The following is a 288,358-nucleotide window of genomic DNA, read 5'->3' as shown; positions in this document are numbered from 1 at the left end:
TCACTTGATGAAACAGCTTAGCTTTCCATACTCTACAGGAAAAGAAAGCCAGCCATATTAAACAGAACAATGACAGTTAAGAGGAATCTGACTTTAGCCCTGGAATATCACATTAAAGAAAATCTAATAAATATGAGAACAATGAGAGTTGAGTCCTGCAAAGAAATATTTCAGAAGTGTACTATTCAGTGTGAATGGAGACTCAACAATACGTCATATACATGTTGTGTATATTGGAGTTGAAATAATTTTCAACTATGGAATAATCTATGAAACAGTCCATAGATTTTTCTCAATATAATCTATGCAAGGCCTTGGTAAATATGTAGCACATATACCATTACCTTCATTACACAGATTTGGAGCCTGAGGCTCAGAGAGATAAGTAGTTTGACAACTGAGACCAGAGAAATTGAACCCATATTTTCAGACTTAACTGTAGTGCTACATCACCTCTTCACTGGGTAATGAACTAAAGAAGTATGTGTAGGCAAAGGGCTGTCATTGGAAGGGTTGATGGGAGTCAATTCCTTCTGTATTGCTTTGGAAAGCAGGACAAGGATCATTGGGTGAAAATTATAGGGAAGTTGATTTTGCTGCAATTTGAGGAGGAACTTTCCAATAATTAAAGCTGTCTAACCAAGGAGCAATCTACCTTGTCAAATAAATGAGCAGCCTGTCCTGAAAGGCATTTAAGCTTAAATCTGAAGACCACTTCTCAGGAATGTTGGAGGAAAGATCACTGCATGGGTGGCATGAATAACATCCAAGACTTTATCCAACTTATATTCTGTGATGAGACAGGATAACATTGAGGGAGATGATCCACATTCTTGATGTCATAGTCTTCAGGGTCAAATCTGGGCAACCCTGATGTGCTATGGAACCATGCAATTTTAGTTCAAGCCTGGTATTTCTTGCAGAAGTTCCCTTTTAACAGATTTTCAGTTCAATTGACACATAAGAGTGGTTGAACATGATGGCCTGGAGCTCTGCCTTCTAAAATGCTTAAGATCTCTACCATTGATGCTCCTAAAAATACTATCACTTCAGGAACCATTAGATGTGGATATTTCCTATACAGAAATAGCACCTCAAATTGTGCCTTTTCATTTATTTTAAAGGCTTAAGAGTTCTCATTATATACACTCAAATAACTGATATAGAGGGGAGTGGGAATTGGGCAATTTGTTTAATGTGAAGTGAAATCAAATTTAAGAATCTTAGCATGGAATTATACATGGCTGAAGGGGAATCCAGATCTCTATATGTCCATACATTCATTTCTCACCTTTCTTTTCTACCACAGTGAAGCACAAAAATTCCCTTATTCATCTTGTGCATTTCCAAGAGAATGATTCTCCCCCCAGGGAGAATTTTACACCCTGAAATATTGTATTCCATGTGTAAGAGTCAAAAACTTTGAAGCTTTTCATAGGAGAGCCCATGGTGGTGTCTAAGCAACTTGTGGAGTCCTCTAAAGTGCCAAGCAGATTTTATCCTGAACCTCACAAAAGGGCAAGGTCATAAAACACCCAGACTGAAGTCAACAAAAAAAACTTTAGATCATTCCCAGGGCTCATTCTCCACTTCATTTCCTCCTGTTTGAGGAAATAGAGAGTTACAGTTACGTTTGATTTTTGGCTGAGTATAAAAATGTATATAACAATGGCTAAATATCAATAATGGTTACATAGGGTTTCTAATCCCCTGAGGCATCTCTTAAAGTAGGTGTGGCAATCCTCATTTCATTAACTTAAGTAACTCTAAGCTTCCATTAATTACAAAAGATCAGTTCCCAACTGAATAATAAGAATTTTTCTGTTATTTTAAGTGGTAGGAACTTCACTTGGCACTTTTTAAAAAGAGACCTAAACTATGGGAAAGGCTGCAGGTAAGCATCAATCAGTTCAGGAGCTACGGACTTAACTGCTGCCAGCATGTCTCATTTCCTCTTCATCTCATCTTGTCATCTGTTTATTCATCACTGCCAAACTGGGGCTCTTACTCTCTTGACAGACAATATGACTTTTAAAATTTTAGCTCCAAATACCAGTCTTTTGTCATGTTTCCATATAGTTTAAGTTAAACAGGAATTTGTTATAATTTTCATAGGAAAATATTAGCTTAAATAGAATATTTCTAACTTAAGGTCTGTGTGTGTGTGTGTGTGTGTGTGTGTGTGTGTGTGTGTTGTATCATGTCAAATCTGGGCAACCCCGATGTGCTATGGAATTGTTTTAATTTGGCTAGAAAATAATTTCTTTTTACTCTTTATTTTCCAAAGTAGTTTCTAAATTTTAGGTTGCCTTTTTGTTTTTTATTCTAATGTTTTCCTTTTAATATTTTGCCATTTCCTGTATAGAGCAGGTGCTTTGTTTCTTAATTTAATCCTGATAAATTATTTGGTGCTTTTGGAAATAGAATGATCTTTATTTTCTAATTATATGCTGTTAGTATATAAAACTACAATTGATATTGTATATACAGTTGATATACAAAGGTATATTGACCTTTCCTGATGCAGCTAATGACTTATTCTTGTGGATCTTTTGTATGCTATTTGGGAGTCCTACATTGTCAGTCCTGCAAATAGGGACAACTTTACTTCTCAGTCTTTAAGACTTTTACTTTCTTGACTTATTACTCTGAGACTTACTGAATTTTATCAAGTGGTTTTTCTATATCTATTGAGATCATTACATAAATTTTCCCTATTCTGTAAATGTAATAAAATACATTGATTTTTTAAAAAAATCATTGACATATACTTGGTATACAATGTTATATTAATTTTAGGTGTACAGCATGGTGATCAATTCTATACATTACTCACTATTCATGACAGTAAGTATGGTTATCTGTTACCATGCAACATAATTACAAAATTATTGACTATATACCCTATGCCATACTTTTTATCTCTTTTTTTCTTAATTTATTTTAGAGAGAGAAAGGGAGAGAGCATGAGTGAGGAGAGGGAGAAGCAGACTCCCTGCTGAGCAGGGAGCCAGCACTTGGCTCCATCCCAGGACCCTGAGATTGTGACCCAAGTCAAAGGCAGATGCTTAACTAACTGAGCCATCAGGGCACCCCGGTGACTTATTTATGACTGGACATTTATACCTCATCATCCACTTCACCTATTTTGCCATCTCTATACTCCTCCCCTCTGGCAACCACCAATTTCTCTGTGTTTTTGGATCTGTTACTGTTTTTGTTTTGTTTTCCAGATTCAACATAAATTATATGTTATGTGTCTTTCTCTGACCTATTTCACTTAGCATAATATTGTTTAGGCTCATCCAGGTTGTCATGAATGGCAAGATCTTATTCTGTTTTATTGCTGAGTAATATTCTATTATTATACTCTATATATTATATGTATATATACTTACATGTATACACATGGGTATGTTTACATGTACGTACATATGTGTATATGTACACACACCACACACCAAACACTATTTGTCAACTCATTTATTGATGTACACAGTTTGCTTCCATATCTTGGCTATTGTAAAAAACATACTTCAGTAAACATGTGGTGCATTCATCTTTTCAAATTATTGTTTTCATTTTCTTTGAGTAAATCCTTAGTAGTGGAATTACTGGATCAGATGGTATTTCTATTTTTAATTTCTTGAGGAATCTCTGTAATGTTTTTAATAGTGGCTGCACCATTTATATTCCCACCAACAGAGCATGAATGTTCCCTTTCTTCATTCTTTTCAAAATTTGTTCTGTTTTTGACACTAGCCATTCTAAGTAGTATGAGATGATACTTAATCATTTTGATTTGCATTTTTCTGATGATTAGTGATTTTGAACATCTGTTCATGTGTCTTTTGGCCATTTGTATGTACTTTTTTGGAAAAATGTCTATTCAGGTCCTCTGTTCATTTGTTAATTGGATTTTTTGGTGTTGAGTGGTATGAGTTCTTTATATATTTTAGATATATCTTAGTGGATATATCAATAAAAATATTTTCTTCCATTCAATGGGTTGCTTTTTTGGTTGCTTCCTTTGCTGGCTAAAAACACTTTATTCTCATGTAGTCTCCATAGTTTACTTCGGCTTTTGTTATCCCTGCCCAAGGAGACGTATCCATAAATGTGTTGGTCAATGTCCAAGAAATTATTGCCTATGTTTTCTTTTAGGAGTTTTAGGATTTCAGGTCTCACATTTAGGTCTTTAATCCATTTTTAGTTTATTTTTGTGTATAAGAAAGTGGTCCTGTTTTATTCTTCTGTATGTAGCTATCCAGTTTTCTTTGCACCATTTATTGAAAAGAATGTCTTTTTCTCATTGCATATTGTCTCTTTTGTCATAGATTAAATGACCATATAAATGTAAGCTTATTTCTGGGCCCTCTGTCCTATTCTAGTGATCTATTTTTGTGTCTGTATCATACTGTTTTGATTACTATAGCTTTATAGTATATCTTGAAATCTGGGATTGTGATGCCTCTAGCTTCATTCTTTCTCAAAAATGCTTTTGCTATATGGAGTCTTTTGTGGTTCCATACAAATTTTAGGATTATTTGATTTAGTTCTGTGAAAAAAATATTGGTATTTTGATAGAGATTGCATCAAATCTGTAATTACTTTGGGTAGCATGGACATTTTAACTATCAATTTATCCAATCCAGGAGTATGAAATACATTTCCCTTTACGTCACCTTCAATTTCTTTCATCAGTGTCTTACAGTTCTGAGTGTAGGTCTTTTGCCAACATTGGTTAAGTTTATTTCTAGGTAGACTTTTCTTTTTGGTGCTGTTTCCTGTTGATTTTCTGTCCAGATGATTTATCCATTGTGGGGTATTAAAGTCCTCTACTATTATTGTATTGCTTGTCATTTTCTCTGTTTATCTGTTAACATTTGTTTTACATATTATTCTTTTCTTGAATTGGTCCTTTTATCATTATGTAATGGCCTTCTTACAATCTTCATGTTAATATTTATATCAGACAAAACATACTTTAACATGGAATATCTTTTTCCATCCCTTCACTTTCAGTCTGTATGTCTTTAAATCTGATGTTTCTTGTAGACAGTATATGGAGAGGTCTTTTTTGTAACCTCTTCAGCCACACTCTGTCTTTTGATTGGAGAATTTAGTCTATTTACATTTAAATTAATTATTGATGGGTACTTATTGCCAATTGTTTTATGGTTATTTCTGTCTTTCTTCTCTGTTCCCTTCTTCTTTTCTAGGTGGTTTGATGATTTTCTTTAGTGTTGTATTCCTCTCTCGCTCTCTCTCTTAAGTGTATCTATATAGGTTTTTTTTGGTTTGTGGTTACCATGATGTTCATTATCATTATAATATCATTGTAATAATCTCTATTTTAAGTTCATAGTCACTTATGTTTTTGATGTCATTTTACATCTTTTTATTTTGTGCACCCCTTACCTAATTACTGTGATAGTTGATTTTGCTATTTTTTGTCTTCTAACCTTCATATTAGCATTATAAGCATCTGATCCGCTGCCTTTACTATGTATTTGCCTTTATCATTTTTTTCCCTTTTATATATTTTCTTATATCTAGTTGTAGCCTTTTCCTTTTAGCTGAAAGAAGTCCCTTTAATAGTTCTTGTAACATTTTAGTGGTGATGAACTACCTTAGCCTTTGCTTATCTGGGAAGTTCTCTCTCCTTCAATTTTGACTGATAACCTTCTTGGATAGAGTATTCTTATGTCCCCTACTCTCACCCCCACCTCCCTCTTTCAGCACTTTAAATATATCCTGCCATTTTCTTCTAGACTACAAAATTTCTGCTATAAAATCAGCTGATAGTCTTATGGGATTTTCCATATACGTGAATATTTTTTTTTCTTTTGTTGCCTTTATGTTTAAAATTTGACATTTTAATTATGTCTTGGTGTAGATCTTGTTGGGCTCATTTTGTTTGGGACTCTTTGTGATTCCTGGACCTGGATGCTTGTTTCCTTCTCCAAGTTAGGTAAATTTCCAGCCATTATTTCTTCAATAAGTTTTCTCCTTTCTCTCTTCTCTTTCTGGGCCTTTATTATGTGAATGTGAGTTGATGTCTTAGAGTTTCCTTAAAATATCCTTAATTTTTAAAAGTTTTCTTTTTGCTGTTCTGTTTGGCTGTTTTCCACTACAGACAAGTCAGTGATCTATTCTTTTGTATAATCTAGTCTGATGTTGATACCCTTCTAGTGTATTTTTTATTTTAATTATTGTATTCTTCAGCTCTGTGGCTTATGGTTGTACTTTCTTTATACTTTCTCTTTGTTGAAGTTCTCACTGTATTTATCAATTTTCTCCTAAGTTCAGTTAGAGTTCCAAGTCATAAAGATGCTATCAGGTAAATTGCTTATCTTTATCTCTGTTTAAGTCCCACCCCCCCCTCAAGATTTTACCTTGTTCCTTTATTTAAAATATGTTCCTCTGTCTCCTGATTTTGCTTGATTCTGTGTTTGTTTCTATGTATTTTCCATAACAATTATCTATCCCTTTTTGAGAATAATTTTGTTTAGGACATAAACCTTAGTTTAACTCTGCCTTAGTAATGAGTTGTCTCCAGTACTGTCTTTTTGATGGTTTCAAACCTGTGGTGTTCTGAAACACAGTATCCCTGGACTCTTAAGCCTAATACTTAAGGTGTTCCTCCTCTATGGGCTAAGCAGGCCCATTGGCTATTGTGGGTTGGTGCAATGGGGTAAGTCTGCTTACTGGTTGCCTAGGCTATTCTGTGAGGGTGGAGAGTGGGGGCACCAGGGAAGTTTTTAAAAAGAAATAAATGAATAAGAGCTTCATAAGTTAAATCCATTGTTTTCAGAGAACCAACCCTGTAATATTACAGTCTCTTAAAATTGAGTTGTTCTATATAATCCAGGATATAATCTCTCAGTGCTGTTACATGTGCTCTAAAAAACCTGTATAATCCATACCTGTAGGTTTTGCTGTTCTATATCAATTTTGTCAGAGGTTTTGCTTATGTTATTCAAATTGTCTTAAACTGATTTTTCTTTTTGGTCTAGGTTTTATATAAATAGATCTGAAAGCCACATTAAAGTCGTCAGCTATGATTATGGATTGGTCTATTCTTTTATATTTGTCTGTTTTACTTTATGTTTTTTGAGTCCCTGTTATTAGACATATGCCTATTTATAATCATTATGCATTTTTAGCTAGTTGATTTTTATTTATTTTTAATTTTTTAAATTTTAATTCCCACATAATTAACATACATTAGTTTCAAGTATACAATACAGTGATTCAACAATTCTATATCTTACTCAGTGCTCCTCACAATAAGTGTGTTATTAAATCCCTTCACCTATTTCACCTACCTTCTCTCTGGTAACCATCAGTATATTCTCTATATTTGAATGAAATAATGTATCTTTATCTGATTGACTTGTTTCACTTAGCATTACACCCTCTAGATCCATTGGCTGAATGATTCTAACATTAAGAAATACTTTTCACCTTTGTCCACACACTTGCTCATATTTTCTGTTAGAAATATAGACATTCCACTTATGTCTTTATTTGTGTAGTACATAATTTGCCAATTTTTAAAAGTAATCTCTATACCCAACATGGGGCACAAATTTACAACCCCAAGACTGAGTTGTATGCTCTACTGACTGAGTTAGCCAGCACTCCTTAATGGACCTAATTTCTTGTTTGGAATTTGTCCATATTATTTTGCTTCCTGTATACTTTATTATACCTGTGACATATTAATTTTTTTCCTGTAACATATTTGTTCAAGTGTAATATGGATACAAAAAAATTATAATTCTTCAAGATGAACAAACTCATAAATAGCTCCCAGAGCAACAAAGTATTACCAGTGCCCTAAATCCCCCTCGAGCTTGTTTCAAGTTACTATCTCTTAGTGTAACCATTATCCTGACATTTTATACCACAAATTAGCTTTTTTTATTTGTTGTATTTCATGTAAAATGAATCATACCATACCTACTATTTGCGATGAGAGTCCTTTGTTAAACATTATGTTTGTGAGATTCATTTATGTAGTTCTTTGCAATTGTACATATGTATTTATTCTAGGATATTATTACATTGTATAAATATGCCAAAATAAACATATCCATTTTGCTGCTAAAGGCCATTTGGTAATTTCCAGATGCAGTAAAACTATTCACAAAGGAAGTTTTTGTTATAGACTATTGTGCAGATCTTTTGTTGAACAAATGTTCATTTTTATGTTAAACATATACCCAGAAGTTAAATTGTAGTGTCACAGAAAATGTGTGTATTTAGATGCTATGAATGAGTTTTCTAAAGTGGTTGTACTGATTTACCCTCCCACTAGCAGTGCATGAGATTTCGGGTACTCCTTCTCTTCTTCAACAACACTGAGAATTGCCCTTTCCAATTTGCATTGGATTTGCATTTTCCTGAAGACCAATGGAGTTCAACTTTTTACTTGTTGTTGGACACTCAAATGTCTTCTTTTGTGAAGAATCTGTTTAAGAACTTTTCCCCATTAGTTTATTTGGTTGTCTTTTTCTTATTGATAAGTAGAATCTCTTTATGTACTCTAAGCTCAAATCCTTTACTGAATATACATTTGAGTATCTTCTTCTACTCTGTAGCTTCTTCTGTTACAATCATGTATTTTGATACATTTACAATTTTAATATAGCACAATCTTTATTTTTCATTATTGAGAGCATACTGTGTGTTCAAGGAAAACTTCTTAATCTAACATTAAAATGTTTTCCTATGTTTTATTCTAAAAAATTCTTGATATAACTCATAATTTGAAATTGAACTACAAGGAATTTGAGTAAAGGCAGAGATCAAGATACATTTTTTTCCTTATACTCAATTAAACCAATGCTGTTTATTAGAAGACCAATACTAATTTGTGGAAGTTAGTATAGTTTTATAATAGATCTTGCTATGTATTTGTATTTAATTCACCCAGTTTTGTTTTTTTAAGATTGCTTCATCAAATATTTGCCTTTGCATTTCCATATGCATTTTTAAAACACATTGTTAATGTCCCTCCAAGTTTTCTCTTCCTCTCACTCTATGTTGAGATTGTGCGAAAGCTATAGATAAATTGGCTGAGATTGACAACTTTACCATACTGAATCATCTAACAAGTGAACATACTATTCATCTAAGTCTTTGCTTATTCATATTGTAGTCTTCTTAACAGGAATGTTGATTTTTCTATAATTATAAATTGTATCATTTTTAATTTGGTTTTATTTTTGTTGCTGATATAAATACAATTATTTGAATTTATCAAGGTTGCTATATCTAATCATTAATTCTAATAGTATTTTTTTAAATAAATTAATTTTTATTGGTGTTCAATTTACCAACGTACAGAAAAACACCCAGTGCTCATCCCGTCAAGTGTCCCCCTCAGTGCCCGTCACCCATTCACCCCCACCCCCCGCCCTCCTCCCCTTCCACCACCCCTAGTTCGTTTCCCAGAGTTAGGAGTCTTTATGGTCTGTCTCCCTTCCTGATATTTCCCACACATTTCTTCTCCCTTCCCTTATATTCCCTTTCACTATTTATATTCCCCAAATGAGTGAGAACATACACTGTTTGTCCTTCTCCGATTGACTTATTTCACTCAGCATAATACCCTCCAGTTCCATCCATGTCGAAGCAAATGGTGGGTATTTGTCGTTTCTAATGGCTGAGTAATATTCCATTGTATACATAAACCACATCTTCTTTATCCATTCATCTTTCGATGGACACCGAGGCTCCTTCCACAGTTTGGCTATTGTGGACATTGCTGCTATAAACATCGGGGGTGGTACTGGCACAAAAACAGACACATAGATCAATGGAACAGAATAGAGAGCCCAGAAGTGGACCCTGAACTGTATGGTCAACTAATATTCGATAAAGGAGGAAAGACTATCCATTGGAAGAAAGACAGTCTCTTCAGTAAATGGTGTTGGGAAAATTGGACATCCACATGCAGAAGAATGAAACTGGACCACTCTCTTTCACCATACACAAAGATAAACTCAAAATGGATGAGAGATCTAAATGTGAGACAAGATTCCATCAAAATCCTATAGGAGAACACAGGCAACACCCTTTTTGAACTTGGCCACAGTAACTTCTTGCAAGATACATCCACAAAGGCAAAAGAAACAAAAGCAAAAATGAACTATTGGGACTTCATCAAGATAAGAAGTTTTTGCACAGCAAAGGATACAATCAACAAAACTAAAAGACAACCTACAGAATGGGAGAAGATATTTGCAAATGACATATCAGATAAAGAGCTAGTTTCCAAAATCTATAAAGAATTTATTAAACTCAACACCAAAGAAACAAACAATCCAATCATGAAATGGGCAAAAGACATGAAGAGAAATCTCACAGAGGAAGACATAGACATGGCCAACAAGCACATGAGAAAATGCTCTGCATCACTTGCCATCAGGGAAATACAAATCAAAACCACAATAAGATACCACCTCACACCAGTGAGAATGGGGAAAATTAACAAGGCAGGAAGCCACAAATGTTGGAGAGGATGCGGAGAAAGGGGAACCCTCTTGCACTGTTGGTGGGAATGTGAACTGGTGCAGCCACTCTGGAAAACTGTGTGGAGGTTCCTCAAAGAGTTAAAAATAGACCTGCCCTACGACCCAGCAATTGCACTGTTGGGGATTTACCCCAAAGATTCAGATGCAGTGAAACACCGGGACACCTGCACCCCGATGTTTATAGCAGCAATATCCACAATTCTAATAGTATTTTGTAGATTCTTGAATATTTTACATATGCAGTTACCTTGTCCAAATTATTGACTTTTTCTTTCCAATCATTATGACTTTCATTTGTTTTTATCACTCTGTTACAAAGTCCTAAAAATTGAGAAGGAATGACTTGCATTCATATATTATTTCCAATTTCAGGAGGAAATATATTAATATTTTATCATTAAATATATCTACCATAATTTATTATATTCTTCGTCAGTTAATTAAGTCCCTCTCCTTTTAGTTTAGTAAGGTTTTTAAAATCGTGAAAATGGGGATCCCTGGGTGGCGCAGCGGTTTAGCGCCTGCCTTTGGCCCAGGGCGCGATCTGGAGACCTGGGATCAAAACCCACGTCGGGCTCCCGGTGCATGGAGCCTGCTTCTCCCTCTGCCTATGTCTCTGCCTCTCTCTCTCTCTGTGTGTGTGACTATCATAAATAAATAAAAATTTTAAAAAAATCATGAAAATGTCTTTCTTATGAATCTACAGAGATAACCATATAATTCTCTATTTTTATATTAATGTCTGAATTACTTTCATTTTTAATTCTACGGTACACTTTAATTTCTTGAATAAAGTTTAATTAATGTTTAATATAGTTCTGCATTTGTTTTGTTTATATTATTTTTAGAGCATTTGAATCTCTGATTAGAAGACTGTTCGTAATTTTCCTTTCTTTTAGTGTTTCTCTCTGGTTTAATATCAGGGTTATGCTTATCATATAAAAAGTTATGATGTAGTCCTCTTCACTCTGGAAGAACTTATGAGCATTATTTTTTTCTTAAAATGTTAGAATTCATCATTAAATTATCTGACCCTGGGATTTTTTTTTGCAAAGTTTTAAATAATGGTTTTAGTTTCTTTGAAGAATATTGGACTATCAAATTTTTAATTTTTTTCTATGATAATTAAGTGGCTATTTAATTGAGCAATTTGCTGATTTCATCCGAAGTATCAAATTTATTGGCATAAAGATGCTCATCATAACCCCTTATTTTTAAGGTGTGTAGAATCAGTTATATTTTTTAGGTAACCTGCAAATAGTTTTTAATTTTGTTAATCATTTTGAAAAACCAACATTTGACTCTTGATTCTGTTTACACATCTGATTTCTATTTCACTATCAATTTAATTTCTTCCAATTTCTTTTTAATTTTCTGCTATTTCATGTTGATATTCAGCCTTCTTTCTCTTATTTTGCAGTATTTTCATTTAAAACAGGGTTTCTCAGCCCTGGCACTATTACTATTTTGACACAAATAATTTTGTTGGAGGGAGTTGTCCTGTGCATTGCATTGTAGGATATTTAACAGCAGCCCTATTCTCAATCTGTACATGCTAGTATTACCCCTCCAGCGTGACAACTAAAAATCACTTCTGCTTGAGAATCACTGAATTAAGGCAATACATTTCCCTTTAAACACAAATTTTGATATATCTTCAAAAATTTTGCAATTAATGTTAAATAATTTCTAGTTTGATTTTTTTTTCTTCATTCCATGTATTATTTAGACACACATTTTCAGTTGTTGAGAATTTTCAACTTAATTTTATGGCAGTCAGAAAACACAATTGATTGAAATCTTTTGAAATTTCTGAGGCTTTCTTCATGGTACAGCATCTAGTTGACTTTGTATGTGTGAAAAAGAATGTAGACTCTTTTTGTTATGTGTAGTATTTTAACATGCCAGTGAGATCAAATTTATTGTGTTTTTCAAACCTTGTATTTTCGAGTCTCCCTAATGATTGTGATTTCTGGTATATGCAACTTTGAGTCTCTTTTAATGTGTTCCTATGGATTTGAAATATTCCTACATTAATCTCTAGAATTAAGAGATATCCATCAATTTCTAACAACACCTCTTGCATTAAAAAGTTCACTTTGTCTTATATTGTAAATATTTAATGTCCCATTTTCTCAACATTTCCCTAAATTTTCTGTCAATGTATTTAAATTTTTACACAGTCTTTAATCAGTATTTAATTGGAATATTCAGTTGATTTATATAGTTACTGATAGACTTGTTTACATTTACCATTTAACAAGTGTTTTAAACGTAACTTTTCTTCTTTTAGGGCTTTTTGTTTGTTGGAATTATTCAGAGGTTTTTTGTTTTTTCTTTGTAACCTATCAGTTATACATTTTACTCTTGTTGATTAACCTCAAAATGAAAACATGTTCTTTTAACTTTTTATGCCTAATAATTATTTTTACTGCTTTTTAAATACTAAAATTTATGAAAGTTTTAATCTCATATACTCAAATTTATTTGAATTTGGTTTTATGTAATTAATATTTTTAACCGATGTGTTTACTTTTATGTTTTCTATTTTGTACATCCAGGTTTCTGCCTAGGATCCCTTGCCTTCTGTTTGATAAACTCATTTTAGTATTATCTATATTTCTGGTCTATTAAAAATTTTCATTTGTTTATCTTTATTATTTTAAAGTACATTTTTGCTAAATATAGAAGTGTAAGTTACCAGGTTTTATTCCCACTTAGCCTTATTAAAGATGCTAAACCACTTTCTTCTACTTTCAATGATTTCTTTTAGTAAGGTAATTCTCTTATTGCAGCTTAACAGCTTTATTGCAGTTCCATGAAAGTTAGTACCTTTTTTTTTTCCTCTAGATGCTTTTGTGATTTTTTTTTCCTTTGGGTTCCATCAGTTTTACCAAGGAGTGTGTATGTGCGTACACCGATGCTGCCTTTCTTTATATTCTGTTTGGGGGATGGGATTTCAACAAGACTCAAAAATTGTAAAACTTATCAGCTTTGGAAAATTTTGTCGTTTTCTGTCTTGATTACTACTTCTGCATATTTTTCCCTAACTTATATTATTCTAACTTTATATATTTATTTACCTTTTTAATGTGTTAAATACCTCCATTTTTTTCTCCTTCTCTTTCTGTCTGTTCTTCAGTTTAGGTGTTTTTAACTGACCTACCTTTCAAATGCCCACTATGTCTAATATGCCACAAGACACATCTGGGAGAGTTTTTAATCTCATATTCTTCACTTATAAAATATCTATTATTTAAAATCTATTTCTTTTAACCCATTTTCTATAGTTTGAACATATTAAAGTCCTCTTCTAATAACCATTAAAGTTTTGTGTTGTTTTGCTAACCTAGTCTATCTTGACTATTACACAGTTAATCATTTCCTTACACACTTTTTAAGTTTGCTTTGGAGATGTATTTCCTTTTGTAACAGATTGTGAGATTCAAGTTTAATCATGGAGTTTTTAATATTTAATAAACTTTATTTTTTATATTTTTAGTTTATATTAATAAACTTTGTCTTAGAATAGATTTGCAGAAAAGTTGCAAGAATATTGTAGAATTTTCATATACTCCACAGCCAGTCTAATAGTTAATGTTTTTCAAAATGTTTGAAGATCAGATGATTCTGTAGAAGTCTATGAAGAAAATATATTAATGACATCCACTGTACTGAGAGAAGTGTCTGGCATAAATTAGATCCTCAGTAAGTATTTCTTATGTTCACAAATGAAATGCAGATTGTACTTAAATATTACAAGACCTTTGATGCAGGTAAAGTAAGATGTTTGTAATAAATTCTGTAGGCAATGGGAACCTTCTTTTTTTTTCCTTCTTTTTTTTTTTTTTAAAGATTATTTGATACCCTGAAGAATAGTCAGTTTTTTTTTAAATTAAAGAGATTATTCATATTTATCTTGGAAAACAACAACAAAAATAAACTCAAAAATTCAATACTGAGTTCCTCTCCTGAGACTTAAAATAACAAAAATTTCATGAGTCAATGTCATAATATCTATAATCACAAATGTCAAACCCAGTTAATCTCAAATAGGGATAAAATGTGATTTAAATTTATTTTCTATTGGTTTCATAGTTTGGATGAGAAGTGTACTTCCTCCAGTTTATTTTCAGGTCATTAATGAAATGGCCATTTGAAATTTTTGTTTTAAGAAGAAGTAGCATTCCACATGGTATAGTTTTAGTGTCATTCAAAGGTCTTCCTAGCCATTAAATTTCCTCCCAACCAGTATATAAAGTTAAACAAAGGGTGTGGTTTTGATAAAGGTAAGAAACTTATCCTCTCATTACTTGTCCACATTTTAGGTACTGACCTAGTTAGTGGGTATAAAAAACTTTGTAGAGTCTATTGATAGTGAGTTGATTAGGTCCTGTATCAGGTCAGGCTAACCACATAGAAACAGGAAACAGAAATCTTGCATCTAAGACCTGGATTATATTAGGCTCCCCTTTGCTGGGGAAAAAAATGAGACTGGCTAGCTGCCAGAACTATTTTCCTTCATGGTTCCCAAGAAAGATGTGCACAAAGAAGAAAAGGCCAGGCAAATCCTATACCATTTGTTGCTATAAGTCTTTGCCCCCAGTCAATGTAGGCTCCTGGTGAGAAGTGTTTGGCCATGTGGAACTTGCAAGAATTTTTCTAATGAGACTAAGGCACTTCCTTTCCCATGGGAGTTGGCCTGGTTTCTGATAGCAATGGTTGTCTACATCTTCCAAGAAATTAAGCATTAATGCCAGAACAAAGCAGGTCAGGCAGCCTCTATGGTTGCAGACCTACCTAATCAAACACCTCTATGGAAGAATAACAAAAAAAGGGAAATCCTAAAAGAGAAAATTTCCATCAAACATTCTATCCCTAGTACCATGGCCTAAACCTAATTCGGCAGTACTCGTCCTCTTCCTATACAAACTTCCCACCATTTGCTTCAACGTGGATGGAACTGGAGGGTATTTTGCTGAGTGAAATAAGTCAATCGGAGAAGGACAAACATTATATGGTCTCATTCATTTGGGGAATATAAAAAATAGTGAAAGAGAATAAAGGGGAAAGGAGAAGAAATGAGTGGGAAATATCAGAAAGGGAGACAGAACATGAAAGACTCCTAACTCTGGGAAACGAACTAGGCGTGGTGGAAGGGGAGGTGGGCGGGGGGTGGAGGTGACTGGGTGACAGGCACTGAGGTGGGCACTTGATGGGATTAGCACTGGGTGCTATTCTGTATGTTGGCAAATTGGACACCAATAAAAAATAAATTTATAAAAAAATAAAGAAGAAATTTTAAAAAACTTCCAGTAAATTCCTCTTACTGCCCCTCCTCCTATTAATGACACCCTAAATCAGTGTTTTGGGTAATACTTGGTCTTTTGCTTTCATGTTCAATCAAGCACAATTTCTCCAACATTTATTAATCTAACTCTCGCTTTTTATTTACATAACAATCATGTTAGTTTGGCATTCGAGTAATGGCTTCCTCACCTCATCATTTCAAAGTATCCCTAGAGCTCAGAATAGTGCTTTACATGTAGTATATTCCCAATCAATATTTATTATATGACTGAATGAATGGATATCCCTCTCCCCATCCTAATCACAATTATTTTCCCCTGTCTGTATAATATACTAAAAGGATAGCTTTAATCTCTCAAACTCAGAAATATTTGGTTTCTCATCCTATTTCCTCTCCTTTAATCATATTTTTGAAACAAAGTCTTATTACATTTTCCCAAATATCCTAATTCCACTACATTAACAAGCCCTGAATTCTTCTGCTTTTGTTTTTCCTCTAAAGTTAAATACAGGACAATATTTTTTATTCTTATTTGTATTCATTCCTCTTAACAGCATGGTGCCTTACACATTTATTAGCCACATAGTAAATGGCATATAGTAAATCTATTCATTTAATCAACATCAATTTTAAAGACCACAGTCGGAATCTAGGTGCACACATAGAACAATAAAGGACAAATCAAGGCATATTTTCAGTGATTTTCAGGGGGTTGATAGAAAAAGTGACATTGTTAGGGACTGAAGTCACATACAAGACGCCTAGAAGAGGTGGTTCTTGAAATGACCCTTGAAGGTAACATTCTATGTAATATGCCAGAAAAATCACTAATCTACCTCATAAATTAGACTGTGCAGCATAGGAAGATTCCAAACTGAGAAGATCCACAGGTATTTTTGAGAATATGGGCAGAAAATGAAGGAAAGAAGTCAGCACTATAGCAAGATCCAGGGAGGTAGAATCCCAGGTGTCCAGAAAGAGTCCTGGACAGAATTTGAGACTGTGCCACTTCATTAAATCATGCCATTACCTGGGCTTTGCTTTTCTCCCCTGTGCAACAAATTATTTTTAACTATGCGATCCTTTGGTCTTTCAGCTATAAGATTGTTGGGATTTCCTGATGCCAACACAGGCAAATAGCATAAGAGATAACCAACCCAGGTTTCTTCTTGTAGAAGGGCCAATTAGAAACAAATCATTTGAGTTGTAGAAAGCCTTTCACCCCTTCTGAAGTACTCTGAATGTTTCCACACTCTTGAGACTCTTGATGTATACAGTATGGAAGTGAGTGAAGGTTTAAACTGTTATTTGCTGTTAACACATACTGCCTAAGAAATAAAACGATCCCTAAGTATGATTTCTGTGTATAAACTCCTTGTAGCTATTATTGAGCTTGCAATAGGCTCTCCAAACTTCTATTAAAATATCAATAGTATTTTTCAGAGCTTAAATTGAGCAGTGATTTTATTTCAGGCTGATCCTATAAACCACTTTTCTTCGAAGATTCTCTTGTTGTTGCTAAAAATGAAAGCCATTCAAACGAGCAGTGATTGAAACAGTGAGAAAGGAGGGGAAAAAATCAATATCGCATTTTCCACGGCACTATCTCTGCTTTTGAAAAGAGACCATTAATAACGTGCTTATGGGAGAAGCAGCCAGTTGCTCAAAGTGCATTCAGGGGTGAGCTGAACGGATAGATTTCTGGGAAGCCTCTCGAGAGAGATTGCTGAGAAGTCAAAGCTCACTGGTGGAATCTGCAGCAAGCTGACTCAAGGCTCTCTCAGGACCTGGAGCTAAATGCACTGCTTTGCAACCTTGAAGGCATTCTCTTCCATACCTCGTCTGAGCAATGAGACAGAATAGCATGGGGGCAAAGGGGGAAGAATAACCATCAATTACCTAGTGATTCATGGGCTTGTTGTGTTCCTAATCTGGTCCATTAGATCAAGATCAAACTCATCAGTTGAGAATCCAAACTTTTAGTGATGGGTTATGGCCTTGTCTACATTTAACTTCCATTTCTCTTCAGTGTTCCACCTCTGCTCCAGGCTGTTTTCTAGGCACAAGAAAAAAGTGCAAAGGCAGAAAAAAAGTCTATGGTAATGCTTGAAATCTAAGAGATCTAGGGATAAAACATGTTTTGTAACTGTCAACTGATAGCTCCCCTCAAATGAAGAAATTTGAGAGCTATTTTTAAATATTCTGGCTTATTAAGAAGAAGGAAGGATTCTAATGTATAAAAGAATGTCAAGAGTGATAAAAAGAGTATTTTGAGAGAGGGAGATCAAAGCCAACATCAAAAAGGATGAAAACCCATCATGGGAGAATGAGTAGTACAAATTCATAGCCAGAGGAGATATAACACAGACCTATGGCTGAAGAGAATGAAATGTTCTATGTTCCAAAGAATAATAGAATTTAAATATATCAAAGAATAACAGAGTCATTATTACTGACCCAGAAGGAAGAGATGTGCAATGAGTGTGGTCATTTCCTCCTCAGATTTAGAAATGCTTCTGACATGGGTAATTGAGAGGTAAGTGCACTATCAAGCCCACCAAGGCTGTATACCTAATCTGTTTTGATTGCAAGGAACCTGAAATATCTCCTAGTTGACAATAATAAGTAGTAGTCATTATTATGGACAGGTAATTTTGTGAGCTCTTTACCTGGGCTTGAGAAGTGTTCATGAGTGCAAATCCCAGTTCAATACTTGTTTAGCCAATTGAGTGACCATGTATCAATTTTGTGACCTATTTATGTCTTAGTTTTTACAAATGCAAAAGGGGAATAATATTAATATCTATCTTATCAAGTTGTTAAGCAGAATAAATGAGATAATGTAGGATCATATGTGCAGCCACTTATTAACTTGTTTATAAACTGTGCTCCTGGGAGGTTGCCCAAGATGTCAGCATAGGAAAAACCTTAAATCACCTTTTCCATGGACACACTGAATCTAAACCTTTGTATACAGCAATTTCTTATGAATAGCTGAGAGCTGAATAGCTAGCTTTAGCACAACAAACAATAAAGAGACCACATAAAGAAGGGTAGGAGAGAAAAAGACATAGAGATGATGGCAACACCCCTAGAGATGTGACACTTTGCTCATCCTGGGGAACACTCAGAAAAAAAGTAGTAGTTTAAAGGATGAAAACTATAAGTGATGGATATTCATCCACTAATCATCCACCAGGTGGAAAACCATCTCAACTCTTTCTAAAGGCATAGAGAAAGGCTTTTTTATTAAATTTATTTTCCTCCTCCACTTTGACAATATGGGTAGGAAGCAGGATCTAAGTGCTGTAGCTGGAATGCTAGGGCCATCCCCATGAACACGAGGCCCATAGACCACACCTCCAGCCAACCTGCTGGGGCCATCAGAGTACTTCATTGGACTAGCCCTGGCCCATACTTATTCCAGGTCCAGCTAGCCAGTCAAATCTTTCAGACTCACACAGTGCACAGATTCTCCTAAGTTCATTTCTTAAAGATTAGGAGAAGTATATGTTCTTCCTAATTCATGGAAACATAGAAATTCAAAGAAAATGAGGATAGAGTGGAATATGTTCAAAATTAAAGATAAGATTTTTAAAAAGCCTAATGAAACAGAGATAAATAACTCACCTAATAAGGAATTTAAGTTAATGGTTATACTTATACTATTAAACCATAAAAATCCAAGAAAACACAGACAGTAATGTCACTGACATCAGTCATAGCAACATGTCCTCCGACAAGGGGAGTAAAAGCAAAAATAAACCTATTGGGACTACATCAAAATATATGCAAAAGATATATCTGATAAGGGGTAATGCCCCCAAAATATATAAAGAACTAATACAACCCAACACCAAAAAATCTGATTAGAAAACGGGCAGAAAACCTGAACATTTTTTTCAAAGAAGATATATGGATGGACCCCTCATTCATTGTTGGTGGGAATGTAAGTTGGTACACCTCCTGTAGAAAAGAGTATGGAGGTTCCTCAAAAAATTAGAAATTAGCATATGATGCAATAATTCCACTACTGGGTATAGACCCAAGAAAAACAAAACACTAACTCAAAATATACATGCATCCCTATGTTTATTGCAGCATCATTTATAATAGTTAAGAAATGAAAGCAATTTAAATGTCCATCAATAGGAAGATGAATAGGGAAATTTTATATACATACATAAAATGGAATATTACACAGCCATAAAAATGGATGGCACCATGCCATTTGAGACAACATAGTTGGAACTAGGAATATTATGCTAACTGAAATAAGTCCAACTGAGATACCATGAGAGTCCACTAATAAACAAAATCTTAAAAAAAAAAAGCAGAATCAGAACTATAAATACTGAGGACAAACTGATGTTGCTAGAGGGGAAGAGGTTGGAGATTGGGCAAAATAAGTGAAAGGGAGGGAGACACAGGCCTCCAGTTATTGACTATGTCATGAGATAAAAAAAGGATAAGAAATACATACATGGTCAATTATATTGTAATGATGTAATAGGACAGATGGTAGCTATAGTTGTGTGGAGCATAGCATAATGTATAAACTTGTCAAATCATTAAGTTGTACACCTGAAACTAATGAAACAGTGTCAATCATACTCGAATTAAAAAAATAGTCATAAAGGTGCTTACTGAACTTGGGAAAAAATTGATAAACCCACTGAGAACTTCAATAAAGAGTTAAAAATTTAAGAAAGAATTAATCAGAGTTGAATACAATAAATGAGAAGAAAATACACTTGAGGGAATCAATAAAAATAGATAAAATATGACTTAAAAGTGCACATTAGGGAGAATTAAAATGTAGTGCTTTTAGAATGCAGTCAAACTTAAGCAATTATCAGCTTAAAATATACCACTACATATAAAGGTCAATATACATGAAGCTAATGATAACCACAGCCAAATCTACAATATTTAAAAAATAAAAAGACAAATATAACACCCAAGAAAACAGCAACTCACAAGGGAAGAGTCTAAGAGAAAAAGAATGGACAATAGAAGAAGAACTACAAAAACAACTCAAAAATGATAAAATGTCAATAGGTAGATATGTGAGAATAATTACTTTAAATGTAAATGGACTAAATGTTTCAATCAAATGACAGAGTGGCTAAATGGATAAAAACAGGGCCCATCCATTTGCTATCTAAGAGATTTTATATTTAAAAAACAGACTGAAAGTGAAAAGATAGAAAAGGATATTCCATGCAAATTAGGATAAAAAGAAAGCTGGGGTAGAAATACTTATATCAGAAAAAATAGACTATACAACAAAAACTATAACAAAAAGGAAACTCAGTCCAAGAAGAGGACAAAACATGTAAATATTTATGCACCTAAAATAAAACCTAATTGTATAGAACAAATGTTAATAAAGAGAGAAAATGATGGTAATACAGTACAAGTAAGAGATGGACTATAATACCGCACTTAGATCAATGGGATAGATCATCCACAGCAAAAATTGCTAAGGGTGGCATAGCCTTAAATGACACATTAGACCAGGTAGACTTAATTTATAGAATATTTTCTCCCCAAACTGCAAAATATACATTCTTTACAATGCATATGTAACATTCTGCAAGATTGAGCACGTTAGCACACAAAACAAGTCTCAATAAATTAAAAAAGACTGAAATCATATCCAGCATCTTTTCCAACAGCAACAGTATGAAACAATTATAAGGAAACTGGGAAAAACACAAGAACATGGTCTGTAAATAACATTACTACTAAACAATCAGTATTTAACAAAAAAAAAAATCAAAGGAGGAAACTTAAAAAAAATGTTTTGAGACAAATGAAAATGGAAAGACTATGGAGTGCACTACAAGCCTAATTGAAGAAATAATAAATATCTGAAAAAAAATTCAACTTTGACCTTTTTATTTTACTAGTTCCTTGAGGTATAAAGTTAGAAGGAGGAAATAAAAAAGTTCAGAGCAGAAACAAATGAAATACAGATTAACATAGCAATAGAAAAGATCCATAAAACTAAAAGCTGGTTCTTTGAAAAAAGAAAATTGGCAAACCTTTTGCCAGACACATTAAATGGGGAAAGGGGGCTGAAATGAATATAATATGAAATGAAAGAATTTTCAACTGTTATCACAGAAATACAAAGGATCATGAGAGACTACTGTAATTATATGCCAACAAATTGGTAATCTAGAAGAGACGGACAAATTTCTAGAATCACATACTCTTCCAAGACTGAATTATAAATAGAAAATTTGGATAAATTACAAGTAATGAAATTAAATTAGTAATTTAAGACCTCTGTCCAAAATAAAAGTCCAAATTGAAATCATATCAAAGAACTTTTTTGACCATAGTGTTAAGAAACTAGAAAAAAATTACAAGAAAAAAATCTGGAAATTATACAAATAAATGAAACATAAGCAACATGTTACTAAATAATGAAATGATCAACCAAGAAATCAAAGAGAAAATTTAAAATGCACACAAATGAAAATGAAAACACAGAGGTCCAAAATCTACAGAATGCAGCAAATATAGTCCTAAGAGAAAAGTTTATAGCAAGACAGGCCTACCTCAAAAAAGCAAGAAATTTTGGAGATAAACAACTTAACTTGTACCTAAAAGAGCAAGAAATAAAAAAGAATGAATAAAGTATAAAGGTACTGGAAGGAAGAAAATAAAAATTAGAGTGAAAATAAGTGAAAGAGGCTAAAAAAATAGAAAAGATCAATGAAACCAGGAGTTGGTTCTTTGAAAACGTCAAAATTGATAAACCTTTAGCCAGACTCAAGGAAAAAAAAAATAGGATCCAAATAAATAAAATCAGAAGGAGGAGAAATAACAACTGATGTTACATAAATACGAAGGATTATAAGAAAATCTTATGAAAAAATAGATGTCAGCAAATTGGAAAACCAAGGAGAAATGAACAAATTCCTAGAAACATAATCTACCCAAATTGAAGAAATAGAATATTTGAGCAGACTGCTTGCTAGCAATAATCAGTAATCAAAAAACTTCCAACAAACACAAGTCCATGACCAGATGCCTTCAAAGGGGCATTTTACCATACTTTTAAAGAAAAACTAATATGTATTCTTCTCAATTTATTCCAAAAGATAAAAGAGGAAGGAAAGTTTTCAAATTTATTCTATGAAACTATCATTATCCTGATACCAAAAACAAATAGACACTACAAAAAAGAAAACTGCATGTCAAAATCTCTGATAAACATAGATGCAAAAATCTTCAAAAAAATATTAACAAACCAAATGCAATGTTATGTTTTTAAAATATCATTCACCATGGTCAAGTTTATTTTATTTATTTATTTATTTTTATTTTATTTATTCCCAGGATGCAAGTGTGGTTTAATATTTGCAAATCAATCAACATGATAAATTATATTAACAAGAGAATAGAATAAAAACAAAAACCACACGATCATCTCAATAGATTCAGAAAAGAGTATTTGACAAAGTACAATATCCATTAAGGATGAAAATTTTCAATAAAGTAGGTTTCGAAGGAACATACCTCAGCATTTCATTATACTGAGGAAAAATCCACAGTTAACATTACACTCGATGGTGAAAAACAGTTTTTCCTCTCAGATGAGGAACAAGACAAGAATGTGCACTCTCACCACTTTATTCAACATAATATTGTAAGTCTTAGCCACAGTAATTAGACAAGAAAAATAAAAGTTACCTAAACTGGTAAAGAGCTAAAACTGGTGCTATTTGCAAATAACATGATACTAAAACCATAAAATTTTTAGAACTGATAAATGAATGTAGTAAAGTTGCAGAATACAAAAATCAATGTATAGAAATCTGTTGCATTTCTATACACAAATAATGAAGTTGCAGAAAGAAAATTTAAAAAGAAAACCAATAAAATAGCTGGGTATAAACTTAATCAAGGTGAAAGACCTATATTCTGAAAACAGTAAGACATTGTTTAAAGAAATTGAAGATGACACAAATAAATGGAAAGTTATACTGTGCTCATGGATTGGAGTTCATATTATTAAATGTTCATACAACCAAAGCAATCTACAAATTTAATGCAGCCCCTATCAGAATGCCAATGGTATTCATATAATTAGAACATATAATCCTAAAATTTATACAGACCCATAAAATACCCCAAATAGGTGAATCAAATCTTGGTAAAAAAAAGAAAAAAAAAGCTGAGTTAACATGTATACTGATTTTCGTATTGTTCAACAAAGCTATAGTATTCAAAACAGTTGATTCTTGTATGAAACCCAACACACAGATATATGGAACAGAATAAAAATCCTAGAAAGAAATACACACATATTTGATCAACATTTGATAAATCAGACAAGAATATACAATGGGGAAAAGACAGTCTCTTCATTAAGTGTTATTGGGAAAACTGGATAGCTACATGTGAAAGAATGTAAACGGATTACTATCTTTTACCACATATAAAAAAGTAAGTCAAAATTATTTAAATACCTAAACGTAAGACCTGAAACCATAAAATAAACAAATGAGATTACATCAAAATTGAAAAGCTTTGCACAGTGAAGTAAACCATAAACAAAACAAAAAGGCAGTGTACTGAATGGGGGAAGATATTTGCAACTCATACATCAGATAAGGGGTTAACATCCAAAATAAAGAACATATACAATGTAATATTAAAAAAAAAACATTAAAAATGGGCAGAGGATTTGAGTAGATATTTTTCCAAATAAGACATATAGATATCAAACAGACATTTTAAAAATGCTCAATATCACTAGTCATAAAAGTACAAATCAAAACCATAATGAGATGTCAACTCACGCCTGTCAGATTGGTTTTTATCAAAAAGACAAAATATAACTGTTGGCTAGGGTATAGAGAAAAGGAAAACCTCATGCACCTTTAATGGGAATGTAAATTGGTGCAACCACTATGGAAAGCAATATGGAGATTCTCTCAAAAATTAAAAATGGCATTATCATACCATCCAGCAATTTCACTTCTAGGCATTTATCTGAAGAAAACAAAAACACTTATCAAAGAGATGTATGAACCCTTTTGTTCATTGTAGCCTTATTTACAGTAGCTAAGTGTCTACTGATAGATTATTGAATAAAGATGTTTTATTTACACAAAATGGAATACTACTCAGCCATAAAAAGAGTGAAATTTTACTATTTGTGATAATATGGATGAACCCAGATATTAAGCCCAGTGAAATAAATACTGTATGATTTCACTTATATGTAGAATCTGAAAAAAAGAAAACAAAACAGAAAGGGACTCATAGATATTGGAAACAAACTGTTGGTTTACCAGAGGGGAAGGGATTGGAGAGTGGTTGAAATAGGTAAAGGAGATTATGAGGTACAAACTTCCAGTTATAAAATAATTAAGTCATAGGGATGTAATATATAAGGAAGAGTAAATAATATTGTAATAAATTTGTATGGTGACAAATGGTAAGCAGACATACCTTAGGAATATTTTGTAACATATAAAAATAACATATCACTATGATGCACACTTTAAAATAGTGTGATATCTCATGTCAATTAGACTTCATGAAAAAAATCATGAATGGGAGGCGGGGCAAGACGGCAGAGGAGTCGGCTCCCTAAGTCACCCGGCCCCACCAACTTACCCAGGTAACCTTCAAAACACCCTGAACACCTACGGATTCGACCTGAGATTTAAAGCGAGAACAGCCGGACCCTACAGAGAGAAGGGTTTTCGCTTCTAACAAGGTGGGAAGGTGGGGAGAAATAAAGAAGAGTCAGGTGGGGGAGGGCCCGCGAGGAGCCGGGCTGAGGCCGCGGCCAGAGCCTCCAGCTCGGGAGAGCCCAGCCCGGAGATGCGGGAACTTTAAAGATCCGCCCGGATTCTCCCCGGACCGAAAGGCGCTCGCAGGGAGCTCGGGCGGGATCCCAGGAGGGGCAGCGGAGCCCCCAGCCTCCCGGGGTCACTAACAGGAGGTGCGCCCGGGGGACAGCGCCCCACACCCCGCGGCCGAGCTCGGGAAAGGGCTGGAGCGCCCCGGCGGGGCCTCGGGAGAAGCTCCGGGGGAGGGGGGGCTCCGGGGGAGGGGGCTGCGCCCTGCTGCCTTCGGGAGCCGAGGCCCGGGAGCGTGAGTCCAGTGGCGCAGGCCCCAGACCCAGGGCGCAGGGGACACAGCCCAGGGTCCTGCGCTCCCCCCGGGACAGGCGGAGGCGGGGAGGGCCCAGGACAGCGAGGACGCTCCTGCCAGGGGCCCCGAGCTGTGCAGATCGGCGCCCCCGCCCCGGGAGCATCCAGGCCGGTGCGGACTAGGACTAGGAGCTGCGGGAGTTACTGCGGGAGCTGACTCCAGGGCTGGGGAGCTGGCCACCGCCAGTGTGGTCGTTCCTCCTGGTGTCACCTTGTGCCTGGGATGGGGCAGGGCCCCAGGGAACAAGGGCCTCACGGGGTCAGCAGCTCCCCCAGGTGCACACACCTGAGAATCAGCACAGCAGGCCATTCCCCCAGAAGACCAGCTGGAAGGACAGGGGAAGAGAAAGTTCTGGACCCAGCAGCGCTGGAAAAGCTCCAGGGAAAGTCGAGGGATTTACAGTAGTCGAGCTAGAGGGTACTCATCCTTTTTTTTTTTTTCTTTTTCCAATACAACTCGTTTTTTATATCAGACTATAAATTTCCAATATTTTTTTCTCTTTGCCCACCTTAACTACAATATTTTACCACCTCTTCACTTTTAAGTTTCTTCTTTTTGACTTCCATATTTCTACAATTACATGTCTTAGATGTATTTCTCACTTCTGGATTCCCTTCAACATACTCAATTTAATTTTGGGAGATTTATGAGATATGAGTTGTTTTGTGTTTTTTGTTTTCTCTGCCTCATATTGTTCTACAGTGGTGGAAGTTAATACCTTCTAAAACATGACCAGCGTGCACCCAGAACCAAGTAGAATACCATGCTGGCTCATTCTGTGAGATTATATTCTCTCTTCATTCCCATTCTGCCCCCTGCTTTATCTCGTTTATGTTTTGGTGGTCAATGGTGGGGCCCTCTACAAGTATTGTTGGTTTATATAAATTTGGGATTGATTATCTTCTAACATACAAAACTTAATTCACTCAGAACAAAGAGGATTACCCTCTAGGACTCCACAGGTAGACTACATTCTCCTTCCACTACAACTGTTTCACTACCACCGTCTCCCAGTCCCATCTTCCCTTTTTTACACTTTTTTTCTTTTTCCTCTATTTTTTTCACTTCTTTTTTCCTTTTTTTGTTTCTTCTTCTTTAGGATTTCTGGCCTTTTATTTTTTACTACTTTGTTTTAAAATTTGACTTTCACTTTAGTGGTCCTTTTGTTTTATTTCATTCTGATCTTTGTTTTCATTTTCTGGTCTCTGACCTTGTCAGAATCATGTAGGGTGAAATTTACTTAGGCCGTGGTTGATATTCTTGACTCAGCCCACTCATACAGCCACTCTGCACTGAGCAAAATGACTAGAAAAAAGAACTCACCACAAAAGAAAGAATCAGAAACAGTATTCTGCCATAGAGTTACAGAATTTGGACTACAGGTCGATGTCAGAAAGTAAATTCAGAAGCAAAATTATAAATTACTGGTGGCTCTGGAGAAAGGCATAAAGGATTCAAGAGACTTCATGACTACAGAATTTAGATCTAATCAGGCCAAAATTAAAAATCAACTAAATAAGATGCAATCCAAACTGGAGGTCCTAATGATGAGGGTTAATGAGGTGGAAGAAAGAGTGAGCAACATAGAAGACAAGTTGATGGCAAGGAAGGAAGCTGAGGAAAAAAGAAAAACAATTCAGATACCATGAGGAAAGGGTAAGGGAAATAAATGATAACCTCAGAAGGAAGAATTTACGTATAATTGGGGTTCCAGAGGGCTCCGAGATGGCCAGAGGGCCAGAAAGTGTACTTGAACAAATCATAGCTGAGAAGTTCCCTAATTTGGGGAGGGAAACAGGCATTCAGACCCAGGAGATAGAGAGGTCTCCCCCAAACAATCAGTAAAAACCGTTCAACACCTTGACATTTAATAGCGAAACTTGCAAATTCCAAAGATAAAGAGAAAATCCTTAAAGCAGTGGGAGACAAGAGATTCCTAACTTATACAGGGAGAAATATTATATTTGATTGACATCAGATCTCTCCACAGAGACCTGGCAGTCCAGAAAGGGCTGGCAGGATATATTCAGGGTACTAAATGAGAAGAAAATGCAGCCAAGAATACTCTATCCAGCAAGGCTCTCATTCAGGATAGAAGGAGACATAAAGAGCTTCCAAGATAGGCAGAAACTGAAAGAATATGTGACCACCAAACCAGCTCTTGTCAAGATATATTACAGGGACCCTGTTAAAGAAAGAGTAAGCCCAAAGAAATAATTCACAAAAACAGGGACTGAATAGGTATTATGATGATACTAAATTCATATCTTTGAATAGTAACTCTGAACGTGATGGGCTTAATGATCCCATCAAAAGACACAGGGTTTTGGACTGGATTAAAAAACCAAGACCCATCTATTTGCTGTGTACAGGAGACTCCCTTTAGACCTAAGGACACCTCCAGCCTGAAAATGAAAGGGTGGAGAACTATTTGCCATTCAAATGGTCCTCAAAAGAAAGCAGGGGTGCAATGCTCTTATAAGATAAATTAAAGTTTATCCTCAAGACTGTAGTAAGAGATGAAAAGGGACACTATATCATACTTAAAGGGTCTATCCAACAAGAGGACCTAAAAATCATGAATAATTATGCCCCTAATATGGGAGCTGCCAAGTATATCAATTAATAACCAAACTAAAGACATACTTAGATATTAATACACTACTAGTATGAGACTTCAACATGGCACTTTCTGCACGTGACAGATTTTCTAAGCACAACATCACCAAAGAATCAAGGGTCTTAAATGATACACAGGACCAGATGGATTTCAGAGATATATGCAGGACTTTCCATCTGAATGCAACTGAATACACATTCTTCTCAAGTGCACATGGACCTTTCTCTAGAATAGACCACATACTGGGTCACAAAACAGGTACCAACCAATAGCAAAAGATTGGTACTGTTCCCTGCATAATTTCAGATCACAATGCTTTGAACTAGAACTTAATCAAGAAGAAATTTGGAAGAAACTAAGACACATGGAGCTTAAAGAGCATCCTACTAAAAGATGAATGGGTCAATTAGGAAATTAGAGAATTAAAAGGTTTCATGGAAACTAATGAAAATGAAGATACAAATGTTCAAAATCTTTGGGATACAGCAAAAACAGACCTAAGAGGGAAATACATCACAATACAAGCATCCCTCAAAAAATTGGAAAAAACTCAAATACACAAGCTAACTTTCTACCTAAAGAAACTAGAGAAAGAAGAGCAAGTAAAACCTACTTGGTTTTAGAAGCAGAAGAGGAGGGATCCCTGGGTGGCGCAGCGGTTTGGCGCCTGCCTTTGGCCCAGGGCGCGATCCTGGAGACCTGGGATCGGGTCCCACATTGGGCTCCCGGTGCATGGAGCCTGCTTCTCCCTCTGCCTGTGTCTCTGCCTCTCTCTCTCTCTCTGTGACTATCATAAATAAATAAAGATTAAAAAAATGTTTAAAAAAAGAAGTAGAAGAGGAGATATAATAAAGATTCGAGCAGAACTCAATGAAATAGAGACCTGAAGAACTGTAGAATAGATCATCAATACCAGGAGCTGGTTCTTTGAGAGAATTAATAAGAAAGATAAACCATTAGCCAACTTTATTAAAAAGAAAAAAGACTCAAATTAATAAAATCATGAAAGAGGAGAGATCACAACCAATACCAAGGAAATACAAACAGTTTTAAAAACATATTATGAGCTGCTATATGCCAATAAATTAGGCAAACCAGAAGAAATTGATGCATTTCTGGAAAACCATAAATTACCAGAACTGGAACAGGAAGAAATAGAAAACCTGAACGGCTGATAACCAGTGAGGAAACTGAAGCAGTCATCAAAAACCTCCCAACACACAAAAGTCCAGGGCCAGATGGCTTCCCAGGGGAATTCTACAAAACATTTAAAGAAGAAATAATACCTATTCTACTAAAGCTGTTCCAAAGGATAGAAAGGGAGGGAATACTTCCAAACTCATTTTATGAGGCCAGCATCACCTCATTTCCAAAACCAAAGACCTTACCAAAATGTAGAATTAGAGACCAATATCCCTGATGAGCACAGATGCAGAAATTCTCAGCAAGATACTAACCAATAAGATCCAACATGACATTAAGAAGATTATTCACCATGACCAAGTGGGATTTATCCCTGGGATGCAAAGTGGTTCAACAGTCAGTGAAATAGATCATATCAACAAGAAAAAAAATAATCATATGATCCCATCAGTAGATGAGGAGAAAGCATTTGACAAAATACATCATCCATTCCTTATCAAAACTCTTCAGGGCAGCCCAGGAGTTTCAGCAGTTTAGCACTGCCTGCAGCCCAGGGCCTGATCCTGGATATCTGGGATGGAGTCCCACATCAGGCTCCCTACATGGAGCCTGCTTCCCCCTCTGGCTGTGTCTGCCTCTCTCTCTCTCTAACTCTCTCTGTGTCTTTCTCATGAACAAATAAAATCTTTTTTTTTTTTTTAAAAAAAAAAAACCTCTTCAGAGTGTAGGGATAGAGGGTAATTCCTCAGTATCTTAAAAACCATTTACAAAATCCCACAGCAAATATCACTCTCAATGGGGAAACACTGAGAGCCTTTCCCCTAAGATCAGGAACAAGACAGGGATGTCCACTCTCACCACTGCTATTCAACATAGTATTAGAAGTCCTAGCCTCAGCAATCAGACAACAAGAAAAAGCCATTCAAATTGGCAAAGAAGAAGTCAAATTCTCCCTCTTTGCAGATGACATAATACTGTATGTAGAAAACCTGAAAGACCCCACCCCCAAATTGCTAAAACTCATACAGCAATTTGGCAGTGTGGCAGAATACAAAATCAATGCCCAAAATCAGTGGCGTTTCTATACACTAACAATGAGACTGAAGAAAGAGAAATTAAGGAGTCAATCCCACTTACAATTGCACCAACATAAGAAAACTAGGAATAAACTTAACCAAAGAGTAAAGAATTTATACCCTAAAAACAACAGAACACTTCTGAAAGAAATTAAGAAAGACAGAAACAGATGGAAAAATATTCCATGCCCATGGATTGGAAGAATTATTATTGTGAAAATGTCAATGCTACCCAGGGCAACTTACACATTTAATGCAATCCCTATCAAAATACCATGGACTTTCTTCAGAGAGTTGGAACAAATCATCTTAAGATTTGTGTAGAAACAGAAAAGACCCCAAATAGCCAGGGGAATATTAAAAAAGAAAACCATAGCTGGGAGCATCACAATGCCAGATTTCAGGTTGTACTACAAAGCTGTGATCAAGACACTGTGGTATTGGCACAAAAACAGACACAAAGATCAATGGAACATAATAGAGAACCCAGAAATGGGCCCTCAAGTCTATGGTCAACTACTATTTGACAAAGCAGGAAAGACTATCCACTGGAAAAAGGACAGTCTCTTCAGTAAATGGTGCTGGAAAATTGGACAGCCACGTGAAGAATGGAACTAGATCATTCTCTTACACCATACACAAAGATACACTCAAAATGGATGAAAGATCTAAATGTGAGACAAGAATCCATCCAAATCCCAGAGGAGAACACAGGCAACACCCTTTTTGAACTTGGCCAAAGCAACTTCTTGCAAGATACATCTATGAAGACAAGGGAAACAAAAGGAAAAATGAACTATTGGGACTTAATCAAGATAAAAAGCTTCTGCACAGCAAAGAAACAGTCAAAAAAACCTAAAAGACAACCTACAGAATGGGAGAAGATATTTGCAAATGACCTATCAGATAAAGGGCTAGTATCCAAGATCTATAAAGAACTTATTAAACTCAACAGCAAAGAAACAAACAATCCAATCATGAAATGGGCAAAAGACATGAACAGGAATTTCACAGAGAAAGACAGAGACATGGCCAACAAGCAGATGAGCAAATGCTCCCCATCACTTGCCATCAGGGAAATACAAATCAAAACCACAATGAGATACCACCTCACACCAGTCAGAATGGTGAAAATTAACAAGACAGGAAACAACAAATGTTAGAGAGGATGTGGAGAAAGGGGAACCCTCTTGCACTGCTGGTTGGAATGTGAACTGGTGCAGCCACTCTGGAAAACTGTGTGGCGGTTCCTCAAAGAGTTAAAAATAGACCTGCCCTATGACCCAGCAATTGCACTACTGAGGTTTTACCCCAAAGATAAAGTGAAACGGCAGGACACCTGCACCTCCAATGTTTCAGCAGCAATATCCACAATAGCCAAACTGTTCAGCCAAACTGAAGGAACCTCAGTGTCCATGGAAAGATAAACGGAAAAAAAAAGGAAGATGAATCGATAAAGAAGATGTGGTCTATATATAGAATGGAATATTAGCCATTAGAAATGATGAATAGTCACCATTTTTTTTGATGTGGACAGAACTGGAGAATATTATGCTGAGTAAGTAAGTCAATCAGAGAAGGAAAATCATTATATGGTTTCACTCATATGGGAAATATAAAAAATAGTGAAAGAGATTTTAGGGAAAAGGAGGGAAAATGAGTGGGAAAATTTAGAGAGTGATAAAACATGAGAGACTCCTAACTCTGGAAAACAAACAAGGGGTAGTGGAAGGGGAGACGGGTAGGGGGATAGGGTGACTGGATGATGGGCACTCAGGGGAACACTTGATGGGATGAACACTGGGTGTTATACTATATGTTGGCAAATCAAACTTCAATAAAAACATATTAAAAAATAAAAAATAAAAAAAATTGCTCTTGATATCCTCTATCTCTGCCCCAGGAAACCAGTTTCTCCTATAGTCTTGCTTATCACTCTTAATAGCAACTCCTCCCTAGCTAGTCAGGAGAAAGCCCACAAAATTAGCAGGAGCAACAACCACCAGAGCAAAGCAAGAATGGAATTGTAGGTCTACCTTCAAAACATAAATAGAATTTAACCTATGGTATGGTTCTGGTCCAAACCATTATAATACTCTCTCCCCAGCTTTTCTGCAAATCTCCACATTTCCTTGCTTATGCTCTTGCACGCACATTATTTGACTTTAACACAGTAGCCAAAATGATTCTTTAAAACGTGTCAAAGCATGTTACTATATTCAGCCCCCTCCGGTTGTTTGCCATATTTAATTCAAAAAGGGTAAGTTCTTGTTACCACTCCACCTTTGTTTCCTGGTATTCTCTCCTCTAGCTTTTCTTCTCCAGCCACTCTGGCCTTCTCTGCTGTCCATTGAATAAGCTATACACATTCTTGCCTCTTAGTCTTCTTTTTTAAAAGATTTTATTTATTTATGAGAGAGAGAGAGAGAGAGAGAGAGAGAGAGGCAGAAGCAGGCTCCATGCAGGAAATCTGATGTGGGACTTGATCCTGGGACTCCGGGATCACGCCCTGAGCCAAAGGTAGATGTTCAACCTCTGAGCCACCCAGGCGTCCCCACCTCTTGGTCTTTAATACAGAAGTCCTCGTGCCAAGAATTTTCTTTCCCAACTATCTGTAAGGGTAACTCCCTCACTACTTTTAGTAGTTACTCAGTAGTTACTTTCTAGGTGAGGTTTCCCTGTCTATCTAAAATGTAAAGCTTGCACCCCCCATTATTAAATGATATAAATCCTGCTCTTGCTTAACTTTTCTTCCTTGTTACTTATAATACTAATAATAACACTATGTATTTAACTTACTATCTCTTCTCTACAAAAAATAATGGCAGGTAATTTTACTTTTTTGCTTCCACCACTATATTCTCTGACAAGAAGGGTTCTGACAGATATTAAATTTTCAATAAATATTTGTTGAATTGGCTGGAAAGATGGCAGAGTAGTTGGACTTTAAGCTCACCTCACTCCATGGAGTGATATAAGTTATATGCCTGATAGAGAATCTAAAGTGATGATGATAAAGATATTCACTGGATTTGAGAAAGAATGGAAGACATCAGTGAGACTCTTAAAAAGAGATAAAGAACCAGAGATGAAGAACACAATACGTGAAATTAAATATACAATAAATAAAATAAATTACAGGCTAGAGGAGTAAATTACAGGAAGCAGATCAATTAATTAATAACCCGGGGGATAGAGTAAAGGAAAGTAATCATGCTGAGCAGGTGAGAGAGAAAAAATATGAAATGAGAATAGACTTAGGGAACTCAGTGACTCCATCAAGTGAAATAACATTTGCATTATAGGGATACCAGAAGAAGAAGAAAGAAGAAAGAAGAAAAAGAAAGGATGAAAGAAAGAGATAAAGAAAGAGAAGAAAAAGAGAAGAAAGAAAAAGAGAAGAAAGAAAGAAAGAAAGAAAGAAAGAAAGAAAGAAAGAAAGAAAGAAAGAAAAGGGGGCAGAACATTTATTGAAGAAATAATACTTGAAAACTTGTCTAATCTGGAGAAGGAAATGGATATCCAGATTCAGGAAGAACAGAAATCCCCCAACAAAATCAACTCAGGGAGGTCCACACCAATATACATAGTAAATAAAATATAAAGATTAGTGATAGAGAAATTTAAAAGCAGCAAAAGATAATTACACACAAGGGAACCCCATGAAGCTTACAGAAAATTTTTCAGCAGAGACTTTGTAGGCCGGAAGAGAGTGACATGATATATTCAAAGTGCTAAAAGGAAAAGATATCTGTATTCATGAATACTCTTTCCAGCAAGGTATCATTCAGAATAGAAGCAGTTATAAATAGTTTTTTTTTTAAACAAAAGCTAAAGGAATACATGACCACTAAAACATCCCTACAAGAAATGTTAAAAGGGACTCTTTGAGTGGAAAGTAAAGACCATGTAAAAGTATGAAAAGTAGGAAGCACAAGAATAGTAAAAAACAAGTCTATTAATAAAAATGAGTGAAGGGGCTCATAAAATGATGTAAAGTATGATACTATATATCTAAAATATGGGGTAGGTGATGAGGAGTAGAGAATGGGTTCAAACTTATGTGGCCATAAACTTAATAGAGACTGCTGTATGCAGAAAACATTCTATGAAAACCTAATGTTAGCCACAAATCAAAAACCAATAACAGATACACAAAAAATAAAGAGAAAGGAATCCAAGTATATTACTAATGAAAGCCAGCAAACTATTAAAGAAGAGAGCAAGGAAAGATCAGAGAAGATCCACAAAAATAACTACAAAACAAGTAATGAAATGGCTATTAATATCAATCACTTTGTTTTTTTTTAAAGATTTTATTTATTTATTCATGAGAGACTCACACAGAGAAAGAGAGAGAGAGGCAGATACACAGGCAGAGGGAGAAGCAGGCTCCATGCAAGGACCCCAATGTGGGACTTGATCCCGGGTCTCCAGGATAGCAATATTAATATCAGACAAAACAGGATTTAAGCAAAAACTGTAATGAGAGACAAAGGACACTATATAATAAAAAAGGGGACAATACAACAAGATACAATAATTATAAATATTATACACCCAATATGGGAACACCCAAATACATAAAACATTTAATAACAAACTAAAGGAACTAATTGATAGTAATATAATAATAGCTGGGGACTTTAATGCCCCTATTTAAATCAATGAATAGATCACCCAAAAAGAAAATCAACAAGGAAACGATGGCATTGAATGACATACTGCACCAAATGTATTTATCATATATATTCAGAAAATTCCTTTCTAAAACAGAATACACATTCTTTTCAAGTGCACATGGAATATTCTCTAAGGATGGATCACACAGTAGGCCACAAAACAAGTCTCAACATATTTAAAAATATTAAAGTCATACCATGCATCTTTTCTGGCCACATTATGAAACTAGAAATCAACCACAAGAAAAAAATATGGAAAGAGCACAAATACATGAACTTTAAATTACATGCTACTATGAATGGGTCAAATAAGAAATCAAAGAGGAAATTAAAAATTACATGGAGAGAACAAAAATGAAAACACAATGATCCCACATCTTTGGGATGCAGCAATAGCTCTTTTAAGAGGGAACTTTATAGCAATAGAGGGCCTACCTATAAAAACAAGAAAAATCACAAATATACAAATAACCTTATACCTATGGGAGCTAGAAAAATAAGAACAAAACACAAAACCAGTAGAAGGAAGGAAATAATAAAGATTAGAGCAGAAATATGGTAAACTAAACACACACACACACACGCACACAAAAGAATGGATCAGTGAACCAGGAGCTGGTTCTTTAAAAATGATCAACAAAATTGATAGGCCAGACTCATCAAATGAGAGGGAGTGAGATACAAAGAAAATCACAAATGAAAGAGAAGTAACAATGGACATCATAGAAATACAAAGGATTATATAAGAGAATATTATAAACAGTTATATGCCAACAAATTGGAAAGCTTAGAAGAAATGGATAAATTCCTAGAAATAAAATAACCTACCCAAACGGAAAAAAGAAGAAATTAAAAAAAAATGAACAGACTGATTACCAGCAATGAAATTGAATTAGTGATCAAAAAATTCCCAACAAACAAAATTCCAGGACCAAATCGCTTCACAGGTGAAATCTACCACACATTTAAAGAATTAATGCCTATTCCTAAACTATTGCAAAAAATAGAAGAGGAAGAAAAACTTTCAAATTCATTCTACAAGGCCAGTATTACCCTGATAACAAAACCAGATAGGCATCACACACACACACACACACACACACACACACACACACACACACGAACTACAGGCAAATATCTCTAATAAATATAGATGCAAAAATCCTCAACAAGGGGATCCCTGGGCCGCTCAGTGGTTTAGTGCCTGGCTTCGGCCCAGGGCATGATCCTGGAGTCCTGGGATCAAGTCCCACATCGGGCTCCCTGCATGGAGTCTGCTTCTCCCTCTGCCTGTGTCTCTGCCTCTCTCTCTCTCTCTCTCTCTCTCTCTCTCTCTCTCTCTCCCTGTCTCTGTCTCTGTCTCTCTCTCTCTCTGTATCATGAATAAATAAATAAAATCTTTAAAAAAAAAACCTCAATAAAATATTAGTAAACTGAATCAAAAATACATTTAAAAATTATTCACCATGGTCAAGAGGGATTTATTCCTAGGATGCAATGATAGTTCAATATTTGCAAATCAATCAATATGATACATCACATCGTAAGAGGATAAAAACCATATGGTCATTTCAATAGATTCAGAAAAGGCATTCAACAAATAAAAGCATACAACATCTGTTCATGGCAAAACACACACACATACACACACACACAAGCAAACAAACAAAAACAAACAAACCTTAACAAAGTAGGCGTAGAGAGAACATACCTTAACATAATAAAGGCCTTATTGAAAAACCAACATCTAACATCATACTCAAAGGGGGACAATTAAGGGCTTTACCTCTGAGGTCAGGAATAAGAAAAAGATGCCTACTCTCACCACTTTTATTCAACATACTACTGCAAGTCCTAGCCACAACAATCAGACAACAAAAAGAAATAAAAGCTATCCAAATTGGTAATGAAGAAATAAAACTTTCACTATTTGCAGATGACATGATACTATATTCAGAAAACTGAAGACTATACCAAAAAAATGTACTAGGACTGACCATGAATGCAGTAAGGTTGTAAGATATAAAATCAACATACAAAAGTCTACTGCATTTCTATACACTAATAATGAAGAAGCAGAAAGAGAATTTAAGAAAAAATTACATTTATAATTATACAAAAAATAATAAGGTACCTAGGAATAAATCTAACCACATAGATGAAAGGTCTGTACTCTGAAAACTATAACACACTAATGAAAGAAATTGAAGATGACACAAAGAAATGGAAAGACATTCCATGCTCATGGGTTGGAACAACAAATATTGTTAGAATGTCTGTACTACCGGAAGCTATCTACAGATTTAATGGCATCCCTGTTAAAATAGCAACAGAATTTTTCACAGAAATAGAACAAATGATCTATTTGTGTGGAATTACAAAATCCCTGAATAGCCAAAACAATCTTGATAAAGAAAAACAAAACTGGAGGTATCACTTCAGGTTTATTACAAAGCAGTAGTAATTACAATAGCATGGCAGTTGCATAAAAGTGACACATGGATCAAGGAATGAACATACAATGGGAAAAATACAATTTCTTCAACAATAATATTGGGAAAACTGGACCACTAGATGCAAAAGATGAAACTGGACCACTTTCTTTCACCATATTAAAAAATAAATGCAAAATGGATTAAAGACCTAAATGTAGACCTGATTCCATTAAAATCCTTGAAGAGAGCACAAGCAGTAATTTCTCTGACATTGGTCATAGTAGCATTTTTTGAGATAGGTCTCCTGAGATAGGGAAAATACAAGCAAAAATGAACTATTGGGACTACATCCAAAAAAAGTTTCTGCATGGTGAAGAAAGCAATCAACAAAACTAAGACAACTTACAAAATGGGGGAGGATATTTGCAAATGACATATCTGATAAAGAATTCGTATCCAAAATATATAAATAACTTCTACAACTCAACACCCAAAACTCCCCGAATAATCCAATTAAAAAATGGGCAGAAGACATGAACAGACATTTCTACAAAGAAGACATCCAGATGGACAACTGACATAAGGAAAGATACTCAACATCACTCAACATCAGGGAAATGCAAATAAAAACTACAATGAGTTATCACCTCATACCTGTTAGAATGGCTAAAGTCAAAAACAAGAAATAGGTATTTGCAAGGATGGGGAGAAAATGAACCCTAATACACATTGTTGTTGGGAATGTAGATTGGTGTAAACACTGTGGAAGACAGATCAGAGGTTCTTCAAAAAAATTAAAAAATAGAATAACTATAGTCCAAGAAATACACTACTGGTTATTTACCCAAAGATTATGAAAACATTAATTTCAAGAGATATATGTACCCCTATATTTATTGCAGCATTATTTACAGTAGCTCTTCTTTATTCATCAATCAATGGATAATTGGGCTGGTTCCATAATTTGGCTACTATAAATAGCTATACATTATTCAGTGTTCATCCTGATAACCTCTAATCTGTCTTCCACAAAATGGAATATTATCCAGCCATAAAAAATAATGGAATCTTGTTATTTGCATTGACACAGATGGATTTAGAGAGCATAATTCTAAGCAAAATAAACCGGAGAAAGACAAATACTGTGTAAGTTCATTCATATGTGGAATTTAAGAAACAATAGAAATGAATAAAGAAAAAAAAAGAGACAAACCAAAGAAACAGACTCAACTATAGAGTACAAACAAATGGTTACCAGAGGGGACATGGGTCGGAGGATGGGCAAAATAGGTGAAGGGCATTAAGAGTATACTTATCAGGATGAACACTGAGTAATGTATAGAATTTCTGAATGACTATGTTGTACAACTGAAACTAATAGAACACTGTGTTAACTACACTGGGATTAAAATTTCTTTTAAATGTCAAAAAAAAGGTTGCATAAGACCTAATTTCTGAGTACTGCTTTTCATGATATTTGTAATCCACTGATTATACTCTGAAATGCTAGTCTAGCAACTTTGGAGTTATAAATAAGAAACAAATTTCTTTTTTATTGGTGCTCAATTTAAAAAAAAAAAACAGAAATACATATAACATTTTTTTTTCCACTTACAGGTCATTGTTTATAAAGAGAAGGAACTTAGGGTAAATTGCTACAAAGAAGTAATTCTGGATTATTTATGAAATGAGAAAAAATGGACATATGAAAAAGAGTAGAAGGCAATTTATGAAGATTAAAAAGGTGAGTTTGGCAGAAAGCCATTTTTTTTTTTTATCAGCAACTGAGGATGAAGTTGCAGGAAGAAAAGTACAGAGTATAGTATATCTCTGTACATACTATATGGATACTACCTAGAGGAGCAGGAATTACCAAGAATAACAAGCATAATATTGTAGATGATCAATAGTATTAAAAACACAGATTAGGTAGACTCCATTCTTTCCATAAATGTGGACAGAGTGTGGGTAATAAACTAGTGTGGAAATAGTTAATAACTTCCATTCATAAACCTGTTAGCAAAAGGAAGAAAAGTCAATCTCATGAACTTTTTAAAATTAGGTAGTATTTGTGGGTGGGCCTAAAATATGGAAAAGAAACAAGCTTAACAAAAATAGAGTGGGATAATTAAGGTGAATGTGTAAATAGAAAATTAATTTTTTTTCTTAGAGGAGAGGATCAAGATAGTGTGAAAGAAGAGAATACAAATAACTACACTCTAGAAGTAGACTCCATGCCACTAAGGCAGTAGGTCATCAGTTCTGAAAAGACGTGTGGTACAGGACAGATAACAGTAGTGAGTGGCAGTAGGGGACTTACTTATCCCAAGGACTGTTGGTATTCTCTGCTAAAAGAAAAATCTGATACATTCTAGACTTTCCTTCCTGACAATTTCAGCAATCAGGAGGCTAAAGAGTCAGTGAGAACAATCGCTACTCTGAAATTAATTTTCACTAGTGAGGAAGAAATGGTTGATGAAACAGAAGCGACAGGCACCCAGGGAGAAAGTGCCCATGTCATCTCAGAGTTTATAATAATCTAGGAAGTATAGTCTGATTATAGAAAACCTAAATCATAGACACTAGTCAAAGAGATTTCCAAGTATTTCAGAAAGCATGGTCTCTGAAAGACGGTATAAAAGGAGGAAACTGACAACATGATTTCAATTTAATAATTAGTATGTTATTAAATATAAATTATTCTTATAAAGTATGCACAATTTATATATTATACACACTATATGTTGTATTAGCATATATAGTGTATGATGGTTTACATTACATATAGATTTGTTCATTAAATGATGCTGACATTTGACATATATTTAAAATTCACTACTAATCAATTAAGTAATTGAGTCTCAAGGAAATTAAGGGATTAAATCAAGGTCATTGAGTTGCAAAGCCAAGTCTCCTAACTATACCTCTTGCTCTTGAAAAAGCTTTTTTCTTTTTATAAACACTATTGCCTCTTACATACAATTTTATGATCACCTAGAGGTATCTTAAAAATAAAAGCAACATATACAAAAGACACAAAAGAATGACATAAAATGGTAGTAAATTGTCATAAAGATAAAAAACTGAAATGAATTTGGGCTTCTAAAAATACCAAGGGTAATTTTTTTTAAAAGCACTCAAATTTCTAAATAGAATAAAGACCACATAAAAGAGAAAGTCTACTGCTTAGCAAGAGATGGTGTCATGATAATAAATACCAGAATAATTATCATCTTTCAACTTTATCTGTTTCTGTAGTCTCACTCAAGGAAGAAGCTCTTTTAATTAGATAAAGTAAAATAAAGATGTTAACTGACTTAAAAATCAAGAAGAGTAAGTTACTTAGTAATATCAGATAATTTCTGTTTTCCAGAACAAATGAGTTAAATTATAATGTACAAAAATAATTCAAAATTTCAGTTATAAAAATATGATTAAAGATCCCTAATTAATGATAGAAATTAAAATTGGTATCAGAAAATGATATAGGGGCCAAAATATCCATATACCAAAAATGTACGCAGGACAAATTACTGGACTCTGTAAATACAAACTGTAGAACAACAAGGAACAGATAAATAAAAGTCCTGGCCTAACATAGGGCTAAATTTCTTAACAGATTCATGTTAGGAAGGTTAGTTAGGAAAGGAGTAGTGATTAGTATGAGTTTTTCTATCCCAAACTTGTTTTGTTACTAGTTAAAACAGTTGGATAGAATTTTTTGATTGGTAGATCAGGTAATGCTATAACAGTATGAATTTAAGTTTCTGGACATTTAATAGGGGTGGAAGAAAAAAAATATCACACACATGCCCAGGAGAGAGAGGGAGGGAGGGAGGGGGAGAGAGAGAGAGAGATGATAAATAATACAGCAAATTGATTAAATGATTAAAATTAATTTGTTTAAAATTCTGTATAAATTATTTTCCTAGGCCATCCCAGTCAATGTATACAATGAGTTCATGTTCTGTAATTATGAACACTGGGAGTTCTTCCTCAATCATACTCTCAACTTTTATTCAGCAACTTTTTGGAATGCCTGAAAGGTCTCTCATACACACATGGAAATAAGCTTTTTAAAAATATATTTTACAGGGGCACCTGGGTGGCTCAGTGGTTGAGCATCTGCCTTCAGTTCAGGTTGTGATCCTGGAGTCCTGGCATCGAGTCCCACATCAGGTTCCCTGGAAGAAGACTGCTTTTTCCTCTGCTTATGTCTCTACCTCTCTCTGTGTGTCTCTCATGAATAAATAAATAAAATTTTTAAAATATATATATTTTACAATTATTAAAAACTAAATTATATAGAGGTGATTTCTCAAAGTGTAAATTAAATGATTTTCAAAAATTGAGGACATTTCTGTAACCAGAAAACAGATGAAGAAATATAGTACTAGATCCCAGAAGCATTCTTTATGCCCTCTCACAGTCAATTCCTTCCCCAGAAAAATATCCTGATATTTAACAGCATAAATTAGTGTTGTCAGTTTTAAACCTAATATAAATAGAATAATGCAGATATACTCTTCTGTGTTTGTCTTTTAGTCAGTGTTATGTTTGGGATATTCAGACATGTTGCTTCTATGGCAATAGCATATTTGTTCTATCATATAGTATCCCTTCATATGATTATGACACAACTTATGTACCCATATTACTTCTGATGGATATTTGAGTTTTCTTTAGTTTTTGGACTATTACAAACTGCCCTACTATGAAAATGTTTGCACAATCACTGCTTATACTAGATGAAATATATAACTTCAACAATCTGATATCAAATAAGAAAATTGGATTCATAGTTTAAAATTTAAAATAATTTTTAAAAAACACTCAAACTCTACTGAACAAACAATGAGTCAACAAAGAAATCAAAGAAGGAATTTAAAAATAAAACATGGAGATGAATGCAAATGAGAACATAATGGTCCAAACTTTGGGGGATGTAGCAAAAGAATTTCTAATAGGAAAATTTATATCAATATATAAATTAGAAATAAGAAATATCTCAAATAAATATTCTAACTTTATACCTAAAGGAACTAGACAAAAGAAGAACAAAGTCCAAGGTAAGTAGGAGGAAGGAAATAAATAGTAAGTAATGATACTATTAAATGAAATAGAGATAATAAAAACAACAGAAAAGGTCAGTGAAACCAAGAGCTAGTTCTTTGAAAAAGTAAACAAAATTAATAAAATTTTAGCTTGACTCAGGAAAAAAGGAGGAATCAAAACCAGAAATAAAAGAGAAAAATTTAACTTATAAAACAGAAATATATAGATTATAAAACACTATTATGAAAAATTAAATGCCAACAAATTGGAAAAACTAGAAGTAATGGATGATATCCTAGAAACATACCATCCTCTAAAATGGAATCAGAAATAGAACATCTGAACAGACTAATTACTAACAAAATTGAATTAGTAATAAAAGAACTTCCAATAAACAAAAGTCCAGAACCCGATGGTTTCATAGATGAATTCTACCAAACATTTTAAGAAGACTCAATACCTATTTTTCTCAAACTATAAAAGAAGCAGCAGCAGCAAAGCTTCCCAATATATTCTAAGAGGCTAGCATTACTCTGATATCAAAACCAGATAATGGCACCACAGAAAAAGAAACTACAGATCAATTTCTCTGATAGGTACAAAAATCCTCAACAAATTATTAGGATACCAAATCCAACAATACATTAAAACGATTATTCCATGAGCCAGTGGGACTTACCCAGAGATGGAAGGATGATTTAATATTTGAAAATCAATCCATGTGATACACCACATTAAAAGAGGGAAGGATAAAAATTATATGATCATCTCAGTAGATGCAGAAAAAGCATCTGACAAAATTAAAAATTTGTTCATGATAAGAACTCCCAACATAGTGGGTTTAGCAGGAATATACTTCAATATAATAAAGGACATACATGAAAAACCCACAACTAACATCATATTCAATGGTGAAAAGCTGAAAGCTTTTTCTCTAAAATCAGGAACAAAACAAGGATGTCTAATCTCACCACTTGTATTCAACACAGTACTAGAAGTTCTAGCTATAGCAATTAGACAAGAAAAAGAAATAAAAGTCATCCATATTGGTAAGGAAAAAACAAAACTGTTGCTATTCATAGATATATATACTATACATATAAAAACCCAAAGATGCGACAAAAAATACTAGAAATAATTCAGTACAGTCGGAAGATACAGAATTAACACAGAGTTTGATTGTGTTTCCATACAGTAATAAGTAGCAGAAAGAGAAATTAAGAAAAACAATCCTATTTACAATTGCACCAAAAAGTAGAGTGTTTTATGCTAAATGAAATAAATCAGTCAGCTAAAGCCAATTGTCATATGATTTCACTCATATGTGGGATTTAAGAAACAAAACACATGAATATAGGGGAAGGGAAGGAAAAATAAGTTAAAAACAGAGGGAGGTATATCATAAGAGACTCTTTTAACTATAGAGAAAAACAGGCTTGCTGGATGGGACATAGACTAAAATAATAGGTGATGAGGATTAAGGAGAGCATTTGTTGGGATGAGCACTGGGCAATAAATTTAAGTGATGAACCACTAAATTCTACTCATGAAACCAATATCATACTATATGCCAACTAACTTGAATTTAAATAAAAAGAAAAAGAAGAGAAAAGCAATACCATTTATAATTGCACCAAAAAGAATAAAATATCTAGGAATAAACTTAACCAAGGAGATTAAAGACCTAAATGGTAAAAACTATGAAACACTGATGAAAGAAATTGAAGATGATACAAATGGAAAGATATTCTATGCTTATGGATTGGATGAATTTATATGTATATATATATATATATATATATATATATATATATACATATATATATATATATTCTAAATCTCTATATGACCCAAAACAGTCTATATGTTCCATGTAATCCTTATTAAAATGCCAGCATCATTTTTCACAGAACTAGAAGAAATCATAAAATTTGTATTGAACCATGGAAGACCCTGAATAGTCAAAGCAATCTTAAAGAAGAACAAAACCAGCACTATCACAATTCCAGATTTCAAGTTATACTACAAAGCTGTAGTAGCCAAACAGTATAGTACTGATCAAAAATAGACAGATAAATAGAACAGGATAAAGAGCCCAGCAATAAACCCATGAATATATAGTCAATTAATCTATAATAAAGAAGGCAAGAATGTACAATAGGGAAAAGACTGTATTTTCAGTAAATGGTTCTGCGAAAATTGACAGCTACATGCAAAAGAATGAAACTGGACCACTTTCTTACACCATACACTAAATAAACTCAAAATAGATTTGGCGGTATTTTTTTTACTTCAACATTAGTAACATTTTTTCTAGATATATCTCCTCAGACAAGGGAAACAAAAGCAAAAATAATTTATTGTGACTATAGTAAAATAGTAAATAGTAAAATTTGCACAGCAAAGAAAACCATCAAAAAAACTGAAAAGGCAACCTGAATAGAAGAAGATAGTTTCAAACAATACATCCAAAGGGTTACTACCCAAAATATATGAAGAACATGTACAACTCAGCATCCCTAAACCACAACTAATCCAAAGAAAAAATGGGCAGAGGACCTATAAGAGCATTGTTTTTCTAAAGATAGCATACAGATGACCAATACACATGTGAAACATATTCATTAGAGAAATGCAGATCAAGACCACAGTGATATTTTACCTGACACCGGTCAAATAACTAGAATAAAAAAGACAAGGAGTAACAGTTATTGGTGTGGATGTGGAGAAAAAGGAACCCTCATGCAGCATAGGTGGAGGCATAAATTTGTGCAGCCATTGTGGAAAATAGTATGGAGGTACACCTGAAATTAATATTACACTGTATGTTAGCTAACTATAATTTAAATAAAAACTTAAAAAAATTAAAAATTGAAATAGCACACGATCTAGTAATTCCACTATTGGGTATTTACCCATAGAAAATGAAAACACTAATTTGAGAATATGTATGTTCCTCTATGCTTATTGTAGCATTATTTACAACAGGCAAGATATGGAAACAATCCAAGTGTCCATTGACAGATAAATGAGTAAGGAAGATGGAAGACATATATATTTATCTATATTTATAAATTAATATTCCTGTGGGTGTATATATATATTTTTTTCTCAGCTATAAAAAGAATGAGATCTTGCCACTTAATGACAACATGGATGGACCTAGAGGATGTTATGCTAAGTAAAATAAATCAAAGACAAATAACATATGATTTCACTTACGTGGAATCTAAAAAAGTAAAAACAAACAACATGCAAAAACAGAGCCATAAAGTCAGAGAACAAACTGGTGGCTACCAGAGGGGAGGAGGGTGAGGGGATGGGGGAATGAATGGGTTCAGGGGAGTGGGAGATACTGGCTTCTAGTTATGAAATGAATAAGCCATAGGGTAAAGGCACAGCATAGGGAATATAATAGCATCATAAGATGACAGATGGTCGCTGCATCATGGTGAGCATAGCATAATACATAAACTTGAGTCACTGTATTGTACACCTGAACTAATGTAACATTGTATGTCAGCTATACTTCAATTTAAAGAGAAAGAGAGAAAGGATGAGCAGGAAGAGGAGGAGAGCAAGAGGAAGAAGGATAGGAAGAAGGTAAAGAAATAAAAAAAGACCATTCAAGGTCCAGATGGCTTTCTTGGTAAATTGGACTAGATATTTAAAGATGGAACAATGTTAATTCTACATAAACTTTCACAAATTAGAAGAGGAGGGAATACATGCCAACTCATCTTAGGAGGAAAGTATTCCATTGTTATCAAAACTATAAAAATATATAAGAAATTTAGGGGCACCTGGGTGGCAGAGTTGGTTGAATATCTGCCTTTGGCTCAGGTCATAATCCCAGGGCCCTGGGATCGAGTCCTGTATCAAGCTCCCTGCTCGGTGGGAGCCTGCTACTCCCTCTGCATGTGCTCTTGTTCTCTCGCTCGCTCTCTCAAATAAATAATAAATAAAATCTTTAAAAAAAAGAAAAATTTAAACTAGAATTCAATATTCCTCGAGAACACAGATTCTAACAACTTCAACTTGATATTAATATTATATAAATTATTTAATACATAAAAGTAAAAATATAGGACTCAGTGCGATTTTATCTAGGAATGTAAGGTTGAACTAATATTTTTAAAATAATTCAATGTATCAGTAAACTAAAGAAGACATGATTATTTCAATAGATGCAGAATAAAACTTTTGAAAAAATTCAACATCTATTCATCATAAAAACTCTCAGAATACTAGGAATTGAAAAATTCTGAAGTGAATAGAGGTCATCCATCAAAAACCTACAGCTAACTTCAAACTTGATGAGGGGGGCCTGAGTTCCATCTAAGTCTGGTAAAAGGCAAGGCATTCTACCCTCACTACAACTATTGAGAATTGCACAAGAAACCTTAGCCAATTGAATAAAGCAAACAATAAAAGGCATACATATTTAAAGAGAAAAAATAAAATTATATGTACAGATTAACTAATAAGTGTAAAAATGAGTAAAGAAAAACTCATTTAAAATGGAGTCAGAAAGCCTTGAAGGGGGGAGCTCTCACCCATTACCATGCATCTCCACTTGCAACCCTAGTAGGAAGAAGTATACCTTGCCTCTCTAACAGGAAGAAGCTTTCTTTTCTGAACTCCAATAGGAAGAAGGAAGATTATGTCCTTACCCAGCAACAACCCAAGCAATGAGAACTGCCACAGTTCACCCAATGAGAAGCTGCCTGTCATCACCCAGAACCTCTTTCGAACTTTCATTCATCACCTCTTTCAATGAACTTTCAACTTTCACCTTTTCAACTTTCATCACCTCTTTCAATGAACTTTCCTTCCAAAAAAGCCTCTTTCGAAAACTTGCTCCTTTCCTCTATAGAAGCAAGCCCCCTCCTCTTGTGTTCCAGGCTTGTCTGTGATTCACCATAGTTTTCATTTCCTGAATTTCAAAACTTCTGTGGTTCCTAAATGAAATCCTTTTGTTAGTAAGCTAACTGGGTATTGTTAAGCTTGATATTACATGGTGTTGTAAATGAGATCCAAAGTCCACAAACCCCTGAGAACCCAGCCACCCCTGGAATCCTCAACCCCCTGTGTTCTCCACTTCTGTGCGTCATCTTTCAGTTTGGTAAATCTCCTCTCAGATTCAAGAGGTTGAGGATTCCTTCCTTTGGTTGAACTCTAACTTTATTTATTTATTTTTTTGTTGGAGTTCAATTTGCCAACATATAACATATCACCCAGTGCTCACCCCGTCAAGTGCCCCCCTCAGTGCCCGTCACCCAGTCACCCCAACCCCCCCACCCACCTCCCTTTCCACTACCCCTTGTTCATTTCCCAGAGTTAGGAGTCTCTCATGTTCTGTCTCCATCACTGATATTTCCCCATTCATTTTTCTCTCCTTTCCCCTTTAATCCCTTTCACTATTTTTTATATTCTCTAAATGAATGAGACCATATAATGTTTGTCCTTCTCCAACTGATTTATTTCACTCAGCAGAATACCCTCCAGTTCCATCCACAGTGAAGCAAATGGTATTTGTCGTTTCTGATGGCTGAGTAATATTCCATTGTATACATAGACCACATCTTCTTTACCCATTCATCTTTCAATGGACACCAAGGTTCCTTCCACAGTTTGGCTATTGTGGACATTGCTCCTATAAACATTGGGGTACAGGTGTTCCGGCATTTCACTGCATCTGTACCTTTGGGGTAAATCCCCAGCAGTGTGATTGCTGGCTCATAGGGCAGGTCTATTTTTGACTCTTTGAGGAACCTCTACACAGTTTTCCAGAGTGACTGTACCAGTTCACATTCCCACCAACAGTGCAAGAGGGTTCCCCTTTCTCCACATCCTCTCCAACATTTATTATTTCCTGTCTTGTTAATTTCACCATTCTCACTGGGGTGAGGTGGTATCTCATTGTGGTTTTGATTTGTATTTCCCTGATGGCAAGTGATACAGAGCATTTGCTCAACTGCTTGTTGGCCATGTCTATGTCTTCCTCTGAAAATTCTGTTCACGTCTTTTGCCCATTTCATGATTGGATTATTTGTTTCTTGGATGTTGAGTTTAATAAGTTCTTTATAGATCTTGGATACTAGCCCTTTATCTGATAGGTCATTTGCAAATATCTTCTCCCATTCTGTAGGTTGTCCTTTAGTTTAGTTGACTGTTTCTTTTGATATGCAGAAGCTTTTTATCTTGATTAAGATAGATCAATATCAACAAGAGAAAAAAAACAAGAACCACATGATCCTCTCAATAGATGCATTTCGAGAAAGCATTTGACAAAATACAGCATCCATTCCTGATCAAAACTCTTCAGAGTGTAGGGATAGAGGGAACATTCGTCAGCATCTTAAAAGCCATCTACGAAAAGCCCACAGCAAATATCATTCTCAATGGGGAAACACTGAGAGCCTTTCCCCTAAGATCAGGAACATGACAGGGATGTCCACTCTCACCACTGCTCTTCAACACAGTACTAGAAGTCCTAGCCTCAGCAATCAGACAACAAGAAAAAGCCATTCAAATTGGCAAAGAAGAAGTCAAACTCTCCCTCTTCGCCAATGACATGATACTGTACATAGAAAACCCAAAAGCCTCCACCCCAAGATTGCTAGAACTCATACAGCAATTCAGCAGTGTGGCAGGATACAAAATCAATGCCCAGAAATCAATGGCATTTCTATACACTAACAATGAGACTGAAGAAAGAGAAATTAAGGAGTCAATCCCATTTACAATTGCACCCAAAATCATAAGAAACCTAGGAATAAACTTAACCAAAGAGGTAAAGGATCTATACCCTAAAAACAACAGAACACTTCTGAAAGCAATTGAGGAAGACACAAACAGATGGAAAAATATTCCATGCGCATGGATTAGAAGAATTATTGTGAAAATGTCAATGCTACTCAGGGCAACTTAACACATTTAATGCAATCCCTATCAAAATACCATGGACTTTCTTCAGAGAGTTGAAACAAATCATCTTAAGATTTGTGTGGAATGAGAAAAGACCCCGAATAGCCAGAGGAATATTAAAAAAGAAAACCATAGCTGGGGGTATCACAATGCCAGATTTCAGGTTGTACTACAAAGCTGTGATCATCAAGACAGTGCGGTATTGGCACAAAAACAGACACAAAGATCAATGGAACATAATAGAGAACCCAGAAATGGGCCCTCAAGTCTATGGTCAACTAATATTTGACAAAGCAGGAAAGACTCTCCACTGGAAAAAGGACAGTCTCTTCAGTAAATGGTGCTGGGAAAATTGGACATCCACATTCAGAAGAATGAAACTAGACCATTCTTTTACACCATACACAAAGATACACTCAAAATGGATGAAAGATCTAAATGTGAGACAAGATTCCATCAAAATCCCAGAGGAGAACACAGGCAACACCCTTTTTGAACTTGGCCACAGCAACTTCTTGCAAGATGCATCTATGAAGACAAGGGGAACAAAAGCAAAAATGAATTATTGGGATCTGTTTTTATTTTTTGTGAAGGCATCATCCTTTGGCAAGAAGTCATTTGTTTTTCTGAGCTGTAAACTAAGTTTATAGAATCCTAATCCTCTAAATTCTCTCAGGAGTGCCCTCCTTCCAGAATTCTGGTTACTCTTGTTTTTAAAAACTGTGTTCCCTCCTCATGCATATTTTTAACTAAGTAGACCAACTCAATAAAAAATAATTTAGAATTCCAATTGTCATTATGGGGAATTTTAACCTCACTTGCCCTTCTCAGAACTATATTAGAAAGCTGCTGCTCTAAAATTTAATTCTAAAACTACCTCTTTACAAAAATGCCATTTCTAAGTTAACCAAAGTAAACAATTGAAAGAAAATTATAAAGCTGCTAAGCCCCCTTTCTTCTCTCCTCTATGCTCTTTGCCTCAGATGCTATCTTGCTATTTTTTTCTGTCTGCTTTGTCTTCACTTCTCCAGATGTGTGGCAACCATCTAGTGCCAATGCTTCACCCAGGCACCATCTTCCTCTTTGTCTTCTGTCCTGACCCAATTCCTCTATACCCTCTGCTTCCTCATTTTAACTTTCACTAAACTCCCCCTTTCCCTGAATTTCTCCCTACTTTCTCCTCCTGTGTACTTCTTAAAACCTGCCACTTTCAAGTCTGCCCCTTTGAGGATCCAAATATTAATCCCCTAATTTTTTATACATCCTGGACTAAAGCTGAACAAGGAGCCATAGATAACTATTTCCCCCAAATAATCAAAGATTCCTACAGATTTGCTGAGAAATTTAATATAGTCATTAACCTTTCTCTGACAGATCAGCTACAGCTAGTTCACATACTTATCAGTGAAGATCATCAAAGGCAGCACTGAATGCAGACTGCCAGTTGGGATAATCCTGAAAAATCTCTAGAGCTATGTTTAGACCCAGATAGGCTCCATGGCATTCTCCACTTCCCCAAACCCAAACTAAGTGTCAATTACAAGCTTTTCTCAGGCTAGCAGCTACTGCTGAAATTGGATTCCAAATGTCTCTTATGGCCCAACCCCTATATATTTACTTAAAACACAAGAAACCTGACTTTATATTTGGGAAGACCAGGATAACTTAGCCTTTGTGGCCTTTTTTAAAAAAATATTTTATTTATTTATTCATGACACACACACACACACACACACACACACACACACAGAGAGAGAGAGAGAGAAGCAGAGACACAGGCAGAGGGAGAAACAGGCTCCATGCAGGGAGCCCGACGTGGGACTCGATCCCGGGTCTCTGGGATCACGCCTTGGGCTGAAGGCAGAGCAAAACCACTGAGCCACCCGGGCTGCCCACTGTTTGTGGCCTTAAAGGAATATTAAGAAATCCCTCTGCCCTTGGAAATCCCAATGATCAACTTCCCATTTTCCTTTTTGTATGTGAAAAAGAAGGAAATGCCCCTGAAGTACTCATCCAAAAACATCAGGACTATCATTAATCCATAGGGTATTATAGCCAATACCTAGACCTGTGGCAAAAGGATACCCTTTCCCCCTTGCCTTAGAGCCCTTCTTTCCACTGTCAATTGGTTAAGGTCACCAATAAATGAGTCATGGCGTCTTCTTTAACCATCTTTGTCTCCTGTGCAGAAGCTTTACTGAATTCTTTCATACTCAACACCTTTTAACCAGCCACCTTACCTTCTATGAGCTCCTCCAGCTAACTGCCCCTCATATTAACTCTTTTTCACTGTGATAACAACAACCCTGTCACCTTCTTCCCTACTTTGTGGATGATGCTCCTTATACCTGTTGGCTTGGACAGATCACCTTTTGACTGACTCCTCATGATGACATACAGGAAACTTATTTGGATAACACCACCTTACCATGGCTTATTAATGGTTCCTATTTAAGGAGTGAAATTTGCAGATATTATGCTGGGTATGCTTTGTAACTTCTTATGACATTGTTGAGGTTGCACCTTTGCCTTTTGTTACCTCATCCCAACAGGCTTATATATGCTCTCACTCAGGCTTGTACTCCAGATAAGAACAAAACCATAAATGTTTATACTGAGAGTAAGACTTTGAAGTAACTTATGATTTTGGATTGCTCTGTAAATAGCAAGACTTGCTTATTTCCAGTGAAAAACAAAAACAAAACAAAAAATGGCTCTTATGTCCAAAATCTGTTAGATGCCATATATCCTATCAGCCACTTTAGCTGTTACTAAGGTCTCTGGATATTCCAAACTTGACACCATAAAGACTCAAGGTATCCAAACTTAGTGATATTTTTGCCAAGAATGATGCTTTGAAAGGAACCAAGACCAAATCTCTGTCATGGTCCAAAGGGATGTTCCTCCAAATGATAATCTAGAAAACCTGACTAGAGATGCCCAACAATTGGCCCCAGAAAAGGAAAAACAACATTAAAATCTAATAGTTGTCAGTTTGATATAAAGAAAGTACTCATTTCTTCTCCCTTCCCTTATATTCCCAAATGAATGAGAACATACACTGTTTGTCCTTCTTCGATTGACTTACTTCACTCAGCATAATACCCTCCAGTTCCATCCACGTTGAAGCAAATGGTGGGTATTTGCCATTTCTAATGGCTGAGTAATATTCCATAGTATACATAAACCACATCTTCTTTATCCACTCATCTTTCGGTGGACACCGAGGCTCCTTCCACAGTTTGGCTATTGTGGACATTGCTGCTATAAACATCGGGGTGCAGGTGTCCCGGTGTTTCACTGCATCTGAATCTTTGGGGTAAATCCCCAACAGTGCAATTGCTGGGTCGTAGGGCAGGTCTATTTTTAACTCTTTGAGGAACCTCCACACAGTTTTCCAGAGTGGCTGCACCAGTTCACATTCCCACCAACAGTGCAAGAGGGTTCCCCTTTCTCCGCATCCTCTCCAACATTTGTGGTTTCCTGCCTTGTTAATTTTCCCCATTCTCACTGGTGTGAGGTGGTATCTCATTGTGGTTTGGATTTGTATTTCCCTGATGGCAAGTGATACAGAGCATTTTCTCATGTGCATGTTGGCCATGTCTATGTCTTCCTCTGTGAGATTTCTCTTCATGTCTTTTGCCCATTTCATGATTGGATTGTTTGTTTCTTTGGTGTTGACTTTAAGAAGTTCTTTATAGATCTTGGAAACTAGCCCTTTATCTGATACGTCATTTGCAAATATCTTCTCCCATTCTGTAGCTTGTCTTTTAGTTTTGTTGACTGTATCCTTTGCTGTGCAAAAGCTTCTTATCTTGATGAAGTCCCAATAGTGCATTTTTGCTTTTGTTTCTTTTGCCTTCGTGGATGTATCTTGCAAGAAGTTACTGTGGCCAAGTTCAAAAAGGGTGTTGCCTGTGTTCTCCTCTAGGATTTTGATGAAATGTGTGGGAAATATCAGAAAGGAAGACAGAACATAAAGACTCCTAACTCTGGGAAACGAACTAGGGGTGGTGGAAGGGGAGGAGGGCGGGGGGTGGGGGTGAATGGGTGATGGGCACTGAGGGGCGCACTTGATGGGATGAGCACTGGGGGTTATTCTGTATGTTGGTAAATTGAACACCAATAAAAAATTAATTTATTAAAAAAAAAGTACTCTGGTTTGGGCCAAATAACAATCCAGCCCTGCCAGATATTTTGAAATTTCCATTAATGATTACTATAAATGCATTGAATCACTGGTCTACACATAAAATAATCTTTGTGAATGAGTATTGGTAGAGAAATATCAATATGACCACAAAAAGTGTCTACTTTCTTGCTGCATCTACCCAAAATAAAATACAGGAAAACTTGTCTGCTCTGCTCCAAGTCACGTTGAATTGCCTGATGGACCACTTGAGTTTGAGAAATGGATTCCATACATCTACTTTCAGCTCATGGATATAAATATGTTTTGGTGATGGTTTTCAGGTTTCCCCTAAGTGGACTGAAGCTTTCCCTAGTAGGAAAGGTACTGCCTCTTCTGTAGAAAAAATCCAGTAGAAAAAATTATCCCTTAAACTTAATGGTGACTGGGAAATTCACTGCTCCACAAGTTGAAGCAGACAACAGCTGGAGAAGACAGATTTCCCAGGATGACTGGACAAGATATATATGCCTTTTTCTTGCTGCTGATTTTTACCTTTTTTTCTCCTTCTTTTTCCTTGGAAAGACAATGTTCTTATCCACATTTTACAGTTTATTGCAAGCAAAGGAAGCATTTCTGACTGCTGGGCCTGCCATCAGAAACTCTGATCTATTTACAATGTTGGAGACCTCTTGGTTTTACCTGTAACCAATTTCTCCTTAATCCTAAATGTCACTGTTGATTATACCTGTAAGTTGATGGATGTAACCTACTGCATTAGGATATTATGGCCAGATGTCCCTCTACTATGTTTTAACCTTTCCTCAATCATAACCATATCAAATCAGCTAAATATTTCCAACTTTGCTAATCATACAATTTTTGCTCCTGTGTTTTTTCCCCCCTTCTCTAAGTGTAATCTGTCTCCCTACACTCAGGGACAATACAAAAAGGATAACACCTCTCTGTAAGACTTTTGCAAAAAGCTCCTTTAGAATAAGAGGGTCTCTCACAGAATGTCACCCCAACTCGTCTGATCTCTGGCTTGAAAGGGTCAATTGGGAAATTCCAGTTAACCAATCTATCAATAACCAGACCTTAGCTAGCATCCTCTGCTGTTCATCTAGTTTCATTTTCATCTGCAGCAGACAACATTTCCCATGGGCATATAAATGTTAAAATAGCTGATGAATTGGAGGTTAATGTTTATTGGGAAATTTAACTGTCACTGTTAACATCCATAACAAATCAGAAGCCTCCCATTGGTCCATACTGTTAGACTTCCACATCCACCTTAAATAGGAACTTACAGAGGTGTCCATGACTTCAGGTTTGCCTCCATTGAAACTTTCTCTCTTGGGTTGGTGTGAATGCCAATAAATGTATGGTCAGAAATTTATCTCAACATTAGGAAAGCTAGATGATTTCACAGTCAATCCAACAACAATCATTTGACTCACTGATTACAGTAGTTTTGAACAATTGCATGGCCCTTGATTACCTACTTCCTGAATAAGGAGGAATTTATGCAATAGACAATGCCACCTTTTGCACATAGATAAATTCCTCTAGTGAAGTAGGAACCCAATTACATAAGATTAGGGAACAAGCACATTGGCTACAACAAATTTAACAATCCATGGTCCTTTGATGTCTTTAGCTGGTTACTTTCAGGTGTAGGCTCCTAGTTGAGAACCATTGTACAAGCAGTATTTTCATATTGCTTTTGATTCTGTTTTGCATAATTATTTTTAAGTGTTGTAGCTATTGCCTGTCAAATCTCTGCATAAATGATATGCCTAATAGGGTGATGTTAACTCATTGCTTCAAAATCTCCGATATTTACAACTCTGATAGATATGGACTATAGGTGGGAAGCACCTGAGAAGTCTCCCTCCTATATTTCCTTGTTATTCAAATGGCCTCCAATCTGCACATTTTCCCTTTGACCTGGGACACAACAACCAGGAAAAGTCCTTCCTAGCATCAAGGGATGAAACCACTAAATGTAGAAAACTTGGCTTTTGATCAGTGGTACTTTTGAGTAAGACCTTGATCAAAAAGGGGAAATGTGAAAATGAATAAAAGAAACCTCCTTTAAGATGGATTCAGGCATTAAGGAGGGCCCTTGCTGTAATAAGCCCTGGGTGTTACATGCAACAGATGAATGAATCACTAAACTCTACTTCTTAAACAAATGAATAAATAAATAAATAAATAAGATTATAGTGTTGGTTGTACCACCCTGTGAAGATGATAAAGTTTAATTGTATACCTTTTTAAATTGTATACCTTAAATGGGTGAACTGTGTGAAACATATGTTATATATCAATAAAGCTGTTTAAAAATAAAGTGGAATCAGAAAGCTCTGAAGGGCTCTGAAAGCTCTGAAGAGCTCTTACACACAACCACTCACTGCCATATGCAGCAGTAGGAAGAAGTATATCATGCATTTCCCAACAGAAAGTAGTTTAATTTGGGGGATATGGTTTTTTCACCCCAGCAGGAAGGTTTTTTTTTCCCTTGCTCAGTGACAACACAATAAGAACCACTGAAACTCAGACAATGAGAAGTTACCACAGCTCTGAACTCTTGCTCCCCTCCAAAGGACTTTCATTTCCAACGGTCACTCCAAATTTCCCCCTTCCCTCTCTTACACCATAGTTTACATATTCCAAATTGCAATTCCTTTGCTATTCCCAAATAAAGTCATTTTGCTGGTAAGCTAACTGGCTATATTCTTTTGAAAGTTGGCAGAAACTTTGAAGGTTGTGGAATACAAGGTAAATACACAAAAATCAACATTGTTTTCATATATTAGTTTGAATGATTGGAAATTGAAATTAAATAATCAGCAGCACTTATAAAAACAACAATACTTGAAATGCTTGGGTAAAAATATAATAAAATGTGTTCAAGTTCTCTATATTGAAAACTATAGAACAATGAGAAAACAAAGAGGGTAAAAATAAATGGAAAGATACACCCTGTTTGTATATTGGAAGACTCAGTATTATTAATTGTCCCAGTTTTTCTATAGATTCAATACAATTCTAATCAAAATCTCAGCATTTTTTATGGATGTCAATAAGCTAGTTCTAAAATTTACATGGGGAAATAGAACTATAATAGCCAAAACAATTCTAAAGAAGCAAAATGTTGGAGAAGTCACAGTCGCAAATTTCAAGATTACTATAAATTTGTAATAATCAAGATGGTATGAGATTGCTGAAAGGTTAGAAACATAGAATAGAGAATTGCGGAAGTAGACCCATACAAATGTATTTAATTTCTGATAAAGAAGAGGCAATGCAATCTAGAAATAATCTTTTTTCAATAAACAGTGCTAAAACAATTGCATATCTATATGTAAAAACAAAACACCTTCATAAAAATAACTAAGAAGAAGATCTGAAGTAAATTTTTTTTTTTTGTTTTTAATTCCAGTATAGTTAACAGTGTTATATTAGTGTCAGGTGTACAACAAAGTGATTCAATTCTATACATTACTCAATGCTCATCATGATAAGTGCATTCTTTAATCCTATCACCTATTTCACCCACCCACCCCCATCTCCCCTCAGGTAACCATCAGTTTGTTCTCTATAGTTAAGAATCTGTTTCATGGTTTGTCTCTCTCCTTTCCCTTTGTTCATTTGTTTTGTTTCTTAAATTCCACATATGAGTGAAATCATAGGACATATTTCTTTTCTGATTTAGTATTATATTCTCTAGCTCCATCCACGTTGTGCAAATGGCAAGATTTCATTCTTTTTGATGGGTGAATAATATTCATACACACAGATTTTCTTTATTTATTCATCTGTCAATGGACACTTGATCTGCTTCCATAATTTGGCTGTTGTTAATGCTGCTATAAACATAGGGGTGCATTTACCCCTTGGAATTGGTGTTTTTGTATTCTTTGTAAATAGTAGTGTGATTCCTGAATTATAGGGTAGTTCTAATTTTAATTTTTTGAGGAACTTCCATACTGTGTTCCACAGTAGCTGCACCAGTTTGCATTTCTACCAGCAGTGTACAAGGGTTACTTAATTTAAAAACCATAAGACTTCTAGAAGAAAATATAAGAGATCTGTATGACTTTGAGCTTGGTAATGAATTTTTAAATAGGACATCAAAACACAACTGTTAAAGTAAAAATAATAATTATAGATTAAACTTTTTCAAAATTAAAAGGTTTTGATCTGCAAAACACACTGTTAAGAGAATAACAAACAAACTGCATGCTGGGCAAAATATTAAGAATTTCCCTCTAGAATACACAAGGAATAATCAAATTTCTATAACAAAATTTTAAAAAGGAGGAAGATCTGAGCAGATACTTCAAGAAATATATATGGTTGGGAAAGAAACATAAAAGGATGCTCAGTATTTAGTCATTAGGCAAATTCAAATTAATACTACAATACTACAATTTTTTTTTTACTCCAGACCATTCACAGAGTTTTATTCAGGGTAACTTCCTGACAGGGAGCATTGGGCAGACAGACAATCCAGGTGGTACCCAGCCATTCTCTGCCCCATTCAGACCTTAATCCCCAGATTTTATGGAGCAGGGGGTATAATGGTCTGTGCACCAGTCAGCTCTACCAGTTACCAAAAGAGAAGCCTTCTGTGTGCCACCTTAGAAAGATCAAAACAAGCCTTCCCTCATTCTGATCAGGCCACACGTTAACCCCCACGGGGTCTGGAACACATAACCCTCAGGGAAGTCATCTCATTGGCATAAACAAGATGGAGGGCTAAAGATGGAGTCCGCGTTGCCAGCCCTCCTAGACAATGAGAAACCACTATGTATCTGTTAAAGTAAAAACTAACAAAAACTGACAATACCAAATGATAAAGATACAGAGCAACAGGAACTTTTTTCATTGCTAGTGCCAATATGAAATGGTGGAACATTTTGGAAAACCTTTTGGCAGTTTCTTACAAAGTTAAACATACACTTACATAGGACTCAGCAGTACTATCCATAGGTGTTTACCCAAGGGAATCAAATAATTGTGTTCACATAAAAACTTGTATGTAAATGTCAAAAGCACCTTAATTTATAAATTCCCCAAACTAGAACCTGCCAAGATGTTCTTCAAACGTGAGCGGATAAACTGTGGCATATCCATAGTATAGAATACTATTTAACAACAAACAATTATGGATTTTAAACACACTTTACTAACTAAAAAAGACTCAAAAGCATACATTTTATATGATTCCGCCCATATGATAATCTAAAAAAGGGGGAAATTATTGAGATAGAAAACAAATGAGTGGCAAAATGTTGAGAAAAGGTGACTACAAAGAGGCCACACAGGAAACGGTTTTAGCAATAAAAATAGGCTATATGTTAATATGATTTGAACACTTGATTCTATATGTTTATGAAACCCACATATCTTCTACACCACATTGACCAAACTTTACTGTTAGGCAACAGTAATCCCTAGAATGCTATAGAAATTCCAGAATGGATATGCACACTGTGATAAAAACCATCTGTTATCAATGGATGACATAGTCTAACTGAAAGTGTAAATAAAAAGGGAGCTAACCGACACATGAAAAATTGTTCAGTAGCACTCAGCATCAGGGAAATACAAATCAAAACCACAATGAGATACCACCTCACATCAGTCAGAATGGCTAAAATTAACAATTCAAGAAACAACAGATGTTGGCAAGGATGCAGGGGAAATGGAAACCCTCTTACGCTGCTGGTGGGAATGCAAACTGGGGCAGCCACTCTGGAGAACAGTTTGGAAGTTCCTAAAAAAGGTAAAGCTAGGACTATCCAATGGTCCAGAAATTTCACTACTAGGTATTTACCCAAAGGATGCAAAAATACAGATTGGAAGGGGCATATGCCCCTCAATGTTTATAAGCAGCATCATCAACAATAACCAAACTGTAGAGAGCCCAAATGTCCATCCACTGATGTATATATGTATATATATTGTGTGTGTATATATATATACACACACACACACACCATTTCTTATTTATCTTTTAATATCTATATTTATATATATATGATGGAATATTACTCAGCCATCAAAAGGAATTAAATCTTGCCTTTTGCAATGATGCGGATGGAACTATAGGATATTATGCTAAGTGAAGTAAGTCAGAGAAAGATACCATATTATTTCACTCATATGTGGAACTTAAGAAGCAAAACATATGAACACAGGGGAAGGAAAGGAAAAATAAAATAAAACAGAGGGAGGCAAGCCAGAAGAGACTCTTAACTATAGTAAACAAACTGAGGGTTACTGGAGGGGAGGTTGGAGGGGGGATAGGGTAATCAGGTGATGGGCATTAAGAGAATACTTGATGCAATGATCACTGGGTGTTATAGGCATCTGATGAATTCCACTCCTGAAACTAATAATACACTATGTTAACAAAATTGAATTTAAATTAAAAGTTAAAAAAAGAACTATATGAACAAACAGAAAATAAAAGGAGCTAATGTTTTACTGGAAACTGGTTAGAGACCAAAACAATTGTACATATGAACATTATATCCTATTGGTAAATGTGTTCTCACTAGGGTACAGATTAAAATTTCTAAAACTACATATATACTAGTGTTGAATAATTACAAGTAATGAGAGTCAGGGTTCTGTCAGAGAAAGAAGTTACAAATAAGCAAGGGGTAAAAAAAGCAGAATAAAGCCTGAAGTGGTGGAATGGAATCAAAAATATCAGCGTAAATGCATGACCACAGTTACCTAGACATACACACACCTGCAAACACACACAGATACATACATCCAGGAAGCTGAATAAATAGTATAGGGACACTGTACTATCTCTGCAATTCTATCTCTGTAATTCTTTTGTCAATCTAAGTCTGACAAAGGGAAAATTAAAAGAGATAACAATTGCAAATGACTTCAACAAGAAAAAATAATACACTCCAATATCTTTTTCCTTGGGAGAGTTTTTGGCAATAAGTGCTTGTTTCTCTTTTGGTGTGTCCTTGAATCTTCAGGGTGCCAGCTCTACACTCGGGTCTGTGACACAGTGCATATGTTTGAGTGGCAGAGATATGTGTTAGAATGTCCTCTCTTAAAGTCTGTGTTCAAACTTACTGGGTCCCTACAGGGGCACTGCTTGTGGCAGAGTCTTATGATCTTTTATGAACATGGCTTCTGCTATGATCCTTCTTGCCATAAGAACACAAAGTCACTCAGACTGAGAAGAGGAACAGATGCCATGTGCTCCCTGCCATTCTCTTTATCGTTCTCGCTCTCTTCCAAAGGAGTCAATGCACTCAGGCCCTTTCATCTCCAGCCAGCAGAGGAAAAGTATCCATTTGCTTAAACTGTAAATAAGTCCCCAGAAGATGCCACAAGTTCCAGAACCATCTAGACTATAATATCTATTTCGGTTTGGCTAAAGCTTTTTTGCAAGAATATATAAGAATAGGGACACTTAATTAGTTAGTCCATTACTTATATTATTATAGGCATGTAACTAGTTCAATATTTTCAGTTAAAAAGAAATTCCTATGTCAAACATTAAAGAATTCCAGGAGATGAAGCAGCCTCTAGTAGCATGAACAGATGAGGAATGAAGAGAAGTTTGGGAAGTTAATGCTGATTTCTCAGGACAGAAAGGAAACCCAAGGCTAAGACTGGCCACATCTGAAGAGATAGCTTTCCAGTTAGCATGCTTTCATGAAAAATCTTAGAGAAGGATTAGTTGAACTAGTTTTGAAGGAACCATGACGATATAACAAAACTTCCTTTGTGAATACTCACCCATTTTACAACTACAAATGGCCCCCTGCAGTTAGGAAGACTGTAAAATTGAGTGTGAAATATTGTTCAAAGTGCTTTATGTATCTCTCCAGTTATTCTATGATTGTACTATTGAGGAAATGGAGGCCTTCAGAAGATGTACAACTGGTTAGTGGCTAAACCAGAATTTGAACCCAAATGGTGATACTCAGGATCCATTCCCTAATTCTCCATGTGATCTACTTTCCAAATAGACTTTTATTTCTCCCTCACAGTCATATACCGAAGGCATTTTCTATTCTGAATCAATATTGTTCATACAAGGGCCTCAATTTTCAAATTGGTCTTTGCCTCAGTAGCCTATTGAGAAAGATGCTTTTCCTGTAATAGATACTTGCTTTGTATCATAGGGTTGGAGAATATTAAGAGAATAATATTGAGACAAGATATATCAAAGTGCTTTGTAAATTCTAAAGTACCAAGAACTGTTAAGATGTCATTTTGGTCTAACAAGTGAGCTACCTTGAACATTGAGTGGGACTGGTTCATTGTGAGTAATCAGGTTCCTGAGAATAAGCCAATCTTTTAAAAGAAGGGCAGAGACCTTTAGAGTAAGGGAATCACAATTAGTTAATAAGTGAAATAAATAGGAATCTCATGGCACTGGAGGTTGCTCCTGATACATATTGAGAGGAACTTATTCATCTGAAAAATCTAATCTACTAGGGAAAATTACTTTGCTTCTCTTACAAAAAAAAGTGAGGATGCTATATAATACAGAGGTTGATTTTTATTTCTACTGCATGTGGTATTAGAAATTTGAATTCTTTTATCAGCTAGAGAAACTTTAAAACCTTGCATTAGTACCAACTAATTAAAATATACAGCTAAATCTAACTCATATGAGCAGAGATGAATTGGAATCAACGTCTTTTTTGATTAATCAGAGCTGCTCAAGAACAATCTAATGAATACACTGACTGTAGAGTGTCACTAACAGATGATTATAGTGATGATTTTGCAATTTAGCACTCAAAGACCTGGAATCTCAATATCCATGGGGCCAATAATTTTTATCATTTAGAAGAGTTTCTGGTCTATCTTTCTGGAGGAAATGCTTTGGAGATATAAGGTTGATAGGCAAATAAATTTCATCCCATCAGCACATCTTATTAAGCCACAAAAGGAAGAAGGAAGGTTAAAAGCCTGTCATCATTGATGCCACATTTTGAGGCAGAGTAAAGAGAAAAAAATGCCTTAAGAGATCTTTGAATTGTTTCCTTAAAATACCCACTTGCAAATGTATTAAAATGCATGAGAGCAGCTATTTCATGAATCAACCAATCAAATGAATGGGCTTTAGTTCACTGAGAGTGGATTTCTCTCCTAAGTTGTAACAACTGTTAATTTCTAAACATAGACTCCAACCTCTTCAAGTCCATTTTCACTCTTGGTTTCTGTATCCAGGCAATTACTGAACCTTATTAAATCTACTCCTGAAATAGCTCTAAAGTATTACCTTTGATCTCCTGTTACTGCCACTACTGCAGATAAGGGGCCTACCATCTTTTACCAGTCATTTACCACTAGCCTGATCTCTTTACCACCTTGTGCCCTGAAACCCTCCCCCCAGGCCCCCAGTCTATGCTCTACTCTAAAACATTCAATGGCTCCCATCACTGATAAAATACACACTCTTTTGGGAGGATATAAAGTACCTTGCTGAGTGTGGTCCTGGCCTCTCCAGAACCATGCAATACCTGACCCTTTTCCATACTTGGAATCCATTGCATTCTTCACCATCCTTCAATCCTCAAATATGCAGTGGTAATATTTTTGTATTTTATACCTCTGGTTCTTACTAATTGGATTCCTTTAATCCATTTGCTTAATGTTTCAGGACTCAGATTCCATAATTTCAACTAATCAGTCCTTTGATTTTCATCTCTAGCCACTCTCTAATAATACATACCATTAGTCAATCACTGATTCCTATGTGACACTGATATCCACTTTCCCATTTATGCAACTAGAAGTGATCTTTTTGCTCCTTCCTATTCACAACATTTTGCATCTCATATACTTGATGCATCTCTTTTCCCATTTATATTTTGTACAAGTTTCATCTCAGTTGTAAAATATTGAGAGGAACTGTGGCTCATCACTCATTGCATCTATAAAGTGACCATTCATGTCTTACAAATAGAAGATGCTCTGTAAATATGCATTGAATTGAAATGACTTCAATTGAGGGGAAAAAAGGATGCTATCCTTTTGGCATCATTTCTTATGCTATAATAAGGATTCCTTCTGTTTACACATAAAATAGAAGACTTTAATCACCCCAGTAATCTTTAACTTGGTAATGAAGGCTGTAAATTAATTTTTAAACAAAATTAAAGAAGATGGGATGAAATATAAAATAAAAGCATCATCAGAATCTTCCCAGGAAACAATATTCTTGACACCAAATCATGACATTATTGGGCTCAGTTGTTTATTTCTTTCTAGGGCAGCCCCTTGTTTTATGTCCCGAATAGCATTTCCCTAAATAAAACTGCATGAAACAAAATGCCATTATGATTTCTAACATTCATTTCCAGTGAAGTTCCTGTTAGGCTGCAGCTATAACTATGATGGAAGGGGTGTGAGTAAAGCCCGCTGCAGTAATAACTGTGTCTTCATACATCAAACCAAAGGATTATAGGAGAAACATCTACATAGAACAGGAAACTAACTGGAGGGGTAATGCCAGGCTGGCTTTAAAATGTGACAGAAAATAATCAGAATAGGCCAGTATTAAGATTTGGAAAGTTAAGGTAAAGGCAGAAACCTTTCTATACATGTAAGCAAGCATTCTAACTTTTTTCTTCTGTATAACTGCTTCTGATAGGTACAACAGTCTTCACTCTATGTTAGCTCTGATGAACCCGAGGGACAGGAATTTACTCTATAAGAATGCAAAAATCATTAGTCTCTTAAATGCACATAAATCTTGAAGCTCAAGAGTAAAGAGATGTCAGAAGAGACACCTCTAAGGTAACTCCTACATGGAATTCCATTTTCCCCCCCTCTTCAACTCTTTTATTCGATGGCCCTGATTCTTCTTTCACATTGCTGCTCCTTTAACTCATTTAGTCCCTTGTCATTTTTCTAGATTACAACATTCACTTTCTAACTGATCTCTTCCTCTCTGATATTGATACATCCCACATAAAGATGTCACCATCATGTTTCAAAGTGTCCATAAAAGCATATCATATCCTAACTTAAAAATCTGAATGTGATCGCCACTGTTTAAGGAAGTCCAAATTCTGCATCAGAATACCCAAGATTCATCAAGATCAAGACTTTCAATGGTTATTCTTCCCTCTTTGCCTTTGTCACAAGAATTTTTAGGTTCTAGAAATATTGACCTACTTGTGTTTTTTCAGACACACAATGCTCTGTTGTATTTCCTTGACTAACTGAACTCATACTTTTACCTCTGTCACAGACTCAACTTAAATTAACAATAAGAGAGATCAGTTTAAATATAATTTATGGCATGTCCTTCATCTGCCTAAATCTTACATTTTCCCATTTATCTCACCATAGAGCAAGACCTCTTACCAAGGTTTAAACTGTACTATAAGAACTTGCTCCTAGCTACCATCCTTACCTTATCTCTAACCACTCTCTCCTGCTCAGTTTCTGTTCCTTGAAAATGACTATAGGGAGGTGGATTAAAATGGCAGAGTTGGAAGATCCTGAGTTTAGCTCCTCCCATAGACACAACAAAATCTACAACTACACATGGAATAACTGCCTCTGATCCATTGACTGATGAATGGATAAAGAAAATGTATTCCATTATATATATATATATGTACTATATATCCATCAGAAAAAATAATGAAATCTTGTTATTCACAATGATGTGGATGGAGCTAGAGTGTATTATGCTGAGCAAAATAAGTTAGTCAGATAAAGACAAATACCATATGATTTCACTCATATGTAGAATTTGAGAAACAAAACAAAACAGATGAACATAGGGGAAAGGGAAAAAAGAGTGAGAGGGAAGTAAATCATAAGAGACTCTTAACTATAGAGAATAAACTGAGGGTTGATGGAAGTTGGTGGGGAATGGGGTAAATGGGTGATGGGCATTTAGGAAGGCACTTGTTGTGATGAGCACTGGGTGTTGGTATGTAAGTGATGAATCACTAAATTCTACTCCTGAAACCATCACTACACTATATGTTAACTAACTAGAATTTAAGTAAAAATTTGAAGAAAAAAAATAGCCTCTGACAATGAACTGAAAATTTAGCAGAACCAATCTTATACAACTGAGGATATATATATATATATATATATATATATATATATATATATATTTAAAAAGCCACATCAAGACAATTATTAGGAGAGGCAAACAGTCTAGTCAGGACTCACATCCACTGTGGCAACCCAAGTTAGAAGACATTTACAAACAGGGAGGTCTTCTCTGAGGGGCAGAGTTCAAGTCTCACCTTGGTCACACCTACCCTGGGGACCTACACTGAGAAGATAAGGCTCCATAACACTTGGTTTAAAAATCAGTGGGGCTTAACTACAGAAGATCCAGAGGGCTATAGGAAACTAAGAATCTACTCTTAAAGATATTACACACAAACCCACCTGCTCTGAGACCCAACAAAGATAACAGTGATAGAAGTTTGAAAAGTGCTTGGGCCATACATGAAGGAGATTTATTGACTAATTTTAGGGCCAGAGGGGCAGAGATCTGTAGAAATTTTCTTAGGGAACAGAGATGCAGACTGTGCAATTTTTCTTATTCTTTCTATCTAGCTGGCTGGTGCTGGTAGGAGCCATTTCTGACAGTCATCATCTACTTTTCTAGCACCACTCACATTGCCAAGTGTTCCCCTGTGGAATAACCCCACCCAACCCACCTGCCCCATTGAGGTATCCTTCCCAGGTAGCACCCTGCCCTGCCACACCCATTGGGCAGCCTCAGGTGGCACCAGTATCCCACAAAGAAACCCCCACTATAGGGAGCAGTCTCAAATACTAAAGTACCTACAACAGTCATAGGAGACCTCACAGCCAGCCACACTAGAGGCCTGCCCCTGCTCCACCCACCAGCATGTTTATAGCTATGATACACAGGCTTCTCATCCAGATAGGATGGCAACCAGCCCCACTCACCGTGCACCCATAGTAGTCATGGCCAGTCCTGATAGCCACATTGGAGAAGCTCTGCACACCAGTGAGTCTGCATTCATGATGGCCCAGACATAATGGAAGGTTGCACCTGTCCTACAGGGGAGACCCATAAGGCACCTGGCTCAGGTTACGAGGGAAGTTTACACTACTGGCCCCAGAGAATACCTTCTGCATAAGGAACTCCTTCAAGACCAGGAGACAAAACTGATTGACATAACACAAACAAAAAAGTTAATACCTATCATTCTCAAATATTCCAAGAAAAAACAGAAGAGGAAGGAGTGCTTCCAAACTTGTTTTATGAGGCCCAAGTTACCCTGATGCCAAAACCAGAAAAAGACACTATGCATACATAAAAACTACAGGCCAATATTCCTCATAAACATAGATGAAAAAATTATCAACAAAATGTTTGCAAACTAAATTCAACAATGCTTTAAAAAGATCATACATCATAATTGAATGGGATTCATTGGGATGCAGGGATAATTCAATACCTGTAAATCAATACAATGATGTGAAAGAAGAATAAAAATCATATGATCATCTCAATAGATGCAGAATAATCATATGATAAAATTCAACCTCCAGTTATGATAAAAACTCTTAATGAGGTGACTATAGAGGAAAGAAAGCTCAACATAATTAAGACCATGTGTGAAAAACCCTAGCTAACATCACACTCATTGGTGAAAATCTGACAGCTTCTCCTCTCATATTAGAAACAGGGTTGCCTATTCTCACCAATCCTATTCAAGATAGTATTAGATGTCATAGCTACAACAATAAGAAAAAAAATGCAAATTGGAAAATAAGAAAAACTCTATTTGCAGATGACATGATATTATATATAGAAAAACCTAAATAAGCCACCAAAAATATTAGAATAAAGTAATTCAGTAAATTTGCAGGATATAAAATTAACATATATAAATATGTTGCATTTTCATACACAAATAATGAACTATCAGAGAAATTAAGACAATCCCATCTACAACTGCATCAAAGAAAATAAAATACTTAGGAATAAATTTAACCAAGGAAGTAAAATACTTGTACTCTGAAATCTATAAAACACTAATGAAAGAAATTGAAGATAATACAAATAATTGGAAAGGTATAACATGCTCATGCATTGGAAATATTAATATTGTTAAATCATCCATAGTGCCCAAAACAATATACGTATTCAATTCAATCCCTGTCAAAATAGCATTTTTCAAAAAACTAAAAAAATAATCCTATAATTTGTATAGAACCACCAAGACCCTGAATAGCCAAAGCAATCTTAAAGAATAAAGCTAGAAATATCATGCTACTTGATTTCAAACTATACTATGAAGCTATAATAATAAAAACAGTATGTTTCAGACACAAAAATACACATATAGATCAATGGAACTGAGTTCAGAAAAAACTCACACTTATTTGATCAATTAATCTTAAACAAAGGAAACAAAACTATACAATGAGGAAAAGATAGTCTCTTTAATAAATGGTGTTGGAAAAACTAGACAACCATACACAAAAGAATGAAACTGGATTACTTTCTTACATCATCTACAAGAATAAACTCCAAATGAATTAGACTTAAGTGTAAGATCAGAAACCATAAAACTTGTAGAAGATAGGCAATAAGCTGAAGGTCATCAGTCTTAGCAATACTTTTTGGCTCTGTTTCCTCAGGCAAGGGCAACACAAGCAAAGGTAAACAAATAGGATTGCATGGAACTAAAAAGGCCTTTTTCATAGAGAAGGAAGCCATTATAAAAATGAAAAGGTAACTTATTGAAAGAAAATATTTACAAATTATACAACCAATAAGGAGTTACATTCAAAATATAAAGAACTCACATAATTCACATCAAGTGTCAAAAAATCTAATTTAAAAAAGGGAAGAAAATATGAATAAATATTTCTCCATAGAAAACATACAAATGGCCAATGGACCCATGAAAAGATGCTCAACATCACTAATCATCAGAGAAAGGCAAATCAAAACTACAAAGAGATTATTTCACACCAGTCAGAATGGCTAGTATTAAAAAGACAAGAAATAACAAATGCTGACAGGGAAATGATGAAAAAGGAACCTTCATGTACTGTTGCAGCGAATGTAAATTGGTGGAGCCACTGTGAAAAACAGTGTGGATATGTCTCAAAAAATTAAAAATAGAACTACCCAGCTTCTTTTTTTTTTTTTTATTATGAATAACTGAAACTGAAACTAATGTAACATTGTCAACTATACTCAAATAAAAAAACTTGTTGTATAAAAAAAATAAATAAATAAATAAATAAAAAATAAAACTCAGGCAGCAACCAGTCCTACCTCTGCCAAAAAAAAAAAAAAATAAAAAATAAAAAAAAAAAATAAAAATAGAACTACCATACAATCTAGCATTCCACTTCTGGATGTTTACTTAAGGAAAATAAAAACGTTAATTCAAAAAGATATATAAACTCCGATATTTATTGCAGCATTATTTAGAGTAAATGCAATATGGAGGCATCTTAAGTGTCCATCAATAGATGTATAAAGAAGATGTGGTGTGTATGTGAGTTTAAATAATAAATGACAAAACATTAGTTAACCATAAAAAAGAACAAAATCTTGCCAATTGCGACAACATGAATGGACCTAGGTGTTATTATGCTAAGTCTGACAGCAAAAGATAAACACCATATGATTTCACTTATATGGAATCTAAAAAACATAACAAATGAACAAACAAAACAAACCAGAAACAGACTCATAAATACAGAATATAATCTGGTGGTTACTAGAGGCAAGGTGGTGAGGGGATTAAAAGATACAAACTTCCAGTTATAAAATGTGACATGGGGATGCAAGGTACAGCATAAGGAATATAGTTAATAATATTGTAACAACTTTGTGTGGTGACAGATGGTAGCTACATTTATGATGGTGATCACTTGATAATGTATATAAAAGTTGAATCAGTATGTTGTACACCTGAAGCAAATATAATATTGTGTCAACTATACTTCAATAAAAAAGACATTACTGCATTGTTGTGTGTGTGCATCATTTCTAGTATTGCACATAAACACATCATTGATCTTACTATTTTTTTCTTTTATTTATTTTTTATTGGTGTTGAATTTGCCAACATATAGAATAACACACAGTGCTCATCCCATCAAGTGCCCCCCTCAGTGCCCGTCACCCAGTGATCTTACTATTTTTAATGGATTCAGTTTTGATTATTTTTCTATGCACAGATACACTGTAATATGTTTATTTGAATATTAATGAATATATATAAGTATCTCAAGGTAAATCATGTCTTCTCATTTTGTTTTTTTTTTATGTCTTCTCATTTTGTAAGTCATAATTATTAAGTTTAAATTTTTATTATTTAGTTACAACGTACTTATATTATTTTTCTGGTTAAAAAATATGAATGATTGATAGGTTACCTTTGGGCCTCTGCCTAGTAGGTTATTCTTCTATATACTCCAGCTGGCTTCCACTGCCCATTCTAAAGATGTTTTATCATAAATCTTTGCTGACACCACTGTTATCCCTGGCATAAATATATTTGTGTTTATTTTTTCTTTCTTTAACCAGAATGTATATTTCATGTAGTTGATGACCTTGTTTTGTTCACACTGTTACATCCCCCCAAAATGACAAGTTTCTGACATATAGTATGTGCTCTATAAAATTTTGTCAAACAAATGCTTGCTCTTTTGCATAATGTTTACCTTGTTACCTATTTATTCCACATAGCATAGTCTACACATAACTCCTATGTGTAACGTTTTCCAACGGTTAACTAGTCTTTCCTTGTGTCTTTCAATCCTTTCTTGCTATATCCATATCAACCTAAATCTCTGTGTGAGTGTGCATGTGCATCACTTTTAATTTATTATTTGCCTTTGGGCCTCCATTAAAAGCTGGAAATCCTTAGAGGATAGATGCTGTGCTTTATTTATCTCTTTCACCAGATTTTTTAATCACATAGAGCAATTTGTGGATATGATTAAACAGGAGTTAGATTATCTCAAATACCCAAGTGCATAGCTGTTGGGATTCCTTCCCTTTCTGTGAAGCAAATGAAATCCCAGAGCAGAAAAGAACATGGAAACCATTTTCTGCTAACAACTTGTATCCAATACTATCCTCTGACTGCCTTCTTAAGACTTCCAACACTATTGACTTCCAATAGTCAGAAAATAGTGCCTTACATGGGATGGTTAGGAACAAGGGATTTTGAGAATCTCTAAGGCAAATACCTGTCCTGCAAGGTGTTGCCCATATACATATCAACCCAAAGAAAAAAGCTTCCAGTCCTTAGGTTTAAGCTTCCTTCTTCAGTTGAATGGCTTCTTTAGCAGCCTCAATTTTTGTAGAACCTAAAGGGCTCAATGCCTGTGCCACTTGTTGATAAATATATTCAGTGTGTACTATGTCTGTAATGAGTGACCATAACAGAGTCTTATTTGTATAATCTCAAATTTAATGTATTCATGGAAGTCTTTGATTCTGTTTCTCCTCCCTATTCACAAATCCTATATTCCCATGCACATATAGGTTTGTTTTGGTTCAATGCAGACACACTCTTAGAACTCTGGTACAGATTTATGATGATGAAGGAAGTAAAATAGTATGTTATGTTAACCTTACTTATAATCTCACTCCAGAGCTGGGACAAATGCACAATGAGTAATGTAATGTGACACTGTTAGCAAGCTTGATACAAGATTTAAGTAAAAGAGTATTATATAATGCCCCGAATTTTAATGAAGTCTGTAGCGACCAGTAGAGTCTCAGTAGAAGAAACTGAAATTGCCATCAACCATGAGGAATGGGGGAAGATTTAGCTAAGCAGTTATAAAAGGTTAGGGCACTAGGTAAAATGAGGGGGAAAAACCTTGACAACAAGGATATATGAAAGAACTCTTTAGCATAAGGTATAGATAATACAAAAAAAGCAATATAAGTAACAATTTACTTATAATCTTCAAAGATTATATTCTCTCCATCACTATAACCTCTAAATCTGGTGGTAGGGACACAAATAAGTGCCTGTCACTCCCAAGGAACTACCATTTCACAAATGGAGGCAGTAATTTGACATGGATGACCTGGTCCTACACAGGAACTGCTGCCTTTTTCCTATTTTTGTTTTTCTTGCCCTGAAATCTAAAGATAAAAAGGTGTTTTCTAACTCTTCTGCTAAAAAGAATATTTCTGACCCCAGCACTTCATAACCTTGTCAATGCAAAGATAGCAATCCTGAGCAGTGCTGCTTCCTAAATTTTGTGAACATGTAAGGTGTAGCTAGAGCAGCCAGAAGAAAGGCAGCTTGGAGGCTACAGAAAACTGAGAATAGTGCACATCTAGATTTCTGAGACTGGAGAATATCTGATTATTACAAAAGTAAAGAGCCAGGCATGAGCACTCACTCCCAGATTCTTCAAAGCACCAAAGTGGACAACCTTGGGATTAAGGGCAAGAAACACACTTGAATTCTCTTTTTTTCCTCTCTCTCTTTCTCTGTCACACGCGCGCACGCACACAGACACACACAGACACACACACACACACACACACTGAATACCCTGCCTTTAAATAAAACATACTCATCCTAAGGTATATTTGGTACAAAATATATAAGGATTGTTCACTCAAGCATAGGAACATGTTTAAAAATTTAACACTATTGAAAACAGTAATATATACCTCTGACACCTTACATAGACAATATTAAGAACATTTAAGTTTCCATTGGTAACCTAGGATTATCCTCAGAAACCTTCGTGACTGCAATGAGAAGGACACTGAGCTGACCTTGGGTGATGCTGAGGCACAGGTGTCTGAACACCTCTTTAGTAAATGACCCAGACCAAAGACACAGTAGCAACGAGTGGCTACTTAAAATCATCTGCCTTTCTTCCATACCAGAGTGACTGTTAGCTGGTGGAGTGATGCAGGAGTGGCTTTGAAACTGGCTTAGTGAAGCATCACTGAAACATCATTCACCTTTGGGGCTCCTCTTGTAGACCATATCCAGTGTCAGGTAGTTTGTGTTTTGCATTCGAACCTCCACATGAGTGGAGACTGAGGCATAGTTTAATTACACGACAGGGAAAATACAAAAGGAGCTCCTAAGGAAGCATCAAGGCCACCCCCATGCTTAGGGACAGAAGAGCTCCTCAACCGTCCTGCAGTATGGGCACAGGAGGAATTGTTACCTTTATTTTCACAATTCCAATCATTACAAATCTGCAGGGTTAGGGAGTTCCTATTTTTGACCAACCTGTGTTTCTTACTGTCTTTTGGCCAAAACTTAAAGAGGCAAGAAAAGGAAAAAAATAAAGCCTAAACATTACAAAGTAATCTATCCTCATCTTTTATGCCATATTGACATCAGATGGTATCATGTTTTCTATTGTACAAACAGTTCAATGACAGCCAATGAGCAGTTAATTCATTCACATACTTAAGCACTCCATTAGAAATTAGTGCCTGGGAATAGGGCCAATCCCTATGTTACAGAATTTTCCCATTTTTGAATGTATTATGTCACCAAATTGAGGACTTGTGTTAGGATTTGGGGAACCATGAAAAACAAATGGAAGGTGGCTAGAAACTTTGGACTTGAAATAACTATGGATTTATGCGCACGTGCACACCCACACGTACAATTAAAGTGGCTGACTTTGTAGCCGGCATAGAGGACTTTCTAGAAATAAGAAGATTATCAATTAAGAAAGCATTAGAAAGCAGGTTTTCCTTAGAAAAGACAGATAAGAGAGTTATTTGTTTATGTAGTCAACACCCTTGCATGCTGCTATTGTAGAGACAGAACACAGCAAAATAACACATTTCAAAATATCTGAGTTTTAGTTGGGTGGAAGGGGACAAAAGAGGGAGAGGTCTCAAAGCAAAGAAAAAGAAGTTACATTTACAGTAATACCCTGTTCTGTTTCATTCTTGATAAAACAAATGCTAATTTTGTTTTTAAACTGCCAGTACACAGGCAAGTGATCCGAATCCTCTATACCTTTGAGAGATTTTCATCCTTTACATATTCCAATTCAACTTAAAATATTGTGCAATTGCCAAACCTCATATTTAAAATATGTGCTTATCATTCAACTCAGGGTAACATTAGCACACTGAAAACTGCATTCTAATTAATAAATCAGAACCTTAACCACGGAAACATCATTCACACATATGAGATGGCAATAGTGAGAGCCATTAAAAATAGTAGCATGCTGTCACCCTTCCAGGAAATATGGAAATATTCCTTTTTGGGGGTTATTGGCCTACATTATTTATCAATGTTTGGCTTTAATATATGGATCTACTCAACATTGAATGAATATCATATTTCTCCTAGAAGATACAGCATTAATTTGTGATCTTGGACAAACTGTCAATTGGATAACAAGCCCACTAGGGGGGCATGCAATCAATAATTTGTATACAGTGATTTCTTCCCTTAGGTTGTTTTAGGAAAATATTGCTTTTCTACTTTCACTCTCACTCATATGCACAAAACAAGTGAACACACAAATTACATTTAAAAACTCCACTTTTGAGAAAGGGGAACCATCTTGCGCTGTTGGTGGGAATGTGAACTGGTGCAGCCACTCTGGAAAACCGCGTGGAGATTCCTCAAAGAGTTAAAAATAGACCTGCCCTACGACCCAGCAATTGCACTGTTAGGGATTTACCCCAAAGATACAGATGCAGTGAAATGCCGGGACACCCGCACCCCGATGTTTATAGCAGCAATGTCCACAATAGCCAAACTGTGGAAGGAGCCTCAGTGTCCATCGAAAGTTGAATGGATAAAGAAGATGTGGTCTATGTATACAATGGAATATTACTCAGCCATCAGAAATGACAAATACCCACCATTTGCTTCGATGTGGATGGAACTGGAGGGTATTATGCTGAGTGAAATAAGTCCATCGGAGAAGGACAAACATTATATGGTCTCATTCATTTGGGAAATATAAAAAATAGTGAAAGTGAATAAAGGGGAAAGGAGAGAAAATGAGTGGGAAATATCAGAAAGGGAGACAGAACATGAGAGACTCCTAACTCTGGGAAATGAACAAGGGGTGGTGGAAAGGGAGGTGGGTGGGGCTGGGGGTGACTGTGTGATGAGCACTGAGGGGAGCACTTGATGTGATGAGCACTGGGTATTATGCTATATTTTGGCAAATTGAACTCCAATAAAAAAGAAAAACAAAACAAAACAAAAAACAAAAACAAAACAAAACAAAACCCTCTACTTTTGGTCTAGCTCTATGAGATTTTGGAAAACAAACAAGCAAACGACAACTTTCACCAATGTGTTAGAACCTGGCAGTCAACTCTTGCTCTATCTTAAAACAAACACTAAATAAAAATAAGTAAAATGAGGTGGGTGGGGGGATGGGGTGACTGGGTGATGGACACTGAGGTGGACACTTGACAGGATGAGCACTAGGTGTTATGCTACATGTTGGCAAATCGAACTCCAAAAAAAAATACCAAAAAAAGAGAGAAAATGAAAAGAGGACCCCAAAAATGGTGCTAATAAAGAGAAATCATTGAAAATATGAAGCCAAATTTAAGCCACTATGCAACAGTGAGAAAATAAATGGTCATGTCAACGTCAGTCTTAAATCTTGCCTCTTTTCCACCACCTTCCCTTGTTCCCCACACCTCTAGGCTGTCACTTAACATTTCTGCTGGCTTAAGCTTTAGCCTTAGCCACAATTCTTTTACCCCCTTTCAAAATTCATGTTTCTCAGACAGCTCATGCTCTTGCTGCCAGGACTGAGCGCCCACACTCTGAATACCAAGCCTGGATTTCCAATTCTGAGCCTGGTGCTACTCATATTATCTAACTTGTGCTTGTTCATTTTTCCTTATTTGAACCTATATGCTTGAACTCAAGCTACCTCTCAGCATGGCTTCCTTCTGGCTTAACTCTCAATATTTGCCAGCCCAAATTCCACCAGTGCAATAGTCTGCCCACATCTCTCAAATGGGGTTTTTAGTAAGATTATTCTTTCCATCTGTACCTAGAAGAAATTGAGACATATGCACCAGAAAAAAAGGTTACAGTGATTTAGAGTCTTTGCTTATAAAACCAGATTGCAGAGCTTGGTTTGAGCTGAGTCCACAACATGTGGGTGTCCTACTTTTTCCCACTCCATGCTTGAGGTATTAGGAATCACAGGAGGGAAAGCTGACTTTGCAGAGTCAGGCAGCTTCTTGCTGCTCCTGCCCCCAAACACAAGCAGAATGCAAAATCCACAACCTCTGAAAATTGATGCAGCTCAATGGAGAAACACAAAACATTGATGATGAGCCTCAAGCTGTCATTCCTGCAGTTCAAAATTTGACTCTTCTCATGTAAAGGAATGAGTAACAGCAGCATCTTTTCCCTAGACCTTACCTCAGAGGGTAGGAGGTATTCGGAGAAATTCCTACTTTATAGCCTTGGAGCTGAATGAAGACAGAGATTAAGAATGATTTTTCTCAAAACCTCCGGACAAATTTACTTGACCCCTCTGCCTTCTTACTGTCTTGACATAAATGTATTTGTTACTACTGAATTACTTCCAACTTGAATTTAATCCCACAGAGATTGGAGAAAACAGTCTCTCAAGGAGCAAGCAAAATTTCTTCCAAGATTAAAAATCTAAACAGGCTTGAGTAATAAGCTGCATAATCGTACATGTGAGTGCACACACACACACACACACACACACAACACACACACAATACACGGTAGGTATTTCCTAAGTGATGAAAAAAGAAAAGGAACTTGATATTTCTTGGCTTTTATTCAGTTTGGAGGGAAAAGCAACAGAGACTTACTGAAGTTTATTCTAGTGAAAAGCCATGTGAGAGTCCTAGGAAAAGCTAAATACCTGGACTAACAAAGAGCAGGAACCACCACACCAGAGCTACAGGAAAAGCAGAAAATATAACAGAAACAGGCTATGTGTCCTCACTCCAGCACAATGGTTTTTAGTGTATAGTTGCTACATCAGCAGCATTAGCATCGATCACCTGGGAACTTTCTGTACAAATGATACTGATGCCCTGCCCACTAAGGTTTGAAAATCACTACTCTGGTTTACCACCATTATTTAATACGATTTGGCTATTTTCTGTAAGTTTGCTTCTCTCCATTTTGATAGAGGTTATATTTTTATGATGATTGGGTCTATATAAGAATAGAAGGGAGATTAATATATTTTGGTCTATCTAAACCAGAGAGATTGGCATTTCCAAGATCACAAAGATGTAGTACAAATATTTTATTAAAAATGCTTTATCGGAAGTGATGCTTTTTGGACTATTCCTTTAGTGTCTCCTCTCTCCAAGTGGATCATTGCAACTGTACAATAATTGAACACTGTGAGCATTGCATCTTTGTAATGGAAGGTGTCCCTTCTCCCACTGCAGAGAGCTGTCTCTGGGAGAGGAGCTGCCTTTGATGTGTTGGGAGGACTATCCCTGGGGGGAAAGAATATTTGACAGGCACATATTTTAGAAATGTTTTACAGGTAAAATTTCATCCATAAAATTGCATTAACATTTCAAACATGCGACCCTCCAGAATTCAAAGACGCAGTCTCCAGAGAGATGCTCCCTCCTCCTAGGGAGCGATATTTTTCTAGGGCAGAGAGAACATGATTTTCTCCAAATGCTTTCACCATGCCCCTGACCTCCATTTCAAAAGAAAACCTTTAACAAGCTGAAGGGGCCAGATATAGGGTGATGATAAAGGAGGACAAAGATAGAAAAAAAATATGCCCTCAGAATTATGACTTCTGCTTGGATGACAAAAATAAAGTGCCTGCCCCAAGATCTGCATGGAATCATTCAGAAAGCTTGGAAACAAATCGTGATTATTATGAAGCAGGAGACCAGACTCCTAATAAACCTTCAGCCATACATAGGCTTGCTTTTGATGATCTTCAGCATTCAAAATTGCCCATTTCATTTCCTTTGAATGGCCTATAAATAACACATCCATCCAGGATAGGGCTGCTTTGTAATGGATGTGGAGCAACTGAAAAGAATGTGGCTACCAGCATCTAATACCCCCCCAAAATCAATGGAATAAGGAAGAGACAGTTCAGATATGGACAACCCAGGCCTCATGGTGGGCCCCAAGCACACAATATGAAAGGAGGCTGCTCTGCTCTTGTGACTTTGTTGTATATCTCAAAACCAGCTTTCATTAGTCTTAAGGTGGATTTTTTTCTTACTTAATATTTTTTATATCTATTATGATGAGCCTATGTTTTTGTTAGTCTGACTAAATTCAGGAGAAGAGTTTAAATAAATATGAAGTAATAAGATATTATAATTTTGCTATCAGTAGAAAACAACACCATCCCTTCCTGACCAAATGGTCCCTTTAAGTGACTGGTGTGGTGCTGTGTTGTCTCATTTATAAATACTGCTGAGAAGGCAAAACTATTCAGGTAGCACATGTTAGTAGAAATGATCATTTTGGCTTCCATTCACAAAGTGCCTAATATGTGCCAAATACTGCCAAGAAATCTGCATGTATTCCTACTAACCCTCATAAATGTGTAATGTAGGTATTACTACCTCTTATAATACCCTACTGATCTATGGGTTTAAATGTTTCCGGGCTTTACTGTTTCCAGCAGCACTCATTTACTGCATATTTACATTGAGCTCCTACCAGGTGTCAAACACTCTTTGAGGTCTTGTTGTCCTTCTGCTTATATTGTTACAAATATTAAACAAACAAGTAAAATAATATTTGCTAGCAATAATGGTATCTAGAAAATTATAGTAGGGTAATGAGCTTTCTACCAAACTGATTTTACCTTTGTCTTCACAACTCAGAGGCCCCATCAATTCTATATATTAAAGGCAGCTCCTCTCACAACTGCTCAAGAAACTAACAATTGTTACCTCTTTCCTCAGTTCCCATTGCTATTGCATTAGCAAGTCCTTTTGGGTAGAATTCTAAAACAAAGTTCACTTCTCTCCATTTACACTAAAGTACTATTACCTTGTCCATAATAGATTAAAATTGGAAACAATCTAGATGTCTTTCAGTAGATGATTTACTAAACAAACGTAGTTCATCCATGACATGGAATACTACTCAGCAATAAAAAGGAATAAACTATTGATACATGCAACGGCTTGGATGAATCACTACAAAATTATACTGAATGAAAAAAGCCAATCCCCAATGGTCACATACTATATAATTCTATTTATATAACCTTCTTTAAATAACAAAATTATGGAAATGTAAAACACATTAGTGATTGCCAGAAATTCAGAAATAGAGGCAGGAGGGAAGTATGTGAGGCTACAAAAAGGCAATAGGAGAGTTCACTGTGGTCATGGAAATTTTCTGTGTCTTGAACATATTAATGTCAATATCCTGAATATGACATTGTAATATAGCTTTTAGTTTCTTAGCATCAGAAGAAACTTGGTAGAAAGTACAAGATTTCTCTGTATATCATATAACTGATGTGAAATAAAAATCTCAAAATAAAGATAATTCTTTTTATCTTATATTAAAGTGTCATCTTTAACATCAATCAAATGACCATGTATTTATGGCTTTGTTTCCAGAATCTCTGTTCTGTATTATTAGTCTATCAGTCTTGTTCTAATACCAGGGTATTAATTAGTTTTTAAAAAGACCTATGTCTGACATATATCTTTCAATATCATTCTTCTTTAATATGGTGTTGGCTATCTTTGATCCTCTGTATTTTCCCATGTATGTTAGAATCAGCTATTAAATTTTCACCAAAAAAAAAAAAACGCATTTGGCACAATTTTGAGATTGTATTGTCTATAGATCATTTGAGATCATTGACAATATCAAGCCTCTTAAATCATAAGAATAAATGTTATTAATATAATTTTCCCTAAAAACACCATAAACATTTTCTATTAAATTCAATCCTACATATTCAATTTTTAAAAAAAATATTTATTTTTCATGAGAAACTCAGAGGCAGAGACATAGGCAGAAGGAGAAGCATACTTCCTGATGGGGAGCCTGATGCAGGACTCAATCCCAGGACCCTGGGATCATGATCTGAGACAAAGGCAGACACTCAATCACTGAGCCACCCAGATACTCCTCAAGTTTTATGGTATTATAAGTTGTATTAATTTTATTATAATTTGTTGCTGGTACGAAAGATGACTGATTTTATACAATGACCATGTATTGAGTGGATTTGCTAAATTGACATCCATGAACCAATAATTGTAGACTATTTAAAATTATCTACATATCAATAGTATTTTAGATGAATATAGTACTAGTTTTATTTATTTTTTCTAAATATGTTATGTTTCTTTTTCTTGCCCTATTGTTCTGTCTAGGAGATTTCATTTCTGCTACACTAACAATGAATAAACAGCCTGAAGATAATGATAGATCATTTCACTGCCTCTAGTAAGATAGATAGGATACCTGATGACTCTGCCAACTATGTCAGAGTACAGGCAGAAGATACAGTCCCCATATAAGAGGGTAAGAAAAAAAATGGTTAAAGTATTAATGAATTGCTTAAGATGAATGTGGAGATTTATATCCACTTACTGACTCTTTTCAAAAGAACCTCCACCTGTTATTTGTAAGAAAGACTCAAGGCACAGCAAGAGACCAGAGAAAGACTCCCTAAGTCATGCAGGTGTGAAGGAGAAAATTGGTTGCCACTGTGGAAAAGAGATGAAGGTCCATCACCTGATGTTTCTTTCAAAAGACTTAAGCTACTGTAGTCAAGGCAAAAAAACTCATTGCTCCTAGGCATAGGTGAAGACCCATTACTACTGGGGAAAGTAGAAGTAAGAAAAAGTGTCATTGAATCCAGCCCACATCCCAAATCCAAAGCATCTGTGGTGGAACTTGAAGCATGTCAGTGTAGGGGTATAAATAATATTTACCTCAATCTCTCCTGTTCTACACAAGATGTCTTACATTCAATTTTAAAATAGAAGCCACACAAATTAAGTGAAAACAAGTCATTATCAAGAGACAGGGCGCTCAATAAAACCAGAATCAGAGATGACTCATGTTGGAATTATAAAACAGGGACTTTAAAAATGCTATGACTAACATGTTAAAAGATCTAACTGAGGGGCACCTGGGTGGCTCAGATGGTTAAGCATCTGCCTTTTGCTCAGGTCGTGATCTCAGGGTCCTGGGATCAAGCCCTGCATCAGGTTCCCTGCTCAGTGGGGTGTCTGCTTCTCCTTCTGTGTCTGCCTCCCCACCACCCACCCATGCTCCCTCTCTCTTTCAGAGGAATAAATAACATGCTTAAAAAAAAAGATCGAGCCAAAAAGGTGGGTAAAATACATAAATAGATGAGAAATTTAGGTCAAAAGATAAAAATTGTAGTAATAAAGAGACAAAGAAAGATTCTTCAACTAGAAAATATTGTAGTAGAAATGAAGAATCATTCGATGAGTTTATCAGTAGACCCAGCCAAGCTGAAGAAAGAATTAGGTAACTTGAGCATATTTCAATACAAATTACACAAATTGAAAGAAAAATTTAAAAAATGGGACGGAACTGGAATGTCAGTGCTCAAAATCTCTCTACTCCATGTAAACTCTGTGAATTTCTCAGATAACAGTTTTGTTTCTTCTTCACCTAGGTGTTTGAAATTTCACTCTGTATATATGCAGCATAGTACCACACAAGGCACCCCCATGTAGCTTTCTGGACTTCTTTCTTTCCTACATATTTCCCTCCTCAAAACTCTGCTCTTCAACGTCCAGCTGCCCTAGCTTCCTTCATCATTGGTCTCCATCTCTTTAACTTCATGAGCTAATAGAGCTCTGTTCTGATTCCCAGGCCTTTCAGTGGGGCTTATATTGTTTCTCTTCTCTTGGGGCTTATGGTCCTTCCTGCACCACTGGCTGTCCAATCTCTCAAAACAATTGTTTTATATATTTTGTCTAGTTTTCAATTTGCTTATGGTAGGAGGTCAAGGCCATTTTTGTTACTTCAACATTTCCAGAAACAGTAGGTCATAGTACTTTTTTTGTTTGGAGTTATGTGATTAGATTCTTAAATATCTAGAAGGGTCAAATAATACACCGAGGATAAAGGGCACTGGAAGAGAAATAAAGAGTCCTGAGCTATAGTCACAACTTTCCACAAATACGTAGCTCCACGGTTTTGAGAAAACGTGATACCCTCTCTACAATTCACTCCTGTCATCTGTAAGTTGAGAGAATTATTCTTAGTTGTGTCCAACTCACTTTCTAGCATAAACATTCTGAATCCATGGTAAAAAAAAAATTGCCAAATCTTTAGTTGGATACGCTGACCTTTTTTCAGTTTACCTGAAAGCCTGTCTTCAACATCACTCTTTAGAGCAAGACAAGAGACTAAAGTCTCAAATTTCTGTGCAAGTCCTGCTCACATTAATAGGAATTACACACAGGCACCTCAGAGATAATGGAGATGTCAATCTCTTTTATGAATCATGACAAATATCCAAAGAATGGTGGATTTCAAAGTAAATATCCAGCATGTCAGCATAGAGTCAGCAGGGATCATTTCCAGACCTTTTCCACTTCCTCCATCCCCGTCCAGAGTCAAAACAGCCATGAAATTCATCTACCAGGTAGGCACCTGTTGGCTGATTTTGTTGAGATGGAGTTAACAGTAGAATAAGAGGGTAGTTAGGCTGCAAATAAAATCCAAATGTTTGGGCAGCCTCAGTGGTGCAGCAGTTTAGCGCCGCCTGCAGCCTAAGGCGTGATCCTGGAGACCCTGGATCAAGTCCCATGTCAGGCTCCCTGCATGGTGCCTGTTTCTCCCTCTGCCTGTGTCTCTCTCTGTGTGTGTGTGTCTATGAATAAATAAATAAATAACCTTTAAAAAAATCCAAATGGTTGATACTCCTTGGTTTCAGATTCCTGCTAATTAGGTAGTTGCAGATTAAAGGATCCACTCCATCTTTTTGAAGTCACAGAAAGCCATTCAAGTGTTTCTGCTTATCCTCAGATCCAGGAGTGTGAGAGGAAATCTCTAATGTAGGCTGACCTCCAGAAAATGATCTTTTCTGATACCGTGGCAAACCACGCATTCCAAGATTGTTGTGACCTTCTGCAGATCAGCTGACCTATGCCTGAACTTTTGCCTACTATTAAGCCATCATCCTAGATGCAGAGAAGTAGTTAAGATATTATTTTAAATAAACTGTCTATAAAGCATTGTTTATGATAAGTATGGCTCTGTAGAGCACATGTTGGGGTCTCTTTCACCTCTCTTAGGTTATCCATTGATGTCAAATTCACAGTATATTAAAAATTGAAAGGACTTTAGAGATAATATTGTCCTCTATCACTTTACAAAAAATTAAAGCAAGTTCTTGGGCAATATTACAATTCCCAAGGGAAGAAAGCATGCTCATACATTTTAAACAAAAGATTAAAAACAAAAATGTTTTCTACTTAATCCTCTGCTAAAGCAGAAAATTCAATTAACCAGACTTTCTCTTTCTCTCCTAGGTTATTCCAGCTTTATTTACTTTAATTGAATATAAAATCATAGAACAAATCTCAGGAGAATTTTTTTGGCAAAAAACAGTAGTGTTGAAATGCATTATAGGTTGAGATGAATGAAGGGTAGATCACTGGTGTGTATAAATGGGCCTAAGAACTTTCTGAACCTGCATGTAGAATTGGTCTTTAGAGAATTACATGACTCTTTACCTCACCAGCACTCTATCTTTGTGGCACCAGAGGTCAAATTTGTCATTTTTTCACAGAAAACCCTCCTGTTCTTGCTCTTCCCTGGAGATATGAACAATTAACTTGTTTCAGTTTTAAGTAAGCTTGGTTACTCTGGATACTTTTATCCTTCTGAAATAAAGAACTCCGGAGTAGAATCTCTCAAGAAAGAAGTAGACAAGATTTTCTCTCTTCCATACAAGCACAACTTACAATTTAGGATGATTTGGGATATAAAAACTGATGTCAAGAGGCATTCTATATTATTTATATGCATCCTAAATGTTAGAATTGGTTTGCATATACTTGTTTGGAAATGTATCTGTTGTTCCTACTCCAGAAAAAGTATATCTCACTTTAGTATATTTTATTGTGTAGCTAAAATGCTTTATAGGTATGTACCCTTAGGTAGCAAGGTAGAAGAGGAGAAAGAACCTTGGAAATGGGAGGTTGTAGGTTTGTATAACTCTAAGTTCACTACTGGCTTAAAATGCAACATCATGAATAATAATACTAGAGATAAGGACAACAGGTATTATTAAGTGCTTCCGTGCCAGGCACTTTACCAACTGCCTTACAAATATTATCTAATTAAATCATCATAAACATTGAAGGAGATAAATGCTGGTACCATGTTATTTGACCAAGACGTTAAGTGGTATGCCCTGGGTCAGAAACTCTCAAAAGACTGAGCAGGGATTTGAAACCAAATCTGGCAGCTCACAGAACCATGATGGGACACTGATGCTTTGATAATTTAGGGAGAGGAGAAGTAGAAGGATTTTTGTTGAAAGAGTAAAACAGCTCTGTCAGCAGCACCTTAATTCCACATGTATTCTGATTTTAGTGAGGGTTTGCTTGAATGTTTGTATCTGCATGTGCTCATAGATTATGAAGCTCAGAAAAATGAGAATATCTCAGGAAGCAGACCTCCAAAGTCAAGATTTAGCATTTGGAATTTCTGACCAAACTACAGGATGTTTCAAACCACTCTGCCAGACAACTCCCTTTTGACTGCACAGACTCTACAGCATAAATTAGTTCAGCAAGTGTCTGCATTAAATTACCCTGCACAGTTTGTCACTCTCAATTGCCTTGATTTTAATGGATGTAAGGAAGAAATTCTATGCATTTGGTGGTATATCCTTAATTCTGGCTTAACAAGGCCTTTACTGGCACTCTTTGAGAGTAGGTAATTCAAACCCAGTATCCAGCTCTAGTGGATCAGACAACAGTGTAGCAGGGTCATTCTCTCCATGCAGAATTTGTTAAAAACGTCCATCTGTGAGGAATTTCTATGCCCCTCTGGAGGCACAGGTAGTCTTGACTACTTCTGCGCTTGCTCATTTCTTCTGTTGAATATTTATGCTCCTCCTGCCCATTGATTTTGAAAGAGGGGTATGGAAATTGATTGGCAGCACCGGCAAATAGCTGATGGGAGAATGTGGCCTCTGAATGAGAATGAGTCACTAATGACAGAGCTGTGTCCAGTGTGACTAATGCATATGAAGTAAGGAAGCTCTGGGGTTTCCTCTATGCATGCATACAACCTTCTGCAATGGTGATATAAGCAGGCAGGGAGAAGTACTTTCTTCACCGTGAGGACTCAAGAATATTCATCATTCTTAGTATTCAGTGGAATATAATTTTTCAAACCTTTAATTTCAAGATGGAGTAGCCCTATGGAACTCTCAGAAGCACTGATTCACTGGAGGCATTTCCAGCCTTGGGGTTGTTAGCAGTGTGGATCAGAAGACTTAGCATGGCATGGTATGGAATGTGGTGATTACAGGGCTTTATTTTCCATGAGGAACAAAGTGATCATTTCCTCCACTGAAAACCTAGCTGCTATGCACCTATTTTTCCTTCACACCCTATCATTCTCCATAGATTTGAGAAACACAAAGAACAGTTATTCTTGCTTATTCTGTTCTGAAGGTGGTATCCACAATGTGTGACAAATGAAAAATTCAGTCTGTTTATTAGAAGCTTGTTTCATGTTGGGACAAAACAAAACAAAACAAAACAAAACAAAAAAAGGCTGGTGTGATAGATTTCCCCTGCCCCTCACAGACTGATACTAAATTGAATCACAATATTTGGAGTATTTTTTCTACTATCCAATCATTCTCACATGGTAAGTTCTCCATAAACATTTGAATGGATGAATAAAAACACACATGTGCATTCATATATATGTTTGGATTCTCTGAGACTCCCAGGAGGTAAATTAAGTTAGGCAAGGCAAAGCAAGCAGTACTTTATCTATGGGTGAAGAATAAATCACAGGTGGAAATGTCCACCTAAGGCCAGAGAGGACAATAACAGAGTTGGGTATCCACTCCACAGTAACACACTGTGAGTGGAAGGGTTGAGGTGTCTTTTCAGCAGTACAGAGGAGCAGCCTAAGTGCTCTTAAGGGAAACTTCACAATACTTATAACTCCTACCTCTAAAAGCAGTGCTGAAAGGATGAGAAACAGGCAGGGAGAGACAGACACCAGATGAACAGGAAAATGATGGGAGATACAGGAAGTACCTTCCAATGGGAAGGACAAGTCCAGAGAAAAACAGAATGAGACTGTAGAGTTGCCAAGATGTAATGACCCTGTGGGACTGGAGAAGGAGCTAGGCTCCTGGTCTGCCCGGCTCTTAACCCAAGGATGGGAACCCTCTACCTTCTCCTAGAGCCATCAGCTCCACCAGCAGCCTCCATTTTATTAGTAATTGGTCTTGGGGCAGAGCCACCTTTATTTTCCTTTATTTTGCCAAATGATAGGATTCTAGGAAGTTCTGTGACACAAAAAAAGTGACAATGCCACTATTCATACTCCCCCACCCCCCAGCTCTAGTTAAACTTTTTTTAATTTAGAAGTTTGAGCAAACTTATTTTGTGTCATAGACAACTGGCTGGCTATTTCCTTCTACCTCATGGCTACTTGCTATCATTTCAAAGCCTTATAGCATTATTGTACTTTTTCAGGAGAAATAATTAATTTGAGAATGAGAATACCTTTAGAGACTTCTACATTTTTTACTCTGCACCTTAAATCCATGTCCTCAATACATAAACATACTTTTTGGAGTTCTCTTATTTTCTGCCTACTGCTAAATAAACCCACATGGGAACTTGCATATTTGATCTGTAACAGGAATGGATTTATGAAAATTAGTTTCTGATCATCAGCCTCCCTGGTATCATAATCTTAGTTCCTATTTCTGTGGCATCCATACTATCCATACTGGAGGCATGTAATTACCCCTTCTTTCAGTTCCAGGGACATATCTCTAACAGCGTGCTTTGTGGGTATGGCCATGCTATACATGGCCATGTTCAAAATACATGGTATGTTCAAAATCCCTGATAAGGACTGTGACTGACTGTGTGTATGTTCAAAATCCCTGATAAGGACTGTGAACTTAAACACTGTGTTAAGGCTCCAAAGCTGTCCTTAGAAAATATTACCTAGATACAGAATTATGTCTCCAAGTTCATAGAGCATAGATTCTAAGACAAAATAAGAGAAAATCCTGCCCATTGAGGGCTGTACTTTATCCGTAAGTAGAATTCATTCACAAGGTCAAGACCTGAGAATAATCTTGAAGGAGGCAAAGTTATTCCTTTCATCTTAACCTATCAAAGTGGAAAAGGACATCTGCCTTCATACTTCTATCATAGACTGTTAATTTCAGAGCCTGAGCCTAATGCTAGTTTAGGACAGAAGAGTCAAACATAGTTGGGCAAGCAGATCTGAGTTAGAAGAGTGCTTGTGGGAAAAGTTGATTGAAGAGTGCACAGTTGGGGTCAAGTTTCAATGGCACTTGAGCTGATTAGGTCCATGGATCATACCTTGCCTTTCTCTGCCACCTGGTCTTCTGGGAAGGCTATCTGAATACTTTCTGGACAACCTCTTACAGATTTCTGCCATTTGTGTTTATAAGCATGATACAGTCTAAAGAAGAAAGTCCTTAGGGTTTGAGCTATCATTTAAATCCTAGTTCTCATATATTCTACCCATGTCACATTGTACAAAGTAATTCCCATTAAGCCTCAATTTTCTTATTTCTAACTTGACAATGATAATAGCTTCTTGTTGGATGGTCGTGGATATTACTATTCACATCAGGAATTTTAAAGGATAATGGTAGTTATTAGTAATCATCATCATTATCATCATTTTTTCTCCTGGCTTGACCCAACTCTATAGACAAAACAGAAACCATTTCTTGGTGATCTCCTCCTAAAGAAATATTCTGATAACAGAACTTTGTGGGGTTTAAGTACTCCTTTCTCAATAGGGAAGGGATCAGCACCTCTTGCTAAAGATTATTAGCCTCTAGCAGTCATAGGACATAGACTGGTTCTTTCGAATGTGTATAGTAAGAAAACCTAAGTTAACAGTCGGTGGCATTTTGAGTTGAGTATACATGTTGCATTTTATGGGACCCAAACTTTTATTGAGCATATTATAGCTTTTAAATTTTAATAATTATTTCTTAGTATTTAGGTGTGAACAAAATAGCTTTGAGTCAGGTTTCCAATTCAGTGAGGTTATAATCATTTTCATATATGTTTTTTCATCCATTTGTGGACAGCGCCACTCCTCCCATCCCTCCTTAATGAAATCTAGTTATAGAATCTCCCCCTAGTCTCATTCTCTGAGGAGTTGACAGGGGTGATTGGTTTTTGGAGGGGACACAATTAACTTTACCGAGATATGCCTTGTCATTGTTCTCACATTGTAAGAATGCTCTCATTTCATTATCTTTCATTAACCCTGGCATTGGCTCTTTATCCTAAAGAAAACAGCCTGAGTCCAAAAGTGGTTGGTATGAGTGAACCCAACATACAACATAGAGTCCAGCGTGGAGTTGAATGTAGTATTGTTGTTTTTGTTATTATACTACCACTTTATTATTATCAGCAGCCCTATGTTGAGCCCTTACTATGCACCAGTGATTGTGTTAAGTGTTTTAATTATCCTTACAACTATCCTAAGCTAAGTTTTATTCTAAAAGATCTGTATCTCAGAGCGTACATGAGGATAATGTGCCCAAAGTAACACAGATAAGGAACAAAGCTTGGATCTGAACTGTGTCCTCAAAACGTAAGTTCTTAACCAACTCTACTATAAAGGTTAGAAATTGAGAAATTCTTAAATTCAAAATGCATTAATGTTCTTTATATCTCCAATACTGATTTCCCCATCTTGTGCCCTCAGTCATGTTCAGCACCCTACGGTCTTAAGTTCTAGAGAGAGAAGGGGGTGCATTAAGGACAGTACTAGGGGCGTAGGGGAGAGGAAGGGAGAGGAACAGAAGGGCATGTAACAAGACAGTTCTAAGCTTCAGGAGGGAAGTGGGAAATTTTGATATCCTCCAATGATACCATCTATGCTCTTCTCTCCCTTGCGGATTTTTCCTTTTTGCCTTGAACATTTTATGTATCCTTCAATTCTGAAAGATTTTTAATCTCAGTTTTTATAAACCAACTACCCACTATGAGTTTAACTGATAATAGCTTAAAAGGTTCTCTCTCCCTCAAGGGACATTTTCATTTTAATAGAAGACGCTTTGCACACTAAAAATACTTTAGGATCTAAAGCAATGAATATTTTATGGTGGGTTTCTGGCACCAAGAGAATTTGTGAGAAGGATATCTCTGGACTGATGGCCAGGATACACAGCTCTTTTTCTTATTATGTTCTTGGCCATATGGTTTGAAGCCCAGATCTTAACCAAAGGAATAACATTTGAAGAATTTGAAGAAAAAGGAATTATTAAAAAAAAAAAAAAAAGAATGGAAATGAAAGGTGGGGTCTGAAAAGATTTAGATTGAATGGTTTGGCTCCTTCCCCAGAGGTTCTCTAATATCCACAGTTAAACCACCCTATCCCCATTGCTATGCTGGGCCCTGCACAAACATCTCAAACGAATCCTATTTTTAACCAACCCTGGAATCCTGGGCTGGCCTGAAGCTCTGTGTTTTGCACATCACAAATGACATATTGTTTGACCTTGGGGTCTGGACTCTCAGTTTGTTACACGCATGCATGCATGTCTTATCTTTGGGAATCAGGTATATATGAATCCCAGCTGAACCACTTACTAGTTGAGAGAACTTTATTCTTTTCAGCTTCAATTTTTTGATTGCTGTAATATGGGCAATAGTCTTGGTGTTATAAGGTTATGGAGGAAAATCAAGAACCATGATAGCAATTAGCATTATTACCCCTAATAGTATAACAGGTATGGTGCCAGCCATTTTATTAACAGCAGCTCCTTTGAAGAGGAGATAAGTTGAGTGCAGATAAATTGAAAAGCCTTCCTCAGGCCATAGAGCTAGGAGGGGCTTCACTGTAACATGGTCAGATCAATATAATTCCAGAGCGTATGCTCAGAGCCTGGCACATAGCTCTCTGTTTCAAATCATTTGCCATTTCAGATCTCTCCCTACTATCGATGCCTGGCATTTGAAATTCTTGGTGTCCTACCTGTCTATACAAGCTTCCTTTTGCCACTAATTGTTTGGGATCTCAGTCACTCCCAACTGGTGATCATCTTGGATTTAGATGATCCTGCTATTAAATATGTTTTACACTAAGCAAAGAGTAGCTCACATCAACCTAGCAGCTTCTATACCACCTTTATTGACAATGAGTCATGGTCTGTGTACAACACAGAGCCAGAAATTAAAGATGTACCAGTATTCAGAGCATTGTCCCTTGCCTTTAAGTCAAGATGGCAAGAAAACTAGAAGTCTCAATGAAAACTCAATGATCACAGAGGATATCACAGAAGAGGCAGTAAATTATTTTGGATTTGAAGATGAATTTTTAGGCAAATGGAAAAAGTCATTGACTATCAAACTCATTTCCTCCCAGATTTCAGAGGGAAAGTCTAGCAACCACCTGAGAAGAAACATCATTGCCTAGCAAAGAATGCTTTTCTCCCAAAAGTTCTTTCCTGGAAAAGAAAACAAGTCAATCAGATTCCCAAAGCCAAGGTTGGAGACAAGTACATAGACTTGGAAACAGGACAGTTTTCAGAAGTTCCAAGAAGTTTTCACAGAAATGAATCTATTTTCTTTGAAACATAACACAATCAACTATTTTTTTCAAGGTACACAACAATATTCCAGACCTTGTAAATACTCTTGGGTAATTAAATGAAGTACTTAAATAAATACTAAACTGGTATTTAGACAAACGATATATTTTAATGAAAGCCTTCAAAGTAAAATTAAACCAATGCATGGTTTCTTTGAATGAGCATGTATTAAGCTAAGCCAACACGTTTTGCCTTTGCAGAAACTGATACTGGAGCAGATACAGTTATAATTAAAGCCAGAGCTTTTGCTTGATTTTTTTTCATCCCAACCCATGCATCCTAATTAAAGCCATATGAATGAACTTCAGCTATTAATTTTACATAACCTGATATACATGCACTGCTGAATAAATCTAAGGTCCTTTAACCAAATTAGAGAAGTTAACTGTAACGGATATATTTGTTGGCTGGGGCCTAACATATAATTTACTTAAACCAATACTAGAATTGAAACCAATGTATCTGTGTTTCAACCACATACATTTTCCCAGCATATGTGATTGTTACATAAATAGATACATATTCTTCTAGACCACTTCATATTCATGAAACCAATAAATTAACTGCATTCAGCACATGTGACAGAATAATCACCCCTCCTTTCATTTCCGTGTTTTTTTCCTCTTTTTTAAAATATAAACTTTTAAAAATACTTTTATGAAACAGGTCAGCTAGGGAAGCAGAAGAGAATGTATCATGAAAAAATTAATGAGGGCACTAATATCTGCTGGGAGGAACAAAATTAATGAGGGCACTAATATCTGTTGGGAGGAATGCAGGGCTGGGAGTTAGTGGTTACAGATTTTGTTCCAATTTTGCAACTAACTTGTGTGTTCTTGGATAAATCACTTCACTCATCTGGGCCTCATTTTTCTCATTTGTAAAAACGGAGATAATATTTCCCCCATTACGCAAAGCTGTTATAAAAATGAAGACGAGATAAATGTGCAAACTTACTTTGATGTGGTCTTTTAATAATTACAGAGATAACAGACCTTATTGTTACTGATAATTCTCAACATCCTCAGTTTCAACGAATGGTTGTCAATGGCCAATGGCCAAATAAAATCATAACGTAGAAGCAGTCGTACCAAATTCCACTGAATGCTTTTCCTTTTTCTGTGACAGTCTCAGATTAGAACAATATTCTGAATGGCCAGCCAATTGCATTGGTATTTATTCCATATATTAAGCCTCATTACACTTCTCTTTGGCCTCATCAACAGACAAGAGTCTCACAGCCAAGAAAGAAGAACTGATGCTTGTTATCTATTATCAGTCACCCTTTATGTGATCCAAATAGGGAAGGAAAATGTAGCAGGATTTTTTTCCCTGAGCAAGTAAGAAAATAAAGAGCATATATCTCAGCAAGTTCTGAATAAATGATGAGTACATTCTTCAAGGGAGAGATAATGAGAGATGCCTCATCCATTTCGGACAATGCACGATAAAAAGGAAATCGATGTTGATCCTGCATGTACAAAATAACATTGGAAAAATCTAATAGGAAGTTAATTGGAGATCCTATTCATCACAGAGGACTGCTGATCACTGTCTGCAGATTTCAACTTAACTCTGCAACAGGATCTTCTCTGTTCTACATTTCAATGGTTTCATAAGTTGAAAAACGAGGAGAGCTATTCAACACAGTCTATGAAACTTGAAAACTTGACAAATTTTTCTGTAGTGTTGCTCTTCTCCTTTCCAGGCCTCTCTCTGAGATAACTTCTCAGTAACAGTTGCCTTGGGCAACATTCCCAATGGTTAATCTAAGTAACTTTCAAACTCTTGTTTTTCACACACAAAAAATTAAGAGTTAAAAATACATTTTACATTGCAACAATATACATGTTTATATGCACACCTCTATGCAATAGAAAAAAAGTTACCTAGAAAAATTCTTATCATATGTGGTACCCCATGAATTTATTTGCTTCTGTACCATTGTATAATCTTTCATTAAATATTGTTGGTTATTCAATAAAGACAGATGAAAAAAATATTGTTGGTTAATGCCCATATGATGCCATTCACTAATGAGAAGACATCCACAGGTTAAAGAACATTGGCTTAGGCAAGAGTTCTTTCTTTGTGCACCTCTCAAGATTCCTGAAAGATGGGATGTTTATATATTCACATCAGCATGCTGACTGATAAGAGTCCTCTTGTATTCCCAGGAATATTTGTTTTCAAATTTGTATTCTACAAGAGTTGAAGGATTATGGTCTTTAGGGCCAGATTTAACCGGGTTTCAAACCCATCTATTTAAGAAATGATTCATAAAATTTCTGAGTTTCAATTTCTTTATTCCCAAAGAAGGAAAAAATCATGCCTACCTCAATGGTTATTGTGAGAATGTGATCATATGCTTGTGAATGTGCAGGATAGATTATAGATATTCAATGAATATCAGTTTCCTTCTATCTCACCCCTTTTCCTTTTTTACTTTTTCTGCTTTCTTCTGTTCCTTCTTTAGAAAGCAGTGGGGTAGTTTCTTACAGAATTGAACATGTAATCATTAGAATAAAAGGTATAATGCTCACAGAGATAGTGGTTTCATCTGCCAAGAAGTAAAGCCAACTCTTCATGAAGGAAAATGTCAATTAAAGACAAAAAAGAAATAAAGGAAAATATTCTCAGCCACTGACCCAAGAAAAGTCTTACTAGCAACTCTGGCAGAGAAAAGAGCAAATGATATCTGTGGCTTTGGACAGCTACAATGCTGAGAAGTTATGGGATCTCCTGTTTGCTTTATATTTTATACTTGCTAGTCTCTCTAGCCTGGTGGGGCCTCAAAATGGGGATAATTCTGGAGAACAATTATCTTTAAACCATACTAATCTAAGCAGCATGATTCCCAGAGACTTTTAACATCATTTAGACCTAACATGTGATATTTGTTTTCCTACAACCCTTTTGTTTCTCCCTCTCTGCTTCTGTCCCTTCCAAGATTCCACTGTTTTCTTGGTGTCTAGAATAGCAGGGTTTGGATTTCTTTCTTACATCTCTAATCAAAATGAAAAATTTCTCAAGATTTTCCCTAGTTATAAGGAGCACCAGATATTTTGATTCAGTACACTGAAATGTAGCTGGAGGATTTGCCCTTTTACATATATATATGAAATATACATACATATTTTAACAAGCTCTTCCAGGCTATTTTAATTTTGTCTTTGACCAATATTTTGAGAATTTCTACTTTATTCAAGGGGTGCTTTACAAATAAAAGAGAATGGAGAAAGATTTAGGTCTAAGAATTTCCTTTTTTAAAATTGTACCAGAGAAAGGACTGCTCACGATTTGTGTCTGAATTCCACTCTACTTTTGAATTACCACCATTCCAATGTGGATGATGAAATCAGGTCTGCACATTATATAAATATAATACTGTGGATCAGGGTATGAAACTTGAATTTGATTCTCTAGTATCATCAACCAATAATAATATTCCAGGCCTTTTGAGCTAGATTGATCCTTAAATCTAAATGAGAAAACCAAAGTCCAAGGAAGGAAAAATATATGCAAAGCCAAAGCAATTTCATATTTATTTTCTCATTTGCTTATTACAAACTATCAAAGTATAAAGGGTATGAAACATGATATCTGTCTGCAGGTACAGAAATTGAAACTCAATACATTTGATGGTTTTTATAGTAATACCTCTAGTCAATGACAGGAATTAGATCACTTGATGCTAATTTAAGGCTCTTTTGACTGCATTGTGTTTTTATATAGCAGAACAAAATGTGGTATTTTTTAAAAGAAAGTTTCTGGAAGAGCAGCAAGATTGATATATCAGATATCTGTTGCTTAGTGTCTTTCAACAACAGCTTAAGATTTTGTGGGTCAGCAATTTAGATTGGACTCAGTTGGGCTGTTTTCCAGTCATGGCTTGGCTCACTTGTGGTATAATCAGCTACTGGTCATCTAGTGGCTCTGCTTCTGGGTACTGGCTGTCAGTCAGCGCCAAGGAAGCAAGTAGGCCACATGCCTGTTAGCAAATAGACTGGCCCAGGACCATTTACATGGAAGCTTGACAGTTCCCAGCAAGACAGCAGAAGCTATAATATTTCTTGAGGCACATTCTCAGAACTGGCTACTTTGGCCGCATAAGTCACAAGGTAAGACTTATGATAAGGCATAGAGAAATAGACCAAAAAAAAAAAAAAATGGAGAAGTAGACTACACTTCTGTTACATTGCAAAAGGGTGTAAAAAAATGAAGAATTGAGGCTATCTGTACAACCCAACACAGCTGACTTAAAAAGGTGGAACACAGCTATTCACTGTTTTTGTATGTATTTTCACTTAATATTTCTCTGTTTCCTAGTTTTTATATTGGGAGAAAAAAACAAAAATACTTAAGTAAAAATTTAGAGTAGACAATCTTTGTGGATAACAAATAATGAGAATCAATAAAGTCCAAGAAAACTCTAGAGTGTGTCTAGAAAATCTTCCCAATTATGAGAATGCTCATTATCCTGCATATCCACATGATGGACAACTAAATAGAAATCTTTTCAACAGAGTATTAAAGTAAGCGTGAATGTTCTGAAGGTAAGGGTTGTGAAATTCGTGATTTGATTATGTGTAGAATAGGTGGATGAGGACTGGTGGAAATGTACCATCTCAGAATTATTTTAATCTCTTTGAATAATTAGAGATGTGCAAAGAAGGCTCTGAAATAGAAAGACTTGGGTTTGATAGTTCTCTAACTCACAAGTTGGGCAATTTGCCTAAGTTACTAAGCCCTTGTTTTTGCATCTATAAAATGAAACCAAACTCTTAATCAGGTTGCTGTAGGATAAAGTGAGATTGTATAGGAAATGATTCTGTGACCTGCAAAGGGTTATAAAATATAAGGTGTCAACTTCATCTTAAGTTTTTCCAACAATATCAAAAAGCAGTATTTTTCTATAGATCTTTGAGATCATTGTAGAATTACAGATGCAGGATGGCAGCTTTTACAATTGTTCTTTTTATACGTTTTGCTTGATGACCACATCAGTTTGTTTGATTCCTGAAAAATCGGTGTTTCATTTTCTTTAAACTCCTTTTAAGCCTAGTGTCCCAACCTAAAGACTTTTGCTTATACCTCTTTAATCAAGATCTATTTATATAAATTATACATATTCTTCAAGATAGAGTTCTAAGACACTTCCCCTTATAGAGTTTCCTCCAATTTTAGTCCCATAAGGGAAGTATAGAGTAATTAATTGGGCTGGAGAGGAGTCTCAGCAGAGTCTTCAGATCAGAATCCCTCTTAAATTCCTCTTAACAAATGTCAAAGCTCAGAATCACTCTGCAACAATTAAATAGACAAGACATCCAAGTTCTCTCTAGATGAGAGCTCAGGGAACAGATCTTTATCATGCTGGCTTCTAACCCCATATGGAAGAGTTTTCTAAGGAATAGGAGCCCAGTTTAAGTATATTTTTTCATTGGCTTACGTATTTCTCCAGAAGTTAATTTGGTGATTGACAGATAAGGGGTAGGCAAATTGACCAATACTAACAGCCTAACCTGACTCCAAGTCCTCTCATTTAATGTTTCACTATCCAAATTCCCTAATAACTTTCCTTTATTTCTAATTCTCAGTTGAGCCCTGCAGTGGGACAATATCTACTTTTATGGCATTGGATTTGACTATATTTTGATTGATAACACCCTATTTCCCTTCCTATATTCCTTCCCTCCTTCCCCACCCCCATTTATGGATATTAAGTGCCTCCAATGTGCCAGGTGATGGAGTAGGTGAAGGAACATCAGTGACTAACAGAAAAAGTAACTGCATTTCAGGATTTAGCATGTGGGAATTGGGCCAATATTACATAATTATTTAAATATATGATTTAAAACTGATAAGGGAGGTGAATGAAAGTTACAATAGATTATGAAAGAATATACTAAGAAGAGTTAGTCTAAATGGGAAGTGAAGTCAGCCAAGACTTCTCTGAGGAAGGGATCTGTGAGCAAAATCTAGAGAATGAATAGGAGCTGGTTGATCAACAGTTTCTGTTAAGGGGTTAATCAAAAGGAAGAGCATATAGGAAGAAGCAGCTAAGAGAAGCCACGTGCCGCAGGAGTGTAGAAGGCAAGGAACAAGGAAGGTTGACACAGCATTCTGTCTTCATGAGCAAGATGGAACAATTGACAGGATGAGAAGGAGACTGGAGCAGATTCTGACTCTGAAATATTGTTCCTAGCTGATATTAGGAAATGGTTTGGAGGAGGACAAGAATGGATTCAGGGACCATATTATGTCAGTCTGAACAAGTGATGAAGTGATGATAGTGGCTTAGAAGTCAGAACTGGATGAACTAAAAATCTACTTTAAATGGAAAACTGACATGATTTTTTGAAATATTGGAATCCTAAAGTGATTTTTCTTCAAGCCCTTTCTCCATGATCTACAGTTTTAAGTTCTCTAGAGTTCATCTAATCCTACTGCTGTTATATAAAATCACAATCACCTGCATTGGTCTGTCTCCTTTCTCATCCTCCAGTATCCTAAACAAGAAGATCTAAGAATCTCCATGGAAGTGACTAATCTCTTAGCATTATACAACCCACATAAGATTTTTAAATTAGCAGTGATAACACCAAGACAATTCAATATTCAAAAAGGCAAGTGTCTTTTTTTAAATTATATTTTTTCTATCCTTGAGAGTGCTTAAAAATATAACTCCTAAGCTCTAAAACTTATTTCCTGTCAGTAGTAAAATGAGATTACATTAAGAAATGTTTAACCTTCCCACCATCCTCCCAGCCCTTAAAACGATGTGTTTATATAAGACTAAGCTTAAAAAACTTAATTCCTCCTTGTGTATGGATTTAGTTTCCTCTTAATCTAGTTTAAAAGCCAAGGAAAGGCCTTCCACACCAGGCTCCATTACCAAGAATGGTCAGCTTCTGAAACACTATGTCCCTTTCCTTGGGGTTTCTTTAAGATTTTATTTATTTATTCATGAGACACACACACACACACACACACACACACACACACACACACACAGAGAGAGAGAGAGAGAGAGAGAGAGAGAGGCAGAGACACAGGCAGAAGGAGAAGCAGGCTCCACGCAGGGAGCCCAATGGGGCACTCCATCCCGGGACTCCAGGATCGCACCTTGAGCCGAAGGTGGACGCTTTAACCGTGGAGCCACCCAGGCGTCACTTTGGATTTTCTTTCTTACCATTCCAACCCAACTCCCCAGAAAAATAGCCTAATGTATTTGAACATATAACCTCACATGAAGACACACACACACACACACACACACTTTCCTGAATAGCCACACCTGAATAAGTTATTATAAATAATTTATTTCCAGTTTTGTCCTCAATATGACAAAGACTTTCCAGAGGAAACCTTCATTTTGAGGATAATTTCCTCAAAAACATGAATAAGATGTACTTTCACCTCCACTGGAGGTGGGATGATGTACTGAAGGCTTCGTTCAGCTCTGCTTTGTAATGTTTATGCTTTCCCCTACTCAAACAAGATGACCTCCATTTTTTTAAATCATCTCTCTGAATTATAACCTTCTTTAAGAGTCAATATATCTCAATTCTTCCATATGGTTTCTCCCCCAGTTTTTCTATAGTGTCAAATAATCTTCCATCATTGTTTAACATGCTTAAATCCTCCTGCCAGTCTAAAAAATTCCTTAAAGAGAAAAATTCTGTATCTTAACTGTCGATATACAGTACATATCCATCTATGTTCTAAACACAGAGTAGGAAGTCTAACACTTAAGTGTTCATTTAATTTTTAAAAAATTTGTCAGGCACTTCCATATTTATTCAAAATATAAATTCCTAGTGAAACACAAGATCTTAATTTAATATTGGTGCTTTTACAAGTTATCATAGATTTAGAGAGTTAAAACAACTGTTTGTTACCTCACAGTTCCATAGGTCAAGAGTCTGGGTTGCTTCAGTTGAGCTCTGTGCTGCTCTGAGCTTCATGAGTCTGAAATCAAAGTTGTACCTGGCTGGGGAGAATGAGAAGATTCAATTCCAAACTCATTTAGGCTGTTGGAAGAATTCAGTTCATAGTGGTTGTAGGACAGAGGCCCCTGTTTCCCTTCCCTGGTGGGAGGTTATGGTCAATTTCTAGAAGTTGTCCACTTTCCTTGATTCTTTAGCTCGTGGGTCCTCCATTTTCTAAGCCAGGAATGGCACATCAAATCTTTCTCTTGCTTCCAATCTCTCTGACTTTCCTTTTTGCTGCTTTTCCTCTTCTGTTGCATCTTTATAGCCCTCCTTTTCCCCCCTCTTTAAAAGTGATGATTATATTGAGCCCACCTGGATAATTTGGGATACGTTCTATTTTAGAGCCAGCTGCATACATTTATAGAATTCACTCAGGTAATTTTTATGATGATCCAGGTCTGGGAACCAACTTACCACATAGTTGGTAAGAGCCATAGTTAACTAGGGACGTGTAGAAATTTCTGGCGAAAGTCTGTAGTCATAGGTAACAGCCATACACAGCGGAAAATGTTAAATTGATTTCACTAAGTCAGTTTAAATTGACCAAAAATGCATTTACACCCCTGTTTACATACTAAAAGTAAAATAAAGGAAAAAATAAATCTAAGAGAATTAAAGAAATGTGACCTTTTTGTCTTTCTTTTCTTTCCAGTATGATTGTCCTGGGGTTTCAGTCAGCTGGATATAAGTTTCTATATCTCTGACCCCTAATTTCATCCAACTAACCTTAACTATAATTCTAGTCATTATACTTGCTGAAAAATCACTGCACACAATCTTTATCCTGAAGCTTCTTTGATGTGTTTGATTGGAGTTTGTATTTTAACTGTTGACTTATACTTCCTTATATTCTTGTTCTGTTTATTTTTATATTTCTACAATATTCCAATTTCTATCCTTCTTTGTTAACATCTTTAAACCAGTTCTACACTAACAAAGAGATGAGGAGAACTTAGATAACAGATTAAAAGGCCACATATGTATACTAGTCAGGATTCCCCAGAGAAACAGAACCAATAGGGTGTACATATAGAAAGGTTTATTATAGGGAATGAGGCTATGATTATGGAGACTGACAAGTCCCAAGATCTGCAGTTTGCAAGCTGGGTAGGTGTAACTTCTTATTTATTGAGGAGTCTCAATTCAGTCTATAGGTCTGAGACACAGGAGAGCTAATGGTGCAGTTCCAGTCCAAGTACTAACAGGCTGGAGGCAAGGGAAGAGTTTGAGTTTTTTTTTTTTAATATTTTATTTATTTATTCATGACAGAGAGAGAGAGAGAGAAAGAGGCAAAGTCAGAGGGAGAAGCAGGCTCCATGTAGGGAGCCTGATGCGGGATTTGATCCCCGGACTCCAGGATCATGCCCTGGGCCAAAGGCAGGCACTAAACCATTGAGCCACCCAGGGAATCCCAAGAGTTTGAGTTTGAAAGTAGGAAAAGACTGAAGTCCTCACTCAAAGCAGTCAGGGAGGAGAAAATTTTTCCATATTCATGGGTGGGCCTTCAAATGATTGGATGGGGCCCACCTGCATTATGGGGGACAATCTGCTTTACTCTGTCTACCCATTCAAATGTTGATATCATCCAGAGATACTCACAGACACATTCAAAATACTGTTTGACCAAACGTTTAGGCAATCTGCGACCGAGTCAAGTTGACACATTAAACTAATCATCACATTGTGGTAGGCTGAATTGATGCATCCAAAGATATTTACAACCTATTCTTGGAGCTTGTGAATATTAGCTTATATAACAAAGGAAACCATGAAGATAAGATTAATTTAAGGGTTTGAGGATGGAAAAATTATCCTGGATTATCTGGATGGGTCCTAAATATAATCACTGATGTTCTTATTAGAAGAAGACAGAGGTAGATTTTGCTAGAGAAGGCAACATGACCACTGAAGGAAGATATTGAGTGGTAGCTTAAAGATAGAGGAAGGGACCATGAGTCAAGAAATACAGTGAATGCAGCTCTAGAGGCTGGAAAAGAAAGGGAAATGTGATTCTCCCCTCAGAGCCAATGGAAGGAGCCTAGCCCTGCCAATACCTTGACTTCAGCCCAGTGAAACTGATTTTGGACTTCTGTTTTCCAGAACTATAAGAGAATTAATGTATGTTGTCTTAAGCTGCTAACTTTGTGGTAATTTATTATAGCAGGGATGGGAAACTATTATACCACCTTAAAGAGAAGCATCAGAAAATCATATTATAAATGTCCTTTATTTTATTAAAATATCTTGTGTCATAGTCACTGCTCCACCCTCATCTCATGCCAACAAATTCCTTCCTATCACAAGTCCATTTGGATACCAGAGAAATAAGGGGAAGGAGCTCTTTCTCCTGATGCTTGCATAGTTCAGTGATGTAGTCTCTTTTAGGGAAAGAACATGAAACTTTCTCTTATCTACCCTATTCAAATACTTTATGTCATAATATTTTTGTCATTTTCCCTTAAAAATATACTCAATATTATTTAATTATATATATATATATATATATATATATATATATATATATACACACACATTGAGGTCACAACTGGAAACAATTCCAGATGGTCCATGTGACTATACCAAAGGAACTACTTACAGAAATATGAGTAGAGTTAAGAGAATTTACAAGGAATATCATGGCACCCAGAGATTAGCAAAAAGTGAGAAGTTAGTATCAAGCTTGGGCAAGAGGGGAAGCTAGTGATACCATCACCCAATGAAAGGTAGAGATGAGAAAAATCTCCTGCCTGACAGGAGTTGTATATTGTGAAGAGACATCGCTGCTATCAGAAAATATGGTCCAGGAGAGGCAGAGGGAAGAGAAGATATATTACAATCTTTTTTTCCTCCCTCTGAGATCCTGCTGAGGACTTTCATTGGCCAAACCCAGCAAAAAACTAAAGGGCAAGGGAGCCAAGGTGATGGAGTCAGTAACCTTCTCTCTTGGGTCTCAAAAAGCAAAGAAGGATTTAAACAGAACATGAGAGACTCCTAACTCTGGGAAACAAACTAGAGGTGGTGGAAGGGGAGGTGGGTGGGGGATGGGGGTGACTGGGTGCCGGGCACTGAGGGGGGCACTTGATGGGATGAGCACTGGGTGTTATTCTATATGTTGGCAAATTGAACACCAATTAAAAAATAAATTTATAAAAAAATAAATATGCATCTGGTGCAGTGAATGAAAGAGGATGAAATAACCATCCCACAGAGATACAGAATAGTAGAATTAAAAGAGCAACAAGTAAAGTTGGGCCCAATTCCTTTTTTTATAGATGGAAACCCAGAGGGTCAGAAAGGTATTGCCTAAGGCCTTGGTTGGAATTCATGCTCCATGATGAATTACATCTATACCTGAGGCTGTCTTAGCTCAACCTGATTTATTACCACAAGTAGTTAAAACCTACCTTAATTTGTCTCTTGGTCAATTATTCTTCTGAGACTACCAGAGACTTTGAGGTTTCTGAGGTATTTGGAATCAATGGGATGGTGTTTTATTGAATTATGCCAGGAGTTCTCACAATGGAATCTAAATGTTTCCCTAAGACTGTGAAGAGAGAAGAGCAGTCCAGGCAGGGTTTTTCAGACATGTTCATTAGAGACTCAACCACTCTGCTTACTAAGGATTAAGCCAAGACACAGAGATACAAGGTATGTTGTGCTAGAAACTCAGATTAACCTAACCCTCAATGATTTGGGATGATCCAGAAAGTTTTGCTTTATACTGATGCCCAAAGCATTAAGGTTTCCGAAAGTTTATCAAATCATAGGCTTAATTTGTCTGTAATATATTCAGATGTCCTGGCAGAAAAAAATAAAATAGAATGTTGGATCTAGTGGATGTGAGGATTCAAGCTAACTGATCCCATTTCATCAAATTCAGATGCTTTTGATCCACATCAGAGTTCAGGTCCAATCACCTTAATAGCTCATTGCCTTGCCCTCCTTGAAGTGAGGGAAAGCAGATATTTCACAAGACACTAAGGGCCTTTTGCTGTCTGTTCATTGCTGTTATGGTGTGAACAGTATTCAGACAGTATATAAGTCAAGGCTACCCCTTGGGGCAGTCTTCAGTTCAACATGGCATAATGACATTATGATACCAGTGCTTTAGCATCTGTGCTTTTAAAAATGATCCCAAGAATGGAAGGCTGTAAAGTCATCAGCAGCTTCAAGACAGTGTAAATTTTTGTACTGTTTTAGAAGCTGCAAAAAGCTTGAGAAGCCAGAGTGGAGGAGAGGACATTAAGAGGGTGAGGAAAGATGTGGGAGTGAGAAAGAGCAGATAGGGCTGTGACTTCAGAGGTGAGAATCAATAGATAGATGACCAGGAGGGAAAGAAACAATAAGCCTAGTAAGAATTTTTAGAAGTAAAATGGCAGGAAATAAGGACAAATGAAAATTTATGATTTTTGGCCATGACATGAAAAAATGCCTGTTAATGGAGATTAGTCCACCAATTGTTTGCTGAAATGACTCTTGGAGAAAGCACCAGAAGGGAGGGAGGCCAGCTGAGAGCCTATTACAGTAAACTACCCCCTCCAGGTTTACATACACAAAAAGGAACCACAAACATTTAAGAGCATCTGCCTTCCATTTTATATCACACATGATCTCATTTTGCTTAAAAGGCCACAGAAGGCTCCATTAATAGTAAGCTTACCATACTAAACATACACATTCACTCTTCTTCAGTGCTTGGTCAAAGAGCAATCTAGATAAACAGGGGGGTCTTCATAAATATCCCTTAGCCTCCTCTTTTGGTTTCTTCTTCTCCTTGGGGTTCCCTTATGATTTCTGCTGCTTCTAGAACACTCCTCAGAAAACATTGCTCCTGTTCCTGCTTTAAAACTCTAGGTTGAGGGGCACCTGGGTGGCTCAGTCAACAGGGCACAAACTCTTGATTTTGATTTAGATAATGATCTCAGGGTCCTGGGATGGAGCCCATGGTTGAGAATCTGTGCTCAGCAGGGAGTCTGCTTGAAGATTCTCTCCCTCTGCCCCCACCCCCCGCCACTCATGCTCTCTCTTTCTAAATAAATAAATGTTTAAAAAAATAGTTTGAGCAGGGATATGTGTCCCTTTCTGTATTTCTACGATTACAATTAAATGAGCTCCAGTATTAGAAAGATGGGGAAAATATAAATATAAACTTGACTCAATACCAAAGAATAACAGAAAGAAGACAATTACCCACAGGGAGTCAAGTTTGCAAAGTGCGGTTTCTAATACTAAGGTAACTGAAACCTTGGTTCAAGGGTTGGTATAATGTCTTAACATCTCTAAGTCCTAGCTTGTCAGCTTTCTCTGACCATCTTTCTTCATATTCTGAGTGCTATCTTACATTTCTCTAACAAACCAAAGACCTCTCTAGGTTCAACACTTGTAGGTCACTGATACACTTCACTTAGTATCTTATCTGAAGATCAGTGTTATACTTTTTCATCATCACTTATTAGAACTGTGTTCACTGATATAAGAAATGCTCCACCCATTTATTGGCTCTAACTATTCATGGAAATCTCCTCTCATTCTGTACAAGAAATAAACCATGCTCATGGAAGACGTAATGAATATATACTTTCAAAACCTTAGCAAACATAACATATATGGAAATAAAATGAATATGTAGAGAGTAACTCAAGGGTTTTTATATCATGGACTCTACTTATTATATTGAGAAATCTAGAGTCTAACAGATTTGATGTAATCACAGATCAACTGATCCTGCCTATATAACATTGTAAGTTTCTTAATGTGGTTGTGGATGTGGGCAGTTTTAGAGCAAAAATGTGAAAGTAAGCATCATGAATTGCAATTTGGATGTCCCTTCTAGGAGTATGTCAAAATAAATAAACTAGCATGTGTTGGGCCCAATATTAGGATTGGTAAGGAAGGGGAACTAGAAAGCAAAAAATGTTGAATCTTTAAAGAATTTGCAACCTAGATAAGGAAAGAAATATTCATGGAATAATTAAAGCAAATACAGAACAGAATATGGCTTAATGGATTACATGGTAGGAGTCTGAAGAAAGTAATTTCCAGAAAGAGTGAATATTAAATGTTTTTGAAAGCTACTTTTTTTCAGAAAAAGATACTTTTAAGGGAAGAAGAATCCCTACACTTCATTCATCCTGGGCATTATATCATTTTTTTTTTATTTTTATTTATTTATGATAGTCACAGAGAGAGAGAGAGAGAGAGAGGCAGAGACACAGGCAGAGGGAGAAGCAGGCTCCATGCACCGGGAGCCTGATGTGGGATTCGATCCCGGGTCTCCAGGATCGCGCCCTGGGCCAAAGGCAAGCGCCAAACCGCTGCGCCACCCAGGGATCCCCCTGGGCATTATATCATATCAACTCAAGAGACCTCAGGTTTTCCACACGATTGAAGCATTTAGCACAGTGCTTTGAAATGAAATGGAAAGATATCTATTGATCTATTCTTCCAGATTACTCCACTCAGCTGGAAGTGGGTATAGATAATAAACCTATATTAAGCATCTTTTAGGTATTGTACATATTGAAGTATAAAGAAAAAGAAGGGCCATCGCTTCTATTTGTAGTGTCTGAGGATTCTATTCACAGGGAATACTTAGACAACACACACAGGTTAGTATATGACTAAATAAGACATGGCATATGAATGCACTTTATAATTGTAAAATGCTACACAAATGCTAGAATTATGCATCTTAAATGGGGTTCTGCAGACTATAAGTACCATGGCAGGTCTGGAAAAGAAATTCACTCTTTGTAGGTCAATGGGTGAGAGAATTCCCTAGACCTTACCATTATATTACCAGGAGGAAAGGAACAGTTTTATTCTCATTTGCTTGGCACATACCAGAAGCTCAGTACATGTTCAGTAATTATTCTTTGCATTGAAGTTCACTGATAGTGGTGAGAAAGGTTTCTTGAAAGTCTTGTAACACTTGATTGTAGTAGGCCTTGGGAGATGAGTAGCATTTAAATATATGGGAGTTGGGGGTGGGATGTTGTGGGAAAGAACACAGCATGAACAGTTAGATGGGGAACACAGTTTGTCCTAGGAAGTAACAAAGACACTCATTAAACATTTATAGAAATAATTAGTATCTTAACTTAGGATGAGTTTAGAGAAGAATATAGAATTCAAAGTGACTAGAGATTAGTTGTTGTCTATTGTCCCTGACCCAATTTGTTCAGTGTTGGGCTTTTTGATGCTCCACACCTTTTCCTGTCTCCATTTTATTTTTGGCAAGCTACAATGGGGAAGGGTCATCCCTGCCAGGGGTTGGTAGCCAGCTGAGATTCCTTCAGTCTTATTTCCAATGACTCTGTCATTCCTTCCAGCCAATTTTCCTTTTGATTTTAAAGTCACTGGTTTCCTTCCCAGGACTTCCCACATCTTAGCTGAAGGGCTCTGGCAACTTGATTTGGATTCAGTCTTGAATTCCTCCCCTCTTTTCTCACAGTGAGCTTACTGCCAGAGATGTGCTGGGAGTGAGCCAAGTCCTCTTGGGCTGGAGCACTGCCCTGCTGCCAAAGAAACCTGCTCAAAGTCATCTTCTCCTGCAGGCAACTGGCCCTCCCCTGGAAGGGTGTTATGTTCCATTCATGCTCCCCGTTTTATCCAGCTGTCACACATCCAGACACTTCCATTCAGACAGGTACATTTTTCTAAGAGAGTCTTGAGTAGAGAACAGGAAGCCTAGTAAGTGACTCATTTGTTCTACGCGTCTCTCCCAGGCACATAGGTGCCTACTTCGCATAGCTTGGACCAAAAAAACATATTCTTCAGCTAAGGGGTGAGTGGGCAGGATTTATTACCTAAAAATATGAACTGCTTCTGTTTCTAAATTGGGGTCCTCAAAAGCTACCCTAGGTCTGGATGTTTCTGTTATTATGACCACTTTCCCTGTGAACCCTACCATTTTCTAGTTAACCAAAATTGAATGAATCATTTCACCTTAATATGACAGTTTCTCAATGCAGATAAAATTTGCACCCTCTCCTTCAGAGGGTTGTTAGGAGCATGAAATGTGTTACCAGAGGCTAAAGTTCTCTGCAAACTATGAAAATCTATATGTTGATAGCTTTTTCAATGTAAATGCTATAGAGTTAGTAATATAATACACATATTGCATCACTTATTTGACACTAAAATCTTCACCTGCAGAGTATCGTTAGTTTACAAGATCCCCAGGTTTTGTTTTTCTCCTTTAGCACTAATATTTGACAACTGTGAGTGGTTTTTCTTCCATAGAGAAGGCATGTTCATAATTGTGTGATTCAGAATTTGCCTTGATTATCCTGATTTCTCCACCTCAACACTGACTTTACTGACATCCCCAGAAAAGATTCACATTTGTTGAATACCTACCCCGTGAAGCATTGTGCTTATGGCACCAGCACCATAGTGAACAAGGCACATCTCGCCCCTTCCTTCAAACATCACTGTGATTGATTCTGGGAAATCCTGTCGTAATCTTCTAAATGCACTCTTTCACCTCTATTACCTCTATCACCTAGCAAGGTTCTCGATACAAAGCAGATATAACTGAGCAATGAATCAGTTGAATGATCTGACATCTTTGCAAATGTCAGACTCTCCACAGCATGCCAGACTTCTTAGACATACAAAACTGGGGAGAAAAATGGGTAGAGGTGAGTACAGATTGTATGTAAATTGAGTAGTGGTTTAATTGTGTTATGGTAAGTTTGAATGTGGAGCTAATTAGTTTGTATGACAGTAGAATATAGAAACTATATTATAGCTTCACATTTATTTTTATGAAATCAGTTAACAGCCAAGGAAGCCCATTGAAATGAATAGAAACTAATTGAAAGTAATAGGGAATTACCTGAACATATATTGCCAGTAAATTAAATTAATTGAAGGTAATTGATAGTGACTGAAATTAATAAAAGTAATGGAAACAAATTGTACTTAATTGAAATTTATCGAAATTGAATTAAACTCAATAACTCAAAGTCTATTAAATTTAATAGATTCTAATTGATATTAATTATAGACAATGCTTAATAATAACAGACCATTCTTAAATGCTTCCAACTGCATTTGCACCATACTATTGTCTTCAACACGTAAAAATAAGTTCTAAGGAGAAAAAAAGGCATTCACAGGAAAAAAAAAATACTGCCTTGGAATTTTAGATTTCTCCATGGAGTAGCTGAATTAGAATTTGATGCTGATAACAGAGCTTCCCCTGAAGACTTGGGAAGATAAAAATGGTTTTACTTCTTTCAGGGAGGAGACTTTTATTAGAGTTTAATGAGAACATTTTACCTGTTAAAACATTAACTTTGATTTGATGAATACTTGTGCAGTAGATGTTGTATTGAACATCTGCCGTCTTTATACCTGTGTTTTCAGATTCCTTGGTGTTTTTTTTTTCCTTCTTTCTCTTTCTCATCCTCAGAGACAGAGGATTCAAAACCTCTAGGCTAGACATAGACATGAGTTGGAGGATACAAGGACTTGCATTATCAGCCACTTCTCCCTGAGATTTGGGCATCTGGGGAAAAACATCCCATGCTGGAGTTCCTGTTGTGGAATCCTATTGCTGGTTCCTTCCATTTCAGTGACAGTGACTGAATGCATGCATGTATGCATCTAGTGATGTTCCCATACTTCATGCTTTTACCAACCTTGCTGCTTATTGAGTAGCATTGTTTGGGGGGAAAAATCATTTTCTCTCAAAAGAAGTGCATCAGATTTATTTTACGTGAAATATTTATTAAAATGGTTAGAGGACTATAGATGAGGTTCACTATGTAGACTGGAAATAAATGCCAAGTCATTCGGCTTATATCAGGAGAAGCGCAGGAGTCAGTATGTAAATCTGTTATTCTCATTCCAGCTATGTATCAGAAACACCTGTGTGACATATTGAAAATGCTCCACTCAGGGGAAAGCGCCCAGGCATCAGTATTTTGTTTTCAAATCCCCAGGTATTTACAAGGCTGGGTCAGGGAGAAGAACCACCAGGCTAAATGTGGAAGGTTTGTCTTAGGTTTCTACCTTATTTTCCTCTTGCCCATCTTTGCTTCTCCTCAAACCCGGGGCCCTCCAGCCAGTTCTTCATTCCTTATATGTTTTACATTGCTTATAGACACTTGACTCATTTTTGTTTGTTAAATTTGTATTTAAATTCTAGTCAACATACAGTGTAATATTGGTTTTAGGAGTAGAATTTAGTGATTCAACATTTACGTATAACACCAAGTGCTCATCACAAGTGCCCTCCTTAATGCCCATCACCCATTAGCCCATCCCCCACCCACCTACCTCCATCAACCCTTAGTTTCTTCTTTATATTTAAGTCTTTTATGGTTTGCTTCCCTCTCTTTTTTTCCTTCCCTTATATTCATCTGTTTTGTTTCTTAAATCCCACATGAGTGAAATCATATGCATTTTTCTTTCTCTGACTGACTTATCTTGCTTAGCGTAATCTAGTTCCATCCACACTGTTGCAAACGGCAAGATTTCATTCTTTTTTGGTGGTCGAGTAATATTCCATCATGTGTACATCATGTCTTCTTTATTTGTTATCAATCGATGGACATTTGGGCTCTTTCCATAGTTTAGCTATTGTTGATAATGACGCTATAAACGTTGGGGTGTGTGTGCCCCTTCAAATCCGTATTTTTGAATCCTTTGCGTAAATATCTAGTAGTGCAATTGGTGTGTCATAGGGTAGTTGTTTTTAACTTTTTGAGGAACCTCCAAACTGTTTTCCAGAGTGGCTGCACCAGTTTGCATTCCCACCAACAGTGCATGAGGGTTCTTCTTTCTCCACATTCTCACCAACATCTGTTATTTCCTGTGTTGTTAATTTTAGCCATCTGAGAGGTGTGAGGTGGTATCTCATTGTGGTTTTGATTTGCATTTCCTTGATGATGAGTGATGTTGAGCATATTTTCATGTGTCTGTTAGCCATCTGGATGTCTTTGGAAAAATGTCTAGTCATGTCTTCTGACCATTTCTTAACTGGATTATTTGGTTTTGGGGTGTTTAGTTGTGTAAGTTCTTTCTATATTTTGGATACTAACCCTTTATCAGATACGTCACTTGCAAATATCTTCTTCCATTCTGTAGGCTGTCTTTTAGTTTTGTTTATTGTTTCCTTCACTATTCAGAAGCTTTTTACTTTGAGGATGTCCCAAAGTTTCATTTTTGCTTTTGTTTCCCTTGCCTCTGGAGACATGTCTAGTAAGGCTCTGGCTGAGGTCAGAGATGTTGTTACCAGTGTTTTCCTCTAGGATTTTGATGGTTTCCTGTCTCATATTTAGGTCTTTCATCCATTATGAATTTATTTTTGTGTATTGTGTAAGAAAGTGGTCCAGTTTCATTCTTTCGCACATTGCTCTCCAGTTTTCCCACTGCCATTTGTTGAAGAGAGACTGTCTTTTTTCCTGCTTTGTCAAAGATTAGTTGACCTATAGTTGTGGGTCTGACACTTGATTCATTTTAAAGGAAAAGAGGCTTATAAAAATCTACAGTAAGATTACTCTTAAAGGAAATTGAACCCATATCTAAATTTCATGAGAATTTTAGTCATGTGTAAGTAGGATGGAATAAATGCTTTAAGGCCCTGGAAATCTTTGATAGAGTCCTGGTCATACATAGAGTGACTACACTGGCTGTAGAAGTCCTTGGCACCCAAACTTCATTGCAACCCATGCTGTTTGGAAGGAACCCATGCATACAGGAAGTCATGCTGGCTCCTCAGTAAGGCATTTGTAATTCCATGAGGTTTTTTCTTCTGGCAGGGAAATGCCAACATGTTTTTTAACAATATATGTATTTGATTTTATCAGTATCTCTGGGTTTTCTAAAAATCATCAATGTTCAAAATCTCTCACTCTTCAGTAACAATGTACATATTCTATATAAACAGTTCACTAAGACATTGGGTACAAAGTCATAGCAGGAATTGTGTCTGGTATGGGTTTAAACATCCAGCCCTGCAGACATTGTCTAATCTTTAGTTAGGACGATTACAATGAAAACTTTACACTCCATTACCAATATCTTATTTTGCATATATATTTTAAAAAGCAAAAGATTAAATCCCCAAATTAAAAGGAAATAATTAGTAAACTAAGCCAAATGCTAATAAATGTAATAAAAATATTAAAATATTTAAAAATCACACGAATGGACTCCAGAAATCTTCCTTGATGTTTATATCACAATGAGATTTCTGCACTTTTTCCTCTCTCCTGTCATCTTTCAGGAGGTAAAGAAGAAGGATGACTGGATGTACTTCCTACATTCTTAGTAGAAATTCAGAAAATTCTTTTCTGGCTCTTGAGTCTTTAGGACTATTATCTTAGAGAGGAGTAGATTTTGGATTGAACTTTCAGAGTACTCTGGCTTCTGAAAAGTGTGGAACTGCCTAACTTTTAGTGGTCCTCCTTGTGGGGAAAAAGACTGAGCTGCTGAAGGTTGCAGAGGAAAAAAATAAGGCCTGATATAGACCTTAATATTTGGTTTAGTGCTGTATTTAATTCTCACTAATTTGTCAAGCTATTATTTACAAAGAGGGAGAAATTTAGCTTATTCTAAGAGATAATATGTTTTTAGCCATTTTTTAATCAAGCAATTTATGTGGTATTTGTGTTCCTTGATTTTTGTCCTATTATTTGTGTACTTGTATCCTTAATTATAGTAAGTCTTTAGAGATTTTACTGTATTCCAAAATATTGCATGTTTTTAATGCATTCCATTTACATAAGGAATGTTCAAAAATTATTTATTTATTTATTTAGATTTTTAAAAAAATTCATTCATAAGAGACACACAAAGAGAGGCAGAGGCATAGGCAGAGGGAGAAGCAGACCCCCAGTGGGAGCCCTATGTGGGACTTGATCCTAGAACCCCGGGATCACGACCTGAGTAGAAGGCAGATGCTCAACCACTGAGCCATCCAGGCATCCCAGGAATGTTAAAAAATTTAGTTAGTTTTGTTTTAGCCTTAATATGAGATGATCTAGGACTTGCTTTTCCCTTTCATTCCCATTATCCTGGTTAACCAAAAATTGGAATGCTGGCTACGTAGATGGATACATAGGATTGATAGATAGATAATAGATAGGCAGATTTCCAAATAAAAAAAGATATGCATTTATTCCTGAAAACTCCCAACAACAAACATTTAAAGGAAATTTAAGAATGTTAGCATGGGTTTCTGTTTAACAGCATGGGTAACTAGTTAACTGAATCACCTTCACTCTTAACTCTTAAAATTCTTGGATAAATTGCTTATCCACGAGCTGTCTAAAAAGTAAGAAAATTTAAGGAATCCACAAAAAATGAGTATTGCAAATCTGAAAGAGGAGGCACTTGCTTAACATGAACAATGGTATAAGTGGGCTTTGGTCTTTGCTCTGTGGAACACTACAGGTAAAGACTAAGTATAATGGGTAGGGATTTAATAGAAGACCCCTCCTATTAAGATGAGAGCAACAGTGGCCACACCTTCATTGTGATAGTGAATAGGAAATAAACCTCAGAAGTAAATAAGCATCTTCATATTTCTCATAAAACTTAGCACTTTGCTTTACATATTATGATTACTTAATATATTTTTTGGATGATCACTTCTTTTATTAGAGCTTACAGAAGGTAGTTGTTTTTTTTCCCCCTCTAAATACAGCCTACTAAGTATCCTAATGTACCTGGAGGTGTGTACAGTCATATAATCATGATAAAAGATCTCTTACTGGAATCTGAAGGGAAGAAAATAATTTATCCTTCAGAATTCTCCTTTTATAAATTAAGCTTGCAAAAAAACCTGGTGATACAGATGTAAGTTACCCATTCATGTATTCAGTAATCCAAGGAAGTTAAATCCAGCTGGATTTCTTTCTTCAACATTTTTCACAGACCCATTGCCCAGGGATAGCTATATCCTTTCCTGAGAGTCAGTCCCACTGCATTGATTAAGTATTATGATCTGGATTCTGTACCACAGATATCCTGGAAGTTTTTGTCTAGATTGTCAGTCACTACTCAATCACTACAGCATATTTTGGACTTTTATTTCCCTTTCTTCAGCAAGGGACAATGTTGACATTCTACCCCCTTTTTAAGCCCTCCTCTCACTGCCTGCAGTAAAGCAATCCTGGTTTTAATCACACCTTTCAAAATATCCTCCATTCTAACTCTGTCTTCATTTCTTCTTTGCCTTCTAAAATGGGGAGTCACTAATCATAAGGCCCTGGAGGATCTTTATCCCAGTTTCATTTATAGTATTTAGCATGATATACATAGCAGTACATATTCTTAATCAATGTATAAATTAAAAAGTACCTTTTCTTGCCATTAACATGAGGGTTCACAGTTAATTTCACACCACTTATTGACCTTTGTATCTGATTCTATTGTGCAGAAATCCATCATTAAAAAATATAGTGCTTGTGGGCAGTCCTGGTGGCTCAGCGGTTTAGCGCTGCCTTCAGCCCAGGGTGTGATTCTGGAAACCTGGGATCGAGTCCCATGTTGGGCTCCCTGCATGGAGCCTGCTTCTCCCTCTGCCTGTGTCTCTGCCTCTATCTCTCTCTGTGTGTCTCTTGTGAATAAATAAATAAAATCTTTAAAAAAATATATAGTGCTTGTAATGCAACCTATGACACATTCCTGAGTTGTCTTGGTTGTAAATTCTCAGAATTTGTAGCTGGTTTGTGATTCTCTTTTTATAATAATCCTCAGTGGAAAGGATTCTGGTAGTGCACAGTATACTTACTGTTTTTATATCATCTACTCATCAAGAAGTGGAGGCTTAGGACCATGACACACAACTCTATTTACTTGTGTGATGATACTATTAAACTGTTATATATGAAATGTCATACTGAAGTCAAAACTATATATTTTCCTATCCTTAACCAATTTTGTAAATTATCTTAAGAGGAACTATAATTATATCCTTTATAAAGGATTCTCCTGGTTCTCCATTCCCTCACTATAAAATTGAGTGTAGGTTCCCCTATTGTGTCTTTCACATATGTTTATCACACACCTGAAACAATTTTGTTCCCTTCTTAATTTGCACATATGTTCTTCAACTAGAAGCAGTATAGGGATATGTGCTTAAAATATGAGTTTCAGATCCACATGGGTCAGTTCAAACTCCCATCCCTGACTTGCAGGGTGTGCAACCTTAAACATGTTAGTTACTTCAACTCTCTCCACCTCAGTTTCTCCACCTTTGAAATGAAGATAATAATACCTATGGAATGGAGTGGTTGTAAAAATTAGATGAATTTATTCATGTAAAGAATTTGACATGTAGTGAGAACTGAAAATAAAAGAGAAATAAATAGGATGTTGATCTTGAGGGCAAGGGCAATGTCTAATCTCCTGCTGTGTTCTCAGAACCTAGTTCAAGAACCTACTATACCAGAAATGAGATCTCATCACACCTGAAATTCTTCAATCACAGAGAGTTAATGAGTCTCCCTTGTTCATGATTCCCCATGCTCCAATTTCTTTCTTTTTTCTCTGCACATGCTTTATACATAATAGATAAGTATGATTCTGAATGATATTGCATGATGTCAGATCCACATGATACCTGAATCTAGATGATATTTAAATAGATCAATTCAATAAAGCTACTAAATTTTTATGTGATTTTAGACATTGAAATTTTATAAACTATTCCAAACCAAAATAGTGTACTAAAATATTTACCTTGTTAGGTGTGTTGGTGTCATAGAACATGGCTCCAGAATGAAGTTGTCAGTCAAGAGTTGGATATTTTTGTCTGTCCAGACAGTTTGGATTATTTGATTTAAAACCTGTGTTATTAACAGAATTTCCATTTTTTATCTGAATATTTTTTCGTTACAGAAGATTCTAGCTGTTGCTGATTAAAATACTTTTGTGATAAGATTTAAAAGTTAATTCCAATAATTTATTTTAGGTTGTATTATTCTATATTTAGTCTCTGAAAAATATTCTCCAGAAAATAATCTTAGTGCAAATTTTTAGAAATATTTATTTTCAATTCTTCTAGATTAGAAAATTCTTAAATTGGTTTAGTTATAAAAGACTTGGTTGAGTTCTCCCAGAGCATTTGAGATGTAGATATGACCCCAGGCTGCTTGACATTTGCTTTACTCATTCTTTACTTTTCTTTCAGCCTGGAAATTCAATTTAACCACAACTAAAACATGGTTTCCTCAGATTTGGTGGGATAATTTAAAAACACCTCTTTGTTTTCCATTTTGGTGCCACCAGGCAAGAAATGTCAATAGCAGCCTGACTGATGAGTCCACACTTTACCAGCTAGCAAGAGAATAGAAAGCTTGATGCATTGAGCCAACTAGAAATTAGTAGCTCCATCAAACCACATTCTTAACATTTAAAGCATGCTAAAATTCTAATGCATTTGTGAGCCCAATCTGGCTTTACAAAATGGCTTAGAGTGGCCTACTTGCTTGCTTTCTGAAGAGACAGGTTAACTTCTACGAATAGTTCAGCTCATTTCAAACTGCTGTTCAAATATTCTAAACTGCCACATCACATCCTCATATGAAATACACTTTTGACCTTTCCTATAAATTTTGTAGAGCAGAATACAACATTATTCATTGGGTTTCTCTTTCTCTCTCTCTCTCTTCTTGAGATAATCACATCCTTAGGGCATTATAAGGGAAGACATGTATCCAAGCTCCTATAATCCCCAGGAGTGTGATTGCCTTGTGGTAATTATACCCTCCTTCCAAGATGTCTTATACTATTATTATGGTGCCTTATTGCTCAAATACGACAGAGATATCTGATAATGTAATTACTTCACCTTATCATGCTTTAATAAATAATGTAGGAAGGATGGCTTCTGCAGCAAGCTTGTCTAAAGAGGCTGGGCATCCAAAGAGAAAGGATCTGTGATACAGCTAATATTAATTTGCAGAGCTGAAGGTAAGCAACAGAAACATTAACATCAGATATTTTGCCATGAATGATTAAACAAAAGACATAAGGCAGGGTATATCAAAGCACAGCTCTTCCTCCAGCCACTTGGAGAACAGATTGCCCATCCAAGTGTGAACATTTGGCACTTATATGTCTTTTGAGGCATGAAGAGATGCCTGAGATTTGTTGTTTCTCTATTCCTGGACTTGGCTCTGCCCCTGCATCTAACATAATTGTTATAAAGGTGAATCAATATGTGTTTGAAACATCAGCTATTACACAAAGAATGAGCTTCCCATGGTCATGGATCTAATAACACCTAATGATTATTTTTTCACTCACTTTCTTGAAGATTCTCTGATTTTTCCTCTAGCTTTTTATATATCCAATGACTGTATTGATTAATGCTTAGCAGATGATTCTGATTATAATTAAAACCATCATTGTATACATGCAGAGCTCTTTCTTTTAACAATAAAGTAACATGCTTATTACCTAATTAAGGAATATTCTTCATAATGTAGCCATGATGAAGACTTCTGTTAAACAAAGAATAATCTAAGCAGTCTTGAACTCTGTCTACTCAGATGCAAAAACAAAGCAAAATAGTACCTAGATCAGAGGCTTCATGGGGAGACAGTACAAGAAATGAATATGGCAATGTGCAATGGGACAGGGACCTTGCACTGAGCACTGTGTTAGGTGCTGCACTCTCCAAATTGAGGACAGCATCTGCCACAAAATCAGGATTCAAAGGCTGTGAGATAAATGGACTAATTAATGAGGGCAACAAGTCAGCTACAAAACTTTGAGGAAACTAAACCCTAAGTCATTTGGAAAAAGATTAAATGAATTCACAAAAAAAAAAAAACATAGTAAATATCCAAAAATGTTAGATGATATTATTAGATTATTTCTTTTCTTTTTCAAGATTTTATTTATTTATTTATTTATTTATTTATTTATTTATTTATTTATGAGAGAGAGAGAGAGAGAGAGAGAGGTGTGTGGGGAGAGGGCCAGAGAGAGAGAGAGAAAGGTGTAGAATCGCAAGCAGAGACCATGCTAAGTGTAGAGCTCAACATGGGGCTTGATCTCAGGACCCTGAGATCATAAACTGAGCTGAAACCAAGAGCTGGATTAACTGACAGAGCTCCCCAGGCACCCCTAGATTATTTCATTGCTGTCTGTTATTATGATTGATTAAGCATATTTCCAACAGAAAATACAGAGGCAATTCAAGTTTATTACAAAATGGAGTTGCAAGGGGGAGAGAAAAGGAGAAAAAAGTAAGATGGAAATAACTACTATGTAATAAAGCATATAAGTAACTTTGGCAGCCTATGTCTTAAAGATGAAAATATTGAGCTCTCCATTCTTTCATGAAGTCCAAGGCAGAATACAGTACTTTATTACCTACGATGTAACAGGCAAACTTTTATTTATGTATTTATGTATTTATTTATATCAATTTATACAAAAAAGAACAGAACACAGTGCCTGCTTCCAAAGGATAGATGGATGGATGGATGGATGGATAGATAGGTAGATAGATAGATCTATGCAGAGACCATGCATAGCCTCCATCCCTCCACCACAGTCATTTTGTTCATGAGCCAATGGGACAATGATACAAGCAGCTAGGGAAAGAGGCTGACTGGGAATCTCAGAATAGGTTAGTCTATCCACTTCATTATTAAAACCATCCCCTGTTGAGACTGCTCTTTCATGAGCAGTCACATGGGACAGGGATTTCTTCATATTATTTCCCATTCAAAGAGATCTATTCCCACAACTATTCCTAAGACCAACTTGTCAAAAATTTATTTATTGTGTTTGTTCCAAAGTCTCTAACCATTCAGTCAAATCACTGGTCACAGCATATATATGTTGATAGGGTCATACTTGCGGTCTTTTATTCTTCCAGGAAAAATAAACTCCAGGTGTGTTGTTGAAAGATCTGTCAACTGGGATGATCTTCATTCACTAGTATCCTTTAGGGATACAGAAAGTAGATGCAGTGATGTAGTTGTTCATTTTTAGATAGTGTGTGAATAGTGTGCAGAACCATCTATAAACCAGCATCCAGTTTTCTATTTCACTATCAGTTATTCACAAGAAATTCCTCATATGGTCATAAGTATGGGTTTGGAGAGAGACAGTAATGCAGCAGAAGTAGGGGTCATGCCATTTGGGTCATTTCCTCATACAGTTTACTTGTGCCTTCAGTACTTGCTCAAGCTCAATTTATATATACCACTTCTATTTGATGATGGACTGCTGCTGTGCATGCCCATCTTTATGGCTTAGTGGGTCAGACCACATGTAATTCATGATGAGCAGTTCAGTTCATATGGTAACTTGGTGGTCCATGGTTAAGTATTCAGTCTGTAGTAAACTCTAATAGTAAGCCAAAAGATCCTTCTCAAAAGGAAAATAGTAATCCACCCAAGATAACAGAATTTTGCTTCAAAATTCTAAGGGTCTGAGATATAATTTATCTTTATGGCTCTGCAAAGGCTCCAAACAGCATACCTATCTGCTACTGGCACTTCAAGTACCATTGGATCTGCTAAGTCATGGCTTAAGTGACAGAACCATTCTGGGGCAGGGGCCTGGACTTGTAGAGCTTTCTTTTATTCTGGGCATATTCAGAACTTACAGCTATTCAAATCACTCACAAAAGTTGCCTCACAAATCCAAAGAGTCCCACTAGGTGATGTCTCTTTTTTTTAGAAGTTGAAGCAGGGATCCCTGGGTGGCGCAGCGGTTTGGCGCCTGCCTTTGGCCCAGGGTGCGATCCTGCAGACCTGGGATTGAATCCCATGTTGGGCTCCCGGTACATGGAGCCTGCTTCTCCCTCTGCCTGTGTCTCTGCCTCTCTCTCTCTCTCTGTGTGTGACTATCATTAAAAAAAAAAAAAAAAAAGTTGAAGCAGGTCTTTTTTATCATTAAAGCTCTTATTCCACAGGTCAGGGAGCCTAGTGGGAAATCTGTCAGTCGTTGTGTGTGTGTGTGTATATATATATATATATTCCAGTTACACATTGGAACTTGGTGGGGGGTTGTTTTCCTTTCCTCCAAACATAATCACCTTGGTAAATGGCAGTAAACTTCTTTGGGGAAAGGTGAAAGTAAGATTAACAGCATAATACTTTTGTCAATGTAGCAGTTTCCTTCCTTGACAAGACCTGGCCCCTCCCTCCTTCTTGGAGTTCTGTTTGTTTAAACTTGCTCAAGTCTGAGAATTGATTCAGGGGCAGTGACTTTCTGCTTTGGTAATTCAAGTTGAGTTCACCTAGAATCCTCTCTCTTAGATAGATCAGAAAGGAATAAGTTGGCCATTTATTACTTTGCTGGGACACCATGATTGACCAGCCAAACACTCTAAGTTTCTACAAGTCAGACTATTCTGATTACTTGTTTTGACTTTGGCATCCATTATAGTAGCCACATCTACCTTGTCTTTGGCAGTTATGTGCTACCATTGGGTCCATGCCACCCTAGGGTCCAATTATCCCCATTCCATTTAGAGACTCCCATTAGATGGTAGCTGACCCACTATGATTTCTGATCTACAAAGAAATGCATTCACAGAGATCTTCAAAGATGTGGGGCTCCCATGGGGCTTCCATGGGGCACCTGGCTGGTTCAGTTGATGGAAAATGTGACTCTTGGTCTCAGGGTTGTGAGTTCAAGCCCCACATTGGGTGTAGAGATTACTTAAAACTAAAATCTTAAAGAAATGGGGCTTCCTCCAGAAATTCCTTTCTCATATTGGTAAAAATGTATGTTCCCTGAATCTCCCAGAGTTGATAATCAGATCTTACATGATAAATCCACTCTGATATTCCAATCCCCCCAAGGTTTTGGATACCTTCCTCTATAACGTAACAAGAACTTGTAGCATTTCAACTTTTAGTGTAGGCTACCTTCAGGTTCATGCCCTTTTTAACCCTATTAAACTAAAACTTTGTATCCAGAATTTCTTCTTAGGTTCATTTAAAAAAATTTAATATGATACAACCTGTATGTCTCAAACCTTGAAGCCCTCTGGGACTTAAGTCTAGAAATGGATTTAGAAGCAAAGATAAATGCCAGAGGTAGGCCTTGAGGAAAATCAACAGTATCTTATAAGGCACCTATCTGGGGGGGGGGGGGGGGGGTGTTGTAGGTTCTTTAGGCAAAAGAAGGCTAACCCCCTCAGGCAGGGATAAAAGGAGTGTATTAATGGGAAAGATGACTCAGCAGAGTTTAGCTGTTCAAGATTTACAGCTTCCTTGGGAGATTCCCACCTGCCCCTATTCCAATGATCAGGACCTCATTCTTTGCCAACCATTCACTTACTTGAACAGAAGATACTCTAATAAATTGGGGATTCAATTTGAGTTGGAATATAATCACTCACAGTATGAGACTTTGGGTTTGGTTTTTAGAAATCCATTCCACCATGAAACTCCAGGAGATAAAGATTTGGGTGAGGCGGTTTGTTTTGTTTTGTTTTGTTTTTCAAATAGAGAATTTTTCAGGATGTTTATGAAGAGATTGAATTGCGAATTTGAAGCCCTGGGCCCATTCTCTTCTTTTTCCCACTTTCTGCAGCACAGTTAGGAGCAGGCGTCCAATCCTATTGTGTGACTAACTCGGTCTCTACTACTGAGTCCACGGTTACCCAGAACCTTGCCATCTGTAGGTATCTGATTAAGAGAGTTGTGATTTTACCTTTACCTGAAAGTTACCTCTTAACAGTTTTGTGGGATTTCTATTGCGATATCCAATGGTTCTATTTACCAGAGCCAGATAAACTTTGTTGCCAGCAAGTTGCAATTCATGGATTATTTAAACCCAGATGCATCTCTCTTGGCTCCCTGAGATGAAGTCAAGAGTGACAATAGGACATGCCTTTCTCTTTTTCTAGTTTTTATTTTGCTCTATACTAGTTGTGCTTGGGTTTGTATTTAGTTTTCTTACAGCTGAGAAATTTATCCCCTCATGAGTTTTATGGTCTGACCATTTGGTGATCTTTGTGAAGGGGTTAATGGTTTACAGATATCTTGTCTCTGGGTGAGAGATATCAGAGAATCTGTTTCCTGTTTGTCTATTTTGAGACAAAATCAATTAAGAATTTTTACCCACGGAGAAGGGAAGAGCTCTTTGACACACTGGTGAGTTCTGTGATTCAGGTTAACTCTTGACTGATGGCTCAAATTTTAGAATTAAAGTTAAAAGTTTTCTCTATTTATGTCTATATGTCTGTCTCTGTGTCTGTAAGTTCAGGAGGGCCTTGTGTGTGTAATATTTTTCTACTGCAGAATGATATTAATTATTAAGATTATATAGCCTCTTAGGGAATTCTGTTAACTAAATAGAGTTCCCTCCAAATAAGGAGAATGACCTTCTAATACTTTTAATGTGCTCAATTTTAAAATTATTTTTTATAAAAACAAACTAAATATGTTTTAAGAATCCAAATTTGCATAATTTAGATAAATCTTTGGCAAATGAGACTAATTTAATAAAAACAATTATATAATCTCTGAGTTATTGTTAAATGTAATAAAATCCTATGTTTTTATTCTATGGAGTATTTTCTTCCCAAACTCACACAGGTTTGCTAACCAAATAAGTTAACATTACTTTTACTTAATCTTTAATATTATGAAAAATTTTAATTTGTCTTTAGCCACATTGATTTGACTATTCTGGCAAAATTTCAGTTCTACTGTAGTTATGTTTTTAGTATGTCAGCTTAAAGATAATCTACGAGATCTTTAGGTAGCTTGAAACCTTACACTGATATTAATTTGCCTTAATTAACAGAGATATTCATTTAATAATTTAGATCACTTCTCATTAATATAGAATATTGAAACATTGATTACAAAACAACATTTTTAAGTTTGTAGATTTTGCTTCTTATTCTCATATAATATAGTGAGACTAGATCTCTGAATCTGTTAGTGAACATATTCATTGTTGGTACTTTGAGAAGTTATATGAAGCATGGCCATGCCATGAGTATCCATGAGCTCTGCTGGGCTGTCAGGATGCTGATGTGTAACATTCATGATTATTCAGTTTTCTCTGTGGCATAAAATTTAGCTTTGGTTAAAAATCTCTGCTTAAGAGCAAAAGTTTCAGAGAAAAATAATTTTGTATTTCTATTTTTCAAGGAAAGAGCAGTTTTGTCTTAAAGAAGTAGGTTGTTTTTAATCTCTAGATCCCTTCACACTCTTTAACCTTATCAAAGACCCAAAGAGCATTTTTGTGTGTTATAGTTATTGGCATGTACCATATTGAAAATTGAAAGAGAACTTTTATATATTTACTTATTGGTTCATTTGAAGATAACCAGGATGAACGCATTGCATGTCAAAGTAATATTAAGAAATTTATTTTCACCTTGTGGCTACCTTGCATTGATTTGGGGTAAAATTGATTGATTGATTCTGGGGTAAAATGTGTTTGTTCCAGAATACAAAAGAGCATAATGCAGTACAAAATTTTAAAATGAATTTACTTTGCAATGGTTTGTAATAACTGAGTTTGAAAAACTAGGACATGTGTCAGAATCTTAGCAAAGTGTGCTCAATTTCTGATGGGCTTATTTTTTTGTTTACTGTTGATTGCTTCCACCTAAAGGATTCTTTTTCCCTGCTCCTTCTTCTTCTTCTTTTTGTTTTGTGTGTAATGTGTCTAGATGACAAAGATTCAATGTCTTACCAAAAAAACTTTCTATGGTTTTTGTTGACTTTACTATGTCTGATTATGTAAGAAAACCATTTCCACGCTGAAAAAAAAAAAAAGCTAAGTTTCTTTTTTTTTTTTTTTAAAGCTAAGTTTCTTTATAATCATATTACCTCCCATAGTTTTAAAAAATATTTTGTTGTCACTTTGAAATGAGCTGGCTATTGTTCTTAGGCATCCATGGTCTGATTCCTATTATCAGGTGTTCAAATCTGACAATTTCAATTTTTTCCTTCTCTAAATAGAATCCTAAATGTAAAATGAAATAAAGTAAATAAAACTTTCAGGATATCTTTTGAACCTAAAACTATCTATGAAATTTCACAAAGAGCCTCTGGAAAATGAAAGGTTATATCCGTTTCACCTTGTAAAAACAGAGGTACTAAAAATAATTCAGTTTACTTGATATGCTGGTATAGATAGAAGTGTTGTCATACCAAGAAATGCTCAATAACAATGTAACAGAGCAGATGGTAGCTACACATGTGGGGAACATATCATACTCTATAAACTTGTCAAGTCACTAAGTTGTACACCTGAAACTAATGTAATGTTCTATGCCAACTATACTGCAATTAAAAAAATATTTCATGAAAAAAATAAAAGAAATGCTTACCCTTCCCTAGGTTAAATTTTTAATGGTAAAATGTTATCAATATAAATATTTCAGAAATTATATGCTATATGGGAAGTTTCTAAATAGCTGTCAATGCTTTCACTCTCCCTAACATGTTTCTATTTATTAGAATCCTGTTGCTGCTTTTCATGATATTAGACAAAAATGGTACAGATTATTAGTCACAACTTAAGTTATTTTTTTAAATGTTAATTTGATTGCATCTTTACTTTTTAAATTTGAATCCAATATATTCCAGGCTGGTGATTTCCAATTGGAAATTAACATCACTTACGCATGAGTTTTATAAATATATTGTGGAATAATAAGAATACATATATTGGTCTTTGACCCCCAGTTCCCAACATAGAGCTCCTAAAATCCTTGTAATTTTATAAGCAATGGGAGTATCTATCACAATTCCTAAATCCCTTGTAGTTTCCTGGGTGATAGCAGCATCTCTTATTCTAATGAGGCAAATCTTAGGAGGCTCTTGTGTGGGGACTGGTCACTAGGAAAACCAAGCTGTGATTAGAAGCTTGGGACTTTCAAGGATGCCTGGGTGGCTCAGTCAGTTAAATGCTGACTTGATTTCGGCTCAGGTCATGATCTCAGGGTCATGAGATCACGCCCAGCACATAGAGCTCTGTGCTGGGTGTGGAGCTTGCTTAAGATTCTCTCTCTCCCTATCCCTCTGCCCCTCCCTCACACACCTCTCAAAAAAATTGAGACTTTCAGCCACACACCACCATTCTCTGGATGAAGGAGAAAGGCTGGAAATAAACTTAATAATCAATCTTGCCTATAAGATGAAGCCTCCATAAAAATCCCAAAAATAATACTCAGGGAGCTTTCAGGTTGTTAAACACATGTTGGTGCTGGGAGGATGACACTTGGGTAAAGGGCACAGAAGCTCCATGCCCCCTTCCCATACCTTATGTTATATATCTCTTCATCTGGTTGTTCATCTATATCCTTTATTATATCCTAATAAACCAGTATATAGGCATGTGTTTCAAATCCAAGGAGGGGTTCATGGAAACCCTGGTTTCTGACTGATAGATCAGAAGTATAGGTAACAACCTAGGACTTGCAATTGGTATCTGAAGTGGGAGTAGGCTTGTGAGACTGATCTTTTAACATGTGGGGTCTGATGTTAACTCTAGGTAGATAGTGTCAAAATGGAATTGAATTGTACAATACCCAGGTGGTATCCAAGAACTGCTTGATGTGTGTGTGCAAATCACATATTACATCTAGTGTCAGAAGTGAAGTGTAGTGTGAAGTAAAGGAAAACAGAGTTTTTTTCTAGACAATATAGGTCTTTCGAACTCACTTCAGATAGTGAATTTCTTTACTCTTTAATTTTTACCCATTCTAGGTATAATCTTACTACGTGCTTGGGATAGTGGTAGTATATTATGTCAGGATTATTATATGTTATATTAATATTTTTTCTCTGCAATGTATATATTTCAACCATTTTTTAATAAATTAGATATAATGCTGTCTTCTCTGAAATAAAGTTAACGGTTAAGTATATAATTATTCTAAAACTTTTTTTTGGAATTGACTTTATTACCTTGTTTTGCATTCCACGGAAACAAATTCCCTTGTCAGTTGCACTGTTCTTGTAATGAACTCCCATCAGATCTTTCACATCTGAAAATTATCAGCAATAAATTAACCACAACCATTTTAAGATTTTTGTCATCTGCAGATTTTTTGCTTGTTTTATACTGATGCTTTCCTGAAAGCTTTCACCGTCTATTACAGACCAGATCGCTTTATCTTCAACAAACAAGGTATCTCAGAAAATGGAAAGGGACTATAAAAGGTTATGTGTGAATACAGTCTTCTGATGGCATCGCTTTAACAATATTGGGACTCTATCAGTGAGTTGAGTCAGGACTTCTAGGGCTCTAGTGGAGAGGTAGTTGAATTCATGAGACTGCTGACCCAAGAGGCAGGGAAACAAAAATTAATTACATAGAACTAAGTGACTGAGGGATAATTGCAGTTTTGTTTAGAATACTGATATTGTTTTAATATTCCATTTTAGGGATGTAAAAGTAAGCCCTTTCTCTTTCTTCTTAAGCTATGTGTAACTCATTACAACTTTGTAGACTGCTTTGTAAACTGAAATAAAACATTTGTAAATGATATTATATTCTCCCACTATAGGCCATTCAGAATTTGGAAATACTTATTGAATATCTTTATTTTCAAGGCAATGTGGTCTTTTTGCATAGATTCAATAAATATTTGTCTTCCTTTTTAGTAGGACCTGATTGGAAACATTGGTTATATAATCAAGGAATGCCATATTTGAAAAACATGCTCATTTAATCAGAAATGACCAAAAACTTTTAAAGAACTAAGGTTTATTTACAAAGCCATCATAGGAAAAGTGACCAGGTGCCTGCCTGTTTTACAGGATCCCCAGCCTACAGATGAGTAATAGTGTCCCCTCCTGGCAGGCATAGGAAACTCACCATATTGAGGACCTGGAGAAGAGAGAAATGTCCCCAAATTATTAAATGATGCCAGAGAAAGCTGGTGGTGAGTACTTGCCTTGATTTTCTTATCTCAGATGGCTATTAAGAGTTCAATATGATATTCCTTATGAAAATTTTCAGCAAAGCAAATTTAAGAAGGCTCATATAGGAAATTCACATTTTTGCTGCTCCTATATAAATAACCAGGCCAAACTTAATGAGATCAATCTTATTTTGTGATCAAGAATATTTTTTTTTAAATGTTTTTGTTTAAAATGGGTAGACTGTAGGAGTGCCTGGGTGGCTCACTCGGTTAAGCATCTGCCTTTGGTTCAGGTCATGATCTCAGGATCCTGGGATAAAGCCCTGAGTCTGGGTCAGGCTCCCTGCTCAGCAGGGAGACTGCTTCTCCCTCTGACCCTCCCCTTGCTCCTGCTGTCTCTCTTAGATAAATAAATAAAGTCTTACAAAAAATACAATAAAATAAAATAGATTGTAGGAAAAAATGTGCTTTGTTGAGAGTTTAGCTAAGCTACTCCATGGTATGGCTGTGTCAGCACTCATTTTGTTTGTCCAAGTGGCCTATGGGGACCTTAAACTGACACCAGCCCCTTCATACAAGTGAATGCCACATACAAATCACAAGCAAATGTAGGCTCCTGATATGAATTCCCTGTGATCAGCTCTTGTGATCAACAGTCTCTCCTGCCTCCCAGAACCTTCCCCTGAAGCACCCCTTTGATAAGATCCTGATGAGCTTACCAAAGCCCCGCTATCTTTGGCTTGAAATGACCAATCCAGCCTTAGCCTGGGAACCCCAAAGCACTCTATAACTCAAACCCCAAAGCACTCAAATAAAGGCATATGTCTGAGGTCCTGCTCTCTCCATGACTGCAACCTGTCTTTACCTCCCTGTGTGGCCTCTTAAGGTAAGTTATGCACTTCCTTCAGGACTTGTGGAGGCAATATCTCTTGTGGTCTTTTATTGAACTTTGGCTCATCATCAAAAACCTTGTGCTCTACTTAACAGACGTTAACAAAGTTATAACATGTTCCAGTGGAAAACTATACATGATCTTTATCAGATTACAAGTTATCAGGTTCTAGTCCAGTTCACTGCCTTTTGAGCTATTTTGCAACTTCTTGTGAATTGTAATTAACTGAGAAATGTATAAATGCTGTCCTGTTAGTGATTGTCTTTGATGCCCCCCACTCTACCCCTATAGAAAATGTTTTCTCTATTAACAATTCTTAATATTACTCCACATAAAATTTGTGATATTTATTGTCCTCTAAACTAATTTAACATTTCTTTCATATCATGAGTAAACATGCTCAGTTTTATATTTGTATGAGAGTCATGATTTTACCTTTTTCTGAAAATTATCAAAACTGTATATTATTTTCATATTTCTATTTAAAACTAAGAGAAATATATTTAAAAATTAAATAATTTTATAACGACATTTTTAACTTTTGGCAGATTAATTCAACAAAAATAAGTAATATAGAGATTACCAATGGAGAGTACATATTGTTTTCAAATGTCTATGGAAGATATTTAAAAATTATTTATCTGCTAAAACATAAAGTCAATAAGTTTCTAAATTACACTGAAAACAATGAAGTATTTTTGGAAAATGTTATTTCCAACATTACCCTTAATATCCAAGAAACCAAACTGTTACAAAAATAAATATGGAAACTACTTAAATTTTAGTACTGAGGGACAGCCAGGATGGTTCAGCGGTTTAGTGCCACCTTCAGCCCAGGGCCTGATCCTGGGGACCCAGGATCAAGTCCCACGTCGGGCTCCCTGCATGGAGCCTGCTTCTCCCTCTGCCTGTGTCTCTGCCTCTCTCTCTCTGTCTCTGTGTCTCTCATGAATAAATAAAATCTTTAAAAATATAAAATAAAATTTTAGTATTGAGAGCAAATTACATCTATAATTAGTAAATCATAATTTACAAATGGTAATGTGTTTTGGTGAATATGTAAATATGGTTGTAAACTTTTGAAAATAAAATTTAAAAACATATGTATTATCTCTAGAAATACATGAAGAATAGTTGAATGCATTCAATAAGTATTTAAATAGTTTCTAGTATTCACACAACTTTTGATAGGCACACTGGAAGATACAAATATCTATAAGTTATGGTGACTGCTATTCTAGTATGTGTCATATTGTAGAATAACACTCTTATGGGCTGCCAATGATTATACAGAATTTTCAAGTCAAAGACTGAGCTTAGTTTGATATCAGGTAACATGGAAGGCAAAACTGGGTCAGTAGATCCTGTTTCACAAAGAATGAAAGTATAAGTAGAAAAAATAAACTATGTCATGAACCTAGTCAATGGAAAACACCCACATTTATCTATTAACATGAAAATCAATCTAAGATGCAAGCCCAAACCAGAAGTATCAGTGGATGATGAGGCAAAGAAAATCAAGGAGCACATTTGAGATTCTGCAATAAAGTGAAAGACAAAAATGTACACAATTCTGATTGGTATGTCACTACTGATTGATAAGACTCAATTATCTGCCCCCCACCCCGCCATACTTCTCTCCTCACAAACAAACACCAGAATAGAATCTAAGTTTTGAGTAGTTTCAGTGATAGGAAAGTTTGATCTGTATAAGAGTGTGGCAGATGCTGGAATCAATTCTCTGGCCCACACTCATCCTGAGTCAAATATTGAAATTTACTTTGATATAGTGAACATACCAAATTCTCACATAAGGCATCAAGATTATCTTCTTCCATTATTAATAAAAGACATCAAGCTAATAGATGCATGTAAGATGAGCCTTTGGCAGATAGTGGAGTCATAATTAGAAAATAGGCACACTTAGAGAAATGATAGTCAAAGGTAAACAGTAATGGTTATGACAGTAGCTGTAAAAATGAATGACCAAAAGAACCTATAGCTAAACTTCCTTTGTTTTATCTTATATAAAGAGATACTTATTTGTTACTGATCTCTTTGTAACCAGGAAATCACACAAAAAAGGCATTTGTCTACTGGAAAAACAGTAAATGGTGGCTGAGAAGTGTTGAGGTATGGGGATATAGTTTGCTTGACAAAAAAAATTGTGGTGAGCATGCTTAGGACATTGTTCAAATAAAACCATTCCAGGTAATTATTATTTTTTTAAAACAATGTGTGAATGGTATGTTTCGTCTGGACATCTGCTAAATGGGCTCAACAATGGTTTGCCATTGTCCTTAATTGGTGGACCTCCTAGTAACTAGTTAAGGGCAATAATAGCCCATGAGTGGATCTTTCCAAGACATGGGTTTCTGGTGACTGGGCATTTCTTGGGATGTCTGGTTGTATTCTCTCCTCTGGAATCAAAGAAGCAGTTATTCAGTGGTTAAATGCTGTCACTCAAGAGATCCTCTAAGGTTGACCAGAATATGCATCTCTGCTGCTCTCCTTCCCTAGTAACAACGAAAGTACCAATCACCCCATATATCCAGGTAACTTCTGTAGGCAGGCTATATCCAGAAAGGGAAGCTGGCTTCCAGCTGTGCCCGATCTGAATAGTTATGACATGCCACACGGGAATCTGGAATAAAGACTCTTGGTCAGACAACTGACTCTGATTCTTGGAGAGAGTTGACCATGTAAAACTGTGGCCCCTGCGAAGATTCATAGTCTTTGGTGTCTTCACATGGGAATAGCAAATTGTAATCCGGCAAATCACTTCTCAACAAAGACCAAGATTACTGTATTTCCCCCCACTACTCATGGTGTTTCTTCTTCAGACACTGGCTCCAAAAAAATGAATACAAATCTCACTGGGGAAAAATCAACAACCAGGAACTGGAGAGAAAAACAATTATAAAATCCAGAGCAGGCAGCTTAAAAAAATATTAAAACTGTTGCAAGAGATGGCCATTTTCTTGAACATCAAACAATAAAAATAAAGCATTAATGGAGAATCAATTAGAAAATTAAACAATTACACAAATACATGAAAAGTCTGCCAGAAGACTGGGGGTGGTAGTTCACAGTAAAAATATTCAGTAGATAAATTTAAGTGTTGAGACATGTGGTTAATTGATTAAACTAATGTCCCAATTCTTTTTTTCTGTATTTATGTCATTTATCGCATGCATTTGTCCCTCTCAGAAAATAAGGAGCATCTATTTTCTCACATTGAAATCCAGGCTGAGCTTCTGGGTGGCCAGTAGAATGAAGTGAGAGTGATGATGTGCCAGCTGTGCATCGAGATCTCAAGCAGCTGAGGTGATTGCGATTGTGTTTTGGCTCTTCTGCCTTTACAGTGAGCACATGCCCTGTGTAGCATGTAGCATGTAGAGCAGAGTAAGTCACCAATCATTCTAGCCATCCTAGGTCAGCCACCTCAGAAATGAACATTAGACATACAGAAGTGAGACCAGAGGAACTACCCAACTGATCCCAGCCTAAATTACTGAACTGCAGACTTATGAGCTGAATAAATGTGTGTGTGTGTGTCTGTGTATTATATGCCACTGAAGTTTTGTGATTGATTTTATTTGTTATGCAGCATTACATTGACGTAGATAACTCATATGAACCATAAATGGATAACCTAGAAGATCAAGTAGAAGAAAATGTAGGGAAAAAAATGATTGAAAGCATGAGGAAAAGAAAAGGTATGTGGAGGGCAGATACTCAGGAGCCCTAAAATGTCAATAATAAGAGTTTCCATTATTAAAGTAGAAAACTTAAACAGGGAAGAGAGACAATGGTTATCAAAATAATAGAAAATAGTTATCATAAACTGAAAAAAATTGTGCAGTTTGAAATATCACTTAATTTCAAAGCAGCAGTATAAAAAAGACACATTCCTTACCATATCTAATCAATATTCTGAATCAGATAATAAAGAAAGATTTTGTAAAAACTCTTTGCTTTTTTAAAGAACAGAATACAGAGTGCCTGGGTGCCTCAGTTGGTTGAACAACTGACTCTTGGTTTTGGCTTAGGTCATTGATATCAGAGTCCTGAGATTGAGCCCCGCATCAGGCTCCCTGCTCTTCTGCTTGAAGATTCTCTCCCCTTCTCCTTCTGCCCCTCCCGTTCCTCCTCCTTCTTGTGTGTGCTCTCTCTCTCTCTAAAGTAAATAAATAAATCTTTAAAAAAAAAAAAAGAACAAAATACTTGCAAATGTAAAATGAGTCAGACTAGCATTGGAGTAGAAGTTAAAATACGGTTGGCAAACAATGGCCCATGGGCTAAATTCTAATGCTGCCTGTTTTGTAGTTTTACTGACCCATAGAACACCTACTTGTTTATACATTGTCTATGATTGCCTTTGTGCTACAACTACAGAGTTGAGTAGTAGAGACAGAGACTGGTCTGCAGAGCCCAAATTCTTTATTAGTTGAGTCTTTACATAAAAAGTGTGCTGATAGGGATAGTGGAAAGATCATTTTTGCTCTATTGAGTTAAAGGACTTTGAACTTAGAATCCTAGTTCTAGCCAAGAAATCATTAACCTATTGGATCAAAAAAAAATGTAGTGTGAATATGCAAAACTTCGGAGAATATATTCATCAAGTTCCCATAAGAAGAAATGACCTGAGGAGGAACATTAAACACCAAATGAATCGAATCTGAAATCTCAATGTGGAGGAAGTATTAAATGAGCAGGAATTCATAGACAAAGAGCTTTGCAATAAATATGGTGAAAGCTAAACTGATTATGATAGATTATTACATTCAGTGTAATTAGTAAATATGGATTTGTGAAATAGAAAAGACAGAATGCAAGGAAAAATATAGTAATAATATAGTTATATAAAAGTATTAAACTATTTCAGCAGAACCCAGGAGTTATATCAAGGAGTGGGGGAAATGAAAGCATTCTAAGTTTTCCTGTAAGAGATGACGATTTTGATAGGGAAAAAATAAATAGCATTTTTATATGTAATAATGTATAAATAAGCATGATTAACAGTGCAGGGAAAGTGAGGAAAGCAACAACAGGAATGAATAGTCAATAAATAAGTCAAATTTCCAATTTAACAGGGGGGTGGAAAGTAGAATGAATAGTAACTAAATGAAATAAGTTAAAATGAGGAAAAATAAAATGAGAGTATAGCAAAGTTAAGTAAGTGGTAACATGAAATAGTGTGGTATCAGTTTCCATATTCACCTCAAGGAGCCAGAAATCTCAGACTAATAAAATGTAAATTTTTCGCTATATATTGTTTGTAAAAATACTTTAAACAATATAATAAAAAGTTTGAAAACAAAAAGAAGAATATTCTAGGCAAATGCAAACAAAATAAAGCAAGAGTGTTAGAGTTAATACAAAAGAAAGTAGATTTAAGGCTAAAAGTACTGAAGAGGATACTGAAGGACATTACACAAAGATAAAAGGAACAATTTATGAAGAAGATATAAAAGTCATAAAGTTGCATGCACCACGAAGATAGCAGCTAAATATATAAAGCAAAATATTAGAAATGCACATTGACCTTGATAAAAATGCAATTATGGGAGAAGATTTTATTACACCACAATCAAGAACTGCACAGATATAATAGACAAGAAATAAGTGAGGGCATGGAGGCATAGAATAATACAGACAATAAACTACACTTTATGGGTAGGTATACACAAATATACAATATGTACATCACTAGATCCTACAAGAAGAGAAAAGACATTTCTCCTTGTATTTAGGACATATTCACAATAATTATTGACATTCTGTCCATAAGTAAAACATTTTTAAAAAGAAAAATTTATAGTCTATAATCTCTGATCAAAATCTAACTTAATTCTTAATACAAAATATCCTTCAAATATTAATTTCTTACAAATTAAGGACTTTTGTCTGAATGCTTCTTGGGGCCAAAGAAAAGACAAAACAAATTACAGTCTAGAAAATTATGGAAAGGCAAATAAACTCTCCTTTGTTGGTTATGATTATTTTGTTAAAGGTATCATAGGCCCTAGGATCAAATTGCTTTAAAGGTAATCTCCTAAAAGAAGGAATCCTGAGATGGGACACTTCAAGGATTATTTCAGCTGTTCAAGTCTATTATCAGGGCCCTGTGTTTCTTCAGATTGATCTGCCATGCCATTCTTGGTTTATAGGGTTCTCAGTTCCCTCACTACCAAGTTTGCAAGAGATATGCTTTATTTCCAGGGATTGTATTCATATGTGCCAGCATCCATTAGATGAAGAGACCATTTCTTTCAGCATTTCTGTTTATGTAAGAAAAAATAAAACTTTCCCAAAGTCCCCTAATAGACAATCATTCACATCTCCTTGCCCAAAATTTGGTCACATGCCCAACTGCAAACCACACACAATTGAAGTGAATTTGATCCATAGTTTAACTACATTAATTAGGATTACCTGACTGGGTTAAATGGGCATAAGGGAGGAATGTATGTTTCATAGATACCCCAAAATGTCTGCTAAAACATCTTACCACAGCCAGAGGAAAACATGTAAAACTATTTTCAAAATTTATAATTTTAAAGGATGTCAATAAATTCATCCCAAGAGTCTTGAAAAAATACAATGCATAAGTCAAAAGACAGTATAAAGATAATAAAAATGATGGACAATGAAAGTTGATGAAACAAAACAACAACAAATAAATGAAAAGTTAATACTAAAAGTTTTTCTAGAATGAAAGCTATCCTAGAACCAAAGTTTCACAGTTGTTTTATCTAACCATTGGAAAACAGATAATCCCAATGTTGTATAAATTATACCTCACCATGAGTAGGACACCAGACCTTAACAAAAGTAATAAAAGTAATGTATAAAACAGAAATGTAGAGATAGACCAATCTTACTTAGGAATATACATATTAGATTTAGCCCAGGAATATAGCAGTGAGTTTGTGTTTTAGAAGGCTATCAACATAATTAATGGACAAAATGTCTATGATCATATTAATGGTTGCTAACAAAAGTCCTTTAATAATCAAAAAACCCCAACTCCCTGATATGTTTATAGGACTTATCTAAAACAAAGCTATAAGGAAAATATAAAGATGAAATGATAAGACAAAGTTATACAAAGAAATATTGTCATAAATAAACAGAAATTTAAAAAATAAATACTAGAATTCACATAAAAAGCATCATTCAGGAAAAAAAGGTATTTTATACAAACTTATGATAACTACTGCAGCAAATAACAGCAGCAACATACATAAAGCAAAAATTACATGAAATATAAGGGAAATAAAAGAAAAATAGAAATATAGGGAGAATTGTACTGGTCTGAAATTTTATTTCACAGCTGTTACTCCAGACAGAGTCTATAAAAAAGAAGTAAATGTAAACATTAATAATATAATTAATAAGGTAAGTATTTTAATTATATAAACAATTGTTACATATTATATCATAAATAATGTGATATAGTAATTTTTTGTATATAAGTAAAACTGCATGTCATATATTTATATGTATGTATTTATACATACATATACATATATGTATATATATTATTATTTTAAAAAATTTTGTTAATTTATTCATGAGAGACACACAGAGAGAGGCAGAGACATAGGCAGAGGGAGAAGCAGGTTCCCTGTGGGGAGCCCAATGTGAGACTTGATCCCAGGACCCCAGGATCACAACCTAAACCAAAGGCAGATGCTCAACCACTGAGCCACCCAGGCATCCCTATTTATCTCTTTATCATTATACTATTTTCTGGTTTTTAGCTACAAAGCTGTTTGCTTTCTTTGGAGCACTTCCAAAGCTGCATTCCATAGGTTATTGTATTTAATTCTTTTAATACATTATTTTCTAGTAATTTCACAAACCCAGTTTCTACTTTCACTTGTCCCAAGAGTTGAATATTTATATTATTTTAGTATATGTAAGATACTGATTTTTGGTAGGGGGTCTTGTTGGCTTTGGTTCTAATTTTAATTTAATTTAATTTTTTAATAAAAATGCAATTTTTAATATTTCTTATTAAAAAAATCTACCAAAGTTTTCTCTGTGGCATTATATGTATGTGTATATATATACATAATGTATGTATATATATATAGTGTATGGGTGTATATATATATACATACATACACATATATAAATTCAACGTTTATGATTTTCATAAAATTTGGAGGAAAAAAGGCATAGCTTCTATTTTCAAGATACAGATTGTTACATATAATAATATTTGTTGAGTTCTAACTTTATCTTCCTGGTTTTTGAACCAACAGTAAAGTCAGTTTACATATGTGGTCTTGGTCGTCAGACCTAATAATTAAGCTACATGGAAGCAAGTGATTTCAGTTCCTAACCAAAAATACCCCAGAAGATGGAGAAATTCTTACTAGAATCCTTTCTAAATCTGAAGAAGAAAATATAGGGGGAAAAATCAGTATCTTCTATTGGTATCACATTTGAGGGATAAACTAATGGCACATAAAATGTTCCAGAACATAGGCAGAAAAGTACATCTATCCATTTATTTTTATGAAGGTATAATATTACTATTAAAGCTCTACAACAGCAAAATTTCCAAACATCAACCTTACTTATGTGTTTAAGTACAATGTCAAAAAACAGAATCCAGCCTCACGTTAAAAAAAAAATGATTAAGAAGGATTTTTTCTAAGATATAAAAATGATTCAAGTTTGGCCAATCTATTAATATGTCTTACTAATAATCTAAGGAGAATATTTGTATCTCTGAAGATGCTGAAAAAGCATTTGACACCAAAAATTCTTATAAATATCTTCAATAACAAAGCAAGAAATTAACACTATCTTAATACATCCATCTCATCCTCAAAACCAGAATCATGCTAGTGGAAAATATTGCAGTTTATTAAAATGTTAAACATATAAGTGCCATATAATCCAGCCACTCCACTCTGAGATAGTACCCCCCACTCCCCAAATGGATGCATTTAGGCATACAAAGACTTGTACAAGAATGTTCACAGCAACATAATTTGTAATAGCTCCAAACTGACACAACCCAATAATCTACCAAGAAGTGATTAGATAAAGAAATTATAGTTGATTCACATAATGGAATACAATATAATAAGGAACAATAAGGACTGAACTACCGACACACAAAAATGGAGGTGAGGCTCAAAATAATTATGTTTATGGAAAGAAGCCAGCCACCTGCCCCCCAGTGGGTGGACACTATATGATTCCACTTACATGAAACTTTGGCAAATGCAAATTAATCTAAAATGTTAGAAAGTAGATCAGTATTGTGGTTGTTTCTGTTTTTATATTTATTTTTTAAACCACAGGATACTATTAGATTTAATACAGAGTGAGTGTGTGACCACCAGGGAAAGCAAGGTCACCTGGTGACAAGCAGCACAGGGATGGCTACAGGTTCTGCAGGGCCATTCGGAGCCTGAGTCTCTGGTTATTTAGGAAATTCTGTCTTCTGCCTCAGCCTAAGGTAGGCAAAGCTGCCACTGACGAGCAGTTTTCATAATTTATAGGGGGATAAATTTGGTGATGGGCATCGAGTAGGTTAATTCCCACACCCATACACTGCAGGGTATTCAGAAGTATGTCTGAAAGGAAAAAAGTTCAAGGGACCCCCATCAGCCAGAATCAGCACCTTGTTGGGATATAGATAGAGTGGACACACTGCACCAGCCTTGGAGGGTTGGGAGGGATAGATTACAAATGGTATGAAGAAGCTTTTGTGGGGAATGTATATGTTCATTGTCTTGAATGTGGTGATGGTTTCACATGTGTCTACTTATGTCAAAAGTTATCAGTTGTACATTTTAACTCTGTGTAAACTATGTCAATTGCACCTCAATAAATCTGTTTAAAAATTTTAGGTTTTAATAAGCACAAATGGCTAGTAGCTACCATGTTTGAGTAAGCTCTACCCTGAAGTGATAGTGAGGTGTATGCAACTAGGAAACACAGGCAGCAGGTCAGGATAAAATCAAGCAAACTCTATGTTACTTCGGTGATGATACCTCTTAAAGACCTACTTTCCCTCCTGTGTATTTCTACTGGTATAGCTCTAAAGGTTTTAAAGAAAGAGTAGAATGGTTTGCTTTCTGCTACTTGTCTGCAGGAAGCTTATCATCTAATCATGGAGGTACGAAACTATAAAATAACAACTTGAAAGAATATACAAAATACAGTCAAAGGACCAACAGAGGAGGGATTACTGCTTCCATTTTGTACCAAAGTGCTAATCAAATTCAAAGTGCCCTAAGGAGAGTCTACAGTGATTTGAAAAAATTTTATAAATGCGATAGGACATAAGTGGATCTGGAACAAGAACAATACAGCAATCAAAGGTGGGCAGGATGGTATGAGAAGTATTTAGAGACAAGAAAAGCTAGTCGTTAGTTTTGTCTGATTAGTGCCTCTTAGCCTTCTCTCTTCTCTCTCCTGTCTTCTCTCAAATAACAGACTCCTTTATGTACTGTTGTAAAAAGGACACCATTTTAGAAGTTAAATACTTTTGTTCTAATCTCTTTTCCATCACTTATTTGCTGTGTCTTTGGAAAAGTAGCAATCTTTTTACACCTCAGGTTCCAAGGTGGAAAATATATGTATGTAGTAACACCTGCCCTACTTATTTTATAGGTCTGCTGTGCCTATGAAGTGAGATCATGAATATAAAAGTGCTTTGAAAATTGTCAAGTGCTTCACAAGAGGAAGGGATTATTCTTTGCCTTTATAAAACCGAAGGTTTTATTTCTAAAAGCACTTAGAACTATTTGAATATTTACATAATAGCAAGCAAGAAGGCAGCAAGTGGCAGCAAGAAGGGTGTGGGGGGAACTGAGATTTCCACTTCTAAATTCCTTTATCATCCACAGCAGCACCCTCATTGTCCTGTACAAAGTGAGTACTAAGTAATTTCTGATTACATAGTTTTGATTCCACATTTGATTATTGAATGCCTTACTTAGGAGACAGTTTTCCTAAATTATCTTACAGTGTTAAGAATCTCTTCATGAGACTATGTTAACTTCTAAATTTTGTGGGAAACTTTTGAAGACTATAAGAACCAGGATACATATAAATTAAAAACACCAAGAGTCCCACAGAAATTCTAAAAATGGCAGACCTTTAATAAATGAAACTTGCAGGTTTAATAAATGAATTCCTTTTTTTTTAAATTTATTTATCTATTTATTTATGATAGTCACAGAGAGAGAGAGAGAGAGAGAGACATAGGCAGAGGGAGAAGCAGGCTCCATGCACCGGGAGCCTCATGTGGGATTCGATCCCGGGTCTCCCGGATCGTGCCCTGGGCCAAAGGCAGGCGCTAAACCGCTGCGCCACCCAGGGGTCCCAATAAATGAATTTCTTAACACCTAGATGAGATTAATGGAAGATCATATATTTGCTCGGTTTTCTGGAAGCTCTAACACTTGAATTCAAACAAATATTCAAAATAGTTGCATTTGCAAAGTTATTAAAAAGCTCAATACCAATGACCCTTTAAAGAACAAATTCCTACATTCCTCCCCACAATTCTTTGCAGACAACAACTTCAGTTACCAAGAGTGACTTCCCGTTTCCTTAACAAAACAACCTTTATAAATGTGTAATTTGCCTTTTTTTTAAAGATCTTATTTATTCATGACACACACACACACACACAGAGAGAGAGAGAGAGAGAGAGAGAGAGAGAGGCAGAGACACAGGCAGAGGGAGAAGCAGGCTCCCTGATGTGGGACTTGATCCTGGGTCTCTGGGATCACACCCCGGGCTAAGGCTGTGCTAAACCGCTGAGCCACACAGGCTGTCCTGTAATTTGCTTTTTGAAGAAAGGCAGATGATTAGAAAGCTCTTACAATAAGTAGAAAAAGAATTTTAAAGGATAGAAACAAGACATTCTACACCTGATAAACCGAGTATTCGGTTTCTCTTTTTCTCTTCAAAGCCGAAAGCCTAGGTTATTTTTCAGTTGCATGTAGAGTTCAACAAGATAGGGTAGTAACCTAGAGATTATGCTGCAGGACCTGAGGCACAGTGTGGTGTGAGTGAGCAAAAGCTTGAATCTGTACCTCTCAATCCCAACTCTGAACTGAAGATGGTGTTTGGAATGAAGTCTAGGGCATTTGACTTTCAGTTCTCAGCACTACCCATTTCATGACCCTTATTCATCACACTACTCAAAATGAGACATTTAATTAAGTGTGCTCAGATTTTAATACTCCACTTGATTGGCTATAAACCCAGGAATGCGTGCAGATCGTATTGTACTCCTCTCCGTTATCTTTTGCACCATACATTACTTTTCATGTGAAGCCATAACTGTATGCTCCATTATGAGCACTTCTGCTGGAAATTCAGGCGTTCTCATTCCACTTCCACAGCAGGATGCTTGCTACAGTCAGACAAGCAGACTAGACTTCTGACATTCTGGCTAACATTGCTCGTGAAACTTTGTAATACTGGAACTCTCCGACAATACTGAAAATAAATTACAGAGCTGTGTTTCCCTACCTGAGTCTATTATTTTATCTAAAACACTTTCATCTTCTTAACTGCACTTTGGAAATGCTCCATGTATTTGGAGTTAGAGTAGCTTTCATTCTTTGGGAAGGGCCACTATTACCCCACTCTATCTTACCTCATACGATAGTTCTGATCATGTATACTCTAACATGAAGGGAACATTATTTTGGCACATACAAGTAATAGTGGACATCACTGCCATGGTGAGAGTCCTCTCCTTTCAATGTATGTGCTCATTTGATCGGACATAACATAAAGTGACTACGTTTATGTTTGTAAATGCCAATTTTACCCACCATGTATACAGACTGTTAAGATTAATTTCCTTCATAATAGGGGCTATGGCAAGCTCAAAAGAGCAATGGCTTTGGAGTCAGAATTGTCTGAATCCCAGCTCTGGCACTTGCTAGCTATCATATGTGATCTCAACACTATACAAAACTGTATTATGTTTTCTGGAACTCAGTTTCATCATCTATAAACAGGGAATAATAGAACTTATTATGCTAAGGGGTTCTCATAAGGATCATGCATATATTGTTTATGTGTATCGTGTGTGTAAATATTATTCTTACATTATTATGCCTTTATCATCCCACCTCACAGCAATTACCTGTCTTTCTGACCTTCTATCGGGATTCCACTGAGCTCACTCTTGTGGTTATTTACATTCCATTTAACCATTAGCAATGCTGCTTCTTCAATATCCAAGCACATTGAAAACTATGAGACATATGACATATGGCTCTCAACCTGATAATCACTCATGATTGATCTCTACACTGACAGAAAGCTCAGAAAGTGAAATGATATCTAGGAAATAGAAAAACACAATATTAGAAATTATATAATATTTCCCCTTCCTCACTAGCCCTCGGGACTTATTAAATTAGTGGGCCAATAGTCTACTTTCCTCTTGTAGATACAGCTTACTTTATAAAAACAAAATTATAGAAACCCTTGAAAAAAGTATATTATGGCATCCTAGTTTCAGGAGCACAATAGCTTAAATGAATGAGGACAACATGTTAGAGTGAAATCACACTGGGAAAAACTTAGTTTTTTGTTTTTCTTTCTCCTGCAATACCTGGGAGTTCCAATGGAATCTGGAGTCACTACACGGTATAAGCAAAGAGGGAGAGCACCTCTCAGTGCCAACCAGGGCTGGAGGGTGTAATGTTGATGGAGAAGTAGCCTCCATGGGGACTACAACAGACAACATGTGCAAGAAGACCTACAGACCTCTGAGCATACCTAGCCCCCTACTTACATATTCCTAAGGAATGCATAACTTTAAACAAGAAGCAATTCTTGGAAAATCTTAGTCCCTGGAGCAGATAATAACAGGAATTCTCTGAAGGGCAGTCACCTGTGGAGGAACATATACAAATAAGACTTAGTTGAGCTCAGATTTGAACAACAGAGGGCATTCACCCTGAAGCACATTTCTCTCCATTCCTACTTTCCCTAACCAACTAATGGATTCAAGACACACTCTGGAGCTTCATATATTTCCTCATTCATATTAGCCAAGACCTCAGTATTCCAGAGGAATATGAGCTAACAGAAAACCTACCGAAAAACAAAACAAATACATACATAGCATCACTTTTATAAAAAAGTCACAATTGGAACAACTTATACCAAATGAAAAATTAACAACCACTTTTTAAACTAGCATAACAAGCATTCTGATGAGGTCACGGTAATATCTGGCTTGAAAATTCTGAATGAAAATAAAGAATTCAATAGTTTAATTGAATAGCAATGTAAATAAAGCTGATAGTCAATTAATAAATTTAAATATCAGATCAATGAACACTTTAAGATATGAAGAAAGCACAAAAACTGCACCTATAGGAGAAAGAATAGAGAAGATAGAAATGGAAATGTCAATATTTTAAAAATATGTTTCAGAGAAAGAAAGAAGGAAAGCTCATTTGATAAAGGGAGAAATATTTGAAGAAAAAATACCAATAATTTGCAGGATTAAACAAAGATTTTTTGAATTGTAGACTAAAAGTATTCAACATTACCAAATAGGATGGGGCAGAGGAGGAACATCAACCTAGAAATATCTGATTGAAATTTAAGAATATCAGATATAAAGAGAGGATGTGAAAACTTTCTAGAATAAATGAGCAGACAATGTACAAGGAACAAATGTCAGATTGATGACAAACTTCTAACCAGCAATACAAAAACCAGGAATATGACAGAGTAATGTGTTCAAAATGTTAAGAGAAAAACAGTATTTCAATGCAGAAATTTGTATCTCTTTTCTAAATATGAAGGTGAAATAAAGGTGTCTGAAGTTCTCCAAAGCCTTATACAATACCTCATGTGTGCAAAACTTCATGTTTTCCAAAGCCTTATACAATACCTCAGGTGTGCAAAACTTCATGTTTTCTAGGCTTCAAGTATGTTGAGATTCTCTGTAAAAACACTTTTGGAGAAGTATTCCATCAAGAAGACAACTAAATCCCAGAGAATGTCCTAACTTGTATATAAAAAGTAAGTAAAGAATCAGAACAACTAGCACCTGGTTTAAACATTAGTAAATAACTCCATTGTGAGAATATGACTTTCCAAATAATAATATTAATCATATCTTTCATGAGATTCTCCTGATAGGGATATATTTGAATAATAAAAAAGTCCTAGTTCGTTGAATTTCATTTTTGTATTATTTTAAACTAGAAAATTCAAGCTGATTTCAAACAAGTGTAGAGAATTCCATATTCTAAATAAAGTGTACCCTTCATAGTAGTCAGCTTTGTAGGTTTACAGTTATGCCTGTGGTATTTGCCTTTGAAGTAGGGTCAGAGCAAGAAACATCAACAGTAACAGTAATAAAAATAGCCTGATTAATTCTCTCCAGAATTACTTTTGCATTCAAAATTATATCACCGAAAGTCACCCTTCTTCTAACTCTGGATTAATATATTTTTAATTATTTCCCGAAATCATATTCATCTCCAATGGACAGAACACTTCATCATTGAGGATATCAAAAAGGTTTACACAGGAACCTTGAGAAAATTGTGAAGGTGCTAGTATGCACAACAGCCATGTCAGTTTTTTCCATCTCCAAATCAAATTCATTCATGGCTTTCAGGCTCCTCTGCTTCCAGACTTCAGATTATTCCTCCTCCTATCCCTGTTTATTCTGGCTTTCCCTTCAATGTCTAGTCTTCTGTTCCTGCCACATGGCAAATCCCTAACAAACTGATTCACATCAAGTTGTAGATGACAGCAGTTGACAATGCTATGTACCTTTTTTAGGACAACAATCATTAATATTGAGGAATTCAAATCTAATTTTGACAGGCATAGTACTTTGCTTATTCCTGTAGCCAGGAGGAGGGGTAGGAGATATTTAAATAGGGAGATATAGGAGATCTTGCAGGCTATGATCTCTTCACACACATTTGAATGAAAGGCTGGCTCAGGATTCATTTGTTTCTCCTTTCACAAACAAAATCATTATGGCTTGTGAGAAGCTGGTATTTTTGTCCATCTGTGATCAATCTCAATAGCTTGAGGGGATGAAAATCTAACACATGGTTACACAATCATTAGACTTGACACATAAGCAAGAGAGTCAGACACTCATTTACCAAAATGGATTGAGCAGAAAATCCCAGAGCATTCAATGCAAATGAACCAGGAAGTTTCTAAGAATCTAGGTCACTTTAAGCAATGGAAAGTAATGGGTTTCTGAATTCTTCAATAGCACAGGTCCCCAAAATAGGAACTCACATAACCCCTCAAATACTCACCTCCTGAATATTACCAGGATAGCCTGTGGTTAAGACAAAGCTGAATTTATTGTCTACCTAGGTAAGGGGGACTATTGCCTCAAAAAGGGAAACAGGGGCACCTGGGTGGCTCAGTTGGTTAATCATCTGACTCTTGATTTCGGCTAACATCATGATCTCAAGGTCGTGGGATCCCCACAATGGGCTTCATGCTGGGTGTGGAGCTTGCTTGGGATTCTCTCTCTCTCTCTCTCTCTCTCTCTCACTTCTCTCTCTCTTCAAAAAGAAGAACAAGACAAGCGTGCAAAGTCACTATATTTATTGAAACTTATAACCAGTTAAGTGCAGAGAACTTATTAGGATTCAGTAAGCATCATGATATAATAGTTTAGGATTGGAGTACATTTGAGGCAAGGGGTTAAAAGAATCTTGGGGTGTAAACTATCAGTTAATTCTTTCTGTTGAAAAGTTGACACGTCTTTCCAAAGATTCAGAAATAAGCGATAAAGTTATTTGGAACTTTTATCTTTCTGGAAAGAGTCTCCTGGAATAGTAAAGTTATGCTAATGAAAACAAGATGATAGTCAAGTTATGTTTATGTAGACAGTATATTGTGTGGCACATAGTTTCTCTTCAGGAATCTTCCCAATTTTTAGTAATCCACAAAAAGTCTCATATACTAGCACATCAATGTCCTGAATCTTGTAAAGTTCCTTGTGTATGAAAACATCCCAATAACTGATTAATAAATACAATAAATCAATTAAATTAATAGTAAGGTGTAGATGACTGATAAAAGAGCCTTTTTAAAAAGAAGTTTTTCCATGAGAAGCAGTAGAAAGATTTATGGATCACGAAAAACCAGGGGAAGAACCACAAAGAATGAGAAGAAATGAGGGGAGAAGAAAATGCAATGTTTACATTTCTCGACTTCACCAATTATCCAAGAAGTCTTTGCCTAAAACCACCATTGCCCTCTAGAGGACCATAGAAATCAATTGTGGCACTAAGTCTTTGGATGTGTCTTAGAAAATAGTGCTATGTCTCTTGGTTGAAGATCTGTCATAAGAAGTAAGAGTGGAGAGCCCCTCTGTATTCTCCATAGACCTGTCAGGAGGGAGACCTCCAAGTCTAGGAATTTGTTTTTTTTTCCTCTGTTTTTATTTCCTCTAACAGTGCATAGATCCTTTGGAAATATCTGGAGGTACTATATATCTGACTGAATTTTTACAAATAATCAATGCATTTGGATTATCCAACCTGAAAAACATGAATTGAAGCCTAGTGGAAATCAGATATATGATCTCCTGTAATCCAGATAATGAGCCCAGAATATAGATACTTCACGTGTATGTTATAAACAGTAGATATGAAAGGAATTAGGAAATAAATGCATCTTCTACTTTAAATTCCCTAATTCAAAAGTCTTTATTGGAATAAGAATAATGATTAGAGGGGGAAAGGATCTGTTAACATGTAAAATAGATACTCTTGTTCACTAGGCTTTGCATGTAAGCAAATGGCATAGGGCCAAAATTGGGAAAACCTTGGAATGTGAGCCAGGTCCAAGCACAGACCAGAGTATCTTAATTCCAGTTCAGCCTTAGAGATGCAGGCTGTTTAGCTACATATTTGTCTAACTAGAGTAGTTTAAAATGATCAGAAAGGATCTTCTTCTAACAATTCTATATAGTGGATTGTTCTGATGGAGTAATGTGGATTTCTTCCATGTTCAAGTTAGGGGAGCCTATGCCATATCTACAGCTGCAGGGAACACCGTCCAGGTCTAAAATATATAAGGAACCAGCTGGAATTTTCAAGTGAAGTGTCAGTCTGTACATGAAATTCTATCCTTAGACCTTAGAAATCTCAGCTTTTTCTTCGATTCCATTCTTTAGAAAACCTGTCCTCACATGCATCATAAAGTGAGGAGTCCATGGGTTCAGGCAGAATTTGAATCAACAGCCACACCCTTCACTTTCAGATAACTCTCCAGATTTAGGACCCTGGAATTTTCTGCCCAAAGAAGCCTGGGCTTTGCTCCAGGGTCTGTGTTCCACTCTACCCTGGATCCCCACACTTAATGCCACACCTTGGAACAAGTGTGTACACTCCTAGGCTCAAGGGCTGATGGGAAGACCACCTTTTGCAAAGGGTGTATAGAGCTTAGATAGGCAAGCTGGGGTATTCATGCATGTGGATATAAGCTTTCTGACCTTTTAGAACCAGGTCAAGAGTGGGGGTGGGAAGAGATGGGAAGAAGGAAAACGAACAACTGTGTGTCAGGAACCAGGAAACTGTGCCCCCACTCACCATTCTCCTTTAAAACTCCAAGGAATTAAACAACTTATTGCAACTTAATTTTCAATTAAGTTGAAACTTTCTTTTCCTGGTCATTATGAAAGCATAGTTGTCAAGGCTGGAGAATAGGACATGGTTATTTGGTATTTTAATAGTTTGACTCACAACTTTTAAATGTTTGCATATGAGGAGTGTGGAGCTAAATTTCTACTCTCTTCTTAGGCCCAGCACATGTTAGAGGTTGGCCTGAATAGTGTGTGTGTGTGTGTGTGTGTGTGTGTGTGTGCGCGCGCGCACATGCATGTGCAGGTGATAGGAATAGCGTCAGTTTGGGCAGTTTAGGTAGGAGGTCTCTATGTGTGAGATAGATGTAATTCAAATCAGGGTAAGTACTTCTAGTAAAACTCTTACCTTCTTCCAGAAATTAAAAGGTTTTTCCTTGCTGTTAGAAAACAAATAAAGGAAACTGAATTAAACCATGTGTGACAGAATATTAGTCTAGAAGACTAATGGATGGTGGCAAGGATGGTAGTTAAGTGCTGGAATTAGGTCCTAGAGAGATAGTTAAGTCTTTGTCAAAAGAGGTTGATTCTTATCACACATAGTTCACATTTGGTTTTTACTATAGGAAGAAGATAGGTGCCTAAAAGAGCTTCTCGGATTTGTGTAGCCTGAGGCATCTCTAACTGAATTATCTCTACTGAAGACATAATCCATCTATCACTGAATTTATGTAAGCATAGTTTATTAATTTTTTATTTTATGTAGAATTTTATATAGTAGTCCCCCTTATCTGCACGGGATACACTCCAAGACCCCCAGTGGATGCCTGAAACTAAGGATAGCTCCTAATCCTAAATATAGTATGTTTTTTCATATATATATATATATGTATATATATATATATATATATATATATATATACACACACACACACATGTATATATACCTATGAAAAAGTTTAATATATAAAATAAGCACAATAAGAAATTGATAACTAATAATAAAATAATTACAGTATATAAAAGTTATGTGAATATGGTCTCTGTCTCTAAATATCATATTGTACTATATTTGTCCTTCTTGTGCTGATGTGAGATGATAAAATGCCTAAAATTGGATGAGATGAAATGAGGTGAATTTCATAGGCATTGTGATGTAGTGTTAGGCTGGTAATGGCCTTGTGGCTGGATGTCATAAACAGGATCACCTACTTCTGGGTTGCGGTTGACCACAGGTAACTAAAACCTGCAAATATCCAATTTTCTGTGTCAGAATTTTTTTCAGTTTTACTAAGAAAAGGTGTTACCCTAAATTGTGCTATGCTCTGACATGTAAGAAAAAGTTAAAGCTTGCCTCTACTACTGAATGATGATGCAACAGTCTAGGTAGAAGCTGAGGACAAAGAATGGACAGGTGCATTTCAGTGTTGGGGCAATTATTCTTAGATCATAAGAAGCAAAAGACCATAACTCTTAGAGAAAATGGTCTGAAAGGTCAACAGTAAACACAGTAAGTGTCTTAGCCCTGCTTCCACCTCCATTCTCTTAGTAACCCAGTGTCATGCTAATTCTAACGTGACATACTTGATGTCAACTCCAGATTTTTTTATCCCCTATGTATTTCATAAGACTAGTAGCCAGCAGTCCTGTGTATTCTGTATATGAAGCCACTTTATCCCAAATAGAATACACAAGGAGGAAAGCAAAACAAAGCAAAAACAAGAGAAACAAAATTTTCTCCTCCAAAGAATGCATACATATGTGGAAAGCAAAAAAGCTGTGGTAGCCATGAGAAATGACAGGCACTTAAAAGAATAGTGTTTTATTAAAAATTTAAGAAGCTATAAATGATTCTGAGAAACAATGAGGCAATTTGAAAACACTTGTTAATATAATTACCTATGCAGAGGCAGTGGTCGGAATATAAATCTGCGGTTGCCTCAGATTGCTTAGCTGGCAGAGTAAACCTTGTGGTGGAATTAATTTTCCCCTTCATATATAAATCTTTGGTTTCTAAATATATTGGAAGTTCCTATAAGAAGACAAAAGTCTCAGCAATTGTTAGAACATAGGATACAAATTGTCTAAAAACTATTCTAATAGTAAACTACCCTCCACTGATTCCTTTACTCAGTGGTTTACCTCTAGCTCCATTTTATTGCTTTGCACCCTTAAAGAAATCAAATTCAGAAGAGACTTGACCCTTTGTCACTAACCCTTCCCAACTGATGGCTTTTCCAAGTGCTTTCAGATAGTCTCAGAGAAACCCCGTTTAGTTATATTTACCACAGTTAACTAGAAGGGCAAAGGACTTTGGCCCCTGCTTTGTGTTACTTACATGGAGTATCACATATGTAATGGGCTCTGCAGGGGATAAACAGGAAATATGAGAGGGATACTCTACTCCTGTGAACTTTTCAGTCTGGCTGGACCACAGATGGGAACATAATACATGCAGAATATAAGAATATAAGCACAGAGGATCATAGGGGAAGGGAGGGAAAGCTGAATGGGAAGTCATCCGAGAGGGAAACGAACTATGAGAGATTCCTAACTACAGAAAATAAACTGAGGTTTGTTGTAGGGGTGATGGACAGGGAATGGGATAACTGGGTGATGGGCACCAAGGACTGCATGTGATGTGATGAGCACTGGGGGTTATACACAACTGATTGATCACTGAACCCCACATCTAAAACTAAGTATGTACTTTATGTTGGCTAACTGAATTTAAATATATAAAAAATTTAAAATACTGCAATATCAGCAAAAAAATAAGTGCTAAAACATAAATAAAACATTCATCTCTCTCCTCCCAGTTTCTATACATGCTCTATCCTCTCACTTTCTCTTCCCACTTTGTTCTGTCTGAACTGCCCTTAGATATTTCAGGGACATTGGGAAAATATAAGTAAGCCATTTTATTAAAAAGCTGACTTTGAAAAATACAAGTTTTTAATTGTACAATCGGTATGCTCTCAAACTAAAAAGCTGGCTCCTGTTCTCTATCTTCACTTGGAGGGAAACATGTTATTTCCAGCTTATTTGTTTAGCTATTTATTCATATAGTGAGTGTCTCTATCAATTCAGTATCCAATCCATGCCCATCACTCTGACCCATGCTGGGCACCCAAAGTGCAGGATATATGTAGGGAAGATTAAAGGGGCCCCCAGGATGCCAAGGAAGGGGCATTTGAAGGTCAGTGGAAACAGATCTAGCATCACAGCTGAGAAGTAATATTAATTAAGATTTGGGTCGGTGAGAACATTTGGAGCCTGTATATTGTCTAGAGCAGAGGGTCAAGGAGTTGAAAGAAAAGGTATGTATACTGACTCTAGAGGGCCAAATTAAAAATGTTAGCTGGCATTTTTCCACTCCTTCTCCAGGGTGCCATGGCTGTTAAAGTGGAATTGAAATGCATCTCTCCCAGTCTGGGGGCCATTCTGATCTGACAAAGCAGAGCTACCCACTGTGCTAAATGTGCTGCCACTATGGCTCTGCCCTCATTCTTGGTTACAACTGCTTTCCAATTAATATCTTGGGTGCATTATAAATTTGCTCTGGATGCCAGTCATTCCATAAAAAAACAGGCTTAAACTGAGCTCAGCGCTTACAATTATTTTTTGATAACTTTATAGATTCTTTCTTTTTAAAGATGTTCAAGACTTACCCTTGTTTTATAGATTTCCCTGACTTCAAAGACCTCAAATCACAGAGGGCATAATTCAATTTTTTCTTACTTTACATGATGCATTTGCTGGAAAATTTCTCTTTGCTTCTCTTGATCTACCCTCCTCCCTCTTCTACCTGTCCTGTACCCTGGGGCGGGGGGGGGGGGCTGAGTTACATGCACTCTACAAATAGAACCCCTTGTCCTGTGACTTTCTCTTGGATTTGACAAAAGGGAGGCATCAGCAGGAGATTATAGTTTATTCTCCTAAATTTCCTCATTGTTGTTCAGTGCTCAACCGCTGGTCACTGCTCCAGACAGTGGAGGAGGAAACAGGGATGGGGGGCTCCCCATACAGTCTCTCTGTCCCCAGATCCCAGTTAACTTTTTCTTCCCTTTGAACCCTCATCTTTATGAAAGAAGTAACTAACTTCAGGATATGGCATTATCTCTTATTTCCCTATTCCTGTTACCCAAGTGCCTTTGTAAACTGTTCATTTATTAAAGCTTCCTCAAATTAATCCAACTGGAATAAATCCCTGTTTTTATTGTGACACAGACACAGGAGAGGAACTGACTTATTTGGATTATTTGCCGGAAATTTTCTAGAGCTGTTGTGGTAGATGCAACTGCATAGTCCTTGAAAAAGGTCAGGACAGAATTTCTGATTCTGACACTTGCTCACTGTGTGACCTTAGTCTAGTTACTTAATCATTCTGTGCCTGAGTTTCCTTCCCTATAAAATGAAGTTACCTTTCAGGTTTCCTGGGAATATATAATTTATGGGAAGTGCTAAGCACAGTACCTGGTGCAGAGAAAATTTCTTATCCTGGGTAGCTAGCAATCAATCCAGTTATTCGGGTGTTAATGAAGCCAATAATCCAGCTTCCACCCTTGTAGAAGCAGGCTTCTCTTAATCACTTGGCCACTCCATGCCTTCTTGCACTCTTAACCCTGGATAGACATGAATTCATTGATTCAACTAATATTTATTGATTGCCTATTATCTAAATGACATCATGTTAAGCACTGTGAAGAATTAAAATAAGATGTAAGTCTTATTTCTTAAGAAGCTTATATTCTATTAGGGAAAGGGAGACAAAGGAAATTATTACCAACTGGATTCCTAAGAGGTCCTAGCCACTATCAGGTCTTTAAATATTCTTACCTAGGAAGCTCAATGCTACAGTAAGGTAGCAATGCAGAAGACATCAAACAGGCAGATTGCCAACAAACTAGAATGCAAAATATTTAGAGAAAGAAGTGTATTTCTTGGAGTCTGGTAGTGATTATTAAATAAATGCAACCCATAAGTGATCCTGAAACTTACTTTTGGCATTCTACTCAGAGAAAATGGTTGTGATTTTTTTGCCCATGCAAGGAGGTCCTGATCCTTTTTTCTCTATTCCAGAGTATGGTTATCTTTTTACACAACTTTAACCTGGCCATCCAAATCATGATTTCAAAAAGTAAATCTATTTTAATTAATTTGTTGCTTAAATGATACAGAGAATGCACTCAGTGTTTAATTTTACCCCGGATATCAGGGACTCTCTGATTCCCCCTTCAAATACAGATTTAAAACAACTATTCCATTATTATTGTTTTGGTTTGTCACAGGTCAATGCTATTCTAAAATGAAGAGTTCAGGGTTATAAGGATCCATCTCCTGACAAGGGAGCATTTGATTGATTTATTTTGCATCTCAATTTTTCCTACAGTAAAATGGCAAAATGTTGGTTTGCTCACAAATAATTTCTATTTCCACCCAATTTCAATTCTAAGCCACTAAATATACATTAATATCCCTCAAGCCTATTCATCCAGGTGAGAAAAGTAGGAAATTCAGGTTCTTCAAGGAGAAAATTGCTTCTATTATCTTGCCAAATAAATGACCACTGTTTCTGCCTACATATGAACAGTTTGACCAGAATATACATAATTGCTCGTCTTAGAATTTTTCAGCCCTCAGAATCTTCTGTATTTCTTAGGAATTAATTCATATAAAAAAAAGTAAAGGGACATTGGACTAGTCAGTTGATTTTGAAGGAATCTGGTCATTTGACTTGGGATGAAAATCATCTTTTTTACATGACTTCCCTTTTGTCTTAGTGGTTTGGAGTGAGTTTCATGGGTCCAGTTTACTGCCATCTGAAACTCTTGTGAGTGTACTTGGGTGTGTGAGTTTGAACATTATTGGTACATCAAGCCACTCATAAGCAATTTAGCTAGTCAGTGAACTGTAGGCTCTAGTGCTTTCCTAGGAATACAGACAAATTCCTATATATTACACATCCACTAGTATGGAAGACAAGCTATATGATTCCTACAACTACCAAAGGTAGTCCATCTGAGAATACAAAAAGGCACACCAGACATACACACACAGACATATGCCGACACAGACACACAGTCATGTGACAAATACACACATGGACACACACACACACACACACACACTCAAACAGAAACACATGTATCTTTCCATTCCTCAGAATGTCCATAAAATGCCATGCTTTGGGTGATGTAAAATTATATGGCAGGGTGATATGAGACATCAGAGAGGGAAGTTCACTTGGTGGTGAGATTTTACTGTATATTCAAATCCATCTGGGGTTTGGGCTGTCAAACAGTACGACCAAGGCAAGACTTAGAAATTAGCTATCTAGCCAGGTGAAGTTGAGAGTTTAGTTACTTCAGCCTTTTCCTCATTCCATTTCCTCACAAAAACAGAACAAAACAAACAAACGCTGACCTTTTCCTTACACTATTTCTGTCAACTGCAATGCCCTAAACCCTAACACAGTCTATCTGCAAGAGTTAAGTCATATTTGAACAAATGCTTTGAAAGACTGTCCCCATTTGTGCATGAAGAGCTGGGTCCCTGCACTTGTGCAGCCTCATGGGTTTGTGTGCTATTAAGGCGAACACTATTAGTTTGCAGAAATAAAATCTCGGAACTTTATAAGGGTTAGGAGTCTCAGACATCTTATAAATCAGCAATTCTTTTAAAGGTGATGCAGCTGAAGCCCTAACAGATGAAGTGACTTTCCGGGGTCATACACAGCATCATTACTGTCGTTTCATTCCTTTGGGACTGGAGGATTTCCACCTCCTCCCCACCCCAGAAAGAGACACATTCAAAAGTACTGAGCACCATGCTAGTGACTTTTACAACATATTATGTAATTTGCTTAATTATCACAACAATCTCATGAGGTGGATATAATCCTATTTTACAGCTTGGAAATTGCCAGGTTGGTCAATGGAGGGGTCTAGAGTGGAACACAGGTCTCTACACTATGTTTCCAGGGATATATCCATGTCAAATCTGCCTCCCTGCAGTCATTGATTAAAATGCAAACACACCTGGGAATTATAGTCTTAGAAGCTAATATCCCAGTTACTAATCCTGCTTTAGGGGAGATTAGCTGACAACTTGGTGAGAGCAGGAATTGGACTCTGAAGTTGTGCTTAAAGGCAGATTTTGATAGTGAAATGGCAGAGTATAAATGACCTATTTCACAGCTTTGCCTTGAGCTATTCCTATTCTATTTACCCATCATCTGCGTGGCAGCCTGGTAGAAGGGGCAGATGGGAAAACCCTTGCCAGAAAAGAGATAGGTCTGTCATTTCTGGAGAAAATGGGCCCCCCTCTGATCCACCCCTTTCCATGAAAGCCCCACTGAGAGCCCCAGGGTTTGCCCTGGAACTCTCAGAAGAAGCCCATTTTCTGGGGAACAGGACAAGGCTCCTCCAGGCAGTCTCATCACTTTGTGGCCTCTAAGATGATAATATATTTGTGCCTAATCCATAATTAACTAGGAAGAGCATAATATTAATTATTTTGCTCAGTTGTTAATCAGTGGGGTGTTTCCCTCCCGCACCCCTCCCGTTGCACACTAACCTGTCAAACTCTAGTAATTGTTGCATGAACAGGTTTGGGTAAAAGTCTCCAAGGAGGACAATTCTCTTGTTCCATTAGTGAGAACATATATAGATCATTTTCAGTGCTAATCTAGGGCTAAAATCAATTATGTCTCTTGTATTTAAAAATTAAATTGACTCGCCATGGGAGTAGGATGAAGGAAAAATACATTCCTCCTATTATGTGTAATTACAATTGTAAAACATTTTCCTTCGGAATGTAATTGCTGCCTGCAGAGGCTGAAGCAAGAGCTTGAAGCATTTAGTCGGGAGAGGCTGGGCTTTCTTTCAGGTTTTTTCTTTGGGCTTTTGTTTCCTATCCCTCCCCAGACCTCTTTCTTCCTCTTCATTTTAATGCTATTATAACACTGTGAGGTCCTCTAAGGCTTCTCGACTTTCAAAGAATCTCAAATGTAGTTTAGGGCATAGGGAGCAAAAACCAGCACAGAAAAAGAGAGAGCTAATTATGCCTGTAATCTATATGATGAAAACTTCAATCTTACTAGTATTTATTTAGTGTTCATTGTGTACCCAGGACTGAGTTAGGTGCTGTGGGAAACACACACAAATGACATGGTCTCTATTATCAAGGTTTTTGAAGTTGATGAATGACTCAAGTATAAGTTATATGAAAAATAAACAGTTTTTCTTTCCTTTTTTTTTAGATTGACAATATGATTACTTGACCAATGATAGACATTCCAATACTCAGGGAGGTCAGGAAATTAGGAGATCACAGAATTGATTATGGTTCTCTCCCTAAGATTCAGTTCTCAGACTTGTCTTATTTCCTCCCTCAGAAAAACCATCATTTCTTATTAACTGCAACAATTCCATTTTAAGAGTATTTTGGTTGGAAAGAACAGTAACCAACTCTAAATGGCTAAATCTAGAATTGCTAGATGAAATACAGGTTACTTAGTTAAAAGTGAAATTCAGACTGTTAAGAAACATTACAACACACCCAAAATGAAGTTGCTTAGGCTAAGCCTCAAATTATCAATCCAAGACTTAATTACAATATCAGCTCTCCCTGAAATGGAATCTTAAATCAGTCAATCAAGAATCATCTGATCAACACTAGTCAAGTAACCCACCTGACTGATAGACCCCCGTCATCTCCTAAAGGACAATAAATCTGCAATAACCAACCCACTTTTTTTTTTGGCTGATATAACTTCCTTGTTCCTGTTTCCATCTGCTTATAAAAGTCTTTCATTTTGTACAACTCCTCAGACCTCCTTTCTATCTACTAGATTGGATGCTGCCTGATTTGAATTGATTTTTGTTCAAGTAAACTCAAAATTTTCAATGTGCCTCAGTTTATATTTTAACACGATAAACAACTATTACAGGTCTTTCCCTTAAAAGTACAATTATTAGGATGTCTAACCGTTTATTAATAAGATATATGATGTCTCCAAGAATTCAAAGAGCAAAGTTCTATCTTGACCTCAAAAGTAGACTGAAATAGTGTTTCAGGGCACAGAATCCTCTTTCTCTGTCCCCCAACTCTGTTTCTCTTTATACATGTTTTATTCTTTGCTTTCACTCCGGGCAAGCTTTCTTGGTTTACCAATGCCTATCATAGACATCACTGGCTATTTGGATTTCTTTTTTTAGGGGCATCAGCTATGCTGGTCCTGAAACTGCTTGGTTCCAGCTCCAAATTTGTGGGAAATATATTGATTGGCCAAGCTTTTGTTAGTTGTCCAAAGTTCAAGCAATCAAATATAATGTGAGATTAATGACATATTTTACAAATCCTGTGAAATCATGTGTGTCTATTTTCATAAAAGTTTTGATGACAAAAGAGAAGGCTGGTCACAAAAAAAACTGCTGTCCATTACAACCTTGCTAAATCAGTGAACCAGTAACATACATCACTTTAAGATCTTTTAAATCTCTACTTGCTAAAATAATTTACCTTGAAGTCGTTATCTTAAAATCACAATTAAAATCTGTATCTTTTTTATTAAAAGTAGCATTTCCATTCAACTTATTTTTGTGTGTATGTGACATTATCACACTCCTCTATTGTCTTGAAGTCATTATTGATTCTTTCCCCTTATCTCTGCTTTTTCACTTCTAGTCAATTTCCAAAATCTATTAATACTTCCAGCATAGTATCTTTTAAATTTGATTCTTTTTTCTTTTACATATTATTTAATTCTCTAATGCCACTTGTATCTTCATCGCTTATTTATTAATCATTTATATTGTGTAACAAGTCTTCCAGGTTCCTGTTGTTTCAAAATACTCAGCACAAGGAGTAGTTTTAGATTCTTTTGTTATTTTTTTTAAGAAAAGTTTTTTAAAATCATCTTCTCTAATCCAAGAATAGGTTACCACCACCTATAGACTCTGGGATGGTGAACAGAATTACTTGTTTTGAAGACTTAGTGCCTAAATGTAGAATGAGTACCTAAATCCATTCTTTACTACTTCATAGGGTTGTTGCCAAGATTAGATGCTTCCAAATATACTGCTTATGGGTATCAGCATCTTATTTATGATCTTTAAAATGGTATCTGTTAATATCAATATTCAACCTTTCAACCAAATGCTCTAAATTGTTTGCCAGCCATGTTCCTTATTCATAAATGTATAGAATCAGAATTCTCATAGTAGAGAGGGGTCATGACAGTTTTGAACATCCTAAAACCAGAAGCCCTCCAGAAACTACACGTCATTGGTTCCTTCATCTTGTTAAAAGGTGCTCAATAAAAACAGACGTGATTCATCAGATTCCACAAATTGTGTGTTTCTCTAGTATGTTCATTTTTATTCTATTAAATCAATTTCAATGAATTTCCAAGACAAACTGTCCATCAGTAAATGAAGAGAAGAGGCAAGTTTAGTTGGAAAATAATCACTTCAACTCTCATGAAAAGATACCATCACAGTGTTCCAAGGATTAATTAAGAAAGAGGGAAAACACTTTTGAGTTAAAAGTATATTCTAACATATACTGAGTGAAACCTCATTTTGCAATGCAATTAGATCAAATGTGTACTCATTGTCCTTGACAAAGTAGTGACAATACGATACATCTATAACTGCTTTCGATTTCCTAGAAAGATATTGTCGTTGTGTAAAAATAGTAATAGTAGTATAATATAAGCAGCAGTAACACTGATAATAATAGTTGTATAGTTAGTATACCTGAAAAATAATAAAACAATCTGTGGATGCCAATTGGTACAAAAAAATTATAAATGATATAGCCATTTCACCTACCTTCATGGAAATTTGATAGGATTGACCTCATTCCCAGAGACGGGTTCTGGTTGACCTAAGCCAGTCTAGGTAATCTCATCACTTCTATGGTATGCACAGTGAAGGTCTATGCCAATCACTGTATGACACTCTTCATAGAGAGACGGTCAGCAAGCTTCAATGGTAGATAATCAGCCTGATACCTAGAAACACACTTGATGATTATGGAATTTGACTTTCTCTCCCTATACTCCCTGGAGATTTTTGAGAAAGGAGGTGGGTCAATTTACTACTGGCAGCCACTTTGTAACATAAGAACAACAAGTTGAGGACGAGGTTGGCATTCAGAGGATGGCAGGGACGGTGAGAAAATAATAGAGTTATACATAAAGCTTTGATAAAATAGGGCCTAAATTTTTAAATCTTACACTTTATCAATGTGAGCAAACAGCTACCCCTTTTGTTTAAGCTAGTTTGATAAAGATTTATTATTACCTGCAATGACAAACATCTACATTAACATATATAAGTAGATCACTATATTTCACAAGATATTTATATAGGTTTTATTCATCTTGATCCTGTATAAAAATCTGTGAGCTAAATGTTTAGATATTATTATATTCATATTATTATTATTATTGTCCTTATTTTATTGATGAGAATTTAGAGGTTCAAAGATATTGTAAAATTTTACCAAAATTTGAAGAACGTCTAGGGTTCTTCTGAGGCCCAGGATTTTGGAATTTCATCACAATGTTATAATGAAGGAAATTACTAAATTGAGTAGTAAGGACATCATTTTTTTTAAGTTTTTATTTTAATTCCAATTAGTCAACATACAATGATATATTAGTGTTATATTAGTGTACAGTATACTAAATCAACACTTTCACACATTACCCAGTGCTGATCACCAGTGCACTTCTTAATCCTATCACATATTTTACCCATCCCCCCACCTACATCCCCTCTGGTAACCACCAGTTTATTCTCTATAGTTGAGAGTCTGTTGGTTTCCCTTGCTCTCTGTCTCTATTTTCCCCTTTGTTCATTTGTTTTGTTTCTTAAATTCCACATATGCATGATATCATATGGTATTTGTCTTTCTCTGATTGATTTATTTCACTTAGTATTATACTCTCTAGCTCCATTCATGTCATTGTAAATGGCAAGATTTCATTCTTTTTACGGCTGAATAATATTCCATATATATATATATGAGAGAGATTTGTAAATATAGATATATTAGATATATCTATATTTGAAAATACAGAAATATATCTTTATCCATTCATCTATAGGTGGACACTTGGGCTGCTTCCATAATTTGACTATTGTAAATAATGCTGCAATAAACATAGGGGTGCATACATCCCTTCAAATTAATGTTTTCATATTTTTGGGGTAATTAGTAGTAATTAGTAGTGTGACTCCTAGATCGTAGGGTAGTTCTATTTTTAACTTTTTGAGGAGCCCCCATACTGTTTTCTACAGTGGTAGCACCAGTTTGCTTTCCCAACAGTACACGAGTCTTCCTTTTTTTCCACATCTTCACCAACAGCTGTTGTTTCTTGTGTTGTTGATTTTTAGCCATTCTGACAGGTATGACATATCTCATTGTAGTTTTGATTTACATTTCACAGTGATGTTAAGCATCTTTTCATATGTCTGTTGGTCATTAGGATGTCTTCTTGCAGAAATGTCTGTTCATGTCTTCTGCCTATTTTTAATTGGATAATTTGTTTTGGGGGTGTTGAGTTGTATAAAGTCTGTATCTTGGATACATTTACCAAATGTCATTTGCAAATGTATCTTGGATACATTTACCAAATGTCATTTGCAAATACCTTCTCTCACTCCAAAGGTTGCCTTTTAGTTTTGTTGATTGCTTCCTTTTCTATGCAGAAGTTTTTAATTTTTATGTAGTCCCAATATTTTATTTTTGCTTTTGTTTCCCTTCTCTCAGGACACATACTTAGAAAAAAAGTTGCTATGGCTCATATCAAAGAGATTACTGCCTGTATTTTCTTCTAGGATTTTGGTGGTTTCCTGTCTCACATTTAGGTCTTTAATCCATTTTGAATTTATTTTGCATATGGTGTAAGAAAGTGGTCTGATTTTATCCTTTTACATATTACTGTCCAGTTTTCCCAGTACCATTTGTTAAAGAGACTGACTATTCCCATTGGATATTCTTTCCTGCTTTGTCAAAAACTGACCATACAATTGTGGGTTTATTTGGGGGTATTCTATTCTATCCTATTAGTCTATATGCCTATTTTTGTGTCAATAACATACAGTTTGATTACTATAGCTTTGTGATGTAACTTGAAGTCTGGAATTATGATTCATGCCTTAGCTTTACCTTTCTTTTTCAAAATTGCTTTGGCTAGTCAGGGTCTTTTGTGGCTCATACAAATTTTAGGATTGTTTGTTATAGTTTGTGAAAAATGTTATTGGTATTTTTATTGCTATTGTATTAAATGTGTAGATTGCTTTTGGTAATATAGACATCTTAACAATATTTGTTTTTCCAGTCCATGAGCATGGAATGTCTTTGGGTCATCCTCAATTTTTTCATCATCGTTTTGTAGTTTTCAGAATACAGGTCTTTCACCTTGTTGGCTAGGTTTATTCCTATGTATCATGTTATTTTTTGGTATAATTGTAAATGGGATTGCTTTCTTAATTCCTCTTTCTGTTGCTTCACTATTGGTGTAGAAATGCAACATATTTCAATACATTGATTTTGTATTCTGCAATTTTACTGAATTTATCAGTTCCAGCAGTTTTTTGGTGGATTCCTTTAGGTTTTCTATATAGTATTATGTCATCTGCAAATAGTGAAAGTTTTACTTCTTGCCAAATTGGGTCCCTTTTATTTCTTTTAGCTGTCTAATTGCTGTGGTTAGGACTTCTAGCAGTATATTGAATATAATTGGTGACAATGGATATCTAAGTCTTGTTCCTGGTTTTCCCCCACTGAGGTTAATGCTAGCTGTGGGTTTTACATATAAGGCCTTTAAAAAAAAAAAAGATTTATTTATTTATTTTAGAGAGAGAGAAAGGGAGGGAAGGACAGAGAGTCTCAAGCAGACTCATGCTCAGTGTGGAGCCCAATGTCGGGCTCAATCTCATAACCCAAGTCAAAAACCAAGAGTTGGACTCTTAACTCACTGCATCACCCAGCTGCCCTCATATAAGGTCTTTATTGTGTTGAGGTATATTACCTCTAAATATACTTTGTTGAAAGTTTATATTATGAATGGGTGTTGTACTTTGGCAAATGCTTTTTCTGTGTCTAATGAACTGATCACATGGTTCTTATCCTTTCTCTTGTTGATGTGGTGTATCACATTGATTACATATATATATATATACTGAACCACCATTAAAACCGAGGAATAAATCTACTGGTGACATCCAAAAGATTATAAAAAGCAGAGGGCAACATTCTATTGGTAAGTTTATTTAACCAGTGAATTGGTTAGGTCCTTCTGGGCAAGAATGAAAAGTGTGAGACTAAAATGTAGGAAAGAGAAGGGAAGTGATGGATCCCATCAGCATTCTGTGGGACTGTGAAGTCTCTAGAGTAAATCCTTAACGTGGCTTTGTCCCTAATCTGTGTGTTTTGTCACTATTTTTAGTAACACATGTATGTCTCACATTTTTCCAAAATGATCAAAAGGGCTTTCAGTTAGCCTTGTACCTTTCTGTCAAGAAGAAAGTCTTAGATAAACTCATTAATGCTGAAGCATTAGGGGCTTAATTAAAATGCAAATCCTAACCAGAAAGATTTGCATTTCAATGAAGAAGAATGAAGGGGATGATACTTACCTTAAAGGAATAAAGCAGTACTTGTGGTATTTCAAGTATCAGGAATATTATTTTGGGGCAAGGATGTATTATCATCACTTTAAAAACCATACTATTAGATAACTAACTTACTGCTTAACTCTTTGTAAAGTCCACCAGAAAAGGGGGGTATTATCATGTAGGGACCAGGGTTTTAGTACTGTCAATGCACAAATATAGAGATATTGTTAGAGCCACAGATGTGTATGTGGACAGAAAGAGAGTTTAAAGGTACCAGCTATGTATATGATTCCAGGTTATCAGCTAATGGCAGGAAATTAAATGGGTTTAGAAGATCGGAAGTGACCTATTATGTCAATTATATTTTGACAATATCTAAGGTTTGTATAAGTAAGCAACATTTATAATACACATATATACAATTTTAATGAAATATTACAAACCTACTGAAAGATACAGCAAGTACAATTTACCCATAATTTCTATTTTCTTCAATTTTTTCTAAAGAACTAGACACAATATGTTTTTTATGTTCCTATTTAACCCTCCTCAAGATAACAACTGTTAAGATTTTTAAATTTATTCTTTGCTTATTTTTATAATATTACTACATGCTTATGTATAAATAACAATATTTACTAGTATTCTTCAGATTTTTAAAAGATTTTATTTATTCATTTGAGAGAGAGCTGGGAGGTAGGGGGAGAGGAATAAGCAGACTCCCCACTGAGCAGGGAGCAGGACACAGGGCTCAATTCCAGGACCAGGAGACCATGACTTGAGCTGAAGGCAGATGCTTAATGATGTGAGCCACCCAGGTGCCCCTAGTATTCTTCAGATTTTTTATTTATTTTTATTTTTTTTAGATTTTATTTATTTATTCATGAGAGAGAGAGAGAGAGAGAGAGAGAGAGAGAGGCAGAGACACAGGCAGAGGGAGAAGCAGGCTCCATGCAGGGAGCCTGATGTGAGACTCGATCCCGGGACTCCAGGATCATGCCCTGACCCGAAGGCAGGCGCTAAACCACTGAGCCACCCAGGGATCCCCCAGATTTTTTAAATACAGAAATCCTGTCCTATTAAACATATCATTCAGCTACTATTTTTTTTTTTTTTGCTATTTGTTTTTATTCTATCACATGAGTATGTTATAATTTTTACATTGGTTCTCCTGTTTTTGGATATTTAAATTGTTCTACCATTTTATAATAATGACAGACGCTATAGTATATATTCTTATGTTCATCATCGTGTGTCACTATGCAGGAGTCTCCAAGAATACCCAGGTAATTGCACCAATTATACTTCCTTCTGTGAGTGTAAGAGTTTCTCTCTCCATATCTTTACCAACATTTCTTGCTTGTATAGTGTACATATATATTTATACTTTTCCAATCTAATTAGGGTAAAACAATTTTAATTTGCATTCCTTGATTACTAGTGCAGTTGAATATCTACTGTGTTTATGGATGTTCTTGTTTCCTCTTTTGAATAGTCTATTTAAAAAGTGCTTCAATTTTTCCCTCATTATCTGTCTTTTCATTTTTATTTTGTGGGAGCTCTTCAGTTACACAGTTAAAAAAATCTTCTCAAGATAATCGCTTAAAAGTTTTTATTTAAAAAAAAAAAGTTTTTATTTTATTTAAGATGGCTTTATAGCAAATTTTTCAAATTTTAATATAATCAAATAGATCAATCTTTTACTTCATAGTATGCTTTTTCTTTGCTAAGAAATTCTTTCCTACCTCAAAATCCTAAAGATATTCTGATGCATTTAGTAAATATTTGTTAAATTACTCTATGTCTGGCATTGATCTTAGAGATGTCCAGTGATAAAGCAGACTCAGTACCTATCTTCAAGAAGCTTACATTCCAGTTAGGAGAGAGGGACAAGAACAAATAAACTATGATAACTTGATAATTCAGGTTTTAATTAAAAAAGCAAAGCAGAACAGATTATAAGCAATGATAGGAGCCTTATTTTAGGAAGGACAGTCAAGAAAGGAATTTCAGAGGAAGTAATGATATGTAAGAATCCATCTGAGTGAGGAAAATAAGTGAACTAAGGTAGTATAAAGTATTCTAGACAGAGAGAATAGTAAGGGGAAACGTCTTGAGACTGGAGCAAGCCTGGCATGATCAACAGATACTAGTCTTTTTTTTAAAAAAAAAAGCCTTGACCCGTACTGCAATAGTCTGAATGCTTATGTGACCCCTCCCCTTACCAAATTCAAATATTAAAACTTTAACCCTTGGATGATAGTATTAAGAGCTGGTGCCTTGGAAGGTAATTAAGTCATGAAGGTAAAGCCCTCATGAATGAAATTAGTACCTTTACAAAGACCCACCAGGGAAATTACTGGTCCCTTCCGTCCTGTGCAGATAGAGTGAAAAGTCTGCAACCTGGAAGAAGGCCTTCACCTAACCATACTGGCACCCTGATCTTAGACTTCCAGCCTCCAGAACTGTAAGGTATAGAATTTTGTTGTTTATAAATGCTGAAAGACAAAATTCAACTTAGTAAAATTTATAGATCTTATTGGCTTTATTGAATGTTCCATGAATTAGGCATCATCCCACCGAGCACAGAGCTCTGGAGAGATGTACAAAATGGGCAACTTTTAGAGGCAGAAGGCAGAAAGACAAGAAAAGTGAGTGACTTTGTTTTCTTTGAGGGATGGAAGGAGCCTATGAGGCAGATGACCTCACTAATGCTGACCAGGAAATTCCAGATTTACTGTTTAAAGATTATATCCTTGGGAGAGGTTGAAACTGCAGTTAGGTTAATTATGAAGTCTTGGTTTGCTGGCCTGGGGTTTGATTGTGGGCTTGTTGTCTGTCTGCCTATCTCTCTTTTAACAAAACGCACCCAGTTTTTAGTATTTTTGTTACAACAGTTCAGGTGGACTGAGGCACACATAGTTTTTGCACATACACTCAGAGTTTCAGCCTCAGCAGGCAACAGGTTTTCTTTAACATAGATCATGATTTTCCGTGTCTGTGATGTCATAAACATAAACTTTTATATGGTCTTCTTTCCATCCCACTCCACTTGCAGAATAAAGTTCATTTATTCATACATTTGTTCATTCTAAAGTCTACTATTTGTTAAGTAACTCATCAATAAAACTTTAATTTTTGTAATCTTCCAACCTCTTCCAGGAAGAGATACAATCTCTTCTTTGCATCTGCACAGGTTTAGCAAATATCTAATGACACTTATATTCTTTTTTTTGCCATATTTCTTTTCCTTTTTTAATATCTGTGCTTGGTGTACTGCCCAGAAATTTGGTGCTTAACATGTAATTAAACTGAATTCATCACCAATGCAATAGGGGCTGGAATCAGTACTAGAGCAGTATCCTTGATTCCTCCATTCATAGAAATTTCGAGGTCATAGTTGCTCCACTCAAGGTGGAGCAAGGCTGCTCCACTAGTCTGCATTTCTACCCTGTTTTAAGCAGTGTTTCTCAGTGTTGATGTAAATATCGCATATATGTGTGGTGTGTATACTGTTTCCTTAGGTATTATATCAGATCTTTCTAACTGTATTTATCTGATTTTTTTGTTGCTATTCTTGGAAAAAAAAGACCCATATGTTAAGATATCAAATTAATGTTGCATTTTGGGAGAAAAGATGAGAATTCCCTCCTTTGACCACTCTATTTAAAGTACGTGCTTGCTTTTTCACACTCCAAGACATTTTCCTATATTGTTTAATTTCTGTATTTTAATTTTGACCATAGTATTTAAAGCTCATTTAATTTTTTTTTTCGAATCTGTATTTTTTTTAAATTTTTTTTATTTATTTATGATAGTCACACAGAGAGAGAGAGAGGCAGAGACACAGGCAGAGGGAGAAGCAGGCTCCATGCACCGGGAGCCCGACGTGGGATTCGATCCCGGGTCTCCAGGATCGCGCCCTGGGCCAAAGGCAGGCGCCAAACCGCTGCGCCACCCAGGGATCCCTCATTTAATTTTTAGAGAAAAAAAATGTTTAATCTCCCACAGCCTCAATATTTTCATGTGTAAATATGGAAATAACAACTTTGCACAGAAGTTATCTTCTTGCATTAAATAATATATCAATAAAATACCCAGAAGTGTCTGATACATTTTATCATTGGCTAAATGTTAATACTCTTCCCTTTCTATGCTTCCCCAAGGAAACTTGCTCATATTCACACAAGGGCAACTACAGTGTGAATAAATGTGGAGAGAAAAAGACAAGCCAAAGCTTTATGACGAACAGCCGTAACTTCAATCTTGCAATAAGTATCACCCAGGCATCTGTACTGCATATTGTACCCCAGGCAGACAGAGAACACGTTGAGCCACTGAAGACTTTAGGAAATTTGTTTACCTGATTTGATCTGCAATTAATTATGCTGGATCTGCTGCCCCTTTCCTCCTTAGAGGAGCTGGGTAGCCATATTATGAACTATATTCCATTTGTCAGAGGACCTGCCACCTTGCATTTTGTTTCACCTGGGGAAAGGATTTGGCACCAGTGACCCATATTCCCAGGCACATCTCGGGGCTCTACTCAGTATAGATTCACCATGGAGTACTCTCTATTTCTGCTGACTAAGTCCTAAATACTGCTTTCTGCAATTTGATTAGGCATCATTTAGCTTGACAACAGCTTCACAGATACCTCAGGAGGCTATCCTACCTTAGGATTTCTATACTGAATTATAGGCCACTACAACATTAGAAATCCAACATAAGTCTCTTTTGTCCATTGTACATACTACCTCCTTCTATTTTACACAGCTCTGTGGTATTTAAATTCTGGCTTGTCTTCTAGTTAAGAACCTTGGATTTTTGCCTTAGGTGGAATTGAGCATATTGTTGCAGGAGTTTCTTAGTTTGGCTGCCTTTCTTGGCCTTTCTAAGCTACAGAATAAGAACCTCAAAGCCTAAATTTATCATAAATTGTGCTGATGACTTAGCTGTTTATGTCATTTAATAAGAAGTCAAGGGAGATTTTAAATTTGCCTTACTAAGAATCACGTATTAAAGCAGTTTCTTCTTCTGTTAGTTTTGCTGATCCTCTAAAGAGTTCTTTGATTTTGGACTGGATTGAATTTATATAATTTCCCCCAAGGGAGTCAGGTGAATGCCAGTTATGTGGCTAGGGTCAGGAATTAGGTTTCTCTGCTGGCAAACATGAGGGAAACAAAGTATCTTCAGAGATGATGGGGGACACTGAATGCAACCACAGCAAAGTCCAAAGGGGAAAATGAAGCCAAATTTGCTAGTAAAAGCAGAACTAACAAGTCTTGCAAGGGTAGAGGCTGGAATTCTGGTCTACACAGAGGATATAAAGCTTCTTGAGTTCTGGTGAAGAAAGAATTATAGAAAAAAACAGGTCAGAAATAGTTGGAGAGGGAAAGTGAGGTGGAAGTGGGGACAGACTTGAGTTTTACTGTCACTGCTTTGCCTGGCCTGGCCCATTACACTAGGGACAAACTGGACACATCTAAGCAACTGTCCACAGATGAGTCAATTTAAAAAGAATGAATTTTCACAAATAGGCACGGCATGTAAGTGTACATACTCAGATGGGAGATACTCACTTAGAGGAGGGTGTGAAATACTCTAAATTTTCTGCTGTCAAAGAGACCTTAGGGTAATGGTTATCTTGTTTGCCTATTAGAATCATCAGTGGAGTTTTAAAAAAATATATTGATTCCTGGGTCTCTCCTCAAAATATTCTGCTTTAATTGGTCTGCTGTGCAGACTGGATATCCCTGAGTGTTAAAGCTTCTTAGGCGATTCTAAAATGCAGCCAACGTTGTGAGCTCTGATCTGGAAGCAAGCCTCACTCAGAATAATCTAGTGTTGCAAGAGAACAAACCTCTGCAGGGAAGAATCACACTGTCTTTGGTGGAGATATAAATTTTAAAGATATAAATTTTATCATGTTTTTCACATAGCCAAATAGCCCTCAGGCTCTCAATCAGTTTTAATCTAACAGATATATTTCAGGCAATATTAAGTAGATCAATAGTCTATCCTGATTCAACTAACTGGATAATTATTCAGTTGTTCAATTCGCTAGACAGAATCTTAAGCCATATAGAAGAGAGGCTATATTTTTAAAAGATTGGTAATGTGCAATAATGAAAAAGAAATTACTGAGAGCCTATTTTTTTAATTGATTACTATGACAAAATGATGAAGCTTAGACTTTTTTTTTTAATACTCATCACATCTTGTTCCCATGTCCTAGAAATATCCTAACCCAGAAAAGTTCATGGGTTTGAATTGCTCAATTATGAAAGACAATGAAGTGAAGACAACATCATATAGCTCATTTCCCTCTCATCATGTCTTTGAATACTGGAATCAGCAGAAATGAAGACTCCACAGCCTTTCCTGTTTTAATACATGAATCTTACTTTCACTGAGTTTCCTTACAAAGGTCCACACTGAGGGGGGTACTTGATGGGATGAGCACTGGGTGTTATACTAGATGTTGGCAAATTGAACTTAAATGAAAACAAATGTAAAAACAAAACAAAAACAAGGGTCCAGCAATGATGTTCAGGTCCTTATCACCAAACAAATGAGTAGCTGATGCATTTTCCATTCAGTAAAATGTCATTAATTTAGGAGACAGCATGACAGAATTGGTCTATACTCTGGAGAACTGAATTCTGGTAACAGCTAATATCACTAAAGTAACTTTGACTAGATTCCTTAATCAATCAAAGTCTCATTTTCCAAAATGGGGACAAATAAGACTTGTCCTACCTATCTAGCAAGTTCCTGCTAACACCAAAACTATAGAGCTGTAACCATTGAAGGCTTTGGTCTACAGTTGGTTTTATTCCATTCACTGCTCATTTCCTCTGTGCTAGGCATTATTTCATCTGGGAATTTGTAGAAGAATAAGATACAGCTGAAAAAAATTTAAATTTTATACTTGTGATTACCATAGAAGAATGAGACAGTCCACATTTTGGAAAAGTTTCTAATCATGATCTGCAGTGTAAACCATATCTAATCTTTGTCCCAGCCTAACTGGGAGAGGAAATTAGTCCCAGAAGCCCAATTCCCACCAGCAGATAAAGCCTAGAATTCATCTTTGTAGCCTTCAATCCTCTACCTAGTAAGTCCAGGGTGTATTCCTTCATGTCCTCAACCCACTAATATATTCTTTAACTCAATCACGTGAACTAGGTTTGTAAAAGCAATTATCTCTTCTGTCCTATGTGGCATTCTAGTTCTCTACTGGGATGAAATTATTTCCCAAAGTTTCAGCCCCATGACATAGGACCCTGATCATCAGACTAGCATCTACTGCTAAACTATCTCCAAGAAATATGGGTGCTATATAATTTGCAAGGTTAAATGAAAAATGAAAACATGAGACTCGTTTGAAAATTATAAAGAAATCAAAGATCACTACAGAACAGCATTAAACTGAGTACTGAGCCCTTCCCAGCACAAAACCCCATTAAACTGTCATGAACCCAATGATGCCTGAATCCTACAACTCAGGCACCACTTTTGGTCCTTTCTAAAAACAAAACAAAACAAAACAAAACAAAACAAAAAACAAATGTTCTTTTTTTAATAACCCTACAAAGAAATAATGTTACCCATCTAATTGTACATATTCTCATACTTGAAGTGCAAGTTGCCTTGAGGCTAACTTAACTATAGTACTAGAGTTTTTGTTTGCTGAAGCTTCTTGGATCTTGTCCAAGTCCCTCAAACAGAGTAGCTGAAATGTTGATATTCTCTCTAAGGACATGACCTCCCATAGTTAGCTCATGTCTTCTTAGCCCACCATTACCCACTCCCAGTTCTGTAAGGTTAAATACTATCCTCTACTATCAGCTTAAGGTTTCCTAGTGGCATATTACTGTTCACAAAATAAATATGCATAGTAATCATCTCCAACGCTCACCCTCTTGAGTAGTTCCTGAAGATTTGCAAGTATCTGGGTATGCAGCAAGCAGCAGGGCAGCTTCCTCATTGAGTAACCAAATGGTTAGGCCCAAGGACTGCAGTGTTTCCACTCCAAGACCTCTAGGAAATGAGACCTTAAAACATTAATACAATGAAGTTTCCACCCACTGAACTGCAGATCGCTTAGACCAGGAGAATTTGGGCCAGAAATAAGGGATTTTTCTCTGATCCAACACAGCCTCTGGGCATTGTGATAGCACTCTTCATAGAGATCCTTCCTTCCACAAGTGTCCTGGCTCTGACTCTTCTCAAGCCAAGGATGAGCCATGAGGTCACTTTCAGGGATGGAGACCAGATATCCAAAACCGCGAACCCAATTGGCATCTTGTACCCCTGTTTCTTCTCCTCAGAGTTCTTTTCCTGCCAAGTCTTGCATCTATTTCTCCCCCATTCTGAACTTTAAGTCCACTAAAAGGCACCTACGCCTGCCATCCTTCAAAGAAAAAATCAATCAACCAAACAAACAAACCTAAATAAAATAAAAATATTTTGTTCTTTCTCAATGATAATTACGGTTATTAGAAACTTGAATGTCAGAATTTCCTTTTTAAAGAAGGGGCAAGTGTTTTTATTCCCTCCAGGTTAAATCTTCAAATGCAATAGGAAAAAAGTTCCTATTGTATTTTGCTTTTGTTTTGCTAAATGAGCAACAAAACATGTATTTTCTTTTCTTTTAAGATTTTAGTTATTTATTTATGAGAAAAACAGAGAAAGAGAGAGGCAGAGACATAGGCAGAGGGAGAAGCAGGCTCCGTGCGGGGAGCCTGACATGGGCCTCGATCCTGGGACTCCAGGATCACACTCTGGGCCAAAGGCAGGCGCTAAACTGCTGAGCCACCCAGGGATCCCCAAAACATGTATTTTCAAGCCTTACCTCCTCAGTTTACTCTCCAGTCTGCTGAAGCCCAGTGTGCCTTGTAGTCCACGATGGCTCTGATCTGCCTGTAAACATTGATTTGAAGATTAAATGGAATAATATGTATGAAATGATTTTGATAGTGCAACATGTGATAAAAAGGGGTCTACATGGAATTTTTGTATTGTTCATCTGATACTTGAATAAAACTAACAAGACAGTAAAATTCTGGAATGTTTTAGAAATGGAACACACACACATACACATATATACATACACACACAAGGAGATAACATTTAGTACAAATGCTTCATTTCTCATGTGCCAAAACTAACAGAGTAGGACTAGAAATTTGTTTTATGACTTCTTACTTCTTTCACCTTGGTGTACTATGTGGTAAAAAGATTTGCGGGGCATAATTGTAAGCAAAAACAAGAGGCCAGAGACTGATTTGCATTTAGGAGCTGTTTCCCTGACAAAATTTTAGGTAGTGTACTGCAAGACTGTAGAAAGGATACAATGTCTGTCTCTTTTGGTGATATTAGAAAATGTTTATAATCAATGCCCACAACAAGTAATTAACTGGAGTTGCAAAATGATGACCTTTTAATTTTCCTATATGAGTCACAGTAACTTCATAAGGAAATGTTTCCCCCACTGCCTCCCTCTACTATTTGATTACCTGGTGGAACAATCCAGAAAAGTATGTAGGAAAGCATGTAGACAAGTCAGAATAAATGTTTGATTTTTTTTTCACTTCCTTATCTTTCTCATAAGGTAATTTTAAAAACTGTCATTAGGAGTTCATGGATCTAAACATATTTGAAGAGTTTCAGTAGATTGCAATGATTGTTATTATTACGTTAAAAATATTTTGGGGGGCACCTGGGTGGCTCAGTTGGTTAAGCATTCGACTCTTGATTTCAGGGTCATGAGTTCAGGCTTGATGTTGGGCTCCATGATGGGCATGGAGCCTAATTAAAAAAAAAAAAAAAAAAGGAACATTAAAATTTCTCCAAAAAAACTTTTCTCTCTCTCATTCCCCCCTCTCTTTTTTCCTTCTTTCTTTTCTTCCTTCCTTTCTGTCTTCTATTTATTTTCAAGAACTTAGGCAAGTTCATTGCTACTGGGTTGCTTATTGTTACTAGGTCTTTTGAGTGGAAAGAACCAGGCTATATATGTGTATTTTGAGTTGAGATAGATATTTTCAATTCAGGTTCAGAACCACAGGATTTTTAACTTAACTGCTAATTCACATGTTCTTTCTTTCATATAAAGAATTTGGATTATCAGGAGCAATCAGGTTGACAGAATTAGAATATGTAATAATTATACATTATTTCACTTTTCACACACAATAGGCTCTGAATAGCAATTCTACTACTATTACCATTAATAATGATTCTTAAAATATTTTAAAGTTTGACTTTTGTTTTCGTTGGATTTTTTTGCTTATATTTTTTCCACTCTCTTACCATTTTTTATGGTCACTCTGGGTTAATATTTTCAAGTACACTGGATATTGTTTCTATATGTAGTTTCATATACTACTGGTTCTAGTTCTACTATACTACTGCTATGACTATTTTTCCAGAACTGTTTTCAATTGCAATTATTCTTGGTTATTCATCAAAGTAAGCATATTCTGATGATTATGAAGTCAAAATCTATTATTTATTTCATTAAAATTGTATTTGTTGAAAGTGTAATAGCCTAATAGATTTTAATAGTCTTTTCAAATTATTCTGCATATATCATGATAGTAATTTATATTCATACATTTATACATATAACTTCAAAGTTATTCTAGACAATAGATCTAGAGTACATTTCCTTTAAAATTTACCTAGTACAAATTTTGTCATCTGAACAGATTTCTGATGACACAAAGCCCCTCTACTTTTGTTAGTAGTTTATATAAATGGAATTTGACTACATTTGTAACATTGTTTTTAGGAAGGTTGATACGCATTAACGTTTATATTCTCTGTTCTAGTTTCAAAACTGTCCAGCCCCAGTGGGAGCTATAAGGTTTCAAATACTTCAGTTTGAGGAAATCTAATTAGAAGTATGGCTTATGGTCGTGGTTCTTATTTCTTTCACATCCCTAATTTACCTAGGCAACTTCTAAAACATAAAATCTCAGGCAATATTATAAACCCAATGTGTCAGATTCTGTGGGAATACATATTTTGGAAAATGTTCACATGTCATTCTAATGCACAAAATAGTTGAATGCTATGTTTCCAAGGTAGAACAGTTAGTCTGCAACAGATTAAGAAGCTAAATATACCACAACTCAGAGGAAAAGGTATCAGCAATTGGCCTGAAATTTAAGATAGAAGGAGAATGGAGTGAGGCAAGGAGTGAGAATGACAAAACTTAAAAGAATAACTAGTATGGAGCCAACAGTCATTGTGAAAATTCAGGGAGCTGGTTACTTAATTAGGAAAGGTAGTTATATGGTATTAATGCTCTGCCTTCTAAGGGTTCTCATAAAATTCAGGAAAACTAGGGCATATAGATTGCATGAGTGCCAAAATATAACTGTCTAGAGGTCATAGGATATTTTGCTAATCCATCATGAAACTCTTTTCTTGTGAGTTTGGATACTGATTCATAATTGTTACCTTAAAAAAAAAGAAACAACAGAAAAAAACAAGAAACAGCCCCATAGTTACTTTCAATAGGTTGTAGTTGGCCTGTCAGTCAAGACATATTTGCTATTCTTATTTAGTATTTGAGCATTTATTTATTTTATTTAAAAAAATATTTATTTATTCATGAGAGACACACAGAGAGAGAGGTGGAGACAAAGGCAGAAGGAGAAGCAGACTCCCGGTGAGAAGCCTGATGCGGGACTCAATCCCAGGACCCCAGGATCAGGACCTGAGCCGAAAGCAGATGTTCAACCACTGAGCCACCCAGGCATCCCAGTATCTGAGCATTTAATGTATACAAGACAGAAGTCTTTAACTCAACCTCAGAGGGGCAACAGCTAGGTAAACTTTGGGTGGCATAAGATATAACTAAGGGATACCATTTGAACAAAGACTCAGGGTGCCGGAGAGAATATCAGACTGCCCTAAAGGCTGAGTTACTTGGTAGGTCAGGTAGCCTGTTGACTTTTTTTACAGAGGTAGGTATATCCTATTTTGATGCATGAGTTACTCTGAATCAGTGAGAAGTGAGCTGAATCTAGAGAGCCTACATGGAAAGTACATTCATTACACTGAACGTTAAGAGGACATTGGCTATAGAGGACAACTTGTTAGAAAAATTACCACTAGCTATGTGACTATCTATAAGTCACTTAACTTTTCTGAGTTTATAAAATGAAAATTGTATTTGATCTGTGTTTTCAAGCTGGTGCTCCAAGAGTTGCTAAACTGTCATGGGGCTTTCCAGGGGAATTTCAAGCAGAAGCCTAGAAGTCACTTAACCACCCTGCCCCAGCAAAACAAACAACAAGAAAACCAGAAGCATCTCAGTGTTTTTCTTTTTGAAATAGGGATACTAAGAACTGACTGGGTCCAAGGCCAAAGTCTGCACCCCATCCTTGAAATTGATTCACCCCTACATTCCCACTGAGTTCTTATCACTTACCTTTCATTGACTTAAATCCATGAAGTGAGCAAGGAGGAGTTTAGAAGTGGTTACTCAGGAGGATAAAAAAATCATTAGAGATAGAAACAGTAATATGTTCAGCTATGGCTCATAGACCTATGTGAAGGATAACTACCCTGACTCATCTGAAATTGGGTAAGTTGAAGAATATGACCTGAAAAAGTACAGGCCACTTTGACACTTCATCCTTTAAGGTTGTCAGTGACAAACAGTTATGCATATCACTTCATGAATCCTGCTTACATAAAAGCCATTTATCATGTAAAATAGTATGTATTTAAATTTATATGTAGAACTTAACAGAAATAATAGTCGAGAATTTTTTCTCAATCTTGCCTTGGAAATGAGAACTACATTTTAATTTATCTGCAAAAGTCTGCAGAATATAATACCAAACACTTCCTTTCCCCTTGTTCAGGACTGAAGCAGCACAAAGAGAGTCATTAGGTAAAGGTCATCAGGAAGCATGCAGTAGGTTTCCTGAAGATACCTGAATGTCAGTCACTAAACTTCAGGCCAAAGATTTCGTATATGAAAAATAAGTTGATATAGAGTGGTCAAAGAGCATCTTTCTGGTGTGTGGTTATTGGAGCAAATATGTTCATGAAACTTCTAGTTGATCCACATCCTAACTAACACTGGGTATGGTACTAAATTACTGGCATTCTAATTAAGTGTTTAGTGTTAGCTCATTGTGGTTTAAATATGGATTTGCCTAATGATGAATGATGTTACGAATCATTTCATTTGATTATTTGTCATTTGTATATTCATTTTGGTGAAGTGGCTAATCTCTGCTCTATTTATATATTATGCTCTATTTACTTATTATTTATTTTCTTATCTTTGAGATTTAAAAGTGTTTTTAAAATACACTCTACATCTAATTTCTCCCAGCTTGTGGCTTTCCTTTTAATTTTAAGTGCCTTTCAAAGTGGGAAAAATTTAATTTTGATAAGGTTGACTTTATAAAATTTACCTTTAACATATTGCACTTTTTATGATGTATCTGCATAGTATTTTTATTTTTTTTTATTTTTTTTTAATTTTTATTTATTTATTTTTTTATGTATGATAGTCACACAGAGAGAGAGAGGCAGAGAAGCAGAGACACAGGCAGAGGGAGAAGCAGGCTCCATGCACCGGGAACCCGATGTGGGATTTGATCCCGGGTCTCCAGGATTGCGCCCTGGGCCAAAGGCAGTCGCCAAACCGCTGCGCCACCCAGGGATCCCTGCATAGTCTTTTTAAAGGTTATTTATTTATTTGAGAGAGAGAAAGAGAGAGCACGAGTGAGTAATGGGGAGGGACAGAGGGAGAAGTAGACACCCCCTGAGCAGGAAGCCATAAGCAGGGCTCCATCCTAGGACTTGGAAATCATGATCTGAGCTGAAGGCAGCTGCTCAACTGACTGAGCCACCCGGGTGCCCCTAAGTAACTATTTTTTTTTATTTTTATTGGAGTTCAATTTGCCAACATATAGCATATCACCCAGTGCTCATCCCATCAAGTGCCCTCCTAAGTGCCCGTCACCCAGTCATCCCAACCCTCCGCCCACCTCCCTTTCCACTACCCCTTGTTCATTTCCCAGAGTTAGGAGTCTCTCACGTTCTGTCTCCCTCTCTGATATTTCCCATTCATTTTTCTCTCCTTTTCCCTTTAATCCCTTTCACTATTTTTTATATTCCCCAAATGAATGAGACCATATAATGTTTGTCCTTCTCCGATTGACTTACTTCACTCAGCATAATACCCTCCAGTTCCATCCACGTGGAAGCAAATGGTGGGTATTTGTCGTTTCTGATGGCTGAGTAATATTCCATTGTATACATAGACCACATCTTCTTTATCCATTCATCTTTCGATGGACACCGAGGCTCCTTCCACAGTTTAGCTATTGTGGACATTGCGGCTATAAACATCGGGGTGCAGGTGTCCCGGCATTTCACTGCATCTGTATCTTTGGGGTAAATCCCCAGCAGTGCAATTGCTGGGTCGCAGAGTAGCTCTATTTTTGACTCTTTGAAGAACCTCCACACAGTTTTCCAGAGTGGCTGCACCAGTTCACATTCTCACCAACAGTGCAGGAGGGTTCCCCTTTCTCCACATCCTCTCCAACATTTGTTGTTTCCTGTCTTGTTAATTTTCACTGTTCTCACTGGTGTGAGGTGGTATTTCATTGCGGTTTCTCTTCAGATTGCATTAATCTTTCACCCTAAGTAATTTTTAACATAAACTCAGAGCGATTTTCTCCTGTTTCCTTCTATAGGAATTTTAGTTATAGGTCATTTAGTTTAATGATCCATTTTGAGTTAATTTTTGTGTATGTTGTGAGGGTTGACTTCATTTTTTCCTTTCGCATATGGATATCTAATTGTTTCAGCAAAGATTATCCTTTCTCCATTGAATAACCTTCAAACTTGCTTAAAAATAGGTTGTTTATATGTTAATCTATTTCTAGATGCTGTATTCTGCTCTGTTGATCCATTTGTCTGTCTTTATGACAATACCACACTGGTCTGATATTTATAGCTTTACAGTAATATTTATAACCAAGGTTGTTTGGGCTCTATCCTAAGTTCTTTGCATTTCTAAATAAATTTTAGAATCTGCTTATCAGTTTCTACATCACAGTGGGGCAGGATATTGAGACTGTATTAAATCTAAAAATTAATCTGAGAAGAATGTCATCATACAATATTGTATCTTCTAAGCCGTAAACACCATATATCTCCTCATTATTTACATTTTTAATATTTTTGTCTGCCATATTTTGTAGTTTTTACTTCACAAGCCTTGCACATGTTTTTTCAGCTTTAACTTTAATTGCGCCCTAGGCTGCAGGCAGATGCTAAACCACTAAGCCACCCAGGGATCCCCCAAATAAGATTTTAAATTAAAAAAAAAGGGGGATCCCTGGGTGGCGCAGCGGTTTGGCGCCTGCCTTTGGCCCAGGGCGCGATCCTGGAGACCTGGGATCGAATCCCACATCGGGCTCCCGGTGCATGGAGCCTGCTTCTCCCTCTGCCTGTGTCTCTGCCTCTCTCTCTCTCTCTCTCTCTCTCTCTGTGACTATCATAAATAAATAAATAAAAAAAAAAAAAAAAAAAAAAAAAAAAAAAGTAGTGGGCAGCACGGGTGGCTCAGCGGTTTAGCGCTGCCTTTGGCCCAGGGCCTGATCTTGGAGTCCTGGGATCGAGTCCCATGTCGGGCTCTCTGCATGGAGCCTGCTTCTCCCTGTGCCTGTGTCTCTCCCTCACACACACTCTCTCTCTCTTTCTGTGTCTCTCATGAATAAATAAATAAAATCTTAAAATAAAAAAAAAAGAATAGTGATGGGGGCCTTTTTGCCTTGTTTCTAATCTTGAGGTAAACATTCATATTTTACTATTAAATACAATGTTGTCTGTGAGTTTTTCACAGATGCTTTTACCAAACCAAGAAAATTCTCTTCTTAGTTTTCTGAGAGCTTTTAATCAAAAATGGATGTTGAATTTTGTCAAATACTTATTCTTTATAAAGATGATCATGTTTTCTTTATTATTTTGTAAACATGGTGTTACACTGATTAATTAAATTCTTAAAACTAAATGTGCATTCCTGGGAGAAATTCCACTTGTGTCATGATATATTACCCTTTTTATATGTTTTATATTATATATATTTTTACATATTATATTAGTTATAATAATACAATATGTAACAATTTTATATATTGTTGAATTCAATTTTAAATATTCTTTTTTTAAAAGATTGTATTTAATTAAGAGAGAGAGAGAAAGAGCAAGACATGGGGGTGGGGGTCAGAGAGAGACTCCCCACTGAACAGGAAGGCCAATATCAGGCTAGATCCCAGGACCCTGAGATTATGATCTGAGCCAAAGGCAAATGCTTAACCTACTGAGCCACCCAGGTTGCTCAATCAATTTCAAAATTTTCTGAATGATTTTTGTATCTATATTCATAAGGGACATCATTTAGTTTTCTTTAACTTATGTCTTTATCCATTTTATCAGGCAAAACTTGGCTTCATAAAATGAGTTATGAAGGATTCTATTTTTTTTACATTTTCTTAATAATTTGGGGTAAAACCGCTATTTTAGCTGTAACTACTTGGTAAAATTGACCTGTGGAGTCACCAATGCTTTGAGTTCCTTCAGTGTAGAGGTTTAAACTGCAAATATAATTTGATAAATATGTGCCTATTCAAATTTTCTATTTCTTCTTTAGTTAATCAGGTTTGGTACTTTGCATCTTTAAAGGATTGCATCCATTTCATTTCAGTTATCAACTTTATTTGCATACAGTTGTTCTTAATGTTTCTTCATTATCATTTAACATTTTTAGTACCTGTCATCTCTCACATTCCTGATTTTAGTAATTTGTGACTTTTTTTAGTAATTTTAGTCATTTTTTTAGTAATTTGTAACATTTTTCCCCCCTCATCAGTCTACCTAGAGGTTTATCAATTTTACTTATCTTCTCAAAGATACAGCTTCTCCTCTCATTGAATTTTCTCTCTTTTTCTCTTTCCTTTTAATTGGCTTCCATTATTTTTTCTATTTCTTTAGAGTGGAAGCTGAGGTCATTAATCTGAATCCTTACTTCTTTTCTAATATATAGCTATAATAGTGCTATAAGCTTCTAAGTACTTCTTTAGCAGTATTCCACAAATTTTCATGTTATGTCTTTATTTCCTTTAATCTAAAATATATTCTCATTTCTTTTTTTCTCCTTGTGTTATTTAAAGTCTGCTAATTAATTTTCAAATATTAGATAACATTCTAAATATCTTTCTGAGTTCAAATTATTTCCTTATGGTCAAACAGTGTTTTTTTGTGAAATGAAACCTTTAAATTTATTGAGACTTGTTTTATGGCCCAGAATATGGCCTATCTTGGGAAATGTTTGATATATACTTTAAAAATATGTATAATATGAAATGTTGAAGTTGCTGTTTTGAAATTCATAGTATTTACAGTTGCTATGTCTTCTTGATTAATTGACCACTTCACTATGGTATGGCCATCTTTATTTCTGATAATAGTCTTTACTATGAAACCTACTTTCTTTATATGACCTTGTCATCTTTCTTTGGGATAGTGGTAGCATGATGTATGTATTTCCATCCTTTTACTCTCTAACCTATTTGTGTTTTTATATTTAAAATGTGTTTCTTTTAAATAGATGTGTTTCATTTTTGTTTTTTTAAACCTGAAAAATTCTCTTTTTTTTTAACGATTTAATTAATTTATTCTTGAGAGACACACAGAGAGGCAGAGACACAGGCAGAGGGAGAAGCAGGCTCCATGCAGTGAGCCTGACATGAGACTCGATCCCAGGTCTCCAGGATCAGGCTCTGGGCTGAAGGTGGTGCTAAACTCCTGAGCCACTCAGGCTGCCCTAAACCTAAAAAATTCTAGCTTTTAGTTATAGTGTTTAAATCATTTGTGTTTACTGTTAGCTATTGATATGGTTGGGTTTAACCTACAATCTTATTTGTCTTCTATTTATCTCACCTGTTACTTTTTCTTTTTCTCCTTTTCATTAACTTTCCTTCCTTATCTGAAATTTTTTGGGTTAATTAATAATTTAAAAACTAATTATCTTTCATCTCATTCATTGGTTTCATATGCAATAACTCATTGTTTTATTATTTTATTAGTTATTTATCATAAACTATCTTCTTTTAATATTATACTATTTTATGTATAGTATAGGAACTTTACAATAGTTTATTTTTATTTCTCCTCTCTCAGGTTTTATGTACTTGTTATTGCATGTTTTAATTATGTGTATGATAAAGTCTCACACTATATTGCTATTATCTTTATTTAAACATAAATTTTATTTGAACATATTTTTAAAAACAAGAAAAATATTATATATTTACACATGTAAAATACATATGGAGCTTTCCTTGTATAGATCTGTATTTCTATCTGGCATCAATTTTTTTTTTATTGCAATGTAGGTCTGCTGTCAAATTCTTTAAGATTTTCAGTTTCTGAAAAAAAGCCTTTATTTTGCTTTTACTTTGAAAAAGTGTCTTCTATGGGTATAGAATTTTAGGTTAGAGGTTTTTTTTTTTTTTTTTAACTACTTGAAAGATGTTACTCTACTGTCATCTCTCTTGAATTCTTTCTGGTGAGGACTCTGATGTCATCCTTATCTTTATTTTTGTGTTTGCATTGCTTTGGGTTTTTTTCTGGAGATTTTAAGATTTTCTTTTTTATCATTGTTATAATGATTATGTCATGGTTGATATGATTTTGATGTGTCTTGGTGTAGTTTTTTTAATGTTTCTTATACTTGAGCTTCTTGGATCTGAGCTTTATAGTTTTCATCAAATTTGGGGAAAAGTGGCCATTATTTGTTCAATTTCTTTGGGGGGGGATCCCATAACTTCTTCTCCAAAAACTCTAATTGCATGTATACTAGCCACTTAGTGTTATGCCACCATTCACTAATGCTATGTTCTTTTTTGAGGAGGATCATTTTTCTTTTTCTTATTTTTTTTTTAAAGATTGTATCTATTTATTTGGGAGAGAGAGCAGGAGAGAGATAGAAGCAGACTTCCTGCTGAATAGGAAGCCTATGTGGGGCTGGATCCCAGGACCCAGAGATCATGACCTGAGCTGAAGGCAAACGTTTAACTGACTGAGCTACTACCCAGGTGCCCTGAGGACCACTTTTCCTTCTCTATTTCATTTTTATATTTTCTTTTGCTATTCCTTAATTCACTAATCTCTTCTTTGGCAATGTCTAATCTAATTAATTTAAAATTAATTATCTTTATGAATTATCTTTATCAAATACATAATTTATCCCATTCAGTATATTTTTCATGACATAAAATTATATTTAGACTATGTAGTTTTCATGTCTCTAGTTTTTTTATTTGGAAGTTTTTCATATCTTACATGTTTTTATTTAACATGATTAATCTTTCTTCTAGTTTATTGAACATGTGGTATATAGTAATAATAATTTTTAATTTAATGTCTCTGTCTGCTAATTCTTACATCTGGGTCACTTTTGATTGTTTTATCCCCCTGACTATGACTAGTATTTTTCTGTTTTTTCCATGCTAATAATTTTTTCAGTAGATGTCAGACACTGTAATTTTTTTTTCCTGGATGCTGGATATTTTTTGTAATCCTATAAATTTTATTGAACTTTGTTTTGAGATGCAATTAAATTTCTTGAAAACTGCTAGAAACTTTCAAGTTTTATTTTTAAGCTTTATTAGGAAAGACTATAACATCATTTAGTCCAGGACCAATTTATTCTGTGCTACTGAGTCAAGATCTTATGAGTTTCCCGCTTAGTGCCCCTTGAATTATTGGGTGTTTCTGGCTGGCTTGGAAACAAAAAGTATTTCTGGCCCTGAGTGAGCTGTGGGTACTATTCCTTCTAATATTTGCTAGTGTCCCTCCTAACCCACTTACCCACCCAAGTATCAGATAGTTTTCTCATAAGCCTGTGCTGATCACTACTGTCCTCAATACTTTTTGAAGTATTTTTGAAATTGTCCTTGTATCCTACACTCATTCTGGATATTTATTTTGACTAAATGTTTTGAATATTCTCAAATAAATTATTTGAAAAATCTTTTTACTAAGAGGTTGTTTGCACAATGTGAAAGCATTTTAGAAGCATATCTTCTAATTTTGTTTTACAAATTAAAAACTAATGACCAAAATTAATACAAGTCACCATTCTGTGCCTTGAAATATCTTTTATTCTTTTATTAACATGAGAGTAAGTTTTTAAAGGAGAAAAAATGTCTTGTTGATTCAAAGGCGAAGAAAAAAACCATGCCATTATTTTTATTATACTCAACAGCCTGTAAATGGTGAACAAATCACTTGGGGTTCTTGTGAAAAGGGATTTCTAGTGATTGAGTGTTTATTAGCAGAAGTTTTGAAAAATATTAGAGGATTAAGAAACTTATTTAGTACCCAAGAAATACTATAAGAAAATTCTGAGTGTACAAGAGAATTTTTAGATGATAAGAGTTGTTTTTAAGGCCATAATTTCTACTTTGAGGTTTTGTGAGAAGTTTAGCATCATAGTGAAAAGCATGGATTTTGGATCTTGATTATCTGGATTCCAATCTTGAATCTATAAATCACTTCTCTGTGCTTCAGGCATCATATTCATGAAATGAGAATTATAATAATGCTTATCTTACACGGTTGTTATGAGGATTAAATGCATTATTACACATAAAACATTCAGAATAGTGACTGGTAGATTGAGAAGCCAGATAAATGTTAGCTATTAGCCATTAGCCCTGAGTTTCCCATTAACTATCTGTCTTGATAAGTAACTTAAGAAGACCTTTCAATCTCTGATTTCTCATTTGTACAATAATGTGGTTTTATGCTAGCAAGTAGATTTTATCTTAAATGTCAACTCTGATTGATTAGGATTAGGTACTTGTATCATAGTAATCATAAGGATTATATCTGGGCTGGGCAGAAAAAAAATTCAGTATCAATTAGCTCTATCTGCAAGGGGCTCTGTCAGACTGGTGGCATGCATGTATACACATATGTACATACACACATTTAACAACAGTTCATGTACATATATGTCTATATATGATATACACAGAATAGATATATTTAGTAAATATATACTTATGTATATTTTGTATATATTATATATATATATATTTACTAAATATATATAAATTTTATATATAAAATTTGCCATCCTTGATTATCATAGGTGTTCTTTTTAGCTTCAACATGATATAAGTATCTGGTTTAAACTCCGTTTAAAAATAATTATACTCTTAAAAATATTAGAATTGTAATGGCATTTGCAATACTATTGGGCTTGAAACACCTCCTCTCCATTCCTATGTTTGGAAAGGGAATTTCTCCAGTTGAAGCAGCTGAGCATGCATCCCATTTCAGAGACTGAATCTGCCTGATACTCACTGTTCCATCCTCTTTTGCCGCTAGAACATGGGTACATGCCATGCTGTACATCTGTTTATGTGACATACCTTCTCAAGACCCAGATGCCAGATATGAAAAGGAGAAAATAGACTGACTCCATTTTGATGAAGGTAGAGATAAGATGTGGTTTGTGCATTCAGTGGCTTCTAACTCTGTGGCATGACTTCATGTTTATCCTGAGAGAGTAGATGCCAAGCCTAATTGTCAACCTCCTCAAGATCCTGTGAACTGCCTTTTACTACATCACTTATTACCTTAAATTCCTAACTTAGCTTTTATTGATTTCAATTGTTTGCAGTCCAAAATGCATGAATGTTACCTGGATTTGCATAGTTGATCTCTCTTAAGAGTTATCTGTGCCTATTCTCTGTTAGGCATTGTATGACCCCAGGGGACTACACCACTATTAAAAACTCATATTTAAATTACATGATTACAAATGGAATACAAACAGTACTCAATACTAAGAAAAACACCACAAGGAAAAAAATCTCTTGGGCAAAAGAGCAGGCGTAAAAATTTTTCTTCATTGTATGTGTGACTGGCCTTTACAATGTAGCAAATGCCTGCCCCCTGTATGAAATTATATTTGGCTTCTTCATCTTTTAAAGTTGTTTCTTCCTTTGATATGTACTTTAGAACAATCTGTTTAACCATATAATACCCATTACATTATCTGAAGTTATTGGAAATAATTATAAGCCTTATTCTATAAAGTTTTTGTGAAGTTTATGAATAGTGTAAATTTTGTTTTGTTTGGCCTACCCTCCAAATCTATTTATTCATACAGTTTTATCAAATCCATTGATGTTTTCATAAGACAAGTTTTTGCTTTGCTGATTTTCTCTATTGTTTCCTGGTTTTCAGGATTATTGATTTATGCTCTAAATTTATTAGTTCTTCCTTCTACTTGCTTCAGGCTTAAATTACTCATTTTCTCTAATTCTCTAAAATGGAATCTTATATTATTGATTCTATTTTAGAGCTTTCTTCTTTCCTGACATATGCATTCAATGCTATAAATTTCCCTTAAAGCACTGTTTTGGCTGTAACTCGCAGCTTTTGATGAGTAATATTTTCAGTTTTACTTAGTTCAACATATTTTTAAATTTATCTTGAGACTTCTTTGATCCATATGTTATTTAGAAATATGTTTTTAATTTCCAAATATCTAGTTATTTTATAGGTATTTTTCTGTTATTAACATTCTGTTTCATTTTATTATAGTAGAAGTACATGCTTTGCATGATTTCTACTCTTTTAAATTTAAAATGTGTTTAATGGCCCAAATGTTTGTAATTTGTAAATACTGAAGCTGAAACATGAAGTCCCAAATGTTTTTTTTTTAAGATTTTATTTATTTGTTCATGAGAGACACACAGAGAGAGGGAGAGGCAGAGATACAGGCAGAGGGAGAAGCAGGCTCCATGCAGGGAGCCATGTGGGACTTGATCCCTGGTCTCCAGGTTCACACCCAGGGTGGAAGGCGGCGCTAAACCACTGAGCCACCCAGGCTGCCCAAAGTCCCAAATGTTTTAATGTTGATATTTCCCAGTAGGATGAGGAAAAATGTAATGCCCTCACAGAAAGGGGCCTAACGGATTTAGGAGGTCTACTTGGTCTCAGTAGTGACCTATAGGTTACTGGATAGTTAGCCAGGGACTTCTGACCACTACAAGTAGAAAATTTTAATGGCCCCTAAATAACAAACTTGAATTATTCTATTAAATCCAAAAGGCCTTCAGAACCAAGGTTTGTGTGTTTGTTTCCAATGACCTTATAACTCTCTCAGAAGGTGTGGTCTAAGAAGGTATTACCTAATCAATAAGGTAAGATTCTAGTTTGTGCTACACCTGTGATGGTCTGGGCATGTACTATCATGTTTGAATCATAGGATAATCGGGCCATCTTGGGAAGATTTATTATTTTACAGATGCTAAGACTAAAGTTCAGTCAGGGAAGGATGGAAAATTGTCCAAAGTCCTACTAACTAGACAGCAGCAGGCATAGAACTAGAGACCTCTGATGTCTCTTAACCAGATTCTCAAAAGTATAGTTACCCAATGTTAATAGACCCACTGTCAATACAAACGATTTCCATTCTCAAATGCAGCAAATTTCAAATCTCCCTCTTGGGAAGTCAGGAAACATAGTTACATAGTATAGGCCCTGAGAAGCTTGACATTTAATTGACCTCAGAGTCTTTTTTTAATTGATTCTGGGTTGTTGTGTTTTTTTTTTTTTCCAAAATAATACCTATTAGCATCTAAGAAACTGTTATTTAGTGGAACATATTTTGAAAAATATGGAACTACATTCCCCTTCCCCCTTTCACTCTGTCTCTCTTTTTGTTAGTTTTGTCTCCTGGGTTACAAACTACTCATTGTTGAAATCATGGCTCTTATTCTTTTCCTCTTCTGAACCCTCCACCTTGGTTTTTTGCCTTCTCTCATTGCCTGGAATATGCAGAACAAAAAATACACTGAAGACATTTCAGTGTCATTGAGTTACATTTGAATCAAGTTTAATATTGTCCTTCAAGGAGACAGAACATGGAAGACTCCTAACTCTGGGAAACGAACTAGGGGTGGTGGAAGGGGAGGTGGGTGGGGGGTGGGGGTGACTGGGTGGTGGGCACTGAGGTGGGCACTTGACGGGATGACCACTGGGTGTTATTCTGCTATGTTGACAAATTGAACACCAATAAAAAATAAATTTATTATTAAAAAAAATATGTTGTCCTTCAAAACTGGTGTTTCTGCCCAGGGATCTGCATCACTGAGGCAGGCTGGCTTTCTTTCTTTCTTTCTTTCTTTCTTTCTTTCTTTCTTTCTTTCTTCTTTTTCCTTTCTGTTATTATTATTATTATTATTATTATTATTATTATTTTGTAATCTGGCTCATTCCTTTAGTTTAGATGTCATATACTTCACTTCTTTCTTTTCTGAAAGCTGGAGAGCTCATGAGTTTTTGGTCTCACTTCTGAAAATTGAGCCACTGATGAGGAAGCAATTCCTGACAGCAGCGTGCAGCTCTGTCATTTTCTCTGACGACTTTGCCCACACTTGAGTGTCCTTTAGCAAAATGACTGGAATAAGTGGTGCATTTTCCCAGACACTTTCTTCTATCTTGTGCATCAGCAGAAAATCACAGCAGTGGTCTCAGTGGACAATGGTAAAAACAAGACAGAAACTGCTATTATAAATGCGAAAAGTCAATTTGAATGTCAGCAGCTGAGGTATGGGAGACGAACTGAAAGGAGCTGTAGTTTGAGAAAATGAAGAAACTGTACTGTATCTTGCTAATGCTTAAAATCTTACACTCATGCCACATTTAAGCATAAGTGGTTTTCATTGTGCTGGACTCCTGTAGAGACCACACATTTGTGTTTAAGAGTAGGCACTGCCCTAAAACACAAGGTTCATCAAGCACAGAGTTAATTACCGAAGCCAACCTGGGAAGTGTCATTTGCCCCTAGCGGTTGTTTGCCCTTGACTCTATAAGCATGGACTGATATTCACGGAAACCTTGAGACTGATCGATTTTGAACAATTTGGTATGTGGGAAGAACTCTTCTTCATAGATATTCTCCAACAATCAGCATGGTTTTCTAAAGTGTTTTATAGGAATTCTTAATTATGGGCAGATTAATAGGAGGTATTTGAATAAATTATACAAAATTTGAGTAACTTGGGGCTTCTCAGATATGAAATGTGCTAATGAGCTTTGTAAATTTTCAAGAGGAAAAGAAAATATGTGATAGTATAGGAAAAGAGTATTTGATCATAGAATTTTCTTATTTTTATCTTATTTTATTTGCAAAGGGATACAAAATTGTTGTAAAAATTTAAACAATATGGCATTACATAGAATAAAATGTTAAATTCTTTCTAAATTACTCCATCTCCTGTAATCTAACTCCTCTTCCCAGAAATAATCTCAGTTAAGAGTTTGGTGTGTTTCCTTCCAAGTTTTTTTTTTTTTTTCTAGATGTTGCCAAATTGCCTTCAAAAGAGGTTACTGCCAATTATTTTCCCACTAGTAGTGAATATGAGAAGATATTTGTTTGCCTATGTCCATGCAATGCCAGATATTATCAGTTACTTACTTTTATTGACAATCTTAAGGGTGAAGATTTTATCTTAAATGGTAATGTGTGAAAATCATTTCATCATCACATTATCATGAAATATTATAGAGACCCTAAATATCTATCAATAAAAGAATAGCTAATTAAATTATAGGTGCATCTGTGCTTTGTAATTTTAGAAAACATAAAATATTTGCATGTGCTCACGTAAAAAGGCCCTTAAGAAAAAATCTCTATGATGTGTAAGAGAAAAAACAAAGGCTTTTCCTTTGGGAAAAAATCAGAATAGTCACTATCACCACAAATCCACAGATGTCAATGATATGCAGATGTGCATATATATATATGCAGATGTGTGTGTGTATATATATATATATGTTGTTGTTTATAGATTAAAGTCCAGAGGAATAAATTCCATACTTGAAAAGGTGGTTACCTTTAGGGAAGAACTATAGAGCATACTATTTTGGATGGGCATTTATTTGTTGTGTCAATTAAATCATACAAAATCATTAATGTCATATTTAATTACTCTATTTTTTAAAAATATTTTATTTATTTATTCATGAGAGACACACAGAGAGAGAGAGAGAGAGAATGAGAGAGAGGCAGAGACACAGGCAGAGGGAGAGGCAGGCTCCCTGTGGGGAGCCTGATGTGGGACTTGATCCCAGGATCCCGGCATTGTGACATGAGCCGAAGGCAGACGTTCAACTGCTGAGCCACCCAGGTGCCCCTTAAATGCTGTTCTAATTTTCATTTATCAATTATCGCTGAAGTCGTTTCTTTCCAATACTGGCCTCAGTATTTCTTGTTTTATAAATTGCCTTCATATTCAATCCAATTCTTCTCATTAGGTTTTTTCTTTTTTAGGATTTTTACTTTGTCTTAGTACATTTCAGATTATTTTTCTTCTATGGATTTTTAAACATAAGCTATTTACCAGTTACTCCCACCTGCCACCTTCTGTGCCTATACCAGGGCCCCTCACTGCCTATATATCTGTAAAAATGTAGCTCCTGTATGTGTTGGTTGGTTCTGTGATGCTTTATCTTTGTCCAAAGAGAATGCAAATGCTTTAAATCAATTTTCCAGTTCATATTTTCTAGTTTAGAATTATGATTACTATGTTTAGAGTTACACAAAAACAATCAGAAATGAGAAATACACACACACACACATATATACTGCCATCCCCAGGTCATCCACAGGTGCACCTGGTGAAGTTGCCTTCCTGGGAGTGGGGTTGTGCAACACAATCCCCATTTCCTAAAAAGTTACAGAGATCACTGGCAGTTAAAAGAGCAGATGGAGTTTGTGGTCTATACTACAAGCCTTCTCTCTCTCTACTTCTCTATAAATCTGCCTTGCAGGGGTGCCTGGGTGGCTCAGTCAGTTAAGTATCAGCCTTTGGCTCATGTTATGATCTCGGGGTTCTGGGATCAGGTCCCACATAGGGCTCCCTCCTCAGAGGGGAGTCTGCTTCTCCCTCTCCCACTGCACACTCTCTCTCTGTTTCTCAAATAAATGAATAAAATCTTTTAAAAAAACCCAAACAAAAGACCCTGCTATGCCCTGACTGTTATGTTGTTCTTTCCAGAATGACAAACTTTTTTATGCCTCTGTACTTCTGCATTGTTTTTACATATATTTTTGTACATATATATACCCAACCACAAGTTCTAGCAAACTGCTTATACGAATTTATGTCTGAAAAACTTTTTGGCAACTGTGAAATCTTCTGTTCCAGTATCTACAAAATGTGATTGATTTGAGTATAGTCAGAGAACAAGGAGACTCCTAGTTACTAATAGAAAAGGAAGGTAAAGCAAATGTCAAAAAATTGAATTTCCACACACAAAAAAAAAGCTTTGAAAAGGAAAAGAAAATGAGAGGCATGAATTTAGGTCTTACAAGTGTTCTCTGTGACTAGTTCCTGTGAGGAAAGAGATAGGTGCACCAACATGGAGGGCATAACAGAGGAAACCCAGAGGGCCCACAGTGGAACTTGAGGGACTGAAGCAGAACCTCTCCAGTAATCAAACCAGAAAACACGGAGTATCAGGCAGACAGACATTTCTTATGTCTTAGCATCTTACTATTTGCAACGAATGAAAACAATTACATGGACCTCTTTGAAATTGTAGAGCGATCAGGAAAAGGTTCTAACGAGCTAAGAGATAGTAGTTAGAAATGTATACTGTTCTATCCATCATTCTTCTAAAATATATAAAAGACCATTCACATTTTCCTATCTTAAATTTTTTTTTTACTATGCTGTTTTATTATTTTGATTTTGGAAAGATGGGTGTATTTATTATAGTTTTCCATAGGTTAACCATACATATTGCCCCTCTTAATCCCATTTTCTCCAGAAGATTTTGAATTCTTCAATGTCAAATTGTCTTGCCATGGTGGCTGTCAGAAATCTGACCCCTAAAGTCAGGGAGAGTCTCTTTCAAATCTAGTTCCAAGTGGTATCTTATGAGGGAAATGAAAAAATAAAGCTGGAAAAATAGGCTGAGCAAGTCTATATGCCAATTTCATGTTCTTAGCCTTTAACATATAATTAGACCTGGCAGGCATATGGCAAATGCTTTTTTCAGGGTACTCTCTGCACACAATGCTCAAAACCATTTCCAAATGGGGATTTCTAGTCCCTCCTTTTTGGCCTACCAGTGGTCCTTGTTCTGGGAGTGTGCTGTGTAATTCTGACCCCTAGTGGCTGATGAGGCTACATCCAGACACACTTCAATTAACTTGTTCCCTAAGGTGCCATATACCAAACAGCTAATTTTTTTTTTCTTAATTTCTGTGTCTATATCAGACTTGAATTCAACTCATCCCCACTGCTTCATGATGCATTGTGTCTCTTACTTCATTTATCATACAAAAAACAATGGTGAAATCAAAAGCTGCTTTCTCCCATTGATACAGAATGAGATGCAAGGTTTAATGCAAGGGAAGAGGATTTAGGCTTTATACCCAATTAGAGGGTCACCCCTATCTAGAGGAAGCTTACAATAAAACTGCTATAACACTAGAAATATGGCCTGTGTCAAATATATCTCCTAGAGTTTTCCATTTGAGCTCAGAGGCAACTCTTTTTTTTTCACTAGATCCACTCCCAATAGTTTGAACATTTTGTACCTTGAAGTCTTCTATCAAAATCCAAATATTTTACCTCTGTTGTGTTAATATCTTTTATCATGTAGGGGCAGCTGGGTGACTCATTCGGTTAGGCATCCAAATCTTGCTTTCAACTCAGGTCATGATCTCAGGGTTATGGGATCAAATCCCAACTGGGCTCTACAATCAACAGGGAGTCTGTTTGAATTTCTCTTCCTCTGCCCCTTCCCTTGCTTGTGCATTCTCTTTCTCTCTCTAAAATAAATAAATAAATAAATAAATCTTAAAAAAATATCTTCTATCAGGTAAGTACTAAGTAACATTACTAGCAACTTTAGCTAGTTAATGTGATAGTTGAAAATAATTAAGCCAAGACTGAGGAAGTGCACATAGAATCGAATCATTTAAAACAAGGGTATTCACAAAGGGCATAATCTAGAGCATGTATCTAATAGGATGCCTAATACATGGACATTATTATAGATGTCAAAAGTATTTCATATGCACAAAAATATTTACTGCATTTAATCTTTACAAATTTCTTGCAAGGAAAGCAGGGATGTTTACCCCATTTTGCAGTTATGTAAACTAAGACACAGAAAAGCTACTGGTTTTACCTACAGTTACAGAGCCAGCTTATGGCAGAGCTAAAACTCAAGTGCATGTTTTTGTTCTGTTTTATTATAAGACCAACATCTTTTTTACACTTGCCATATGGGAAGGACTCCTTGCAGGGTCCTTCAGTGGCCACTTTATTGATTTCAGGAGGGCACAGAGCAGTTGAGAGTGCCAGAAGACTGGAATGTGAAATGAAGAAACATGAAATAATCTGAATTATGTCATCACTGTGTAATAGAGAGCCAACTAGATCACCCAGAACCCAAAAGCGAATGTGGAATTTTCTCCGGAACTGGGACTGTGAGGACTACTAATTAATACAGAAAAGATCAAGGAATGGAGTTTTATTATCTTTTGCGATTTCATCATCATCAATAAGGCTTTGAGTCCTTTATTATTTAAACACTGCATTAGATAATAAAAATTAAAAATATAATTAATAATACCCTTTTACTGGGGGTTCAGTATCTGCTTTAAGTAAGTTATGCTATGTAATGTTACAGTCAATCTGTGAAGTAAGTATTCCCTTTCCATAAATGAATAGCCTGACACCTGGGAATGTAAAGCAAAATGTCCAAGGCCTTAAGCTTATGAATAGCATAGGTTACTCTCACCCCCATATCCCATGCTCTTAGCTGTAAAGACAAATACATCAATAAGATATGTGGGGTCCTCTGCCTCCTTCTATGGGCTTTTAGGTCACTCCTATAAAGTATATACTCATTCACATACCATTGGAAGACATTCAGAAATAAAGTAGATGCTGAGTGAAAATAAAGAAGATCAAAACACAATAAAGTTAACTTGAATTTCAATGTGCAATAAAATTGGACCATTAAAAAATGGATTTTCTAGAAAGAGCCATTTCGCCACATCATGTAAAGCACTGAGATGAACTATTTGGTATAACTTTTTAAAAGAATGGGTGCAAGGAAAATACCTAATGGTTATTTACCATCCGCATGAGATATGTGGATTCCTCACTTTCTGATTTCACCATGCAGGGTGTTCTGGTCCTGGAAGGCCATTTGGGACAAAGAGTGTTTGTCTATGACTGCTCTGATGGATAGGGCGTGCAGATATTGTCATTATGATCCCTCTAAGAGAAAAAAGAAGGAGGAGTTGAGGAACATAAACAAAAGAGAAGGAAAAAAATCTACTATGATCACTGGGTGTGGGGACAATTCAACAAACAAAAAACATAATGTACAGTAATCAGCCATTTCTAAATCATGCTGATTATTAAATTTTTACTTGGAATTTTGCTGATCCTTAAGGATCTAGGGTGAAATTAGTAGGTTTTTCCGTCCTTGAGAAGATCAGCAGCACATTCGACATGCTGTTCTTGAAGAAAGTTCTTGGTTTCTTTACATATTTTAATTTGTCCATGTTAACTATTCTCCGAATTAGGACTATCTACCTCTAATAAAATTAGAGCATTAGGAGACTCTTAAATGCCATTTACAGATTTATAATCATGAATCCCCTCAACGGAGTGGTTCCCAAGCAGCTCTGAAACTCAAAGATGCAATCAAAATTAGATATTTAAATTAATTTAACATCTTGAACTTCATATTCATGATTCATGTTGAATATGTTCCTTGATTAGTTAGAGACTTCATCTCCTCATTTGTTAACTAGAACGAGTTACTTTAGCAGGGTCTTTGTGAGGAATAAATGAAATAAACATGTGAAAAAAAGCCCTCAAATACTAGTTGACTCTTCTCTATTATGGACGCCCCTTTAGTCTACTTTGCAGTCTCCCCAGCTATGCAGTTCTGTTTGCCCCACATTGAAAAGCTTCTGAATGATATAGTTTTTGTGTGTGTCTGTTGTCATGGCATGTGTGCTGCCAATGACTTTTGTGACTCCCCCCATTGTTATCAGTTCCTCAGTTGCCCATTTCATGTTCAGCCTCCCCGTTCTGTGTAACTAGCCTCTTCTGACTTCCAAAAGCCTAAGAAACAAGTTACACACTTGTTGGGCCTTTGACATAATTAACACATATACTTTGAAAGGAGGCTTGAGTGCATCTGTGAACTTCAGGGAGTGAGGCACCTATTTAGGCCACTAATCATCTTAGCTGTTTTTTTTTTTTTTTTATTAAGCTTCTCTCTTGTGGCATAACAGTGCTAGACACATATTACCTCAAGAAAGGTTTTATCTTTTTCTTATTTTCCTCGCATGTTTTTAGAGGGCAGGAACTGTCTTGTAAATCTTCATTTCCTCAGTGCCAAGCAAAGTTGTCACATAAAAGGCATGCCATCAATATTCCTCAAGTACACACATGAATAGAAGTTTGAACTCCAAAATAGGAGGCTTCTCCTGCTACTGATTGAGCATCTTTTCTAAAATGCTATCATTGATCATCTCATTTCTGAGAAGCGTTGTTGTGCTTGCCTATGACCCACAGTCGTGCTTCTACCAACTCAGCAATAAAAGAAAAAAAATAAAATGCTCTGGTGAAAGCTATTTACATAGTGTATCGATCTCTTTATTTGCCTCTTACAGATACTCTGACATTACCTATCTAGCCTTTTGTGCTATCAGCATAAAGGTAGAAAACCACTAACTCATTCGGATGAATTTCTTTGTGAAACTAATGATCAGCAACATTAAAAGAAATCAAGTCAGAAGCTATAAAGAAAAAAATGACACATTAATTCTGCAACCTAAAAAAATAACTCTTCTTATGCTGGAATAATTCTAGTAACTCCATGCCCATAACTTTCCTTGCATCAGGAATAAATGCAAGGTTGGACTAGAGAAATTGGAAAAATCCAGATAAAAATGATGTAGGGGGACGCCTGGGTGGCTCAGCAGTGAGCGTCTGCCTTCAGCCCAGGGTGTGATCGTGGAGTCCCGGGATCGAGTCTCACGTTGGGCTCCCTGCATGGAGCCTGCTTCTCCCTCTGCCTGTGTTTCTGCCAATCTCTGTGTCTCTCATGAATAAATAAATAAAATATTTAAAAAATGATTGTAGGGAGGTCTTTTTCTTCAAAAAAAAATAAACAACTTTATGATGAGGTCTTGAGGGTAGGAAATGTTTGTAATTTTCCTCCACTGAATGTGATGAATAATATAACCTGAAATCTCTGATGCGCAGGTCCCAAGAATCATAGGCTGTTGGATGGCATATAATCCAACTGAATATATACACGCTGGACCCCTGCTATATATGTACATACACAGGACTCTGACTGCATTCCTCAAACTACTTCAAACTCTATGGTTTTTAATTGACAATCCCTATAGACAAGACTAATACAAATAAACATGTGCCATGCATTATGCATCAACTATACTGTAAATGCTAAATTGTCAGAATAAACTATCAAACAATAATATAGAAAATAAGTACTCTGACATGTCAGAAATAAATATCACTTTGAGTGATATTAGGGAAAGTTTCAAGAAAGAATTCAGAAATTGGGATTTTAAAGCTGGGAGGGAAGTAACACATTAATGCCAGACAAATGATTTCAAACATTTTCTAGTAAGTGAACTGTATCTTTAGGAAAACTCTTATGCATAAATGTAACATGTAACTGTTACAAAGTAGAATAATCATGCTGAAGTTAGGGGAAAGGGTAAGATTCCAAGTGCCCCCAAATCATCCTCTGCACAACATTTTAAGGACATTTCTTGGGAGCCTCAGAGCTTTCCTCAATCCAGTCTGAAAATCCCTTAAAATAAAAGCTAGAAATACCTCTGTTACTACTAACATTAAATATGGCCCAAATAACTTTAAAAGGGAAGTAATCTTTCTCCTTTGCAAATAAGCCTGAAATACTGCTGGAATTGATTTAGATGTTCAACAGTTCCATCAGCAACGCAAGGTCTTTGTTTTATTTTTGCAATTGTTAACACATTGTTGTTGTTTTTTCCCTCACTGTCAAACATGGCTGCCGCACCTGGAATGATAACATCTGCCCTGAAAATGTGAAAGGGGTTGAGCAGCAATGCCATACAGAAATGTCTCTTTCGGGCAGCCCAGGTGGCTTGGCGGTTTAGCGCTGCCTTCAGCCCAGGGCGTGGTCCTGGGGTCCCGGGATTGAGTCCCACGTCAGGCTCCCTCTATGGAGCCTGCTTCTCCCTCTGCCTGTGTCTCTGTCTCTGTCTCTCTGTCTCTCATGAATGGATAAATAAAATCTTAAAAAAAAAAGAAAAGAAAAGAAACATCTCTTTCAATAAAAGTGACAAAAAAAGCAAAAAAAAAAAAAAAAAAAGAAATCGTATCTAGAACATCCAGCAGACACTTGTTTATATATCATTGACTATAATCGTGTCTCATGGCCTTCCTTATCTACCAAGGCATCTGGGAAAAAAGTCCTCTCACCTGGCCCTGAGCATATTAGCCCTGGACAAAAGCGGGGTTCTGTTTGCCAAGGAGAAGGGTTGTTATTCAATCTGCCACTCTCCATCTAGTCTCATGCCTTCATTCTATAACTGGGAACACTGCTGTTCTTTGGCTTGGTTAACATTACCAGGACACTGATGATGGGGCTTGTGTTCACATTCTCAACTGCATCTTGATAACTCAAATTTGGAGAACTAGAGAGATGGAGAGAGAACATTTCAAGAGGAAGAATAGTGGGTCAAATGCATGGAACAGGACTTGGTGCACTTAATGCCTTCATATTCAATGGTTTATTTTCATTTTCAGGCCTCATTTAAAAATCATCCATTTTTCTGCACTCCATTCATATTTGAATATAATTCCTCAGTATTTTTGGTTGTAAATATTTTACTACACGAAAACCTTTTTCTCTTTACTCCTAATTACTTTCCTTAGTTAATTTTTTCCCCATTTTGATGGTGATTGTGTGAATTTATTTGCTTGAATACCAGGGTTAACCAGATTAGAGAATTCCTTCTCAAGCTCTGACTTTTCTAAACTCAAATTCCAGTCCTGCAGTCTCCTGGGTGCATAGGCCTGAATAAGTTACCTAACACCTTTGTGACTCAGTTTCATCATCTGTCAGATGAGGGTAACTGAGTGCTTTTCTCTTAGGCTTGGTATGAGTTATACCTCATCAACTGTAGGTCCAGCCCTTGGACCAATATCAGGCATTCTGTGTACTCACAAACAGTTGTCTGTGATTACTGGAAAGTGAGCTTCTTATGTGCTGGAATGCTTTTTTCCTTTTGGCTTTTGACAGAAAGTATCACTGTTGGCGTCATACTTTTCATGGGCAAATGCTAAACTTAAGGACGTTTACCTTGAATATAATTAAATTCTTCTTCCTCTTCCCCTCTCAGCTAGTGTACTTTTTTTTTTCTGTTTCATTTTCCCTTAGATGAAAGAGTATGATGAACTAATTACTAATTGGATCACTCCATTCATATTTCAACAGGATGTTGCAGGAAGTGGAATATGCTTAGAAAAAAAGAAATTATGAGCAATGGAATTATAGGCAATGGAAAAGTACTACATGATAGTAGCTTTCCTAGCGTCTCCCAATTCCCATTATTTAGATAATTATGTACTAACGACATATAGAAGGGTCTTTCTAATCAGCTCTTGATGTGTTTAAAAAAACACCTATCACGAAAGAATGAAGTGGGAGTGAGGAAAACTAAGTAACTACATAGAACACGCTGGTTTGGTAAATATGTTTTAGCTTGATATTTATAAACTTAACAGGAATGCCTCATGGTTTTCAATAGTTTGGGTTCCTGCCTAATAAACTGAAAATAGCCATTGTAAATTCCCTTAAAGTTCGGACCCTTCGGGGCATCCAAGTGGCTCAGTGGTTGAGCGTCTGCCTCCAGCTCAGGTCACGATCCTGGGGTCCTGTGATCGAGTCCCACATTGGGCTCCCCACAGGGAGTTTGCCTATGTCTCTGCCTCTCTCTCTGCATCTCTCATGAGTAATTAAGTAAAAGTGTTTTTTTTCTTTTTTTAAGTTCAGGCCCTTCAAAATTCCATTTAATTGACTTAACCACAATTCATCTGGGCTTCACCATTTGGAGGAGGTCAAGGCAACAGTACCTGGGGCCTGCTGGTATCTCTCAAACAATAGTGTTTTCTGCAATAAAGATTTTTGGCTTTCTTTTTTTTAAAATTTTTTGTATTGGAGTTCAATTTGCCAACATATAGCATAAAACCCAGTGCTCATCCCATCATGTGCCCCCCTCAGTGCCTGTTACCCAGTCACCCCAACCCCCTGCCCACTTCCCCTTCCACTACCCCTTGTTCATTTCCCAGAGTTAGGAATCTCTGATGTTCTGTCACCCTCACTAATATTTTCACTCATTTTCTCTCTTTTCCCTTTATTCCCTTTCACTAAATTTTATATTCCCCAAATGAATGAGACCATATAATGTTTGTCCTTCTCCAATTGACTTACTTCACTCAGCATAATACCCTCCAGTTCCATCCACATTAAAGCAAATGGTGGGTATTTGTCTTCTCTAATGGCTGAGTAATATTCCATTGTATACATAGACCACATCTTCTTTATCCATTCATCTTTCCATGGACACCGAGGCACCTTCCACAGTTTGGCTATTGTGGACATTGATGCTATAAACATCGGGGTGCAGGTACCCTGCTGTTTCATTGCATCTGTATCTTTGGGGTGAATCCCCAGCAGTGCAATTAATGGGTCATAAGACAGGTCTATTTTTAACTCTTTGAGGAACCTCCACACAGTTTTCCAGAGTGGCTGCACCCAGTTCACATTCCCACCAACAGTGCAAGAGGGTTCCCCTTTCTCCACAACCTGTCCAACATTTGTGGTTTCCTGTCTTGTTAATTTTCACCATTCTCATTGGGGTGAGAATTGTGGTTTTGATTTGTATTTCTCTGATGGCCAGTGATGCAGAGCATTTTCTCATGTGCTTGTTGTCCATGTCTGTGTCCTCCTCTGTGAGATTTCTGTTCATGTCTTTTGCCCGTTTCATGATTGGGTTGTTTGTTTCTTTTCTGTTGAGTTTAATAAGTTCTTTATAGATCTTGGATACTAGGCCTTTATTTGATAGGTCATTTGCAAATATCTTCTTCCATTCTGTAGGTTGTCTTTTAGTTTTGTTGACTGTTTCTTTTGCTGTGCAGAAGCTTTTTATCTAGATGAAGTTCCAATAATTCATTTTTGCTTTTGTTTCCCTTGTCTTCATAGATGTATCTTGCAAGAAGTTGCTGTGGCCAAGTTCTAAAAGGGTGTTGCCGGTGTTCTCCTCTAGGATTTTGATGGAATCTTGTCTCACATTTAGATCTTTCATCCATTTTGAGTTTATCTTTGTGTATGGTGAAAGAGAGTGGTCCAGTTTCAGTCTTCTGCATGTGGATGTCCCATGCAGAATTTATTTTCCCAGCACCATTTATTGAAGAGACTGTCTTTCTTCCAATGAAGAGTCTTTTCTGCTTTGTCGAATATTATTTGACCATAAAGTTGAGGGTCCACTTCTGGATTCTTTATTCTGTTCCATTGATCTATGTGTCTGTTTTTGTGCCAATATCACACTGCCTTGATAACTATGCTTCATAGTACAACCTGAAATCTGGCATTGTGATGCCCCCAGCTATGGTTTTCTTTTTAAAAATTCCCCTGGCTATTCGGGGTCTTTTCTGATTCTACACAAATCTTAAGATGATTTGTTCCAACTCTCTGAAGAAAGTCCATGGTATTTTGATAGGGATTGCATTAAATGTGTAAATTGCCCTGGGTAACATTGACATTTTCACAATATTAATTCTTTCAATCCATGAGCATGGAATATTTTTCCATCTCTTTGTGTCTTCCTCCATTTCTTTCAGAAGTGTTCTGTAGATTTTAGGGTATAGATCCTTTACCTCTTTGGTTAAGTTTATTCTTAGGTATCTAATGCTTTTGGCTGCAATTGTAAATGGGATTGACTCCTTAATTTCTCTTTCTTCAGTTTCATTGTTAGTGTATAGAAATGCCACTGACTTCTGGGCATTGATTTTGTATCCTGCCACACTGCCAAATTGCTGTATGAGTTCTAGCAATCTTGGGGTGGAGGCTTTTGGGTTTTCTACGTACAGTTTCATGTCATCTGCAAAGAGAGAGAGTTTGACTTCTTCTTGGCCAATTTGAATGCCTTTTATTTATTTTTGTTGCCTGATTTCTGAGGATAGGACTTCTAATACTATGTTGAATAGCAGTGGTGAGAGTGGACATCCCTGTTGTGTTCCTGATCTTAGGGGAAAGGCTCTCAGTGATTCCCCATTGAGATTATATTTGCTGTGGGCTTTTCATAGATGGCTTTTAAGATGCTGAGGAATGTTCCCTCTATCTCTACACTCTGAAGAGTTTTGATCAGGAATGGATGCTGTATTTTGTCAAATGCTTTCTCTGCATTTATTGAGACGATCATATGGCTCTTGTTATTTCTCTTATTGATATGATCTATCACATTGATTGCTTTACGAGTGTTGAACCAACCTTGCATCCTGGGGATAAATCCCACTTGATCATGGTGAATAATTTTCCTAATGTGCTGTTGGATCCTATTGGTTAGTATCTGGTTGAGAATTTTTGCATCTGTGTTTATCAGGGATATTGGTCTATAATTATCCTTTTTGGTGGGGTCTTTGTATGGTTTTGGAATTAAGGTGATACTGGCCTCATAGAATGAATTTGGAAGTATTCCATCCCTTTCTATCTTTCTGAACAGCTTTAGTAGAATTGGTTTGGTTTCTTCTTTAAATGTTTGATAGAATCCCCCTGGGAAGCCATCTGGCCCTGGACTTTTGTGCCTTGGGAGGTTTTTGATGACTGCTTCAATTTCCTCCCTGGTTATTGGCCTGTTCAGGTTTTCGATTTCTTCCTGTTCCAGTTTTGGTAGTTTGTGGTTTTCCAGAAATGTGTCCATTTCTTTTAGATTGCCTAATTTATTGGGGTATAGCTGCTCATAATGAGTTTTAACATCGTTTGTATTTCCTTGGTATTGGTGGTGATATCTCCTTTCTCATTCATTATTTTATTAATTTGAGTCTTTTCTTTCTTGTTTTTAATAAGGCTGGCTAATGGTTCTTCTATCTTATTAATTCTTTCAAAGGTTGTTCTGTTCCACAGTTCTTCTGGTCTCTATTTCATTGAGTTCTGCTCGAATATTTATTAACTGTCTTCTGCTCAGTGAAGGTTTTATTTGCTGTTTCTTCTCCAGCTCCTTTAGGTGCAAGGTTAGCTTTTGTATTTGAGTTCTTTCCAGTTTTTGGATGGGTGTTTTTATTGCGATGTATTTCCCTCTCAGGACTGCTTTTGCCGTATCCCAAAGACTTTGAACGGTTGTATCTTCAATCTCATTAGTTTCCATGAATCTTTTTAATTCTTCTCTAATTTCCTGGTTGACCCTTTCATCTTTTAGCAGGATGGTCTTTAACCTCCACATGTTTGAAATCATTCCAAACTTCTTCTTGTGGTTTAGTTCTAGTTTCAAAGTATTATGGTCTGAAAATATGAAGGAGACGATCCTAATCTTTCAGTATCGGTTCAGACCTGATTTGTGACCCAATATGTGGTCTATTCTGGAGAAAGGTCCATGTGCACTTGAGAAGAATGTGTATTCAGTTGCGTTTGGATGTAAATTTCTGTAAATATCTGTGAAATCCATATAGTCCTGTGTATCATTTAAAGCTGTTGTTTCTTTGGAGATATTGTGCTTAGATTATCTATCAATTGTAGAAAGCACTGTGTTCAAGTCTCCAAGTTTAAGTGTTTTATTATCTAAGTATGTCTTAACTTTGGTTATTAATTGACTGATATACTTGGCAGATCCCACATTCAGGGCATAAGTATTCATGATTTTTAGGACCTCTTGTTGGATAGATCCTTTAAGTATGATACAGTGTTCCTCTTCATCGCTTACTACAGTCTTTGGGGTAAACTTTAATTTATCTGATATGAGGATGGCTACCCCTGCTTTCTTTTGAGGACCATTTGAATGGTAAATGGTTTTCCAACCTTTTATTTTCAGGCCTTAGGTGTCCTTAGGTCTAAAATAAGTCTCTTATAGACAGCAAATAGATGGATCTTGCTTTTTTGTCCAGTATGAAACCCTGCGCCTTTTGATGGGATCATTAAGCCCTTCACATTCAGAGTTACTATTCAAAGATATTAATTTAGTGTCGTCATAATACCTATTCAGTCCCTGTTCTTGTGGATTGTTTCCTTGGACTTCCTCTTTCTTTTACAGAGTCCCCCTTAATATTTCTTGCAGAGCTGGTTTTGTGGTCACATATTCTTTCAGTTTCTGCCTATCTTGGAAGCTCTCTATCTCTCCTTGTATTCTGAATGAGAGCCTTGCTGTATAGAGTATTCTTGACTGCATATTATTCTCATTTAGGACCCTGAATATATCCTGCCAGCCCTTTCTGGCCTGCCAGGTCTCTGCAGAAAGGTCTGCTGTTAACCTAATACTTTTCCTCATAAAGGTTAGGGATCTCTTGTCTCTTGCTGTTTTAAGGGTCTTCTCTTTATCTTTGGAATTTGCAAGTTTCACTATTAAATGTTGGGGTGTTGAATGGTTTTTATTGATTTTGGGCAGATCTCTCTATCTCCTGGATCTGAATGCCTGTTTCCCTTCCCAAGTTAGGAAAGTTCTCAGCTGATTTGTTCAAATACACTTTCTGGTCCTCTATCCCTTTTGGCGCCCTCTGGCAACCCAATTAAACGTAGACTTTTCCTTCTGCGGTTGTCATTTATTTCCCTTAACCTTTCCTCATGATCTTTTCATTGTTTTTTCTTTTTTCCTCAGCTTCCCTCCTGCCATCAACTTGTCTTCTATATCACTCACTCGTTCTTCTACCTCACTAACCCTGTTGTTAGGACCTCCAGTTTGGATTACATCTCATTTAATTGATTTTTAATTTCGGCCTGATTAGGTCTAAATTCTGCAGTCCAGTCATGAAGTCTTTTCTTGAATCCTATGCTTTTTTCTAGAGTCACCAGTATCTTTATAATTGTGCTTCTGAATTGGCTTTCTGACATTGAATTGTAATCCAAATTCTGTAACTCTGTGGGAGAGAGTACTGTTTCTGATTCTTTTGTGGTGAGTTCTTCCTTCTAGTCATTTTGCTCAGTGTAGAGTGGCTAAAAACAAGTTGTACTGGAAAAAGGAGAAAAAGAGAATAAAAGGGGGGGTTGGGGAAGAAACAAAAAACACAGAGGGGTATCCTCTAATTCTATATATTGTAAGTCCCTTGACTTTCCCTGGAACTTCCCAGAGCTGCTTGGTCAAGAACTTGCTCTTCCCCTGTCCTTCCAGCTGGTCTTCTGGGGGAGGGGCCTGCTGTGCTGATTCTCAGGTGTGTGCACTTGGGGGAGCTTCCCCGCCCCTTCCCAGGTGCACAGCTCAATGGGAGCTGTTTATCCTGTGAGGCCCCTGCTTCCTCGTGGCCCTGCTCAGCCCCAGGTACAAGATGACATCAGGAGGAACAACAATAGTGGCGGTGGCCAGTTCTCTAGCCCTGGAGTCAGCTCCAGCAGTAACTACCGCAGTCTTCCAGTCCGCAGGGGCCTGGATGCTGGGCGGGGGGGGGGGGGGGGGGGCGCCCAGTGGCAGGAGCGTCCTTGCTGCCCTGTGTCCTCCCGGCCTCCGCCTGTCCTGGAGGGAGCACCAGATCTTGCGCTGCGTCCCCCGAGGCCCTGTGCTCCAGGGCCTGCGCCGCTGGAATCATGGTCTCAGGGCTGCGCAGCCCCCTCTGAGGGGAGCCACCGCCCAAGCTGTTCTGGGGCCCCACTGGGCACAAGCTCCAGCCCTTTAGGGAGCTCAGCCCACAGTGTGGCGGGCTCTCCCCTGGGTGCAGTTGCTCTGTTAGTGCCCCTGGGAGCCTGAGGGCATCCCTGCCCCTCCTGGGATCCTGCCTGAGTTCCCTGTGAGTGCCTTTCCCTCCGGGAGATTGGTAAAGTTCCTGCTTCCCGGGGCTGGGCTTTCCTGTCCTGGGGGCACTCGCTGCCTGGCCTTAGTCCGGCTCTTTAGGGGGTCCCCTCCCCCTTGGATTCTTTTTTGTTTATTTTTCCCCTCTTCCCACCTTAACAGAAGTGCCAAATCTTCTCACTGTGGCATTCCAGCTGTTCTCTCTTTAAATCTCAGGCCAAATTTGTAGGTTTTCAGGATGATTTGAAAGTTATCTAGGTAAGTTGGTGGGGACAGGTGACTTGGGGATCCTACTCCTTTACCATCTTGCCCCGCCTCTCCAGATTTTTGGTTTTCAATGAAAATCAAGCCACAGACCTGAATAGTTTTGCTAGAAGATACCAACATCTTTATAATATTTCAACTTGCTTAAACCAAACAAGGTTTCTCAGAGTTTAATTCCTTATATGTCTCTGATTAGGGTTGGCCAGAGGAGAATGATGTGTGAAGAGAAGCCATGTCTACTGTTTGGAGGTGGATATAGGCCAGGTCTTGGAGCTCTCACAGGTCTGTTAAGCTCCACTGGCTCAGCTTGTTGATGAGGGCAGCAGGAGGACACACACCTTCTCTACCTTCCACAGGACTTCTTACTGCAGCTTCTCCACTTTCTGGGACAGGTGGGGGTACAGCTCCAGGTCCCCATTGCAACAAAGCTAGAAACTTGACCACAGGGAAAGAACAACATGGGATCTGGTAAGAGACAGGCATAGGCTCCTGTTGTCTCTGCTTCATCTTCATTTTCTTCCCCTGACTGCATGATCTGTGTGACTTCAGGCTTAGGGTCAGATGCAAAAGCAGGAGATACTGAGCCAATGCTGCTTTACCAACTCTCATAGTGGAGTAAGGTCAAATCTCTGAAAGTACCTTATTTTTTAATCATTCCTCATGAATCGTTTCTCACATTGAACTGGCACTGTACCTTTTGACATCCTTCCCTCCTAATTTGGTAAGTGGTGAGAATTTCTGCTTACAGGTTATTGACAACTTTCCCTGGTCCCTCTCACTTTTATTTAGAACATTCCTTTATTCTGTATTCACTGCTCATGTAAAATTTTAGTGCTAATGTATTTTTTCTAGGTGTTGATCTTTTATGATTATGGAACCTTTTTATTTTTACCCTAAAATTTTCCCTCCAGCCTCCTTCATATCCCTCACTTCATCTGATGTAACTTAGATTATAATAGGTGTTCCTTCTTCCCTGCAGAGGTTTCAGAAGAGAAAACTTCCTAGCCAACAGTAGTCTCTGAAGGAAAGGGTAGGAATCCATGTGAGTACTAACAGAGTTGGCACAGGGCTAAGGTGGCCCTGTCATTTGAATGTATAGAATGTCCTGCTTTGTAGTTTCTAAACACTCTGAGGACCTAATGCAACTTCGAAAATCATGGATAAATTTTTATGAGGCCTTTACTACTCATTATTTAGTGTCTTATAGTTCTGGAATTCCTTTAAGAACACACTTATGTTTCCAAATCTAAGTAAAGAGAGAGAGAAGGAAGAGAGTCCAGCTGCAAAGGCAAGAACTACCAAAAGCTGAAGCCTAGGGTGTGCAGCATTGGAGAAAAAACGGTGAATTCCACAGAAATTCAAATGCAGTGACTTGTATAGAGTTCCTATGGCTAAATGCTCAAGTTGGGGTGAGTGCTGGAGAGAAATCAGGATTTCAAAGTAGGACTGGGAGACTGGAAAAACCTGAAGGCATAGAAAGGGAACCTTCACTATTAATAGCTCAGTACTTCAAATGTCTTTATTATGATTAAACAAAGGCCACATTATGTCCTGTATATTTTCAAACATATTTTCTTCTTCCAAAGATGCCAAAAGAGAGGGTCTACACTATACAGTTTACTTAGAAATCATCCCCTGTCTCTTCTGCCATCAGTATCCTATGACCACCTATATGTATATGTCTTGTTGCATTGCATAGTTTCTTGTGCTGTGGCTGATGTCTTTTTTCAGTTAATGTTATACAGACGTGCTAAGCCAAAAATACTACTACATTGTGATGTAGATTCTGGAGGGAAAACACAAGCAATGTTGCATGTGTATGAATGCTTAAGTGTTGAGTGTCTTTAGGTAAGTATTCTCTGACTCACATATTGCTATAGCTCTGTCTCAATCTCTAGCTTCAGTCTACAGGATGTTTTGACACAAAGTAACTGAAAGCTCAGTGCTATAGCATTTACCCAAAAATCCTTAACTGTATTTTCCTTTACCCTTTGACCCTTACCTGAATCTCAAATATTTCCTTCTGAGGCATGTCTTCTCCTACTGGTGCAATTTATAAGGACATTAAGATCAATTCTTTTCCATAAATCTTTTAGGAGTATGGTCCTAGAGACTAACTTTCATATCTAAAATACCCAATCATTTGTCCTTGACAAAAGGATCCTCACATAGAAATGTATGAACAGACTTTCCTTGTCTGGGCATATGTGAAATTGTAGGTTCAGAGCTCTGCAACTATTCTTGAAACTGGTATTTTCAAAATACACATAAATCTTCTTATCAATATTAATTAAGTGCTTAGAATGTGTGATCATTTCAAACATCTTTTTATTTTATAAACCATTAAGAGTGGGCTGAGAGAAATAAGCATGAATTGCTGTTTTCATTTTCTATACAAACTGGAATTGAATGCCCAATATAAATTATAGAATGTTTGCTCTGTGTCACACCCTGTTATGTGCTCTAATAGGCATTCTAATGTAGATTCTGAACTGGAAAAAGGAAAATTCACTGAAAATATGAGAGTGACAAAAGCAAAATGAATAAAACAGAATATTTAAATGTCAAACTTTATGGTTGACATAAAGATTTATTTAAGGTTAGGAAGAAAAATTATCCATTATAATTTTTCTCTTTATGTTTTTCTTATATATTTTACAGCTTCTTGTACTGTACTCCTTCTCATTAGTATTCTTAATGTAAACTTTTAAATGAAGAACAAAATTTGCACAGACCCATTAGCAATTAAGTATGACCATCTGTTCTGCCTTAAACATACACACAAGCCCCACACATATTACAAAAAAAAATCACAAGAAAAACTGATCTCAATTCAGTTTCAGTTAAACCCAATTGTCCACGTACTGGTGCAGTCACCTTTGTAGAGTTACCAGTTCTCATTTTCTCCACTTTCTAATTAGACTTCTCCACTGCCACCACCCCACCAATATGACACTCCTTATTGTCAACAATGCCATTCATTTCCTAAATTCAGTGGATGTATTTTAGGCATTACTTTCAAAGCATGCACTTGTTTATAACACCTTCCTTTTTTGAAAAGGGTTATTCCTTTGGTTTCTTGCCTTCTTATACTTTTCTGTTTCCTACTCCTCAGTCTCTTTGTCCTGATAGTTCAGATGTTATCTCAATTCAGATTTCAAATTTATTCTTTTATTTTTATACTCTCTCCTTTCGTTATCTCTTAAAGGTTATGGCTTCAATTGCCATCCATATATGATTCATTCCAAACTTACCTATAGCTTGGATTCAACTTTGAGCTACAGATCTGATAATCAAACTGTCCTGTCAACACTTCCAATTAGATGTTTACAGGTATCCAAGAGTTAATATTTACAGAACTCACCTTCTCTCAACCCTCAAGGTGATCTTCAGATATTCATCAACTCCATGATGGCAAATACAAACTGTGATGACTTTACAGTTCATTGTGAATCACCCAGTAGCCTTGTCTGCTCATTTCCTTCTTAGATAACCATTTTGCACCTCTGGCCACAGGAAGGCAACACAGGAAACAAAGATAACAGGAATGCTGAAGGGATGAAGGATAGAGGAAGGCATAGGCTTTTGCTATGGGATAAGTAAGATATGGGGATGAAAGGGACAGCAAAGGGAATACATTCAATGGTACTGTAACAGCATTGTATGGTGTTATTGTATGGACAGCATTGTATGGACAGACGATAGCTACACTTGTGATGAGCACAGCATAATGTATAGAGTTGCTGAATCACTGTTATATACCTGAAACCAACTGCATGTAACATTGTATATCAACTATATTTCAATTAAAAAAAAGATAATAGGAATTTTTCCCTGAGATTTATCAAATTAAAAGTGGCAAAGAGAAGTTCCCAGTGTCTACTGGCTTTCTGGCTTAAAAAAAGTATCTATAATTGAGTCTCTCATGATTTGAAAAAAGCCCATATACCCTATAGGAAAAATCAAATCAATAGTTTGAGAGAATCAATAATAAGATGTGAAAAGGAAGTTGATTGTGTTGTAATATTAACTTCCAATCAACCATGAAACAAATTCTACCTCTGTTCTTCTGAACTTTTGGTTATCTTTTAAGCCAATAAATTTCCTAATTCTCTGTATTTTTTTCTTATGCAGGCTTGGAGTTCTATGACAAGCAATCAAGAAAGAGATGCAACAAACACAACCTTCATCCTTGCAATTGCTGTAGACAGAAACTCAGGATTCACTTTTGACTCTTATTTCTCCCTCATCCCTTGTTTGCCATGGAACATAAATATTTCCAAATGTCTCTCAAATTCATCCACTTTTATCAATTTCTCTACCATTGTCATAGTATAAATTACCAAACTCTCTCTCAAGTCTTAGCTTTTTTTTACTTGATCCTAGCATGTTACTCTTAAATATGTTATTCATACAGAGATCAGGATGCCTCCTTGTTTCTACAACATTGGCATTCTTCCGATTCTTTGAATATGCCAATTTTTTTCTCCATCTTGGTGTCAATGCAATGCTATTACCTTTGTCTGTGATACCTCCTATTAAGGTAAACATCTTTAAGATTCATTTCCAAAACTACTACTTCAAATAAACTTTCCCTGACTGATACTAAACTTTCTAATGTAAAATTGCATTGCACTTATTTTACCTTTAATTCAGGGCAAGTATAAAATGATGAAAAGGTGATGAGTCCTGGTTGGTAACTTTTGCTACTTCTTAGAATAATGCAAATTCCTTTAGGAAGATTGTTTTTGTCTTTTAAGTGATATATTCCCAGAGTATAGCATGTTGGGTTGTATTTTTGAGACATTTTTATATCTATTTTTAAGACAAACAAATGAGTGATGGGAATGGAATGGTGTTCAAAAGGTGTATTATAAGACTAATTCACGGGAACAGAGGCCCATTTATATCTCTTTTGTATCTTCCCTTGTCTAGGACCTCTTACTCTTTTACTCTTGAGTGCTACGGTACATCTGCAATGATTAGTGATTAAATAATCAAGAGTTCAGAAAGCTGAAAAAAGAAAAAAGACTCACTATGATTTCAAAGCAATAAACAATTTCCTTGCTTTATGTCAACTGTCCAGAAATGGGGTCTCTCTGATCTCATACACTAAAAATGGAACTAACCTCTACTGCAAATATATCCCTTATTAGCCTGCTGCCAGTATTAGAGAAAGAAACATTTTATTAGTACTTGGAGATGGTGAAAGGCCAGGCTCTTTTTCTACTACTGTAAGATGATGCTTTATTGAATAGCCTCATTGAGATATATCCCACTGGGACAGAGGGAGTAGGGGGAACCAGTAACCGTGGTTTCATAGTCCTAATACAGCAAGCATATTTGTATTCATTACAGTGGGCCTCGGAGTCTATTGAGGATAGAGATATAAAATTGGAAGAGATAAGGCAAAGGGACAGCAGGAAAATCCTTCCACTGCCTCAGGCAGTGGGCATAGGAGAGGAATGATAAACACATGCATCCCCTTTAGTGAGTCGGATGCTGGGGATATTTTTCTTTTCTAATGTTCTTTAACAGGATATATTTCCTTGAAAACCAAACAAAAATTAAGCACATTTTGTTGTCAAAAAAAATGCAATTTACTTGATGATTTATTTTTTTTTCCTTTTCAAAAGGCACTTGGCTTTTGTTTACAGGTGAGAGATTACCCTGCCCTTTTCAACATCTGCGTATCTTGTTATATTTTCCAAGTGAAGAATCCGAACAACCGTGTGGAAAAAATTTATCCACAATCCCTCTGTGAGTTAATTTGTAACACTGAAATAAAGACCAGTGTTCTCAAAAGCAAGTCTAATTATATTTAAAAGCAAGAGAAATAGTCCCTCACATTGCCTGATTACTGGAGACACTTAAAGCTTTCCTATACTAATATGGCATGGTGCAATAGTAATTATTAGGGTTTTTTAATTGAGATATAACATTATTAACCAGGAGGCAACCTCCCCTCACCTAGGCACAGTGGTAGCTTCCATTAACAGTGCCATGTGAATGGATGGTTAAAGCACCACTGCTGATAACTAAGCCAGATGGTGTCAAGTGCTTACAGGCAACAAAGCAAGAAAAGCTGAGGAATGCTGGGCAGAAGTTACAAGCAAGTTACAAGGGAAAAGGAATAAGAAGCACTACAAGGAGAGTTTTAAAAAAAACAACTTTGTATCTTCAGACTACTCATTTAAATTCTATATGCCTCAATTACTCCCAAATTTAGGCTTAGAATTTACTTGTATCTTTGACACCTTTAAGAGCTAATCTAGCTGTTGACTCAAGACTGCAGAGCATACCTGTTTTACTCTGCTTCACTTTACTGTGCTTTGCAAATATTACATTTTTTACAAATTGAAGGTTCAAGACTTCAGTGGAAGAAGTAACTGCAGATATGGTAGAAACAGTAAGAGAACAAGAGCCTGAGGATGTGACTGAATTGCTGCAATCTCATGATATAAGTTGAACAGATGAGAGGTTGCTTCTTATAGACGAGCAAAGAAAGTGGTTTCTTGAGCTGGAACTACTCCTGGTGAAGATGCTGTGACAATAGCTAAAATGACAGTAAAGGACTAAGAATATTACATAAACTTTGTTTATAAAGCAATGTTTGAGGAGATTAACTCCAAATTTGAAAGAAGTTTTACTGTTAGTAAAATGCTATCAAACAGCATCATATGCTACAGAGAAATCATTCATGAAAGAAAAAGTCAATTAATGTCTCAGACTTCATTACTGTCTTATTTTAAGAAATTGCCAAATTCAGGAAGCCTGAGTGGCTTAGTGCTTGAGTCATGATCCTGGGGTCCTGGGATTGAGACCTGTATCTGGCTCCCTGCAGGGAGCCTGCTTCTCCCTCTGTCCATGTCTCTGCCTCCCTCTCTGTGTCTCTCATGAATAAATAAATAAAATCTGTAAGAAAAGAAAAAATCACCACATTCACCCAAACTTTGAGCAACCACCGCCCTGATCAGTCAGCAGCCATCAATATTGAGGCAAGACCTCTACCAGCTAATGATTAATATTTTTTAACAATAATGTATTTTTAAATTAGGATATGCACATTTTTAAAAATATAATGTTACTGCACACTTATGAGACTACAGTATAGTGTAAAGAGAACTTTTACACGCACTGGGAAACCAAAATATACATATGACTCTCTTTATTGTGATACTTGCATTATTGTGGAGGCCCAAAACCAAACCTACAATATCTTCAAGGCATGCCTGTACTTTTAGAAATCCGTCTTAAGTAAATAATTAGAAATGAAGAAATTATAAGTGAAATGAAATATTCAGCTTAGTATTATTTACAAATCAATAAATATTGAAACTGTGGAAGTGTTAACAATAGCAAGATGATTAAGTAATTATGATAAATTCATATGATTTCATCATAACAAAATAATGTTTATTTTAGCAAAAATGATGCTTACAAATGTTGAATGAAAATATCCAAAGCTATGTGGCACATATATAGTACATGTATCTCATCTATCACTTTCACATTATATCAAAATCATTTGCCTGTGTGTATCCATCCATTCTCACCAGGCTCTAGAATTGATTAAGGATTGAGTCATATTTTTATCTTTACATTTTTAATGTTTGGTATGGGGGGTATATAGTAAAGATACATTTCTGAAATTGAACTAAGCTGCATGAACGCAGTTTGACTTATAAAGAAAAATAACAATTTTAAAGATATGAAACTATTTTTGAAATTCAGTGTGGTAGTTTCTGGAAAAACTAATATGAGAGAAGCAAGGACCTATTCTTAATGGACTCACCATCTAGCAGAGACAAAACCAAATAAGAATTTAGTATGATAATATTGGAAGGTCATAGATATATAATCAGAGAGGTAATCCAAGGTAGTCATTGTGTTTGCAAATGAAAAAAATTTAAATCTGAGGAGTTTATGTACAGAGCTCATTTATTAGCTCACATAACTAACCAGTTAGAGGAGGTACCAGGTAATTCTCTAGAGTGCCCACAGAGACCTGAATCTTCCAGAATTTTCTTTCTTTATTTCTATCCATATCTTAACCATTTTATCTGTTTTTCCATGGTTGTCAAAATTGGCTTTCTCTATTGTCCAAAAAAAATGATTATCAGTTTCTTTGGTATGCGTAGTCTGGATTTATAAATGGAAAGAGACTGAAATTTTATTTTATTTTATTATTTTATTTTTTTGAAAAATTTTTTTAAGTCAGAAATTTATTGATACACTTAATTGGTCCCCTTTCATCTGGTGTTATTCAGCAATAGCTGTGAATCAACAGCACTCAAGAAAACAACAGGACGTGTTTGTTTTTTTTTAAGTAAACTCTATGCTCAACATGGGGCTCGTACCCATGACCCCAAGATCAAGAGTCACATGCTCTACTCACTGAGCCAGCCAGGTGCCCCTAACATGATGTTTGTATTAGGGAAAGAAGCCTTCACCAATGATAGTGGTCCAGTTCTGGGCAAAGAAGGAGCACTGGGTGTTATGCTATATGTTGGCAAATTGAACTCCAATAAAAAGAAATAAAAAAATAAAAATAATAAAAATAAATAAAAATAAATAAATAAATCCAGCACACTCAGGAAAAAAAAAAAAAAAAAAGAAGTAGGATGTTTAGAAGCCTGTTAAGTAAAACTTAATATGTGAACTTGTTTTTGGAAGGTGAATTGGATTCTTTACATATTAAGAAATAAGGATTATTCTTTTAAATATAACAGATGGAACAAAAAGTTGAAGCAATATAACATTCTTGCCGACCTTATGGATCCTTGAGATACTGCTGGGACAAAGCAGAGAAGAAAGCAGCACGAGAGGGTAAGAAGATAAGGAGGTAGGTCATGAAGAAATTGGAATATGAACCTTAAGGTTTTTTTAAAAATAGGTAATTGGGAATTATTTTTCATAGTGAAATGTGTATCACATAAAAATTTTCCAATTTAACTATTTTAAATGTCTAATTCAGTACCATTAATTACATTCATCATTATCTAGAGAACTTTTTCTTCATTCCAAACAGAAACTCTGTACCCCTTAACCAGTAATTCCCCATCCCACCCTCTCCCCAGCCCTAGCAATTTCTATTACACTTTCTGTCCTTGTGAATTTGTCAATTCTAGTTACTTCTTATAAGTGGAATTGCACAGTATTTGCATTTTTGTGTCTGGCCTATTTCATGTAGCAAAATGCTTTTGAGATTTGTGTATGTTGTAGCACGTATTAGAATTTCATTTCTTTTTAAGGCTGAATAATATTCTGTTGTACGTATATACTACATCTTGTTATCTATCATCTGTTGATGGACATTTGGGTTGTTTCTATCTTTTGGCTATTGTTAATAATGCTTCTATGAATATTACTCTACAAGTCTCTACCTCGGTCCCTGCTTCAATTATTTTGAGTATACCCAAGAAATGGATTTGTTATATCATATGACAATTCTTTCACTTTTGAAGGAACCATTATACTGTTTTCCACAGTGGCTGCACTTTTTACATTCTTATCAGCAATGCACTAGGTTTTCAGTTTCCAATTTCTCCACATCCTTGCAACAACTGTTCTGTTATTTTTCTTTTTCTTTTTTTTTAAAATAGTAGCCATCCTAACAAATGTGAAGTGGTATCTCATTGTCGCTTTGATTTGCATTGTTCTAATGACTAGTGATGTTGAGTGTTTTTGCATCTGCTTTTTGGCCATTTGTATAACTTTTTTTGGAGACATGTCTATTCAACTCCTTTGCCTATTTTTCATTTGGTTTATTTTCTTTGTTGTTGATGATGAGTTATAGGTGTTCCTCATATACTCTGAATATTAATCCCCTATCAGATATATGATTTATAAATAATTTCTTCCACTCTGAATTTCTTCCCTCTCTTCATAGTACCCTTTGACTCACAAATGCTCTTAATTTTAATGGAATCAAAATATTTTTTGTTGTTCTTGGCCTTTGGTTTTTGGTGCTGTATTCAAGCAATTGGGAATTTTAAGTGGAATAGTAATAAAATTAAATTTGTATATTAGAATCTCTTAGATGAGACAGCAGAGGGTGACTTAAGAAGAGAAAAAAACTAAGACAGAAAGGCAAGCTAACAAGCTACGGCAAAAGGCTTATGGTAAGAAAGCAGAGAGAGAAGCCACAATTCTTCCTCTCCCTACATTCCATACCTTGTTAAATGAACAACAAAAAGAACAAAAAATAAAATCAGGGAAAAAAAATGATCAGAAGCAAAAATATATTATACCACATACTATACACCTTTAAAGTTCAGGCAATTCAGTGAAAATCCAGGTACAGCTTAGAAAGCTACACATATGAAACCCAGTCCCTTATCCTCTTGAAGAAATACAGAAGAAAGAAAATGAATCTCAAGCAAATCCTACGGATTTTTACTAATAACTCCCACATTGAACTTAAGCAGAATGAGTGTGATAATGCAGTCAATGGCACAATGACAGAAAAATTCTCTTGAATAGAAACTTAGAATTGTTGCTGTCTCAAAAGAATCCATAAAATTCTCCAGGACTCTCCATTTTCCAGGTTTTCACAGTGAAGTTAAGGAATAACCAAAGGGAGAGTTGTTGTATCCTGTTGGATAATGACACTCTGCTTACCTTACTCCCTCACTGGATGAAGCTCAGTAGAAAACACTGATAAGTGTTAGAAGAGACAAACAATCCAATCATGAAATGGGCAAAACACATGAAGAGAAATCTCATAGAGGAAGACATAGACATGGCCAACATGCACATGAGAAAATGCTCTGCATCACTTGCCATCAGGGAAATACAAATCAAAACCACAATGAGATACCACCTCACACCAGTGAGAATGGGGAAAATTAACAAAGCAGGAAACCACAAATGTTGGAGAGGATGCGGAGAAAAGGGAACCCTCTTACACTGTTGGTGGGAATGTGAACTGGTGCAGCCACTCTGGAAAACTGTGTGGAGGTTCCTCAAAGAGTTAAAAATAGACCTGCCCTACGACCCAGCAATTACACTGTTGGGGATTTACCCCAAAGATTCAGATGCAATGAAACGCCGAGACACCTGCACCCCGATGTTTATAGCAGCAATGTCCACAATAGCCAAACTGTGGAAGGAGCTTCGGTGTCCATTGAAAGATGAATGGATAAAGAAGATGTGGTTTATGTATACAATGGAATATTACTCAGCCATTAGAAATGACAAATACCCACCATTTGCTTCCACGTGGATGGAACTGGAGGGTATTATGCTGAGTGAAGTAAGTCAATCGGAGAAGGACAAACAGTGTATGTTCTCATTCATTTGGGGAATATAAATAATAGTGAAAGGGAATATAAGGGAAGGGGGAAGAAATGTGTGGGAAATATCAGAAAGGGAGACAGAGCATAAAGACTCCTAACTCTGGAAAACGAACTAGGGGTGGTGGAAGGGGAGGAGGGTGGAGGGTGGGGGTGAATGGGTGACGGGCACTGAGGGGGTCACTTGATGGGATGAGCACTGGGTGTTATTCTGTATATTGGTAAGTTGAACACCAATAAAAATAAATTTATTTTTTAAAAAAGGAGACATACAGCCAGGCTCTACAGTAAAGGATGAATGTTGCCTCACTGGCATGTATCTCTCTCTCTCTCTCTCTCTGTTCTCAGGTTAAAAGGTGTGGAATGAAAGAAATGATCCTAGTCCCCATTGTAAAGCTTGGAATATAATATAGAGATTTCTGAAGCAAAGTAAATCATCATCTATTAGAATACATAATGACATCAGATTAGGCTACCCGAATGAAATATGAGAATAAAAAAACAATGGCATGGTCATTATCCAAACATTTAAGGAAAAAGAAAGCTTTAAAAATGAGACTGGAATAAAACAACAGTGTGTGTGAAAAAAAAAAAAAGGTCAGCATAGAGTAGAGCTTAATTCAAGGAATCTAAATCCAACAGGACTACTAGCTGGGAAAAATAAACTTAATAGAATATAAATTCAAATCAAACTGAATAAATAGAGGCATAGGAAAAAATAGAAGAAAAACAACAGCATTGAAGAGCATCATAAACTATAGCAAGGAAGAACTGAAATAGTGACAGAAGGAAATATATTTTTTCCAACATGGATGAGTGGCTCTTATCAGTCCAACTGACTTGGAGACAGCCACTATAAATTTTGCTAAAACACACACACACACACACACACACACACACACACACACACACCTATCTGAAAACATGAAAGAATTATAAAAATCATAATACTGGACTGGAGTCAACACAGTAGGCAGATTTTCTAGCTTCATAATTTTTAGACTGAGCAGGTTTGCACTGCATAGAGTAAGTAGAAAAAACTCAGAGAACTCATAACTTTTCTGGGTGGTAACAATAGAAAATAGAATAAAAGGCAACAATAGTCAATGGAAATTGAGGGTAGAAACCCAGAAAAGATGAAAACAGAGAGGGGATCTCCAAATTCTGTGTATGATTCTTCCCAACCTCTTGCAGATAATGGAAACTTGTATGAATGACGTGGACACAAACAACAAACTGAAGATAAAATATCTGAACCAAGACGTATTATGCTGCCCACTGCAGGAAGACAGAGAGTGGGTTTGCCCTTTGAATCTGACCAACTTAAGTGTTTGCTAAAAGATATAAAATTATTCAACTCTCAAAACTCAATCCTCTTGAGGGAATTATAACCTAATCTGTAGGGCATATTATTCAGAAATACACAATCCTAAGGTACTGTACCTTCAAAGAAACTGGAAAACACAACTCATTCTGAAGAGAAAATGCAATCCATACAGACTACCTCTGAGATGCTACAGCTGTTGGCATTGTCAGAAAAAATTCTTAAATAGCTATTTTAATTTAGTCCAATGATATAAAGGAAAATATGCTTTTGCCATGTGAAAAAGTAAGAAATCTTAGAATTAAAAAAACTCTGAAAAGATACAAATGGAATTATAAAACCAAAAAATGAAGTATGAGAACATTTTAAAAATGTACTAGGTAGGCTTAAGAGACAAGTAGAAGTTACAGAAGAGACTGTGAACTTGAAGATGGATCAATACAAACAATTCAATATGAAAAGCATAGAGAAAAATCTTCAAAAAAATATTTCTAGGAACCTATGAGACAATATGAAAGACCTAAAATACACATTTAGATTCGCAGAGAGATAAAAAAGAAAGGGGACAGAATAATGGCCAAAATTTCCAAAGTTCGTTAATAGACATGAATTTATAGATTGAAAAGCTTAGCAATCTTAAGCAAGATAAACATACAGGACACCATGCCTTGATATTATCATAATCAAGCTACTGGAATCCAAAAATAAGAGAAAAAACCTTGAAAACAACCGGAAAAATATGGACAATTTGTATATACAGGATGTGTCAGTTTAAATTCTGTGAATTTTCTTAAGAAATTCTACATATCAATAGACAATGAAATAGTATTTGAGAACTTTAAGCACCCAAAACCTATCAATTCATAATTCTATATTCAGAGGAAATATCCTTAATAAGTAAAACAGTGCTAAGTGATTACCACTGGATATTTGTGCCTAGTGGATCAAGATACCAGCTCTAAAGAAAAAATGGAATAGCTCCATCACCTCATCAGGAACAAGACCACTCCACAAAGACCAGAAAAGATTTAGGGGAAAACACTGAATCTGTCTCATCTCACCCAGACAGAAAGTCTTTGGCCCTCTATCTCCTATGCCAAGATGTCATCTTGAAAGAACAGGGAAAGTAGAAGATCTAAAAGATATAGCATTGGTCAAATCTAAATAGAAACAGTTTTAAACCAGTTCTGAAACAGAAAGGAAATCTGAATTCACTGGAATCACTACATATTAAATACAAATAGATAATTTAATCGAGGAATGATCTGAATATCATTAATGGACAAATTCAAGCTTTCTTGCTGCCCACTTGGGTGGAATGGGGATGGTAGACCAGTTAAGGAAAAGAAAAAGTCACCCTTTCTTTATACATAGTATAATTGTGTATGTATACTTGCATCCATGACATATGTGTTTATAACAAAATGTTTGGGTTTTGCTATTTGTTTAGACAATATACACACTTCTCAACTCAGTTCTGTTCTTACATGTCCATTTGCTTCCACTCATATGCATGGGGTGTTTGTGTGGTTGAAAGAAATCAGTAGAGTACAGTGGGAGGATAAAGAGAAAGTAGAACCAAGAAGAAATGTAATGTCTGTTCTCTATCAGGCTTTTAAGTTTCGGTTGCCACGGCAAGATGGTATAGCGACAGAGATAGTGGGATCTGTTTGAGAAAAAACTCATGAGTCTCCAGGTATGAGGAGAGTTGTTACAGGTAAGGGATGAGATTCAGCACAGGACTGGGGGAATTGGAGGGGAGCAGGCCTTTTTTGGTGTTTCTCAGAATTTGACACTTTCTGAGACCCATTATATTGGAACATTTGAGGCATCCAGAGCCAGGAAGCAATCCAGCTACATAAGCATCTTTTTTGATAGACCAGAACCATAGTTAGAGGTCTCCAAGTAGCCTCCAGGCAGCAGACTTGGACTGGGAGACTATAAAAGAGAAGAATAAAGAGCAGTGACCCAAGTAGTGGTTTTGTGCAAGCCTATCCCTTATGTCCTTAACGTCACAAGACAGCACAAGTGGGTGGAGAGCTGAATACCTACCACATGGTGATGGCTATGGAGCCACAAGACATTTAGATTATATGTAAAATGAATGAACATATAGAAAAACACTCTATGAGTTAATGTGTAAAAAAATAATTATAGTAATAATATTTTATTCTCACAGAAAAGGCCTAATAAAAAAATTCCCTGTTTTTTTAAAATAGGTTCTTATGAGAAAAATAATATTGCCTTAAATTTGCTTTTCTTCCTGTACAGTTTTCAAATCATGTCTATACCTACTACCTCTTGATTTAATCCCCTCAGGAATCCAGCCTGTCTTATCTCTGATTCAAAGAATTAACATGACTTGCTTAGGACCATCTGGCTATTGCCTCACATCATCCAGACTGGAACCTGAGCCTCCTAATTCCTAGTCCTGACTCTTTCTCCTAAGTCCTGTTTTTAGAGTCCTATTTCTCCTGACCATGTCTGCCCATAGCCACCTGGCATCTGAATTACTGCCCTGGGGTTTGAACACAGCTGGCACGTGATCTTTTATAAAAGGACTCCGTTTGTCTATGACTTCACAGACTCCTCTCTTCACCTCCTATTTTCTTGCTTCTATCACTCACAGCTGGGAGCAACCACATCTATCCACTTGATGAAATCTGAACGTATAAAGTGATTTCTTTTCTGTAAGAGCAGACCATTATGAACAATTTCGACTTTGGGTTGGGCAAAAGAGAATGCTGGGCTGTGAGGAATTTAATCTCTCTTCAAATCTTCAGGTAAGGGCAGAGTCTCAGAGTTAGAACAGAAGACAAATTTTTTTCCCCTGTAATATGATTTCAAGGCTGCAGAGAAAGCCCTTCACCACACAAATGCTCCTCATCACATGCATATAATCTTTTTATCAGGGGACAAGACCCTTCCTTTTTATAAGAGAGAAAAGTGACATTCTGAATGTTCCCAATGAGGGTAACATTGTGGCCAAGTGCAGGGTTGGAATAATGAAAGAAAACTAAGACCTCCATATGGCTTGTTAAGTGCCATTCACTCCTTGAGGCCCTTTACATTTATTATTATTCCTACTTTTCTCAACAACTCTCTGCAATAGATTTTATTATTATCCCCACCTTACAGATGAGGAGACAAGCAGAGAGAAGTGAAATGACTTGGCAAGCACAATGCAGTTAACGAGTGCTCAAGCTGAGATTCAGATCTAAGCAGTTTGGCTCCCAAATCCTCTTGCTTAAACACTACCCCCATATTGCCTCTCTACAGCAGGATGAAAGAAAGAGAAGCATGGTTCTTGTCCCCGGGGAAAATGGGCCCTAGCAAAAGAAAACAGGCTTTCATAACAGCATGTAATAATTACAGTGGGATGAATCATAGGCTTTCTGGCAAGAAAGTTTTGAAAGATGAGGAGGCCCAGCTCGGGGTTACATATCTCAAGAGAAGATGGTAGATTAAATGAGAAGGGGTAGTAGCAGAGGCGGAGTGAATAGTTATGGTGATCAGGCAAGGCTAGAATAATGGCTGTCTCCAAAATTTGCCAAATCCCTGTTCCTCCTTTCTAAATTCATTTTAAAAATAGGCTTTATTTTTCTAGAGAAGTTTTACATTCATAGAAAAATTGAGCAGAAGGCAGCCTGGGTGGCTCAGTGGTTTAGCGCCACCTTTGGCCCAGGGCGTGATCCTGGAGACCTGGGATCAAGTCCCACTTCAGGCTCCCCGCATGGAGCCTGCTTCTCCCTCTGCCTGTGTCTCTGCCTCTCTCTCTCTCTCTCTCTCTCTCTCTCTCTCTCTCCTCTCTGTGTTTCTCATGAATAATAAAATATTTTTAAAAAAGAAAAAAAAGAAAAATTGAGCAGAAAATACATGGAGATTCCATATACCCCTGGTCCCCACACTCATAATCACCCCCACTATCAACATCCCACACCAGAGCAATTTGTTACAACTGATGAACCTACATTGACACATAATTATCACTCAAAGCCTATAATTTAAATTAGGGTTCACTCCATGTTGTACAATCTGTGGGTTTGGACAAATGTATAATGACTTGCATCCACCATTATAATACCAGACAGAATAGTTTCACTGCTGTAAAAGATCCTCTGTTCTCTGCCTATTCATCCCTTCTCCTACTCCCTATCCAATGGCAACTATGGATCTTTTCAGTCTTCATAGTTTTTATCTCTGTTAGAATATCATATAGTTGGGATCATATAATATCTAGGCTTTTTTTCCCACTTAATAATGTGCATCTAAGTTTCCTCCATGTCTCTTTGTGAGTTGATAGCTCATTTCTTTTTAGCACCAAGTAATTCTCTATTGTCAGTTTTATTCATTCACTTACTGAGGGACATCTTGGTTGCTTCCAAGTTTTGGCTATATGAATAAAGCTGCTATAAACACTTATATGCAGTTTTTGTGTGTGTGTGAAATAATTTTTTTTTCATTGGCTTGTTTCTTTATTTGGGGTTCTAAGAGTTCTTTACATACCTAAGATAGAGTCTTTTGTCAGGGTATGTCTTTTGCAAATATTTTCTTCCAGTCTGTGGTTTCTCATCTCATTCTCCTGATAGTGTCTTTTGCAGAAGGTTTTAATTTTAATGAAGTACAGTCTATCAATTATTTATTTCATGGATTGTGCTTTTGGTGCAGTGTGTAATCATTGTAAAACCCAAGGTCTTCTAGATTTTTTCCTATGTTTTCCTCCAGGAATTTTATAGATTCGCATTTTACATTTAGGTGTATGGCCCAATATAAGTTAATTTTTATGAAAAGTGCAAAGTCTGACTCTTAGATTAATAATTCTGTATATGTATATCCAATTGTTCCATCCAATTGAAGAGACTGTCTTTTTTTTTTCATTGTATTACCTTTGTTAAAGATCAGCTAAGTATATTTGTGCGGTTCCACTTCTCAGTTCTCTACTCTGTTCTGTTGGTCTATATGTCTTTGTTTCACCAATATGACATTGCCTTGATTATTGCAGTTTTATAGTAAATCTTGACAGCATAGCATCATTCCTTTGACTTTGTTCTTCTTCCTAAGTATCCTGTTGACTAGTCTGAGTATTTTATCTCTTGGTTTCAAAGAATGATTTGGGAAGTATTTCCTCTGATTCTATTTTCTGGAAGATATTGTAGAGAATTGGTGCAATTTCTTCCCTAAAGGTTTGGTAGAATTCACCAGGGGACCCATCCGAGTCTGGTACTTTGTGCTTTTTAAGATTAGCAATTATTTATTCAATTCCTTCAATAGATACAAGCCCACTCATATTGTCTGTCTCTTCTTGTCAGTTTGGCAGATTGTGTCATTCAAGGAATTGATCTGTTTCTTTTTATGTCCATAGAATCTGCAGTGGTGTCCCTACTTTCACTTATAATGTTAGTAATTTATATCTTCTCTCATTTTTATTTTTTAGTTTGGCTAGAACTTTGTTAATTTCATTGATGTTTTCAAAGATCCAGCTTTTGGTTTCGTTGCTTTTTTCTACTGATTTTGTTTTCAATTTCATTGATTTATGCTCTGATATTTATTATTTTCTTTTCTTCTGCTTACCTCAAATTTAATTTGCTCTTCTTTTTCCAGTTCCGTAAAGTAGAAGATTAGAATATTGATTTTAGGTATTCCTTTACTTGCAATGTATGCATTCAGTGCTTTAAACTCCCCTCTAAGAACTAATTTTGCTATCTCCCACAAGTTTTTGGTGTTGTATTTTCATCTTCATTCATTTCAAATTATTTTAAATTTCTCTTGAGATTTCTTTTTCTGAAACTTGGATTATTTAGAAGTGTGTTGTTAATCTCTAAGTGTTTCAGGGATTTTTTTTCCAAGCATTTTTTTGTTGTTGATTTTTAGTTTGATTCTATTGTGGTCTAAAAGCATACATTGTATAGTTATCTATTCTTTAAAATTTTTTAAAGAATGGGTGTCTTTTGGCCCAGAATGTGATATATTTTGGTAAATGTTTCTGTGAGCTTGAAAAGAATGTAAATCCTTCTGTTCCTGGATGAAGTAATCAATCTAAGGATATAGAATATATACCTTTGATTGATGGTGATACTGATTCCTATTTCCTTACCAATTTTCTGCCTCTTCAATCTGTTGACTCTGATAGAGGGGTTTTGAAGTCCCCACTACAATAGTGAACTCAACCATTTCCCCTGTAGAAATATTAGTTTTTGCCTCATGCATTTTGATGCTCTATTGTTAGAATTCATCTTTGATGTTCTGGAGTCTAAATATGATATGACTAGCTATAGTTTTTTTGTTTGTTTTCTCCTATATTTGCGGTTTGATACTCAACATTATTTTGAAGAAATTCATTGTCATTGTTTCAAATACTTCTTCTGTTCATTTCTTTCTTCTGCCTCTGATATTCCCATTATGCATCTGTTAACATTTTTTTATAGTTGTCCCACATTTCTTAATATTCTTGGCCTATTTTTTTCACTCATTTTTGTTTGCTTTACAGCTTTAGAAATTCCTGTTGACATATCCTTAAGCTCAGAGAATCTTTGCTCAGCCATGTCCAGTCTACTGATAAACCCTCAAAGGTAGTCTTCATTTTTGTTACAGTGTTTTTTATCTCGAGCATTTCTTTCTGATTCCTTCTCAGAAATTTCCTCTCTGCTTACAATATCCATCTATTCTTGTATGGTGTCTGTTTTGGCAGGGGTTATTGTTGTTGTTAGAGCTCTTCATTTATTAATCATTCTTATTTTAAAATCCTCATCTGATAAATCAAGAGCCCTGCCATGTCTCAGTCTGGTTCCGATGTTTTCTCTGTCCCTTCAGTCTGTGTTGTTGTTGTTTTCCTTTTAGTATGCCTTGTGATTTGTTGCCAGAAGCCAGACATGTTTATTGTGTACATGGAACTGTAGTAAATAGGTCATTAGTAATATAGTGGTAAGGTGTGAGGGGAGAGGATGTTCGTAGAATTAGTTCTCAGTCTTCTAGTGATCTTATGCCCTGGATGGCTAATCTCAGCTGGACAGGCTGGCTAGCATTGGGTATCACCCTTCTCCAACATGGAAGGCTAGAGGAGGCTGAGATATTTCCCTTTCCTGTGTAGAAGGCTACAGCAGGCTGGAGTTAGGTAATTCTCTATCTCTACATAGGTCTACATAAGGTCGGGTAGGCTCTTATAAACCCCAATAGATTAGGCTCTGATAAGAATTTCTCCTAAGGGCAGGCCTTATTAAGAACAGAATGCTCTGGCAGATTTCAAAATGGTTACATTTCTCTCCTCCTGCTGGAAGTACAAGGGGATTTTTCTCTAATATGTGCTGACAGTTAAAACTCACAAAAGTGAGTCCCTTAAATTGGGACCCCCTGGAGGTCATAATGCTCAGATTCACCCTTCACTGAGCCTCTAGAAATTTGGCCATTACAATTCAGGTTTTCTTAAGTATTGGTTATAAGTCTCCACTCTGGCAAGTTGTGAATTTCTTTTATATGCCTGTCTATTTCTCCAATTTTGGGTTCAGCAGTTTCTCCAGTGACCTACGTTCTCTGACATATCTAAGAGGAGTCTTTTTCTCTTTTTTTTTCCAGTTTGTTCAGCAATTTACTTATTGTTTTCAATTTGTTCAGCTATTTACTTCTTAGCTCCTTACATGCTGGACCCTCTAAATTTCCAATAAAAATGTGCTAACTGTAGGTCATATATCTTTCTACTGGTTCTTTTCTCTCCCCTTGGAAAGACTACAGGATTTCACTAATTTGTACTAAAATATCTGGAAATTCCTTAGCCCCCCAATCATGTCCACTAGATATAGCTCAACTAAAACAGTAGGACATTGTTGGCACTGGGGCAGTCTTTTTCTGAAACTTGAAGGGAAATGAGTGGGGTTCTCTCCTGATGGATCACTAAGTCTCTCCACATGGAATCATATAAATCATGATGAAAAATGGACTGTGAGCCCCACTTCATAAATCCTTGCCCAGTTTCCAAAGGTAGCATCTTGCAATCTCAAAGTCAGTGCTCAGCATTTCAGATGCAAACCTGCAGCCTGACTCCTGCAGGAGTTAATGTGTTAGCATTTTAACAAATTGAACCACTTCAGTGGCCTATTTATCAGTTCAAGCTATTTGGAAATGTTGCGACCATATGTCGTCCATTGAAATGAACACTAAACACTGCATTTATAAATGGTAATTTATGACTCATAAATGTCTTTGCTATTAGAGCCATTCTGCCACTGTGAATGGAATTGATAGCAGGTTCTAAGCTGTGTGGTATGTGTATGTTTTTTTCCCTTTTTAGGAATGTTGTAGATATTAAAGCTTTAGTGCCTCATGGAAATGTTATTTTTAAAAAGCTGTGCATATCAAAAAGATTGTGTTTTATGCTAGATTTTCATATTCATAAATTTGACAGGCAGGTTAAATATATGTGTGCATGTGCATATGGTGAGGATTTTTTACATGCTTTTATAGACAAAGATTTATGGAATTATAACTCTACAATGTGGAAGTTATACCTCACTATCTGCCCAGGCCTTACATTTAACTCATGTAGTTGCAACTGCTCATCATACACTAATATGTCTTCTCCCTTTCTTCCTTAGAAAATAGAATGCCTGACTTCGAATTTGACATGTGATCTCCTAATACTGTATTTCTCACTTCTCTTACAAATAGCATGGTAAAATGTTAGGCCAACACAGGCAGAAAGATTATGCAGATGCTTCTGAGAAACCACATTAAGATATAGCTGGCTTACTTTGCACATTTTTTTGTTCCTTTCTTTGCTACCTGGAATATAGATGTCAAGGCAGGAACTTAATCAATGACACTGACAACTATGGACTGACCATATTACACCCAGAAGAAGCCTAGGTTGCTGAAAAACACATAAAGCCATATGTTGGCCCTGGAAAGCCTAGCTCCAGACTTAATTTATGTAAAAAAGAGAGAGAGCAGAAAAAAATCTGCCTTCTTTATACAGTCATACTTATTTTTTGAAGCATGAATATATAACTTAATTGATACAATGAGGTAAGATATATTATTCTGATTTAAGGATTGAATCACACAAGGTCTACATAACTTATTTCATATGTTCAAAGTTACAGAGTTTGTTGTACAAATTTCTAGAATCCATACTTTTGAGCTTTGGTTCATTATTCTTGCTATTTATATCATGCCTACAGCATTTAATGAGGTCTGTATAGGAAATATCATGCTTTAGTATAGCTTGTAGTATTTGTAGTCAGCAAACCTAGGCACCTGGCAAGTCAGAATACCTTCTAGGAGTAACTCTTGAGGAATTTGCTGGTAGCTAGGAGAGAAATTCATATTTGAGAGTAGGAGTTTTAACAGCTCATCACATGTTATAATTTATCCTACATACATCGAAGCCCAATTCTATCTGTAACTATTACATAACCAGGTCTGGATCATCAAAAGTGAGTATGATTAAATATCAATAAATATAAATATACACTCAGTACATTTTCCACAGTGAGATTTTTGGTGTGCTGTTATGACGTTCTAATTCTTTGTGAAATTTGTAAGTGTTGTTGTTAATATGCATGGTTAATACCGTAACATTTATTTCTTAAGATTATTGAGTATTTGAGATTCCAGCAAAGTGGTGAGATGTGAGAACCAAAAGGTTACAGCTAATGAACCTCTAGAACAGGACATGGAAAAGAAGTCCTCATTGTTAAAAGGTAATGGAATGTTCCAGTCTTTGGAGGGGACGATTCCAAGCATCAGAATTAGAATAGAATTTTATCATTGATTTTCAACATCAAAATGTGATCCTCTATCAAATCCCTACCCACTTCCACCCCCCGCCTATACACTTGTCTTATTCATAAAGGAATTTTAGTCTTCTACTGCACCTTCTTACCAGATGCTGGGAACCCTCTTATGGCATGTAATTAATTTGAAGAGTACCTATTATATGAGCATTACTGTTTCAGGAGCTATGAGTTATGAAAATTAAATAAACCAAGGCACTTTGCCTTCAAGAATTTAGTACCAAGGAAGACACAGGCACTGTTATTAATGAAGTTAGATGAAGTGAAAAATTCAAAGTGTTTCAACTCAATCAAACTTCTCCACTTGTGAGAATATCAGAAACTCAACTAGTGGGTCACACCTTGTTTTTCAACTTTGGACCATAGATATTCATACCTTTCTTACAGATTTCATATATTGATTAGTGGCAACATATGTAAGTGGCATAAAATGGTCCATGACATGCATTTGACGTTCAGAAATGATTGTATTAACTCTGATGATAAGAGTTATGAAAATGCCAAGAGGCTGTGGTTAAACAAGAATGAAAAAAAGGTTGAAAATGCTCAGCTAACTGGGTGATATGCTATATGTTGGCAAATTGAACTCCAATAAAAAATAAAATAAAATAAAAACATTTACCAAATCTTAAAAAAAAAGAAAGAGAAAAAAAGAAAATGCTCAGCTAAGAGGAAGGATTTGAAATGAAACTTGAAGACAAATTTATTTTTATCTAATTGGGAATATTCACATATAAAGAAGATAAAGAATACTATAATGGACATCTATGTGTTAAGTGCATAACACAATTTCATTTTAATAATTTGCTATATTTTCTTTACAGTTATTTGAGGAAAAAATATTATGGGTATATTTCAAGACATCTATCTCTTAGAATAAATATGTCTGTATCTAACTATTCCTGGAGTAAATATTCCTGAAAATATTATTACTTGGTTATCATTCTACTGCATTGTACGGGCAGAATTCTAAGATGGTTCCCAAGGTCTCCAGCATTTGCTGTACATTCACCTCCTCCTATTATTCAAACACTAATCTAGGTGCTGTTGTGACTGGATTTTGCAGATGTAATTAAGATCTCAAGTTAGCTGACCTTAACAATAGAAGTTTATTTGCAAAGAGCCTGATCTATTCAGAGATCTCTTAAAAATATTATTCTTGGTGAAAGACATTCAAAATGTAATGACAATTCAATTGTCATTTGACAATGATGACAGGGAATTCTCTATCTTTGGCTGTGAAAATAGAAGGGGCCATATGACAAGGAATGCAGGCAGTAAGGACTTCAGCTAATAGGGCAAGAAAACAGGAGTCTCTTTATATACTACAAGGAACTAAAATTTTCCTTCAGATCTGAATGAACTTGGAAAAGAACCTCCGACCTCAGTTAAGACCCCAGCCCCACCCAATAACTTGATATCAATCTTGTGAGACCCTGAACAAAGAATGTAGTCATTCTTTACTCATATTTCTAACATATAGAACTGTGAGCTACTATGTTTGTGGTCATTTGTTATGCAGAAAAATTAAACTATACATGTTTTCAAAAAAACTGCGTGTATATATATGTATATATGTGTATATATATAAAATGTATTTGTACAAATAAATATTATAAATAATATGTTTATTATGTATTATAAGTTATTATATTTATATGACATATTTATTATATAAATATAATAAAACTACATATATACATATATCTCAAATATTTTAAAAGTCCTAAAAATAGTATAATATTTTGCAACTGTTTTCCATGGGACATTTTGCTTTTTCCATTTACATGTGGATATATGTAGCTCCACTTTCATAATTTTTTTATGTAGCAGGGGTCTGCAAACTTTTTCTGTAAAGGGCAAGATAGTAACTATTTCAGTCTATGTTATGCATTTGTGTTTCAGCTACTCAGTTGTGCTTTTATAACTAAAAGCAGTTACAGACAATACATAAATAAATTGGGGGCCATGTTACAATAAAACTTAATTTACAAAAGCAGACAATAGGACATATTTGTCAATTCCTGGAATATAATACTCTATATTGTATATATGCACAGTACAGTTTGATCGTTTTTCTTTAACTCCACATTTGTTCCCAATTTTTCACTCTGACAAACAAGCCTTCCAATTATTCTAACCTATTTCTTAAAAGTGCGAGAACTTCTCTAAACAATTGATGTTGACACCCATCCTCGATAATATATTTGACAACAAAATCCAGTACATACAACAGTGTGGTGTACAAGCATGCTAGGTTTCCCACTGCTCAGATACAGAGACACAACTCACATAAAAGTCTTGGGTGCTTCCCGCCTCTCTAAGTGTGCTCAGTTGTACGTGCTGGCACAGTACACACATACATAAATTTTATATTCACAAAACAATTCTGTTACTGTAATATGCTTTGACATTCTCTTTGCTCTTCTATTCTCTCCCATTGTTCTGTTCTGAATTCTCAGATTCTAAAGTAACCACTAAATCAATTTAATTACCCATTAATGGATTACAACTCAAAATTTGAAAATAATTCCCTAAAGTATATGCCTAGAAGATATTGTGTTGGGGAAAAGAGCATGCTTATATTAAACTTTACCATATGTTATAAAATTGTTCTTGAAACTCTCTCCAACAATTAATGAAAGTTTGTTTTTCTACATGTCTTTCATTATTTCTTTTTAACTTTTAATTTTGAAATAATTTTATACTTACATAAAAGTTGCAAAAATATTAAATGAGAGTTTCCATATGTTTTCATCTAGCTTCCTTTATGGTTAACATCTTATGTAACCATGGTACAATTATTAAAACCAGGAAGCTAACATTGGCACAATACAATTCTCTAAACGTCAGACTTTAACTCAAATTTCACATTTTTCCTCTAATTTTTTTTTTTCCGTTCTAGGATCCTATTGAAGATCCCACATTGCATTTAGTTGCATTTTTTCCTTAGGCTTTTCCAATCTGTAACATTTCCACAGTCTTTCCTTGTCTTGACAGTTCTGAAGAATACCGATCTGTTATTTTGTAGTACATCCCTCAATTTGGGTTTATCTCATGTTCTGTCAGATTGAAATGAGATTATGTGGAGGTTTTGTGAGGGGTGCAACAAGGCTACAGACATGACATTTCCATGGTGCATGGAATCAAGAGACTTGTGACATCAACATATGTTGTTGACCTTAATCACTTAGCTAAGGTGGTGTTTGTTTGGGATTCTCGATGGTGAAATTACTCTCTTTCACTTTGTAGTTAATAAACACTTTGAGGGAAATACTCTAAGACTATGCAAAACCGGTTTCTCTTCAAAATTTCAACTACTTTTAGCATCTATCAGTGAGTATATCTTGTCTGTAACAGTTATTATTGCAGTGTTTGTCTAATAATGATCTGTTCCCCTCTTCCTATTTTAGTCAAACAAATGAATATAAAGTGGTATCTGTTGTTTTAAAATCATTTAGAGATTACAAGGGAAGCTGAATATCTTTATTCACATTTATTGGCTGTTAATAACATTTTCTTTGAATTGTCTCTTAAATTTCCATTATTCTTTTTTCTATTCAGTGCTTAAATATTTTAAATTGGTCAGTTGTTGTGCTTTATATGTTGTGGATTCTTTTTTTTTATTTTTTTTAAATTAATTTTTATTGGTGTTCAATTTACCAACATATAGAAAAACACCCAGTGCTCATCCCGTCAAGTGTCCGCCTCAGTGCCCATCACCCATTCCCCTCCACTCCCCGCCCTCCTCCCCATCCACCACCCCTAGTTCGTTTCCCAGAGTTAGGAGTCTTTATGGTCTGTCTCCCTTCCTGATATTTCCCAACATTTCTTTTCCCTTCCTTTATATTCCCTTTCACTATTTTTTATATTCCCCAAATGAATGAGAACATACACTGTTTGTCCTTCTCCGATTGACTTATTTCACTCAGCATAATACCCTCCAGTTCCATCCACGTTGAAGCAAATGGTGGGTATTTGTCGTTTATAATTGCTGAGTAATATTCCATTGTATACATAAACCACATCTTCTTTATCCATTCATCTTTCGATGGACACCGAGGCTCCTTCCACAGTTTGGCTATTGTGGACATTGCTGCTATAAACATCGGGGTGCAGGTGTCCCAGCGTTTCATTGCATCTGAATCTTTGGGGTAAATCCCCAACTGTGCAATTGCTGGGTCATAGGGCAGGTCTATTTTTAACCATAGCTGGGGGCATCACAATGCCAGATTTCAGCTTGTACTACAAAGCTGTGGTCATCAAGACAGTGTGGTACTGGCACAAAAACAGACACATAGATCAATGGAACAGAATAGAGAACCCAGAAGTGGACCCTGAAATGTACGGTCATCTAATATTCGATAAAGGAGGAAAGACTATCCATTGGAAGAAAGACAGTCTCTTCAATAAATGGTGTTGGGAAAATTGGACATCCACATGCAGAAGAATGAAACTGGACCACTCTCTTTCTCCATACACAAAGATAAACTCAAAATGGATGAGAGATCTAAATGTGAGACAAGAGTCCATCAAAATCCTAGAGGAGAACACAGGCAACACCCTCTTTGAACTCGGCCACAGTAACTTCTTGCAAGATACATCCACAAAAGCAAAAATGAACTATTGGGACTTCATCAAGATAAGAAGCTTTTGCACAGCAAAGGATACAGTCAACAAAACTAAAAGACAACCTACAGAATGGGAGAAGATATTTGCAAATGACATATCAGATAAAGGGCTAGTTTCCAAAATCTATAAAGAACTTAATAAACTCAACACCAAAGAAACAAACAATCCAATCATGAAATGGGCAAAAGACATGAAGAGAAATCTCACAGAGGAAGACATGGACATGGCCAACATGCACATGAGAAAATGCTCTGCATCACTTGCCATCAGGGAAATACAAATCCAAACCACAATGAGATACCACCTCACACCAGTGAGAATGGGGAAAATTAACAAGGCAGGAAACCACAAATGTTGGAGAGGATGCGGAGAAAAGGGAAGCCTCTTACACTGTTGGTGGGAATGGGAACTGGTGCAGCCACTCTGGAAAACTGTGTGGAGGTTCCTCAAAGAGTTAAAAATATGTTGTGGATTCTAATATTTTGCCATATGAGTACACTGTAAATGCATTTCCCTTGCATGTAGCTTGCATTTTAAATCAGGTATGATCTTTTGTTGTACTTAAGAATTATATTTTTATGTTATAAAAATGTGAAATTTTGCATTATATAATATTTTGCATCTTGTTTTCATAAATCCCTATCTGAGGTTATAAAGTTATTTTATATTTTCTTCTTTAAGAAATTTTATTTTTGTGTTTAGATATCAATCCATCTGGAACTTATTCTTGTATATATGATTAAGGATATACTTGTGTTTTTCCCACTGGTCTGTCTATTTTATCAGAATAGTCTATAATTTCTCTTACTGATGTAAGAGATATTTTGATATTTTATCAAATATGCAAAATCCATACTATGTGGATTTACTATTATGTCCTCTACTTTGTCCAGTGCTTGATTTTGCTTCCTATTGCCAATAACAAATAACTTATGCAGCTTTATTATAACTCTTGACAGTTTGAGAAGCCCTCCCTTTTTGTTTCCCTGCATTCGAAAGACTCTGTGATCTTCCATATTATATTTGGAATCAGCTGATTTACTGCATAAACTATTCTTTCACAATTATTTTTGATATGTATCAAAGTTACAGATTAAGTTAGTGAAAACAGAGTTTTAGGATACTTAATTCTTTCTACTTTTGAACATACTAAAGCTCTTCATTCATGCATGTACTCTTTTTATCAAAGGAAATTAAATATTTTCTATGTCAAATGTTGTGGAACTTTTGTAATACTATACTTTAAAATAAAGAATTCATTTCTATGTCACTTAAAATCAACATGCATTTTTATGTATGTCCGAATGCATAAGAAAGACATTTAAAAAACCCTATTTCATCCATAGTATAAAAACTATGAGAAATCATGAGGTGTTTTATGAAGGAATGTCACTCTGTAAAAATTCCTTGTTTTTTTCCCTTCAAAGGTATTGTAGCTAAGACAGAAGAGTTACCTTGTCAAATAATAAAAATATAGTAGTTCTATTTCTGCATAATTTGTGTTTATAAATTAATATTCAATTCAACTCCAGCTGCTTATATTTAACAGAAAACTTGTATTGAGTTTGGGGAAACAATCAGAAAAGAATATATGAAGATTGTGCAAGAGTGCAGCAGGTAACTTATTCTTGGTGATTGTGTAATTGTAAATAGCTTATTTGGATCTATCTGTCTCTGTTGGAATAACTGGCCAGATCTCCATGAATAAACGACCTCCTACAGGAAGGTATTTGTGAAATGAAGGAATTTGGCATGGGGGCATGACCTTTAAAAGCAAAAGATCTATTTGATCTTACACAACTAATATTTGCAATAAATTAGGAATTGTATGTTACACTGAAAACAACTGAGAAATAGTGTTTTAAGGATAATGTCAATAACAATGTAAAGTAAACATACGGTACATGGAAAATTATGAAAGCAAGCTCTTAAATGAGTAGTTGTGACAGTATATTAGTTCTAGGAATGGTCTAGGAGAGTAAGTAATCCAATCCTTCTCATTTTACTTAAGTAAAATCAAGTAAGAAGATAAATGCCTGAACAAAGACCACAGACAACTAGACTTTTCCAGTTACCATTTTTTTATTGTTGCTGCTGTTGTTTTTTAATTGCAGAAAGACTGTTGTCCTTATCAGTAGGTCTTTATTTTTCACTGAAAAGTACAGTAATTGGCAAACACATGCCTGACAAAACTAGCCACAGAAATGAGACAGTTTTGTACATAGTAGAATGTAATTGGGAGCTACTCTATTATAGGTCTATTTCAGGAGCAAATGAGTGTGGTCAAAAAGTCAAGAATCTATATATAGTTTCAGAAAATTAGGAGCAGTAGATGTTTGTTTTCTAAGTGAGTAAGAAGTATCCCAGAAAAGGATAATATAGCTGGATTGTGGGGGTTCAAGCAGTGAAGGTAATTTAAATTCCAAGACTGTGAACAAGGACAAAGAAGAATTTATAAAACAATAAAAAAAAGATCACTACTTATAGAGTTGAATCTTCTTATCCTTAGCCTGAGATAGCTCAATGTCCTGCTTCAATATACCGTTGTTTATGGATACACAGAATTTTAGTTCTAATCAGCTAAAAAAAACTGTTGAGCACCTACATTGTATGGTCACTCCACTCAGAATTTTGGCTTTTCCAAAAATGCCCAAACTACTGCATCGGTTCTCAAGGAATAGAAAAAAATGTAGATGGAAAACAAACAAACAAACAAACAAACAAACAAACAAACTATGATATAGTACTTAGCTGACCTGGACTCCTCTTCTGGAAAACATTCACATTTATCACAATATAAATGAATAGAGTTTTTAGAAAAAAAATTATATTTCAGTCATGAAGGACTTATTCTGTTCACTGTCACTGCTACTTGAAAAAGACTAACCAGCTTACGATGATCTTTTTTTTTCTCCATTGGTGGAATTACACATAAAATTTACCCCTAAAATTTTCTTTAGTGGTTGTGTAACTCTTACAATTGAATAGTATTTAATTTTTTTCTTCTCTTCAGGGTATCAAGAATCAACATTGTTAATGTGCTTGATATTGCTGACTTTAGAAATGAATGTTTGGATATTAATCTCGTTTTTATTAAAAGGATAAAAGTAATACATGCTCATTGTTATTTAAGGAAAATCTTCATGGAGATATGTACTAAAATAAAATAAAAGTATAATTTATCATTATTTTCCTATTCTTTTATCTCCAACCCAAATAGATACATTCACACCTTAACAAAGTAAAATCTAGATGTCTTAAAAACCTAAGTGTAAAATAATTCAAAACTTTAGAAAATACATAAGATAACTTATAAGCATATATCTTCAGAATGATCACATTCAAGACAATTACTTACATATGCCTAATCATATGGAAATATTTTGATGTATTTGCATTAAAATGAAAATGGTTTCTATGACAGAAGACAACATACCAACGTGAAAAGATATACCGCAGAGGGAAGTACATATTTGTACATGGTACGAAGTGTTAGTACAGACTCTACACAGGAGTTCTGGAAGTCAGTAGTGAACAATAGCACAGTGTAAGTTGACAAAGATTATGGATAGACAATTCTTTTTTTAAGTTTTTATTTATTTATTTATTCATGAGAGACACAGAGAGAGAGAAAAAGACAGAGACATAGGCAGAGGGAGAAGCGGGCTCCATGCCGGGAACCCAATGTGGGACTCTATCCCGGGACTCCAGGATCACGCCCTGCTCGGGCTAAAGGCAGATGCTCAACCGCTGAGCCACCCAGGAATCCCCTGGATAGACAATTCTTAATATACAGATAGTTATTGCCAATATATATACAAAAGTGCTAATCTTCACTTATCCTGTGTGAAATTCTTACTGAGTAATTTACTAACCAATAAGATTAGTAAATTGTATTATTCACCAGGCAAAACAATTAAAAGTCTAACTATATAAATTCTTGGCAATGACCTGGAGTAAGGGAATATTTATGTATTTCTTGTGGGAGTTTGAATAGGATCAATCTACTTGGAGATCCCTTTGGCAATATTCAATATTGATTCAGCAATCCCCTTTCATGTACAGAGTTATGACACAGTCTCATACATGAGGTACTTGCTTCTAATGATGATCTGAAAAGAGCTATCAAGAACTGTCTTAATGACTCCCAGGAAAGTGTCTACAAACTCAGATGAGAAAGATCAACTCTACATTAAGAATAGAGGAGAGCAACCAAATAACTTCCTATCAGTATATAAAGCCTTGTGGCCACTCTAGATATATGCAAAAATATCTCTATATATACACAAAGAAACAAGTGCAAAATGTTTATCCTAGCAATGTTTGTAATAGCAAAATGGAACAAACAGAATCTTTAATGTCCACTGATACAGGAATGGGTAGGTGTGATTGAATTCATATGTAGATTTAAAATTAATGGTCCCTTTTATCATATCAACCTATACTAATTAGTAAATAGGTTTCACAAAAAAGCCAGTTACAAAGTACTACGTACAGAACCTCTTTATAGAAATAATTAAACACAGACATCAATATTGTGTATTTAAGGGTGTATATATACACGAAAATATATATGCACACACTCATATGTATATTTATTAGACACATATAGACATACGTGTAGGCATTCAGAACACAGAACACATAGTCTATTACTTCTAAGTAGAATCATTTTAGGACAGTGGTTTTCTCTGGGAAAGAAGGAGGGTTTTGTCATATGTATATGTTTTTTCCTAAAAGATATATCTAAAACAAATATAAAAAAATGTTAGTGTTTGTTGGAGCATAAGTGTTGTTATATATTTTTTCCTCTACTTTTGTAAAGTGTCATAATTTAAGAAACAACAACAGAAGTCAGAAGGTGAAAGATATTATTAAGTGGTATGGAAGTACAGAGGAAAGCACTAAATTTTGGTGAAGAGAAAACAGGGTGTTTACAGAGTGGATGATACTCACTTTAGATCTTGAATGATGCAGAGAATTTCAGCATGATAAATGATAGATAAGAGGACCAGTCATTCTAAGCTGAATCAGTGTTTGATTTAGGGTAGAGAAAAATATTTACAATGATATTTAAAGAGTGATGAGCATATATTATAAGCATATTCAGGAAAATACCACTTGAGAGAAATTTTATGGATTTTAGGAATATGAAGGCAGTAAGAGGAAGGAATTGGGTCAAAGTCAAATGTTGATGAAGTGTAAAACACAATGGAGGCTGAGAGTAAAACGTTGAATTTGAACTGATGAGAAAAGAGTCTCAGTACAGCTTGATTTAAAAGTGCAATGGATGGGGAAGTGGCAGCAGCCATCAGAGGCCTTCTTTGAGTATGCTTATTAGAGAAGAAAAAAAGACTAAAGTAACACCTCAGCTGGCTAGGTAAAGTTTGTTGTTGCTGTCATGTCTTTTGTTTTTAAGCATATGGGATACTTGGGTATATTTCTACTCTGAGGGGAAATAATCAGAAGAAATAATTATGAGGCCAAATCCTAGAGGACCTGGAGGAGATGGACAAGGTTATTATCCATAGTCCATAGCAAGGGTGGAAGAATAAGTGGGAAGTACAAATGGGAAATGACTGGGAGTGATAAAGTGATGGTCAGAGGGAAAGAAGAGGATTGAAATGCTTGTAGTAGAGGATGTAGAAGTTTGCAGTAAAGTGAGAAAATAAAAAGAGCAGAGTCAAGGTTGCCACCTTGGAGAATTAGAAGTAGTTTGGAAAGAATGCTAAAGGGAATGAAAGAGGACATTGAGTGCAGAGACAGAGCCTCCGTGACACACCAGATCTCATTCCATCCTCTACTGAAGTTCCCCTCTGGTTTGTGGTAACCCAGGCTGCACTGCATTGTGACAATTTGTATACCCACTTTCCTTTCATAAATGCTCACCTACATGTGCCAGGAATATAGTATGTACTTAACAAACAATTCTCAAATGGATAAACAAAACATTGCTTTAGTTCATAAATTATATTCAAATTCTCTGTCTCTGATCCATTACTCGGGCATCAGGGACAAGCCCTCTGAATTCCCATAAAAATATTGGGGGAAAACTATTAGAAATAGGTAAGAACCTGAGCAGATGTACTGCTGGAATTCCCTATTCTAAGAGGGAGGCTTCAAAGGAAGGTATTTCAGAGTATAAAGCTGAAAGACTGTTACCTCCTAACAATATAGTGACATTGGTCAAGTTGACTTTCATCTTTGTAAGGAAAAGTAGGCTTGTCATGAGGACAGTAGTCTCTCATAGTCAGTGTTCGTAAAATCTTAGCTGTTTTACTATTATTTGAAATAATTTTATTCCCTTAAGCTTTGTCCACCAGATGCAGTGTATAATCACTGAGTACTTCCTGTGTTCATAGTACAGCTTGAGGTATACCTCAAGGTTACAAGGTTAGATGAAGGTAGTGAAGTGTTATGTTATATCACTAGGTTGCTACTTGGAAAGCTCTGTATATTTTGGAATTAAACTTATGTGTATATTCAGCTAGTAACATGAATTAGAACTAAATCCCCTCACCCTGTCAATAAGCTTTGTCATGCTGCTTTTTAAAGAGCTTATATGATGTACAGGATACGAATTGCAAAAGTTTAAATGAAAATTTAGGCAAAAGAGTTAGACATTAAAGGAGGAGTACAGTGGCTAACTAAAAATACTCTCAAGAACTAAATTGAATATTTACTAGATGTATGTGCCAGGTTTAGCAAAATTAAATTTTAAAACCGTGCCTATAACAAATCTATGGTAGAGAACAGGAACCGGGCTCACACAGAAAATCAAAGGGTGGAGTAAAGGAGAAGCACACCAGAAGCACTCAGTTTATATTTCCAATTATGTATGTTCCATTCTAAGAGATCTTAGATCAAGCAACTTCATTCCTCTGTGACTTTTGTCTATTCCTGAAGTAACAAGAGGCCACCGGTGTGGTTGGTAACTATTATATGATTTTCCTTGCAAAACTCTTACAAGTCTTAAAGGAGTTTGGTGCTCCTTTACTCAAGAGAACGAACTCCAAAACATAACCTTAAATTTTCTTCGTCATCCATCCCCCAAGAAGGAATTCTCCCCTTAAGCAGAATAATAAACGTGGGTGTCGCTTCACTCAGATATCTAAGTCAAAAGGAATAATATTTTGTAATTCCATGGCAAAATCAGAAGCAACTTAAAAAGAGATCAGAATATGAAATAAGAAAACAATAAGTTCAAATGATTTATCTGCCTATAGGTGATGTAGTTGAAAATATTCTCTCACACAAAGGGAAAAATCAGTTCTCAGAAAGGATGAGATGAAACTTTCACAGAGAGAAAAATCCTTGGAGCACAAGTGTGGAACAGGACCTGTCCTAAGATGACACTCCCTGGAAGACAGCCCCAGGGGAAGATGGTAGAAATCAGATGTAGAAATCAATCCTCTCTCCCTCTTTCCTAACCTGCACAAGTGACCAGTCAGTGACATCAAAGCCCTGATCATGTCTCTTTTGGAAATTGGGTCAAGTCACACTTGACACACCTACCTAATAAGGCTGTCCTAACACAGAAGATAAGGAATCCTTGGAAAAGTATAAAACATTAATGACTTGTGCAAGTGAGGATTGATTTACCTGGTCAGATCACAGGAGTGATGATAACAAAGCTAATGGCAGTGTTTACACAGCAGCAAACAGGCAGATGTAAAGTGAAACACTCACTGTTCAATCAACCTGATGAAGGAACTGCAGAATGCCAAACAGCTGGGTATTTGGAAACATCTAGACGTTGATAGCACAGTTCCTCAATCCTTTTAAAAAATGAATTTTTCTTCAGAGCCAGAACACATTCCATACAAGGAAAGCGGTTTCTATCAACACCTTTCCCTCTCCCTCACTTTTTTTTTTTTAAATCATAGTGGGATTACTTTTCTTTTTATCTGAAATGTCTATATTGAAGGAACTATCCATTGTTTTAAGAAAAAAAAAGCAAAGACATCTTCAAAGAGTCAAGATTTGTCTTTCTTCAGATATTTAGTAACATCAGAAGTGACAGGTTCTGGGGAGCACAATTATTAAAGGTGTCCAATAATGGTCCAATGATGAAAGAGACATGCAGCTTCAAAGGGATGGTTAGGAGGACAAACTCATGTGGCTATGTAAGTTTGTTTCTAAAAAAACACATTACCTCTGAGTTTTGTCACTTCAACCGAAATATAAGATCTATATTTTCAGGGAGGGATAATCTTGATTATTATCATTGTACTCAACCCTCTGTCTCCTATATACACATAGAATTAACTTTATTGAGACATACTCCGTACTTGTCTATGGATTCAATGGTGACCTGAATCTCTTTCTAAAATGTATTAGAATAAAGCTTGCGCAGGAATATCTACCATCTGTAGGGGGGAAAAAAGAAACAAGATTTTAATTCCAGAGCATGTGGCTCCTGGAACTGAAGGTCCTTAATTGCGTCTTTAGAATAGGCAAGGGCATCTCTATTTATTAGGCATTTACATTCAATGCACTGCAATGTCTCTTCTCTTTGCACTTTCCTCAGTAATTGGGTGTTGACTCTGTGCCTTCAGGCTAATTCAATGCTTATGTTGTTAAGATATAGACTGGCTGCTCCCGTGTGAATACTCCCTGGCTTTAGTCCATTACCCATCCTTTTTCCAGATTTCAATAATAAATAGAGTCCTTCACTCACTGAAAGAATGTCCTTGGACTTGTTTATGCTCCATGATGCTCATACACTGCACTGTTTCCTTGGCCTTTGACTTTGCAGCCTGCAAAGTTGTCCAGCAACTGGTTTCCTTTACAGGCAGCCATGTGCTGTAGTTTTGTAGAGCAGCAATCCCTTCCTACCACAACCTAATTCTAGTTTCTACACACACCCTTGCAACTGCATATACTTATCTAAAACCATTGCTTTAACATGATACTTCCTGTTCAAAAAGCATCTGTGGGTCTTATTTTGATAGAGTATTGTAACATAAATCTTCTGCTTGGTTCTCAAGAATTTCTATAAACAAAATTTGGCATCCTGCACTTCTTTATGTCTGAAAGTACTGTCACAGGCTTCTGTCAAATATAGAACTTCTTCTTCACTTTCTTGGGAATATATCAGACATCTGATATATATACACATACACACATATATACATACATATGTATATTCTGTTAATAAATGTTAACACTCATGAAAATATTTGTATCATTTTTCCATTAGTTTTTTTAAATGAGGTAAAATTTACAAAAGTGAGGTGCATTGATTTTAACTGTATAATTCAATGAATTTTGATAAATGCTTACAACTGTATAATTCACACTGCTATCATGATATGAAACATTTCTACCACCTTTGAAAGCTCCTTTATTCCCCTCCTAGTATGCTCACCAAAAACTGCTCAGCATTCTAACACTGCAAATTAGCTTTACCTGTTCTATACTTCATACACATGAGTTATTAGAGCATGTATCCTTTTGTGTCCAGCTTGCTTTCACTCAGCATATTTGTCAATGGTGTTTCATTGATCAATAGGCTCTTTTTATTGCTGAGTATTATTCCCCTGTATGAACATACTATAATTTGTTTATTCATTCCCCTATTGATAGACACTTGAGTTGTTTTAAGTTCTGGCCATTATAAATAAAGCTGCTATGAACAACCATCAGCAAATCTTTGTGCAAACATACATTTTCAATTCTGGCAGATAAATACATGAGAATGGAATTGCTGGATCACAGGGTAGGTGTAACTTCTCAGGAAACCAGCTAACTCTTTATTTACCAAAGTGGTTTTGCCACTGAGAGTCCCAACTCTACCGCTAGTAGAGTCCCAATGCCTTCCTACCTTCATAATTTGGGTTTGTGTTGCTTTATAGCTTTAGCAATTCTGGTGGTTGTGTAATGCTACCTCGTTGATTTTATTTTTATTTATTTTTTTTAATTTTTATTTATTTATGATAGTCACAGAGAGAGAGGGAGAGAGAGGCAGAGACATAGGCAGAGGGAGAAGCAGGCTCCATGCACCGAGAGCCCGACGTGGGATTCGATCCTGGGTCTCCAGGATCGCGCCCTGGGCCAAAGGCAGGCGCTAAACCGCTGCGCCACCCCAGGGATCCCTGATTTTATTTTATTTTTTAAAAGATTTATTTATTTTAGAGAGAGAATGAGGTAAAAGGGTAGGGAAGAGGGGGAGAGACAGAGTGAAAAAGAGAGAATCTCAAGTATACTCCCCACTGAGCACGGAGTCTGATGTGGGGCTCGATCTCATCCCTCAGATCATGATCTGAGCTGAAATCAAGAGTTGTATGCTTGAATTAAGCAAAGTGGCAGGATATAAAATCAATGTACAGAAGTCAGCTGCATTTCTATACACTAACAATGAAACAGAAGGAGAAATTAAGGAGTTGGTCACATTTATAATTGCACCAAACACCATAAGATACCTAGGAATAAATCTAACTAAAAAGGCAAAGGATCTGTACTCAGAAAACTATAAAACACACATGAAAGAAATTGAGGAAGACAAAGAAATGGAAAATCATTCCATGCTCATGAATTGGAAGAATAAATATTGTGAAAATGTCTGTGCTGCCATTGCATACATTCAATGCAATTCTTATCAAAATTCATCTACTTTTTTCACAGAGCTGGAACAAATAATCCTAAAATTTGTATGGAACAAGAAAAGACCCCATATACCAAAGGAAAGTTGGAAAAGAAAACCAAAGCCAGTGGCATCACAACTTAAAGCTCTATTACAAAGCTGTAATCATCAAGACAGTATGGTACTGGTACAGAAGCAGATGCAGAGACCAATGAAACAGAACAGAAAACCCAGAAATGGACCCTCAACTCTACAGTCAATCTTTGACAAAACAGGAAAGAATATTCAATGGAAAAAAGATAGTCTCTTCAACAAATGGTGCTGGGAAAATTGGACAGCTACATGTAAAAGACTGAAACTAGACCACTTCCTTCCTTACACCATACACAAAAATAGACTCCAAATGGATGAAAGACCTAAATATGAGACAGGAATACATCAAAATCCTAGAGGAGAACATAGGGAGCAACCTCTGTGACCTCAGCAACAGCAACTTCTTGCTAAACACATTTCCAAAGGCAAGGGCAACCACAGCAAAAATGAACTTCTGGGACTTCATCAAGATAAAAAACTTTTGCACAGCAAAGGAAACAGTCGACAAAACCAGACAACCAACAGAATGGGAGAAGATATTAGCAAATGTCTTATCAGATAAAAGGCTAGTATTGAAAATCTATAATGAATTTATCAAACCCAACGCCCAAAGAACAAATAATCCAATCAAGAAATGGGCAGACAACATGAACAGAAATTTCTCCAAAGAAGACATAAAAAGGGCCAAAAGATACATGAAAAATGCTCAACATCACTTGGCATCAGGGAGACACAAGTCAAAATCACAATGTGATACCATGTCACACCAGTCGTAATGGCTAAAATTAACAAGTCAGGAAACAACAGATGTTGGTGAGGATGTGGAGAAGGGGAATCCTCTTATATGGTTGGTGGGAATGAAAGCTGGTACAGCCACTCTGGAAAACAGTATGGGGGTTTCTCAAAAAGTTGAAAACAGAGCTACCCTATGGCCAGCAATTGCACTACTGGTATTTACCCCAAAGATACCAATGGAGTGGGGGGTACCTGAACCCCAATGTTTATACTGTAAGGTCCACAATAGCCAAACTATGGAAAGAGCTGAAACATCTATCCATAGATGAACAGTTAAAGAAAATATGGTATATATACAATGGGATACTACTCAACCATTTAAAAAAATGAAATCTTGCCATTTGCAATGATATGAATGAAACTAGAGGGTATTATGCTGAGCAAAATAAGTCAATCAAAGAAAGACAATTATGATATGATCTCACTCATATGTGGAATTTAGGAAACAAAACAGGATAATAGAGGAAGAGAGGAAAAAATAAAACAGTATGAAATTAGAGAGGGAGACAAACCTTAAGAGACTCTTAATCATAGGGAACAAACTAAGGATCACTGGAGGGGAGGATGGAGTAATTGGGTGATGGACATTAAAGGGCATGTGATGTAATGAGCACTGGGTATTATATAAGACTGGTGAATTACTACCCTCTACCCTTGAAATTAGCAATACATTATATGTTTAATGTAAATTTAATCGAACTTAAATTTAAAAAAACAAGGAAAAAAAAGAAAGAGTTGGATGCTTAACCGACTGAGCCACCTAGATGCCCCACTCTCATTGTGATTTTAATTTACATTTCCCAGATAACTAATAGTATTGAACACATTCATATATGCTTAATGACCATTCATATTCCATTCTTTCTTCCCTTTCATATGGATAAAGTGTTCTGTTTTTCATTCCCTAGAATGTTATAGGCTAAAGGAGTTTTAGATGACCTTTATCAGATTGAGATATTTTCTTGGCTTCTTGAGTATTTTCATCACAAGTGTGTGTTGAATCTTGTCAACTGTTTTTTCTGGATCTGTTGAGAAACTAATATAAGTTTTCCTTTTTTATATTAATGCAGTAAATTACATTAATTGATTTTTCAAAGGTTGAATAAATCTTGCATTTCTGGGGTATACAACACTGATCAGGAAGTATTTTTTTATATGTTGCTGGATTTAATTTGCTAGTAAAGTTTTGAGGATTATTGTGTCAATGTTCATGACGTATATTAGTTTGTGATATTCTTTTGTTGTAGTGTCTTGTCAGGTTTTGGTATCAGGGTTATAATTATCTCATAAAATGAGTTGGGAAGGGTTCCCTCGTCCTGTATTTTCTCAAAGAGTTTGTTAAAAAACTTTTACTACTTCTTTCATAAATGTTTGATAGAATTTGCTGCTCTTTTGTCTGGTACCTGACATTTTTCCTGGCTTTATACCAGTCTATCTTTACTTTGTAACTACCACCATTTCACCTCTTCTGGTTGTCCTACAGTTTCCATTCATCACAAAAGTGTTTTTGTCGATCAAACTTTCCTTAATGCTGTGAGCTGTATTCTCAGCTGCATTGATATGAACTATTATTATGAACTATTGGATATGAACTATTATTGTATAGTTCATATCCAAACTTTCATAGCCCTTTATCCAATTGATTTGGTGCTTATTCTTTTTGACCTTTGCATTTCAATGATTAATCTTCATGTTTTATATTCCTTACAAGAGAGTAAGCTTCTTGAATGTACCTTTTTTCTTGAACATATCTTAAAATTGTTTTGAATCAGCAGTACACAATACAAAATTTTGCATCGAGTTAGTAATTAATTTTTTATTTAGTTAAAACTAATGGAAACTACTTCTAACCAATTTAATGTACTAGGGATAGTGTTTACCTTATCACCTGAAAAAACTGTACTTCCCCATCCTAATGGCAAAATATATGAAATAATAACTTTTAAGACACTGCAGATCAGCATTGAAGGTGCAGGAATCCTCATGAAATGGAAAAGAAAATGAATGTCCCAGCTGACTGCCCTGGATACTTTCTAATTCACAGCACTGAAAAGGTGGAACCGATGCCAAGTCCAGTGAATTCCCTGAGTTGAGACAGATCTGAGAGGTCCAGGGAGGCTGCAGTGGCTGAAGTTCACAGCAAGAGAAAAAAGAACTTCAGAGGGAGAGAACTTTGGAGGTCTGCAGAGGACTCCCCTCATGTATTCAGTGGAGAGTTGCTCAGTGAATCTGTGTGAGGAAACTATCCAACATCAGGAAGGCAAGAGTGACTGGTGCTGACACAGGTAGAAGAATCACACTTGTTCCTCTAAGTCATCCTGGAAATCTACATGCTTCAACAGGACATTGGGTAAAAAAACCCAGAAGGGTCTTGCTTCAATAATGAGAAATAATTAGCCCAAGACTAAATGCTGCTCTGGTTTTACCTAACAAATTACTGTTCAGTTATACTACAGTAAAGCTGTTTAAAAAAATTAAGGCAGTTGAAATCATTCAGTTGAAAATACTTTGGAAAAATTCCTCTATAATGTAATCTTTGACCTAGTGGATATTTGGGAGTGTTTCGGGTTTTTGGTTTTTTTCCCCAAATGTTTGTGCTTTGCTCTTTTTTCATGTATTCTTTTCTTACTAATTTAGCATTTAATTCTGCTTTGTCAAGAGAACTATTCTGTACATATTAATTCTTTGGATTTCATTAAAATGATACTATTATCTGAACTGAGGGATAATTTGCTGTCATTGTTTCTCATTTCAGGATTCTAAACTTTATACTAGCTCCTTCTGTTTTCAGCACTCACCAGAAAGTGACCCTACCCAGAATTTGCTTTCATTCCTCGCTTAATTCTGATGTCAATGTTCAAATTAGGTTATTCTTTCCCTTTAGCTATGCCCAGCTAAGTTTGTAACAACACCAGGACTCTTCATGTCTCATATGTCACTCCACAGAGCAATTAGCAATAGAGATATTGAAATAGAACATTTGGGGGTTTACTTAGCTTAGGTGTGATTGACATCACATAGGATGTCCAAATTGCATTCAAGCCCATGTATAGCTCCCCTATTCAAATCCATCAAAGAAGGTAAACTCCTTTAGGGGAAACTTCAGCCATTAGAGCAAAATCATGTTACTTGTAGATTTCTCTTCTTCCTTTCCTTACCCACCATAGATTTTTGTGATGTCTTTTATTATGCACATTTTTTATGTTCTAGGCCACAGAATAGAACCATATTAGCAAATTCTTTGTTAAGATGAGTAAAAAAATACAGGCCATTAATAATCACTATCTTTGTTTTAATTAAGTTCTGCTAAGTTCATTTAGTTTATAAGTAACTGTAAGAGACAAAAAAACCATATGTTTCTCTTTCCACATATACATATCTCTACATATTTAAGAACTTCCCCACACTTCTTCCCATACTTAATTTTTCAATAATTAACAATAGCAGCAAGAACCTACTTCCTGACAGAATGCAAATCTTCAAATAAATGAAAATTCATTTACCTTCTCCTACAAATGGATGGCCCAAGCTCCATCTATATTATTCCTTCCAGGAACTGGAATTAACTTCCATCCTGTCTTTATAACCAGTAAAGTTTGCATTAAGTTATAGTTAGTCGCAATCACCCTGCCATATGAAAATGGTAGGAAAAAATAAATTATACACACATACATATACACACACATATATATAAGATAATTTATTATCTAAATCTATTTGCAGGGGATCCCTGGGTGGCGCAGCGGTTTGGCGCCTGCCTTTGGCCCAGGGCGCAATCCTGGAGACCCGGGATCGAGTCTCACATCGGGCTCCCGGTGTGTGGAGCCTGCTCCTCCCTCTGCCTGTGTCTCTGCCTCTCTCTCTCTCCTCTCTGTGTATTCTCATGAATAAATAAAAAATATTAAATAAATAAATAAATAAATCTATTTGCATATGAAGATCTATATATAATTAAGATATTATAGATAATATGCTACCTATACATGTCACACTATTCTTATATAGAGAGAGATATAGGTCTATAGATACATATTTAGATGGATAACTGGATAGAGAGAAGGAGAGAGAATAAAAAAGATAACAGGTATGTCCTAGAATTCTCATTTCTGCAGCTGGCCACATAGCTGGGTTGATATATTTAACTTATTTTCTTCACTGCTCATTCAACATTCCACTTGTTCTCAAACAATATCCAGTTCATCAGGAGTCTTTTACTAGTAGGACAATCTGTATCACAAATCCTGAAGAATCTGAGTCTCTGATGGTTCACAATGTGATTAAGATCACTATACACTTTATACTTAACCTGAGAAACTTTTGAGTATGAGAGTTCTATTAATAATTACGCTAGTAATGGGATACCTGGATGGCTCAGTCAGTTAAATATCTGACTTGATTTTGGCTGAGGTCATGATCTCAAGGTCATGAGATTGAGCCCGGAGGCAGCAGGCTCTGCATTCAGTGGGGAGCCTGCTTGAGAGTCTCTCTCTCTCTGCCCCTCCCCCTGTTCATGCTCCGTCTCTAAAATAAACAAACAAACAAACAAATAAAAAATGAAGTACCCTAACTGACATGGGGGCATGGAAGGGTTGCCCCTTCTATGTCTGGTGGCTCAATGTCATGAGAAGCCAAAAATAGCTATGTGGCAATTCAAATATCCAATTAAAATGAAGTATTGTATTCTAAAGAAAGGTTCCTTCTTGGGTATGAAGATTGCTAAACCTGAAATTTCTGAATTCAAATTATTAGTATGTAGTACAGAGAAGTGCATATCACACTTCCATCCTATGTTTCTCCATCACTGTACTTCGATTATTGGAAAGAAACATCATATATTGGAAAATATCTCTTAATTGGCTTGTAACTAATTTCTCACAAAGGTAGATCACTGTTTTTCAGTTCAACTTTTTCTTAGTGATGATGAAGACAGTGAATTGCATCTGCATAAGCTCATTACTGGACATTTTTGCTGCAAAATAAGTGCCTTGATCAGAAGCTATGTAGTCTGGGATGTTAGGGTGGTGAATAAGACACTCATGAAAAATGTCAGTATTGTTGGCAGATGTGTGTTAGGAATTCAATGCAAATACATATCTAATATAAGTGCAGTTCAAATGAGGATGAATCACTGGCCAGTCCATAGTGAGTGGTCTCTAATATAACTGTCCTGGCAGCAGATAATTAGCTAGTCTTCCTGTATATACTGATAGATTGGGTACTCAGTAGTGGTAACCAGACTGGCTTTGTTGGGATCACCCATGTTTTTGAACCTATAAATAATTTGTCTCCTTTTCATTTTGGTCTCTTTTTTAGGAGTCAAATGAACCAGCACAGAGGTGGCTGAGTGCTAAATAATAAGATAGAAAGATAGATCCCCACTTCCTGAAACAAGGCTCCTAAATCACTAGTAAATAAGGATGTTAGGAAAACCTCTTGTTCTAACATTTAGTTTTCTACCAGTTCCCATCATAGAGCTCCTAAAACTCTTTATTATTTCCTAAGTGATAAAGGCACTATGAGCATCTTTTGTCCTAATATTTTGTCTTTGATCTTGGTTCCTGATGCAGAACTCCTAAATCCCTTGGAATTTGCTAGGTACCTTTTGTTCTGAGACAACTGAGTGAGTTTCTGGATGGTTTCTGGATGGAGGCTGGTCACCAGCAAGATCAATCCATGATTAAACTTGGAATTTTAAGCCCTTTCCTCCATTTTCCAGAGAGGAGAGAGGGGTTGGAAATGGAATTAATAATCAATCATGCCTACTGAGAAAGCTTTCATAAAAATCCCAATACTATGGGGTTGGGGGAGCTTCCAGGCTTTTCATATGGTTATGAAAGCATCCATATACTGGGAGAGTGACATATCCTAACTCTACAGGGTAAGAAGTTCTTGTACTTCCAGATCTTGTCTCACATACTAATGTTATCATATCCTTTGTTATATAACAAACTGGCAAATATATGTGTTTTTCTGAGTTCTGTGAGCTGTTTTAGCAAATAATTGAGTACAAACGAGAGGTCACGGGAACCTCCAATTTGTAGCTAAGTCAGGCAGTTGTCAGTAACCTGGGTACCTATTACTTGCAACTGGCTTCTGAAATGAGGAGGGCAGTCTTATGGAACTAATCCCTTAATCTGTGGGGTTTGCACTAACTACTGTTATGTCAGAATTAATGTGAATTGTAGGGCACCCAGTTGATGTCACAGAGAATTTTTTGATGTGGGGCAAGAAACACTCCACACATCTGATGTCAGAAGTGTGGTGAGTGTGGTAGCAATGTGAGAGAAGAAACACAGGAAAAAGACTTTGTTGTTGCTATATACTGAGGAGAAAGTCTCAAAGAGTTATCTTGTCTACCAGATTATTGAGAAACCAGTGAACATGTCATACAAAAATGCATCATTTATGTTGTCATATATTGGGATTATTATTGCTACTTTCAATAAATTATTTAATAAATATTTTAACTTTTTCTCAATTTTGGTTTCTAATGTAGCAAGTATCAAAATATACAACTCATAGACACATAGATCAATGGAACAGAACAGAAAGCCCAGAAATGGACCCACAGCATATTATATGGAAAATATCCATATAATATTGGAAATAATATCCAATGGGAAAAAAGGTAGTCAAGATAACAAACAAATGATGTTGGGAAAACTGGATACCAACATGCAAAAGAATGAAATCAGACTGCTTTCTTACACCAAACAAAAACAAATTCAAAATGGATTAAAGACCTAATGTGAGATTTGAAACCAGAAAAATCCTAGAGGAGAACCCAGGCAGTAACTTTTTCAACATCAGCCGTAGCAACTTTCCAGATAGTCTCCTGCCACAAGGGAAACAAAAGCAAAAAGAAAAAACAACAAAAAACTACTGGAACTACATCAAAATAAAAACCTTTTGCATAGTGAAGGAAACAAGCAATCTATAAGTATCTAATAATGATTGGGGAGTCCCAGCAAGCAACAGGACCAAAAAGAAGCAGGAGAATCTGGACATTGCTCTAGAGATAGATGGGCTAGAGGAGAAGCTGTTGCAGTGTCAGGGAGACCGGGAGGGTATAAACTCCAGGCTCTACATGGCAAAGCTAAGTTCAAGAGGCCAGGAAGTCTCTGGAGAAGGAGAAAAGCAACCCAATGTACAAAGCCTCCAACTATGAGAAGGAGCTAAAGTTGCTTTGGCAGGAGAACCGAAGGAAAAGAACATGCTGCTCTCTGTGGCTATCTTCATCCTCCTGACCCTCATCATCTGTACCTATTGGACCATGTGAGCCTGAGACTTCACAGTCAGCACAGGGTTCCTCTTGGTTCCCTGGTCACAACCAAACAGGCTCTTTAAGCTTCAAGACTAAAAAGATGCAGGCACATTTCTCTCCAACCCAGACACTGGAGCATGGCTTCCTGACAGCCTAGCCCCTCTTGCCTCCTGGTACAGTTGTGGGGCCTGGGTCTCCAGAGAGACTTTGTGCTGGCTTCTCCCTCAGCCTAAGGGAAAGACAACAAAGAACAACAAGGCTTCTCCTGTCTGGAAAATTTTTTAAAAATTTAAAAATTAAAGGAAACCAATGGAATGGGAGAAGATATTTGCAAATGATATATCTTTTATATCATTATAACCCTTTTATATCATTATAACCCATCTTATAACCCTTTGGATAAAGGGTTAGTATCCAAAATATATAAAGGACTTATAAAACTAAACACCCAAAATACAAATAATCCAATTAAAAGTGGGCAGAAGACATGAATAGACCTTTTTCCAAAGAAGACATCCAGATGGCCAACAGACACATGAAAAGATGCTCAACATCACTGATCATCAGGGAAATGCAAATCACAACTACTAGGAGATATCACCTCATACCTGTCAGAATAACTAAAATCAACAACACAAGAAACTACAGGTATTGTTGAGTTTGTGGAGAAATGGGAATCCTCTCACATTGTTGGTAGGAATGCAAACTAGTGCAGCCACTTTGGAAAACAGTATGGAGGTTCCTCAAAAAGTTAAAAATACAACCACTCTATGATCTAGCAATTGCACTACCAGATATTCATCTAAAAAATACAAAGATACTAATTCAAAGGGATATATGCACCCCGATGTCCATAGCAGCATTATCTATAATAGTCAAATTATGGAAGTAATCCAAGTGTGTGTGTATGAGTGTGTGTGTATGTGTGTGTGTGTGTGTGTGTATTTATAGTGGAATATTACTCAACCATAAAAAAGAATGAAACCTTGCCATTTGCAATGACATAGAGCTAGAGAGTATTATGGTAAGTGAATTAAGCCAGTCAGAGAAAGAGAAATATCATATGATTTCACTCATATGTGGAATTTAAGAAACAAAGCAAATTAGCAAAGGGAAAAAAGAGAGAGAGAGGCAAACCAAGAAACAGACTCTTAACTATAGAGAACAAACTGATGGTTACCAGAAGGGAGGTGGATGGGAGATGGGTTAAATAGGTGATGAAGATTATGCATCGGGTGTTGAATCACTCTACTGTACACTTGAACTATTATTATACTGTATGTTAATTAACTGGAATTTAAATAAAAACTGTAAAAAAAGATACAGTTCACATAAACACAAGCTTTTGAAGGATTTCAATAAATGTTAAGACTATAAAGGGCTCTTGGGGCCAAAAAGTTTGAGAACTCCTTCTCTAAAGCATAGTAGTTATCTGCTGAGGGCAGCAGAGTTTTGCTCTAGGTACAAACTGCTTGGCACCTACATTGTGATATTCTTGTCAGGGCTTTTCAGGGCCCGCTTATAACACTCTAAACTGCCATTGCCCCGTAAGAGCCAAATGGCAGAGATGCTTGAATTGCAACCCAGGCCAGGTTAAAAGACTTATTTTTCTCTGGATCTTACCCAAAGTTGCCAGTTTTGGGGGCTTCTGAATAAATAGTTAGAAGCAAAACAACCAGATATATCATATGTGGCCTCTAAAGTCCTAATATCCCTGCCCATAAATCGATACTTTCTATAGTAGTTGTTGTTGCAAGGTATAACAGTTTTTCTTTGCTTTTAAAGGGAATATCCCAATAGACCACAAATGAATGATTTCTAAATATTTCATCAAGTAGCAGACCCCTGAATTCTAATGGAGTTTATCTCCTGACCCCTGGATGATCCTAACAAATGCAAGTTACTAGAACACAAAATTCCTTGCTACTTTCAGCTTACCATGTCCTGTCAGCATGAGAAAATCAATGTAATAGACCAATGTGTCCTGTAGGATGGAGAATATCAAATTTCTTGCAGACTAATTACAGCTGATATAACTCTGATATAAGAGAATAATGTTGTACCATTGCCCAAGTCAGGTGAAATCTAAACTATGCACATTTATATACAGTAAAATGTGCTCAACATATCAATAGCTACATATCAGATGTTACTGACTTGCTGGTTTGCTCTACTGAGGAGACTACATGTAGCTCAGCTGCAAGTGACGTCACTGACTAAATTTATGGTAATTGTTCTCATTCTTCAAGATCCATCTATTTTCTGCACAGTCCTCATTGGTAATTTAAAGAGAGATATGATAAGGATAACCACTTCATGTCTTTTAAATGATTGATTATGGCACTAATCTCCAAGAAGCTCTCATGAATGAAGGATTGCATTTGTTTTATTATTTTTCATAAGAGTAGGGAGCTTCTGGGGTTTTTTTCTTACTTAGCCTTTTCCAAAGCTCCAACCTAATGGGTCAGAGACTCAGTATAGGAATTTTGTCACTTGCTAAGTGCATCCAGTCTAACTATACACAGAAGGACTGGGGAACAGTCATATGGTAATTCTTCTTTGAAGTAAACTTGAGCCAAAACTCCATTTACCTCCTAATCCCATAAATTCTTGTTCTGGCCAGTAGATCACGAGGGCTTTCTGGGTCCCCAAAGATTAACAGTGACTCAGATTCTGGGCTCAGTTATTCCAAAAATGTCGGGTATTTTCCTTTCCCTAGCACAAACCACCCTGCTATGCCTATAACAAGCATTATGTAAATATCGATTACATTGTAGAGGAAAGTTTAAGCAAAGAGGAAAATGGAAGCACATATTTGGAAATTATTGCAAAGGTCTTCATTAAGCTTCTCCAAAATCCCTCTGCCTCTTTTTTTTCTTCCCTGTTCCTTATCATTTTAAGATATAAATATTGCTGGAGAAGAATTGGTTAAGGAGCTACAATTCAGATTAAGTCGGATTTTATTTCTAGGGATCTCATGATCAATGAGACATCATCAAAACATTCTGATTGCCATCCCTACTTTGTCTCTGACAGTTAAGTGCTACTGCCTTCTACCTCCTAGAATTTCTATCATCTGGCCTACAATCAGTAGTCCTATCATGATACTAGCATCTTTTTACTTGCATCTATAGTCTGCAGAGAATAAATTCAAGGATGCTAGAACTTCTCTCAGAAGTTTACTTCTCATGACTTTGTGGAGGGAATTTCTATAAATGGAGTCCGGGCTGGATGAGCTGGTCACATGCAGTAAATCCACACTTGTTCCTCTTGATTGAAAGAACAATAATGATAAAAAATATACATTTAAAAGAATAACTTTCCAGGGCTCAGTCAGCTAAGCGTCTGTCTCTAGATTTTTGGTTCAGGTCATGACCTTACAGTTGTGAGACTGAGCCCCTTGTTGGGGTCTGCATTCAGCAGGGAGTCTGCCTGAAATTCTCTCCCTCTGCCCCTCCTCCTAACTGCATGCTTGCTTCCGTGTTCTCTCTCTAAAATAAATAATCTTTAAAAAAAGAATAACTTCCCACTTACAGGGTCTCTCTGGTTGGCCCTTTCTTTCGAAAGATTGACTACTCATGATGCTTGATTGGCCTGTCTATCCAAATGAGCAGCTGAAGAAATAAGCAACAATCAAAATACATTTAAGCATAGAACTGATATTGGTCAAATGGAGACCAGTTAAAAAATAAATGTGTGCCATCTCAACCCAGACAATTTTTAAAAATAAACTTTTAATTTTTAGAGAAGTTTGAGTTCATAACAAAACTGAAAATAAGGGTCAGAGATGTCCTATGTCCCCCTTGTCCCTACCCATGCACAGCCTCCCCCAAGACCAATAACCTGGACCAGAGTTAGACATCCAATGCAGCTGATGAAACTTCACTGACACATCATGATCACCCAAAGTCCATGATTTACTTCAAAGTTCACTATTGGGTTGCACATTATATGGGTTTGGACAAAAGTATAATATTATGTATCTACTATTATAGTATCATACGGAATAGTTTCACTGCCCTAAAATTTCTCTGTGCTCTATCTATTGCTTCAACCCTACTCCTTATTTCCTGGCAACTGCTGATCCTTTGACTGTCTTTACCATTTCACTTTTTCCAGAATGTCATATAGTTGGAGTAATACAGGGTGTAGCCTTTTCAGATTGGTTCTTTCACTTAGTAATAAAGCATCTAAGCTTCCATGTCTTTTTATGAGTTGATAACTCCTTTTTTTTAAGTGCTGAGTGTATACCCCATTATCTGGAAATACCAGAGTTTGTTCATACTTTCACCTACTGAAGTTTAGGCAATTGTAAAGCTGCTATTAAGATCTGTGTGTTTCTAGATGTGTGCTATAAACATCTGTGTGACTTTTGATGAACACAGTTTTCAACTCCTTTGTATCCAAGGAGCACAATCGTTGGACCATAAGAGAAGTGTATGTTTAGTCTTGTAAAAAGCAGCCAAAATGTCTTCCAAAGTGGTTGTGACATTTTGCATTTGCACTAGCAATGGACGATAATTTCTATTGTTCAACATCCTTACCAGCCTTTGGTGTTGTCTGTTTTGGATTTTGGCCATTCTAATAGGTATAGAGTGGTATCTCATTGTTTTTTAATTTGTATTTCTGTGATAACGCATGATGTAGAGCATCCTTTCATATGCTTATTTGCCATCTGTGTATCTCTAGGGTGAGATGTCTGTTAAGGACTTTGGCCCATTTAAAAAAAAAAGATATTTGGAAGTCAGAGAGAGGGGAAGGAGAGAGGAGAGGAGCAGAGAAAGAGAATCTTTCAAGCAGACTCCTCACTGAGCACAGAGCCTGACACTGGGCTGGATATCACAATCCATAAGATCATGACCTAAGCTGAAACCAAGAGTCAGCTGCTTAAGTGATTAAGCCACTCAGGTGTCCCAGGCCCATTTTTAAAATAAGGTTGTCTCTTATTCCTGAGTTTTAAGACTTCTTTGGATGTTTATTTTTCCAAATATACAAAAGATGCCCAATGAAGATACTTTTTATCATATATATATTTGCAAATATTTTTTCCTAGTCTATGGCTTGTCTTTTTACTTTCTTGGCAGTATCTTTCACAGGGCAGAAATTTTTAATTTTAATAAAGTCTGGCTTACCAATTCTTTCTGTCATAGATTGTGCCTTGGTGTTGTAATCCAGGCCATTGTTGACTGAAATATTCAGATAATTAAGCAAATGAAGAACATAATTTATCTGAATTATCATTGCCATAGTCATATACTATATGCCAGTGATATATATATATATTCCTGTTTCTGTATTTCAGCAGGCCAATATTAGCATTAAATTTCAACTTGTTGAAATAATCCATATAAGTAATGGAATGTCATTGTTAAGAGTACTTTATAAATTAAAAATATAGGCTAAATATATGTCTTCAGAACATTCAAGCGAGAAAACATAAGCACATTTCACTGTTTACTCACAGGTTCAGTTTCACTTTAGGGAACCTCTCTGCAAATCCCTTTAAAGTGCTGAGTTAAAGGAAGGAAGAGAGCTCCTTAGGAGCCTAAAGTTGGCTAAATTTAGATATGTAAATGAATCAGCAGGGTTTGCTTATACTCCATAGGCAGTCTGTGCAACCTCTCTGTCTTTTTCCTCCTTACTCCATCCTCAATTAAAAGAGTAGTTCAGTTACTGGGTCAAATTCCCTGTGTTGACCTAGCTTTTTGGCTGCTCTGAGAGGGTAGAAGCCTGTACATCACAGAGAAGTGGCAATTAGCTCTCTTGTAATTAAGAAGTGAATGAGACTACTGAATGGAGGTGGGCATTTCTATTCTGCTGAGGGGAAAACACGGAATGAATTAAGGAGAATTTTCTTAGCATAGTATCCCCTAGAAATAGGTCCACCATTTATCCTAAAATGGCATACAGTCCTGGGATGATGCCAAAAAAAATTACTGGAATTTTGAGTTAGACTGGGAATTGGAGAAACTCACACAGACCTACTCATAAAGAGAGGCCCTTGGAGCAAATTGGTGCCATTTGTAATGAGATAAAAAGGTCTGTCAGCCACCTAGAATAGAATTTTAATATACTGTCATGTGTTATTTTAGAATCAAAGATTATTGGGTACAGAAATGTATAAATGAAGTTATTGTTTTTAGCCTTATTTCAAATTGCCAAGTGGTTAAATAACAGAGGGGTTTGTTTTGTTTTGCTGCAGACAGCAGAGAACCAGTCAACTTACTTAAGTAATGGAGATTTTTATTGACAGAATAAATAGCAACAGATTTAGAAATATAATCAGAAAAGTATCAGGAACTGATACTGTACAGGTTGTTCAGTAACTTCTCATTGAGTATCTGAATTTTTTTTCTGAGTTGAAATCTCTTCTCTCTTCTAATCAGCTCTGCCTGCTAACTCATTGTTTTCAGTCCATGATAGCTTTGGCTTTCACAAGGTTCTCAGCTTGCCATACTTCTAACTCTAGGTCCTTCCATTGGTTGCTGCTTTCTAACTAACTGGTTCCTTCACTTTCATATTCCTATGAGGGAAAATGTGAGGATCAGCTAACTTTGAAGGTCAATATATCCTAATTTTATATAATTGACCTGCCTCAATTTTTCTATTATACCAACTTCTGTTTTATTCCAGTCTGTACCTATCTTACTGTTAAGAGCTATTAGACTTCCCAAGTTGCATGCGTGCACACACACACACACACACACACACACACACACACACGGTGACTTACATTGTTTTTCTTTTTTGTTTTCAAAGATTTTATTTATTTATTGGTGGTGGGGTGGGGCAGAGACCAGGCAAAGGGAGAAGCAGGTCCCATGCAGGGAGCCTGATGTGGGACTCCATCCCAGGTCTCCAGGATCACACCCCAGGCTGCAGAGGGCGCTAAACTGCTGCCCCATGGGGGTTGCCCTGTTTTTCTATTAGTAGCCTAATTGACCTGGAGGAAGCTTCCTCCATTCCTCATATTTATCTTTCTTGGCTACAGGGAAACACTTGGGTCTTTCCTCTCCATACTGGCAGCTGGAGTACTTGGAGACGGTTTGAGGCCAAATGACCAGACATCTGTACTGGTCTGCTGGACAACAGTGCTGGACAACACTCAGTGACTTTTGATGATTAGCATTTACTTCTTGTATGTGTGTGGGGTCAGCTATTTTATCTAGAATAAAAGTCTCACAGTCAATGTTAGTTCACTGCTCCTCACTGTACATAGCTTCTGAAAGACTGGCTACCTTCCAGAACTACCTTAGGGAAGAGGGCTGTGGGTCTCTATTATCCCTTCTCTCCACCTTACTCTATTGTTTTCCCTGACCTACATCTCCAGGAGTTTTAGAGGCTCAAGAGAGAGACAGTTCAGCCTCCTCTTTGCCTTCCCCACTCAAACACAGCTCTCTAATTTAGAGGTATCTCTTTTCTAGCCCAGTAGGTAGATATGTATTTAAATTCTTGGCCTCCTCAGGAAGCTGTTAATTTTGTTCTATTTTTCTTTATCATTTTGTTTTTAAATTGTTTTCTAGGGATCCCTGGGTGGCGCAGCAGTTTGGCGCCTGCCTTTGGCCCAGGGCGCGATCCTGGAGACCCGGGATCGAATCCCACATCGGGCTCCCGGTGCATGGAGCCTGCTTCTCCCTCTGCCTGTGTCTCTGCCTCTCTCTCTCTCTCTGTGACTATCATAAATAAATAAAAATTTAAAAAAAATTGTTTTCTACAATGAACATGTTATTTTTGTATTAAGTTAAAAGAAGAAAGCCCACTTGATTTTTATATAAAAAATGCTTCGTATATGATATCTGAGTCAATATGCCCATGTCATGAATCAAAGTTGGAGAAATAATTTATTTTATAAATAAATCCATGAAGATGTGACATTATGCATTTAGGAAATCCCACAGATAATCTAATGTCACTTGACAGAAGTCATTTGTTTTTCTATTTCCTGACTGACAATGAAGCAGTCCCCTCATAGCCATCTGACCACCTCCAATTCCATCCAGCTACTATGGACCTCTGCCCTGCTCACAGGATTCACATCATCTTATTAATAATGATGCTTTATAAAACATCAGTATATACTGTTGAGAAAAGGCCTAGTATATGCCCTAATGCCTCAAAATAAATGTGAGTTACTCCATTGCCCCTCATAGAGGGAGGACTCATTTTGTACTCACTTCAGATAGTGAAAGTAAAGACTTTATTTTCTTAAAAAGAACTGTAGTCAGTATTTATCCCCCTAAAGAGGTGTTTTGTGAAGTCCTCAGTCATCCTAGCACTTTGGAAATTTCTCCCTTAGGGAACCTCTCACTCTGTGTATGTATGAGCCTGGCTCTGTTACTATAATTAGCCAAAGGAAAGGAAGGTAAATGCTTTAAAACTAAGGAACCTATAAAAGTAATGTTAATGTAAATAGCAGATTTTTGGTCATCAATGTTTTAGCAATTGGAGGAATACTCTTGGCAACTGGCAATCACAGATCAGCTTTATACTTCTCTCTTATACCCACTCCTCCAAATGGATGTAAACAGATGATGCTGAAGCAATGGTGCCCAAATGATAAAAACAAGAAGATATCCCCAGCATCAAATTTCTAATCATAGTCATTTCAGACATGAAAATGAATTTCCTTGTTTAGCAGGTACATTGACTTAATGATTTTATGGTAAAATAGTACATAGATAACTTAGTTATGTAGTTGAATAAGTAAATTGAAATACAGAGTAAGTATGGGTTGAAAACCAATCATTGGAGATATACATAAGGTCACATCTTATAGCAAAAATACTAACAACACTCATAATGAGACCTTTGTCCTGAAATTATGCTAAATGAACTTGGGAGCCAATTCTGTAAGTTTTCTGAGTTTTCCTTTAGCTTTCAGAAGAGAATAGCAAGTAGCTACATACCTACTAGGAAAAACCACAAAGACATATGCGTATCTGTGCCTACACATGCCTATGATACAAACTTGTATCCACATAAGCAGTCTAATGCATAAATCAGAAGTCATCAGTTCTTTTAACTCCACCACTTGACTGGAAAGAGGACTGAATGGGCTGTTTTTTATATCATCATAAATATTGCAGTTTTGTTCTTTTAGCTTCAAAATAGGAAGCAGGTTTTGACCAAAACTATGAAAAATGTCTTTCTTATTTGTTACACAGCATTCTCAAATTTCTCTAGAAATCTTTAAAAAATAAATATGCAATGAAATAAACAAGCAAGCAAATAAATTTTACAATTTACACTATGTAATGCTTTTAAAACTAAAAAAAAAAAAAGTTTTCATACAACACAAATTTCATCAACAAACCAGCAAACTCCAAGAGGGAAGGGACTTGGATGGCTGGTTGTTTGGTTAGTTTATTTTATTGCTATATTCCAAGTACCTTAATCAGTTTTTAGCGTATGGTCTAACACTCAGTAAATATTTGGTGAAGGAACAAATCCCTCATGAATGAAATCTTTATGATATTTTTTTCACAAAGTTCATGGTCAAGAAAACCCTATTTTGTTGGGGGCATCTGTGTCAGCTTTCACCACTAAAAAAATGTATTTCCCAAACCAGAGAATGGTAAGAACTGTGTGCCACTGAGTCAGAACTGTGACCACGCTTTGATAATTCAAGCAAAGCAAATGGACACTTGGGGTCATTTGGACCAGTAGATGAGAAGGATATTTAACGCTTTTAAAACTAAGAAAAAGTTTTCACACATCAAATATTTCATCAGCAAGTAGCAGGAGATTAGAAGTATATTTTCAATCAAGATGCTCCTTCTAACTATGGAAAGAACACTGTACCTGTGAAGAAATTAAAAATTTAGAGGAAGTAGAGACATATGTAAAATATGTTAAATATAAAACCTTTAGCTAAAGGACAGTCAGTATCAGGATTTTAGCATAGAGATCATGGGAAAATAGCAAAAAGAAAGAGAATATAAGAATATGGGAAATCATCAAGATAACAGCAAGGGGCAGTCTCACCTCACTTCCACAAGTTGCCAGGTTGATTGGTTTTCAAAAGAAGTTGAGGACCTGAACCTTTGAAACACAACTCAATACAAAGTATTATTCTAGCACCTAGGACAGTGCCTGCCACGTAGGAAAAACTCAATAAATATTTGTGGAAAGGCAAGATGATGAAATTCCCTTTTGTTCAGTCCATCTGCTTTCAGGGATCCGAAGGAAAAAACATAATTATGATTATGGCAACTTAATTACCATGGAAAATAAAACTGTAGTACTTCATGAGGGCATGGACTTAATCTGTTGTTTTCCTACTGCATCCTCAATGTCTTGAATAGTGCCTGGCTCATATACCATGCTAAGTGAATATTTGTTAATAATAATAATAATAATAATAATAATAATAAATTGATAATAACAAATATCAAAAGTCTACATAGCCTGGAATCAGCCTACATTATAATAGCATAATGCCCCCCATCCCTGCACCTGAAATAGTTCCTCTGGTACTTCACAATTTGCTAGAGTATAGAAATAATTCCTTCAGATGAAACACTGTTCTTTCTCTGTAAATCTCACTTAAAATGAAAATATCCATTACAAAAATAACAGAATAATTTCCTATCACTTTAATGCTAACCTTTGCAATGAAATTCTCATTTCCTCTTAGGACATGGAGCTCCCAGGTGAGTTTCTAATGTTTCCCCTTGGGCCAATGTCTCCTAATTCCTCATGTCAACCAGGAAAATTATAGAAAAAGGAATTTCTATTTTTCCATAAATCACATTTGAAAAATGGCATTGAATATTCCATGCCAGCGGTCGTGCCTCATTAGGATAGGATAAGAAGACAGCTGTTTCAAGCAAGCTGCAGAAAGTAATTAAGTGAGAGACAGTAGGAGAAAAAATTCTTTTTAATCTTTAACTTTGGAGTATCCAGTGTTCTAATATGCTAAGTAGTCTTGTCAACTAATCAACTTTAAAAATCCCACTTGCATGGCCACTTAAAAGAGAGCTTTTCATTAAACTCTGTTCCAAGAAATTCTAGGGTATGATTTCACATCTGTCTTCTTTCTCACATCACATCGGCCTTCTCTCTGAGATCAGAGTGATCTGTTCCTGGTAATCTTCCCTCTTAAATCTTGAAATTGACCAAGCAATTTAACAAACTCTTTTCTTATCACTTGGGATTGGTGAAACCAGTTTCTGAGTGTAATAAACTCCCCTATCCTGAGTGTTTCTCCAAGGTCTGTCTGGAGACTAGATCTGGCATTCCTGTCTAGCTCAAGAATCAGGTCCCTATCGATGGTTTATGGGTTAAAGACGATGCACAGAGTCATTTTGAAGACATGAGCAGGATAATGCAAGAAAAATTATAAAGTTGGTCAAGTGTGTCTTTATTATCATCCTAGCATCTCTTTAACCTTTTCCATATATATTTTTAAAAGTTTAATTTATTTGAGAGACACAAAGAGAAAGAGAGCATGTCTACATGATGAGGGGAGAGATAAGGGAGAGAGAGAAGCAGATTCTCGAGAGAGCAGGACTCAATCCCACGACCCTGGGAGCCAAAGGCAGTCACTTAACTGAGCCAGCCAGATGCCCACCTTTTCTACACTTTTTGGAGCCCTCCCCTAAACTCCATATGCATACAGAAGCATACTGAACATCAGTGGTGAACTTTATTAGCAATCTCCTTTTTGGTGAAATCATTTGGGCCATCCCATCACAGAAATGTCCCCTAACCCTCTTGGGTGCCTAATCCAGGACTAATGTGTTTGCCAGACATGGGATGTTCCCTGATAAAATGAGGAAAGTCCTGGGCAAAGTAGAATGGTTGGTCGCCTTAATCCCGGGATAAATGATTTGCATAGAATAGTGCTGTGCAATGCCTTTATTTACTGCGATGCTCTCTCCCCTCCTAGCCACACATGCTTCATCTAGATGACCCTTACTAACCCTCTAGCCTTCATCCAAGTCATCAGTTTCTCTAGGAAAACTTCCTGGACTTCCCTAAGACTAGCATATGCCTATGTTTACAAGTTTGTGCCATTACCCTGGGTTGAACTCCTTTGGTAATACTTAACTTTTACCTTAATTTACATCCCTCAGTTTCTTATGGCCAGGCAATTTATCATGTTTATTACTGTAACCTCATATTTACTACATTTTTTGAGAGATGACAGTGAGGTCTGATAATATCTGCTATAAAGAAAAAATGCTTTCAAACAAGAGAGGCAAGAATGGGCTAATGTCACAGTGGTCTAACAGGGAAGTGGACTTGAGGAAAAATGGTGAACGTTAGGTCACTGGAAATGCTAAAACAACCATTAGGAGGTTTTGTATGTGACCCATGCTTTAGTTACATTTTCAAAGTTATTGAACCCCGAAGTCCATTCACATTGAAGTCATCTGAATTTTAGAACAATCTCCACAATCTACAGTATCAGAGTTATCTGAATCCCCAAACTCTGATGCTATAGGTATGGAATCAGACCAATGCATTTCTGTAGTTCATAAGCCTCCCTAGAGATTCTAATGTACAACTAGCTGGTTTCTCACAGTGGCTGCACCAATTTACACTTTTACCAACAGTACACAAGGGTTCTCTTTCCTCTACACCCTCACCAACAGAGGAGCTATGTGCTGCAGGAATATTTAAAACAAAAGGCATATAGTAGTCCTGTTCAATCCCTACTATGGATCTGGGAACTTCTCACAAGATAGAATGTATTTAAGTTCTAGTTTGACTGGGTCTAGACTAAAATGAGGCCTACTCCAATTCAAAATTTTTCAATTCTAGCTTATTACCCAGATTCATGGATCTAGAGTAGTGGTTTTCAATCTTGAATGAACATTGAAATCTCCTGGGGAACTTTAAAAATATATGGATGCTTAGCTCTGATCCTAACATAATTGGTGTGGGGATGGCCTTTCCAGTTGATTCTAAGGTTCAGTCTAGAGGAGTCTAGAGGAAGAAAGGCCTAAGCTGAGATCTGAAATGTAAGGAGTTAACTGGTTAGGTGAAAGGTGTGTGTGTGTGTGTGTGTGTGTGTGTGTGTGTGTGTGTGTGTGTGTGTTGGGAGAAATATGCTTAAGTAGCATGGTAATGAGAGAGGAAAATCTAGATACAGTTTTCACCTGTGAAGAGTTCTAATAAGCTTTTGTAATGGGTGAAGGCCTATGACTGAAGTTAGCTGGAGATAATGTATGTAAAAATATTTTGTAAAAAAGAAGGCATGGCTTAACAAAATAAACTGTAGTTAATTTAACTGAATTTTTTATCTTTAATGATATTACTTTTAACCTAAAGAAATTAAAACTGCTAAAGATATTTAAGATATCAGCTCCTCACACATGAGTCATCCTTTATGATAGACTCTGGTTATTTCATTCTATCTTACTTTATTATGGGAAATGGATCTACCCCAGATCCCAATTACCTTGAATCCCATTTGGCTAAGGAAAACTTTCCTAAGTGTGTGGTTCTATATTCTTACCTCATTAATTCCTATCTGGTGAATATCACTGAATCTTCCTTGAATAAATGAGTAAGCTTGTGATCCCTCAGGGACATCAATTAAATGTATAAGAAATTCAGGGAGTATGTCCCAACCCCAGGACATAGCTAAGAAGTGGCTTTTTGGGAAAATTGCTAAATCAGCTCCCTTTACTGTAATCAGCTTCTTTCTCCTCAAATAAAAATTCTAGGGGTGGGGTATTTAACTATATGTAACTGAATTAGTTATATTCCCGTTCGTTGCTGTTTCCTTGCACCTGGTAAGTGAAGGTAAAATATAAGGCTCTTTTTAGCAACTCTTCATATTGAATGACCTGTCTCATGGGTCCCCTAGTGAGATGTTAAAAACACCTCTGCCAGGATCACCTGTGCCTGATGAATAAACACCAAGCTTCAGTACAGATGTTTGTGCCATGGAATGGTGTGCCCTGTGCTGTCTTGTGTCTTTCATATCAAGGATGATATGTTAACCTTAGAAGAATACAGGCTAGCAATCAGAACACTTGGGTTTCAGACCTAGCTTAACCCACTGACCAGAGCCTCAGAGACCCTCTCCTCACCTTTCAACTAGGGAATATGTAACTCCATGATTTAATTTTTTAAAAACTGAGTTAAATAAGATTCTCAAATATCAATAAGTCTTCTCAAATATCAACAAGTCTCTTTTATAATGGAAGACTGTGGAAAATCTTAAAATCATTAATAGGTACTTCTGACTTCCAGGGGCTCAAAAACATCTCCCATCTTTTGTGTGCCATGAGGGCAAGAAATATTAAGTCCTAAGTCCTGAACCTATGTGCTTTACCTTCCTGTTCTTTGTGAGTTGACCTTATCTGGAATTTCCAGGGTGTTCCCCATCAAGTTCTTCCAAACTTTCCTTTGTTTCCCAGTGTAGCAAGCAGCCTATAATATGGCCCCATGGAACCTTACCCCTGTTTTTTTATGGTCCTGTTCAGCCCTCTCCCCTTGAGTATAGGCTGGATCTAGTGATTCCCTTATAATCAAGAGAATACATGAGAAGTAATGGATATCAATTCAAAGATTATGTTAAAAACAGACTGCCCTTCTCCCTGCTCATGCTCTTTATTTCTCTTTCTCTAAGGTAAATAAAATCTTAAAAATAAAACAAAACAAAACAGACTGGCTGCTTCTTTGAGCCACTGCTCTTAGAGAAGCAAGCTGCCACGTGTGTAGCCAGGAACTGATGTTTGTGGAAGCTTGTCAACAGTCACCTGAGTGAGCTTGGAAGAGGATGTGCTGAGGTCTGCCACCATATACGTATCTAGCTTGGAAGCATACCCTTCCCAACCCAGCCTTGAGATGACTGCAGTCCTGGCCATTACCTTGACTATAGCCTGTGAAAGATGCTGAGAAAGTGGCTTGTAGCTAGATCTTACTTGGATTCCTGATCCACATAAATTGTGAGATAATAAATATCTGGATCTAAGCCATAAGGTTTTTTTTTTTAAAGATTTTTATTTATTTATTCATGAGAGACACACAGAGACAGAGAGAGCGAAAGAGAGAGAGAGAGAGAGGCAGAGACACAGGCAGAGGGAGAAGCAGGCTCCATGTAGGGAGCCCGATGTGGGACTTGAAACCGGACTCCAGGATCACACCCTGGGCCAAAGGCAGGCGCTAAACTGCTGAGCCACCCAGGGATCCCGCCATAAGGTTTTGAAGGAGATTGTTATACTGTGATAGATAATTAAAACAGTCTCCTCAGTTCCAGTGAAACACCGGCACTGGTCCTTCTTCCTAAACTACGACCCCTAGACTATGACCACATAGAACATGGACTTCAAGACCTTCTCTTTCTATCTTTTAGCCCTAATTGAGCTCAGCCTATGCACTCATCATCCTAAACCTGAGCTCCAGTGCTTCTTAGCTCACACAGGAGGGATATTTGGTTATTTTTAACAACTCATAAATGACTCCCCTTGATTCTTCTAAGATATGGTAGGATAAGTAAGGCAAGTAGGAAGTAGGATTTTTGACTCTAGGTTCAACAATATTATACTGAAGCTGTCTCTGTTTTAGTTTCTTCTATATCACAGAGAAGCTATCACAAGTTCCTAAACAAAAAGAGATTTGAAAAATATCAGACCATCTGTACTAAGTGCTGCATGAATTTACTTGTTTTTAATTGCAACAAAGTATCAAATTACTATGAAATCTTGTTATTAATACACACATATATATATGCATGTGTGTGATTTTTTTCTGTTTGAATCTTGTGGGAATCCACACAGTTAACTTTCAATTAAAATTTCCTCTAATTCTTGAGACTCATACATATTCCTTATTTGTACATTTGGACATCCAAATTTGACCCTATATGTATAACCAGATATGATGTATTTTTCCTTTGAATTTCATTGCTGAAGTTATTGATTTTTATTTTTATTTTATTTTGGTAAAGATTAAACAAGAAGGGAGTACCAATGTCATAACAAATGTGATTCATAATGAATTCTTTCTCTCTACTGCTCCTGTTAAGGGACAGGGGAAAGAGAGATTTTTAGCATAAACCATCCCAGATCTTTAAATTTGTATGTAAAACTGGCACCAGTTCATCACTGCTTTTGCTGAGAAAAAAAAATCAAAGTCACCCACGAGGATTCCCCCCCCCCTTTTCTTTAATAATGGATACTTTCAGAGACCTCCTAAGGTCCCATTCCCCCTGTCATGTTTAAAGGGTTTATTGTTTCCAGAAAAGCTTTTGCTGCTCCCTCTGGAGACTGAGCTGATCCAAGGTAATATTAATTCTGTGCCTCTCTCTTGTCGGAACTCAACTTCAAATGGAATATATGAGATGAAAGCTGAAAGAGAGGTTATGTGGGCTGTCATCCGCCATTGTGTCTGAGGCATCAACTGTGCTCAGAACAAATTAGGTGTCAGTCTGGTAAATCACAGTCAGGAAGGCAAATCAGTTTATAGAAGACTTATTTGGTCTCCTGGAAGGCTCCACCACTCAGACAACAGTTAGTCTTTCTTTTCTTTTCTTTCTGGTAATTAAAATTTTTTTTGAGATTTAGCTGGTCATTTTTATTGTCTCCTCAAACCCCTCTGTACTCACTCCTTGTTTCCCCTACAGAGATGAAGAGCTATTGCTGTAAACGACCAGACTAGTAGTTTTTAGAAGACAATTCACAAGGAATGTTTCATTATTTTAGTTTAATTTCCTAAATGACAGAAGACCCCAGAAAAAGAAAGAGAGTGAGTCTGAGCAAGGGGACGATGTTCTTTAGCTGCTGGCCTTGTGTGGGGAATGTTTGCAGATCAAGGAGAAGCAGTGCAGGGAGAAGCAGATAAATCTCGCTCTCATGGGATTTGTTTCAGTTTTTTCTCAAATCATTCTTGATCCCATTAGCCCCTCATTAAGAAGTTTGGATGGAAAAAGATAGGGAATTTTTTTTACCTTAGAATGTAGAATTTTGAATCTGTCACACCTTTAACCTGAAGAAAAAAAGAGACAAGAAAGAAGAAAAATTGTATTTGCCATATTAGTCTATTAATTTTGCTTTAATATGAAATTTTAAAAATTCACCAAAATTTATGAAGAAATAGGGCACCAAAACCAAATCAAACCATACCAAACCAAAAACCAACCCTAGACCAGGAGTCACTAATGTTTTAGTTTTGACTAAAGCCAGTAATTTCAAGACCTTGAGATAATTATTTTAATTTGCTAGTTCACCTTCTTTCCATCTACAAATGATGATTATTATTTCTATCCTGGCTTTTGCTAACATTGTTATTATGTGGATCAACTGAGAGGAAATCATAATGAAATATAACATGTACGAATCAAAGGTGATATTATTACAAAGGCCCCACCACTTGGTCCCATCTGTGCCACCACTTTTCACAAGCAATTTTGTTCTCAAAGTTCATCCAATGTAATTTCAATTTCCACTTTGCCTGTATTTGCCTCCACTACCAACTCTCCCAAACATACTCTGGGTACATGTGACTTGCTTCTAGAGGTATAACGGGAGAGTACACCATTTCAACTTTAAATGATTCCCTGGGTTTTGCCTAACAGTTCTGCAGAGAAAAAAGCACTGGGTGCCAATAATTGCTAGTTATTTCCTCATTTGATTCAGTATCCTTATCTGAGATTTTGTACCCTTTCTTAATAACCCATTTGCTTGATTCAACACCAACCTTTCTACCTGCTCGTTCCAGTCTTGTCTCTGTCTGTCTCTTTTGCCAAACATCTTGACTCCTGATCCTCCTTCTGGCTTTAGGATCTAAATTCAATCACAAGCCATATGTTCTAGATAACTTTTTTTTTCTGTTCCATTTGTATTGAACTTGTAGCAACTCAGATGTAACATCAAATTTTCTTAACTGTCATGTTGCTTATTCCCATTAGCTTAGATTCTGATTTCCCCTCCTGTTTCCCTTGAATTACTGAAACATTTTAATGGAAACCAATTCATCCATTTGGCTTATGGGCATGTGGCAAAGCACACCATGTCCCCTCCTTAAAGCCTGGGTGAGGCTGCAGCATCATCATATCAAGGAGAACTGAGTACAAAGGTTCTAGGTGGTTACTAACAGCTAACATGGCCAGTGTGAGAAATGGGAGCCAAGGTAGTAACATACACTTTCTCTTCCAAAATTTCTACAAAGAGATGCTCATGGTTGGGATTGACATTTGTGATATATTCAAGTTTTCCTTCACCTGCTACTTCTCACCTGTAATCTTCTCCTCAGACTACAAAGGTATCACCCTATTGCTATTCTTTTCACTTTGAACTTGTTTTAAAGATCATATACACTCTAATCTTCAGTTCATGATCTCTCACTCTCCCTCTGGGATTTTGCTTTTTCCTATCTCTTTTCTAAAATGGCTCTTCTATTTGTACTATTAATCCTCTAATTACCAAATCTAACAACCTCTTTGTTTCTCATACTCCTGGAAATCCTTGTGACATTTACAATGTCAGGTACACAATCTGTGAAATGCTCTCTTGTCCTAGTTTTCATGTCCTAAACACACCTGTTTCTCCCTCATTCCCGATCACTCGTTTTCTACACCCATCACTTCCCGCATCCGTCTATCCTTGGATCTTCCCAACTCCTTCCAAAGTACATAAATTTTAAGTTCTAGGCCTTGTACTTCCTCTGTCATCAAGTTTTCAGGCCTTCTCCTCTCCTCACATCCTGATCGGTATTTCCAGCGACTGCTTAGGCATTCCATATCCATGCCATATGGGTGTATCTGATGCAATATACACAAAACTTAACTTCATCAAATCACTTTCTTCTCCTGTATTTTTAGCCCTATGTTTCACTCAACAACTCTAACTAGAGAGTTTAGAGTTATTTGCAATTCAAGCTCTCCTGATCCTACCTCTCATGTAGATACCAGGTAGGTCACTCTTTTGTCATCTGTAGCCTCATTGTCATCTTTAATTAAGGTCCTTGTCATTTCTCAATCTGACTCCAAACATCCCCTTCTAGTTTATTTTACCTCTTCCCTATTCACCCTCACCTCATGCAATACATACTCTACCATATGTTCTTTCCACAACTTTCAGAATATGTCATGCTTTTGTCTGCTTTCTTTTTCTCATACAGATTCTGCTCTGCTAAAAATGCTCTTTCTCTCCAGGTCAAAGACTTTGTGAAGTCTTCTCTGAGTTTTGGACCCCCTTGAGTTATCCCCACTTCCAATTTGCTTCAAATAAATTTGGCAACCTGTAAAGTATTTACAACTTGTTGCTATCTCTTAGTTTGAAACAGGTTCAAGCTAAAGTCAAGCACATCTTTTACTTTGCCTCAGAGCTCCTAATATAATCCATGACTTTTTCTGATGAGAGAAACTATGATTTCCCTTCATTTTTCTTTTCTTTTCTTTAAGTAGGCTCCATGCATGGAGCCCAATGTGGGGCTTAAACTCATGACCCCGTAATCAAGACCTGAGCTAAAATCAAGAGTCAGATGTTTAACCGACTGAGCCACCCAGGTGTTCCTCCCTTGATTTTTCTGATGAGAGAAACTGTGATTCCCCTTTACTTTTCTTTTTTAACCCAAACACTGACTCTGCCATCTTAGTAGAAAGTGGATTTATTTGTTTGTTTCAAATTTTGTGGTTGTAAAAAAATAAATAAATAAATAAATAAATAAATAAAAATATAAAAAAACAAATTTTGTGGTTGTAATTCAATCCTACTTGAAAAGTGATAATTGTGACTATTAAAATCTGGAGCAAGGCAAACCTGGATAAGCCAGTGGAGCTACATGAGGCCCCACGGGGTAGGCTGGAGCCACCTGGATTTATTTATATCTATTAAAAAATCCTCTTGTATTATGAGAGCTGGCTTTTAGGAGATCAAAGGAGCCAGTGTGGAAATGTTTTTCTGACTGTGCAACACACAAACATCATTTAAATGTCACCTCAACATGTGCATATATCCAAAGCCCATCAGAGCATCAGGGAGCAATGGGAGCTGGCACTATGCCCGCATTGTCAGCCTTGCTCCATAATGATGGAAATAACAGGCAAAACAGAAACAAATAGGAAGGAAGGAGGCAGAATGTATTGTGGCATGGGGACACAGTGCCTGTAACAGGGTGCTTGAATTTTCAGTTTTGTCTTGGAAAAGCAAATCAATCTGAGGGTGGCTCTCTAATTTCCATGGCTGGAGGTGATTTGTCAAAAAGCTCCTGCTCTAGTCTCTCTGGAGATGGAGCTCAGTGGCCCTACAAGGTCTTAGCATTGAGATCAATCCCCCAAGTTTGGAAGGCAGAGCAGCAAAATAAGCAATCTGCTTGTGTAAGCAGGTCAAATGCCAGAGGCTAAAGAGCAAATGATCAGCAAGCAACAATGTTTCTTGTCATTCTTCTCCTAGGATGCTGTTACTTTCAGGATATTGTGAATGCACTTCATGGATGATTTTCATGACCTTCACTTATCAAATATATTTTGGTATTCAAAGCACATTTACATTTTTCCACTCATTTGGAACTCTCATATCTCCTGTAACATTATAAAGCATTAGAGCTGGAAAATTTGTTAAAGATCATTTCTCTAACACCAGCATTTACTAAGATCAAAAGAGATCTCAGTTTGGCTAAAATTCTGTAAGTAGCTAGTATTACTGGATCATATACCACTGATTTTTCACTCTAGTAGCTTTTTCCAAAAATCCCAAAGAGCCATCCAGGCAATAATTTGTTCATCATTCTTTACAGGGTATAAAAGGAGATTATGGTTTCTGCAGTTAGGGGAGGGTTGTGTGGAACACCTTCGGCATCTAGTCTAGACAGGTTGGTGAGTGAACAGTGCACAGTGAGATGCTTTTCAAACAAATATATGCCAATTACACAATTTTAATTTTTGGTATTAAATAGTGGGACTAGTATTCTATCCTGCCTTGTTTTCTCTCTGTGGCTTTATTTTAGAAGAAATAATCATATATAGAAATATGAAAATATGAAACAGGCATGCTCCTAGTATTGAGGTTTGCTCTCTCCTTTGGGCATTACTGAGGTAACTCCCCACACAGGCAAGTACACACTCTTTAGGTCATTCTCTCTGATAAAGATTTAGTTGATTATCAGTCCTAACTATCTGATAGGTTAGATTGCAATGATATTCCTTGACAATTCCTCAAACTTACTATAGAATATTTTAAAAGGATGAAACACTTAGATTTCTGATCTCAGTGGTAAGAAGTGATGCATCACTATCTTAGCAGATTTTTTTTTCCTTAGCAGATTTCTTTCTCTAAAATTCTTTCATCCAAATAGTTTCCCAAAAATCCAGTAGAAAATTCTATTGGGCACACAGAAGACATCAAAAACTGGTAACTGACACACAGTTTCCACTCTTGAAATGCTTTTATTTCCTACTTACCTAAATTTTACCTATTGTTTCACATCCAATCAATGTCACATATCTTATATGAGACATTTATTGAATATAAAACAAAGGATTTCTATAGCACCAAAGAGTTCTAACTACAAACCTAGCATTGAAGGATAAATCATTTTCTCTTTTTCCCTTCCTAATTGTATCATGGGATTTAGTTAGAGTCTCACTAGAACCCTTGGAAATTCAAATTTTATACCTTTAAAATATTCTTTCAGAAGCTTCTAGAATTGTCAAGGAATAGCTTCGTGATCTGGCCTTCAAGGACATTAGGTTAATTGATTTACCACCTCTAGGAAAATGGCCTATCAGCATGCCCTGCATGGGGAGTTACCTCAGCGAAGACCAGTGGAGATCCTCTGCATGTTTTTTTTTTTTTTCTATTTCTTATGTGCTGCAGTGCTCTCAGTGCAGTAATGGACCCAGAGTAAAAGTAGTTGGTAAGTTTCTGTTGATTTATTTTACTTCCTCAACTCCCAACATCAAAAAGAAAGATTCTGATAATTCTAGCTGATAAGAATTCTGTTATTGCCCATGACATATATTATTAGGTATCAAACAACTACAGTCTTTTCCCCATGTCTGTCATGTTTTAGTTACATGAAATTATACAAACCATCTCACTCTAAGAACATGTTTATCTTTAGTTCAGAAATAATAATTTTTGCTCTGCTCATCTCCAGAAGCTGTAGTGAGGAAAAGAGTCTTAAGGGAAATGGCTGTAACATTTCTAAGCTTTATACATATGACAAATACTAATGTTATAACATTATCATTAATGCTTACTACTATACATTTTGAGTCTTCATATTTAGCTTAATACTTTATGATATTCTATTTCATTTTTTCTATCCTTTCTGCTCTTACATCTCATTTCAGTTTTATACATGTTAAATGCAGACAAATATATATATATATATTGCAGACACACTCAGTGCAGACACTGAGTGCAGACAAATATATATATTATATATATATATGTATGTATTTCAAAAATCTGTTCTTAGAACAGTTCAAAAATCTCAGGAAATATCATTATTTTCATGGATTTGAATGTATCATTAGACTCTGTATTGAGAACAGAGATATTGGTTTCAGTATGTGAAAACAGAGGTGTAGAATAAGAAGTCATTCAAATTTTCAGTTGAATTTTATATAATGGAAAAAAAAGAAGATGATTAAACTATATATCCATAGGAGATAACATTACATGAAAAAAAAAAAAGCTTGTTATGCGTTTGTGGGACTCCATCTGCAATCGTTGTCACCCCGTCAAGAGGTCAGGAGATGTGATTATGGAAGAGGCAGCCTTGCCATCACTATTTAATCATGCACACAGAACTGCACCAGTAATCAGGAGCGACAGGAGGAGGGCTGCTATCTGTGTGGGGTGCAGAGAAGCCGCCCTCATCTGATGGGCTTTTCAGGACTCAATCCCTCTCTCCTCCCCTCTAAAGGGTCACCGGCTGAACTGGATACACTGACTGTCACGTTGCCATCCTTAGTTAACTGGTAGATGACTGAATTCTTCATGCAGGGATACTTCACCTACCCTTCTTGTCCACCTCCGCCCCAGCCACCAGCCCAGAGAGCCAGAGGAGCATAATTGCATTGGCACTGCTCCAGCACCCCAAGGGCTCATTGCTTGCTATCGTCTCTCATCTCCTCTATCAGGCAAACAGAAAGGTTAATGGTTAATGATGTCGAGTTTGATTGCTCTGCTAAAGCATAGGTGTGGGGGATGCATAGGTTTCAATCCAGGAATCAGGATCTTGTGTGTCAGAGATAAAAAAGTAAGATAGCTGGCATGGAAAGGAGGCAGCATGACAATGTACTTCTGGGATGGGAAGCCAGACATGAAGTTTGTGTTTTAGCTTTAAAACTGGTTCACAGTGTGATGCTGTGAAAATCATGTAATCTCTTTCATTTAATTTAGCTCTTTCCTTTGTTAAAGGTGGCATTTAGTGACAAATAATCTCTAATTTCTCTGTGATCTCAAAAGGAGTCTTTAAAGTTTGAAAACAGAATTTTGCACAGGGAACCTCTCTACTTGCCTGCTATTCTTTTTTTTTTTTTTAATTTTTATTTATTTATGATAGTCACAGAGAGAGAGAGAGAGGCAGAGACACAGGCAGAGGGAAAAGCAGGCTCCATACACCGGGAGCCCGACGTGGGATTCGATCCAGGGTCTCCAGGATCGCGCCCTGGGCTATGGGCAGGCGCTAAACTGCTGCGCCACCCAGGGATCCCCTTGCCTGCTATTCGATGAAAACTTGTAATATGAAATAATATTAAATGGTTCTAATATGGCCATTTAAGATTAACAATGGAAATTATTGTTTTAAATAGTCTATTCCATTAAAAAATATTCAGAGGGATCACATAAAAGAACAAGAGATATTATTCACCACCTGCTATGTGTTTACCATTTTCTGTGTTTCTGTCCTCACCAAGATTAATAAGATTAATATGTAGGAAATAATTTAAAGGCAACAGAATTATGTATAATTAAACTATGTGGCAGCCATGAAAATTCATTCTCTTCCTCTCACAGACTTCTACCTCTAGGGAGTATAGCTGATCAAGGGCCTCACTTTGGAGTCAATGTCTGTATTTGCTAAAAGACCATACTTCAGCAGGGCTACACTGAGGGCTGACCAATTTTGGGGGAAACATAGGGCTCCACTAATGGCTATGCCCACATTCTGTGGATGGCATGGCACTCTAGGATCACTCCCTCTGTACTTCACTTGGGATCTGATTTGTATCATAGTTTTATAGTCCTCACAGCCTTTCCTGGCTCTCTCCCATTTTCCCCTCATGCAGGCATCCCCAATAAAATCCTTGCACAATAAATCTTGCCTTGACATCTGCTTCTTGGATCATTTTAACATAGGCTAAAAATTGTGTAAGCTCTGTAGATACAAATAAATGTACAAATAAAGCATAAAGTAGAAACTGAGAATGGTAAAGATTACCCTCTGGGCTCAATCACCAGTCTGCCAATGACTAGATATGTAATCTAGGTTAATAATTTATCCTCTCTGGTCAGTTTTGTCCCTTGTAAAATGGAGATAATCGTGTTACTTACATCTAGGTCTTTGGGGAGTACAAAATAAGCTACATTCTGTAAAGCTCTGAGAAGAATTCTGATTATATTCTAAATATTATGTAATAGTTCGCTGCACAGATAAGGAAATAGAAGGCCAAAGAGTTTAAAAAACAAAACAAAAACCTTTGTTTAAAAATCTCAGAGATAACCAAGCATCAAGGTAAGTGCTTGGGTTTCCCATCAGATGCTCAGTAGATTGGTTTGTTTTAGCTTGCTTATTTTTTTTAAAGAATTCTATTTATTTATTAATGAGAGACACAGAGAGAGAGGCAGAGACACAGGCAGAGGGAGAAGCAGGCTCCATGCAGGGAGCCTGAGGTGGGACTCTATCCCGGGTCTCCAGGATCACGCCCTGGGCTGAAGGCAGGACTAAACCGGTGGGCCACCAGTTAAGCTGCCCATTAGCTTGCTTATTTTATATTTTGTTATTTTTGTCATCTGTACCCAATTATATTAAAAATCTTAAGAACTATCACTGGCAATAAGTCGAGATTGGCATGTCTTTTAATGATTAAGCTTGATAACTAATAATTAAGTATTATCAGTCCCCTTATCAATTTCTATCACATAGATGTGCTATAGGCAGAATTAACATGGGATTAGAACATAGGTGCTAAAATTATAACTAGAAGTTTTCCATATATGAGATTAAAATCATTTTGGTTCTTATTTCTGGAGGCCTCAACCCCTTTCACAGGACCTGCTTCATCTCCCTGTCTAGACCATGAGGAGTAGAAATGCAAATCTCTCCCTCTTCTTCAGCTGGCCCTATTTATTTTGCTTTGAAGTTTTTCCCCAGTTCCCCAGTGCCTTGATTGAGTCCTTGTATTGAATTTCTCCACAAAGTTTCTTTGAAATTGAATTTTTGGTGATGGAGAACTTATTGGAAATCTAAAGAAACCAAGTTCCCATAGTGCCTTTGGTTTTAACTGGTAGCCTCATGCCTAGAAAGCAGATTTCTTACCTCTGAACACCAGGTTTTCACACCTGGATTATCTGTATCTCCTGGCAGACTAGAGATAAATGCCTACACTTCCAATTGTCTGACCCTTGTAACTTCTATCACTTGCACACTTCTTTTGGGATATCTGGCAAAGAGAATTTTCTTTTTTCCTGAATTTTGCCTTTTAGAATTCTCATCTGGTTGGGATTTATATGTGAATTATTCTACCTGAAGATCTAGCTATTATATTATGAGCCTGTGAATTATGTTACATCTATGTTACCAAAACTGATAAAACTGTAAACTATCTTGCATGTACCAGCTTTGCTGTTTCATAGACTGCATATCTACATAGACTTCCTTGTTATAATCTTTCCTTAGATTATATATTTTAACGCAATTTTCCATTAATTTTGTGGTTTGTTCAAAAAGTTGCAGTGAGGATATATGTAAAGGACTTAATGTAAAGGACTTAGGAGTATGAGGTACTTAATAGGCACTTAATAAATGGGAGCTACTTTTATAATTTTTTGAATATTTGTTAAGTATGAACTAAAATTTAAAAAAATAGCTAATGATTTGCCAAAGTTTATATACTTACCTATATACGTTATCTAAATATGCTGAAATAACTGTGGAAAATTAAGATAAGATGCTACTTTTGCCTTCCAGGAACTTATAAAGAGATGCTAATTTCTTGGTTCATATCCTTATTGCCCTCAGGGTGACTTTGTTATCTGCTGCCAAACCTTTCTCATTTCACACGTTAATTTATTTGAGGTTCATTTATTGAGATTCTTCTATTGGCTATGGAAGGTACTGGAATACAGTATTATATGAAAATGCCTTGAAAAAGAAAAGCAAAGCTGGAGGCATCATAATTCCAGACTTCAAGTTGTATTAAAAAGTTTTAGTCAAAATAAATAAATAAATAAATAAATAAGCAAGCTTTAGTGACCAAAACAGTATGGTACTGACATAAAAACAGACACATAGATCAACAGAGCAGAATAGAAAACCCAGAAATTAACCTACAACTCTACAGTTAAGTAATGTTTGAAAAAGTAGTAAAGAAAATCCAATGGGGAAAAGACAATATCTTTGACAAATGGTATTGGGAAAACTGGACAGCAATATGTGAAAGAACGAAACTGGAATACTTACTTATACTAAACATAAAGATAAATTCAAAATGGATTAAAGACCTAAATGTGAGACCTGAAACCATAAAAATCCTTGATGAGAGCACAGGTAGTTACTTCTTTGATATTGGCCCTAGATATGTCCCCTAAGGCAAGGGAAACAAAAGCAAAAATAAGCTATTGGGACTACATCAAAATTAAAAAAAAAAAAAACTTCTAAAAAAGAAGTAAATAAAACTTCTGCACAGCAAAGGGAACAATTAACAAAACTAAAAGGCAATCTACAGAATGAGAGAAGATATTTGCAAGTGACACCTGGTAAAGGGTTTGGATATATTTATCTCCAAAATACATAAAGAATTTATACAACTCAATACCCCAAAAACAAATAATCCAATTTAAAAAATGGGCAGAAGACACGAACAGACGTTTTTCCAAACAAAACATTAAGATGTCCAACAGACTCTTGAAAGATCTTCAACATCACTGATCACCAGGGAAATTCAATTGCTGGTGGGGAGGAGGTTGGTGAGGATGGGGTAACTAAGTGATGGACATTAAGGAGGGCATTTGATGTAATGAGCACTGGGTATTATATAAGACTGATGAATCACTGACGCCTACCTCTGAAATCAATAATACATTATATATTAATTAATTGAATTTAAATTTTAAAAAATTAAGTAAAATAGAAAGATATTACCTCACATCTGCTGGAATGGCTAAAATCAACCACACAAGAAACAACAGATATTTTCCAGTTTGTGGAGAAAGGGGAATTCTCTTGCCCTGTTGATGGGAATGCAAAGTGCTGCAGCCACTCTGGAAAAGAGTGTGGAAGTTCCTCAAAAAGTTAAAAATATAACCACCCCATGATCTAACAATTACATTACTAGGTTTTACCCAAAGAATATAAAAATACTAATTCAAAGGGATACATGCACCCCAATGTTTATAGCAGCACTGTCCCCTGTAGCCAAATTATGGAAACAGCTCAAATGTCCATTGAACTGATAAATGGATAAAAAAGAGGTGGTATATATAATGGAATATTACTTGGCCATAAAAAAGACTGGAATCTTGCCATTTGCAATGACATGGATAGATCTAGAGAGTATTATGCTAAGTGAAATAAGTCAGCAAAAGACAAATACCATGATTTCATTCATAAGTGCAAATTAAGAAACAAAACAAATGGGCAAAGAAGAAAAAAGAGAGAGAGAGGAAAACCAAGAAACAGACTCTTAACTCTAGAGAACAGACAGATGGTTACCAGAGGGGAAGAGGGAGTGGATGGATGGGTGAAATAGGTGATGGGGATTAAGGCTTGCACATGAGCACCAGGTGTTGTATGAAAGTGTTAAATTACTATATGGTACCCCTGAAAACTGAAAATACTGCACTGTATGTTAACTGGAATTTAAATTTTTTTTATTATTTATTTATGATAGAGAGAGAGAGAGAGAGGCAGAGACACAGGCAGAGGGAGAAGCAGGCTCCATGCACCGGAAGCCCGACGTGGGATTCGATCCCGGGTCTCCAGGATCGCGCCCTGGGCCAAAGGCAGGCGCCAAACCGCTGCGCCACCCAGGGATCCCATTAACTGGAATTTAAATAGAAACTTTATAAAAAGAAACAATCAAAAATATTATGTGAAAATGATAATGAAGATGGATAGCATTTAATAAATAACCACAATGAGTCAGGCCATGAATTATATGAATTATTTAATTTAATGCTCATAGCACACATATGAGGTAAATTTCGATATTGTCATTCTAAGTTGACAAATGAGGTACCTGAGCAGAAACTGTTAAATAATCAGTCTGAGGGTATAAAATAAGCATTAGGGATGTACATCAAATTCAAGAATATCTAAATTAAAGATCAACATTCTTCAGATAGACATTATCCTTGCCCTTCAAAGGACTATAAACTTGACAGAGCACATAGAGTCTGATGGGTGTTTCACAGCCCTTGGTTGAGGTATGTGAGAAACTGGGAAGATTTTGTAATTCACTGATGTATTATACGGATACTAAAGGATAGCAGATTGGTCAGAATTTGATGAGGGCTAAAGTATCTTTTTCCATGGTAGTCCCCACTTCCTCCATGAAATCTTCCCTATCAATAGATAAGGGACAATCTTCTTCACATCTGAATTTATATGGTTTCTTAATACTTAGGAAATATATTTTTATATTGAACTCTAACTTTTAAAGTATAAATTTTATTAGTCCATTTAAATTGCAGTTATTTGAGGACAGGGCCTACTCTGGGTGCTCTGTGTAGATCTCTATCCAGGGAAGTTTCCCAGAAAATATATTAAAATAATAGTTCAATTCAATTATATTCTCATCATGAGTGATTTACTGGGTACTTACTAATTTTCCTTCTATGGACAAAAGATGTGTATCAGATACTGTTCTTGTCCCCACACAGCTCTAGCTTCTCTCAGGGAGAGAACATTTACCCATTTAAGAGTAGGAAACCTTGGGCATCCCCAATGGCCCAGTGGTTTAGTGCTGCCTTCAGCCTGGGGTATGATCCTGGAGATCCAGGATCAAGTCCCACATCGGGCTCCCTGCATGGAGCCTGCTTCTCCCTCTGCCTGTGTCTCTGCCTCTCTCTCTGTGTGTCTGTCATGAATAAATAAATAAAATCTTTTTTTTAAAAAAAAGAGTAGGAAGCCTTGTTACTTTCTGTATTTCTAATCTTTGCTGTGTTCCATGAACATTCAAACTTAACATGAAAGTTCAAGTGCCAAAAAGTGAGGGTGGTGGGGAGTCTTTCCAGTAATCAGCATGTGACTGGAATTGAAGGCCTTTCAGAGATCCCTGTTTAAAATCTGTTTTATTCATTCAGCAGCAGCAATTTCTTTAACAGCTACAGTTATAATTGAGAGGTTTGGGGCAGAGAGAATTGATTTCGATAAACGTTTTATTCTTTTACCAGTAATTCTCTTAAGTGGACTTCAGTGAATTACCTTTGTTATGCAGCTATTACCAGGATAACCTCAAAATAACTGGGGCATCAGCCAAGGAATGTCTTAACTATAGTAAGGGGATGTAGTCCTCCTGAGAGAGGTAGATTTTTACCCCAGTGCTGGGAATAATAATCACAGCACAGCATTTGCCTTTCTGTAGAACTGGGCATTTGAGTCTGAGACTACATAAATTAAAGTTCTTAACAGAAACTAGGAATTTTTCTTAGAAAATTTGTGAGGGGTACTAGTTTTGCTCTTTTTGTCCACCACAGTGGCAATTAGTACCACATGGCCTATTCCATTACAACCTATACAGAGCTCTGTATTCCACCAATTTTTTTAACAAAAATATTCTGCCTAGATATCAAAGAAAGCTCTTCACAAAAGAATGATGTTGGTGCTAGGTCTTCCAAAACAAACAATTATCAGCCCCTTGATTTTATTTCAGTCAAATGAAAGCTAAGGATATAATAACTTAAATGAAGTATTTGACTAATAGACAATAGAGCTTGAAGATAGAGTATATATAAATTATTTTGAAATGAGAAATTTAGAGAGGAGAAAAATAATGTTATTAAGAACATGAACATAAGTTTAAACTCAGCAGTAGTGAAAAAAAACCTAAACATTTCCAGGATTAGATATCATAACACCAGTTACATTGCAAAATGTTGGTAAATAAATAGAGATATAACAAAGCTCATAAATTTCTGGTAATAGGAAATTGCTGTTTCTATCCTGCAGAAGAATACAGTGAATGTTATTAATTCAAATATAAATAAACCATGTCCTCCTTTTGCTATGAAGAAGGACTATTAAGAAGAAATTATTAGATGAAAGCTCAAAGCTCATAACGAGAACTAGAAATGAAAAGCAATGAATAACTATTTGAAAGTATGAAAAAGCAACAGAATAAGAGCCAGAACTTGGGAGCTAAGATCCTGAAGAGCAAATATTCTAAGATGAGTTTAACATTTTGCAAATAATTTCCCCTTGAGCAATTTGCTGACACCTAAGTTGCACATGGATGTGGTTACATCAAAAAAAAAAAAAACAAAACAGAAAGCAATTTTTTAGGGACTAAGAAGCTAAATAGATTTTTTTTTTTAAAGTCATGAAGAAATAGAAGCCACTCCTCTAAAAAACCCTAGAGTTTAGTTGTAACCTTGGAAGAAATATGAAGTGGTGTTAATGACAGATAGAATAAGGGCATACCAAACATTCTCTACCTCACATACTTCCTCTCTGGAGATAATATAATGACATTTAGACCCTCTATATTTTTTCACATATATTGTACAGCATAACAATAAACTTTGCCAGCCATACTAGGAAAAACAACAACAACAAATGATCAATTTTCAAATGAAAAAAAAATGGTCAGTAAATTTAGGCTAATGGATAATCAAGATATTAGTGTTCAGACATGAACTTAAAAATTAATATGATGATATTTGCATTCAAAAACAGATTTCAGAAGATACGAATTCTATAAGATAACTGATCTATAAAACAATCAAATGAGAAAACTGGAACTTCAAAAATCAATAATTTTAATTAATAATTCAATATATGAGTTTAACAGTACAATGTATAGTGCAGAAAATAAAATATCCAAAAGTAAGATACGTAAGTGCTAAATACCAGTATTGAAGCAAAAAAAAAAAAAAAAAAACCTATAAAATGTAATCACAGAATATTGGATAAAAAACATTATAGCACATCATAGAGATATCAAACATGTATGAAATTTCAATCCAAGAAACAGAGGGGATATTTGAAACAGATGAAATACCTGAAAATATACTTGTCAAGATTTTCTCTAAACTAAGAAACATAAAGCCAAAGAATGAAGAATCTATACACTTACCAAGTAGTATAAATTGAGGGAATGAAATACTTATACACATTAGAGTAAATTTCTGGAAATCTAAAGATAAATTAAAAAGTTTAAGAAATCAGCCAGATAAAACATTTACCTTCAAATCATAACAAAAATATGACAACTGACATCTCAACAGAAACAACAGAATCCAGAAAGCACTGGAATGCTAATTTTAAAACACAGAAATAAAATAATAGTTAAGTTAGAATGCAGTACCTATTGAAAATAAATTTCAAAATAGAAGGTAAAATACAGAATCATCAGGAATAGTAATTGCTGAGAATAGATCTGCACAAAAATAAAAACCTTACCTAGGGAATTTCTTCACATGGAAGAAACAGGATTCCCAAGGGAAGTAAAGCAATATAGAAAGAGATGAAAAACAAGTAAAGGAGCAATTATGTGGGTAAATATAAGTAAACACTCACTATTTAAACAATAGTAATGATACCTTCTGGGATTTAAAATGCAAAATTGAAATGTATTGAATTTATACAGTTAATAACAATAGACAAACACAGAAATAAATGGACCTAAAGGTCCATAGGGTGAAACGTCACTTAGGATGTGGTAAACATCCTAAGTAATGTTTTAATTTAAAGTAATCTAATAAATCAAGGATGCATGGTATTAACTTAAAGTAATCTCTAATAAGTCAAGGATGCATGCTTGTCTTCAGGGTACCCACTAAGAGAAAAAGCAGCATAATGTTCAAGTTACAGTTTAACGGGGGTATCAAGCAAGGATAGGATGAAATATTAAGGCAATATAAGAAAGAGGAACAAAAAATGAGGCAAATGGTAACAAATATTGAAATAGTAACTACAATTCAGATATAGGAATAATTATACCTAATATACTGTAAATAAATATACTATAAAATATATGACAAACATTTTAAGCTGGATATAAAAATAAGTCTACTACAAATGGCTTACAATTCTAAATTATGAGGAAAAGAAAGTTTGAAAATAAAGGAATGACAAGTTAAATAACAAACAAACTCACAGATAGCTAATATTATAAGTAAAATGTAGTATCTATAAAAGTAGATCTTACAAATACAACTAAAGATTAAGAGAAAAAGTACATTTAATAAAGTTGAGTCAACTTAATAGAAAGTCAGTAATTATTATTATATTGAATTTGATTTATGAAATATGATTAAAAATGCTAAGTATGTGCTAGAAAATTCAAAGCAATTCACCACATTAATATAAAACATTAAAAAGTGTTTGCATCTACGAAAAGCCCACAGCAAACATAATTCTCAATGGGGAAAAACTGAGAGCCTTTCTTCTAAGATCAGGAACACAACAGGGATGACCACTTTCACCACTGCTATTCAACATAGTACTAGAAGTCCTAGCCTCAGCAATCAGACAACAAAAAGAAATAAAAGGTATTCAAATTGGCAAAGAAGAGGTAAAACTCTCCCTCTTTGCAGAGACATGATACTGTATGTAGAAAACCCAAAAGACTCCACTCCAAAATTGCTAGAACTCATGCAGCAGTTTAGCAATGTGGTGGGATACAAAATCAATGCGCAGAAATCAGTGGCATTTCTATACGCTAACAATGAGATTGAAGAGAGATAAATTAAGGAGTCAATCCCATTTACAATTGTACCCCAAAGCATAAGATACCTAGGAATAAACCTAACCAAAGAGGTAAAGGATCTATACACTAAAAACAACAGAACACTTCTGAAAGAAACTGAGGAAGACAAAGAGATGGAAAAATATTCCACACTCTTGGATTAATTAATGAATTAATGAATTAATACTGTGAAAATGTCAATGCTACCCAGGGCAATTTACAGGTTCAATGCAACCCCTATCAAAATACCATGGAATTTTTTTAAAGAGTTGGAACAAATCATCTTAAGATTCGTGAGGAGTCAGAAAAGACCCTGAATAGCCAGGGGAATATTGAAAAAGAAAAACAGAGCCAGGGCATCACAGTACCATATTTCAGGTTGTAGTACAAAGCTGTGATCATCAAGATAGTGTGGTACTGGCACAAAAACAGACACATAGATCAATGGAACAGAATAGAGAACCCAGAAATGGGCCCTCAACTCTATGGTCAACTAATATTTTACAAAACAGGAAAGACTATCCACTCAAAAAGGACAGTCTCTTCAATAAATTGTGCTGGGAAAATTGGACAGCCACGTGCAAAAGAATGAAACTAGACCATTCTCTTACACCATACACAAAGATAAACTCAAAATGGATGAAAGATCTAAATGTGAGACAAGATTTCATCAAAATCCTAGAGGAGAACACAGGCAACACCCTTTTTGTACTTGGCCACAGCAACTTCTTGCAAGATACATCCATGAAGGCAAGGGAAGCAAAAGCAAAAAATGAACTATTGGAACTTAAGATAAAAAGCTTCTGCACAGCAAAAGAAACAGTCAACAAAACTAAAAGACAACCTACAGAATGAGAGAAGATATTTGCAAATGACATATCTGATAAAAGGGCTAGTATCCAAGATCTATAAAGAACTTATTAAACTCAACACCAAAGAAACAAACAATCCAATCATGAAATGGGCAAAAGACATGAATAAGAATTTCACAGAGGAAGACATAGACATGGCCAACAAGCACATGAGAAAATGCTCTGCATCACTTGCCATGAGGGAAATACAAATCAAAACCACAATGAGATACCACCTCACCCCAGTGAGAATGGTGAAAATTAACAAGACAGGAAACAACAAATGTTGGAGAGGATGTGGAGAAAGGGGAACCCTCTTGCACTGTTGATGGGAATGTGAACTGTGCAGCCACTCTGGAAAACTGTGTGGAGGTTCCTCAAAGAGTTAAAAATAGAACTGCCCTATGACCCAGCAATTGCCCTGCTGAGGATTTACCCCAAAGATACAGATGCAGTGAAATGGCGGGACACCTGCACCCCAATGTTTATAGCAGCAATGTCCACAATAGCCAAACTGTGCAAACTGTGGAAGGAGCCTTGGTGTCCATGGAAAGATGAATGGATAAAGAAAATGTTATATATATATATATACATATATATATATACATACACACACACAATGAAATATTACTCAGCCATTAGAAACAACGAATACCCAGCTTCAACCTGGAGGGACCTGGAGTGTATTATGCAGAAGGACAATCATTATATGGGTTCACTCATACAGGGAATATTAAAAATATTAAAAATAGCGAAAGGGATTATGGGGGAAAGGAGAGAAAATAAGTGGGAAAAATTTGAGAGGGTGTCAAACCATGAGACACTCCTAACTCTGGGAAATGAACAAGAGGTAGTGGAAGGGGAGGTAGGCAGGGGGATGGGGTGACTGGGTGACAGGCACTGAGGGGGGCACTTTGAGGATGCACACTGGGTGTTATACTATATGTTGGCCAATGGAACTCCAATAAAAAATATACCAAAAAAAGTGTTTGCATAGATGATAGAAATATAAAACTTGAGGCTATAATAATTATATAGAAAACTTGAAAAGAAGAATTTTTCTTAATCTAAAAAAATAATAGTAATAAAATATCTGAGCAAACATTAATTCCAATTGGTGAAATACTGAAACCCTTTATTCTGTGAATTGGAATAAACAAAGATACCCAATCTTTGATATTATCACCACTTTTATTCAACCTACTGTGAGTGATAGCTAGTGTTACAAGCAAGAAAAAGAAACCAGATGCATAAGAAGTGGAAAGGAAAGCAAAAACAACTGTTGCTTTACCTCTCAAGAAAGATAGCGTGCAGAATATCTTTAAAAATCTAGAACCTTTTCAAATTAACATATGCATTTAACAAGATTAATTTATTAGTTTTTTATTTTTTAAAGATTTTATTTATTTATTAGAGACAGAGAGAAAGAGAGAGAGAGAGACAGAGAGAGAGAGACAGAGAGAGGCAGAGACACAGGCAGAGGGAGAAGCAGGCTCCATGCCGGGAGCCTGACGTGGGACTCGATCCCGGGACTCCAGGATCTCGCCCTGGGCCAAAGGCAGGCGCTAAACCACTGAACCACCCAGGGATTCCCCTAAGTATTTCTTATGCTAGAAAAATATCCCTTAATTCTCCTCAAATTACTTGAGAATAAATCACAAGTAATCCCTTTTTATAATGATTCATTCTGGACCTATATGTCCTTGATTAGGATGCAAATTTTTTGTTGAGTTTATCTGTGTATGTGATTTGGATGGATGGGGACATGTTTAATGAAAGGTGAACTAGGTCAAGTAATGGAAGCGTTTGAATCAGTGCTTTTCAAACTCTGTGATATGTAGGGATCACCTGGGAAAATACTTTAGAGATCTTGAACCTCATATTCATAATACCTGATTCAACAGGCCCAGGGGTAGGGTGACCCAGATATAGGCAAGTTTAAACGACACCTCAGGCTTTCTGCTACAGATATTGAGGACTGTATTTGGATAGTTGCTCTGTGAGCCTTTATTATCAAGCCTTAGTGAGGTTTTTTTTTTAAGATTTTATTTATTTATTCATGAGAGTACACAGAGAGGAGAGAGAGAGAGGCAGAGGCACAGGCAGAGGGAGAAGCAAGCTTCATGCAGGGAGCCTGACATGGGACTCCATCCAGAGTCTCCTGGATCACACAGGCGGCGCTAAACCGCTGAGCCACTGGGGCTGCCCAACCTTAGTATGTATTGATTAGGATGCTGAAAGCAAGCCACTGGTACAGACAAAATGAGTAGCATAACAAGAAAGAAGAAAGTCACAGGGAGAATTGAAATGGGTGGATCTTCTAGCCAAAGGTAAATGTACCCACTTCACCGGAGCTAACCCAGCACCGAGGCATCATATAACTTTGTCTAGATACTCTGCACTAAAATAATTACAAGTTTTCCCAACTTATATGTAAAAGAAAAAGAACCATCATTCTTAAAGTCAAAGATCTAATCTAATACAAACTCAACCAAGAACTGAAAATGTTAAGTAAAAGATAGTGAAATGAAATTCTTTTTTTTTCTTTTTTTTTTAAATGTGATCCTTACTAGGTTTTAAGTTATTTTTATGGTAAATACAAATTTATTTGTGAAGAGAATGAATGAGTATCCTCTTCTACTACCTCCTTGAGGAGCAACCAAATAATAAAATTTTAGATATGGCTACCATAAAGAACAGATAGCAGGTCTTGACAAGTTTTGCTTTTTGTTTTCGCATAAAGTAACATGAGAACTCTATTTTTTTTTCATTGTTCTAGTTGTGAGACAGTCTCTTTAACTGGAAACATGGATGGGTCCTTTTTACCTTTTCTATAAAAATGTCACTCAAAAGCTCAAGCTAAAGATATCAAAGTCTAAGAACAACTTAAAATTGAATGAGTCCTGGAAGAAAACTTGTAGCGTCTGAGTTAAGTTCTGGCATGCACGACCTTGTCAAATGTCATACACTTCTGCTGTATGAACTTGGTTGCACCATTTATCATGTCTGATATAAAGATTCATCTTTTGCATAATGGGGCAATAATGCTGGTACTCACAGCAGTGTGGAAAGGATCCACTGAGATACTGAATGGGCCTCAGAGTTCTTTATAAAGTCAAATGCTCAGTGCAAATATTTTGTGGTATATGACATGCGATATACGACTGGGGTGAAGTTTATATAAAATAGAGGAAAGGGAAGAAAGATTATGAAGATAGTTTCTGAACAAAATAAGAGTGAGCTTGAATTCTCAAAGGAGTATGAAAAACAGAACATGAGAGAAAATGTGCTAACTATATGAATGGAAATAGTAAAAAAAAACATTGAGTTGAATATGGCCTTTGTTTTCTAGCTATTGGTGGACTAAATACACTAAACAACTCTCTCATTCAAAACAATCAAAATGCTGATACATGTATTTCTGTTTAAAAGAATTGCCAAGGTACCTTGAAAGGAAGAAATCTTCAGTGGTCAAAATAAAGTAAAGCTCCAAGCCGGAGAAATAATTAATCACTATACTGGCTTTACTTAAAGGTTTATACCAAATCCTAGAGACCCCAAACTCTTGCGTTAGTGCTCTCAGAAGCTTGAAGGATACATATATACATAGTGTTGGGTATTGCCAGATTAGCACATCTAATAAGAGCCTATACAGGAAGCAGAAATCCCAAAGGGCTAAATGAAAAATAAATCTGCTGCAAAGAAAGAGATAAAGACTAAATTTCCTTGTCTCATTACTCATCCTGAGTTGATAGAAAAATAATCTTCCCTGAGAATTTCTAATGACATGACAGAATGTATACAAGTTTAAATCTATAATATTAATTCTTGTGAACATCTTTAAAACATAAAGAGGAGAATTACATTTAGAATGACTTAAGATAGTGCCCAAGAGAGAACTGACAGAAGCAAACAAAAATCCTCCCTTCATTTTCAAGGAAAATGCAACTTTAATAGAGAACACAAATAATCCCCAAGATAAATTTCCAGAGAAAAATGCTCAGTGTCAAAAATTATAAACACAAAAAATAAGTCACCATTAATTAAAACCACCAAAAAGAGAGTGACACAATACTTTAATATTGAAAATGTTATATCAGTATCTAAAGTGCTGACATTGAATATTTGAAACAAAATTAAGTCTTGATTTCACAAAGAGGAAAGGAGAATATAAAGAAAAAATAAGCATCTTGAAAAAGGAACTAAATGTGACTTCTAGAAATGATACATACAATTGAAATAAAATCTCAAAGAGTGGTTACTTAGATTAGACACAGCTGGAGAGCAAATAAATGAAGAGGAAGATACAGTATAAACACAGCACAGAGATGCAAAGAAATGAAGAATGTGATAGACATGTGAAATTACATGGGGGACAGTATGGAAAGTGCTGATATATATTAAATCAAATTTCAAAAAAAAACAGAGGAACAGGGGAAAATAGTGTTCAAACATTTTTTAGCATTCAAAATATAGACATTTGGGAAAAAATTCATTTTTTAAAAAATATTTTATTTATTTCAGAGAGAGAGAAAGTGACAGAGAGAGCATGGGTAGGGATGAGGGAGAGGGAGAAGCAGGCTCTCCAATGAACAAGTAGCCTGATGTTGAGCTCAATGCAGGGCTCGATCCCATGATCCTGGGACCATGAGCTGAGCCAAAGGCAGATACTTAACCTACTGAGCCACCCAGGTGCCCTGGAAAAACAATTCTTGAATGCAAGTAGCCTAACAAAATTTCAAGCATAAAAGCAAAATGAAGGTAAATAAAGATGCACATGAAAACTATAGTAAGTCAATGGATAAGATAGATTATAAAGCAGCCAGAAAAAAAGACAAATTCTTGACAAAGAATATTATTTAATCAAATACCAACTTCTCAACATCAGCAACAGAAGTCTGAAGATTATGTAGATTATGTAAATCAGTGACATACCAAAACAAAATTAATGTCAACCTAAAATTCTATAATCAGAAAAACTACATTTTAAGCATGAGAATGAAATACAAATATTTTCAGAAAAGCACCAATATACACTCACTAAAAATATTCTTTGGGGCTCCTGGGAAGCTCAGTTAGTTGGACAGCCAACTCTTCATTTCGGATCAGGTCATGATCTCTATGGTCCTAGGATGGAGTTCTGCACTTGGTGGGGAGTGTGCTTGGGGATTCTCTCTTTTACTCTCTCTCTCTACCCCTTTCCCTGTTCCCTCTCTCTCATATAAACAAATAAATCTTAAAAAAAAAAAAAAAAGGATATCCTTTATGCAGAAGTTAAATGATATCAGAACTTAGATCTGGAATGCCAGAAGAAATTTTAAGCAAAAAATGCTGACAAATAGGACTGCTTACAATGAAAGCAATTATACCTAACTTGTAGATTAAGAACAACAACAACAAACAGAAAAAGAGAGAGAGAGAGAGAGAATAAACTAGATTCTCCATCTTCCTCTTTTTCTCCCTACTGTTCCCATGTTCACTGGGGCTTGCATGACTGGAAGGTTCCCATCTAGCACATGGTAGCCCCAAATCAGTAGCACCTAGGGGATTCAACTGGAAGAAAAGTTAATTACAAAGCAATTGAGCAAATAAATAAATATATAAAAAATAATAGAATTTATATGTTTTATTGTCAAGAAGAGAGTTACAAACATAGAAAGGAGTAAGCTAAATTAAACTTTGTCATGTAAGATTGCAATTAGAGTTATTGCAATATAAACTTTACGATATTTAAATATATATATAGATATGTATACAGATAAAGCATACGTGTGTATATGTGTCCATATATTGATGTATTTCTTAACTTTGTCCATTACAAGAAACCTAGAAGCACTAGTACCTAAAGAGTGATAAGCACACCTGGCACCCATATCTTTTTTGGTATTCAAATACCATTCTCTACTACAGGATACCAGCAGAGTTTGGAGAAACAGCTGATTTTTGAGCTAGAGTGGGGAAAAGTATAAGATGAACCTTGGAACATCTCATTGTGCCTTTAAATAAGAAAGCACTCAAAGAATATGCTAGATAGAACAGACTCCCACTGTTCAAACATGTGACAATCTGACCTTCAGAATAAATAACAATCGTCATGCATTATAACTGATTAAATAAAATAGAAATCCTGAGTCCACATTCATATATAAGTAACAGAATACATAAATAAATAACAGAGAAGAAAACTTCTTCTTACAGAAATGACAGCAAAAAAATAATTGCTTATTTACAATAAATATAAAATACTAAGTTTATAGTGGCAAAGATTGGCAGACACTATCTTAGCCAAGTGGCAAAATTTAGCATCTCTAGTAACAAGATGGATTGGTATGATGTACCTTGGATAGGTTACACTGCAGTGTTCCTTCATAGTTGTGTAACTTGCCATACTTGCATAACCTTAGGGAAACAACAGACCCAAAATGAGAGGTATTTGACAAGATAGCTAGCTTGTTCTTTTTAGAAAATGTCCAAGTCATGAAGATTAAAAAAAGACCAATGAATTGCTCTGTTTTGAAGCGACTGGAGAAACAAGACTACTGAATGGAACGAGCAATCCAGAATTAAATACTGGACTTGTCAAGAATGTTATCGGGACAGTTTTCTAATGATGTGGATTATATGTCATTATGATATTAATTTCAATTTTAGGATTTTGATGGTTGTACTATGATTATTTAAGAGAGTGTTCTTGTTTTTAACAGTGCATGCAAAATTTCTATGGCATAATTACACATTATGTCTGCAGTTTGCAAAAGGGTTCAGGATGGGAGAATGATGGGCTAAATAGGTGAAAACTCTGACAATTACGATATGGGAGTTCTTTGAGCTACTTGGGAAAACTTCCCGTAAGATTATAACTACTTCAAATAGAAAAGCTTAAAATTTTAGAATTAAAAAAAAATAGATCTCAATAGTTCATAAGAGAGGAAGTGGAATCATCAAGGTCAAGGCCTTCAAAAGAATTTATAGGGTTTCAGAGTAAGTCAATAGTGATTAAGTTCAGACTTCCTTAGTTTGAAATGGAAATAGATTAGCACAACCACTTGGAAAAAAGTAGCAGTAACTTCTAAAATAATAAAAAGGGAAAAATGAATTGACAAAAATATCATCCAAGAAGAAGTTAATATTCAAAAGGATGAAGATTATTCTTAGATGAGGTAAATAAAAATCATGCCTTCTGTTTTGAGCAAACCTTTACACCTAGATATCTAAGTAGCATGGCAAAGTTTTTTTTCCCACTTAATTGCCAAGAAACTTGTGATAATATTATATATGTTATATACATACAGAAACATATGGATAAATGAATTAATAAACATGTATTCGTTTAAAGTTGTAGCCAAACTTCAAGAATGCAGGTGAAATCCCTA

The 288,358-nt window shown here is 36.1% G+C and overlaps 1 pseudogene; it reads left to right on the top strand.

Moving 5' to 3' along the window:
• The first annotated feature begins 67,061 nt into the window (after positions 1–67,061).
• On the top strand, positions 67,062–247,109 carry LOC112918787 (coiled-coil domain-containing protein 167 pseudogene; annotated as a pseudogene).
• The last annotated feature ends 41,249 nt before the right edge of the window (positions 247,110–288,358 follow it).

This window comes from Vulpes vulpes, chromosome 13 (genome assembly GCF_048418805.1).
Source record: "Vulpes vulpes isolate BD-2025 chromosome 13, VulVul3, whole genome shotgun sequence".
Classification (NCBI taxonomy): Eukaryota; Metazoa; Chordata; class Mammalia; order Carnivora; family Canidae; genus Vulpes; species Vulpes vulpes.
The sequence above is the reverse complement of the archived record's forward strand: the minus strand, read 5'-3'. Positions and strand labels throughout refer to the sequence as shown.